This window comes from Tenrec ecaudatus, chromosome 9 (genome assembly GCF_050624435.1).
Source record: "Tenrec ecaudatus isolate mTenEca1 chromosome 9, mTenEca1.hap1, whole genome shotgun sequence".
Lineage (NCBI taxonomy): Eukaryota > Metazoa > Chordata > Mammalia > Afrosoricida > Tenrecidae > Tenrec > Tenrec ecaudatus.
In genome coordinates this window covers 17,147,938-17,436,295 of record NC_134538.1, presented here as the reverse complement: position 1 = coordinate 17,436,295, position 288,358 = coordinate 17,147,938, and the positions used below count along the sequence as shown (strand labels likewise).

The 288,358-nt window shown below is 40.4% G+C and overlaps 3 protein-coding genes and 1 pseudogene across 10 annotated transcripts; 2 read left to right on the top strand and 2 right to left on the bottom strand.

Annotated features, from left to right (window-relative positions):
• Window positions 1–18,125: 18,125 nt before the first annotated feature.
• LOC142457112 (serine/threonine-protein phosphatase PP1-beta catalytic subunit pseudogene) lies at window positions 18,126–20,042 on the top strand (annotated as a pseudogene).
• A 31,743-nt stretch (window positions 20,043–51,785) lies between these two features.
• On the top strand, window positions 51,786–60,026 carry LYSMD4 (LysM domain containing 4). Of its 2 annotated transcripts, none has more exons than XM_075557908.1 (3): window positions 51,786–51,897; window positions 53,177–53,455; window positions 58,703–60,025. In XM_075557908.1, the coding sequence occupies exons 2-3, from the start codon at window positions 53,186–53,188 to the stop codon at window positions 59,294–59,296; spliced, it is 864 nt and encodes a 287-aa protein (XP_075414023.1). In that variant the 5' UTR covers window positions 51,786–51,897; window positions 53,177–53,185; the 3' UTR covers window positions 59,297–60,025. The 2 variants fall into 2 exon arrangements, with proteins under 2 accessions (XP_075414023.1, XP_075414024.1); XM_075557909.1 differs by having other exon boundaries at window positions 51,874–51,946; window positions 58,703–60,026.
• Window positions 60,027–74,484: 14,458 nt separating this feature from the next.
• On the bottom strand, window positions 74,485–226,271 carry MEF2A (myocyte enhancer factor 2A). 7 transcript variants are annotated; one of them, XM_075557901.1, is made up of 12 exons: window positions 225,802–226,271; window positions 194,615–194,660; window positions 169,851–170,027; window positions 153,509–153,712; window positions 113,115–113,252; window positions 109,365–109,587; window positions 107,701–107,760; window positions 97,145–97,332; window positions 88,164–88,187; window positions 84,347–84,473; window positions 80,015–80,141; window positions 74,485–79,106 (listed from the first exon to the last, which is right to left on the bottom strand). In XM_075557901.1, exons 3-12 carry the CDS (start codon window positions 169,902–169,904, stop codon window positions 78,767–78,769), a joined length of 1,485 nt encoding a protein of 494 aa, XP_075414016.1. In that variant the 5' UTR covers window positions 169,905–170,027; window positions 194,615–194,660; window positions 225,802–226,271; the 3' UTR covers window positions 74,485–78,766. The 7 variants fall into 7 exon arrangements, with proteins under 7 accessions (XP_075414016.1, XP_075414015.1, XP_075414022.1 ...); XM_075557900.1 differs by lacking the exon at window positions 194,615–194,660 and having other exon boundaries at window positions 225,802–226,270; XM_075557907.1 differs by lacking the exons at window positions 88,164–88,187; window positions 194,615–194,660 and adding an exon at window positions 113,318–113,449 and having other exon boundaries at window positions 225,802–226,268.
• A 48,445-nt stretch (window positions 226,272–274,716) lies between these two features.
• Window positions 274,717–275,050, bottom strand: LOC142457111 (uncharacterized protein C10orf143-like). The gene has a single exon (XM_075558472.1). The coding sequence runs from the start codon at window positions 275,041–275,043 to the stop codon at window positions 274,717–274,719; it is 327 nt and encodes a 108-aa protein (XP_075414587.1). The 5' UTR covers window positions 275,044–275,050.
• Window positions 275,051–288,358: the final 13,308 nt, after the last annotated feature.

Genomic DNA, 288,358 nt, shown 5'->3' with positions numbered 1-288,358 from the left:
CCCTTGGACTTAGGGCTGAAATGCTCTGATGGGAGAGGAAGCGAAGGATGGCCACCCCATGGATGTGGAATTGGTGTCCTTGGACCTTGGGTGGGACCCTGGCTTAGTGGGTGTCCCATGATAGGGGATCAAGAACCACTATATATTTACTACCTCAATACTCCCTGTGCATTAGTGTGACAGGTACTGATCTGATAGGCAAGGATCTACACTGATGATGGTACAGGGACCGTTTCCCCTAGCACCAGCCCCCAGGCTCAGTGTAAACAGAGCTCAATCAATTATGAAATCAATCTGTACAAAGCAACAACTATGGATTTACAGCCCAAGGTTAGAGTGCATTCGCCTAAACTCTTCATATCAATAGTACCTTAAATTCTGTGCCACTGGATAAATTATTGATGTTATCCGTGCCGTCGCCTCACCCCAGGGGGATGATTGATGATGTTTTCCTTTTTTGGTTTTCTGCCTGTTGTGGTTAGTTCCAGCCTTTTAAAGCCTTGATTGTTACGTGTCGATCATTGTGATCACTTCCCTCTTCCTTCCTTCCTCTCCTCACCTTCCCCCTACCCTCCTGGCATGGACACTCCCAGTCCTGTTCCCAGATGCTGTGTGTCGTGAACTCCTCCCTCTTATCTGTACCTGTGCACATGCTCCGGTCTAGCCTGAAGTGAAAGGCAGGACTTGTGTCACGATAGTGGGGGGTGAGGAAGCCTCAAGGAACCAGAAGAATGTTGTGTGTTTCATCAGTCCTATCCTGAGACCTGGTTGACTCATCCCTTCCAATGGGCATGTCCCATTGTTCGCAGATGGCATGTCCCGCTGTCTATCGATGGGTTTGGGGTCTCCACTCTGACCCCGCTCGCTCTCAGCAATGTTTGTTGTTGTTTTCATTTGTTTGTTTGTCCATCCCAGAAAGAACTGTACTGGTTCCAACTCATTGCAATAGCCTCCTCGTCTAGCCTTGCTGCCTCTGGCCATCATGCCACGATTACACAACTTGTGTAGTTTTTCCAGTTGCCATTGAGTTGAACTTCATCCCTGCTACCAGTACCAGAAGGGCAGAGCACAGCTCCCAGCAAGCCTGCATGCCTGGGTTCCTTGATGTCTCTGAGTTTTCTGTGCGCTGTCCCCTCGACCTCACCTGCCTTTGTCCACCCATTTCTACTACTTGTTTCCCAGCACCTCAGGTGTCCCATCCCCATAGCATCATGCCCCTCAGGAGGGAGGGCTGTCTCCGGTTCGGCTGGGAGCGCCTTACAGGAAAGGACCTAGCAGCCCCAGCTCTGCTCGTTGTTTTTGAATCAGAGAAGATATTTTATTCTAATAGCAATCATTACAGTGCTTGTTCATCAAACTGGAAACACGTTGGCTATTAATTGTGTACTGGAAGCAGTAAGAGGTTCCGCAACACCAAATAAACCAGTTCTGAAGGACTCTCCCGCTACCCCACCCCCTACCCCAAGATAAAACTTAGCAGCTCCAACTTCTTTAGTGTTTATCCAAATATGAGAAAAACGAATAAAAGTCGTCTTTTGTCGCTGGCAATCTGACCCTTGAAGGATGAGGGAATGGAAGCCGCTCCACACAGCTGCAGGGCTGTGCCCTCGAGGTGGAAAGCTCCCAGCTTGCATGCATGCCTCCTAGCTTCCCCGCCCCCGTTCTTAGCACAGTGCCACCCCAAAGTGGGCATTGAACCTATGTTGACAGGAGTGAATGGAGGCGGGAGAATAAACCTTCCAGGGCCTTGACAGTCTGGCATCTTTCACCCACAGCAAGGTGAGCCCACCTGTTCTAGAAGAGAAAAGCCTTCATCTGGGTCACCCCAGGGGAGTGGGCTGCTGCCAGGACCTGTCACCAGAGTACTACAATAGACCCGCTTCCTCCCCCAGCCAGCTCAGGGCTCATCGGGCCAAAATGCTTCTCCAGGTCTCCAACACCTCGCTGAATGTGAGCCCTGAGGCATTCAGATGGCCTCTCTCCACCTGAATTTCACCTTGTCCTCGCAGACCCAATTGGTGCTGCTTCGTGCAGATCTTTAATGAGATGTGAAAAGATTCAAGACATTTAACGAAAGCAAGCAGGGGTTCCTTCGCATCAGTTGCTGTATTTCTTCCTCTTCAGGGCTGCTTCGACACAATTCTGCCTCACCTTTGGCTATGCCAGGCCATCGCCCTACTGCCATCAAAACCCCCAGGTTACCCCAAGGTCAATGCCTTCTGCCTCCTTTGCCCAACTTCGCTCTGTGGCTACTCTGACCCCAAAAATTCTTACCATCTGTGGTTGTTAAATAATTTCATTTCAACTTGATAAATAAGTGTAGGGGCAGAGTCTAGCCTGTCAATCAGGTCACAGCCTGATGATGCCTCCTTGTCGGTGTGGCCTTCTCATGAGGATTCTGGGAATTTCCTCCTCTTCTCCTTGGAGGCAGGAGACACACTCTACTTTACCTTCCTGTTGACAAGCCATGTGGAGCCACGTTGAGATGTTCCCACTGCTATTGGATCCACAAGACTCTTCACCCACCAGCCTGTGATCTTCCTGCATTATGCATCATTGTATGTGGCTGCCTGCGTCTGAAGAGAGATTTATGGACTAGTTTCAGACTTATGGGCTAATATCGGATTTATGGACTTAATCTGGACTGGGCAGGGATGTCTTCTTAATATACAATAATATACTCGCTGATATAAAGATTTTTCTTATACCTATATGAGTGTCTCTGGATTTGTTTCTCTAGTCAACCTGGTCTAACACACCATCTACATAGACTGAATTGTGTCCTTAAAATGTTATGCTGCAGAACCAACATCTGTACCTTTAAGATAAGTAAATAGGGACTTTTCTTTTGTTATGTGAAGTCACACTAGAGTAGAATGTGTCCTAAACATCTGGACACACAGATAAGAGGAGAACAGACACACACAGGGGTGCCACTCCTTAAAATACTACCTACAAGCCAAGGAACACTCCCGAGGGCCAGCGCCCGAATCTGAGTTTCCAGTCTCCAAAGCTGTGAGACAACACTTCTGTTCTTTAAAACACTGTTGTGGTGTTTTGTTACGATGACCCTAGGAAACAAAGACACCATATATGTTTACCTCCACATAAGCTATCTTTCCATAAGTCAGTAATTTCACAAAGATAAATTTCCCTCCTATGCCCTTGAACACTTCCCCTCCTACCCCAAGGTCTGTAGCTTATGGACCCGCACAACACCTCTACCCCACACACCCACCCTGTAGTTCTTCCAGTGCCTTTCCGGGCACCAACAGCCTCCCTTCGACTTGAACCCCCCACACATGCCACAAATTGGCAAGTGCTTGCCAGGGCTTGGGCCTCACCACCGGTTCCCCCTACTCAAGTCACCTGGCACTTGCTGGAAAGTGACATAATGTCTCTGTCCGTGCAGGATTCCCTGGTCCACCGGACATAAGATGCCTGAGCGGTGGTGTAGCACCCTGTGGAGGGTGGGTGCAGAAGGACATGGTCAGGATCTTCAGAGGGTATTTGAGATAGGACTCACAAAAGAACCCTCTGGAGCCAGCTTTGCCTGGTGGTAGGTGCTACAGAGATTACCAGATGGATCTGTAAGCTGTTTCTAACTGAGTAGTCACCAGCCAACCCTGTCCTGCCTATCTCAGCCCACCATCCCTACTTTCGCATAACTCACCATTTCACTGCAAGCTGGAGAATGAACTAACTCTATCTGGCTGCCCCCAAAGAGAAAATACAAACAAACCAAGTGCCAAAATGTTTCTGCTTCCTATTTCATCATCATGCAAGATTCTTGAGCACTCTTGCAATTTCTCCATCCTTGCCCTGGACCTAAGTAAGGTTTCAGAATACACTGCCTATCCCAACCAAAGCATCCTGGCTGCTGGGTGTGGCTGTAGGCCTGTTCTGAGCAGACTGACGGCGAAGCCCTCCCAAATGGGGTCCTGTTTGCCTGTGAGCACTGGAAGCCCCAGCAATCATCTAGGACCATCAATCATTCTACAGCAGCAAAGTTAGAGGCCCGAGGAGCACTTTCTGTCCTTACCTCTCACAGGGCGGAAGGAGCATAAATGGTGGAAGGGTGCATACATGAAAAGAATAATCATTTATAAAGGGTTCATGAGAGTGGGAGGGTGGAGGAGGGAGGGGAAAAAAAGAGGAGCTGATACCAAGGGTTCAAGTAGAAAGAAAATGTTTTGGAAATGATGATGGCAACTTATGTACAATTGTGCTTGATGCAATTGATGTATGGATTGTTATAAGAACCCTCAATAAAATGATTTATTAAACAAACAACAACAACAATATCCTTGTGGGGGTGGGGGATGACATTCAGGCAGAAGGGATAAACTGCGCAAGGGAACAGAAATGGGTGAGGAGTTTCTGGAACACAGGGTGTGTGCACAGCAGCAGGGTGGGCGTTGAAGATAGAGATGGCAAGACATGATGTTTTCAGTGCTGCACCTGAGGACCCAGCAGTGAGACGGGTGCAGGTGATGGGTCCAGGAACTGTTTCAGGGAGGAATGAGTGAGGACAATAGGTGGGTGGGAAAATATGAGAATCCTCGAACACCAGGCCAACTGTTTTTATTTCCTGCCTAGCGCAGCATAGTTGGACTCCAGGCACAGAGAACACCTAAGTAGAATGTTGCTTCTGCAGAATCCATGCTGGGAAAGACAGAGGTTTTTCCAGACTAAGCTGGAGGAGCTGGTTAAGCCATGCTCCCAAAATAAGTAGTTTGTAATGTTTGTCCCCTAAGGATTAAGTATAATTCACAAACCTGCCTCATTAATCCTTGCAGCACACATATGCAAAACATTAGGCAACTGATTCCCCCACCAAAGCTTATTTAGAGGGAACAAACCGGTCCCAGAGAGAGAGGAAGAAAATTACAGGGTCACATAGTGTGAGGGGGTACCCCCAAACTGGAATTGTGCTAGGCAGAGCAGAGGTTTTATACTGCACATTTTCCCACTAGGTGAGCATCCAGCAACTTGCTCTGAGTTAGCGCACCCAGTGGCATCATCCGGGAAGGTTCTCCCTGGTCTCAGTGAATTTCTTCATAAAAGTAGTTGTGCTCAAACCTCATTTTTTTTGTGTGATGGCCAATTTAAGAGCACAGTGTGGGGCTGTGAAATTTTGTTTCTGCTGGGGAAAAATGCAGCAAAAACTGTTGTGATGTTGAACATGGCTTCCAAGGTGGTTTTCCAGTGTGAGAGGCATTGGACTAGTCGACTGGTGTCCATGTGGCAATTATCACATGCTTGATAATGTGCACTCAGTACTGAGTACACAAGGGACCCATGGTAAATACAGCAGATGTGACCCTACCCTCATCAGCGTACAGTCTTAGACTCTTAGATTGCAGTATGGAAAGACCTGAAATCCTATCATGTAGCTTCTTTTCAGGTGTGTATTATTGTGGTTAGCTGCAATAGAGTTGGCCTCCAACTCATGGCAACCCCATGGAAGATGTAACAAAATACTCCCTGGGCCTGTACCATCCCCATCATCCACTGCATCCATCCATCTGTTATCACCCCCAGGGTTTTCCCTGGTTGGTTTGGGGAAGTAGATCAATAGACCTTCCTTCTTAGTCCAGCTTAGTCTGTAAGCTCCGCTAGAACTTGCTCAATATCAAAGCAACCTGCAAGTCTCCAGTGACAAATGTGTGATCCTGTGCGTGAAGTGCAGTGACTAGTTATCAAACTCAGGACTCAACAATGAAGGGGAAAGTCTACCAGGGAACCACCAATGCCCCATAAACCAACTTCTGTCAAATCCCTCCTGACTTGTGGTGACCCACGTATAGTACATGCTCCTGAAATGCAAGCTGGCCTGACAACATGGAGACACAGAGCACAGTCCTGAGACTGTGTCTGACCAAATTGTCAAACCAAGTGACAAAATCAGTTACATATATTTTAGATCTTTCTTTCACTTAATGAGTGTAAGAGAATTAGGCGTTAATAAGTAAAATGGGGTTTCTTTGGAAAAACCTACGGATGAGCTGGGATCCTCACATCAGCCTTGCTCGAGGGGAGCAATGGATAATTGCTGCCTCCCCTGTGGACCTAGAGAGAGGTCACACACAGTTATCTCTCTCCCAGCTTAGTACACGTGTCTGGGAATCTGAGCAACAGCGTGGACCAGCGTCTGGCTCACATCTGAGGAATCTAAATAAGAGGGATGGACTGTTAGCTAGTTGACGGCAGAGCAACAGAAAGGTGGCGGCACCAGGAGTCACCTGTACTTGGGAGAGTGCCAAGGTAAGGAGGGCATGCGTGTGTGAAAGAGAGCCATTGAGGGTTGGCTTGGCTCCTGCCCTGGAGTGCTATGCATAGGGGTGAGGGTCACAACGGGGGAGATCCACCATTTTCTCGGGACCTGAAGAAGAAGCAGGAGCCACGAGTGAAAGAAACATCAAACCCTCCAGGTAAGAGTGAATGAAGGCTCCCTTCCCTGCTCCCCTCAAGCCCATGAGAAGAATGCACAAGGGGGGAAAGCGCAGCAAGGCGTATCGTGGACCCGTTCCTCTAAACAGGAGAAGGAGAGTTAAGTTAAAGACTTGACATGAGCGTAAGCTCGGAGCTTGCATTCTTACATGGAACGAGATGGTTTTGTTACTGAATTGAGACCATATTTTGTGACTTAAATTGACTTGAGGGAGCGACTGGAGAATGGATTTTATTACCCAGAAGAGAAGAGAAAATTCATGGGACTGAAGTTTTCATCCATGAGGAGGGAAAAAACTATTCCCACAGAATAGATTCATACGGGGAGTGAAAGGCAACAGTAAGTTTATGAGCCCCCACCCACCCCTGACTTTGGTGTGCACCGATGTTCTCACTTAAAATAGAGATTGTGCAACCTACCATGAAAAGTTACTCTTGAAGGTAAACTCTCCAAACAAATCACGGCCATCAAATCGATTCTGATTCACAGTGACCTTGTAGGACAGGTGGAACGGCCCCTGTGGACTTCCAAGACTGTAACTCTTTCTGGGAGTAGAAAACCTCATCTTTCTCCTATGAAGCAGCTGGTGGTTTTGAACTACTGACTTTGTGGTTAACAGCACAACACATAACCACTATATCACCAGGGCACCTCCAAAAGTAAACTATCTATATTAATATCTGTAAGACACCTAGTCTAGAAGGTAGAACACGGTAGGTCCAAAAGTATGGTGCCCAGGTTCTTTGTCCAGGAGTTGTAACTATAGCATTAAAGACATCGTGGACATTTCTGCATTTCTGAGCATGGTTTATGGCTTGTCCTCCCCGAATTGATGTTCATGTATAGGTGAGTTTCTATTCCTATGGGGCTCCAAAGAAGTCCCCAACCACAAGGAAATCTGGCCTTTCTCCCAACCCAATACAACTTTGACTTTTACGTGGAAATCTCAAATCTCTCGTTTGGTCTCTATTTGGAGCTTTGGAAAACACAAGATGTGCTGCATATGGTTTCTCCAAGACACGTGCTGAAAATTAATCACTATTTTCCAGAAAGCTCAGCATCTGGCCAGCTATCTAGCCCCTGGGATCACCGTTGGAATTGGACTAATACCAAGGACTAGTAACCATAATACATCATCCACTTCTGAATATCATTAAATGAGTTTTGTCTGAAGAAACCTTAGACGTTCAATGTTTAGCTCATTTTGAGCTTTTCTTGGCACACCAGAGCATGATTAATGGTGACACTGAGCCACAAATAAGTTATATATGACTCAAAATGTTAATTCACAATGGATTGGTCCTTTAACAATGGCCCTGAATAACAGTGCCAATGGCCAGCCCTGGTGGTCTGTTCCTAGCAGAAAATCATTACTAAGTCTACTCTCTATTTATTGGTATCCTTATTGGAGCCCAATATCTCCTGGGGTGGGGGTGGGGTGGGGTAGAGACAATTGCTTTAAGTAAAGATTGCTAACTACTTGATCAGAGTAGAACAGACCATGCAGGGGCTTACAGCCCACTCTTCAAGAGGCAAAATGGCATGGGATCAGTTTTGAAAGGCAGTTTGTCTTCAAGTCAATGTGGGTGTACACATCCATATACACAGTTGGGAACAGAGTGCTTCACTTGGCATTCTGGAGGGTGGGGGAGAAGGTAGCTTTGCCTTGAGCAGTAATGGGGGGGAAGGTAGGGATCAGAGGTTGCAGAGATAGGAAATGGAGCTCTTCTAGGCCCTCAGGGTGAAATGAAAGACTATCTGAGACTTTCATGAAAAATAAATGAGATATCAACAAAAACTATGAGAAAGGCAAACGGGACAGGTGGTAGGGAAACGTCAATGTGGAACGCAGGAGCCAGATCCAGAAGATGGGACAGAATTATGCAATGTGCCAGATATTTTGTCTTGTGGGTGGGAGAGGACTTCAGTGTTGCCAATATTCCTCATCTCTTTCTAAAGTTTGTGAAAAACAGGGTCTGGACAATCAAACTTAAGCAGCATTCTGTTTCAAGAGACAATATCTGACATCACTGGGTGAATAGCAACAGAAACCGATGGACTGAGAATTTGTATCTCTGCTATTGACCATACAGATACTGATGTGTGTGAGAAGTCACATACAATGTTTCCTTTCCTTCCAGATGCTGTACCATTGAGGCAGGAGGGGGATAAGGAGCCTGGAGGTGTGGGTCCCATGGTAGGATTTCCCACATGAGAACAATGGAGGGCCCATCCTTGAAGGCTCGCCTAGATAGACCACAGGGATGTTTCCCATTCATGTGTAGCAGATTCGGTCACAAATGCTTCTCACCTCTTTACCTGCTTCTTGGAACTTTGTGAGTTAGAGGTCCTTCCACCCATGGGCTCATTTTGTTAAAGGAGAAAAGTATTGGCAAGTAAAACCTTTTGTATCAACTTTTCAAATCAGTGAGAAAAACAAACAGGGAAGGGTAGAAGACATCTCTATTACCTAATGTGCATTAGAAGTTGGGTCCCCAAAATGTAGGACAAAATTCAAAATATTTTTTTTAAGACCAGGCATACTGGTCTGGCAGATACTGGTGTAACCCTTGAGACTATGGCTATTGGTCACTCTTCAGGCCTGGAACTGAACTCAGCATCATGGCTCAGCTGTCTATCAAATGATAGGCATGCCTATCAAATGAAACCATCTATCATGAGAGAAGAATGCACTCCTTAAAACAATTAGGTAATATGAGATTTAAAAAGGCAGCATTTGCCCAGGAATAAAGCTCTGAATACAGGAAGCATAGGGAAAAAAGAATGAACAGAAATAATAAGCGCAGGAAGGAAGTGGGAAGAACAGTGTCACATTGTGGGATAGCAATCAGCATCACAAAACAAAGTGGGCTTGAATTATGGGATGGAAAGCCAATTTTCTCAGTAAGTTTTCACTAAAGTGACAATAAAATTAAAACCAATAAATCAAAGTTAAGTACCACCATCGAAAATTTGAACCAATCTCCTGCTCATCTGACGACCAGGACAAGAACCTGAAATGTTATGGCCACAGATACAGAGAATAAAATTTCCACCCACCTCTCAGCTGCCTGCCGAACGATTGGCCAGTCTGTGGAGACTCATGCTCGTCACCCGCCACCTTCACTAGGTGGTGGGGTGGGGTGCTGCTCTTGTAATCAACCAATGCACCAACCCTCAAAAAGTGTCAGGGCACCCTTTTTCCAAGGTAGGTGGGTGTGGGGTGGGAGAGCTAATGGGGGTGCCAGCCCTCCAATGCATATGGGTGGTAGGAATTCATATTGCTATGTTACAGTGAAGCAACTGAGGCTAACAGACATGGGACGCATGGCAAAGGATGCGCTTGAGTTGAAGCCTGAGCAGAAGAGCCCGGGATGGGGGGGCTTCTCAGAAGAATCATATTTTGGCTGGGGAGGTTTAGGGGACATTGGGATCTAATAATAACAAGTACAAGACAGAATAAAATGTTCTAAAATTAACTGTGGCGATAATTGCCCAGCTCTTCTAAACATGTTTAAACTATTGAATGGTGTGATATGCAAATTAGATGTCAATAAAACATAACAAACAAATTTAAGAGACCATGTTTGAGCTGGACTTTGTGAAGGTGGAGAGGAGGGTAGAAAATCAGCATGATTGAGGAGACTCAGGGACATTGGCCTAGGGAACTGGCAACCTCACCATCCTGAAACCCTATCTTGGTTTCTGAGTATGTAACTCCAGTCTTTTGGAGTGAATCTTTTTCATATACAAATATAGTGGGTATTCTCTATCACCACCATCCCCCTGCCTGAAAACTTCCCCCCACCCACTCCCCCACACAAGCTTTCAGTCAATCTGAGACCTACCTGCAAAATCAAAGCAAACCTGTTCTAGGGTTCTCACTGAATGAGAATGAGGCATCGCCGTGATAGATTCTTCTTGTGGGACCGCTTCCCAGGTGATTGTGATATGTTCCGGCAATTTGAGAGTAAGCCAGAAGTACATTCCCTAGAGTGCCCTCTTTTTGACTCTTCCTTAATCCTCACATCCCACTCCAAATAAGACACAAACATATCACCCCAGGCTGAAAAATCTCACAAAGGAACACAGCCACTGAGATCAAGCTTCAACTTGGGGCAGGAGAATGCTTCAGACCTGTAGAAGGGGTCGGATATTAGGGCCCTTTCTCGTGGAAAGAAAGAATGTGAGGATTTAGAAAGTAAAAAAAATGAAGACAAGAGAGAATTGATTATACAGACAGAGAAAATAAGGACCAAAGACTATCCCCCAGAGACACCCTCCAAAGCCACACGTCAAAAGTACTTCTCTCCCATTTCTTGATGGTTCAAGAATTTAGGTTAGTCAGGAGAGAGCCAGCCCCTGGCCCTCCTCTAGCGCACAGCTGTGAGGGGCTACCGTCATTGTCTGCTACAGGGCTGCTCGAGCCTCCATCTCAGCAAGTGCATGTGAGGTTCAGGAAAATAGCAGTGTCTAAGAAGGAGGGCATTTGGCCAGACTCCAGGATATCTCCCTCTCTCTCCTCGGCTCCCCCCTCCCCCTCCCTCATTTTCATCTCTATCGCTCATCGAGCTAGCTCTGCTCCGTTCTTCTCTTTTCACATCACGGGCAGACAGAGGGAGAAAAGAGATGACCGAGTCACATGCAGTTACACAGAAATAAAAACTCACCATGCAAAGGATCTCAGTTTCTCTCTCAAAGCCTAAGAATCTACTGTGAAGATTAAGATTTTTTTAATTCCCTTGAAAATGCTATGGAAATGTCTTTTAAAAACTATTGGAACTTCCAGTTAAATATACCTGTGGAAACATGCATTTATTGCCATTGCCTCAAAAAAATCCCACTGAAACAATGATAAAGGAATAACAGTGGTATCAATTAAAAAGAACAAAGACTATATAGACCAGGAAATAACAGTGATTGAGAGTATCTTATTTTAGTGCTACTGTAGAAGAAATAACAAGAGTGAGTGAATTTAAAACCCATTTATTTTTTCAGGAGGTTAGAAGTCCAAATTCAGGTGCTGGCTAGGAAGGCTTTCTACCTCTGTCATCTCTGGGGGACGGGTCTTGTCTCTTTGGAACTTCATCTCTTGGGGGTTCTTCACATGGCTTGGCATCAATCTTTCCCCATGTCTCTATTGTCACTTGCTCAATCTGCCCCTTTTATACCTCACAAGAGATTGATAGAAAAACACCATACACTAACACCTGGACCCATAGTCAACGCTCATGGAAGCAGTAGTCAAGAGCTAAAACAACGCATAAGGTATTAGGTAAATCTGCTGCACAAGAGTTTCTAGGACTAAGGTGCACCTGACTCAAACCATGGTACTTTCAATCGCATCATATGCACGTGAAAGTTGGACGCTGAATAAGGAAGATGGTAGAAATATTGATGCATTTGAATATGGTTAGTGGAGAACATTGAAAGTACCATGGACTGCAAAAAGACCAACAAATCTGTCTTGGAAGAGGGATAGCCAGAATGTTCCTTAGAGGCAAAGATGGAAAGAATTTAGCATAATTTGCACAGGTGATCAGGAGAGCCAGTCTCTGGACAAGGACATCGTGCTTGGTAAAGTGGAGGGGTAGTGAAAAAGTGGAAGGTCCTCAACAAGATGGATTGACCAATAGGCTCAAATACAGCAACAATTGTGAGGATGGCACGAAACTGGGTCATATTTCATTCTGTTGAACATAAGAGTTGCTTCACTATGAGTCAGACCTGACGTGATGGGACCTAACAATAACAACAACGATGACAGCACTATCTCTTGGACATAACAAACAACTCATTCCTTAATGAGATTAAAACCATACATATTTGGGGAGGACACACTTCAATTTATCACAGATGGCATTAACATTTTGGAAGGTAGTAAATGGAAGAGAGAAACAAACCTATCTACTTAAAGACATATCTAAAATAGATCTTTTTCTGTGGGTTACTTTAAAAATCATTTTATTAGGGGCTTATACAACTCTTATCACAATCCATACATAAATCAATTGTGTAAAGCACATTTGTACATTTGTTGCCCTCATCATTCTCAAAACATTTGCACTCCACCCAAGCCCCTGGCATCAGGTCCTCATTTTTTCCCTCCCTCCCCACTCCCGCCCCCTCATGAACCCTTGATAATTTATAAATTACTATTTTGTCATATCTTGCACTGTCCGATGTCTCCCTTCACCCATTTTTCTGTTGTCAGTCCCCCAGAGAAGAGGCCATATGGAGATCCTTGTAGTCAGTCCCCCCTTTCCAACCTACCCTCCCTCCACCCTCCCAGTATCGCCATTCACACCACTGGTCCTGAAGGGATCATCCATCCTGGATTCCCCGTGTTTCCAGTTCCTATCTGTACCAGTGTACATCCTCTGGTCTAGCCAGATTTGTAAGGGAGAATTGGGATCATGATAGTTGGGGGGAGGAAGCATTTAGGAACTAGAGGAAAGTTGTATGTTTCATCATTGATACATCACACCCTGACTATTCGTCTCCTCCCTGAGACTCTTCTGTAAGGGAATATCCAGTGGCCTACAAATGGCTTTGGGGCTCCACTCTGCACTCCCCCTCTCATTCATAATGATATGACTTTTTGTTCTGATGATGTCTGATACCTGATCCCTTCGACACCTTGTGATCGCACAGGCTGGTGTGCTTCTTCCATGTGGACTTTGTTGCTTCTGAGCTAGAAGGCCGCTTGTTTACCTTCAGGCCTTTAAGACACCAGATGCCATATCTCTTGGTAGCAGGGCACCATCAGCTTTCTTCGCCACATTTGCTTAGTCAGTCATTTCGTCTTCAGCAAGTTTGTCGGGAAGGTAAGCATCATAGAATTCCAGTTTAATAGAACAAACTACTCTTGCATTGAGTGAGGCCCCATGTCCTTCTGCTACCTTAATACTAAACCTATAAATATTTTCACATAGATCTATTTCCCCATCCTCCTATATACATATATTTACATATGTACATGCCTTTATTTAGACCTCTATAAATGCCCTTTGCCTCCTAGCTCTTTCCTCTATTTCCTTTGACTTTCCTGTTGTCCCACTCTCATGCTCAGTTCTGTCGGTTAATTTAAAAGATTTGCCCTGCTTCTCTCTGTCCCAGTTTCCCTAGCTCCCACAAACACATCCTACTTCCCAGCCCAGGGGATTTTCACTTTTTGATTTTTAGTCCTGGGTCTCCTCTCCCATCTATTCTTACCCTGATTAGTCTATTGAACTTCAACATCCTTCAGGCTCAGCTTCCTGGAGCAGGCTTTTGTAACACCTGTGCACCTGCACTTTTCCCTGGTACCTCCTGCACACACTAGTTGTGCAACAACTTTTCCGCCTCTTCAGTAGTGCTTTGCTTATCTAGGATCGCTTTCCTTTCCAACTAGTGTTAGTGGCTAGCTTTTCCATCTCTTTAGATAATGATGATGGAATATGAATTGGGATTGAATTATATCCATAGATCACTTTGAGTAGTATTGACATTTTCACAAAATTAAGTCTTCCAATCCATTTATATAGTTCTCTTACTGTTTCTTGTAATAGTGTTTTGAAGGTTTCTTTGTATATGTCTTTGTATCTAAGTAGCTCATCTTTTGGGTAATTATTATAAATGTTTTCCTGATTACTTCCTGGTTACTATAAATGTTCTCTTAGTGTAGAGAAATCCGATTTTTGTATGTTGATCTTGTTTCTGTCATTTTTCTGTTGTCTTGTATTAGTTCTAGTAGTTTTCTTGTTGAGTCTCTGGGATTCTACATGTAGGATCAGACAGAAGAATGCTTGTGATTATGGTGCAGGACTGAGCAGTGTTTAATTCTGTTGTGCACAGGGTTGGTCTTAGTTAGAAATGACTCCATACCACCTAACAACAACATCGACAAGCAAAGATAATGTTACTCCTTTTTTGTCAATTTTTTATTATTGTTATTAGGTACCATCGAGTCAGTCCTGTCTCATAGCAACTCTATATATAACAGAATGAAACTTCTTGTGCATTTGGAAGTTCTGTAATTACACTCTTCGTAATGATCTTCATCTAGAAATTTATCTCTCTGGTGGCCTATTTTTATTCCTGTAGTTTTATTTTATTTTGGAGGCTTCTATATCTCCATTAATTTCTGGGTAATGTTGCCATGTGTGTTCAACTCAAGTTGTTGTCTACCATTGTTGGTGTTTTTTCTGAAGAACTCCCATTAGTATTTATTGTAAAGTTAGTTTGGTTTTCACAAATTCCCTTAATTTCTGTTGTTCTGGAGATGTCTTAGTTTTACTAATGGTGTAATGGGTTAAGAGCTGAGCTGCTAACTGCAAGTTCAGCAGTTCTAAACCACAGCCTGGAGAAAGAAGAGACTTTCTGTTCCTATAAGGATTTGCACCCTCAGAAACCCAAAGGAGCAGTTGTAATCTGTTATATAGGATCAACTGAGATGGGATCTACTTAATAGAAGTGAACTTGGTTTTTGAATTTTAATTTGAGGAACAATTTTGCAGGGTATATAATTGTTGGGTGGTAATTTCTTATTTCAGGGTTTTATGTATCCCATCCTTTTCTTCCTCTTTTATCTAAAACTATTTTATTGGGAGCTAATATCGACTACAGTTTCTAAATATTCTCTTCCTTCTTGAATTCCTTGACATAAGGCCCCCTTTACTGTCCCCCCTCCACTGTAGCCCCCCAGGGACCCTTATTCTACTTACTGTTTCTATAGATTCATCAGTCCTGGGTTTCATACACTGAAAACCAGAAAAACATATTACAAAAATTCTAGATGGTTATCCTGAATGATAAAATACATCTCAAGTAAACCCCAATGTGAAAGGGGTTAAAAAGACCAAAAAAATACATAGAAAATGTTGAAAACCAGATCAGGCCCAATGTGCATGAGAGGGAGGATCAACTGACAAGGTTTGTCTGTTCAAGTCAGGTCTATCATTTCGATCTCCTATAGCCATCTCTCCAATGTACTGTGGCAACCAGTTTCTTCCCCTCCTTCTGTTATGGATAGAGGCGTATTTCCCATGTAGATCTCACCATTGTATCGTGGGCTTCCAGGGTCCTCCATAGCCTTCTGCAAACTAGAATCTCACAATTTAGCCTCTGATACTATTCCCTCCTTCAGCTTTGGAATATATAATTTACAATCATTTAATTATTGATGTAACTGAATACATCAAATATTCATTTGAATTTCTTGTAAAGTAGTTCCAATACCATCTTTTCCTCAAGAAGGTGTCCTCATTCTATGTTTGGTACAGTTTTTAGCCACTCTATCCTTTTGTTTTTAATTTAAAACAAAATCATTTTATTGGGGGCTCATACAACTCTTATCACAATCCATACATACATCCATTGTGTCAAGCACATTTGTACATCTGTTGCCCTCATCACTCTCAAAACATTTGTTTTCTACTTGAGTCCTTGGTATCAGCTCCTCACTTTCCCCTCCTTCTCCACCCCCCTCCCTCACGAATTCTTGATAATTTATAAATTATTATTATTTTGGTGTGTCTTACTTTGTCCAAGGTCTCCCTTCACCCACTTTTCTGTTGTCCATTCCCCAGGGAGATTATATGTAGATCTTTGTATTCGGTTCCCCCTTGCTACCCCACCTTCCCTCCACCCTCCCAGTATCGCACTCCCACCACTGGTTCTCACCAGGAGGGTGAGCTGCAGGAACCAGGAACCACGTGGAGACCCACGCCAGCTCTGAGATGCTTCCACCACCTTTGGATCAACAAGACCTTGCATGCGCCAGTTTGTGATCTTCCTGCATTTTGCATCATTGTGTGTTACTGCATGAGTCTGAAGAAGGGCTTTTGGACTAGAATTGGATTTAGGGGCTAATATCAGGCTGTGAACTTGATCTGGACTGGCCTAGGATGTTTTCTTAATATACAATTACTCTTTGATATAAAGTTCTTTCTTGTACATATATGAGTGTCTCTGGATTTGTTTCTTTAGTTAACCCAGACTAACACAAACTGCTAACCTAAAAGTCTAGTGTTCAAATCTTCTAGTTCTGTTGCAAGAGAAAGATGAGGCACTCCGCCTTTGTAAGTATTTATAGTCTTGAAAGTCTTATGGAACAGTCTTACTCTAACCTGTAGGGTTGTTATGAGTCAGAATTGACTCAACTATGGTGGGTATGTTTTCCCCAGGGTGTGTGTGTGTGTGTGTGTGTGTGTGTGTGTTCAGTTTGGAATATTTATGATATGTCTTGATGATTTTACAGTTTATCTGGAGATGTACTAATTTCACTAGTTGTGTAGTAGAGGGCTATGTGTTGAGCTGCTAACTGCAAGGTCAGCAATTCAAGCCCACCAGGTTTTTTACTTTATTTTGTTTTCATATATCTGAACAAGGGGTGAGTATTCTATTCTACTTGCTAGCTTAGTAGAATTTAGGTGCTTGCCATTTATTTTCTGGTGGGTTTGATAGTGAACGAGAGTATGTGTGGAGTATCTATGCATTGTTCATTAGCAGTTGTGGGCAAATTGGGCTGGTGCTAGCTACCATCTATTATTGATTAAGTGGTGTAGTATTGAGTGATTACCTTTGCACCTGTGGGGCTGTCAATGTGGGTGTGGCTTGGAAGTATAGGCATGACATGTCTGCTGTTGGTGGGACCCAAAATGGAAGAAAGAAAGAAAGAATCAAAAAGTGTGCTTGTCTGGGTATTTTATAGAAACAAATCCACAGCAACTCATGTATAACAGAAAGTTTTATATAAAGGTTAAGTGTGCATCAAGAAAACATTCCAACCCAGTTCTTCCCAAGCCCACAGCCCAACATTAGCCCATATGCCCAACACCAATCCACAAAGTCCTCCTCCATCTCACAAAACACACGCAATGATGCCAATTGCAGGAGGAAAGCTGAGTCAGTGAACGTGTAAGCATCTCAGCACTGGTAGGGCTCTCCACATGGCTGCTCCAGCACCCAGGGCTGCATCCAGGTAGGTCCATGTGGCTTTTCCTTGGGACGTCTTGCAGGAAGTCAACCTTGCAAGCTGAAGCAGGGAACTGCTAAGGCAGCTGCACCCTGGTACGACCATCACAAAGCAAGAGACCTGAGAACTAGAAAGGCGAGACTCACCAAGCCATTTATCCCTCCGCCCTTCAATTAACCCTACATGTGTTTATTGGCCAGGTTGGCACAATAAACTAACTAACTCAACAAGAAAAAGAAAATTATTATTAAAAAATAGAAAATAAGAGAATGAAAAAAGAAGAGAGAAAAAGAAATAAAACAAGAAAAGAGAAAAAGAAAATAGTAAACAATAGGAGTTGGTGGTCGAGCAAAGCTTACAATAATTTTCACTGATAGAATAATACATATCTTAATAAAGCATGTAGGAAATTGAAGTAGTGAGTAAATGTTAGTCCACCTACCGACAGTTCAATACTCTTGGTGTAGCTAGCTTCTGCTTCTTCACACATCATGTAATTTGACCTTAAATTCTTGAGCTACAGGTGTGTTTAAAAAGAGTGTCACTATAAACAGAAGTTGATGCTCTTGGGAGATGATCAATAAGGTTCTCACTTAAAATGATAAAGATGTCTCTAAGGTGAACCAAATACAGAAAGAAACCATAAACTATAGAACGGATTTTTGGCTCGCACTTGATCCTAGCTCCAATCTAAGAGCAACTGATTTTCGTGACATGGCCCTGGTCAATACTCACCATTATAAAGAAAATAAGGAGGATAAAGTGCTACAGTAAAATGTGTTGAAGGAATTAGATGGTCCCCCGCTACCAGAAAAAAACAAAAAGAAGCAGCCTCTGGAGTCTTAACGGTTGTTTTCAAACAGCCATCTAAGTGAGATGTCAACTAAGGCCACATAGAAAACACTCCAACATCTGTGATCGGAGAATTGTATATGATAGAATCCAAATCCAAAGGAGGAAATGGTACCAGAGGGTTGCCATCAGAGGGAAAGGTATCAGAGCTAAACTTGTGAAAATCTGGTTTGCATAAAGCTATGGAGGACAGTGGAAGCCCAAAATGTATTCACAGGTGTGGTGATTACATTATCTGGTGTCAACTGTGAAGGGGTGGAGTCTAGCCTGTCTATCAGGTCATAGTCAATAATGCCTCTGGGTGAGCATGACCTTCTCCTGAGGATTCTGGGAATGCCTGTATTCCTCCCTGGAGGTGGGAGACACACTCTCTGCTTCATTTTCTTGTTGACAAGACACATGGGGATGCGCTGATAGAGCCAGAGCGCTGGAGCTGGAGGAGCCACGTAGAGACCCACACCAGCGCGAAGATACTTCCACCACCACTGAAGTCAAAAGACTTTCCACCCACACTGGTTTGAGAGCTCCCTGCATTCGGTGTCATTGCATGTGCTGTCTGAGTCTTGAGAGGAAATAATAGACCGGTATCAGACATCTGGGCTAATGCCGGACATATGGACTTGATCTGGACTGGGCTGGGATGTTTTCTTAATATTCAGTTACTCTTTGATATAAAGTTCTCTATTGTGCACAAAAGAATCTGCACATGGAATAAGCCTCTAGTGATTCCCATATGACCATAAGTGAGGGAAAAGAATCATCTGGCTTTCAGACAGAGTGTGGGAGAGATGACAATAGTAGATTAAAATGATAAACATGACTTGAATGGTTAAAAACTTGTCATTTGATCTCCCTGTTGATACACTGTGAGCTTATTCTGGTTTTTAATATTTTCTGTTTGTTTCTCAGCAGATTTTTCTCAGCCAGCCTATTATTTTGGAATTGGAAGCACCGCTGAAATTTTGTGGATAGATTTATTTGTGGAGGTAGTCAGATTTACTGGGATTATTTGAAAATGGAAGCCAACAATCTTTTCTTAGGTGGTTATGTGGACAGTGGAAAGCAATCCTTGGAAATCTTTTGTTTGCTACCGGCTTATGAAATCAGATACCCAGAAAACTTCTTTCCTGTGCTAACATCCATCGCACTTACAGATTCTATGATGACTGCAAGCAAAGGTTAAATACTAAACTATATGAATATTAAACCCTCACCGATTGTATTAACTGTCTGCCAAAAGCTGCCCTTGTGGATGAGAAGATCTTCTGTTGCCATGGAGACTGTCACCGGATCTGCAATCTATGGAGCAGCTGAGACGAATCATGAGGCCTACTGAGGTTCCTGGTCGAGGCTTGCTCTGTGATTTGCTGTGGTCTCACCCACCTACGGACGTGCAAGCATGGGGGCGGGAGTGGGGAGATGCGGAATAATCGTGGTGTTGCCTTCACGTCAGTAAATTTCTGAATCATCCTTACTTGGACTTGATTTGCCAAGCTCATCTGGTGGCTGAAGATGGATCTGAATTTTTTGCTTACACAGCAACTGATAGCACTGTTTTCAGCCCCAAATGACTGTGGTTACTTTGATAATGCTGGTGGAATGATGAGTGTGGATTAAACTTTGATGTGTTGCCTACAGATACGGAAAGCATCTGAAAAGAAAGCTAGGTGCCAGCATGGTGGACAGAATTCTAGGTGTCCTGTCACTCCACCTCGACCAGCTCAGCCGCGGACAAAAGGGGGAGGAAGGGACTTTGCAAAGAAGCTATCAGAGTGGTGAAGGACATACTTCACAATAGGGAAGGGTACACTGTAAAACCATTCACCAATTTGACCTCCTTTATGATGTCACGCCCGTAACTTAAGGACACAGGGAAAGGAAGTTACTTTTTTTTCCTAACAGAAAGATGTGCTACATTGTATTGTAAGAAGTATACTCATAATATTCAACAAAGTTCCATCCAAATTCAAAATTATACATTAAAATTACAGGTTCACATATCAACTTTTTAAAGTTGAGAAGCAGCCCAGTTGACCTTGGTTTCACAGGAAAGCACGATGATCCATCTGTGTAATGGAGTTTGGGTGTTGCTTGGTTGTTTAATTATTTGGGGCTTGTTTTATTTTGTTGTTGTTTGCTAGAATAATGGAAACATGTTTCATGTTTCTCCCCGTGCAAACATTTTAAAAAGTGAACTATGGGAAGAGCTTTAAAGATATTCAATTGTTTTTACTTATTTACATACCCATTTGATTTTCCTAAGAAATGTTATGTCTCAATACAAGAAAAAATGAATTTTAAACATTGATAAATGAATAAATAAACAAACAACAAAAAAACCTGCAAACTGTCTAATCCAGTGACTTAATGCGTTTGGGCAAATTTAGCAGCTGATGTGAATACTTTGCTCTATACAGATTGACACTGATTTGGATTTGTGCACTAGAATTTTTAACTTACTGATGTGCTATGGTGAAGTAGCATTTCATTTAACTTTAAGATCGGCCCATAGAGTACCACCCAACTAGCTGGAAATACGATTATGTGGTACCTTGGCTTTAGGTTTTGATTCGCATGAAACGCCTTCTAGCATGCTTAACTTTCCGGTAACACCCTCACTTCTATTTGTTTTGCTTTGGGGGTTTTTGTTTTGTTTCGTTGTTGTTTTAAGATCCACGGGACATGAGAATCCTTTTTTGACCAGCTTGGAAGAGCTGATGGTGTCTTTTCCTCCCCTCTGTACAAAGGACATATTTAGGTGCATGCTGGTCAGCGGACAGTTTGGCAACTTTGGTTTCTGGGTCCTAACCTGTCTTAATAATTGTCATGTGAATGCTGTATATGATTATAAGACCTGTCACTAAAGATCTTGTTCTACTTTTCATTATCAAAGTGCATGTGATGTTGGGGAGAAATGCTTTGTAGTGAACTAATAGTAGCAATGATTTCGGAACATGATCAAGACTTTATCACGGCATTTCTTCTTCTGTTCTCTTTTTTAAAAGTGTTAATATTGCAAATGGCAAGTAGAAAGGACAACTTAAAGATTAAAATAAAATAAGAGCTAACAGGATACAGATTTTTATATAAATCATTTTATTGGGGGCTCTTATAACAATCTATACATCAATTGTATCAAGCACATTTGTACATATGTTGCCATCACAAGATACAGACAGATTTGATATGCTGTGGTTCTAAAAGCTTTCATTAATCACTGTCAAATTCGCAGTTGTCATAGGGATGGACATCAGACTGATAGTTCCCTTCTATATGTGCTGCCATGGATGAGAAATTCTTGACCTTAATATTCTCTTTGAAAATGTTAAATTTTATGAATTGGTGTATTGTACTGACTGCAAGAAATATTTGATTTTCAGCACATTACAGAGTTCTTTAAACTACCTGCATCTTTTTTTCTAGTCCTGTTTTGTTTTAAATCACATTAAATGTAGTTTCTCATTTAGGAAAAGCTGTCTAATTTTAAAAAATGATCACACTGTATCAGGTCAGTTGATAACTCATGATTCTGTTGGTCTCTTTTGTTTGATTTCACTCAGTGTCTTGTAGTAGATACTTGATCTGCTTCTTGATACTTTCTTTTGAAGTTCAGGTTCCACTATTTTCATTTTTATCTGTCTCACTTGGATTCTGTGTCTTTGTTGTTGATGAAGGTCTGGGTAGCTTGTCTGCTTAGTCTGTCATCTTGTCAGAAAACTTCCATTTGTTTTATGGTTTTGTTTTCCGCAGAGGAAAGTGCATCTTTATGAAAATCTATTAAAATCATTTTAGTAGGGGCTCATGTAACTCTTATCACAATCCATACATACATCAATTGTGTAGAGCACGTGTGTACATTCACTGCCCTCGTCATTCCCATTTTATGAAAATCTTGATGCACTTATCAATGACTCAAAAATCCCAAATGGGAAAAAAAAAAAAAAGTGGCCATGCCAAAGTACTCAACGAAGATGGGGGTGTGAGGACAGATAAGCATTTGGTCTCCCAATTCCTGATACAAATATAGTAGGCAGGAGAAGGATGCAGAAATGACAAGGATAGGGCTTGGGGGTTGTCAATAAGCGTCGATGTCTATTCCATGTAAGCCAAGATGTAATAGGAAAGGGCAACACAAAGAGGGGAGGCATTTAAAAATGACTGAGGACTTAGCAGTCATGAAAGAGAACAGTGGCTATTTAGAGGAAATTAATAGAGCTGATAGGACGTGGAGGAGCCCTGGTAGTGTAGTGGTTAAGCATTGGTCCGTGATCCAAACCCACCAGTGGCTCCACGGGCGAAAGAGTGGGCTTTCTACTCCCATAACCAGTTGCAGAAACGCACAGGCTTCTCTAGGAGTCACCGCTGACTCGATAGCAGTGCGTGTGGTTTAGTACACTCACTTGAGGAACTTGAGGGAAAGTGGGTATCGAATGTTATGGACATTTGCCCTCACCTTGACTGAACCAACTCTTACAGTAAATTCGTCATTATAATTACCTTCACTTGCGGCACATGCAGCTTTTAAATAATTGTAAAGCTTTCAGCTTTTTCTTATACTAACCAAAGCATTGCCAATCAGTTATCAGGCATCAAAGAACCAAAAAAATCCTATCATTGTGTGCTCACCATCCTGGTACGAGAGAGAGGGGCCAAAATGAGGAGCTGATGCCAGGGGCTTAAGTGAAGAGCAAATGTTTTTAGAATGATGAGGGTAACGCATGTACAAATGTGCTTGACACAGTGGAGGTATGTATGGAGTGTGATACGAGCTGTATGAGCCCCCAATAAAAGGATTAAAAACAAATATTGCCATCAAGTCGAGTCCAACTTATAGCAACCCTGTGGGACAGAGTGGAGTTTCCCAATTCTTTTCCAAGTAGATTGCCCCCACTCTTTTCCAAGGTGGTAAACCTTCACAGGAACAGAAATCCTCATCCTTTTTCTTTAGAGTCCTTTGTGTAGCCACGATTTCATCAGGAATCTTTTCCCACAGATGCAGTCAGTTTGATTCCTGTGTATTGCAAATGGTGAGGTCCATGTTCATAGTCACCATGATGTGTTGAAAAGGTATTTTCAACGAACTAATGCTTCATCTTGGAATATTCTATCATGTGATCTCCAGCTTATGTTTTACCACCAGGACCATACTTTCTGATCACCGATCCTTCCTTTTTGTTCCTAACATTCATATTCTAATAACCAGTGATGATGAATGCATTTTGATGGCATGTTTGATCAATATCAGAGTTCATACATTTTTTTTATTTCTTCATCACTGGCTTTAGTGGTTGGTGTATTAAATATTAATAATATTTGTATTAACCTGTCTTCCTTACAAGTGTGTAGATATTGTCCTATTATACTTCAAGATAAATCTTAAAACATTCTTTTTGATGGTGAATGCTGTCACTCCTCTTAAATGTGCTATTCCCAGAAGAGTAAACCGTAGGGTGGATTGAAAATAGCTCATCCAGTCCATTTCAGCTCACTGAGACCTAGGATATAGACTTTTATGCATCCCATTTCATCTTTGATGACTTCCAGATTTTTTTAGATTCAAACTTATTAATGGCTATTTGTAGATTTTCCTTCTCATTTTCAGTCATGCTCCATCAGCAGAAGAAGGTCCGGAAAACTACCCCAGCCATGTCACTGAGGTCGACTCATACTTTAAGGATGTGGCTCTTTCCCACTCATATTTTGACTTCCTTCCAACGCCAGGGGCTCATCTGCTGACACTACATGAGACACTGTTCCTCTGCTAGGCATAAGGATTTTGGTGGTGAACCCCTTAGAAGTTGCCAGTCTTGAAGCCCCACTAAGACCCCTTTACCAACACTGACCATGCTGACACTTGAAATCAAAGGCACAGCTTCCGGCTTCACAGGAACATGGAAGTCACCACCAGAAGGCTGACTGAGAGAAGCTTGGTGGTAAGCAGAGTAAATCTGTCCAAAGAGAAAATGTCTGGCGAAAGAAAAGTAGATGATAAGTTGTTGAATTAGGCTGGGATGTTTTTCATAAAATGCCCATTTATGGTAGGAATTTCAGCAGGACACAGTTGAAAGAAATGGAGAAAAATAAATAAATTTGTGTATTTTTATGATTAGTTCTCATTAATTCAGTTAGAAGAGTTAATTAATTAACCCAGTGTCATGGCACACAAGTGGAAGGAGCTGGTAACTGGAATCTGAGATACTGTGACCCAGAGTAGATCTCCCGCTGCTCCTGAGAGCAGTGTGCTGGGAGCCAGGACTCTTGAAGTCTGTGCAGCAATTTTCTCTGCCTAGGTGGTAGTGGCCCTGCCAGGCGTATTTCTCACTCCATCCCACCTGCCTTCGCCGACCTCCCACTGCCTGGGCCTCTCCACAGATCCCTAGATCAGGGAAGTCAAGATACCTCTGACTCCATTTCTTCTGGGCCTCTTTGCTCCTGTTGCCTGCCTGTGCTCTCCTCAGTTATGAAGCATTAGCAGCAGAGCTGTGAGAAGGCTCAGCCAGGAAGTCCACTTCCTTGTGCAAACCTTCACAGGGAAAAGGGCAGCTGCTACCCTTGATAACCCTCCCATCAGCTCCCCAGACACTGTGTCCCCCATGCCAGCAGCTCTCCACCGCCTTTTCACATCTCCCGGCCTCCATCATGTCAACATCTGAGGAGCTTGTCCACCACTGTTCACAGCAGCATCATTCACACAGGTGTCCATCAATAGGTGGATGGATAAGTGAAATGTGGTACATATTTGTTCATAAAGAGGAATAACATTCTTATACATGCTACAACATGGATGAACCTTAAATACATTGTGCTCTTAACTAAGTAAGATATAGAAGGATAAATTTTGTGTAATAGAAAGCTATAAATAGAAAAAAGAACTAGGAGGCAAAGGACATTTATAGAGGTCTAAATAAAGGCATGTACATATATAAATATATGTATATATGAGGATGGGGAAATAGATCTATGTGCATATATTTATAGGTTTAGTAGTAAGGTAGCAGATGGACATTGGGCCTCCATTCAAGTACTCTCGGAATGCAAGAATACTTTGTTCTATTAACCTGGCATTCCATGATGCTCACCTTCCCAACATGATCACTGAAGACAAATGGGTGCATAAGCAAAAGTGGTGAAGAAAGCTGATGGTGCCCAGCTATCAAAAGATATGGTGTCTGGGATCTTAAAGGTTTGAAGGTAAACAAGCGGCCATCTAGCTCAGAAGCAACTAAGCCCACATGGAAGAAGCATACCAGCCTGTGTAATCACAGGGTGTCAAAGAGATCAGGTATCAAGCATCAAAGAACAAAAATATCATATCATTGTGAATGAGGGGGAGTGTAGATTGGAGACCCAAGACCCATCTGTAGGCAGTTGGACATCCCCTTTCAGAAGGGTCTCAGGGAGATGATGAGCCAGTCAGGGTGCAGTGTAGCAAAGATGAAACATACAACTTTCCTCTAGATCCTAAATGCTTCCTCCCCCCACCCCCACCTGCCACCACTATCATGATCCCAATTCTACCTTACAAATCTGGCTAGACTAGAGGATATACACTGGTACAGATAGGAACTGGAAACACAGGGAATCCAGGACAGATGATCCCTTCAGGACCAGTGGTGAGAGTGGCAATGCCAGAAGGGTAAAAGGCAGGTGGAGTGGAAAGGGAGAACTGATTACAAGGATCTACATATAACCTCCTCCCTGGGGGATGGACAACAGAAAAGTGGGTGAAGGGAGACGTCGGACAGTGTAAGATATGACAAAATAATAATTTATAAATTATCAAGGGTTCATGTGGTGGGGAGCAGGGAGGGAAGAGAAAAAAAGAGTAGCTGATACCAAGGGTTCAAGCAGAAAGCAAATGTTTTGAGAATGATGATGGCAACAACTGTACAAGTGTGCTTGACACAATGGATGTATGTACGGATTATGATAAGAGTTGTACGGGCCCCCAATAAAATGCTTTTTATAAAAACTATATAATATTAAACATACTTTTAAATATAAAATATATCACAGAGATCAGTGCATAGAGGTGACATTTTATGATTAGTTAGCAGAGACTGAGCACAGGGTCCATCAAGGTGATTGCTGAAGGGGCACTGGTGTCTTACTTTGGGTGTTGCTGTCACCCCAATTCACAGAAACCCTGTGGATAGCAGAATGAAACACTGCCCAGTCCTTACCACTTTGGTCCCCTGTGAGCCCATTGTTGTGGCTGTCAACCCACACCATTGAAGACTGTACTCAGTCTCACAGGCATGCCACGCTATCAAGCTTGGTGTCCTTTTCTAGGGACTAGTCTCTCCTGACGACATGCGCATGCTGCAAAGAGCATGCTGGCTGTCTTCCTGGGGCAATTTTCCTGGACTTTACTAACCAATGCCGTTTTCCACTTCCTTAAGACTTTTTCATAATAAAGCCCAGTGTTTGTCCTGCATCCTTTGAGAAAATCTATCAAGATCACACTCTTACCCAAGGGCAACGCTCAGGAGGGTTAGGAAAGGAGGAATGGAAATAGGAAATATGTGGAGGAAGTAGGCTAAGTGATGTCACATTGAAGATATCTCAGTGAATGAAAGGAAACAAAATGTGAAGTGTTGAATGTCAAACTGATGATCTGGTTTACCTCACCCATTCACAATAAGAAGAGCGAAAACCCAGAGCCAAACTCACTGCCATTGGGGGTTTCCCAGACAGTAACTGTTTACAGGAGTAGAAAGCCCTGTCTTTCTCCTGAGGAGTAGTAGCAAGTGGTTTCGACTGCTGACCATGAAGATCACAGCCTAACACGTCAGCACTACACCACCAGGGCTCCTCACAATAAAAAATGTTACCACACTTGCTTGTACACCCATTTCATCTTCAGCGATCATACTGGATCATCACAGAATGCCATATTGTTAGAACAAAGTGTTATTTCATTGAGGGAGGACTTTAGCAGAGGCCCAAAGTCCATTCACTTTCTCAATGTATTTTCATATAAATATATGTCCCTATACAAATATTTATATTTTTATGAGTTAATATATTTACATAAGTGCACAAAGCTTATGGTGCCCAGCTATCAAAAAATATAGTGTCTGGGGTCTTAAAGGCTTGAAAGTAAACAAGCAGTCATCTAGCTTGGAAGCAACAAAGCCCACATGGAAGAAGCACACCAGCCTGTGGGATCACGAGGTGTCAAAGGGATCAGGTATAAGGCATCAGCAGAACAAAAAAAATCATACCAATTTGAATGAGGGGGAATGCGGGGTGGAAAACTAAAGCCCATCGGTAGGCAACTGGACATCCCCTTAAAGAAGGGTTGTGGGGAGGAGACCACACGAACTAGTCAGGGTGCAGTGTAGCAATGATAAAACATACAACTTTCCTCTGGTTCCGAAATGCTTCCTCCCTACCCCCACTATCATGATCCCAATTCTACCTTACAAATCTGGCTAGACCAGAGGCTGTACATTGGTATTGATAGGAACTGGAAACACAGGGAATCCAGAACAGATGATTACTTCAGGACCATTGGTGAGAGTGGCGATACCAGGAGGGTGGAGGAAGGGTGGGGTGGAAAGGGGGGACCGATTACAAGGATCTACATATGACCTCCTCCCTGGGGGACGGACAAGAGAAAAGTGGGTGAAGGGAGACGTCGGACAGTGTAAGATATGACAAAATAATAATTTCTAAATTATCAAGGGTTCACGAAGAAGGGGTGAGTAGAGCGGGAGGAGACAAAATGAGGAGCTGATGCCAGGGGCTTAAGTGGAGAGAAAATGTTTTGAGAATGATGAGGGCAATGAATGTACAAATATGCTTTACACAATGGATGGATGTATGGATTGTGATAAGAGTTGTATGAGCCCCTAATAAAATGATTTTAAAAAAAGAGAGAGAACTCTGGGCACACAGAATCGAGGTCAGATAAACCCCTCAAGAACAGAAATGGGAGTAGTAATACCAGGAGGGTAGGGGGGAGGTGGGGAGAGGAGAGCAGAAGAAATAGTAGGGGAAGGGAGACAGCGGTCGGTGTAAGATATGAAAATAATAATTTATAATTTATCAAGGGGTCATGAGGATGGGAGAGGGGAAGGGAGGGTAGAAAGAGAAGCTGATGCCAAGGGCTCAAGTACAATGTAAATGTTTAGAAAATAATGATGGCAACATGTGTACAAATATGCTTAATACAATTGATGTATGTATTGTTATAAGAGCTTCCAGTAAAATGATCTTTGAAAAAAATTTTTTAAAATAAAGTTTCTAAGTTAAAGGACTGAAGGGCAGTAGCCGAGAAAGTTAGGCAAAGTTGACCTCACATGGCGCCTCTCTGGGCAGCGTGTTGTCTGCCCCTCAGGGAAGGCCTGAACCAGGTGCCTCTGCGAATGTGAACAGGCAAAAAGAACCAGGAACCGCAGAGGACAAGGAGCTATGGACAACGGGAAATGACAGCCTTCCTGGGAAAGACATGCTGCTTTGAATGCAGGCTCTGCCAGGCATCAGTGTTGGACAATGCCAGGAGAGACATCGTTGGCCGGACAGATCTTTCACGGAGTCGCAGTGCTCCCTGGTGGCTGTCGCTCCCACTGCATGCACTGGCAGGCCGCCACGCAGTTCTCTGCTCTAGGTGTGCCTCAGTGCCCAGCACCAGTGCTTGGGCCCACCCTAGGTCTGAGGGAGCTGATTCAAGGAGCCTGAACCTGCATTCAGAAAAGGTTGTGGAAGAAGAGACATCCTTGCTGACATAAGGATCTTGGCTGAAAGTACAGTATACCAGAAAGATGTTTACTTATGTTTTACTGCAAAAGCATTCATCTATGTAGATCATAACAGCCAAACAATAGGCAAGTCTCTAAAGGGAACAATAACAATATGTATCTCTAGCACTTATAGCAATACTTTACACATGATAGTTTCTCAATTAATAGTTACAAATTAGTGATCTGAATTATGTCTTAAATTTCCTCATTCTGTGATGCTCACCATCCCGGCACAATTGATGAAAACAAAATGGGTACATAAGCAAACATGGTGAAGAAAGCAGATGGTGCCCAACTATTAAAACAAGAGTATCTGGGGTCTTAAAGGCTTGAAGTTAAACAAGCGGCCATCTAGCAGAGAAATAACAAGCCCACATGGAAAAAGCACACCAGCTGGTGCTATTGGTGTTGTTGGGACTGGGTAACAAGCATCCGAAGACCCATAACAAAAAACAAAACCATATTGTTGAGAACAAGTGGAGTCAGAGCAGAGACCCAAAACCCATCTGGAGACAATGGGACATGCTTCCACAGAGGGGTCATAGGGAATGGATTAGTCAGCCAGGTAAAGCAGTGATGAAACACACAATGTTCCTCTGGTTCCTTGAGATTTCCTCACCCCTCACTATCATGACCCCAGTGCTGTCTCTCACTTCGGACTAGATCGGAGCATGTACCCAGGTACAGATAAGAGCTAAGAGCTCAGGACACACAGAAACCAGGAACAAGAATGGGAATAGCAGTACCAGAAGGGCAGGAGGAAAGTGGAGAGAGGAGGGGAGGAAGGGGGGACTGAACAAAATGATCTACATATAACCACACTCCCCACCTCCAAGTGATGAAAAGCAGAAACCATGGGAGAAGGGAGACAGCAGTCGATGTAATATATGAAAATAATAATAATTTATTATTTATCAAGCAGCCACAGGGGGAAGGAGGGAGGGATAAAAGAGGAGCTTATAACAAGGGCTCAATAGAAAGTAAATGTCTAGAAAAGAATGATGGCAACAGATGTACAAATATGCCTGATATAACTGATGTATCGATTGTTATAAGAGTTGTAAGAGCTCCCAATAAAATGATCTTTTTTTTTCACAAGAGAAAAGCTTGTAGTTAGTTCAGGAATCGTTTGCTGTGAAATGATCTTTTAATAAATTTTAAACCCCCAAATTTCCTAAAGCTAAGTAACTATATTCTCCATTTTACTAATAAAAGTGATTAAACTGGTAGTAGTAGGTTTGGGAGACAAATCCACGTTAACCAAAATCAAATCCATTGCCTTCAGCTTGACAGCAGCACCCCACAGCAAATCCATGTGTTAGATATAGAATTTCACTCCAACGCATTTTTAGAGGTGGGAGGGGGTAGATCTTTACTGAAACAGATTGCTAGGCGCTCATCTCACTGCATCACTAAGTGAGTTTAAACGGTCAACCTCTAGGTTAGTAGTGGAGAGCAAACCATTTGTTCCACCCAGGGGTGGACACACACACACACACACACACACACACACACATCAAATCCACTGCCATTGAGTGGATTCCAACTCAAAGCAACCACACACAGTTTCCAAGGGTGTGAATCTTTACTGGAGCAGATGGCCCCATTGCATGGAGGTGGCCATAGCCGACCTCCACTGGCTTCCCCATTGCCACAAGCCAGGATCAGAAATGCCTCACTCTCCAACCTTATTTACCCTATTCCAGCGCCAACTGTTCCTCCCACAGCACTCAATATCTATTCTAAGTTTCATAATTCATTTCAATGGCCACGTAGAATTCACAGACAATACTCGCGATAAAGGGGATTTATTCGGTGAGTTAACAGGGTACCACTTGCCAGGATCAGAAAACATTAGGTATAGTCATTGGTCCACAGCAACCCCTCTGCTCAGCCAGCAGTCAAGTCTCGGGGCCTCAGCCTCTCAGCCACGTGGTCTCTTGGCTTCTGCCTCTGTAGGCCAGGAAGCCAGCTATTTAATGACAACCAGGCTTGGCAGTGAGAATTAATTCCACTAATTCTTAATGGATTTAAGACACTTGCCTACAATGGGAGTGATTAGGTGCTATGGGGGAGGGGCCAAGTGGCAGCACTTCATTGTTGAGACAAGGTGAGCATGGTTCCTGTAATCAAAGGAGAAATCAGAATAGCCTGACTCACATGTATTTATGGCACTGACTACTTAGGCAGGGTGTCCCAAGGAGTGATATAAATGAGAAACCCAATAAATATTTCCTATTCAAGCAGAAGAATTATAGATCAGGTGAACAGCAGTCTAATTCGAATCTCCAAGATAGTGACAAACCCTCAATCAATTCCCAGACTTGAGCCAGTTGATAGACCCACAACCCCTGGAATGAAGGAAAGGCCAGGTCCCTTTGAGGAGCTCACTCACTGGCTGCCATCAAGTCGATGCAGAATCATACTGACCCTCTAGGACAGGGTAGAAGTGCCCCTTGAGTTTCCAAGATTGTAACTCTTCATAGGAGTGGAAAGACCCATCTTTGCAGCTAGCAGCCTTCCTTTGAGGAAGGACCCTACTATCTCACCAAAGATTTATACCATTAGTCTTTCTCCTGGCCTTCCCCAAAGGGACTGTCAACCTTTCATAAGCAGGATTGTTCACTGGGGAAAGGGAATTCATCTGATTTTTGAGGAATTGCTGTACACTAATACCACATTCTTGGAGGTGTTTCCGACATTACAGCAGCAGTTCTCAACCGGTGGGCCGTGACCCTTTGGGGGTCGAATGACCCTTTCACAGGGGTCGCCCAATTCATAACAGTAGCAAAAGTACAGTTATGAAGTAGCAACAAAAATAATGTTATGGTTGGGGGTCACCACAACCTGAGGAATTGTATAAAAGGGTCGCGGCACGAGGAAGGCTGAGAACCACTGGCTGAGACTCATCACCAGCAAGGACTTGAAGGAGCAGGGGTGGGATTCCCACCACATACTCATGTAACTGATCATCTTTTCAAAAAAACAGATGGATCTTGGAGAATTACAGTAGATTTGTTGTTGTAATATGTTGTTGTGTACATATATTTTTAATAGTTTTATTGACATGTAATCCACATGTCAGACACGTCAATAATTCAGCCATATTAAAAAGAGTTATACAATCATCACCACAATCAGTTCTAGCAGATGTTATTCATCTTTGTACTCAATGTTATTGCTCCCCATTTCCCTCCAATCTCCCCTGCCATACACTCAATAAGCCATTAGTCTAGTTCCTGTTTCTATATATTTACCTATCCTGGATTTCACATACAGGAAAATGTACCCAAAAAGTCAACAAAAATAACTAAATAAACCAGAAACAAATCTGAATCAAAAGAAAGCAGGAAATATGAAAAGCTACAACAAATTTAAAATTATTCAAAAAGGAGACCAAATGATAAGGTGTTAGATTTTAACCTAACAGCTTCTAAACAAGCCATTTCCCATCACGCTGTGTGATAGCAAGACTATTCACATCCCTGGTCTATTGTCAGAGGAGATTCACCTGTGGCTTAATCCACATATATTTCCTCTTCACTTTTCTCTGAAATGGGTGAAAGGGAGATCAAAGATAAGACACTACATTTTAACCTAACTACATCTGCCCTAATAGAATTTACAATGCTCGCTGTCTGATAGCAAGGCAGCGACACATCTCTCGACTATGGTCAGGGGGCATTCACTGGACGTTGAATCCACGTGGAAACCATACAGATAGATTTGTGGCTCTCACTGTTACCCAGAGCCGTCTGCAAACCAGGTGTTCACAATTTAAATTCTGATATCATTCTCTCCTTCATAGTTGGATTTTTTAAATAATCCTTGGATCATACAGGTTAGTATGCTTCTTCGATGTGCATTTAGTTTAGAGCCACTTAGGCGATTCCTTTATTAAATGCAAACTTTTAAGATTTAGATGCTATTCTTTTTGATAGTGAGTCGCCTTTTGACTTCTTCACCATACTTTGCTATAAGCACCCATATCTCCAGGGATTTATTCATGAGGACAAGGATGGAGCAGGGCCATGTCATAAGAACTTACTTTCTTAGATTGGGACTGAAATTAAGTGTGGGTCCAAAATCTTTTCACATATCAATGATTTATATGCATCTCTGGCTCACTTTAGACGCCTCATTATCATTTTATGATACAGAAAAAAATACCAACCCCCCCCTTAGGGCATAATTTAGCCAATGATGTAAAATTTACCACTGTTGAGAAAAGGAACTTGCACAAGTACAGGCTGGCTACCAGCAACCTTACATGAATCATTGACTTGTACAAGTTAAGCCAAGGGGCACTCACACTTGCTCAGCATGTAAACTACTTAGAAAATGATCAAGTCAAAATGATCTACCAACTACAAACTGCAAAACATATAGTTATTACACTTATTCATAAATGCCTTGAGACTTTAAAAAATCATTTTATTGGGTGATTGTACAACTCTTATCACAATCCATACATCCATCCACTGTATCAAGCACACTTGTATATTTGTTGCCATCATCATTCTCAAAACATTTGCTTTCTACTTGAGCCCTTGGTATCAGCTCCTCATTTTTCCTTCCCTCCCTGCTCCCCCCTCCCCCATGAACCCTTGATAATTTATAAATTATTATTATTTTTCCATATATTATATCATCCGTCTCCCTTCACTCACATCCCCTAGGGAGGAGGTTATATGTAGATCCTTATAATCTGTTCCCCCTTTCTCCCTCACCTTCCTTCCAACCTCCTGGTATCGCCATTCTCACCACTGGTCCTGAGGGTTTCATCTGTCCTGGATTCTCTGTGTTTCCAGTTCCTATCTGTACCAGTGAGCATCCTCTGGTCCAGCTGGATTTGTAAAGTAGAATTGGGATCATGATAGTTGGGGGTGGGGAGGAAGCATTCAAGAACTCGAGGAAAATTGTATGTTTCATCATTGCTACACTGCACCCTCACTGCCTCATCTCCTCCCAAAGCCCTTCTTTAAGAGGATGTTCAATTTCCTACAGATGGGCCCTGGGTTCCCATTCCGCACTCCCTCTCATTCACAATGCTATGATTTTTTTGGTGAGGGTGTCTTTGATGCCTGATACCTGATCCCTTTGACGCCTTGTGATCTCACAGGCTGGTGTGCTTCTTCCATGTGGGCTTTGTTGTTTCTGAATTAGATGGCCCCTTGTTTATCTTCCAGCCTATAGAACCCCGGGTTCTACATCTTTTGACAGCTGGGCACCGTCAACTTTTTTCACTGCGTTTTCTTATGCACCCGCCTTGTCCTCAGCATCGAGTCGGGACAGGCTGGTGTGCTTCTTCCATGTGGGCTTTGTTGTTTCTCAGCTAGATGGCCGCTTGTTTATCTTCAGCCCTTTAAGATGTCAGATGCTATATCTTTTGATAGCTGGGCACCATCAGTTTCCTTCACCACGTTTGCTTGTGCACCCATTGTCTTCAGCAATCATGCCGGGAAGGTGAGCATCTCAGACTGCCAAATTGTTAGAACAAAGTGTTCTTATGTTGAGGGAGTTTTTGAGCAGGGACCCACTGTCCATCTGTTTCCTTAATTATAAACCTATAGATATATGTACATAGATCTATTTCCCCTTGTCATATATAAATATATTTACATCTGTATATGCCTGTATTTAGATCTCTATTAATGCCCTTTGCCTCCTAGCTCTTTCCTCTATTTCTTTGTACTTTCCTCTTATCCCACTATCATGTTCAGCTTTCATTTGGGTTCCAGGAATTCCTCTCCATAACATTGCCCTTGATCCAGACCTCTTACACCCTCCTTGTCACTGATTTTGGATCACTTGTCATTTCCTTGTCCCTAGGTTTGTTAACACCCACTTCCTTTACCCCGCCTCCCCGTTTCCCATGTCCCCCCGGAACTGTCATCCCATTGTTCTCTCTTCCGGCATGTTTATCCCACCTATCCCTTCCAGGTAGACATGCTATGTACCATCACAAGACTGAGTACAATGAAGCAAAAATAGAAAGTAAAACAATAGCTACAACAACAACACAACCACAAAAAAACCTATAGATAGTTCAGGGTCTATTTGTTGTCCTTCATGAATGCTTTCCAGTTGAGTCTGATGGGGTGCCATGCCCTGGCCCCACATCTGCCCCTGGGGACTTCATTGCTCTGCTCCCACCGCTGCTCTACTGCATGCTCCCAGAGACTGGCTTCGGCATAGTGAGCTCAGGGCCGTGTGTCTCTAGTGTTGTCCCCAATGGTGCTATGGGTCAATGAGGAATACTGTGTCCCTTGGTGGGGCAGGCCCTGTGGTCGTCTCTGTGCATTGCTGCTCTGAGCAGAAACTGTCCTCAGGGCTTGGTGAGCCAGGATGTGCTTCACTCTTCCCCCCACCCCACTTTCCCCAATGTATGTTTATGTACCTTGCATAATCACATGAGTCCATATTGCAGAACACAATACAATTAACTATGTACACTTTTTGTCATTACCTGAGTTTACTCTGATGACTTGCACTGAATGAAATGAGCCAGGGAGGCATAGTCCGGACAGTAGCTGCTGACAGCCAGCCTCAAGCACTCCTCTGAATGATCATCAGTCATGGTGGAATGGTACTTGGACTTAGTGATCTTTATGTGGGAAAAGGCTGACTCACATAAATAAATAGAGCCGAATAATGCAGTCAAGTAGGTAGCACATGTTCTCACGTTTAGACACTTTCCCTCTGCGAGTAAGTTCCAGGACTGTACATGCTTTCTGGACTTCAGCTTAATATTGGCTTGTAGTGTCAAAATCTCCCCTTCTGTATGAAAGTGATACATTTTGTCTTCTTACTTTCAGCAGCCCCACAAAACCCTTTCTTACGTGTAAAAGAATAAAAACCAAGGTCTAAAAATTGGCGATAACTTAGCTTGTCAGTTTTGCTGCACATTGTGCAGTTGTTTGCGCATGTGTTTGACACCTAAGATTGCATCTGATTGGCTGCACTGTATATCAACAAAGTTATGGGATTGATGATAGGCTTACTTCTATGTTTTTAATGGCATGCGATCTACCCACACTACATTTGCGATCAACTAGTAGATCTCGATGGACATATTGAGTATCCCTGGACATATTGAGTATCCCTGGACTAGACACTATGTACACTAACAATGGAGGTCAGTGATAGGACATTTCCAATAACATTCATCCACAAAGAGTCTAGACAGAACCAAGCCTCCAATATCGAAATAAGACAAAGAGGGCATTAAATTCGTAAATGTAGGGTGGGCCTGGACCTCTATTCATTGGATTCCCTCAAGGCAAGAGATTAGAACCAAAGTAAAACATCCACCACTCCTATGCCCTTGGGATAGCAGTCATTTTCCTATTCTCACACTAGGGAGTTTCAGCCTTAAGTCCAAGGATACAGGTGAATTTGAGGTAAAGCCCAGTAGTCTATAGAGCATGACCTGGGTCACCAACACCTTGATAGGATCTAGGTCAAAAGTGTCCACTTAGGAACATAGTGCCAAGCTTATCCTCCCATTAGGTTCTAAATCAGGATTATTAAGGGTTTTTTTCCCCCCTTAATGGGAGATTTCTCCTCCTTATTTACCCATCAACAGAAATGTAAACACCTTCTCTGAGACATACATGCCCCCTCCCCACATCTTGACTTGACTTTTCAGTAAGGTTCATTCTTATAGGAGTATATGCTAATTTGAGGTGACCTTATCACAATGTTGTATAGCAGCAACTGAAAAGTCTCCCTTATCCACTTTTCAAAGAGTGACCCCAGCTGTGTTATAGTGGGTAACTTCAAAACACCACTCTCTGAGAAAGATATATCACAGGGAAAGAAACTCAACAAAGAGGCTACAGATCTAAACTCTACAACCAGACAATGTGAGCTGATAGATATTTACAGAGCTTTTCATCCAAATACAAAAAATTCACATTTTTATTAAGCCTGCAGGGCACATATTTGAAGATAGACCACATGCTGGGGCATAAGGTGAATCTTCTTAAATTTAAACACATTGATATCACACAGCCCTCTCTCACTGACCACTGTGTCATACGGGTGGAAATCAACAAAAGGAAGACAAAGAAAAAAAGAGCAAACAATTAGAGGATGAATAACTCTTTATTTCAAAAGGAGTGCGTACTGGCAGAGATTAGAGATGAAATTAGGAAATTTCTAGCAACCAACAAGAGTGAGAACATGACGTACCAGCAGAGGCAGCTATCAGAGGAAGTTTCATAGCAATACATGCACATGAGTAAAAGGAAGAGAGACTCATGATAGATATGCTGACACAAAATTTTCAACAACTAAAGCAGAGTCAGCAGGACAATCCTACTAATAGCCAAAGAAACAAAATAATAAAAAGAATTGAGAACTACAGACCAATATCCCTAATGAACACTGATGCAAAAATCCTTAACAAAATACTGGCAAATAGAATACAAAAGTATATAAAACAAATAATTCACCATGACCAAGTGGGATTCATAACAGGGATGCAGGGATGGTTCATCACACAAAAGACCATTAATATCATTCACCACATAGACATGAAAAACTCTAAGAACCACATGATAATATTGACAGATGCAGAAAAACATTCGACAACATCCAACACCAATTCCTGTTTAAGACACTTGAAAAGATAAGAATGGAAGGAAAATTCCTCAAGACAATGAAAGCTATATATAAAAATGTTATACCAGCCAACTTGGTAGTCAATGAAGAAAAGACAAACACAATCTCATTGAAAAGGGGGACCAGAAAAGGATGCCCCTTGTCCCCACTCTTATTTAACATTTTACTGTAGGTTTTAGCTAACAGCATAAAGCAAAAAAAAAGGGCATAAAAGGTATTCATTCACCTGGGACTAGGAAGAGGTGAAACTAATGTTATTTGCATATATATGATTTTTTATTTTGAAAATCCCAAAAGCTCCACAAGAGGAGTACTGGAAGCAATAAAGGAGTTTGGCAGAGTCGCAGGACACAAGATCAACAAACAGAAGTCCATTGGACTGCTATACACATCGGATAAGACCACAGAAGAGGAGATCAAAAAGATGGTACCCTTCACAGTAGCCAAGCACAAAAAGATGGTACCCTTCACAATAGCCAAGCACAAATTATCTAGGGATATACCTGACTAAAAGATCAAAAGATCTATATGAGGAAAACTACAGAACACTATTATAAGAAACCAAGAGTGACTTGAACAAATGGAAGAATATCCCATGCTCACGGATTGGAAGACTCAAAGTAGTGAAGATGTTAGTTCTGCCCAAGGCAATATATAAGTTCAATGCAATCCTGATACAATTACCTTCATCCTTCAACAAAATGGAAAAACTGATTACCAAATTCATATGGAGAGGGAAGAAGCCCAGAATTATCAGAGAAAGACACAGTGGGAGGGCTTGCTTTACTGACTTTATCACATATTATAGTGCCACAGTTGTCAAAACCTCATGATATTGGTATAAGGACAGATACTCAGACCAATGGAAAAAAATTGAAAACCCATAAATAAAATCAACAGTATATAGACAATTAATCTTTGATAAGGGCCCACAAAATATCCAATGGGAAGTAGATGCCCTCTTCAATAAGTGGTGCTGTTAAAAAAATGGATATCTACCTGCAGAAAAATGAAGCAAGACCCTTATCTCACTCCATGCACAAAAATAAACTCAAGGTGGATCACAGACCTCGAGGTAAAATCCCAAACTATTAGGGATGAGGGAATTAGGACCAACCTGAGAATTTTGGCAGAGGGAATACATAAGCTATCAGAAATAGGGAAGAACACAAACACAGAGGAGGCACAAATTGACAAGTGGGATATACTGAAGATAAAACACCTGTGTACATTGAAAGAGTAAGCGCAGAGAGTAATAAGAGAGCCCACGGACTGGGAAAACAACTTTAGCAATGACACATCAGACAACAGCCTTATTACCAACATCTATAATACTCTGCTAGCTTCCAAAAAGAAAAAGAAAAAACAAAACTAATTGCTCACTGAGGAGGTGGGCAAAGGACCTGACCAGAAGTTTCACAGGGGCAGAAATCTGAATGGTCAATAAACATATGAGAAAATGTTCCTGATCTTTAACCATAAGAAATGCAAATTAAAACAATGGGATACTACCTAACACTCTCAAAAACAGCCCAATTCAAAAACTCAGAAAGCAACAAGTGTTGGAGGGACTGTGGGGAGACAGGAACTCTCATCCACTGCTGGTGGACTGGTAGGTATGTACAGCCACTATGGAAATCGATCTGGTGATACCTAAAACAGATGGAAATTGAGCTCAGCAATCCTTCTACTGGGCAGATACCCAGAAGAGGCAAGAAACAAACCACGGCCAGATATCTGTGCTCCAATGTTCATCATGGCACAGTTCACAATTGCAAGGAGTTGGAAACAACCCAAATTTCCATCAACAGATGAGTGGATTAAAAAGCTGTGGTACATACATACAATGGAGTACTACGCATCGCTGAAAAGCAGTGATGAACGTATGAAGCACATCACTGCATGGGAGGAAGCGAAGCAAGCCAAGCACAAAAGGACAGGTACAACATGAGTCCGCTGAGGCAAGCTTTAAAAAGATACATAGGGAAAAAAATTACTACATACAAATAGTCCTAGCTTGAGGACCAGGTAGTATGGCAGGGGCCAGACCAAATCCAGGCATGCATACGGTAGTCAAATAAAAAGGAAGGGGGAAATGGAAAAAAATAATGGGTAGCAGCTGAACAGGGCACTGACCCACCCAAGGGGAGGGCATTTTTATATCTCCACAGGGAAAGAGGGATGAGACTTTACCTGGTGTACCACGATGTGAATGCAACATGCCGGCATGGAGTAGGGAGCCAGTGGAGAGGTCTGAGGGGCCAGCCCCAATCCCAACTGTGGGGACACCTGCCCCTCCCCCCAGAAGACTTTATTTCAGAGGACAGCACTGAAACTGCAGCTCAGGGAGAGGGACGTGTCTGATCAGAGCACACGGGAGCAAATGCAGGGTGAGGAAGAGAGAGTGGAGCACATCCTGCCCCACCAAAACTTAAGGATGATATCACCACTCTGAGCAGCCATTCACAGAGACCATATGGCCGGCCCCACCATGAGACACGACATTCCTCACTGACAGGACATGTCCTACAGGGGACAACACTGGAGACATACTGTGGGAATTGCGCCCGGTCTGATCCCACCACACCAATGCAAAACACTAAGGGCGTGCAACAGAACAGGAAGGGAGCAGAGCTACCGAGTCCCCAAGGAATACCAAAGATAGACTTTGGACACGGGGCTTGGCGTCCCATCAGACTGGACTGGAAGACACTCCTAAAGTCCAACAAATAGTCCTTGGACAAACTACAAGCTTTTCTTTCTTGTTGTTGCGTTGTGAATTTTTGTTTTGTTTTTTTGACGTTTGCTTTTTGCTGTTGTTTTGTTTTCTTTTGTTGCTTGTTTTGCTCTGTCTTGTTTTTGTGCATGTTGTTATCTCTGTAGGTCTGTCTAGATAAGATAGGCTGGATGAACAATCTGGAGGAGAAAACAATGGGACCGATGGTTCCAGGGAGACATGGGAGAGGGGAAGATAGGGGGAAAGGAAGTGGTGTTAACAAACTCAGGGACAAGGGAACAACAATTGATTCAAGTCAGTGGCGATCAGGGTGTAGGAGGCCTGGTTGGGTGTGATAAAGGGTGATGTAATCAAGAGAAATTATTGGAACCCAAACGAAGGCTTACCATGATAGTGGAACAAGAGGAAGGTAAAAGGAAATAGAGGAAAGAGCTACGGGGCAAAGGGCATTTACAGAGGTCTAAATAAAGGCATTTTCATATGTAAATATATACATATATGAGGATGGGGAAATAGATCCATGTGCATATATTTATAGGTTTAATATTAAGGTAACAGATGGACATTGGGCCTCCACTCAAGTACTCCCTGAGTGCAAGAATACTTTGTTCTACTAAACTGGCATTCCATGATGCTCACAGAAGCAAAAGTGATAAAGAAAGCTGATGATGCCTGGCTATCAAAAGATATAGCATCTGGGACCTTAAAACCTTGATGATAAACAAGCAGCCATCTATTTCAAAGCCCACATGGAAGAAGTACACCAGCCTGTGTGATCACGAGGTGTCGAAGCAATCAGGTATCAGGAATCAAATAACAAAAAATCAAATCATTGTGAATGAGGGGGAGTGCAGATTGGGGACCCAAGACCCATCTGTATGCAACTGGGCATCCCCCTACAAAAGGGTCTCAGTGAGGAGATGAGCCAGTCAGGGTGCAGTGTAGCAACGATGAAAAGTACAACTTTCTTTTAGTTCCCAAATGTTTCCTTCCCCCCCCCTCCCCCATCACACTATCAGGATCCCAATTCTACCTTACAAATCTGGCTAGACCAGAGGATGTACACTAGTACAGATAGGAACTGGCAACATAGGGAATCCAGGACAGATGATCCCTTTAGGACCAGTGCCAAGAGTGGCCGTACCAGGAGGGTGGAGGGAGGGTGGGATGGGAAGGGAGAACCGATTACAAGGATCTACATATAACCTCCTTCCTGGGGGATGTGAGCCCTTGGTGTCAGCTTTTTCCCTCCCTTCCACTCTCCCACCTTTGTAAACCCTTAATGAATTATTATTAATTTCCTAACTTACACTGACCACTGTCTCCCTTCCCCCATTTTTTGTTGTTCATCCCCTGCTCCTCAGTGCGCATGTGCGCGCACGTGTGTGTGTGTGTGTGTGTGTGTGTATGTGTGGTTATGTGTCCTTCATTGCAATCATCTACGCTTCCTCCTCTCCTCTCGCCATCTTCCCCCAACCCTCCTGGTATCGCCACGCCCATTTCTGTCCCTGACGGGTTTATCTGGCCTGAATTCCGTGTGTCGTGAATGTGAGCTCTTATCTGTAGCTGAGTACATGCTCCGGTCTAGCCAGAACTGAAAGGCAGGACCAGGGTCATGATAGTGGGGGGTGAGGAAGCCTCAAAGAAACAGAGGACTATTGTGTTTCAGTGGTGCTATTCTGTGCCCTAGTTGACCCATCCCTTCCTTGTGACCCTCTGTGAGGGGATGTCCCACTGTGTACAGATGGGTTTGGGTATCTGCTCCGACCCTCTTCGTTCTCAGCAATATGTTTTCTGTTTGTTTTAGGTCTTCTGCTGATCCTGCTTAATCCTGACAACAGCAGAAGGACCGCAGGTCTCAAAGATAAAAGAACCAGGCTGGCGGAAATCAGGAAGCTTTCCTACAGGTTGGAAAGTTAGATGTTTGGCTTCAGAACCCATGGTTCTTATTACTGTGTTGTAGCTGCCATGGGGTCTGGCCTTTCTAATGGCGGCCCCTGGCAATGCTGTTGGGCCCGCGCCATCTCCGGACTGAGTTGAGGACTATGGTGAGTTACAGATGGGAATGTGGTAAGCCACAGGGTTTTTTTTCACTGGCTGATTCTAAGAAGTAGATCATCTTTCTTTCTCGTCTGAGTGTGGATACCTACAGTTAATGTGGTTTACTGCTTCCTACTAAAAACAAGGTTAAAGTGCAGATAGACAAGGCAATGTTCTGCTCTATCAGTGATACCGTTGAGTATTTTTGGCCCTTTGTTTTTTTTAAGTCATTTTAAAAGCAGTGTTCGTTATTCATGAACATCTGCCTATGCGGATAACTATCCTTTCACAAAACGACCTTACACGAGTTCACGTTTACTTCATTCTGTAAATGAGCTACATTAATTCTACATATCTATGGGCGGAGAAGTCCTGGTGGCACATTGGCTGTACGTTGGGCTGTGATCTGCAAGCTCAGCAGTTCAAAGCTACCATCTGCTCTGCGGGAGAAAGATGAGACTTTCTACTTCTGCGAAGAGTCATGGCCTCTGAAACCCACGGCGGCGGCATTCTACCTTGCCCTATGAATCAGAATCCGCTCGATGGCAGTGAGTTTGGTTTTGGCTTGAAATCTACAGGTGGACATCTAGGCATTGCTCCAAACCGCCTCCATTGTTCACCCTCAAGAACATTCTTGTAGCTAAATATTTTTATGTAATTACTTCTTGGGAAACTCCTAAATGTGGCATATAAAAGTCAAAGAACATGCACATTTAAAAACTCATTGCTACATAATGCTACAAATGTTCCAATTTATACTCCCACAAGCAGGAGTTAAGAGTACTCTTTTTCCGACAGGCACCACCACTTTGGAAACAATCCTATTAAGGTTTGGCATGCCCAGTGTCAAGGACTGTAAAGAGCATCTTGCAGTTATTTGAGATTTTACTTATCTGATTCTGTTAAGCCTTTCCCCTTATACATTTAATAGTCATTAGTACTTCTTTATGGAGCCCTGGTGGCGTAGTGGTTATGTATTGGGCTGCTAACCACAAGTTCAGCAGTTTGAAACCACTAGCCACTCCAGGTGAGACAGACGGAGCTATATACTCCTATAAAAAGTTACAGTCTTGGAAACTCACAGGGAGCCTGTTCTATAGGTTGCTATGGGTTGGCATTCACTCTATGGCAGTGAGTACTTCATTAGCGAGTTCTTACATCATTTAGTAATAATCCTATGACATTCTTGCTTTTCTTTAAGATCTAACGGCCTTGCATGCATGAGCTATATTAACTTATGTAATGTCAAGGATGATATATATATATTTGATGACAGATGTATGTAACTAACGTGTCATATTGAAAACAGTGTGGGCACCACTTCTGGGCTCCTCAGGCTTCAGTAGGGGAAGGAGAACCCCACGCCGGCTCAAGGCTGAATTGCCACAAGGCAGAAGTCAGACATGTCTCCTCATTACATCCTTCTTTATCCTATTAGACACCAACCCCTCCTCCCAACCCACTCTGCTGGGTTTGATAATCTGTTACAACAATGATGCAGAAAACACTCATGATTCTGGGGGGTTGCTGAGGAAGTTGAGGTTACCACAAGTCAAGATCAGAAAACATTAAGGACATGGTCTTTTGTCCACAGCAGTGCATTGCTCTCTGGTTGCCAGACTCTCAGTCACCTGGTTCCCTGGCCTCTGCCTTGTTCTTGGGGAGGAAAACTATCATTCTGCCTCATGATCCTAGGGCAGCTTCTCCGAGAATGCCGTGTGGTCTGAGTGCAACTCACCTCCGCATGGCGTGGCCACTTCACGAAGGGATCATGCTCTGATGGTGGCTCTTCTTTCTTGACGATCAGGGGATTTCCTGTTCCTTTTTCTGAGATGGCTCTCTTATAACCACAGGAATGGCAAAATGGACTAATCTCCAAATTAGAGTCCCCTACACTTATTGGCTTGCTGCCCTGCCCCCCTTCCCCCAGTCATTTGGTGGGAGCTACAAACACGTGGATGAAAGATCTAAAATGAGTAATTTCATCTAACCACACATATATCCTTTACATTTTCAACTACCGGTATGTACAAGTTATTGAGCACTTGGCTGCTAATCCAAAGGTTATCCATTTGAGTCCACCTAGAGGTACAAAAAAGACCTCAGAGTCACACTGAGTTGCTAGAGGACCCACAACCTAAGAATCCCAATCAAGCCTACCTGATGCACAAGTAGGTGGCGAGTCATTTTCACGGCTGTTGGTTTTGGCCATCTTGGGTGTTTTCTGGGTCCGAAATGCACTGTACAGTCTGAGAACGGGGCATGAGGGACAAGTGCAGCAGATGGGCTAGGTGGGAAAATGTTCCAGGCAAATGAGATGGATTTCCATCTCAGGTCTGGGGACCACAAAGTAGGGAGACCAAAGCCCAGGAAGTTATGGGACTCCATAAGAGTCACACGGCTCGAGTAGCTTTGGACTCCAGCACAGCATGTTTCTTCCTTTATGCTTTAGAGTTACTGCTAACCTGCTGTGCAAGTCTAGCAAGTACCCTCATGTCTCTGGGTCCAAATCGCTCTTCATAAAATGAAGTCACGGCTTAAGAATTTCTAACGATGCTGACAATGCAACTCTGGTTCTCCACCCACCGGGAGTGTGAAGCATCCCGGGAAGCATCTCTTTCTTTTCATTTCTTTCTACTCTGACAGGAATTCCCCGGGGGGAAGGTCAGACTTAGGGATGGAAGGGCCTACATTTGGCAGGAGTTTCACAGGTTATCTGAGTAGGCACAAGAGTTTCTGAAGGTTAGACCACAAGCTTTCTTAGGTCTAGGGAGGCACTGGGTAGTGCAAAAGGTCAATTGCTTGGCTACTAGCAGACAGGAGAGAGGCTTGAGTCTATTCAGAGGCACCTCAGAAGAAAAAAAAGACCTAGCTGTCCAGTGGAACCCCTATGGTGTACAGGTCTACCCTGACATAGGTGGGTTCACCAGGAATTGATGTGACCATACCAATTTTCTCAGCACTAGAGTGGAGGGATTTTCTTGGTGAAAGTTACTTTGAAAAACCCAATTGGTGGGCCCTGGTGCTCTAGCATCTTCCCCTCTAGCTCACCTAGGACTGAGAAATCTTGTCTCAGGTAACCCAATCTGGGGGAAAATGCTGGCATCTTTCTGAGAGAATTGTTTACTAGGTTAAGAACCTTCTGAGTTCAGCTGTGTTGTAGGAAAACAAAATTGAGCCTTGCTTTATAACACTCCAGATGTACATGGGTAATACTGTTGAGTTTGGATACCTTAATTTCTTTTCTAGTAATTTTAATGTTAGGATGGCTTTTATTGACAAACAAACTCAGTGACTTATATGCATAAATAAGAAATTTATATCAACAAAGAAATTTGTATCAATAAGTTGGCCAACACAGCTACAGATCGGGCCAGCCCAGTTCAACTCCACTTCATACTTTGGATGCTAGCTGGCCTCTTCTTGACTTAGACAGCTGCTGCCTGAACCAGAAAGTGGGAAGACCACAGGATAATGGAGTTGAGTGAATCCAATTTCTGCAGGCAACGTAGCAGACTTCTGGCAGCTCCTAGGATTGGCAGATAACATCATGGGTCATTGGGTCAAGTCCCAAGAAGTCAGATGCAGGACCTAGGCCAGCAGGAAGAAGAGAAATCTAGTTCTCTATAGTATCTATTTATAGATATGAAATAGACCACTCTCAAGGAGATACCATCAGGTTGTGATCTACTTCTTACAGAGGAGACCTATTGCCGTAGTACATAGGATCCTGGCCCATCCAAGTTGACACACAACCTAAGTATCACTGTACCTTTTAGTCATAAACATCTTATCATCTCAATAACTATACTTCTACAGTGCTACTTTTAATGAGTGCATTTTATTTCCTAAATAAGCTAAATTTATTCGATCCAGTTTCCTACTATTGACCTTTTTATGTTTGTTCCTGCCCCCAGTTTTTCACTGTTAAGAACATTTTTTGTATCTAAGATCTTCATAAACTTTGGAGCCAGTTACTATCTAGGGGTTGTACTCTGTCTCTTGTAGTTGTGATATCTTGGACAAATAACTTAATTGTATTGTACCTAAAAATGTAAGGTAGGCAATCATTCAGTTGTGATTAATGAAGATCTCAAGAGTGGCTTAAATAATGAGGTTATCTATCATTGCCATCTCTCACAGCTTCCATCTTTCAGCTCTGTCATCCTTAGCACATTGGATTCTATCTCCAATGTTACCTCATGATCCAAAAGGACTCCTTGTGCACTGGCCATCACATCTGAATTCAGAGCAGCTGGAGGGAGGATAAAAAAGACAAACACATTTTCCAGGACTTCCCCAGAAGTGCCTTGTAAGAGAATTTCCAAAAATCCCACGTCTTACATCTTATATTTCATGGTCTGACACTTACTGTAGACTCTGCTGTGAAGAAAATTGGAAAATGTATCCTTGCTCAGTACGTTGCTCTCCCAAATAATATTGAGGTTCTGTTTCTCAGGAAAAGGTGAGACTCGCTGTAAAGGCAATGTAAAATGATGCCATATTCAGAGCTTTCCTCAGCATGCTGGGATGCATATTCAGAGCTTTCCTCTGCATGCTGGGATGCATATTCAGAGCTTTCCTCTGCATGCTGGGATGCATATTCAGAGCTTTCCTCTGCATGCTGGGATGCATGTTCAGAGCTTTCCTCTGCATGCTGGGATGCATGTTCAGAGCTTTCCTCTGCATGCTGGGATGAATGTTCAGAGCTTTCCTCTGCATGCTGGGATGCATGTTCAGAGCTTTCCTCTGCATGCTGGCATGCATGTTCAGAGCTTTCCTCTGCATGCTGGGATGAATGGTACTGCCTATGCCATAGGTTTGGGCTCAGATCTGCTGCCAGCACCTAGTTGGCTAGATTATTGTATATTCAAGAGGAAATAAAGGGGCACTTAATATTGCATTGCTATGAAAAGTTTTTAACCCTCCAGACCCGCTGAAAAGATCTCAGGAACCCCCAGATCACACTATCTTTGAGAACACTTGTAGCAAAGAAGCAGTTAATTCTTGGGGGGTGGGGAGGGGCTTAACATGGAAAGAACACAGAACATAACCTTCCTTTCGCTTTTCCAAAGTTTGCTTGACTTTTATGATCAGCCATAATTGAGTTTGTATCTTTCACAGATTTGGCGTCATCTCCAATCATCTCTTGTGCATATGGTGGTCTTCCCTTTGAAGATGTCAGCACTGTGGAGGCTTGCCACTCAGATTTCAAACCGAGCCCTTCAGACTTGCACACGGAGTTCCACATACGTAACCTGAATGAAAGAAGCAATCCTCCTTGATGATAAAACTCAAACTCACTGCCTTTGAGCGGATGCGGAACTGTCCCTGTGGGCTTCTGACACGGTAACTCTTTATAGGAGTAGAGAGCTCCATTTTCCTCCCCCGGAGCAGCTGGTGACTTCAAACTGCAGACCTTGCAGTTAGGAGCCCAATGGGCAGCCACTTCGCTTCTATATCTAATGATAAGCTGTATTAATGCAGCTTTGCACGCTTTGTTCAGTTCTTCTCGCCATTAGTCACACTTTAAAATGCCTCAAACTCAAGCTCCAAACTCACTGCTTTAAAAAAATCATTTTATTGGAGGCTCATACAACTCTTATGACAATCCATACATGCATCAATTGTGTCAAGCACATCTGTACATTAGTTGCCCTCTTCATTGTCAAAATATTTGCTCTCCACCCAAGCCCCTGGCATCAGCTCCTCATTTTCCTCTCCCTCCCCACTCCCCTACCCCATGAACCCTGGATCATTTATAAATTATTATTTTGTCATATCGTACACTTTCCGACATTTCCCTTCACCCACTTTTCTGTTGTCCATCTCCCAGGGAGGAGGTTATATGCAGATCCTTATAATTGGTTCCCCCTTTCCAACACACCCTCCCTTTACCCTCCTGGTATTGTCACTCTTGGTACTGGTCCTGAAGGGATCATCTGTCCTGGATTCTCTGTGTTTCCAGTTCCTATCTGTACCAGTGTACATCCTCTGGTCTAACCAGATTTGTAAGGTAGAATTGGGATCATGATAGTGGGGGGAGGGGCGGGCAGGGAGGAAGCATTTAGGAACTAGAGGAAAGTTGTATGTTCCATCGTTGCTACACTGCACCCTGACTGGCCCGTCTCTTTACTGAGACCCTTCTGTAAGGGGATGCCCAGTTGCCTCAGATGGGTCTTGAGTCCCCAATTTGCACTCGCCCTCATTCACAAAGATTTGATTTTTGTTCTTTGATGCCTGATCCCTGATCCCTTTTGACACCTCTTGATCACACAGGCTGGTGTGCTGCTTCCATGTGGACTTTGTTGCTTCTGAGCTAAATGGCTGCTTGTTTACCTTGAAGCCTTTAACATCCCAGACACTATATCTTTGGATAGCTGGGTACCATCAGCTTTTCACCATTTGCTTATGCACCCATTGGTCTTCAGTGATCATGGGGAGGTGAACACGTAATGATGTTATTTTTTGTTCTTTGATGCCCGATAACTGATCCCTTAGGCACCTCATGATCACACAGGCTGGTGTGCCTCTTTTGTAAGGTCTCTCTCTCTCTGGGCTTGAGTTACACCTCGGTCCTTGGCTCCGCACGAGAAAGAATTCATGCCGAAGCCTGGCTCATGATCCAAGTGAATTTGATTAGATTTAAAAGAAGCTTCAGGTTTTACGCGGCACCCATAGGATTCCTTTCGACCATGCAGCCTGGCAGAGACTGCTCGGGGTCACGCAAAGATCTCTCTCCCAAATTCCCGCCCCCCGCCCCCGGAAACAAGACCCCCTCTCCCTCTCAGTTCCTGCCTTTTCAAGGATTCCCGGGGGAGGCGTGGTGAATGACCCCAGGTTGGTCCCATTGGCTGAATTGCAAGCACCTGGCCCAGGTGGGCATATCCAAGTTAATGCCCATCCGTGCCCACCGGTGGGAAAATCCAGGCCTTTGTCCTGGGCATGCGTCAATGGACACCTCACTCCCTAACCTACTACCTAACACTTTCATGTGGGTTTTGTTGCTTCTGAGCTAGAAGGCTGCTTGTATACCTTCAAGTCTTTAAGACCCTAGATGCTATATCTTTTGGTAGCTGGGCTCCATCAACTTTCTTCACCACATTTCTTTATGCACCCACTTTGTCTTCGGCGATCGTGTCGGGAAGGTGAGCATCATGGAATGCCAGTTTAATAGAACAAAGAATTCTTGCATTCAGGGAGTACTTTAGTGGAGGCCCAATGTCCATCTGCTACCTTAATACTAAACCTATAAATATATACACATAGATCTATTTCCCCATCCTAATATATAAATATATTTATATATGTACATGCTTTTATGTAAACCTCTGTAAATGCCCTTTGCTCTCTCTTTCCTGTATTTCCTTTTACTCTCCTCTTGTCCCACTTCATGCTCAGCCTTCATTTGGGTTTCACTAATTCCTCTCGGTTACATTACCCTTGATCACGCCCTACCAGGTATCCTACACCCTCCTCAGCACTGATTTGGATCACCTGTTTTTCCCTTATCCCTGACTTTGTTAACACCACTTCCTTTTCCCCATCTCTCCCTCTCCCATGTTCCCCCGGAACTATTGGTCCTGTTGTTTTCTCCTCCAGATTGTTCATCCAGCCTATCTTATTTAGACAAACTTGCAGAGCTAATATCATGCACAAAAACAAGATAGAGCAAAACAAAGCAACAAAAGAAAACAAAATAACATCAATAAAAAGCCAATGACAAAAACAAAACAAAAAAGACAGGCCTGTAGTTATTTCAAGGACTGTTTGTTGGCCTTTAGGAGTGTTTTCCAGTTGGGTCTGATGGGGTGCCAAGTCCTGGCCTCAAAGTCTACTTTTGGTATTCCGTGGGGACTTTGTTGCTCTGTTCTCCTTGCTTTTCTGTTGCATGCCCTCAGTGTTTTGCCTCGGTGTGTTGGGATCAGATCGGGCGCAATTCCCACATTTTGTCTCTAATATGGCAAGTCCTGTCAGTGAGGGATGTTGTGTCTCATAGTGGGGCCGGCCATATGATCTCTCTGGATTGGCTGCTCAGAGTGATGATGTCGTCCTCAAGGCTTGGTGGTTCAGGATGTGCTCCACTCTCTCTTCCTCCCCCTTCATTTGCTCCCATGTGCTCTGATCAGACATGTCCCTCTTCCTGAACTAGAGCTTCAGAGCTGTCCCCGGAAATAAATTCTTCTGGGGGAGAGGCAGGTGTTCACACAGTCGGGATTGGGGCCAGACTCTCAAACCTCTCCACTGGTTCCCTACTCAATGCCAGCATGTTGCATTCACATCTTGGAGCACCAGGTTGAAGTCTGGTCCCTTTTTCCCTGTGGAGATATAAACAATACCCTCCCCGTAGGTGGGTTAGAACTCACTGCTATTGAATTAATACTGGCTCATAGTGACCCTATAGGATCGGGTAAGTTTCTCAGATTGTAACTGTTTAGAGGCATAGAAAGTACCATCTTTCTCGCAAGGAGCAGCTGGTGGTTTCCAACTAGGGACCTTAAGGATTGCAGCCAACTGCATCTACTTCATTGCAGAGTTCGAACTCAAAATCAAAAGGCTGCAGTAATGCTCAAAACTCACCGAAAAGTTTTACACATTTGTTCCTTGTCTTGGCCCATAAGAATTCATTGGTTAATTGGAAGCTTAAAAAATTCCCCAATATCTGGTATATGATAAATATTACTTGTGGGGGTGGGGGTGCATCTATGGTCTACTGTTGTAACCATTTCAGTTTTTATTCTCATGGGCTGACCGGAGTCAGCAAACGCCAGGGCAACCTGTGGTCCCGGTTTGGCAGACTCCAAGCATCAGGCCCCTGGCCCACCCAAGAGCCAAACTCACTGCCTTCAAATCGATTGACACATAACGACCCTATAGGACAGCGTAGAGCTGTCCCTTTGGGTTTCTGGGAGCAAACCACCTCATCTTTCTCCAGGCTGGTAGATTGGCAGCCGAATATGAAACCCACCATGCCACAAGGGCTCTCCATCTAAGAGCAGAGGGCCACCTTCTCTGTGACACGCACACCCCTCCCTCTTTGAAGGGCCCGCGCCAGTCCTGGGGCCGCGGGGCAGTTACACACAGGGCGGGGCCACAGCGTCTGCTAGTGGTGGGGAAGATGAGGTTCAGGCGACAGCCGCCAACCAACACCCGAGGTGAGTTTCCCCGCATCAGCACTTTCGGGAACCTGCTGGAGGACGAAGGTCAGCCTCCAGAGCCAGCCCCACGCCCCGGAGCCCCGCCCCCAGCGCCAGTCTGGTGCCCCGCCCCGCCCCGCCCACGGCCCCGCCCCCAGCGCCAGCCTGGTGCCCCGCCCCGCCGGTGCCGACCTCTCAGCTCGCAGTGTGGTCCGTTCCACTGCCCACCCACCAACGATCTCATTGGCCGCCTCTTAGGCCCCGCCTCTTAGCAGCGCTGCTCTTTTGAGGCCAATCCGCAGGCTCGGCCGAGGCCGTGGCGGCGCCGGAACCTGGGGGCTGAGGTACGCGGGCCTTTGCTGAAGGGGCTGCGGCCTACTTCTGGCTTCGCAGGTGGGCCCAGGGGCGGGCTGCAGTGTCCCCAGGCCCAGGCTGCGCCCGGGTGGTCGGGACCTGCCGGCAGCCTGGGGTTAGAGGTCAGAGGTCTGACCTTTATGGAGCGTCGAGAGCCTGACTGTGTCGGCCTTTGGGCGGCCGGTACCCGGATTCTTTTGTCAGTTCCCACGGGACGCCCCCCCCCCCCCCCGACTTTCACGGAGAGGGGCGGACGGAAACCGAGGTTTGAGGGCAGAGAGGTCCCTCCTGGCCCGTAGCTCGGACTGGAAGTGGGAGCGGGGTCCGGAACGGACTCCGAGCTCCCAGCCTCCATGAAGGCTGGGGGTGGAAGCGGGTTCACAGATCTACCTCGGTGGAACGTTCTCCAGTGGCCCCTCAATTTGGGGGGCTTTCAGCCCCAGGGCTTGAGAGTTCAGACCGGAAGCTCAGCTGAACAGTGTGGAGAGGAGATGGCGGGGTCCTGGGGATTTTGCACTTGGGTTATGTGGAGCTGCTAACTGCAAGTTCAGGGGTTCAAAACCATTAGCTGCTCCCAGAGAGGGAGATGAGGCTGTCTAGTCCTATAAAGATTTACAGTCTCAGAAACCCACGGAGGCAGTGCAGTCCTGCCCTGTGGAGGCGCTATGAAATTACGGTGAGGTTTAGAACCCAGAAATGCGAGGCGCTGAGCCATGAAGTTGTCATGCATGCAAAGTGACCTGTTTAGGGAGGAGGCAGAATCTGTTTGGCAAGGATTATCCCCTGACCTGCCCTATGTATTACATAATTCATGCAATTTCGAAATAAAAGTCTTCTTGCCTCAGTGTGTTCTTTGCAATCAAGTGTCAGTGTTGACCTTCTAGGGAAGAGATTTTGAGTGTGGCAGGTATTGAATATGCATTTTTGGAGCAACGTTTGGCGTTTAAGATTCTCAGCGGGCTGGAAGTGAGGGATGCAGTACCAGCCTCCCCCTCTGGAGTGGCTTCTTTACAGAAGTGGGTGTGGCTCCCGTCCACAACTGTGGATGAGGAATAAGGGAGGAAGGGCAGAAACTATGCATGTAGTAAAAAGAGTAGTAGGAAAACTACCTACTCCTTGCGTATCAACCAGAATCACCCCTTTTTCTTTAGCTGAGTAGTACAGTGATTAGGGAGGGAAATCTCAACAGCAAAAGGCCCTGATGTTTAATACAGCCATAAGAGGAATGAATTTGCCTTGTGTGGAATTAACCTCAGGTTTGGTTTTCAGTTAAAGAAAATGAGGCAGAAGGAAGTGCACACGTCCTTCCAAGGCCCGGTTGTTGTGTGTAGGACTCCGAGCAGTCACCTTTACAAGTTTACTGATGGCAACGGGGACTCGGGGGACTCCTCTGAGGAAGAGTCACAGCACATGGCTCTGCGACCCCGGGGCCAGGAACATCACAAGGACTGCAGTCGCCAGCCTGGAGCCCCTGAAGTGGTGCTGCTACAGCGCGAGCTGGCCCAGGAGGACAGTCTCAACAAGCTGGCTCTGCAATATGGCTGTAAAGTAAGCACACTCATTATTCCTCCTTCCCCACCCCAGGAGACAGGGCAAGGGAGCAGAACTCACTGATGGGTTAGTGTCCGTCCATGCTGTCTTCAGATGCCTGTGTGTTACAGAACTGCTTCCACGGGGCTTGCTGGGCTGTAAGCTTTCCAGAAAGAAACTCTGTTGGTTAAGTGGTTGCAATCACTTGGCTGCTAATCAATAGATAGGCAGTTCGAACCCACCAGCCATTGTGTGGGAGAAAAATGTGGCACTCAACTTCCATAAAGATTACAGCCTGGTTTCACCAAAGACCAGTAAACATATGAAAAGATGTTCAACTTCATTAGTCATCAGAGAGTTGCAAATGAAAACCACAGTAAGATAGTGTTTCACTTTCCCTTTCACCAGCGCCCTGACGGCATCGTACTTACAAACCACTCACTGCTCCATGGTAGAAAGATGAGACTTTCAATGCTCATAAAGAGCCACAGTCTTCGAAATCCATGGGGCAATTCTAATCGGATTTGTAGGATCACCACGAGTCAGAATTGATGCAATGGCAGTGTGTGTGAGAGTGAGAGAGAGAGTTAGTTGAGGGGCGGGGTGGAGGGAGAGAGAGACAGAATGAGAATGGCAATGGCTAAGGAGTCCTGGTGGCATAGTGGGTTAAACTTTTGAGCTGCTAACCACAAGTTCAACAGTTCAAAACCATAAGCGGCTCCATGGGATAAGGAGGAGGTGTTCTCCTCTATAAAGCCACAGGGGCAGTCCTACCTATTCTGTCTTCTAGGACTGCTGTGAGTCAGAATTGACTTGATGGCACTGGGTTAAGGATGGCGAAGGTGAACAGCTGTTGGTGAGGATAAGGGAATTTGGAACTCCTACCTATCGCTTGGATTAAATCAGAGTGGAAAACAGTGTGGCAGTTCCTTAAAAACCGGAAAAACAGAAACACCCTGTGACAGCAGTTCCACTCCCAGGCAGACACTCAAAGCTGGAAAGTGCACTCTAAAGAGACTTGTATTTCAATGTTCGTTGCAGCACTAGTCACAATAGCTAAAGGTGAAAACAATGTAGATGCCCACCCACAAATGAATGAATTAGCAATGTGGGGTATATGCATACAGTGGACTATAATTCAGCAATAGAAGATAGAATGTTTTGATATAGTCTACATTTTGGATTGAGTTTGGAGACTCTATACCAAGCAAAAGAAACCAAGCACAAAAGGACAGTTATGGCCTCACTTATATGAAAAGGCAAATAGAGAGAGAACAAGGTTTATTTGTGATTACCTGGAATAGAAGGGAGGGGGGAAAGTGAGGTTACTGGTGATGGAAATAAAAGGTCACACAGTGGATTATTTTAATTGTTGTCAATAAGTTCTGTGTCTGAGAAAAGTTGAATTGTCAAAAGTTGTATGACATATATTTACATCGACATCAAAAAGTAGTTGCTGAGGTGGAGTACATAACAACCAAAAACCTCATGGGATTTGGCTCCTTGATTTGGAAGTTGAGGGTCATGATTTCATGGAACATCCTAGTCAGTTAACTTCATGTCTTCAGTCCTGATTCAAGAAGCCATCTAAAGTATAAGAACTTGTTCCTGGACAATGGATAAAGGAGAGTTAGGAGTAGATGGAGCATATGAAATAAGTGGCTGCTCATTGCTTCCACGAACAGCTGCTTCCTTTGCCCCAAGACCAGAAGAATTGGAACATTTTGAACATTTGAACATTTTGATCAAGGATTCCTTAGAAGATACCAAGAGTGGGGAAATGCAGAACAGAAATTCAAATTGTCATGGACTTCATATCTCCTGGAGCCATGAAGGTTGATGAATCTCTAAAACTATTGCCCTGAGATAATCTTTAAACTTTAAACAAAAATTATCCCTTGAAGTCTTCTTAAAGCTAAATAATAGTTTGCTTAACTATTCAAAACGTTACTTTAAAATGCTGTTTTAAAAACCGTATGGAATCCGTTTGACACCAGCCACAGGAGAGTTTATGGAGACAGGAATGCAGCTTCGTGGAGGAGAAATGCCTGAACGACAGTGAGATTGGTGAACCACTGGGGGGATGCAGTCAATGTCACTACTAAGTTGTCTCAGCTGTTGGATTGACATTTGTTTGGTGGGTATATTCTCAACCACAAAATAAAATTTAGGTGGCGGTGTTGGGCAAGATTACAGCCAGGAAATCCTGTGGGGTAGCTGTACTCTGTCCTATAGGATTGAGAGGAGTCAGAATCTACTTAGCAAATGAGGAATAAAGAATCTTCAAAGAAGTAGATTGCCGGACCTTGCTTTTACAGCACCGCTCTGCTTTCGAACTGCCAGGCTTTAGAAGGTGAGTGCAAACGGTCTGTGCTACCCAAGGACAGTCTAGCAGTAAAGATGAAAACGAACCAGGGAGGAGGCCATCGCTGACCTAGGACGCCACAAGGGAGAAGGAGAACCTAACTCCTCCCATGTCCAAGGCCTGTAACTTTGAGGCAGAGGTCAGACACTTACCTCCACCTTCCATTCTCCTTTACCCTAGTCTGACACCAACCACTCTGCCCATAACACTACTTCTCTGTTGGGTCCGATAGTCCATTGCAATGGCCACACAGAACTGACAGACAATTCTCACAATCATGTGGGTTCATTAGGGAAGTGAACAGGTTTCCAAGAGGCAGGATCAGAAAACATTAAGGATCCCTTTGTTGTCCACACTAGGGTCTCTCAGTCTGCAGCCAGATCGCTCTGGTGCTCAGCCCAGTCCTTTGGTTCTTGGCTCCATGGGACAGGAAGCCTGTCTGCTGATGGACCTTTGCACCGCTCCTCTGTTCTGTCTCTTGCTCTCCCTGCCGTGGCCTCTGGTCTCCATGTGGCACTGCCTTTACTGCCTCACCACTTCTGGCAGGGATTTCCAGTGTGCCCCACAGGGAATTCTCTCTGTTCCTGCTTGTGATGTGGTTCTCTTAGCGCTGGGAATGGCAATAAAAACTGATCAAACACTGAGTGTTTCACGCAATCATTTGGTAAGAGTTACAGACATATGGATAAAAGAACCAAGTTAGGAAACTTCACCACAAAATGCTTGCCCTCTTTAGCCAGAGGCAAGTGGACATGTTAGTTTTAAAACTTGGGGGGCAATTGAAGAAGGAGGGTTAGTCCGGGATCTCATGATACAGAGATCTTCTATTCTTGCCCCTCCAAGTAGAAATAATGAAAGTTGTCCCTTTTCCTTTTTTTTTGGAGCACATTTAAGACCTAGTGAGCTTGGAGATGCCAGGTAGATTTATCTAATATTTGGATTGTAGGCTTCCTTCCTTTAATTTTTAAAAAATGGTTCTTGCTGGTGATGGCTTATTTGACTGCTACAGGTCTCTTTTATAACTGTGTGATATAGTCTGTGTTTGCTCTGTATCTATGTGACCCGTTTTTCTTTTTAATTATGTTTTTAGCATTCAGAGTGATTAACAATGGCAAAGTAAGTAGGAAAGTACTTACAGAATTCCTGCATTTTCTTCAAGATGTGCATATGGGCAGTCCCCTGGTTGTTGGTAGGTGGCTAGTGCTTGCCCTTTAATGTCACATAAAGCTCCCCTACTGGGAAACTTTGGAACCAACCACCACTCACAACAAATTCTGGATCGCAGTCACCTTCGTTTGCCGCACATGCAGATTTTGAATCATGAGGGGGGGGGGCTCTGAGCCTTTCTTTGCACTAAAGTTACAACCACATGCACTCGCTTCAACATTCCTAAAGGCATATTTAGGAATGGATCGCCTCTCCTGGGGACTGCCTGTATTTTATTTTGCTAACATTTTGCCTCAGCATTTTAGAGCCTTCCCTAAGGCTATATACTTTATGTATTTAAATGTATTTTCTTCCTTAAAATGTTAGTCATGTATTTTATGTGATCCAAATACCTAAACACACATTGTGGGGTGTTGAGGCAATCAGCTTTGTCTCCAGTGATACACAGAGGTTTTTATATTTTATTGATGCTTATATCTGACTCTAAAAATCACCTTCTTTGGACATAATTAATGGTGTACAGCACATGGGTTTAGAAGTGCATCTTACGCTAGAAAAACCTGAATAGATGCAATAGGTTTCTTTGAATATTGATGTCTAATCAGTGAAGAACATGTAATTCCTCCTGTAAGTGATCAATTTTCCAATTTGAAGTAAATATTTTACTGTTGGCACCTCAGGTGATTATTATTGAGGACATACTAAATTAAAAATGTCACACAGCCCAATTCAATGAAATGATGAAAGCAATTTCTAAACAATTAAAATAGAGATGATTGATTTAAGTAAGGCTCTATTTAAAGGTGTGTTGACTGTTTTTCTACTCCAGCTTAAGTGGACTTAAGGATTAAACATTAAAATCCATCTCTGATGATTTTGATAAATCTTCAATTATTCCCTTAAGGGAAGGTTTGCCTTTTTGATATACATTTCCCCCCATTTCTTAAATTTTCAAGTCAGCATGCTTGATGATGAGAAGAGTTCATAATGAACTTTGTTATTTGATAAAAGTTCTCAAGTTGGAATACTAGAATAGTGATTCTCAATCTATTGTTTCCTATTTAATTTGTGATTACAAGTGTCTAATTGTTGTTAAGGCATATTATCAAGGGCTCTGCTCTGGTGGTTGGAATTCTCCAAATAAATTAAGTGTTTGCTACTTTGACTTAAAATGCCTTCATGCAGCACTTCTGGGAGAAAAAGGTGATAGGACCATAAGGGCATCCCTCTCATCACGTCCATATAAGGAAACAAGGATCCGAGGGCCTGTGGAGAGAGCTGAGCCCTGAGAAGTGTTTGTGGAATGATAATGACTAAGTAGCTACTGATCAAGACTGAGGCAGGAAGTCAGCCAGGCAGGGACACTGTTTCCTCAAAAAGGACAAGGGCCCCATACCTTGATGTGTTTCATCTATAACCATTTTATTGCACTAACACTTTAGGCAGATTAAAAACAAACAAACTAACAAACCTGTTTTATATTAAGTTGTTTAAGCCTGTAAATCTGTAGAAAAGTTGATCATTAATTTATACATTAAGACTGAATTAAAGCCAAACAGCAAAGTTACTCGTTAAAGGAATTGTGAGTATAGTGTACTTCCCTAGCATTCCTCATACTCTGAAGAGGGCTGTGGTTGGCTCATCACCCAAATAAGGGTAAGAGCCACATTTTGGGTTTTGAATTTTAGGGCGCGCTACATAATTAATGCTAGTGTTCTCCACGGCTTCTCTAGGTGGCAGATATCAAGAAAGTCAACAACTTCATCCGAGAACAAGACTTATATGCTTTAAAATCCATCAAGATTCCAGTGAAAAACCATGGTGTCCTAACAGAGATGCACGAAGAGCTAAAACCCCTTCCAAACTCGCCCTCAGAGACCAAAGTGACCTTCGTGGAGTTGCCCGATCCGGATGGAGCACCTATAGGCAGTAGGGATCACTCAAGCCAGCTGATGGAGTTCTTTAAGGGAATTGACCAGAATCTTGAGAGTGCAGTGCAGTCTGAAATCTTTCTACACGAAAATTACTGCGAGACCTCCAGTCAGCTGCTCCTGCCTGCTACTCAGAAGACACCAACAAATGGTGCAGACTGTGGAATTCAGTGGTGGAATGCTGTCTTCATCATGCTTCTGATTGGGATTGTTTTGCCAGTATTTTACTTGGTCTATTTTAAAATCCAAGCTATTGGCAAGTCTCCTAGTATCTTGAACACAACGGCTGTCCCTAATGGTTCCTTAGTATCAGGTGCAATTCCAGAGAGAGCTCCTAAATTAGCACTGTCCGTGCCAGCTAGACATTTCAGTCAGACCACCCATGCAGGGAGCTAAGCTATTTTTGTGCTTACGGAATTAGCCTTAGTGACTGGGCTTTGATGTGCATCAGCTGACGCTGGCCATATCCTAGGAGTGATGTGTTTTCTTTGCGATACATAGATAGCTTTCAGACGTCACTGCTCTCCATTGGACTTAACCCAAGGCTGCGGAGCCCAGACACTCCTCCCGCAGCCTCCTGTATCAGAAATGTGCAGTTCGTCGCTACACATGTAACCCACTGCACCACCAAGGCTCCTATGATGCCAAGCTTTGGGGATGAGAGATGGCATTTGTCCACCTTGGAATGAGTTCGCTTGTTTGACTCATCTGGCCGAGTAGGTAGATGTAAGTAATCTCATATGTAAGATGAGGACGTGTAGCCGAAGAGAACTTGAAAGGGTTTTCCATTCATGTGTAAAAGCAGCGATGTGCCTAGGTTTAATAACAAATTTCGTCTCTTCAAAATGTCACTACAAAAACAAAATAATCTCCAGGAGAAAATGAACTTGTGAAACTGTGGTAAATATTTAGATCTTGTGAATGTGTTTCTGGCAAACTGTTTTCCTTGCTGTGCCTCCAAGGAGCAGTTTCTCTCTCTCTCTCATACCTGTCACCATCATCCAGGCAGGGCATCATTTAGGACAAGTCACTTTTGCCAGGCAAAGAACAAATATCTTTATCTTCTACTTTTCTTTAATGGAATAAAAGTTTCTTCTGTGAAGGAAATTGAGGTTTCTGTTTTTTATTTGGAGGTTGATCATTCAGAAAGACATGGAAACAGTAATGGAGAAAATGCCTTAAGTCTTCAGGCCCTTGGTCTGTATCCCACACATTGACAGTCAGGTAAAGTAACCAGCAAACTGGCAGGCTGGCCAATGTGGCATACTTTACATGCATGAGGTGCCATGGAGCATATTTCTTGCACATTTTCCTATATTTTCAGTGTCTGGGAAGTTAATGCTTTAAAGAATTAATTAGAATTGGGTTGAACCAATAGTACTTAATGTTGATACCTAAGGAATCTCTGTTGTCAGGCAAAGATGCTCTGGTTCGACTGTGGGAGACAATGCTACAGGGACACCCAGAGTAGTCACTGCCCAGGGAAGGTCCCAGGGGAGCCTCTACCCACCTGCCAGCCCCGTGTCTACAGGTGTTCCTTGGACAGGTTTTGACTAGGAAGGCTATCTCGGGTTGAGGAGTAGTAATTTGGGCATTATGTGTGTAACATTTTTCACTAAGTCTAAATACTTAGTTCATTTTGGGTTATCTAATACAGTTTCTTTAGCACTTTTAACAGTTTTATTGACATATAATTTATATTCCTTCCAATTCAGTGGGTTAAACATATTAGAAGGGATTATGCAAATATAACCATAATCAATTTTAGAACATTTTTTCATTCTTCTATCAATTATTCATTATTGTTAGTTCCCCATTTCCCTCCGTCTTCCCCTGCCATAACTCTAAGAAATTATTAATCCAGTTACTGACCCTATAGATTTACCTATCCTGCATTTTGTTTGAATAAAAACATGTTCTCCCCAACAATAATAACAGAACAGAAAACCTCAATTGAAAGAAAATCATAAAATTAGAACAAACTAAAAATTGGTCAAAATGGATAGTTTGACTACAAGAAGTCATATTTTTCTATTGGAATCTTCCCTATTTAGGCCTGTCTTAGCTACTTTGCTATTTTCTCTTCCTCTACAATGTCAGGGAAATTTTCTTCCATTATTTTTCATACCTTTTAAGAAACTGAACACTTACTGGGGGCTCTTACATCTCTTATCACAATCCATACATTCATCCAGGATGTCAAGCACATTTGCACATATGCCTCCATCATCATTTTCAAAGCATTCTCTTCCCACTTGAGCCCAATAATCAACTCCCCATTTCTTCCCCCTCCCTCCCCCACCCGTCCTCCCTCACGACCCCTTGAGAAGTTATAGATTATTATTTTCATACTTACATCATCTTCCATGACCTCTCACCCACTTTTCCATTCGTCCCCCTGGGGGGGGGGTTATAGGCTGATCTTTGTGATCAGCAAGTGCTCCCTTTCCCCCCTCTCCTCCCTAATCTTCCTGGTATCTCTACTCTCATTGTTGGCTCTGAGGGGTTTGTCTATCCTGGATTCCCTGTGTTGTGGGCTCTTGTCTGTAGGCAGTGTGCATGCTCTGGTCTAATACAATTTGTAAGGTAGAACTGAAATAATGATAGTGGGGTGAAGGAAGCACCAAAGAACTACAGGAGAGTTGTGTGTTTCCTCAGTGCTATACTGCACCCTGACTGGCTCATGTCTTCCCTGTGACCCCTCTGTGATAGGATGTCCAATTGTCTACAGATGGGCATTGGGTTTCCACTCCATGCCCTGCCCCACATTCACACATACTATTTTCTATAGATTTTTTTAAATTTCTCTCTGTTCTGGGATCCCGTCAAGTTGCAGATTGTTTTATTGATTGTGTTTCATATTCTCAGGCTTTCTTCTGATTTTGCTTTTTCTGTTGTTTCTTGTCAGTTGTAGTCAAGAGTGATTATCTTCAAGCTCACTGATTCTGTTTTCCACTTTCATTCTATTCCTCAGATCTTTTCATATATTAATTATCTAATTCTGTTATCTCATTGTTTATTTTTGAGGGTTTCCTATAAGGATTTTAGATTCTCAGTTTCTTCCATTGTTTTTTTAAAATAATTAAATCATTTTATTGGGGCTTGTACAACTCTTATCACAATCCACACATACATCCATTGGACCGATCACTTTTGTACATTTGTTTCCCTCATCGTTCCCACAACATTTGCTTTCTACTTCAACCCTTAGTATCAGCTCATTTTCCCCCTCCCTCCCCAATCCCCTCTCCCCCATGAGCCCTTGATAATTTATAAATTGTTATTATTTTGTCAAATCTTACACCGCCCGACGTCTCCCTTCACCCACTTCTCCACTGTCTGTTCCCTAAAGAGAAGGTTATATGTAGATCCTTGTTTCAGTTCCCCCTTTCTCACTCACCTTCCCTCCACCCTCCCAATATTGCCACTCTCAGCACTGGTCCTAAGGGGTTCATCTGTCCTGGATACCCTGTATTTCCAGTTTCTATCTGTACATCTTCCGGTCCAGCTGGATTTGTAAGGTAGTATTGGGATCATGATAGTGGGGTGGAAGGAAGTATTCAAGAACTAGCGGAAAATTGTAATGTTTCATCATTGCTACACTGCACCCTGACTGGCTCATATCCTCCCCGCCACCCTTCCCCGTCCAATTGCCCACAGATGGGCCCTGGGTCCCCACTCTACTCCCCTTCATTCACAAGGCTATGATTTTATTGGTCTTTGATGTCTGATACACGATCCCTTCGACACCTTGTGATCTCACAACCTGGTGTCCTTTTTTCATGTGGGCTTTGTTGTTTCTCAGCTAGATGGTTGCCTGTTTATCTTTAAGCATTTAAGACCCCAGACACTATATATTTTGATAACCAGGCACCATCAGCTTTCTTCACCACCTTTGCTTGTGTACCCGTTGTCTTCAGTGATTGTGCCAGGAAGGTGAGCATCTCAGACTGCCGAATTGTTAGAACAAAGTGTTCTTGTGCTGAGGGAGTACTTGAGTAGAGGCCCACTGCCCATCTGTTTCCTTAATACTAAGCCTATAAATATATGTACGTAGAGCTATTTCCCCTCATCTTATATATTTACATATGTATATGCTTGTATTTAGATCTCTATAAATACCCTTTGCCTCCTAGCTCATTCCTCTATTTATTTGTACTTTCCTCTTGTCTCGCTATCATGTTCAGCCTTCATTTGGGTTTCAGGAATTCCTCTCAGCTACATTGTCCATGATCCAACCCTGACAGAGCTCCTACACCCTCCTTGCCACTGAATTTGGGGCACTTGTTCCCTTGTCCCTGGGTTTGTTAACACCCACTTCCTTTTCCCTGCCTCCCCTTCTCCCATGTCCCCCGGAACTGACATCCCATTGTTCTCTCTTCTGGCTTGTTTATCCCACCTATCCTTTCCAGGTAGTCATGCAGCGAAATCAATATGCACCAACACAAGGCCAAATACAATGAAGCAAAAATAGAAAATAAAACAATAGCTACAACAACAACAAAAACCCCTATAAATAATTCAGGGTCTATTTGTCCTTTATGAGTGCTTTCCATGCCCTGGCCCCACATCTATCCCTGGCATTCCCTGGGGATTTCATTGCTCTGCTTCCCCCACTGCTCTGCTACATGCCCCAAGAGGCTGTCTTCTTCGTAATGAGCTCGGGGGAGGGGGGGCACAATTCCTGTCGTGTGTCTCTAGGGTTGTCCCCATGGTGCTATGGGTCAGTGAAGAGCACTGTGGTTGTCTCTGTGCATTGGCTGCTCTGAGCAGAAACATTGTCCTCAGGGCTTGGTGAGTCAGAATGTGTTTCACTCTTTTTTTATTTCCTTCCCCTCACGTTGGCTTCTGTGTGCTCTGATCAGACAAGTGCCACTCCTTGAGCTGTAGCATCAGTGCTGTCCTCTGAAGTGAATTCTTTTTGTGGGGAGGGTGGGCTGTCCACTTAGTTGGTAATGGGGCCCGCCCCTCTTCCATTGTTTTTGAGTGTTCTCATATCCCTTAAAAGGACTGAAAACATCATTCTTCTGAATTATGTTTCTGGTAGTTACAGGGCCTTTTCTTTAGAGTACTTCATTGGGTTTTGGTGATTTTTTGTTTGTTTTTCTTGATTTTGGGGGGCTGTTGCTTTGACATTGTTGTACAGCTGTTAATTGTCTGTGAGCTGCTGGGTCATGTAGAGACAGTTGGCTTTGTCTAGAGAATTAGGAGAAGTCTTTAGGAGCTTGAAAGCACATGGTGGTGAATGGAGACAAGGGGAGAGAGAAGAGTAAGTGTTGAAAGTGGTGGTGGTTGGGGAGAGAAGAGTGAGAATAAAATAAAAGTACTGATAGTAATAATAAGCAGCTATCAGGATAAGCCAGCAGATTAGTAAAAATAATGGGCAATTATATTTTAAGAAGGGTAACTGGAATTAATGTTTCATGGGAATATATTTCATGAAGTAAAAAAGCAGAAAGAAATAATGAGTTGATGTGCAAGGAAAAGGGACAAAGAGACAAAAGATTTGGGTGTGGTTTGGGTGTGGGTGCTGAAATTCGTTTGCTACAGCAACATAAATGAAGGTGTATCTGTGCATTCAGGAAATAAAATAAGCCTTTCCGTAGGCGTGCCAGATCTACAGGCCTGCCAGCTTTTGCCTGTGAGGAAATGTGTATTTTCAGGAGGGTAGGGTTGCATGGAAGGTGGAAGAGAACTACAGTAAAAAAAAAGTATTACAATGAAACAAAAGTCTAAAACCGGAAGAAGAGTAAAGAAAACTGCCTTGTGGGTGGGAATTCCTGCTCCTTTGGTATTGCATGGGGGAAGTATGGCACATGGGCAGGGAGGGAACCAGAGAACAAAGCAGAAAAGAAGGAAGGGGTGGGGGGGGGGATTAAGCTTGGGTTTTGATTGTGTTTGCACCAAGCTGTCCATGCGATCTGCTGTTCACCAGAACCCCCAGAGGCTAATGAGATGAGGTTTGGTTGGCTCAGCAGTGGGGAAAACTTGGCTGTGCCAGGGAGGAGCCAACCCAACAGAAGCAGCTTATGCCATTGGTCAGTGGTGGAAATGAGTCTATCAGCAAGCATTGTTGCTCTCCCACTTTAAGAAACTTGGATCTCCTTATCTTTTGAGTGTGTCACTTCCAGAAAGTACAGGACAGCCCTTCTAGTGGAACTTCTCTGGCAGTGCTTGAGATCTTTCTGGTGGCCGTCATCCTCTAGCTCTTAGAGATTGCACATCAATATAGTTTTAAAGTAGGTTTGTATTGTTTCCTCGGCCCTTTCTTGGAGAGACAGAAACCTTACATTGGACTGTTTTTGATAGAGAAACTTTGCAATTGTCAATAGCTATCTTTTTTTCTTCTCTTTCTTTTTATAGAAAGCATTCATTTAGCAAACTATATGGTGAAGATTGCCCACCCCTGCTGGGGACATAACTGTGGATAGGGCAGTATCCCTGCCCTGGTGCAGTTAACAGACAGGAAACACATAATTTTAGAGATGGAAAGTGCTATTAGAATGCCATCCTGGGGCTGTGACTCTGTGTGTGTCTGTGGTGGGGAGTGGTAAACTTTAAAGTTCTGAATTCACACAAGATGGGGAAAAGCCATTCCTCTATACATTGTCCATTATTACATCCAGAAAAAAAGAGAAAAAAGGTAAGGGGTGGGGGGCGAGGGGAATGTGTTTTGTCTAAATCCATTGCCCAGTGCAGGTAGGCTTGGTCCAGAATTGTCAGGTGACAGCCAGGAGCTGGCTTGCACAAGCCTGTGGTGAAGCTGAATAGGGCTCACCTGGCTCAGGGGCCAGTTTGAACAAATGGCAATGAATACATGTAGTTTGTAGAAGAGCAGCTATGTCATATTTCTATATAATAAGTGAAGGAACTTCAGTTTCCTAGTGGATTCTTTTTTTTTTTTTTTTAAAGCATGTGAGTGCTCACCTCCAGGGCCATCGTGACCTCAGGAGCCAGATCTGCACAGAAAGAATGAATATATTTCCAACCAAGGCTAATATGCCTCCTAGTAGATTCTTGCTGAGGTCCTGTTGCAGATTAGGGAGCATTCTAGAGCTCTGGGCATGCAGCTGGCCTCAGAGGATTTGCAGTATCTGTGCCCACTGTTCAGGTAACAAAACTGGCCTGGTCAAGAGCAAAAAGAACTGCTACATCCCTGTCTGGCTCTTGTTAGTCTCCTCATGACAGAATGTGGGAGTGTTTGGCTTAAAAGTTAAGACTTTTAGTGTGTAATAGGTTTTACATTTTGCTCTCCCTAGCAGAAACTATTCACATGTTTGCACACCCTGTGGATTGGCAGCCCACCCTATCCCCATCCCCAACCCTGATCTCAAGCCTCAGTGCTTTGGTTCCCTGCATAGAATGTGTCGCAGAAGGTCTTAGAATAATCTTCCAACAGGCTAATCCATCTTATTCAAGCCACTTGGATAAAGAGTTGCCTCTGCTGAGTGCCAGTGCTGCCTGGGTGCTGCTAGGAACATGCTGGATCATGCCTGGGCCTTCTGGGCCACTGTGGGATGGGGGCAGCGGTTAGCATGTTTAATGACATGAAACTGAGAACGTAATCATTAGGAAGGAGACTAAGTTCTGATGTGGGAAGGGCACAGAGTCAAGATTTGTCTACGAGAAAAGGCTGGGCTACAGCCCTATGAGCAAGACCAGTCATACCTTCCACTGCTTGCCAGCTGTCACACAGGTCCCAAGAATATCATGTGCACTTTTAAAATAGTGCCCTCAAAAATAGCTGCTACTATTATTGCATCCTACTGGGCAAATGGTGTGGGGAGTCTCTGCTCATAACTATTTTGCTTTTCTGGAAGGAGGGCACTGAAGGGCCTGGGCCTGACTCACAGAACATGATGGTCTCGTGGGCCCTTCGTCCTGCACTGGGTTGGGATTTGGTCTTCCTAAGGCAGGACTTGGGAAAACAGCAGCGGAGAGAAGAATGATGACAATCTCTTCAGTCCACCTTGGGGTACTAACCCTGCAGTGACCACAAACCTCAGGTCCATGGCTTCAACCCCAAGTACTGTAGAATCGGGATTTGCCTGCCAGTTTCCTCGATCCCGAAGCGCCTTGGTGGCATAGTGGGTTACACGTTCAGCCTCTAAGTGCAAGATCAGCAGTTTGAGTCCACCAGCTTCCCCGAGGGAGGAAAATTAGGCCTTATATTACCATAAAGATTTATATTCAAGAAACCCAAAGGGGCAAGTCCACTCTGACCTGTGCAGTATGAGTCAGAATTGGCTTGATGGCAGTGAGTGTTCTTTGATGCAACACAGGCCTTTGAACAGGTTCACTCCAGTTTGACCAGAACCACTTCAACCTTGCAACCCTGGTGGCAGAGTGGGCAATGGGTTAGCTGCTCACCAGATCAGCAGTTCAAAACCACTAAGCTATTCTGTGGGAGAAAGACGAGGCTTTCTGATCCCACAAAGATTTAGTCCTAGATACCCACAGGGTCAGTTCTACTACAGGGATGCTGTGAGTCAGAATGGACTCAATGGCCCCTATGAGAGAAATAGAAGAAGTGGTTGATAAAGAACGGATTTCTAGAAGAGGTGGTATTTCCTTACTGAATGTCTGAAAGGAGAATGAGATTGACTTAGCAAGCAGTGGACAGCTCTCCGGAGAGCTCGCCAATGTGAACAGACCAAGAGGCTTCCATGTGGACCATATGGGTAAGGGACTATCGTAGTTGCTTGAAGTGTAAATGTAATCATGTACTATTAGTTTGGGGTCAAGTTATAAGCAACCCCAAATTCCCACATAAGTGATGTAGACGTTATTTGATAATCACCAAACCAAAAGAATTACCACCTTACATATTTGGTTTGGTTGGGGAAGGGATGACCTTGAGGTGATCTCCTAAGAATTAGCAATTTGACTATGGTAAGATTTGATCTACTTTTTTCCTATTTGGGGTTCATTTAGGAGCAGCAAGTACATCCTTTTCCCAGTCAGTAGCTGGTGGGTTTGAACCACTGGCATTGCAGTTAGCAGTCCACACTTACCTGACAGCATCATCAATGGATTTAGATAGTTTAATTTGAAAAAAAGTCAGCCACAATTTCTTCAAATGTGTTTTCTGATTCTCTCTTCCAATGTAATGGTATCCCATTCAATGTAGACTGGAGTACACTCACTTTAATCCATTCCATTCAGTATAGTGTTAGTTCGCTAGTATATTGTTCATCTTTGTATTCTTTTAAATTTTAATTTTGCTGTTTTCCCCCCCATAGTCTAATTTGTTATTGATTCCATTCAGTACATCTTTCATTACAAGTACTTTTCACATCCAGAGATATATTAGGTCTTGTTATATTATCTATGTGAATAGTCTTTTAATATACGGATTATATAATAACTCACTGTTTTTGTCTGTTAATTCTACCTCTTGTGTAATGGAATCTGTTAATTTTTTACTAGGTATGAGTTGTATTTTCTTATTTCTCTGCACGCCTGGTAACTTTTATTGGTTGCTATCTACCTACCAACTGCCATCTAGTCAATTTTGATTCATAGTGATTCCTGATAAGATTTCCAAGGCTGTTAACTCTTTATGGGTGCAGATAGCCTCATCTTCTCTCCCAGAGTTGCTGGTGGACAAGAACTGCTGGCCTTATGCTTAGCAGTACACCCTACTCAACACCCCCACCAGCGCCACTTTCTTGGATGCTAGATATGTGAGTTTGGGACTGAAGATTGGATTTTGTCGTATTGCATTAAATATTTTGGAGCTTACGCAGGGATACAGTTACTTGGAACCAAATTTCATCCTTTGAGGCTTGCTTTACAGCTGTTACAGCCCATAGTACTGCAGCAATACCCTTGGTGATAGCTAATGGGCATTATTCCCAGTACTGAGTGAGCTCTCTGGATGACTCTACATTTTTGTGTTGGCTCTTTCCCAGCCTCGGAGATTTTCTTCTATGCATGTGCCCATCAGTGTACAGCCAGACTCGATGGAGTATCTGTTTGACAATAGCCAACAAGTTAAACTTTACTAGAAATTAGCAATCACACTTCTAGGACTTTATCCTGAAGACGGTCTCCAACAATACAAAAATACACATGCACAGGGTTTCCTTGACACAAGAAAAATGCTGTAAGCAACCTAAGTGCCTACGTAGAGGAAAGTGGTTGAATAAACTATGGCGCATCCACATAATGGAGTACTATGCAGCTATGCAAAGAATGCGGTGATCACTCTGTACAGTGACTTCCAGACATGTCATTAAGCTCTGTCCCTTAGGAACATAACGATGCTTCAGATACTCTCCATAAAGCCCCTCCCACAAAAGTAATGACAATTATACAGGATACACACACACACACACACGGTTAGGTTCTGTGGAGTTGGACAGAATGAAATATTGCCTCGTCCTCTAGCATTCATGCAATTGTTTTGATGTTGGAGGCCATCCCATCAATGCAGCCACCGTGTCAACCCACTGTTGGAGTCTTCCTCTTTTTCACTGCTCCGCTCTTTACTTGACCAAGCGTGACGTCTTTCTCTAGGGGCTGCTCTCTCCTGACAACACGAGCAAAGTGAGACAGAGGATACATACATGAGAGTACCTAAGGAGGAACCAACACCCTAACAAGCAGATGATGCTAGCTGCATTATGAATTATCATACCTATACGCAGGGGAGTCGAGGTGTCAAAGTAACTGGGGAACGGTTTTTGACCGGATAGCTTAAGGTCAAAACTAAAATGCTTGTTCGTAAATGTATTTCTCATACACATATGGGTTAGCAATTCTGAGGTGTGTATACTATAATTAAGTTAAAATATAATGAAAGCTGATTTCTCAACAGAAATAGAAGGGAAAGGCTAAAAATAAACCCTCTGGTGTTGAATTGAAATCCCAAGTACTCATATAAATTCTTGGTTATATGTGTATTTTACTTTCCAAGAATATTTGAAATCATTTCATATGTGTATGTGTGGGTTAGCACACTTAGAGATATTTCCTAGCTCTGTCCACAGAGAGGGCCTGACCTGAGTGATACACAAGTGGCAGTGAACACACTTAGTACCCAGCTGGTGGTTTCTGAATAAAAAGAATCAGGAATTCCTGAAGGTGCGGTGCATTTCCAGAGTTGAGACAGGAAAATACAAGATGTGTAGAACTTTTCTCAGTGCCCGAAGGAAGTTATTAAAAATTAAAGGGGGTGCAAAATGGTAGTGAGGGGGGAGTGGCAGGCTTGGTAGGGAATGATCAAGGGTAAGGTTACGTAAAGAAGAGGTATAGCTGTAACCCAGGTGGGGACAGAGCATGGTAGTAGGGCAGGAGGAAAGTCAAGGGAGATGGAGGAAAGAGCTAGGAGTCAAAGGGCATTTACAGAGGTCTAGACAAAGACATGTACATGCAAATATATATAGGAGGATGGGGAACTAGATCTGTGTGTCTATATTTATAGGTTTAGTATTAAGGTGGCGGAAGGACCTTGGGCCTCTACTCAAGCACTCCCTCAATACATGAATACTTTCTTTTATTAAATTGGCACTCTACAATGCTCACCCTCCCGACACAACCGCTGAAGCCAAAGTGGGTGAACAAGTAAATGTGGTGAAGAAAGCTGATGGTGCCCGGCTATCAAAAGAGATAGTGTCTGGGGTCTTAAAGGCTTGAAGATAAACAAGCGGCCATCTAGCTCAGAAGCAACAAAGCCCACATGGAAGAACACACCAGCCTGTGTGACCACATGGTCCCTAAGGGATCAGTTATCAGGCATCAAAGAACAAAAAATCGTATCATTGGCTGCACACCTCCATGATACGATCACCGAAGACAAATGGGTGCATAAGCAAATGTGGCGAAGAAAGCTGATGTTGCCCGGCTATCGAAAGAGATAGTGTCTGGGGTCTTAAAGGCGAACAAGCGGCCATCTAGCTCAGAAGCAACAAAGCCCACATGGAAGAAGCACACCAGCCTGTGTGATCACGAGGTGCCAAAGGGACCAGGTATAAGGCATCATGAAAAATATATATATTTTGGTATATATATGTGAATGAAGGGGGGAAGTGCAGCGTGGAGACCCAAAGCCTATTTGGCGGCCACTGGAGATCCCCTCACAGAGGGATTTAGGAGAGATGGGTCAGTCAGGGTGCGATGTCGTACCGATGAAGAACACAGCTTTCCCCCAGATCCTGGATGCTTCCTCCCCTCATCTCCCATGATCCGAATTCTACCTTGCAGGACTGGATAGGGCAGAGGTTGTACACTGGTAATATGGGAGCTGGAGGCACAGGGAATCAAGGGTGGATGATACCTACAGGACCAGGGGTGTGAAGGGCGATACTGGGAAGGTAGAGGGTGAGTGGGTTGGAAAGCGGGAACTGATTACAAGGATCCACATGTGATCTCCTCCCTGGGAGACGGATGGCAGAGAAGGGGAGAAAGGGAGACTCCGGATAGGGCAAGATATGACAAAATAACAATCTGTAAATTATCAGGGGCTCATGAAGGAGGGGGAAGCGGGGAGGGAGTGGAAAAAAAAAAAGAGGACCTGATGCAAAGGGCGTAAGTGGAGAGCAAATGCTTTGAAAATGATTAGGGCAAAGAATGTACGGATGTGCTTTATACAATTGATGTATGTATAGGTATGGATTGTGATAAGAGTTGTATGAGCCCCTAATAAAATATTTAAAAAAAATTAAAGGGGGTGGGGGAGTACAAAAGAACTACAAAATAATAATTTATAAATTATCAAGGGCTCACAAGGGAGAGCAAATGCTTTGAAAAGGATGAGGGCAATGAATGTACAGATGTGCTTTACACAATTGATGTATGTATGGATTGTGATAAGAGTTGTATGAGCCCCTAATAAAATGTAAAAAAAATAAAGATAAACATTAAAAAAAAAAAAAAAAAAGAACCCAGGAGTGCTCTTATGGAAGGAGTTCCTAATGGACAATGCTGGAACCACTTGAACAAGAAAATGCATTCAAAAACAAAAATACATGAAGTAAAACACTGTGGAGAAGACCAGCTCTCCTTCACAATAGCACTCCAATTCATACATGTGAATGACAATAAGCAAACTTTTGGTCACAGTTGTGATTGTTGTAGATAATAACTTAAAATTAGTGGATACAAGTTTGAGAAGATAAGTATCTTCCCCAAGCTACGTTTTAATAACAAAGGGGAAAATGGCAACTTTAAAATGGAGTAAACTTGTAGAATGGATTTTACGTAAGTGATCCCGGTCAGCCAGCAAGGTCATACCGACACCAGGAAGCTCTTGATGCGATGCACTAAGCAGCAGACATCATCATCTCTGGCACTCCAGCTTAAAATGCACAACTGATTTCCAACGAGAAAACGGACAGATTCTCATGGGGAAAGGGAGAGAACAGATGTTTCCCGGGAACTTCTTGAAACCCCCTCAGATTAGACAAGATAATAACGCCCCCCCAAATGTCAAAGGTCACAGAAGGTAAAAGATTGAGGAAGAAGCATTAGAGAATTTAGTGGGAAAAATGAACTAAAATCTTACAGAGCTGCACTATATTTTTGGCACTAATACAATAATGTGAGGAAGTGTTGCTACTGGGGGCGCTAGTACATGCACGCACATTTTTATTCCAAAGTGTTCAAACGTCTCTGTGGCCAGTGGGTGGCTGCAGACAAGGTCTTTCAGAAGTACATTTGCCTTAGTCCTGTTAGGTGCCTTCAAATAAAACAAATTTTTTGAGTGTGTGACACGGGGAAAAAGCAAGCAATTTTGAGATCAGGGTTAATAGAAAAATTTTTAACAAAATTCACCTAGACATCTTCCCAATGAAGCAAGCATTGTAACACATTCAAAGGAACGCTATCCCACATGAAATACCAGTTTTTAGGTTGGTCAAGTGGTTAAGTTAGAAGTCCTCAGGATTAACCAAGAGAAGACTGTGAACCTTGGTGAATGAAGAGACTGTGGGTGAAGTCCAGTAATGGGTAGAATTATCATTGAGGTGAGAGTGGCTCCAGTTAGCATCTCACACGGTCCAACATTATCAATCTTAAGGGAACAACTTAGCTTCTGGGTCACTGGGTGCCAGAGTGATGCACAAGGACCAGCTAAGTCAAAGAGCTGATCTTTCCATCAGTTTTTAAACCTAATAGAGTTGCTTTTCTGGGATGAGTCAACACTGGGGACATTGTCAATACAGTTAAGAAAAGAAGGTCCAATCCAAATAGCGGCATCTGCCAAGCCAATTAAGTTTAAGGCAGAGAAGTCAGTTAAGAATGTTATGGCCACAGCTTTTGGGGGATCCCAAAAGAGTAATCTGGAGAGATTTTCTCAAAAGACACAGGATGATCACAGGGACTTAGGAAGAATTTCAAAGATGGAAAAACTGCATTGGTAAGAAAAATCCCAGCAGGTTGAGCTTAGAGATTTGCCTCTATCACAGTGCACCTGTTCGTTCTTCAGGGGTTGTCCGATGAGCGTTTCATTGGAAGACATTAGCCCACTCATCCTACAATCTTTATCCTGCCCCTTCAGAACGCTTTTTGTACTCCAAACTCGACATTTTAAAAAAATCCAAGAAGAGTTTCCATTGAAGACTGCAAAATCCTTTGGGGAAGGATTACAATGATGGACACACCACTTTCAGAGGTGTACGGGCTTGGATGGGCGCTACAGTGAAAACCAGTATCTTCACATTTTGAATATATATAATTTTTTAAAAAATAAAGATTTCCTGGATTCTGTAGCAATACTTTTGGACTTACCCACATACAGTAATGTAAGATGCTAATAATAATGAAAACTGAGAGGTGTGTGTGTATATAATTTTTTGTGTACAAGTCTAAAATTAGTTCTAAATAGTTTAAAAAATAGTACAACTCTGGTTTTCTTCCTCTCCCTGTGTAGCGTGCCCCCTTCCCCAGCTGCATTCATGTAGGGAAGCAGCAGGGGGTTAGAGGGAGACAAGGAGATATATAAACAGGGGGAGGGAGAGGAAAGGAGAGAGGGAGAGGAAGGAGAGCAGAGAGAGAGGTGGGGGAGGATCGGGGAGAAACCGCGTTGGAAAGCAAGGCAACCATCTTAATATTCTTTTAGGCTGAGCATAGGCAAGTGGGCAGCACCTCTCTGATGGATGAATGACACAAGTCCACTCAGCCCTTAGTCAGCCCCTTCCTCCCTCCCTCCCTCCCTCAATCCTTGTAACTGTTGAGGAAGACAGAAGAAACAGTACCTCTGTTTCCCAGGTTTTATAAGTCAGTGGCGCTGTAGGCCTCTCAATGGCAGCAGGCTGATCTGAAGCCATCCATATGGCATAGGGCTTTAACAGGAAAATTCTTCTTTTTGCCTGGTGCCAGGCAAATGGGAGTAAGCTTAAAAACAAGATCAAGCCTAGCAAGTCACTGTGAGCACTAAGAAATGACACTGAATTGATTTTAAGTAGCTGCAGCTGTGATTACAATAATGTTAGCTGTAAGACTCACTCAACTTTCAAACCTCCTAATAGCTCCACTGTAGCAAGTACCACCAGCACAACAAATTTAGCCTCTAATTTGACTTGACACCACGACTCTGTTGAGCTAAGTTCTGGGTTAAAAGGCAAAATTAGAGGAATAGAACATTTTCCACTTGTAATTTTTATTTGAATTCTAACCAAGGGGGACAACCATTGACAGTACTGGAAATCACATACCTCATTGCTGAAAATTAAAATGGACTTTAGTTCACTTGTCTTCTGCCTTACTTGCTATATATGCACTTGGGACAAACAAAAAAAGTCATTTCACTTCTTCCAAGAGAAATAGAATCTAATGAGTAAATTCTAACCCCCTCCCCTCCTCTGGTGATCATCTTGTGAGGGAAGCAGTTATTAAGAACCTGAACGGATTCAATCAGTCCCCCTACAAAAGCACTTGCAATTAGATAACAATCAAGGTAACTGAGCTTGGGGAGGGGGCACTGGCCACATCTTAAAGGGTCCCAGGGCTGGCAGGGCTCCTGTCTCAAAGGGGGAGTCTGGGAATGGACAGGGGTAGAGGTGGTGGGGTACCAGAACATAGTGTCCTTGACCAGGCCTCAAAATAAGTACATGGGACCTACGGGTGAAAAGAGGCTTTAGTGAAGGGAATGGGGAAATAAAGAGACGTTTGTGAAAGGGAGTGATTGGTGACAAACATGACAGAGTCTGGAGTACACAGTAAGAGCCAGGTCATCTTTACTGTAGTGAGTGCAGGAAACAGATAGTTTACAACAACCTCTAGCATTTTCTCAACCATTTGATAAAAAGTTCACTATAATATTTATTGTATAATGAAGAAAAAACACATTCAGGGAAAAATTGGGATTAACTTATTTTTCTTAAAAGGTTCATCTCAAGGATGGCAACAAAGTCCAGCTTGTGCCGCCAAACGGTTTTACATGATCAAACCGTGTACAGCTTCTTGTGTGAACTGTTGACTACAAACATTTACCAAATACATAAATCTCTTTTAAAAAAGCCATTTTAAATATAGCAAAGCAGTGTCTTCTTGCACAGCAGTGAAGAAAGGTTCTACAGAGAAATAAGTTTTACATTTGTAAAATCTTTTTCACATTCTAATCATCTAGCTTCTCATGACCCAATGCCAGGAGTTTTCAGGTTCCTTATTTACTATGTATTTCTTGTGCGCGTGATGGTTAATACAGAAACTATGTTAATGAATTATTAGCTGTCCTTATAAGTAAAGGAAATGGTAAAGCATATATTGTTCTTTTCGAACAAACCCCTGATTGAGTCTAACACAATGGACATAATTAGGGCTCATAAGATGGAGTTTTGGTGGGGACCATTTGGGCATGTACAATGGTGGCTTCCACTCTCAGTGTCATACCAGTTACAGTGTTGTTGGGCAATGTACTTTACCCAGTACGATTTATTCTAATCTCTTAAAAAATTTGTTTCTTCATAATAAAATACTTTGTGTGAAGGTAGAACTTTTTCTTGCAATGGTGTCTTATACAAAACACATGAATCTAAAAGGATAAGAAAAGTAGGTTCTAAAGTCACACCATCAGTGTGTTCCCACTAAGTTTGCTTCCACCAAGAGATGTGTGTGTGTGTATGTGTTTGTACATAGGTGTCTGTCTGGTGAAGGACGTCTCCGTCAAGTCCACATGCTCCAAATTATAAAGGGCATATGGGAGAAGTTAACACTCAGATATTCAGTTCCTGAAAACGGAATAAATTGTTACCTGGTAATTTAAATACAAACTCCGAGCCTTGTGTAACGTTATTTTAGAAAACAGTAGTTGTACTGATTATAAACCTGCATAGAAAGAAAGACTATTGAGATACAGTCAGAAAAGCCATCTCATAAGGCACACAAGAAAATAGACAGTAAATGTGAATGTGTTAACTCCTATCCCCATGTACAGCAGAAGTTCATGAACATGCATAAATAATAATGAAAGAATCACTTAACACTTTCAAGGCTATAAATGATTTACAAAGTGGTAAGGATTATCTTGGAAATTCAGTGTTGGGAGACTGTTGCAATTAGGTACGACTTTATGAAGAAATGTGGTCACACGCAGTTTAGTACAATACATACATTTTAAAAGAAAACCCACCCATTCGGAACAAAAACCAAGTATCTACACAAAAGAGGGTATATTATGCTCCCCTTCTTGGCTTCTAATGAGGTTACCACACCAAATTCCATGAAAACCAAAAAACCTCAATTTGCAGCCTCTGACTGATGTAGGTATACCCTGTACCCAAGATCTGTGTTTCAGTCAGGAAATGTGGTTGATGGTTGGTCACAAATAGTAAAAAGGAAACTGCCAAAAAGATAGTAATTCAGGGGAAGGAAACAACATGGAACACTTTATCTGAAAGGAGAAGTAAAAATCGTAGGTAGCTTCTCAATATTAAGTTTCAAATATAAAATAGCCATTTTAAAACCCTTGTTTTGGGTTTCTCAGGAAAGTGAGTCTTTAAAATCGGTCATCAAAGATATACAGGACTCTGAATTTTTGTTCATGGCGCAGGCCCAGTAAACGGAGGAACTAGCTATTACCAATTCATCTTTCTGTCAGACTAAGGCTCCACTAATTTCCATCGGGATGGCAAGAACCACGACAAGGATCTGCACCTGGAAGAGCACTTCTCCCTCCCCCACATACACTCCGAGTGACACCTTGCACACATCATCGTTAACAACGCAGCATATGCAACCAGCCGCAGCTCTCTATTTTTAGAGGGTTGAGGAGAAAAGAAATCCCTTCCCCCATGAATGCTTTTCCTAATAATTTACCACTTATAAAACCTTTGTGCTCATCTAATATTTTGTCATTTTTCTCTAATATTAATTAGGTCAGCTTTTTCTACTATATTTTTCCTCACAAAAGGCAAATTTTAAATAATGCCTTAGAAAATCTGCTACAACACATTTTATATTTATGCAGGATGAACTTAACACCATTTTTTGCCACTTTGCTATTTATGTACATACATATATATAAAATATATAAATGATGCTCAACCTAAACAGCACAAAGATTACAAGGTAACATCACACATTCACCACCAGTGAGGGGAGAAACCCCTTTATACAATCCTCTGGAAAAACTGGGCTAATAATTAAAATCCAAAGTACAGTATATTTAACAAAATAGTAAATATTAAACAGTGAATACTCTACTAATAAGGACCTCACCTTTCCCCCCCAACCTCATTGGTGGCAATCCACACAAAAATATACTTTTAAATCTGGTGACCATACAATACATGGGAACATACATCAAAGGTGATAATATATTTAAGATGCTATATACACAAAGTGTTTGGCTCAACTTTTAATTTACACATAGGATAATAAACATTCATGGCTTATTTTTTCCAAGGTTCTGCTTGCAAGATATTTTTGCTTGTTTTTCCTCCTAAAATAAAACTAAACAGTTAAAACAAGATAAAGCTATTCATTCTTAAAAAAAATTAAAGAAAAAAAGTAAAACATACAGCTTTGGCTTACATAAATAATTCATAGCAGAATGTATTCAAATGTAGTGAATATAATTTTATATATAACCATCAACTCATAAGGGTATTTTATTTCATATAAAATATACATGAGTTAAACGGTTTCTTTAATTTTTAAGATATGGATGTAAAAAGAAACTTCTGATATATTCCAATGATAACTTAATATATTAGTTTTATTTTGTTAATGCTCTATGTTTTTAGGCTAGTATTTTCTGAATATCTCATGCGTGGTTTTCTATTCTCTTTCTTTTCCTTACCTAAAAAGATCATTTCTTTGACCCAATACATTTTTTGCACGTGCAAAATAGTTATGTGCGGGACTTAAATTGTTTAAATTGTATTTTATTATCAACAGCCCTTTCCCATGCAACCCTTTGGAATACAGACCCATGCCAGGCTGGGCCACTAAGAGAAACGGCATTTTATGTACAGTATTGCTTTCTTGGTTCCTGTGTCTACTGCTCTGTTCTACAAAGCATTTTTAAGTACTACGGTCACTGCACATTTAAATAAAACAAGTAGGGGCCCTCTAGGTTTCTGCAAGCTAGTGTGGGAGAATTACATATGGGAACACATTTCTTTGCAAAAACTGGTTGTCTTATGAAACAAGTAATCCACAGAAGTGCCAGACTAGGCCTCTGCCTACAAAGTGTCTTGTTTGCCAGAGGACGCACATCTGCAGATCTTCAAGGAGTTTGCAGGTAAGTGCCTGATTCTGTGTCTCCACACACACACCAACACACACACAGCCACACCCACATACATATATATGTATGTATGTACATATAAATATACTTAACTCATATCCTTATTGACCAATTTAGATCTGTGGGGCAGTTTACTGCAATAACACAAAGTACAAAGGGCGGCCCTAGAACCCTTAGGTAACCCATGCGTCCATCCGCATCCTCTTCACAGAAGGGCTTTCTGTGTCTTCCGCAGCTGAGGGTCGGCCCAGCACCACTGGAGAATGGAAGTCGCCCCGAGGATCCTCCCGGTCACTGCCATCGTAGGAGCTACTAGAGCTGCTCAGACTGTCCACAGGGGACCGCCCCATTTCCTGTCGGGGCTGAGACTGGGGCTGCAGGGGCTGGGGCTGCTGCTGGAAGCCTGATGGGGTCATTCGATCCCGGGGAGGTGAAATTGGTTCTGACTTAATGTTGATGTTTTGGTTGGTATTGATGGATAAATTTGAACCCTGAGATAACTGCCCTCCAGCACTGAAAGGGAAGAGAGAGAGAGAGAGAGAGAGAGAGAGAGAGAGAGAGAGAGAGAGAGAGAGAGAGAGAGAGAGATTGAGATTAGATGGCTGTGTATGCATCTGCATAATTAGGGATATTACAGACACTGCCTGACTGAAAATAGTCCACTGTCTGAGATAATATTGAGATCCTGTCATTATTCCCAAATACTGGTTTTTAGTGTTTCCTTCAGTGCTTGGTATAAAAAATCCATCAAAACCATCAAGCTGAACCTTTTATTAGTGGTTCTCAAAACTCACTCTCCTTGGCATCCAGTTGATACTGACGCATGGTGACCCTATAGGTCAGGGCAGAACTGCTCCTGTGGGTTTCCTAGACTTATTCTCTATGGGAGTAGAAAGCCTTGTCTTCTCCCGAATTTCTGGTTGTAGGCCTCCACTGCTTTGACATTTGACATTTCTGTAGCTCTCAGACTGTGTTGCTGGCTGATGCATGAACAAAAAAAGCGGAGGGGAAACTCAGATTCTGTGGCAACTTGGATCCTGGTGCTTGCGCGCTACTCTTCCTGTACATCTTCTTAGGCCAGGTCTTGGGAGTAGAGGTTATCTATCAATCACTGAGCAGCAGGTAAAAGATGGCATGCATATGGTGGCATCTGGGCCTTGATGCTCCCTTAGACTACTACTAACAGGGTCTCTCTACTTTCTCTAAGTCCATAGGAGAAATGCCTTACTCCCTAAATGCCTTTAAGGAATATATAATTTAAGCGTCCAAGAAAATACTTTCTCCAAATGCATGTATCCAACTAAAAAAAAGCATCACTGCAGGACAACTGACATAAAAGCCAACAGAACAAAAACTAAGAAATGAGACGGTGGCATACTGAGAGCCAACCAAGACTTGGGGAAATTTCTCTAGGTACTCACACAAGAGAGCTGAGGGCTGCTTGTCCTAAATGGTGCTGCTGCCAGGCTGACACCTGTCCCAAAGACAGCATTCCTGGGGAGTTGAAACCCTGTAGGGCCGATAGGTCCGCAGTAGCTAGTGAATAATCTAAAAAAGGAACAAAACATTGTTTGTGTACAATGACAGGATGAAAAGAACTCACATTCTACAAAGTCCATGCAAAACTTGTTCTTCAAACAACAGCTTTAAAAATTTCTTGGGTGAGAGAAGCCAACTACTTTTATAACAAAAACAACATACTTATGGGTCTGAACCCCACAATTTTTCCTTTTTTGTAGGTTTACATTATGTAGCTATGTTTAGTTGTCTGAGATTATTAAAATACAACAAAAATCAAATTTGTAAAAACCCTTATAGTTCACAAAAGTTCAGTGCGTTCTTATGCCCCCATTATTTTAAAATAAATATGTGCTCCACTGTCCTGAACAAAAAGAAAGACTGCAGCGCACAGAAACGAAGTCTAGAACAGGAAGCCTTATCTCCCTAAGGTGTAGGTGTGGGGAAAACCAGAGGGTACAGTATTTCTTCTATTTTAAGCTCATCATTAACACTTATCTATTCAGTTCTACAGAGAGGTGATATGAACTTGTCTTCATTCTTCTCTCCAGAGAGGTGTCTGAAGCACTTGGTTTGCCCAGTGGATCCAGGGTTTTAAAAAAGGAATTGAGTTGAGACGGCAACGTTGGCGGTCAGGGCTCCGTTCTCAAGCCCCTCCTTTCTCATTCCAGTTGCTCTCATATGATCAGCACCAGTCCCAGGGAGGCCGCGGGCAGGGAGGTCAACTGCACCGATGCCTCTCATGGTGGCCCTTCCAGAGCACAGCTTCCTTCTACAAGCTCAGCAGTTGAAACCAGCAGCTGCTCTGCAGGAGAAAGATGGGCTTTCAGTCTCGGGGGCTCACACGGGGAGTTCTGTGCGGCCGTAGAGGGTCGCCATGAATCAACACGCACTAGGTGGCAGTGTGTTTGTTTCTATGTGATGTCCTTTTCCAGGGACTGGTCTCTCTGGATAGTATGTCCGAAAGATGTGAGATGAAGTCTCACCATCCTGCCTTTCCCAGGAGCGTTCTTACTGTACTTGTTTGTTCTTTTGGCAGCCCATGGTAGTTTCAGTGTTCTTCGTCAGCACCATAATTTAAATGTACTAATTCTTCTTTGCTCTTCCTTATTCAATATCCAACTTTCATATGCATATGAAGCTTCTGAAAACACCATGGCTTGAGACAGAAATACCACCTTAGTCCTCAAACGTGCCACTTTGGCTCTTCAACACTTTTAGGGTCTTGTGCAGAAAAACCTAATGCAATACATCATTGTTCTTTCTTGGCTGCTGCTTCCGTGAGCTCTACCTGCAGATCCAACCACATTGACATCCTAGACCAATCCAACCTTTGCTCCGTTTATCAGGATGCTATGGATTGGTCTAGTTGTGAGGATTTGTAATCCAAATTGAAGGCTGCGATCGTTGATCTTCATCAGCAAGTGTTTACAATCCTTGCTTTCAGCCGGGATTGCAAGTTGTATCAATGGCATATTGCAAGTTAATAAGCCTTCCTCCAATCCTGAGGCCCATCCCTCCTCTTATAAGCCAGTGTCTCTGATGATTTCAAAGCAGACAGACTGAGTAAGTATGGTGAAAGGACATACCACTAACGCACGCCTCTCCTGATTTTAAACCACAAACTACGCCTCCTTTTTCTTGTTCTCATAACTGCCTCTTGATGCATGCACAGGTTCTGAATAAGCATGATGAAGTATTCCGGAATTCCCATTTTTCTCAATGGGATACACAGAGTTGAATACCTTTGCACAGTCAATAAAAAACAAGTACACATGTTTCTAGTAGTCTATGCTTTGAGCCATGACCCACCTGATATCAGCAATGATACCCCTCATACTATTTCCTTTTCTTAATCTGTCTTAAATTTATGGCAAAAAAAAAATATGGCAGCTTCCTGTCACTGTACTGCTAGAACAAACAGGTGAATGACCTTCAGCAAAATTATACTTCTCAGTAATACTGATGATATAGTCAGAAAATGTATGAAGTGAACATAAAACCAATGATCTGCTTTGTGAAATTTCATTTAATTCACAAGAAAAGGTTAATAAAAGAATAGGCATACAATAAAAAAATCAAAATCCTCAACATGGGCTACAAATCCGTATTAGCCTAGTCTCCACTCTAACCATCTCCACCTGCTGTTGTGCCTGCAGCCTCACTGGTCTCCTTCAGTTTCTTCTGTCCCCTCGCCCTTGCACAGGCGATTTCCTCTGCCAGGAGCACTCTCCCTGCCTAAGTCATAAGGCTCCTTCTGGGTCTAAGCTTAAAAGTATCACTTGACACACTGCAATGAATTACTTACCCCATTCCTTTTACATCTTTCTTTTCTCAGGGATCCTAAGTTCCATTTTTAATTATGCATTTTTGTGTTTCCAGTGCCTGCCATGTTACTTGCCACACAGTAGATGATCTGTGTATGTTTGTTGAAGAACAGCATGAAGCTGGGAATGGTCTTACTGATGGGCAGGTCTGTCTGTGTTTCAGAAACACTGCTCACTGGCTCATTTCTTTTGTTAACTGTCTGGTAGGCGTTGATATGCACAAGAAGGTAGGTATCACATAAAGAAAGATAAAAGAGAGACTTTCTACAAATGCTGAGTCCAAAGAGATAAGCCAATTAAAGATCATGAGGTGCAAGCCCACAGAATAGGCTTTGTGGTAAGTGTTCAATGAGAAAGCCGGCTAAAGAAAACTGGACTGGCGCTGAGTAGCTGGTGAGTACGAGAGAAGCTGGCTCCAGCTTCCTCTTTGGTGACAGCCACTACACTTAGAATACATAGGTCCTTTCCTTGTCCCATGGCATTTCTAAAAATGAGCACCGTAGAATCTAGATATAATGAAAACACTTTTAATGAAATTCTCGAAGAGCTGTAATTTGGCTTCAATATTCAGTTCAAGTTATATGTCAGCCAATATTTATCTAAACATTGTAGCTTTCAGATTACTCTCTCTCCATTCCTTCTCAGGTCCCCAGAGGGTAGGTGGATAAGCTCAATCACTCCAGACTTGCTCTCCAAGGTTAGCAGTTTAGGTATGTCCCATCTCCTTGGGTAGAACTGCTCCGGGAGAAAGATGTAGCTGCAGAATTGTGCCTCCCACATGCATAACCACTGACCATCCTTAGTCTGTGTAAGACTATCAGGATATAATTCACAGAAATACAACTTGTCTGTTGTTAATGAATGTAGTGATTTTATTTTTGAATAGGTAATATAATTTTTATGAAACGCTCTCTTTTTCATTCAAAATAAAATCCTTCAAAATGGCTTACTTTCAAAAAATAAAAGCAAAGTTCAATGTGTTGATTGCTCTGGACCTTTCAGGTAGCTCCAGACAGGAGCTAAAGCATTTGTCCCCAGTCTAAATGTGATAGCCTTTACTGTAGACTACTTATCAAAACCAGAACGAACATGTTCCATTAGAAACAATCTCTGAATGGGGGATGACTACAGTTGAACTATTTCCATCTTCCTCTGAAGCATCAGGTGTTTGGCTTAGCTACAAAGAGAGTGTAAACAAGAATGTGTTTTCTGACACTCCTTGAAAGTAACAAAGTGAAAGGAAACTCATTGTACACTAGGATTCTCCACAGAGCCCACTTGGCTGGCTACCACCTGCACCCCGCCAGTGACTGTGGTATTTTTACACTTCCCTATCTTAAGATGGAACATCGAAACATGAAGAATAGAGACACTGGCTCTAGGAAGGAATTGCTAAGGTCCTTATGATTTTGCTTCCTAGGCACGAACAACTCAAAGCATGAGGAACAACACAATCTGCCTAGCACAGCTCTCATTCACCACATCTCCAAGTCCTGAGGTCCAAATGAATTCCTGTTCATCCCCAAACGAGCTAATCCACAAATAAATAATCCATCAACTATTTTATTGGACCGTTGTAGAGGAGTCAGATATTATGCAATAAGAAACTACATAGAAAATACGGAGCAGGGGGCTATTCGCCTCCATGGTTCGATGCAAGAGGTGCTTGTTTTATTTTCAGGGGTTGGTGAGAGGTACTGGCAGAGAAGTGGGGGTAACTTCCCTAAGTCATTGTTACCACCAACACTTTCAACTTTCCCTAGGGTGCCAGACGCTTTTAAAAATAAATGTAAATCTGAAAAACGTGCAATTTATTTCTTCACGCGTACACTTTTTCAAAACCACCAAGAATGTATTGAGCACAAAGGAGAAAAATAAAACACAAGATAGGCAAGAGAGCTGGGTTACCAGTGTTGTAGGCAGTAGGCATTGCTGAATATACAAGTCCCTGGGGAGGCAAGCTTGGGGTTGTCACAGACACCACTGGAGTAGCAAGAGGCTGAGTGGCTTGAGAATTGCTTATCCTCTGGGTATTCTGGGCGAGAGATCAGAAAAAGAAAAGTGTTATTATATGAATATTTTTATGTTTAGACCCATTTTAAAAATAACATTCAATTTAAAGGTGACACTTTGTAAAGTTTTATAATTTGAATGTCTTATTTCCTGAAGAAGCGATGAACTGAAAATCTTAAATAAAATAAACTATGTGAATAAAATTTAAATTACTTAGAATGTTTTTATATTAATTATTCATTTTCCTCTTTCCCTTATACAGAGTTTATGGATATCAATGACCTGTTCATGACAGGTGATAAAACCTTTATGCTACCTTAAGAATTTGATATTATTACACATGTTGCCAGGCCACCCTGAATAAAATGTGTGTAGACTCTAAATGCCTGATGCAGCAAGATGATTTGTATACTTGGGACTATAAAACCACCAGCAGAGGAATCAAGATTATGTTTATTTGAAACTTTTCCATATTAACATGGTTTTAAATCACAGCTTATTAAATCCATCTTGCTTTCTGATTTTTTTGATTCCCTCTCTCAAATTCTGTCCTTTAGGAAAAAAAGGAGCTTCAGATGTCTTTCTTTAAAGTCTCTCAACACTTCTGAAAGGAAAAGCTCTGAGTAGAGAACTTTTAAATAAATCATTCTTGGGTACAGGGTTGTTAAGTGCAGCAATAATAAATGCTTGATGACTGACTGGATCTACATAGTATCCTATCTACAATGGGAATTAATTATAAAAACCCAACTATTAAAAAATAAATTTAGTTTAAGATAGTCATTGTCCTCTATATTCTAAGGGTATGGTAGAACTAGTTTCTTATTGTGTTATTGGCTTAAGTAACATTTTCCAAAATTGAGGCTCAGACTAACAGAATAGACTCCTTGTCGTTATTAGTACACACGTGTCCAAGAAGGCCAAAGCACAACTCCAATATTATTTTTTCCTGAATGAAGAAGCTACATTCTGGTAACAGACATTTGGTGGGGGGAAGGGGGAAGAGGAGAGGGCAGAAGCTAAGGCACATCTTGAGTTCTGGTGGTATAGTGTATACGTGCTGAGTGTTAACCCCAAGGATGGCAGTTCAAAACCGCCAGCTGCTCCACAGAAGAGAAAGATCATTATATTCCTATAATGATGTACTGCCTTGGAAACCCACATGGGCACTTCTACTCTTGGAAATGACTGAAGGGTAGTGCATTCTGAATAAGTGATATCAATAAAAATATTAGCCAGCATCCTTGAAATTTAAAGAGTTACATGGTGACTTGGTTCTTATGTATCACTACTTTTAGAAGAGCTGAAAGCCTTTGGTTAGACCTAGATCAATAAAAGAGGAACACTTGAATGAAGATAGAGATCTCAGCTTATTTCTCTTCAGTTTGAATTTTCTCTCCAGTCTAACACTGCAGTATTGGATATTGAGGTAGTTAGTTTATTGTGTCACCCTTGCCAATAAACACATGTGGGGTTAATTGAAGGGTGGAGGGATAAATGGCTCTGTAACCCTTGCCTTTCTAGTTCTCGGGTCTCTTGCTTTGTGATGGTTGGACCAGGGTGCAGCTGCCTTAGCCAGTTTTCTGTTTCAGCTGGCAAGGCTCACTTCCTGTGAGACATCCCCAATGAAAAGCCGCATAGATCTACCCTGATGCAGCCCTGGGTGCTGGAGCAGCCGTGTGGAGACCCCTGCCAGCTCTGAGATGCTTACACGTTCACCGATTCGGCTTTGCTCCTGCAGCTAGTGTCATAGTGTGTGTTTTGTGAGATGGAGGACTTTGTGAATTGGTGTCACACATATGGGTTAATGTTGAACTGTGGGCTTGGGCAGCATTGGGTTGGGATGTTTTCTTGATGTGCACTTACCCTTTATATAAAACTCTCTGTTATATGAGTTTCTATGGATTTGTTTCTCTAAAGTACCCAGACTAACACAGATATGCTGCCTGGGTTTTTAGTCTGAGATTCACCTCTTTCTCTCATTTCTAATCATCTTTGTACAGCAGGGAAGACAGTAATTATTGGGTCAGTCATCCATGATTATGTTTTAGAGCTCAAATCAATCTGAAGAATGCTCTAACAGATTGTGTTTCTAGTTATATAAGGGAAGTCAAAAGTACTGCTACTAAGGTTCCAGTTCACAGATGCATGGGTTAATTCCAACCAAAACATGTTTAACATGTTAAAAACAACAAGGGTAACAGTAAGACTCCCTGATTTTACCCATCAAAGTTAACTCTTATTAGCCACTCAAAGAGTAAGTGCCGATTAGGACCACTAGAGGGCAACATATTGTCAGATGATTCACAAGGAAGCCCTCAAGATCATTTAAGCATAGTGTGAGGGGGATCTGAGATGAAGGAGCCATGGTGGTGCTGCGGACTGAGCATTATGCAAGGTTGATGGCTGACCCACTAGCCACTTCCTCAAGAGCCTGTCTGTCCCCATAAAGATTTACATTCTTGTCGACTCTATATAGAGTTGCTATGCATTCGAAGCAATTGTTGGCAATGGCTTTAATCTAGGACGAATTATTTTAACTTCTACTTGTTAATCACTATTCTACCATTAAGTATTTCACCAAAAGATATTCCATATCTACATATATTATGTAACACAAGACCACATTCACAGCTGGCTAGTATAATAAGGAGGCTTCAAAGAGTTGGTGGAAAAATTCAATTAGCTTTTTTAATTTTATTTTTCCAAGAACTTTTTGAAGGCCCTCTGTATTTTGGTTAACTAATACAAAACCACAGCCAAAACTGTGAGCATGATTACGAAGCCAAACAAAAAGCAATCCTCTAATTTTAAGGACAGAGTCTAACTGTATTCGAAAACAAAACAAACTCTCCACAGCACACCAGCATGCATACATGTTACAGTCAAATAAGTAAAATCAACAGATCTCTTTCCCTCAGGCTTTCATGCAATCTGAGACTTATCCTAGACAAAAGAGTATAATTTCAAGTTTTAATTCCCTTAAAAGTAAAGACATCATATTAACCACTGACTGTAAGTTCTTGATTGCTTCTACAGGTTTGGGTTTTAGTTGCCAAAGAAAAAAATAGATCAACTGCCAATTATTTAAAACAAATTTATTTTCTAAAAGCAATGCTAACATAAACCATTTATGGGAGGAGTGGTAAAAATGTTTCTAAGAATGAATATATTTTGATTTTAAAAGGTTTGTGTATTTTCAATTATAACTATTCCTCTTAGTAAACAAGGAATCCCCCTGTGATTCAGATCTTCTCATGTAGGATGAAATAATTCCAACTCTAAAAAGGTGACCTCATCAAAAATGATGTAATCCTTTTGAAAGCAAGCAAGCACAAGACTGCGTGCTACAATCTAAGAAACTTTTAAGGGTGAAGTCATTTTCTAAAAATATTTTTAAATTTTGGTCAATTAAATAAGGTGTGTTATATTTTTTCTTTAAAAAACCTTGAACAAGTAGCTTATGCTCACACAGAAGCTTTTGATTTTCAAGGATCTATTGCAATATTTCCTCCAACAAATGAAATAGGTCAACATATATATTCACAAACAGAAAAATTAGATTCTGTAACACCAATAGATTGCTTTAGCTATTCATCCACAAGTTTGAGTTGAAAAAATTGCGTAGCACAGGGAACACTGAAAAAATATTTTAGAGAATTAGTACTTTCTAAATCTTTCAACTTTTTTCCAAGCAGAAACCCACACTCACCAACTCCAATTCCTCTTCCTCCGACTGCACTCAGGCACAAAAGAGGGATAAAAGAGAGTTACTAGGACTACTGGTACTCATCAACACAAGTTTTATTTTATTTTTTAAGAAAAACATGTAATTTGGATACTAGAAATCATCTGGAATGCTAAAGAGAAGATTATGTATGCATCAAATATAAACAAATTTGTTTTGGGTCTTATACTTGTTAATTAATTTAAATGACTAGAAAGACTTTTAAAATATCCAAAGGCCAGGAATTTAAGACACCTCCTACTCCACCAAATACTTGATCTGTTCTTTAGAGGCCTCTTTGACAGATAGCCACAATAACATAATGTTTGAGAAAAATGGTTATACTGCATCTTAATCCTCTCATTTTTTTAAGTCATTTTACTGGGGGCTTGTACTATCCATCATAACCCATACATCCATCTATTGTGTCAAGCACATTTGTACATTTGTTAACATAATCTTTTTCAAAACATTTTCTTTCTACATTAGCCCTTGAGATCAGCTTCTCATTTTTAGCCACCCTCTCTCTCAGGATCCCTTGATAATTTATAAATTATTATTTTTTCATGTCTTACACTGACCGATGTCTCCCTTCACCCACTTTTCTGTTGTCCATCCACTTGGGAGGGGGTTATAGGTAGATCATTGTGATGTGTTCCTCTATCTCACTCCACCTTCCCCTTACACTTCTGGTATAGCTACTCTCAATATTGGTCCTGAGGGGCTTATCTGTCTTGGATTCCCTGTGTCTCCAGCTCTTATATGTATTCATGTACATGCTCTAGTCTAGTCAGATTTGTAAGGTAGAATTAGGATCATGATAGTGGGGGGTAGGGAGGAAGCATTAAAGAACTAGAAGAAAGCTGTATGTTTCGTTGGTGCTAAGCTGCACCCTAACTGGCTTGTCCCCTCTCCGAGAACTTTCCATAAGAGGATGTCCAGTTACCTACAGATGAACTTTGGGTCTCCACTCCACTCTCCCTCATTCACAAGGCTATGATTTTTTGTTCTGGGTCTTTGATGTCTGATACCTGATGCTATCAACACCTCATGATCACACAGTGCTTCTTCCATGTGGGCTTTGTTGCATCTCAGCTAGATGGCCGCTTGCTTATCTTCAAATCTTTAACACCCCAGACATTAAATCTTTTGATAGCCAGGCACTATCAGCTTTCTTCACCACATTTACTTATGTACCCACTTTGTCTTGAGTGATCGTGTCGGGAAGGTGAACATCATGGAATGCCAGGTTAATAGAAAAAGTGTTCTTTCCTTGAGGGAGTACTGGAGGTCCAATGTCCATCTGCTAACTTAACACTAAACTTATAAATATATGCACATAGGTCTATTTCCCCATCTCATTCTTATCACACTTGGTCACACATAACCACTTACACCCCACATCAGTTTTTAGTAGGCAGAAATTCTTATATGTCTTACTTCTCACAGTGGCTACCATAGTGTTAGAACAGGAATGCAAATACTTGTTAGTAAATAAGTTTTAAATAATAGTTTGTTTATAATTTGAAAATAGTTTTCATATGAATAAAATAACTTCAATGAAGAAAACACAAATTAAGGAAATGAGACAGGAAAAAATAAACTAAATTATATAAATAAAAAAGATGAATTAATCATACCCTTCTCTCTAAACATTTAGAAAATAAGTATATCCTGGAAATAATCTATTAATTCACTTGTTCTCATTTTACTTGCACATGTCAAACTTCTTTATCAATATGTAAAAAGAATCTTCATAGACATCACAGGTAAATAAGTCCTTATCTAGAAGCATGCTTACATGTGGGCTAATGGTATAAAATGTGTGTGGGGCTGATTATTTAACAACGACACTAGCCTACAATTCCTATTTCAAATTTTAGAAAAATGATTTCCTGTTTTCTTATAGATATATTCATACCTTCAACTAGAAGAGCATTCATTATGTATTACCCACTGTGGGAAGCACTGCTGTAGGTTAAACTGAAAATTCTCTCTCTATATATTATATATATAGAATTATATATATAAAATCTATATTTAAGTTTAAGCACTGCTTCCCAAAGTAGGTAATATGAACCACCACCACCCCTCCACCCCAGTGGGCACTGAAATGTTGCAGGGAGGCTGAAAACGCAGTTACCTACCCTTTATTCAGGATTATGGACTATAGCATTAAAAATTTAAATTGTTGGGGGTGTGGGGATGCACTGAGCTTTCTTGAAAAGGGGTGGTCAGTAAAATAAGCTTAGAAACCAAGGACATAAGGAAAAGTTCGAGCTTTCCATGGAGTTGTTTAATGCTTTCTTTAAAAAACTACCCTCATCAGTTGCAATTTTGCAGTTTATTAAAAATCTTTATAAATACATTCTATGCTTTTTTATTTTTTAAACGTTTTATTAGGGGTTCATACAACTCTTATCACAATCCATACATAACATCAGTTGTGTAGAGTACATCTGTACATTCATTGCCCTCATCATTTTCAAAGCATTTGCTCTCCACTTAAGCCCTTTGCATCAGGTCCTCTTTTTTCCCCCTCCCTCCCCGCTAACCCCTACCTCATGAGCCCTTGATAATTTATAAATTATTATTTTGTCTTATCTTTCCCTATCCGACGTCTCCCTTCTCCCCCTTTTCTGTTGTCTGTCCCCCAGGGAGGAGGTCACATGTAGATCCTTGTAATCCGTCCCCCCTTTCCAACCCATTCTCCCTCTATCCTCCCAGCATCGCCCCTCACACCCCTGGTCCTGAAGGTATCATCCACCCTGGATTCCCTGTGCCTCCAGCTCTTATCTGCACCAGTGTACAACCTCTGCTCTATCCAGACTTGCAAGGTAGAATTCAGATCATGATGGGGGGCAGGTGGGGGGGAGCATTTAGGAACTAGAGGAAAGCTGTAAACTTCATCGGTGCTACATCGCACCCTGACTCATCTCCCCTAGAACCCTCTGCAAGGGGATCTCCAGTGGCCAACAAATGGGCTTTGGGTCTCCACTCTGTACTTCCCCCTTCATTCACTACAGTAAGATATTTTTTGTTCTGATGATGCCTTATACCTGATCCCTTCGACACCACATGACTGCCCAGGCTGGTGTGCTTCTATGTGGGTTTTGTTGCTTCTGAGCTAGCTGGCCGCTTGTTTACCTTCAAGCCTTTTAGACCCCAGACGCTATATATTTTGATAGCCGGGCACCATCAGTTTTCTCTGCCACATTTGCTTATGCACCTGTTTGTCCTCAGCGATCGTATCATGGAGGTGTGTACCCAATGATATGATTTTTTGTTCTTTGATGCCTGATAACTGATCCCTTCAGAACCACGTGACCACACAGGCTGGTGTGTTCTTTCATGTGGGCTTTGTTGCTTCTGAGCTAGATGGCTGCTTGTTTGTCTTCAAGCCTTTAAGACCCCAGATGCTATCTCTTTTGATAGCTGGGCACCATCTGCTTTCTTCACCACACTTGCTTATTCATCCCCTTTGTCTTCAGTGGTTGTGTCGGGAGGGTGAGCATCATAGAATGCCAATTTAATAGAAGAAAGTATTCTTGCATTGAGGGAGTACTTGAGTAGAGACCCAATGTCCTTCCACCACCTTAATACTAAACCTATAAATATATGCACATAGACCTATTTCCGCATCCTCATATATATATTTGCATATGTACATGTCTTTGTCTAGCTCTCTATAAATACCCTTTGCCTCCCAGCTCTTTCCTCTATTTCCCTTGATTTTCCTCCTGTCCCACTATCATGCTCTGTCCCCACCTGGGTTTCAGCAATACCTCTTTGTTATATTGCCATTGATCATGCCCTACCAGGCTCCCACACCCACCTCACCACCAATTTGGATCACTTGTTGTTCCCTTGTCCCTGGGTCTGTTTACACCACTTCCTTACCCACCTCCCCCTATCCTATTTCCCTCCCAAACTGTCAGTCCCGTTGTTTTTCCTCCAGCTTGTTCATCCAGCCTATCTCATTTAGACAGATCTATGGAGATAATAACATGCACAAAAGCAAGACAGAGCAAAACCAAGCAACAATATACAAAACAACAAACCACTGACAAAGAACAAAACACAACAAGAAAGAAAAGCTTGTAGTTAGTTCAAGGATCATTTGTTGGCCTTTAGGAGTGTTTTTCAGTCCAGTCTGTTGGGCACCACGCCCTGGCCCCAAAGTCCACCTTCAGCATTCCCTGGGGACCTTGCAGCTCCATTCCCTTGCTGTCCGCTGCACTCCCCCAGTGCTTTGCCTCAGTGTGACAGGATCAGGTCAGGCACAATTCCCACACTTTGTCTCCGGTGCTGTCCCCCGCAGGGCCATGGGTCAGTGAGGGACGTCATGTCTCATAGTGGGGCTGGCCATGTGGTCCTCTCTGTGGACTGGCTGCTCTAATTGGGGTCATCGTCCTCAGGGCCAGGATGTGCTCCACTCTCTCCTCCTCCCCCTTCATCTGCTCCTGTGTGCTCCGATCAGATATGTCCCTCTCCCAGAACTGCAGATTCAATGCCGTCCATTGAAATAAATTCTTCTGAGGGGAATGGCAGGCGTCCACTTAGTGTTTGGTACTGGGGCCAGTCCTGCAGACCTCTCCACTGGTTCCCTACTCCACACCGGAATGTTGCATTCACACCTTGGGGCACTGGGTTGAAGTCTGGTCCCTCTTTCCCTGTGGAGATGCTGTGCTTTCTTAATATCAAACTTTTTGTACTTTGTATTTTTGAAAAACAGTAGGAGGAATCCTTTTGTTTCTTAGAAGGTGAGCTAAATGCCAACCTGAATACCATTTCCTTTAGGCTCTGTATTGTTATGCTTGTTAATCTTTTTACTATTAACTAACTTACACAAAGAGAGCAGTGGCAAAAGGAGAGCCAACTCACACAGCCCTCTCCCAGGTCTCAAACAAATATGGTACACATGTCAAAACAAAAACATAACATTAGTTCACCACCACTAATGAACACTAAACATTTTACATGCATTCCACCAGTTTTCCTATCATGTACTTTTTCTGTTTCAGGATTTGATCCAGAATCCAAAAATGCTTTTCATTGACATGTACCTTTAATCTCCCATGGTCTATCAAAGTTCCTCTCTGTCCTTGTTGCTATGACCGTGATCCTTTGGGATAATACTGATAAAGTAGCTTGTACAATGTACAATGTCCCCCTATTTGGGGTTGCACGATGTGTTCTCATAGTAAGAGGTTAAATGATTTTTGAAAGTGTATCGCCAAGGTCATGTGACCTTTTAAGTACATGATATCAGAAGGGACATTCTGTCTCTATGTCTCATTACCAGTGATTATTTCGGTCTTCCAAAATTATTCGTTGCAAAATTACACCCCCTCCAGCCATGTAATCAACAAATATTTTAGGGAAAGAAATTTTGAGACTATTTAAATATTCCATTTTTCCTTTACCTTTTATCACTAATTGTAGAATCCATCTGTTGATGTCAAGGACATACTGTTCGGTAAAGTTGGAGGTCAGCGAGAAAGGAAAGAGGCTTGACAAGATGTGCTGACACCTTGGCGGCGACAACAGGCTCAAACATAACAGCAATTGTGAGGATGGTGCAGGATCAGGCAGTGTTTTGTTCTGTTGGACCTAGGGTCATTGTGAGTCGGACTGATGGTGCCTAACAAAAATGTCTGTTGATTTTGCCTACAACCATTATTATGGGATACTGAGACCCTGGATGAAAGTGCCTGATCTCTATTCATGACCACAGGGATTGGGAGACCAGCGCTAGTGTTAAGAATGCTTTCTCCGTTCTGAGATAGGGATAATATCAAATCCATATTCTCCATATAGAAAGACATCTCCACAACTGCCCTTCATGAACATGTGAATATATTATATATTATAAAGCCATCTCCTGGCTGGCTGGCTCCTTGCCTGGCTCCTTGCTGCATCTATGGGATGCCTATCTTTAAGAGCAGTCAGATTACTTCTGTCCCCAAATACTTCCTTTGTTTCTTCAATGTCCCATACTTAATCACGAAGGTCTCCTAAAGAGCCCCGGCTATCCTAGATTGACACTTTCCCCATTCTATTGTATATGTGCCTGTTGGAAGTTGAGAGGTCTCATGACTATATAAACTCATTATTAAGTAAACTTGCTCTCTTCTTTGGACACTTTGGAAACGGAGAACCAGCTAGAGAGTGTTGTGGACAAATTCTCTATGTTCATATTTTAAGGGAGGGTCAAGACTCCTATGGAGGGAGGTCTTCACATTCTTGGGTTAGAGATGCATCCTAGTCACATTCTATGAAGTAAAAGCTGTTCCCCCAATGTCCTCCTTGTAATTATGCCAGTTTTAAGGTGCTGCTTACTATATGCTTCAAGATTAACTGCTTGAAGGCTATCTGCCTGAAGGTATCTGCCATCAAAAGCAATCAGACCATCTAACCCTAAGTATGGCCCACTTCCTTCTGATCAGAACCATACATTGTTTCCCTGGAGAAGAGTTCGGGGATACCTAATGCCAAGCCAGCTCAGAGAGGTCCAAGGTTAGGCCACCACCTGAACTCTAGAACCCGCCTATCTTGCTACATATTACCATTATGTCACATGCCCCTAGTACTTCCCCCTCCTATTTCATGTATACCCTCTAACTGGTCCCCCTCCTGGTATGTGTAAACCTCTAATACAACCCCTTCCTGCTACGTATGTGTGTGACATGGCTTGCATACCTGAGATTATAATAAATTGTGAAAGAATACATTCTCCCATCACTCTGGTTAGTCATCATGGGAGAGGTGAGCACTGGTATGTCTCGATAGATGATCCTTTAATTTACCCTTCAATTACACAATCGCCCGCTAAGACTCATTTGGATGTGGAGGCTGGTGCTCCACACTTGGAGATGAGACCTCTGTGGCCCCCAACTTTTCTATCTTCTTTATTTTCCTTAATTGTACACGTCGCTCCTAAGGACCCATTTTGACTGTGGGGCTGTATCCCACAAATTATTACTGCGTTCTAATCGTGAACTGTTATTTTATTTCTTTTCATTTATTATGATTCTTCTGTTCTATATGTTCAATCATTCATTTATGTCAGTTATGAACACGTTTATTTTTTATTTAATTAATCATATTGTTTTTGCTTGGGCAGTTGAGAGTTCTTGAGGAAAGGTTGACTCCTGTAACCATTTGTACTTCTTTATCCTTTCTCACCTCTTTATCCTCTGGGACCTGTGATTAATTGTGTAATTTCCTGCTCCCAACTCTAAAATCAACACTTCTCCCAGGAACAACGACATATAGAATGCTAGATAAGCTCATTGTTACTGGGCGTTAACTGCTTCAACACTCTCAGCAGATGGAACATGGAAATAATATTCATGCAAACTAATTCATGTAGTCCTGGTAAAACAAAGGTCAGGTGCTCGGCTATTAAGTGAAAGGTTGGCAATGTGAACCCACGAGCTACTCTGTAGGGGAAAAGACTTGGTAATGTGCTCCTGGAAAGATTATAGTCGAAGGAACCCTATGAGGAAGTTCTAGTCTTTCCTATAGGGTCACCAATCACTCAATGGCATGTAACACCGTGCTAATTCATGCGTGTTAGTGTTACATGCTATCTGTTTGGTTCCAACTCAGCTAGACCCTATGGATAACATAACAAACTGACTGTCCTACACCATCTTGACAATTGTCGTCCTGTTCGAGTACATGATTACAGCCACTCTGCTGATTACTTTCGTTAAGGATCTGGCTCTCTCCTTTACCAGTCCTTCTCTGGGATTGTGCCCTCCTGATAACAAGTCCAAAGCACACAGAACCAAGTCTGGCCAGCCTCACTTCTAAGGAGCATTCTGGGTGTATATCTTACAGTACAGATTTGGTTGTTCTTCCGACATCCCATGGTATAGTCAATAGTCTTCATCAACATTATAATCCAGGCACTGATTCTTCTTGGACCTTCCTTAATTATTGACCAACTTCCTGTGCATATGAGGAAACTAAAAATATCATGATCAGATGCAATTTAGTCTTCAAAGTGACATCTTTGTTTTTAAAATGAGTTTAAAGAAATCTTTTGCATAATTTCCTAATATAACATGTCATTTGGTTTCTTGACTGTTGCTTCCATAAGCATTGATTGGGGATTCAAGTAAAATAGTCCTTTACTTCAATCAATTCTTAATCTATCATGATGTTGCTTACTGGTTCAGGTATGAGGGGTTTTGTTTTATGTTGAAAATAGTCTTCTCATCCCCTTATGAAAGGGTCGCAGGGAAGAGATGAGCCAGTCAGGGTGCAGTGTAGCAATGATGAAACATACATCTTTCCTTTAGTTCCTAAATGCTTCCTCCCCCTACCCACCCGCCACCACTATCATGATCCCAATTCTACCTTACAAATCTAGCTAGACCAGAGGACGTACACTGTACAGATAGGAACTGGAAACACAAGGAATCCAGGGAGGATGATCTCTTCAGGAGGAGTGGTGAAAGTGGTGATACCGGGAGGGTGGAGTGGAAAGGGGGAACTGATTATAAGGATCTACATATAACTTCCTCCCTGGGGGATGGACAACAGAAAAGTCAATGAAGGGAGACATCCAACAGTGCAAGATATGACAAAATAATAATTTATAAGTTATCAAGGGTTCATAAGGGAGGAGGCAGCGGGGAGGGAGGTGCTAAAATGAGCTGATACCAGGGGCTTAAATGAAGAGAAAATGTTTTGAGAATGATGAGGGCAATGAATGTACAAATGTGCTTTACACAATTGATGTATGTATGGATTGTGAGGAGTTGTATGAGCCCCTAATAAAATGATTTTTTTTAAAGAAAAATAATCTTCTCTTCAAATGCTTCTTATGAATAGAACTAATAATAAAGAAAACACCTAGATTCTATGGAGGTATAGAACATCTCTACCTTGCCCTCTCCCCACAAGAAAGGAGTCTTCATAAAACACGCAGTTTACACAAAGGCTCAATTTACCAAGGGAGGCATCATGCCTTTGCTTGAAGGCGGGATAACCACTCGAAGATCTGGCTTTCGACTGCTCATTCCAAGATTGCTACCACCAGGTGGAGGGGGGGACTTTGTAGGCATGATTTTGCCTAAGCTATTTGCACCAGTAGTTCCAATCAAGTTTGGAGATGCTATAGAGTTTACAAAGCCATTACCTAGAAAAAATAAATAGAATTCATTAGCATTAGAAGAATCATTAAAACACTTTGGCACAAATATGAACCAAGATTTTTCCAGTATGAGCTACAGATTAAATTTATAACAAAACTTAGTAGCTAAGCATATATTTTTGATACTTTAAAAATAAGCCAAGAAAGGTAACCCACAACTGAAACATATATAATGCTTAAGACTAATGTCATTTATTTTCTAGTTCTACTTATTAAACCTACATAGAGATACTTAAACACAATACATGCTTCTAATAGACCTTTTTCATCCTGGGGGCCAAGACCAAGCAGTGATAAGAAAATTCCTGGCACGGGCTCATTCATTCATTCATTCATTCACCTGACAGCAAAGACCACTACCATTAAGTTCTGGGTTCAAGGCCAGGTATTGAGGCTACTCCTGGACTGCAGTTTACTTGGCACACAGTTCTAAGGTCTCTTTTCACCGGCCATATCTTCCTTTTGACTCCACTTCTGTCAGTTATTTCTTCAAATGCCACTCAGGCTTTCATTACATATTTATCACTTATCTGACTTGAATCATCTTATTCCTACTTTCAACTTTCTCCAACATAAATAACCCTCTCTCTCTCTTAGATGAAATAAGGAAACAGGTATATTGTGTTACATGTTTTACCAAGTGACCTATCAGGGTTTTATTCATTATTGTGATTTAATTTTGATGTGGAAACTGGTATTTCAGTTAACTTTATGGTACTATTTCTTGCATTGTTTCCATTTATTTTTGAATGAATATATATTAAATTTGAGAGAACCTCCTTTGTAGGTACTGGAGCTACCATTTGACTGCAGTTTACTTACCACACAGATCTAATTCTTCATTTTCACCAGCCATCAAGCAGCTTCCTGTATATTGCTAAGCCTCACAAAATATTGGGGCTAAAAAAACAACAACAAAGAAAATTTTCTTTTCCCTTTTTACTAGGCCATCCCCTATGAAGCAGAGTTCACCCATAAATTACATAGAGGCAATTTCCAACCCAGACATTCGGAGGCTACAAAGGGTATCTCAGATAATTCCACGAAGAAAACAGGACTTAATAGAAAGTTCATAGTATATACCACAATAAAAATTGTGAGACTAACATTAGTGTGCATGTGTTTCTTAATTACAGAATGCATGCATATGTGTTTTCAATATATACTGTGATAAGATCTATTTACTAGATTTAGGCTCAAGGGTAAAGCAAGATTTCTGAAGGGTAAAGCAGTATTTCCCCTCAAATACACTGTTAGATGATACAGAGGTATAATTTAGAGGAACAATTATCAAGAAACATTAATACTATTATGCTATCTTCCAATGTGAATTCTATGATGATCCACAGTAACTCATGAGAAGATCTAAGAACACAGTCATTTCTTGTGTAAAGTCAGAAGTTTGCAGCAGATAATTACTACTGGATGATGTAAGTCTGGCAACTTGCCAGGTTGAACCTAATATACCTCCTATTCACCATTTGTTATTTTGTAGAATAGAGTTACTAATATATGGCTTCTTACCTCCAGTTAATTTTTTACAACAAAAATGAGATCTCATTGAGATATACTTTTGAGGTAGTATATGTTTATAGTATATAACTCATCTTGCCATAGCTTATAAATGGCCAAGATAAATTTAAGAATTAAAGTATCTCTTCTTTATCAATAAACCCAATTTAATGTAACTGCTGTTTAAATGTGTTTACAGTTTGGTATTTTACTAACATTAACACAGAAATGACAAAAAAAATCTGTAAAAAAAAACATTCACCAATACCTACAGAAATTTCCCAAAGCTAATTTCATTTATAGTCCTACAGTTATGAAAGAGACTAATTATATCAGTCTGGTTCATATTTCAGAATGAACATAAATCGTATCAGCTATAATAATGCATTCAGGTGGTTTTAAAGTATTCTATGACCTTATGACTATGCTTCCTTGTGGCTGATGATGTCAATGTTTCACTATGGATCCATTCTATAAGTTGAATTAATGTGAAGATTTCAAAGGATTCTGTAAAATTCAAAGAAGGCTTAATAACCAATTTTATCATTTTTATAAATGTTTAATAAAAATCTCATAAGCTTTCAACTAATAAATAAACATGAATTTTTAAAGTTTATAAAATTAATTCATTTGTATAAAGAATGGTTTCAGGTTTCCAAAATTTAAAAAGACCATAGGCTTTTAAATAATTGATGGCATATTAATTGGATTTAATAAAAATTCCTGTATAATGGTGTGGTGGTTACATAATCTGGTGTCAATTTGAGGATTCAGAGTGAAGGGGTGCAGCCTAACCTATCAATCAGATCACAGCCAATGAGGCCTCTGTGTGGGCATGGCCGTCTGAGGATTTCTGGGAACTCATGTAATCCTCCTTGGTGGCAGGAGACACTGCTCACTCCCTGCGAGACATCCCTATTGAGAAGACACATGGAGATAGGCTGATAGCTGGAGAAGCCACGTAGAAACCCCTTCCAGCACTAAGATGCTTAGACAACCACTGGATCCACAAGACTTTCCACCCACTGGCCTGTGATTTCCCTGAATGTAGTGTCATTGCATGTATTTCATAAGTCTGAAGAGGAATTTATAGATTGGTATCAGACATATGGGCTAATACGGGGTTTATGAACTTGATCTGGTCTGAGCTGGGATGTTTTCTCAATATTCAATTGCTCTTGAATATAAAGCTCTTTTTTATCCACAGATGTCTACGAATTTCTAGATGGATAAAAAAGAGACCCTGTCCGTTAGATCTATGTAATGCTTGTATGATCCCGTGTCTTCTCTTTCTGAACACTCTATATGGCTTCTCAGTGTCTCTTTGGCAGGCAGCCCAGATGAAGCTTTATTTCTATGTGTCAGAGACTTCCTCATCCCCATGGCTTCACCCAGCAAACATCCTTGAATCTACCTTTCTCCTTGTTTCTCTTACTTCCGAGTGCATATTCAAGCACTTGGTCATTTCCTACCAATATCCTGTCATCCTTCTTCACCCACATCACCACCTTCACAGACGCACCAGGCTTTGTTAGCTCTACTTTATATTGTACCTTATCTCCCTCTCTGTATTGCGACTGCCTCTGCTACCTTAGGCCTTCACTCTACCTAAACACTTCTGGGAACTTCTTGGCTCTTTGTAAGTATAGTCCAATATATACCTTTTCTCTTTCTCAACATGATTTCTAGAAATGAGGCTGTTAGTTTTTAAACATTAACCCAAAGTTAAAATGAGTCTGCAAAATCATGTGAATACAAAGTCACTGAACTGAATATTAAGTGGGGAACTATAGCTAGTCAATCAGATTACCTAAGAAAGAGCTAAAGAATATACCAGATATAAAAAACTGGCAAATTTGATTTGGACAATTATTAACACAAAAGGAAAAATGTTACGCAAAAAAATGGACAAATGTTCAACTTCACTATAAAAATTTTATGATAAGAGTAGCATATCAATATAGCATCATAAGAAGTTCAAAAAATAGAAAGAATACCAATGTTCCTATATCCAAATATAACTATCCTAATCAATATGGATTTTCCTTTCTATGTGCATAGTTTTTACAGTTATAATTTATAACTGAAATATAATTCAGTTGAAGAATATTTTACTTAATTTTTATACTGTTGCATATGGTTTATTCCTATTACCTTCTACTATAAAGTTGTAATAAATCTTAGCATATTTTAATATATTTCTTTAAGAAGATTCCTAAAAAGATTACTGGGATGGAGCTTTTATAACAACTGAAACATCTTGCCAAAATCATTCCAAAAAGATTTTAACTAAATCATTTAAAAACTAATTTAAAAATATTTACGTAAGTATTTGTAGATTATAAAGTTGTTAGAGATGTGGATTCTATCTAAGCTGTTGATTGTAACAAATAATGCTCAGCACATACATTTACGCATCTCCTGGTGCTAATGATGGATAGATTTATTTCTTTACACCATATAAGAATGAATGAAATTGCTCCATCATAGAATATGCATATCTCAGCTTTGGAAGTCACTGCAACATTGGTTGTACCAATTTGTACTCCTCCCATCAGTGTATGAGAGTTTCTATCCATAGCCTTGTCCACTCTGGGTCTCTATTTCAATTTCAACATTCATTGTGTTAGAGGTATACATGCAGTGCTATTGTGGTATAGTGCTTTGTGATTTTAATTTTGTATTTCCTTTATTACAGAGATTGAGCATCTTTTCACATATTCATTAAAGAAGAGTGTGTAGCTGCTTTTATGAAATGCTTGAGCAAACATCAAGGGAACCATATCTGACCTGCCCTGGCTTCTAGACCATCACCACAAGGCAGAAGTCAGACATGGCTCCATTCTCTATCCCTTTCTGTCTTATTCTTATGTTTTGTCCCTCCCACAGCTTTCTCTACTATTGAGATGGGTGTGTTCACTCACTGCAATAGCCAAATAAAACTCACAGACAATATTGTGCTTATGAGGTTTATTAGGAAGTTAGTTGCTTACAAAAGCTCAGGAAACAGTTATTCAGACAGAATAACCTTTCCTGAGCTGTGCTCACAGGAGAGCCTCTCTCTGGCCTTTGACCTCTCAGCCACAAAAACCCATTAACCTTTGCCCTGTTTGTGCAATGTTACAAAGCTCTTTTGGGGCTGCTAATACATGCTCACAGTGAAAATCACTGGCATGAAGGTACTCAACTCTAGCTTTGTTGGTCAGCAACCTGCTGCTACTGTTGTTAGGTGCCACTGAGTTGGTACATAGCAGCCCGACGTACAGCAGAGTGAAACGCTGCCCTGCACCATCCCCATCACTGTTCTTATGAGTGTTGCAGCCAATACATCAATTCAACTTGTCGAGTGTCTTCCTCTTTTAAACTGCCCCACTTTTTAACCAAGCATGATCTTCTTCTCTAGGGACTGGTTTCTTTTTCTGGAATTCTCTGCTTTCTGCAAAGGTCCATCAGATGTCAGCAATGAGATCCTTTGTTCCAGGTCCTCTCCTGAAACGAGCCTAAACCCTTGACAGCTTCCCGTGAATGTACTGCTGCCACTATTGTTGGATGATCTTCAGCAAAATTTTACTTGCATGCTATTTCAATGATATTGTTCTATAGTTGGGGTCATCTTTCTTTGGAATGAGTACAAATATGGATCTCTTCCAACGAACTGGCCATGTACTTGTCTTGCAAATTTCTTGTCAATTTGCCTCCAGTGCTTCAACAACTTGTTGAGATATTTCCATTAGTAATCGGGAAATTCCTGATTACTTGCTTTTTGTCTAATGCCTTCAGGGTAACAGATTTTTTCTTTCAGTACCATTGGTTCTTGATCATATGCTACAGTTAGGTTTCTGAATTGGGATATCTCAGTTCTAATTCATGTGGCAGAAGGACGGTACACAGGGCCACGTGGAAGCTGTGCAGGAGTGAACGACTGAAGGTTAAAAACCACATGAAAGGAATACAGGAACAGAAGCACAAAACCCCGCTTGTGGGACCAGGAAGTCCCAGGGGTCAAGGATACTGCATACGCTTTGCAGAAAGTATGTACTTTTTGAGACGGCGATTCCTGAAACTTCCCCTTTCCTCATAAAAAATCACTTGGATTACAAACATGCTTCTGCTGTATGAATTCTTACAACTCAGCGAAGCAAGAACCGAGGTATGCCAATCCAGAAACCTAATTTGGGTGCTACATGACTCAGATAGAAAGCTCTGGACTCCACCTGTGAGGTAAGCAGGCTCGAGAGAAAGGCTCGTTTCTGGAGCTATTTCAGTGAACCCTTCATTTCAGATTTCACCTCAACACTTGGGTAGAAGCTGAGAAGCACTGTGGCACAGGTCAGATTTTTAAGTCTGATCATGCGAGACTTGCAGTTAGAAACCACCAGTCTCTGTAGGAGAGAGGTGGATTCCTTTTTCTCTCAGACTCGTCTGTGAACCCTATGGGATTCGATCCTGCCCTTTGGAGTTTATGTCCTGTGCAATTCCTGCCTCCATGGTTCGCTATCTGCACCTCCTAAAACGATGTTTTCCTGTAATGTTGCTGCCTGCTGGCCCCCTACTCTGTTCCCGAGCACACCCTTCTACCTTCCTTTGCTTTTCTGGCACATTGCGCTTATGTTGCTGCCTCCCTGGTAACCACCAAACTGCTGCTCACTCGTGCTGTTTAAACTGGTTGGTGTCTCTGTAGGATACCCACTCCCCACACCTTCTCCCCTCAGTCCCCCGATTATGCAGGACAGAACACATGATTCTCTGCTGACCTTGCCAAGATGGCGTCTCTTGCTCCACCTCCTGTCTTATTGGTTAGCCAGTCCCAGCTGGTCACTCCTATGTTGTCTCTCTCCCAGTCCCTTTCCGGTTTTCCAGGCTACTCCTGCCAAATTCCCACAGTTCCTCCCAGATTGTCATCCCCCTCCAATCCAATTTGCCTTCTGGCCACTCCTGGTTCACCTTCTTCCTCCGTCTGCTCCCCTGGCCATTCCGCTTCCTCCAAGGACCCTCCCTCCAGCGTATAGACAGCCGGATGCAAGGACATGCCTTGTTTTCTTGGGTTTAGCTGTTTGGGGGTTGGTCTTTGTTTTCCTGCCAGTTTTTAATTTCTGCCAAGTTTTGGCAAGAGGAGTTTTGGAAGTAAGGTCACTAAACCATCATTAATCTTGTTGTTTCCAAGATCATTCAAGTGGCATTTTAAGCATAACTATACCTCCTGCTTTTTGCCTCCAGCCTCGGCACAGTGGATAGCTTCATACACAGGGGCTAGTCACATCCCTGGTACAATCCCGCTTGGTTACTGTACACCCAGCCAAGGATTCGTTTCCCTAAAGTGACTGCATTCAGATTGAGCCATTAGGTTCCTGCCACCACTGGAGGTCCTGGTGGATCACCCAGGCCAGTGAACCCCTCCAAAGGTCCCAAAATGCCACCCTAGCAAGTGGCACCTGAATGCCTGGTCTGCTGTCTAGAGAACTGCCGAGCCCGAGTCAGCCAGCTAGAACTGGGTCCTGACCTACAATCATGGATGGAGGCATCTGTCTAAGCATGGGAACATTTTCTGGTGTGTATCGCAAGTGGACTGAAGTTATGTAGGCAAAAAGTCATTAATCATGCCAAAGTGACAGCTATCCATCAGGGGCCGGAGGAAAGCCCCACAGACTTCTTAGAGTGGCTAAAAGAGGCCCTGAGAAATCACAAGGCTGCAGGCGTAGATTCCTATGAAGGGCAAGTCTTACTCAGGGACAAATTTCTCACATAGGCCACGCCAGACATTTGGAAAAATCTCCAGAAGTTAATGCAGAAGCCAGGAGGAGTTACCCTACAAGAGATGGTCGCTGGGGCTAATGCCACTTTTTACAATAGGAAACAGGAGGGGGATGTGCAGGATCAGGAGAAGGAAGGACATCAGACATGCTCAGGTACTGGCCACACTTGTTAACCAATGCTCATCAGCTGCCTCCCAAGTTTCCCAGACCCATGACCAAAGTGCCAAGTGCTATATGTGTTGGGAGTCAGGCCACTGAGCATGGAAATGTCCTCTCTGGAATAGACCCCACCAAGGGCCAAGCCACCACGGGAAGCAAACTGGCCAATAGGTATAGTCCTTCATCCTATGGCCAACAACCAGGAGGGTAGGCACCCCTGGACCAGCCAGTGAAGCAGCAGGAGAGAGCTGTAGCGGGTCTGGAACCTCGGGTGAGCAATCATTGTGGCAAGGTCAGTAGATGTCCTCCAAGATACAGGGGCTGCCTATCCTGTCCTTAACCTCTTCCCTAGACCCTGGGCACCATTCATGGGTGGAACTGCAGACGGTTGCACCCAGACCAGTACCCGAGAGCTGTTGGAGGGTGTTTCACTGCCACCCAAGACAGATAAGTACTCCACAGAAAACCCTACCTCGGACCCACCAGTCTTTGAGCCAGTAAATGCTTTTGCACAATTCCTGTGCTTAAAGTAAACTAGCACTCATGTCTGTCAGTCCTAAGGTTTCTTTTCTAAACTTCCCGGGACTCTAGCCCACACCTCCAAGGGCAATGCCATCTCACAGCCTTACCCTTGCCTTACCCAAACTGTCCACCTGTTTTGTTTCTTCCAGAAGTCCTCAGGTTACCAATGTCTCTGAGCCAACTGTGCCAGCTCCAGGATCACCAGCTCCTGGACCACCCCAACGTCACCCATTAGGGTCCCTGAGTGGACAACCCCTGCCAACAGAGTAAGAAGGGTATGCACTCAAAGACCCACGTTGTGCCCATTTTGCCAGTAGGAAGCAGCTAGAGATGTTCTCGCCCAGTACCCCTTATGTTAGGTTTCTGGTGGAATTACCTCGATTCTTGGCTTTACCTGAGAAAGAATTCACACTGAACCCTGGTTTGTGATCCAAATGGATTTTTATGAAGGACAGGAAAAGTTTCAGGTTTTACAGTTACTGAACACTATCATGGGACTACATACTCACACGTGGCAGCCTGAGGCCAGGGAGATAGAGAGACTGAGGTAAAGCCAAGCAGAACGCGTTGAAGCAGCCAAAGGGAAAGAGGGCCAGTGGTCTTCAGGTTCTGGCCTTTAGGGTCTTCGGCTGGGAGGCATGGTCAGCGGTACTGGTTGACCCCAGTGGCTGAATTAAGCCCACCTGGCCTAGTTTGGGGCCACCCAGGTGTACCGCCTCCCTGGCCCCAGGACCTGAATTTGTAGCTTTCCCAGTAAACACACCTGGCCCTGGTCTAGCTACCTAACAAAACCACCCCAGAAACCTAACATAAACAAGGCAGAGAGTAATTTGTAAATACACATTTGAAAACTACAATATTAGTAAAAATATAGTATAACTGTGAAATAAAATAATTCTGGAGAGGCCTGTAAGTTTCTAAACCCAGAATGACATGTAAGAGAAGGTTTTAAATATACACACCTTCACATACATGAGGGGCTTCCAAAAGCTCTTGGAAAAATGGAATTATAATGGGATTTTCCCATCTATTTTCTCAAGCCCCATCACATATATTATTCGTGGTGATTTATTAAAGTTTTACTTCAGCCCCATTTTCTTTCTCCTTGCTTCCTGGGAATAATTTTACATGTTATAGCTTTTCTTTATATCTGCTGGGTCTTACCCTTGGGGAAAAAAAAAAGTTTTTTTCTAACTTTTTGTGACTCCAAGGTTCCTTCTGTATGTTTTCTTGGATCTTATAGACTTCACCAATTCTCTCTTTTGTTTTGTCTACACGGTTATATTCATCTGCTGAATTTTTCATACATTTAAAATTAATTTCCATTTTCTAAATATTTCCAGTTCTGTTAATACTTCTCTCTTCCCATTATTTTTCATTAAGCCATTCAACCATTTTCATAATTTATTAAGACATAAGGGTTACATTTTTCTGGATTGAATACTGCGTTTTCACACAAATAACCTTCTGTTTGTTTGCCAACTGCTCTTATCACTCAGGAGGTATTTTTGTAAATGCACTATGCTATCGTTCCCCCTTACACATGAAAAACAATGCAACAAAAAAACTCCACCTCCCAGGAGGAGGAAGTAGTTGGCTAATACAAGTAGAAAGCATAATGCATTTGTATAAAAATACAGTACATTCAGTCAGGAATTCTTCCTTTAAATGATCTTTTCATATGTATCTAATAACATGTCTTAAGCAGGGAAGGGTCTACTTGATCTGACTCTAGATAAAAATGATAATTGTGAAAAATATAGCTATTCTAGTAACATCTTTGACATAAACACCACATAAAATCATAATATTTGTTTTCACTAGCATTTTAGAGCCAGCAGGTACAGTTATGAGACATTTTAATTCCTGGTGAAATGTACCAAAGTCCCTACTTGCCTGCAATTAAGGTCAAGTATGACTGTTTATGTATGACCTTAACTCTCTTTGTATCTCCAGAAATTCTTCATAAACTAATAACATTTCTTCATAAACTAATAACACTTGATTCTATTATAAGACAGATTAGCTTATTAACAGTCTAACTTTAGTAAAGGCAGATAAAAAATACAGAAAGTTTCTCAAGAAGTTGTCTCAATGTAAATGTTATTATACTAATGGAATTCAGACTTTACAAAAGATACTTATTAAATGAATGAGTAACTGAGTAACTGAACTCAAGGCCAAGATGTAGAGGAATAAAAACAGAAATGTAGGGGAAGAAATATAAGCACAGTGAAAATACCACTCAGAAGGAATTTAAGTTTTCAAAGCAACTTGTCAACTTTAGTCATATATTCCCACTGTTTCTTTTTCATTTCAGCCTGGAAGAATACCTTTTCAAGAACAATATTCCTTTTGCCTGGACAGTATGGATGCTCACAAGGTGAAACAGCAGAAGTACACTCACCCACTGGGCTGCTTCCAGCTCCATTTGGCACTGTGAGGTCGGAAGTGTTCAACATCCCACCTGACACAACAGCATGACAGAGCGACGTTAGAGAAGAGAAAATGAGTATGAGTCAGCTATCTCACCTGAGAGATGCTAATGAATACAGGCAAGCCCTGACCTCCCACTTTGAAAAACAAAACAAAATTAAAACTGGTACAGTCTAAACATGACATTAATATGTGATTGAACATAGTCATGTATTAATTTGCCTATTAGGCTCATATTGATAAGAAGAGGGACAATTCTCATGGTCTTACATGTTGATGAAACTCAGGACTGATGCAGTAAATGCACTGCAAATTTATGCTGAATGAATGAATCAGTTTAGGCAAAAGAGATGGAAAAAACACCCTAAATACCAATCAGACAAATCTATTCCCCATACAGATATGTAATCACTTAACATTCATTTCATCAATATCTGACTACACACACATCTGTACTCCCACAACGCTGTTTTGTTTTTAAAGGGAAAGTAGCTCACTTTTTGTTTATTATTTCTCCTTGCATGGAATTAAAAGGAGCCATGCTGGTGCAGTGGCTAGAACACCTGGCTGTTAACCAAAAGGTAAGTGATTGAAACTCATCAGCTGCTACACAGGAAAAAGATGTGGCAGTTTGGTCCCATAAAAACCCTTTAGGGTGGTTTGGTTAAAACCCTCATAGGGTTGCTATAAATCACAATCAATTTGAAAACAATGAATTTTAATGGTTTAAACAATTTCCAATCCAGACTTTTGCAGCACTAAACCACAAATAAGGTATAGGTAGGTGAAGCAGAGAACACAGTTCCAGTGTGTGCTCTTGGGCTTTGTTCACTGGGCAGGTGTCAGCTGGGCACTAACCCCTTGTTTTGGCTCTATGCCCACTCTCCCTCCTTTTCAGGCCCTGCTCCTCCAGCCCCTGCCAGCAACTCCAGTAGCAGCAGTAGGGATGAGGACAACTGGAAATGCACTTATATAAGGTTGTTTGATTTTAAAAATATGATTTCCACCAAATTATTTTACCATATAAGTCCAAATCACATAATGTTCTATTTCACAGAACATAATACAGATGTTAAGCAATGCATACTTGTATTTCTAATACAAATGACATACAGTTGTTGGTGGTGTCGTGTCTATTTTCAACTCATAGTGACCCATGTGATAGAGTAGAATTTCTCTACAGGGTTTTCGAAGCTGTTATCTTCACAGGAGCAGATTGTTCATTCTCTTCTCCTGTGGAACTGTCGAGTGGGTTTAGATCACTAACATTTTGGTTAAACAGCAACACAGCACAAATTGTTGCACCAACAGGGATCCTTAAATGGCAAATGCCCAACTGAAAATTCTTGCTTATGATAACACAATTAAATTTTCTGTCTGTAAAAAGTACAGCTTTCTTATAAGAAGTTTATAGAGGGCAGGCTCTTTATTGTGCCCTACTTTGCCTGGCACAGTGTTACGGCCACAGGAGAGGTGATGGAAAATGATTTAGTATGGAATCAGTCACACTGCAGTGATTCTACTGAACATCAAAGCCAGAAATTAAGACAGCAGACTATATACATATTTTTATGTTAGCAAATAATTTTTCCTTCTCTTTGTTAAACAATCAGCAGAGTAAATATTACTATATACCTGCATTGCCAGTACTTGGTGGTCTCTGAGGGGCTCCTGGGGATACATTTCTATGTAATGTGGCTTGAGGTGGAGAAAGAATGCTTGAAGAATCTGTTAACGTCGAGCTAGATGTTAAAGATGGGGACACAAGTGAACTTCCTGGATTTGTGTATGACAAAGCATTAGGGGCAGTCACAGGGACTGTCACAGACATGGAGAAGTTCTGAGGTGGCAAACCAGGCTGCATATATGAAAGAAAAAAGGAAAGAAAGGGTTAAGTTCCATTTTCATCTATATCAAATAACTTAAAAATCTTAATTAAACATGGTACTTCTAGAAATTAAAAATAAAGGTTGAGGTAAGTCCTTAAATTTATCTGCAGAATTAAGGTATTTTCTTTACATTATACTTTTAACATGAATTATGACTAACAGGTACCTTTTCCATAAGACTTCTTATACATTGCTATCATATATACTAATATAAATCTACATTATGTATTTAAAATATTCATAGAGATAAAATTAACAAGTATAACCTGATTTACTACAGCACTACAGTTTAGACATTAAATTTTTATTATTGTTACCAAGTAAGCAAAAGTCAGCAATAGTACATTACTATGAGAGATTCTAAATATAACAAGTCGACAAAGTATGTACATTTAATATCAATTCAATACGTGAAACTTGGGACATTACTTTAAAAAGTCTAGGTCTGATTTAATTGACCGACATTCTTAATGGGCAAAATTAAAGAACGTTCAAGTCATTAATGTATATAATGTGGTACAATGAAAATGGAAAGAAACTTTAAACAACAAAATTAATTACGAATTAATGAAATACTACAGAATTTTGATATGCGCTATTTTAAATCTTATTAGGATTACAGGACCAATGTGATACAGACTGTCTTCCTATCCTCCAAAATATATCACATTTATTCCTAATTTTTTATTTGCCAAAACTATACTCTTGTTTTTCTCTTGCATTTCTCATATAAATCTTTTATAATATTTAATAAGAATAATTAGCAATCTACTGATTAATCAAAAGTAAAAGGAGAAAAAATATTCTTTCTCCTACAATTAATAACAGTGATTTGTATAGTAAGGTAACTGCCAATTTAAAATTGGAAATACATACATGTTTTGTAGTCTTTTCAACAGTTTTCAGAAGGAAAACTATACTAATTATCAAATACAGAAGATATGATTTCAAAAAGTTCAACGTTAAAGCAATTTTATCATGTAGTATTTTTGCAGCTTAATTAACTGACTTTCTCTCACAGTATCCACATAAATCTTACTTTGTTTGTAAAACAGTAATTTTGTTATCACATAAAAGCTCCCTTATATACTTTATAATTCCTTTCCTTGTAGTGTAGGTCTTTGAATATTTATGATGTCTTCTTTGGGGCACATGAAATTAAGAAAATTATTGCTAGCAAAGAAATAAGTATCAGCTTTTGAGCTAATTACGTGCTGTGAAACTTCTACTACATATAGAAAATTACATCCAGAATAAGTATATTAAGTAGTTCTTGCCAATGGTGAAAAGAACTTCAGGTTAGAAGAACTCTTGAAAGAACTATCAAGTTCAGGAACATGAACTCAAGTAAGGACTATTTCACGATGATTAGATGTAAGAGCAGAGGAACAAATGTAAATCAACTATTCATTTTGTATTCATTTTAAGAATATTGTTCTTTATTTATTTATTGAATATTGCTTCTTTAAATCAAGCCAGTACTTACAGTATGAGAGTTGGAGTTTGGTACTATCGAAATGGAATATTTACAAAACACAATGCCAAACGGACTTAATTGTGCAACTATTTTAACTATTATTCAAAGTGAACAAAAAGGAAAGACCCCTGACAAGATGGATTGACACAAAGGCTGCAAGAATGGGCTCAAACACAAGGATGGCACAGGACCAGTTGGGTTTTGTTGTTGTATATGCAAAATAATTAAATTTAAAGCTAAGAGGAGTGAGTGTATGTCAGGGTTGTATCCTGGCACCATACGAATTCAATCTGTATCTACTGAGTAAATAACCAAAGAAGCTAGATTATTAAGGAAGAATGATATCAGGATAAGAGAAAGGCCTAGTAACCACCTGTGAGGTGCAAATGACACAACTTTGCTTGCTGAAAGTGAAGGGGACTTGAAGCACTTGCGGATGTGAATCGAGAACTGCAGGCTTCAACATGGATTACAACTCCATGTAAAGGTCAAAACCCTCACACCTAGACCGATAGGTAACATCATGCTACATGAAGAATAGGTCAAATCCATCATCGATGCTCAGCTAAGAGAGCAAAGACCACACTGCATTGGATGAATGTGCCACACAAGGCCTCTCCAAAGTATTGGAAAGCAAAGATGTTACTTTGAGGATTAAGGTGTGCCTGCTCCAAGCCACGTTATTTTTTTTTTAATTTTAACAATTTATTAGGGGCTCATACAATTCTTATCATAGTTCATACATATAGATACATCAATTGTACAAAGCACATCTGTACAGTCTTTGCCCTAATCATTTTTTTCTCCTCTTTTCTTTTTTTACATTTTATTAGGGACTCATACAACTCTTATCACCATCCATACATATACATACATCAATTGTATAAAGCATATCCATACATTCCCTGCCCCAATCATTCTCAAGGCATTTGCTCTCCACTTAAGCCCATTGCATCAGGTCCTATTTTTTTTTTCCCCTCCCTCCCCTTTCCCCCCTCCCTCATGTGCCCTTGGTAATTTATACCTCGTTATTTTGTCATATCTTGCCCTATCCGGAGTCTCCCTTCCCCCCTTCTCTGCTGTCCCTCTCCCAGGGAAGAGGTCACATGTGGATCCTTGTCGGACACTGTATTTGGAAGACCGAAGAATCTATACATTTAAATTATGGTGCTGGTGAAGAATGCTGAAAGTACCATAGATTGAAAAAAGAACAAACATCGGTCTTAGAAGAAGTACAGCCAGAAAGCTCCTTACAGGCAAGGACGGTGAGACTCGGGCCACGTTATTTAGAGAGACTGTTGTTAATGGGTGCCATTGACTCAGTTCTGACCCACATAGACTGTATGCACAACCAAACAAAACACTGCCCATGCCGTCACAAGTGTTCCTGTGCTTACACCTGGAAAAGGTCATCATGCTACGAAAACAGTTGTTGTTGTTAGGTGCCGTCGAGTCGGCTCTGACTCATAGCAACCCTATGCGCAACAGAGTGAACTGGGCCTCAGTCCTGCAGCATCCCCACATTTGACCTTATGCTGGCACCCATTGTTGCAGTCACTAGGCCAATTTTTAAATACCAAATGTATTAAAAGATCACTTTACATTTTATATTTTCACGAACTAAAAATTTTAAAAAGTATTATTTGATCCACTCAATGAATGCTTTTTAATCAAAGGGAGGGAAAGTAATGTCTTACATAGGCCCTGTATTTAATGCATAGAGGAGGAGAGCTGCCTGGGCCTGTCACATCTACATGAGCCAAAGCATTCATTTGCAGATGAGGAACCTGGAATCTCCAAGGCGCCCGCATAGCAAGGAGCAAAGAACCGAGTATGTAAGGTTTCAGCAATTTAATTTAAAAATTCTATAAAACCCAAATAAAAATTAGTAAAACAGTAGCTTGATGTTTTTCCCTTTTACTTATTGCTGCCATCACCCTCTGTGAAAATAAACAAGAGGATGTGTGGTCACTCGCTACATGCACAAAATGAAAGCACAAACCATACGTCAGTACTCACTGCGATTTTATGATTCCTCATCATATTATCAAATTCCTCATTAATTTTTTTATATTTTTCTTCTGTATGTGGAGTTAGCACATATGAAGTATCAGGGTCTGGGCTGTCGCACCCTCTGTGTTCCTTCTTGTTCAGAGCCTAAATAATGAAGTTAACAAAAAGGATCAACAAATAAAAAGGAGAGGTAAAGTGAAAGTACTTACAGGGCCTCGTCTGAAAATAAAATCACTATCTTCATTTAGTTTGCTGAATCTGTCCTCCGAGAGTGGACTGTGCTCAGAATAATCGTCAGCGTCAGGGCTCTCACAGCCATTAAGGCCTTTCTTTCTTAAAGTCTGAAACACAATTGGAAAATTCACACACAAATAACACTAACTTGCCATGAACTTTTTTTCTGTCAAAAGTTTAAGAGAGCACAGACTAACTGATTTATACAGAGCCACTGAAATGGTTTAAAGTGATCACAAATGCATTCTAATTTTGGAAATAAGGTAAGCTTTACATAAAATAAAAATAAATAAATGCTCTTGTACTTTAAGAGAAAAGGAATACTTACTTGTTTGGGCTCACCATCACAAACTACTTATACAATACTAAATTATTCACTGCTCTCAGTTACACCTATAGCTAATTACATCCTGATAACTTATATACTAGGGCCAATGAATGTGAGACCTAAAATGGAAATAGGTCAAAATGATGCTTTGACATATTAACAAAGCAACTTCCTTTATTGAAATTCCTTTCCATCTATGAAACTTTACCTGAAAGAATTAACACAGTGGCCCAATACACATAATTTAAGTAATTTGTTCCCGAATACTAACATTTTCAGCGTCCCACTTAATTTTAAAGGATAACAAAGGCCACATGTTATGTGTGTGTATCTGTGTAATACCACCTGTGCTGATTGTATGCACATTATATAATTAATGATTTTATGTATTTAAATTTTAAAAATATAAAAAGTATCTGCCTTGGGTAACTCTATAAAGCTCCTTTATGAATTCATTTAACTTATTGGTTTTCTGGAGAATACTTATGTGTCATCAAAGTATGCCATAAATTTTTCTTTCCCCTCACTTGGGGAAAAATAACAGCAAACAACAAACAAAAGTTGTCTTGAAGACCTAACTAACATAAATGGGTTGTTTTTCTTCTTTTTGGTTTTTAAACTTACAGTGTCATCATGAAATGAACTGTTTCATTTTTAAAAGAAAAAATTTAAAATCAATGAAGTTGAATCCATGTGGAATATTATGGGTTAGATTTAAAGTGTTGCTATGTGTGGCCCACTCTGACTCATGGTGACTCTGTGACACAGCACAGCTGCTGGTTTCAACAACGTACGCTTTACGACGAGCTGCTTCTTAGAATCAGTCACAAGTACTGGAGAGCTAGCAAATCTTTCCAAGTAGCCTGCCCTATGTAGCAGAGCTTACTCAACTAGGGAATAAAGTTTTACTTTTAGTAATTTACAATAAACCTTACTATTCTTTAAAATATGACTGATAATTATAATAATCTCACTTTTTCCTTGAAAGAAGTAGAATGTGAGCACAATACTTTAAGAATGGAGAATTAATTTGAATTTCTGAAATCTTACTTATTTAGCTTGGTTTTCTTCACAGGCATGAAGAACCTTAGGTAGTCATTATTATAAATATGTACCTTATCAAATTACCTGGCATGTATTAGTAATTCTACACACAATGCCTAAAATTTCCAACACATTAAACTAGAACATTTGGCAAGCACTGCATCTGTTATACCAACACCTGTCCCATTGTATTAAGTGATGCAGATCTAACAAATCACATGACCATTTATGTACACTTAGCCATAACAGGTATAGAACACTAAAGGATAGAGATAATTCATCTTCCCCAACTAAAGTATTAAGTTCTGCCTGACAATCTACTGCAGGTTACTATCAGTAGTGAAAAGGTTAATATTTGGAATACGGGACCACATTTTATTCTCCTTATCTACGCAGCCCTCAAATACTGCTTATAAGATTTTGGTAAACTCATGATACTGATTGCCATATATACTCATGTATAAGCTGAGTTTTTTAATGCATTTTTTGGTGGTAAAATTAGGTGCCTTGGCTGATATTCAAGTCAGGTTATACTCAAGTATATAAGGTACAAAAATCAGATTTGAGAGTGTACTTCTAATATAAATTAGCATTTGGTACCTTGTTATAACTTTAAGACTATGAACAATTGGTTTATTTTCATTAAAAGCTCCAGATACTTCCTCGTTTTCAAATATTTTAATACTAAATGTTTCATCATCTTGCTGTTCTTGACCTGAAGTATCAATCAATAAACTTTTCAGACAGTAATCACCATTTCTAATCTATGGAAGACAAAGAATGTGGTGTTTATTCAATAACTACATGTACCAGTAACTTTTATTCTGTAATAGTAGGGTCAAGCCTACTTGTGTGGAGAGTTTTCAGTATTTCTAGTTCTGTAAGCCCTCACTTAAGCTGCCATGTTAACTAAGTAGATAACAAGCTAGAGCGCCTTTGTGTTTGAGATCCAACTTCTCTTTCAGTATCACAAAAACATGAAGGCCTAACTTCCATACAAAGACTTGCTCTGTCTTATCATTAAAAACAGTATAATAGTAAGTTTTTCTTGTGTCATTGGTACTAAAATGTGGAATCCTGTCAGAGTAACAGGCACAGAGAGGGCTATGAGAAATAGGCGAGTTTCAGTTTTACAACACTGAGCTGTGTCGGACAGAAAGAACACTTGTGCAATGAAGAAACGGTTTGAAGGTCACCAGTATGAAGAATCAGATTAAAGAGTACTAATATTTATCTGTGTGCAATCTATGGCTATTATTATTAATTGTAGGGTTCTACTCTAAAATAAACAAAATTTTAAATTCTTTATTTCTTAAAAGTATAGCAGGTTTTCAGTGTCATCTTAGAAAACTTAAGGGACAAATAAATTGTGTCCAAAATAATTTCAGATTTCAGTACCATTCAGCATTTACGTTATCTTAGCTATTTTTCTGAAATTAATTATATTCAATAACACATTATTATAAATTGCATAAGGATTATGTGTGATTACAAATTAGTCATCACTTTAAGCTGACTTGACAAATCTACACCCTTTAAAAATCATGTTTCAAAAGATGTTTAAAAGTTCTAATTGATAAGTGGAGAGCAAATGCTTTGAGAATGATTGGGGCAGGGAATGTGCGGATGTGCTTTATACAATTGATGTATGTATATATATGGATTGTGATAAGAGTTGTATGAGCCCCTAATAAAATGTAAAAAAAGAAAAGAAAAAAAAAGAAGAAAATGATTAGGGCAAAGACTGTACAGATGTGCTTTATCCAATTGATGTATGTATATGTATGGATTGTGGTAAGAGTTGTATGAGCCCCTAATAAAATATTTAAAAATAAAAAAAGTTCTAATTGGAAAAATTACTTAAGTGAAATTATAAAAATAATGCACCTATTATTCTTACTAGTCTTTATAAAAACAAAGTTTTAATTTTGGAGGACTAGTTAAGCTCCTATAAAAATATTTTTCTAATTGTCACAATAAATTTAAGTTTCCATTTTGATTTTAAGGTTTTTTTCTTTTTGTGATTTTTGTCAATTTAGGTCCTTTATTCATATTGGCATTTATGGTAAAAAATGTAGGTTTTAAATAGATATACTGATTTAACATACTTTTCAATAGGGTGGTTGAACAGCTCCAAATGCCAACTTTGCACTACTGAAACAGTAAGGTTTGAAAAAAAATCTGCTTGGTGTTTGTAACTTTATTCAATAGTCTAACTGAAAATCTGACTTGAAAAAAGCCTGTGTAGGCAGAGGAACTTACACATTATGTTGCTGCAAACACAAAGGGGCGAGGCTTCAGTCTAGATGCTGCTCGAGGTCAGACAACAGACAGTGCTCAAGTTAAGGCTTTAAAACACTTGTCCTTATGCTTTTGGGGAGCATGTGATTTGTGCAAAATATCATAACTATGGCTCCAAAGAAAGTTAGTGACACTAGCAGTAAAGAAAATTGTGAGAACTACAAAAAAAATTGTTAAATGAAATCACTGAGAAATTTGAATCGGGCCGGGTTTTGTCTGATTGGTGGCTGAATACAACATGGCTAAGTATTTGGGGGGTAGGGTGGGGTGATTAAAGCATCTAATGAAGCTAAAGGTGTGAAATCATAGCCACAAAACAAAGAACCTACCCCAAAGAAGGGACGGAAAATGCACTGTTAATTTGGACAAATCAAACAACTTGATGGTGATAGCCTATCTGAGACAGTAATATGCAAGAAGGCTAAACGCCTCCATAGTGATTTAAAGTCCTGGGGAAAATGAATTTATAAGTTTAATTTTTTTGGCTTCAAACCCAGTTATTTGGTTTTTCATTATTTCTTATGGGGAAAATGTTCAGTTCTCAAGCCTTTCGGGGTTCAAACACAAATTTGAAATAAAGAGTTAAACAACTGAAGTATCACTATATTACGTAAGAACAAATTGTGAAAAACTTTTAAATGAACCAAAAATATTATTAGGCATCTTTAACAGGGCATTGTTTAAGCCACCCTCTTTTAAGTTACAAGGTTTTCTATTCTGTAAAAAGTTAGTCTAGGAAATCCACAAGGGCAATGCTACTCTCACTGATAGGGACATTATGAGTCAGAATCAGCTAGATGGTAGTGAGTTTGGATGTTTTGGTTTGGATTCTAGGGAGTTTGTATCTATTGCTTTGAGCTATTTTACAGCTCTAAAGATTAGACTAATTTGTAAAAATCAATAGTAATGCAAAGAATATGTTTATAAAACAAAGAAAAAGGCCAATGGTTCCAACTTACCAGCTGCTCCAAAGAAGAAACATAGGCAGTATGCTCCCATAAAAAAATGAACAAAACACCAAACAAACCAAGCCTGTGGCCATAAATCAATTCTATAGGTTCACAGTGAACCTATAGGATAGAGAATTGCCAGACCCGATCGAAGAAGACTGCCACATTTCTATCCAGCAGATCTGCTAGTGAGTTCCTAGCACGAAAATCTTTCAGTTAGCAGGCTAGTACGTTAACCATTGTTCCTCTACTTGGTCCAATAGTGTAGATAAGACTTGGAGTCAACTAGAATTTCACTTCTTGTTTCTTTTATAGACATTCACATAAATTCCATCTGGTTAGAGGTTCAATTACTTCCTTTACAATGAAAGAAGCCAGTTTAATTTAAATTAAATTAGGTTAAATTTAATCCAGGCTTCTCAATATATTTATATAGATGGATGTTTCCAGAAAAAAAATCTATTACCTTTTAATTTCATTAAAAAATTTTAAAACATTTTATTATGGACTCATACAATTCTTATCACAATCCATACATACATACATCAATTGTGTAAAGCACTTCTGTACATTCATTGCCCTCATCATTTTCAAAGCATTTGCTCTCCACTTAAGCCCTTTGCATCAGGTCCTCTTTTTCCCTCTCCCTCCCTGCTCCCCCCTTCCTCATGAACCCTTGATAATTTATAAATTATTATTTTGTCACATCTTGCCCTATCAGACGTCTCCCTTCACCCCCTTTTCTGTTGTCTGTCCCCCAGGGAGGACATCACATGTAGATCCTTGTAATCGGTTCCCACTTTCCAACCCACTCACCCTCTACTCTCCCAGTTATCGCCCCTCACACCCCCAGTCCTGAAGGTATAATCCGCCCTGGATTCCCTGTGCCCCCAGCTCCTATCTGTACCAGTGTACATCCTCTGTCCTATCCAGACTTGCAAGGTAGAATTCAGATCATGACAGTTGGGGAGAAGGAAGCATTTAGGAACTGGAGGAAAGCTGTATTCTTCATCGGTGCTACATCGCACCCTAGGCTCCTCTGCAAGGGGATTTAATTTCATTTTTACATTAACTTTTAAAAGCTCCCACTTATTTATTGGTTCTTTGGATTTGTTTGTTCACTAGTAGCAGCATCTTTTCCCAGTTCTCTCTGTAATTAGACTTTAAAATCTTTGACTTACATTGATCTGTTTGAGGGGAAGCAAAAAAATGTTGCTTTGAGGGTTGCAGTTCACATATACCCCTGAAATAAACATGGGTTTATTTCAAACAAAATCTTTGAACGTCTATCTGTGATCAATGGATCACTGCAGACAAGTTATCTCAGCTATTCACTTGTCTTAGTCTCATTAGGGGGGTTTTAAAAAATGATATTTTGGGCAATAGAAAAAATAATAATTTTGAGGTCAGGGCTAATACCCTTCTTTGTTACACAGATATCTTTCCCAAATCATTGCAAAATTTCTGTCTCACATAAAACAATTATTTTAAGATGGATCAAGTTTCTAGGAAGGTCAGGGAAATCTCAAGACAGAGAAGACCATCAATATTGACATCAATCTTGATGAATGAAGAAACGGTGGATCAAGTCCAGAAACCGGTGGAGAAAGGCTGTACAATCACCAGTGATACAGTAACTACTTAGATGGATCTCACATCCAGGTCTCAGCCAGTTTTTGACTTGATGGGTGACAACAGCATTGCATAAAGATCAGTTAACTCAAAAAACTTCTCTACTCATTCAAATGATGAGAAATTTATGGAAACTAGAATGAGTCTTGGATTCACCACTATTATCTAGAAAGCACGTTTCAATGAAAATAGTGGCTTTCTGGGGTTCTGTTGGGCCCACTAAATTCAGGATGGAGAGGTCGGCTCAGGTTATGCCAACTGATTTGGGGGATTTCCAAGTGATTTTTTGATAATTTGGAAGGACCAAGGATCATAAAAGAGACTATACTTGACGAAAACTGAAAACTGCTTGGGTGAAAAAAAGATGAGGGTATTTGAGCCAAAGAATTGTATTCTATCACAGTAGATAGAATACAATTCTTTTTTTTTTTTCTTAAAGAATACAATTCTTTACATTTTATTAGGGGCTCATACAACTCTTATCACAATCCATACATATACATACATCAATTGTATAAAGCACATCCGTACATTCTTTGCCCTAATCATTTTCAAAGCATTTGCTCTCCACTTAGGCCCTTTGCATCAGATCCTCTTCTTTTTAATCCCCTCCCTCCCTGCTCCTCCCTCCCTCATGAGCCCTTGGTAATTTACAGATTGTTATTTTGTCATATCTTGCCCTATCCGGAGTCTCCCTCCTCTCCTTCTCTGCCGTCCGTCTCCCAGGGAGGAGGAGGGTAGTTTTAAGAGAATTTCATCGAGAAACCTCCATTCGTAGCATAGCAGCTAGTAAATAAAATCAATCCACTACTTCATCATGCAATTTAAGTTTAATTTCTGTGACACAGCTGAGTAGTAAATGTGTCTAAAGTTTCCAAAGAATTAGAGTATTAGGAATACTTTTAAAAGGAGACAAGTTCTCAGTTTCTTAATTTTAATAACTATTTCCTATTTTGAAATAGATATTTACTCTGTCTAGGCACCTGGGCAACAAAACAATTTTTTATATTATGAACTAAATTTTAAGTAGATAAAAAGTATGTGATTCAACAATTATAAATTACACACTACTGATTGCAGTCAAAGTAAAAAACAAACCATTATCAGAATTCTGTATTCCTCGTTCAATCATACAGTAACTTTCTCCACTGTTCATAGGTAATACTATTGACTCTAGTGACACTATAAATTCATATATCACACAAAGTGTGCCCATGTTGCCTAACTTTTAACATTATGTGAATGAAACTATATGTAATATATAGTCTTATTTCTGCTATATATTATTTTTATTTGATTAATTTACAGGGATGTTCATGTTCACTAAATATATTGTTGTATGGAAATAAAAACTCTGTTTTTCTAAGATAAGACATTTAAGTTGCTTCAAGTTTTTAGGTATTATGAAAAATCTACTGTTAACATGTTTGTAGACAGTCTGTGAATGTCTGTATACATTTCTCTATGACTAGAAATATGCACAATTTATGTGGACCTTATATGCAATAATGCCTAACTTTTTAAAAGACATTGAATTAATGTACCCTCGTACCTGCAATGAGCATTTTACTATTGAAATTAAGGTCATTTCATATCTACTGGTCATTTGGATTTTCTTTTGTAAAATGACTTTTCAAATATTTTCTATTTAGCTGTCAGTGTCTTAATGACTTGTAATTCTTTTACAGATAATTATTTGTTAATGGTGTGCATTGGAAAAGCCTTTTTCCATTCTGGAGATGTTTTTCCATTCTCATATTTTGATGAAGGGGAGCTTTTACTATTAATGGTCAAATTTATCATTTTTATCTTATATCATAGCAGTTTATGTTTTGTACAAAAAACTCTTGTTTACCTCAAAATTCCTATAGAAAATACTACCTCTATGTATTTTTTATATTTCACATTAGGTCACGGTTAGGGATTTCATAATTTTTCTGGAGGAGGTTTTGTGGAATGTATGTCGTAGAACTTGATTTTCTGCATTTATCGTACAGGCACCAATTCGCGCAGTCCCACTTCCCGCAATGGCCTCGGTCAATTACCCATATATACATGTCTTGTTTCTGGGTTACTATTCATTGTTGTGTTTCTTATTATAAAAATGTCACAGTATCTTAAAGTAGCATAGTTTTAAAGTTAGCCTCATTACCGTGCATAGCAAATCCTCTCATCCTGTTCTTCAGAGCATCCAATCTTTTCCTTTTGAATTCTTTTACATATTACAGCTGAATTCCTTTTTCAAACTTGAGATTTTCAGTTACTTCACTGAGTATTTACAAATTATTTTATGTAACACAGATATACACAATACTAAATTTCCAACCATGAATATTCACAAGTCAAGCCTGTATTCTTGGGTAAGTTCAGGTTAACTGTGATATATTATTCCTTTTATATATTGTTGGATTTAATACAAACTTAATTTGTATTAGTTAGCGTAAGTAGATACTTTAACAAAGAAACTCACAAATTTCAGTGGCTTAGTACAATAGAGGCTAAATTCTTATTCATATAAAACCCAATGAGGAGCCTTATATGAGACTATGCAGAAGCTATACCTCTGGTTCCACATCCAGATCTAAAAGATCCTATTTGGATTCTCTGGCACTGGCAAGCACACAGAGGACAGAATATGGAGAAACATGGGCGGTATTTTCAAGGTTAGACCTGGATATAGTATATATCACTTCCATTAACATTCTATGGACCAGAAGTTAGTCAGATCCCATTCTTAACTGTGGGGGGTTAGTACAAAGAGCCTACATGTGTCTCCAAGTAGTAGAGGAAACGGATCACTGGGAAAACAAAAGAGATGGGAATACAAAGAAGTAGACTAAAGCCAGAGCCCTGGAGCTGGCGGAGCCACATGGAGACCAGGCCAACTTTGAAATGGCTGGTCTGGGGAAGAATGAGAGCTCCAGAGCACTTCACTGTGCTCGTGCGGAACCTGTACCTGATCAATAGGTAGTTGTGTGAATGTTGTTGATAGGTGCCATCAAGTCACCTCTGAGCTATATGCACACCAGAACAAAACACTGCCATCCTCACGACTGTTAGGTGAACAGAACAAGGGAATACTTGGCTTAAACTCACAAAGCTGTGCATCAGGGTTGTGTCCTCTCATCACATTTATTCAATCTGTCTGCTGAGCGAAATAATCAGGAGATGGAATCTATGAAGCAACATGTGATATTAGCATTACAGCAAGGCTTACTAACCACCTGTGATGTGCAGGTGACACATGTGGCTTGTTGAAAGTGAGGAGGACTGGACACACTGATGAAGGATGGCAGCCTGCCTTCTGGATTAGAACTCAATGGAAAGAGAACCAAAATCATCTCAACTGGACCAATATGTAAAATGGAGAGAAAAAGGAAATTGTCGAGGATTTCCTCTTGCTTACATCCACAATAAATGCTCGTGGAAGCAGCAGTCAAGAGGTGACACAAGATCGGGAAATGTTTCTTTTTGTTGTACAGAGGGTTACTATGAGTCGGATCAGACTCAATAGCACTAAGAATAATCTGTACCACACTGCAAGATCAGTTCTTTCTGTTTAAATATGCTAGGCGTGTTCTCCCTTTCAGTTTTCTAACTAGAATTCTTTGCATATTTCAATGTATTTTACTTTGGTTTCTTGAATTGCCCTTTGAAATTTTCTATTCAACTCTTTGGTTTCATCATTTCGTCCATTTGTTTTAGCTACTTGTGGTAGTTACATAGTCTTGTGTGAATTTGAGACTATTAAGAGTGAAGGGGTGGAGTCTAGCCTGTCAATCAGGTCACAGCCTGATCTCACTTAGAACTATGATGAAGATAAATAGCTCAATGGATGCTAGACACAGTCTCTCTTGCTGCTTCATGGGTCAGATGCTAATGAGCCAGATGGAGCTACACTGATGGAGCCAGAGCCCTGGAGCTGGAGGAACAACATGGAGACCGATGCAGCACTGGGATGCTTCCACTGCCACTGGATCCACAAGACTTTCCACACACTGGCCTGTCATCTTCCTGAATGCAGTGTTATTGCATGTTGAGTTGGAAGAGTAATTTATAGACTGGTATCAGACATATGGGCTAATATCAGACTTCTGGACTTGGAATGGGTTGGGGTGTTATCTTAATATACAATTACTCTTTAATATAAAGCTCTTTCTTATACACATATATGAGTATCTATGAATTTGTTTCTCTAGTCAATCTGGATGAACACACTAGTATATGATGAACAGTAAGCTTCAGGGTTTCTTTTTATTTTTTTCAGTTTATTTTGAAATCCATTTTGATCTCTTCTTTCTTTCCAGCCTTTTAAATGACCTTTTGCTTCTTTTCATGTGTTGATGTTCTTGATGTCATCGCACAGCTCATCAGGTCTTCTGTCATTAGTGTCCCAAGAAGCAAATTTGTTCTTGAGACATTCTCAACATTCAGGTAGGTGGGATAAACTCAAGGTCGTATATTTTGGCTCTCATGGACTTGTTTTTATTTTCTTCGGCTTCAACCTGGACTTACATACAAGCAATTGATGGTGGATTCCAAATTCAGTCCCTGGCCTGGTTTTAGCTGCTTATATTGATTGACCTTCTCTATCATCTCTTACCACAGGTGAAGTCAATTTGATTTCTGTGTATTCCATCTGGGATAGTCCTTTTGTGTTGTTGAAGTGGTATTTGCAATTAAGAAGTCAGTCTTGCAAAATTCTATAATACAACCTCTGGCTTCATTTTTATCACCAAGGTCTTATTTTCCAACTATGGTTCCTTCCTCCTTTTTTCCAACTTTACATTCCAATTGCCAATAATTATCAATCATCTTGAATGCATGTTTGATCAACTTCAGACTGAAGACACAAGCTTTGGTGGCTGGTCATAAATGTGAATAATAGTTGTTTTGACTGAATTTAGTTGAAGGTGGATATACATAATCCTATCATATGCGGCATCATACTTTAAGATGATCTTGAAAAGCACTGTGATAATAGAACGCCATTCCTCTTGACAGTTTCATTTCCAGCATTGTAAACCAGATGATTTTCTGATTCAGAATAGCCAAGGCTAGTTTATTTCAGCTCACTAATACATAGAATTTCCATTTACTTTCCTGTTCATTTTTTACATCTTCTAATTTTCCTAAATTCATGTGTGAAGCTGTTTCTTCTTCTTTTGAATTGTTAACTCAGTAGGTTACTTAAGGCTTTACTCTATTCCATGTCATTATGGTCAACTCTACCTTTAGCAGGCAGCTCTTACTCATATTTTGAGTGCCTTTTGACTGGGGGGGCTGGGGAGGGGAAGGCTCATCAGTTGGCACTATCTAAAAAATGTTCTGCTTCTCCTGAGATTTTTAATATCTGACAATATCTCAATTCTGTCCATAAGATTCTCCTAGTTAATTCTTCAGAAGTGTTACAGCCTATTCCTTCTTTGTAGTCTATTCTCAGTCTGGAAGCTCCACTGAAACCTGTTCACTTTTGGTGACCTGCTGGCATTAGAAATACCGGTGATACAGCTTCCAGTATTCACAGCAACACACAGGACACCACAGTAAGACAAACTGACAAGACAAGTAGTGGATAGATGACAGTGGAAACCCCAAATCCTTTTACAGGCTCCCCACATGGATAAAGTCTCGGGTGAATTCCCTCTGCACACAGTTCAGGAATGTGAATAACCTTACTATCAGACAAAAAGAATGATAAAATCTATTAGGGCAGATGTAGTTAAATTAAAATGTAAGTTTATCACTGAACTCCCTTTTGACCCATTTTAAAGTTGCTTCAGTTTTTCATATTTCCACTTTCTTTTTTATTGAGGTTTCTTTCTGCTTGGTTTTGTCATTGGTGCTTTTTGGTTGCTTCATGTTTGTGTTTTATATGATTTTCTGTGTATGAAATCTGGGATAGGTAAATCTATAGAAACAGCAATAACTATCTATGGGGCTGGCAGAGGAGCTTGAGAAGAAATGGAGAACTAGAGAAAGATGAAAATTTTATGAAACTGATTGTGGTAATGAAAGAACACACAACTCTTCTTAATGATTGAACTATTAAATTGTAAGATATATTAATTTTATGCCAATAAAACTATTTATACACGCACAAAATACAACAACTGTGAGTAAGACACAGGCCTGGGCAGAGTTTCATTTTATTGTACATAGGATTACCATGAGTCAGATCAGACTCAATAGCACCCAAAAACAATAACAATCTCTAACACACTGCTTGATAAGTTTGTTATATGACATAACAATGAACATAGGAAATGATCCTTTTAACAAAAGAATTTCAGTCAGGTCGTCTGTTACTTGCAACCATTGGCAACCTGTTCCTCAAACCCTGCAAGATTTACTTTAAACATCAGCTTACTTAATACACCTGATATACACGAAGCACTTAATATATAACCGGTTGCTATAAGTATAATACCAATTGAAGGCATTTCCTTTGAATTACTAATAAGGAAAATATCACCTAATAGAATGAGAGTCTAATAGTACACATCTTTCATAACTATCTGAGTAGCCAACTAAGAGATCATGTTTTACTTTTACTTTTAAACTGTTTTATTTGCATATAATTCACATATACAATTCCATAGATCAACATATTAAAAAGAGTTGTGTAATCATCACAACTATCAATTCTAGAACAATTCTTCTTTTCTTATACACATTGATATTAGCTCTCCATTTCCCCAAATCATTAATCCAGTTACTGGCCATAGTTTTTTCTATAATATATTTCATAGACAGAAAAACAAAACAAAAAATCCAACAAAAACAAAGTAAAACAGAAAAACTTCAATAAAAAAAACAATTAAAAAACAAATAGTGACCTGATGCAAGGGGCTTAAGTGGAGAGCAAATGCCTTGAGAATGATTGGGGCAGGGAATGTATGGATGTGCTTTATACAACTGATGTATGTATATGTATGGATGGTGATAAGAGTTGTATGAGCCCCTAATAAAATGTAAAAAAAGAAAAGAGGAGAAAAAAATGATTAGGGCAAAGACTGTACAGATGTGCTTTATACAATTGATGTATGTATATGTATGAACTGTGATAAGAATTGTATGAGCCCCAATAAATTGTTAAAAAAAATAAAATAAAATAAATTAAAAAAAACAAATAGTAAAAAACACAACAAATTTAAAATGGCTGAAAGGGAGATCAAATGATATGGTGTTAAATCTAACTGCATCTGCAATAATCCAAGGCACCTGGCAGGACAGCAAGACTATTCTCATACCTTATTCTATGGGTGGAGTGGATTCACAGAGGCTTAATCCACATAAAAGACAATTTTCTTACTGGCCTATAGAATGAGCCCTAGAGGCGCAGTGGTTGTATGTGCTTGGATATCAAGACTACCAGTCGCTGCTCCATGGAGAAAGACAAAGCTTTCTATGGCCCTAAAAAATTGCTGTCTCTGAAAGCATGGGGGGCAAGCACTTCTACCTTCTCCAATTGGGTTAAGAACTGGAATTGACTTGGTTGGAGTGAGTTTGTTTTCTTGGAAAGAATATATGAAAATCTCGCAGCTCAAAATAATAATTGTGAAAAATCAATTAACTGTAAAAGTGTGAACTACATAAATAAAATTATAATAAATATATACTAAATAATATATAATAAAATTCAAAAATAAAAATGGGCATCATAAAGCTATTTCCTTGATTTTAAACTATGTTTCAATTGCTAAGTTAAAAAAAAAACCACAAGTCCATATTACGTAGCTTTTCATATAAGAATGGAGAGTGACTGTTTTTAAAAACAATAGGAATTCCAGTCAACTATAGAGTTCACTTCACAAGGACAAGGAACCCTGGTGACATGGTGGTTAAATATTTGGCTGCTAAGTGAAAGATCAGCGGTTCTAGCCCACCAGCCCACTCTGCAGAAGAAAGACATGGCAGTCTGCTCCTATTAAGGGGTGGGAATTCTATGAGACAGTTGTATTCCATTCTATGGAGACATTATGAGTCAGAATCAACTCAGTGGCAAAGGGTTTGGTTTAGTTTCACACATTTATTGAGGACATTGATAATTTTGGTTAAGTACCCAGAATTTTTGGCTCTAAATGAGCTTCTAATAGTATTATAAGAGTTAAATGCCAAATGATTAATAATTGGTGGGAGATATCAAAATTTTGGGATCCCAAGTTTCATGAATCTATAATAAAATGGATTATACTGCAGGAAAATAATAAAAATAGGTTTCACTCTAAAGAGTTTTCTTTTGGGTATATATTTAACAGATGTAAAGTGGGGAATGTAAATTCTACTTAGAAAGTTTATAGACATATTTAAAGTGAAACACAATGTAACACATCTCTGTGAAATCTTAGTACACCATATAGATAGATGAAATAAGACCATTTATAAAATTTTCAGCAAGCTTTGCTCATCACAGTAAATGGCATCAATATTTACTCAGTGGCTCAAAAATAAGTGGAATCATTCTTTCACCCTTTCTTCCCTTACATGATATTCAAACCATTAGAAAGTCTTATCAACCCTACTTAATGAGCCCTGGTGACCCTGTGAGATAGGTACTGGGTTGTACCTAACAGGTAATGTTGCAAGGTTAGTGATTCAAATTCACCAGCAGCTCTGCAAGAGAAAAATATGAAGCTGTCTGTTGCAATGAAAATTTAGTTTCAGAAGCCCTTTCTAGTATCATCATGAATGAGCATCTACTCAATGGCAGTGGGTTATCAAACCACTGGTTATCAATCCTATCTCTATATTTAATTTTGACCAAAGGGCTGTCCACTGTCTAAAGCATTTACATGTAAAAAATTGCTTATCTTCCTCTAAAATAAATGATCAAGAAAACATGATCTTTATCTGTCTTTGTCTCTGTTCAACCCTTAGATCCTAGAACCTCGTCAGTGTTCAACAATATTTGTTGAATAAATAAATAGAGGAGTAAAACTAGAGAAGAATGGCATTTTAAATTTGCTCCGAAAGGTTTTTCCTTTCTTCCTTGCTTTAAACATACTCTGTAACCTTTTTCTCTTTGTGTAGCTATTATTTTACATTGCACTTTGTTTTCAAGATTAATTGTTTAAAAGACAAACAACAAATAAAAACCCAGTCAACTTTTAACCCCGAATGTGAATAGCATCTCTATTTGAATTAAGAACACTGTTGTAATCTAATACTGTTTTTCTTAAGGAAACATCAACAGAGTAAAATGTCACAATTCCTATTGTAAGAGCTGGTTAATATATGAATCTAAATTTGAGAGTTGACAATTATGCATTATCTCGGAGAATTCAGGCAAAAGTCACCTTCAAAATAATAGATACATTTTTTGCTGAATAAATATTAGAATATTTAATATAGCAGAGTATTATTACCTGAACCATTTCATATATATATAGCTAGACTATTTATTTGAGTTCATTAATTTTCCCAGTGTCTACATTCCAAGTACCGATAATTCCTTTCAAATAATTTTAGATAACTTAATTAAATCAAATTGAGATACTAATTACAAGTTTGCAGCTCTTACCAGCCCCACAGGTCAACTTTTGTAAAGAGTTAGTCTCAGAAACCCTACTCTCTCCTATAGGGTTGCTATGAGTCAGAATCGACTCAATGGCAGTGAGTTTTGAGTAATTTAATTCACGTATCTATTAAAATGCACAAGTATAATTTTATTTCCCCACTTCACATGTAAATAATTTGGGCTTTGGATTAGCCTCAGACTGAATAAAATCCCTATGAAAAGCAACTATCATGTTCATTTTTATTATAGAATTTCAAATTTTATAAACGTACTTAACTATAAACCCTAAATCATCATTCATAAAAATTAGACTCATTCTAGTTATTTTCTATTTAAGACAGGCATTAGCTCTTGAAAATCCCCATTCTCTCTCTCTCTCACACATACACACACACACGCACGCAAGAAATGAGGGAGGGTGAGAAGGAGAAAAGTAATATTGATAAATTTACTGATAAATTTTATTAAGATGCAAAGGCAATTACAGAAAAATATAGATAGCTCTGTTTTTACCATTTGGATTTGCAAAAATTGGAAGGAATGGATATTTGAAATTTAATTGTCCAATGCATTTACAATAAAAAATAACTTATGTTTTTACTTCTTTCTGTAATGTATTTCTTTGCATTTCTAAATAAATTCCTATTATAATAAATATAATATTAAACATTTGAAAACCATATTTTCAAACTATCTTTAGAATTAACTTATATTTAAAAGCATATGAAAAATTCCTCCAAAGGGAATATTATTATGCATTAAAAATTCCAAGAGAATAATAAAAAATATAAATTATTTTAAAAAGAAAAACAAACAACAAAAAATCCAACTCTGAAAGGATAAAATTGGCCAACTCATCAATTTGTTAGAAATAAGGCCAATCATCATTATATTGCCAGTGTGCAGTATAATATTTGGTACATAGTTCAATAAATATCAGTGGTAATAAAAACACGAAATGTAGAAATAATTCATTACATCCAATATTTGCACCATTTTTCTCCTTTCTTATCTTCAGATCCAATTAGAAAGGAAAGGGGGAAGGAAATGGTCCCAATTGGGAAACACAAGATCCTCAGTAAAATCTAGGCGGCTATTTCTACCAAGTTCTTTCAAAGTCTACACAAACGTTTAAAACAGCGGTTCTCAACCTGTGGGTAGCGACCCTTTTGGAGGTTAAACGACCTTTTACAGGGGTCACCCGATTTATAACAGTTGCAAAATTACAGTTATGAAGTAGCAACAAAAATAATTTTATGGAGGGGGGAGGGGGAGACACCACAACATGAAGAACTGTATTAAAGGGTCTTGGCATTAGGAAGGTTGAGAACCACTGCTTTAGAACATAGTCCAGAGGTCTTACAAAAATTCTTCAGGATCTGGTTTATTTCTCAGAGCTTAGCTATTTCCACCCACTTATTATGCTACAGCTGCTGATTTCAACCCTGCAGAGGAAAAAAAAAAAGATGCCTAATTCCCCCTAAGCCTCCCTTGATCTGAAACAGTTTTTTTTCTAATCCATTTCCTACTTCAATTCTATCCAAAGCCTTCACCAATGAATAAAAGGCATTCCAGAACAAAAAGAACAATGACCCCAATAAAATGATTTTTTTAAAGTACAGCTTTAAATAGATCCCTGACTAATAATCACAAGAAATGTTATAAAACTGTAAATTATATCCCAAGATGGTATATGTAGATATGTATAACCTTCGCTTCCTATGAACTCTCACTTATATACCAACATCAATGTCTAATGGAGAAAACAAAAATCTAAACTCATGACAATTTTTTTAAAAAAATCACAATAGATACAGCATGTTTCTTTATAAAAAGCACATAAATGAAAGCCAATAACTAAATGATAAACAATAATATTAAACTATATAGCAAATAAAAATAGTAACACTGAAACTGTGAAAGCTACAGTGATCACTGTGTGAAGTAATGGGTGTGGCACATGCCATGTGGGAAGAAGAGGAGGGCCATAGGATTGTGTGCCTCACCCTGTGAAATCATCCTGCTGCTTCAGGCTGTTAGGAATAAAGGAGCAGGGCAGGGGCTGGAGGTGGAGGGAAGCTTTGTCTGGTCTTCAGAGGCCTCATTATTTTTCCCCTTTCCCTGCTGCTCCACTGAAGCCCTGTAAAACAGTAGGCAAGTCTCTTAAACATGCCCTGTCTGGTTCCATTTCTCCTCTGTAAAATGGGGAGAAAAATTTGATTGGCTTTAAAAGGGCTCTTTGAGAATATTATAACACTAACAGAAGACCTAAGCATAATCAATCACGCCTCCAATTTTATAAGATCATCATCAGGTGATGTTCATTGATAAACAGGTCTTCACCTGCTATCCACCACCAACCCATATTCTCTAATATACATTCAATGCCTCTCTTATAAGCATATCGAACAGATCTGAAAAGTAACCTTGCAGAAATAAATTCTCTAGTTTATGATTCATACAACACTAATTATTTTAACAAAATTATAGAAAATTTTATTAGACAAAAGTATCAAAGTGTGAAGGTATAGTTTCTCAACATATCCTCCATCTAGGTATACATACTTAAATATTTAAAGTTATTTTGAATTAGGTGAAGGTTTAGAAACCTGATCAGTTTTAAGTCAACAGTTCAAACACACTTTGTTTCAACTCATCATTGCAATACCATCATTCATCCCACTGCCTCCCTGGGTTTCCTGTTTCTATCCCACCTTTTTTCCTGTCAATATATTTTATCTTTGGATAAATGCCCCTTTGATCTTAAATTAATACAAATACTACTTAGAATACTATTTAAAAGTTGTGGTTGATCACTGCTTAAAAATTATTCCAGGGGATATTCTGAAAGATACATTGTATAAATTGGAGGACTACAACTGCACTTGTTAGCTAATTTAATATAAGATTGCTTAGGACCCATTCAAGAAGTTTCTGATTAGATAAGGTCTTAGACATTTCTGTAACTTGCATTTCAAACCAGTTTCCTGATAATACTGAAGCCCTTAATCTGAGGATGACCCTTTGGGAATTACTAAGAACTAACAACTAACACTGCCAGGATCACTTTTACTAGCAGCTAGTTCCATTCATGAGCTAACAAATGTTAACTTACACTGATCCCCTATCCTTCTGTCCTTAAGATAATGATTTCCAAATGCCTTTGTAATTGGAAAGAAGGCAGGAATATTAACACTTTAAAAGCAGATTTTTCTCTCCATCACTGATGCTGTAAGAAATAATTATAACTTTAAAATCCAGTAATTTAATATTGTGGCTTCTCTAATTTTTATTTCTCATATACTTTTTCTTCTTTCCTATAGCTCCAAATCTTCAGCTCCTTTCCATTTCCTGTTTCAATTTCCTCAATTACCAAATGAATATAAGGATTCATTAGAATATGAAAACCCTTTGCATGGTATAAGGCTGTATCAAGTATTTAATAAATGTCAACTATTATTCTTACTGAAATTATCCTCACTAATAAATCTGTGGCCTACACACATTTTGGTGCTTTAAATGTTGACATGCTCATGGGTATATATTGGCGTGGTGATTCAAAAAAGAAATGGCACCAGTTTTCTCCTAACTCTAGTTTTCAAAATATAGAGCATATACCATAAGCAACTCTTCACTCTGCTCACACATTCAAAAAAAAAATCAGGATAATTTATTGTGGCGTTAGCTAGACTGAGTTAGAGAAAATTCATGCTGACTTTACTTAAATCAGTTTGTGTTGCACTAAATATTTAAATCAAGTGGTGTCCATTGAATTGAACAGTGCAAATTACATGAACTTGGAATTGTCCCCAAGTCTCATTTCACCTTTATTAGGAACTGAATAGCAGGCAGTTCCAACTTGTTATCTTAAAAGGGGGTCAGAAGTAAGAGTTACTGTACAACAAATCAGGAGCCCTGGTGGCGTAGTGAGTTAAGTGTTCGAATGCTAACCACAAGGTCAGCTACTCTCGAGGAGAAAGATGATAACTTTCTGCTGCCATAGAGATGTCCGGCCTCAGAACCTCACAGGAAAAGTTTCACTCTGTCCTATGACTGAAATCAATTGACTGACTAGTAGTGAGTATGGCACAATAAATATGATATCCACATGTTCTAAAGCCCTAGTGGGTGTATCGACTCCTTTATTAAAGGTTCAGACACCTTTATTAAAATGGCAATGCTCCAGTCTTAGACTTTTATTAAAATGGAAATATTAGTCTTGTTATTAGATGGCACAACTTCTCTGTGCAGAAACACTTAAAATGAAAAGTGAGCATTTTCCTTATAAAGAAGCTTAGAGTCAACCTCATCTCTAAAACAATTAAAATATTTACCCATTTATTTCTACATATTAAAATGTTCTGAAATATTTATTACATAATTTGAAGAAAAATTAGATCGTCAAACTATTTATGCAAATTGTTATAGACATTTATTTTCAATACTCAGTTTTATTTTCAATGCCCTCCATTGTGTACTTTCCATTATGTGTGCGCTCTCAATTTTTAATTTTCCACTCTTCTCAAGCGGTGTCTGGCTTTGCAGTATTCAACCTGGAGTCTCTCTATGTTGGACAGTCTGCCACACCATAAAGAAAAACCCACAGCCATCTAAGAGGCTAACTCGCAGTGACCCTATAAAACAAGGAAGAACTGCCCCTTCAGGTTTCCAACCCCTTAAATATTTTAATGGCTTCAGAGTGAATGCTGGGTTCAAACCACTGACTGGATGATGTGTAACCCACTGGCTACAATGGGGCCATGTAAGCTTCCCTTGGAAATCCCTTAATACTTAATTCTTTTCCAAATATTTCTTCCCATTATCCTAAGTAGAACACGCCTATGAAATCTTTCAGAAGCCAACTTGCCATGAAGCGATTACCATTAACTTACATGGGAAGAAAATTTGAGTGTTCTCAGACCCAAAATATTACCAAGTCATTACAAATGAATAAATAAAATGTAAAAATAACACTAACATATTTTGTTCATAGATACAGTTCAAAGTTATGGCCGCCTGAGGTTGACATGCAAAGTGCAGTTCCCAGGGAAGGAACTTGGCAACATCATTCACGATGCGTGAAGTGTGCTCTCCTTCTATTGACAAGGCACTGCAAACAAATGGCCAAAGGCTACCTTCACTTGTCGTCATTGTAGTGAAAGTGAACATCCTTTTCGAATTTCTTTTGTGTAGTAAAAACAAGTAAAAATGTAGGCCTTTCATAAAAGTGAAGTGGTAAACAGCAAAAAGTGGAGTCTTTGTGTACAGCCCTAGTAAAATCTTTTCTAGGTATGTCTGGTGTAAAGTTTCTGAGCACCACTCGATTCAGTAAATTGAGGAGCAAAGCGATGGGATATCAAGTTCTATCACAATTCTTCCACTAAATTACTACATGATTGTGAGTAAATCAATTAACCTAGGCCTCAATTTCTACATCTAGAAGAGCTTAACCTGGAAGTAAATATCAAATGAGATCATAGAAGTAGAACTGTATTTAAGTACTGCAGTACTCCTAAGGACAAGGAAATCCCTCTATTTGGGCATGGCTACAAGACTGACTCAACTAGAGCTATCAATGACTGTGGTCCCCATACGCACATCCTTAAATGGATAATGGTCTGAATTATAAACAAGTTATTTACTGAATGTTCTGCAATGTCATCAAGTAATAGATAAATCAAGAAACACTGAGTGAAAAGTATTTAATATTCCCGCAAAAAGGAGAGTATGAAAAACACGAACATAAACCTAGTATCAGGTTTTTATTATATAGCAGCTACTAAAATTCTTACTTCACGTCTTGTGGCATAAATTTTATTTCAGTGCAGAGCACCAATGCTTCCACTCCTTGTAGGCACTTACTTAGTATAAATTCAATTTATACACATACACATGGCACAGAGAGTGGCAACTGCCTAGACTTGTTAGTTTCATCTGAACTCCAATACTTAGGACACACAGAATTTTCTTATAGAATTTCATAACACAGTCCACAAGATTTTAAATATTAATTCATTAAAAACTAGGGGTTGTAATATTTTATTCCATTTTAAATAAGTATAATTTTTGTAGGATCAAACAAATGCCCACCCCTTTGATAACATTCTTAGTGGAAATTTTCCTATATTACTAACATTAAATAAACTCCTTTAAGGTAAGAAATATTCCTGAAAAGTGTGTCTAAACATTTAAAAATAACAAGTCATGTAAATACCGAAGAGATATTTCCTATTTGAAAGAAATACAGTTGTGAAGTCTCTTATAAAGAATACTCTAACAACGATCCTTTAATTGCCTAATGCTGAAAGTTTCTATTTTCATTTTTTTTGAAGTAGAAAGTACACATCCTTAAAATTCTTCAATCTTAATTTAAAATATCTAAATGTATATTTTAAATATGTAAAGTTGATGGTTTAAAAATTATATAGAAGTAATTTTAAAAATAGACATGTAAAATGAATTTTTAAAAATTAATTAAAATTTTAAGAAATTTGTTTAAAAACAAGGGTAATATGTAACAGAGCAAGCAAAAAAAAATTCCCTAGATTGATTTCTAATTTCTGTTGAAAATTGAATACTATTTTTAATATAGTATTATAATCATAATATTCAAATACCAACTACTTATAATATGCTACACGACTTTTATATTGTTTCTAGAAAACATTCTAGAGCTAACTATATATATAGATATAAAACACATACATCCTTATGCTAGGGTCTATACATCCTCCTTCACTTCACCATATACATAATAGTTTATGTATATGCTATAAAATAACAGTTATTTTTATAGAGGATTCTATTTTAATGTACTCAAGACTATCAAAAATAGTTTAGTAATATGGGGGAAGGGAGTAAGGTCCCATTGATCTTAAAGACTAAAATATATGTAACAAGAAATGGGTAAAAAATGAAGTCACAGGTTTTATGAAAACTATTCATCAAGTTTTCAAAGTGAGCTTCACTGTGAGTCTTGTTACATAGGCAAAGATCTAAAGTATAGTTATTCATGTCTCAGTCTGCTTTCATGTGCTCAGCTATATGAGATGGCTAAAGAATTTAGGACCGCACCACTAACTTGTTAGAAGAACAACTGCAGTGTATCTTAATGGTTTACAAAATTATTGGGTTATGAAGAACACACTTATTGTTAACATAGGTTAATAAGAAGTTAATGGTTAATAACAAGTAACTCTGGTGGCATAGTGGGTTAAGCCTTAGGTTGACAGCCACAAGATCAGTATTTCAAACCCACCAGTCCCTCAGTTGGAGGATGATGAGGCTACCTACTCCTGTAGTGATGTACAGTCTCAGAAATCCAAACAGGAAGTTCTGTGTGCCCTGCACTATAGGTCACAAAGAGTCGGAATTTATGTGATGACAAGTGTGTTTGGAGTGAGTGTGACATCACTTTACAGAGTTCCGGCAAAAAGGAGATTCGCACATTTTTGTTAAATGAACAAATGGCTATCAAATAACTTGTTTCCGATGATCACAAATGTTAAAATTTTTAAAGAAGTTAAATAAAAAGAAAATGCTATTTATAACAGTACTTTAAAAATATCCATAAATGAGGTATATACAAAGCACTTTTAATGTCTGTAAAGCAATATTGTGTTCACTAAAAGCTCTATAAAAATTCTGATCATAGAGAGGATATCAGGAAGTTTCTAGAAACTAATGAGAACGAGCATACAACATATCAAAACTTATGGGACACTGCAAAGGCAGTTATCAGAGGTAGCTTCATCTCACTGAATGCATATATGAAAAAAGAAGAAAGGTGTATGACAGATATGTTAACACAAAACCTCCAACAACTAGAACAGAGTCAACAGAACTACCCCTCCAATAGCAAGAGAAAAGAAATAATTAAAATCAGGGCGGAGTTAAACCAGTGGGAAGACAAAAGAACAATGCAAAGGATTAACGCAACTAGAAGCTGGTTTTATGAACGAATTAATAAAATTGACACTCCTCTGGCAAAGCTTACCAAAGATAGAAAGGCGCAAACATCAATAGCCAGGATGAGGGATGAATTGGGGGCAATAACAACAGACCCCAATGAGATAAAAAGGATAATCACAAAGTACTATGAAGGCTTGAATTCTAATGAATTCAGAAACCTGGAAGACATGGATAAATATTTAGAAAAACAATCTATCCCTAGATTATCTGAGACAGAGATCAAGAACCTCAACAAACCCATAGCGAAGGAAGAAATAGAGAGTGTCATCAAAAATCTACCAAGGAAAAAGGCCCCAGGGCCAGATGGCTACACAGCAGAATTTTACCAAACATTCAGGGAAGAGCTGACACCGATCCTCCACAAAGTATTCCATAACATAGAAAAGAACGGCAAGCTCCCGAACTCATTTTACGAAGCCAGCATTACTTTGATGCCCAAACAGGGAAAAGACCCCACAGGTGTGGAGAATTATAGACCAATATCTCTAATGAACATAGATGCAAAAATCCTTAACAAAATATTGGCCAATAGAATACAAAGGAACATCAAACATATCATACACCATGACAAGGTAGGATTCATCCCAGCGATGCAGGGATGGTTTAACATCTGAAAATCCATCAATATCATTCACCACATCGAGAAGAAAAAGGATAAAAACCACATGAAAATATCCATAGATGCAGAAAAAGCATTTGACAACATCCAGCACCCATTCCTAATCAAAACACTCATGAAGATAGGATTGGAAGGTAAGTTCCTCAAGCTCATACAAGCTATCTATGAAAGACCAACAGCCAACATCATAGTCAATGGAGAAAAGACAAGAACAATACCACTGAAAAAGGGTACAAGACAAGGATGCCCCCTGGCCCCTCTTCTATTCAATATCGTTTTGGAGGTTCTGGCTAACAACATAAGACAGCGGAAGGACATCAAAGGGATCCAGTTGGGAGAGGAGGAGGTGAAACTATCGTTATTTGCAGATGACATGATCCTATACATTGAAGACCCCCAAAACTCCACAGTTGGAATACTTACAGCAATAGAGGAATACGGAAGAGTAGCAGGATACAAGATCAATAAACAGAAGTCGGTAGAGTTTCTATACACATCGGACAGGGCCATGGAAGAGGCGATTAAGAGGGAAGTACCCTTCACAGTAGCCAAGAACAAACTGAAATACCTAGGAATATATTTAACAAAAAATACTAAAGAGCTTTATAAGCATAATTATAAAACCCTATTACAGGAAACAGAAAGTGACCTTCACAAATGGATGACCCTCCCCTGCTCATGGTTAGGTAGGCTGAACATAGTAAAGATGACAGTTCTTCCTAAAGCACTCTACAAGTTCAAGGCTATACCAATCCAATTACCATCAACCTTCTTCAAAGAATTGGAAAAACTGACCACCAACTTCATATGGAGAGGGAAGAAACCCAGAATTAGCAGAGAACTCCTCAAGAAGAAGGACACAATTGGAGGACTCGCCCTACCTGATTTTAATGCCTACTACACAGCTACAGTGGTTAAAACAGCATGGTACTGGCACAATGATAGACACTCAGACAGTGGAAAAGAATAGAAGGCCCAGGAGTAAAATCATCAGCATATAGACAACTGATCTTCGACAGGGGTCCAAAAAATGTCAAGTGGGAAGCAGATGCCCTCTTTAATAAGTGGTGCTGGAAACAATGGATATCCACATGTAGAAAGTTGAAACAAGACATCTACCTCACCCCATGCACAAGAATACACTCAAGGTGGATCACAGATCTAGAAGTCAAACCCCAAACCATCAGGACCATTAAGGAGGGAATCGGGACTAATCTCAGAGCACTGGCCCAGGGAGCACAGAGGCTCACTGCAACAGGGAAGGGGACACACACAGGTGAACTGGAAATCGACAAATGGGATCTAATAAGAATAAAACACCTGTGCACCTCGAAAGACTTCGCCAAGAGGGTGACAAGGCAACACACATACTGGGAGAAGATTTTTAGTAATGACATATCAGACAAAGGGCTCATTACTAAAATCTACAACACTATCGTGATGGGCAATGGGGAGGCGGGTGAGGGGAGACGCCGGGGAGTGTAAGATAAGATATAATAATTATTTATAAACTATCAAGGGACCAGGGGTGGGATCGGGGAGGGAGGGGGATGGGGGGGAAAATGGGGAAACCGAGCTGATTCCAGGAACCCAAGTGGAAGGTGAATTATGAGAGTGACGAGTGCAACGAATGTATAAGGGTGCTTTGCTCAATTGATGTATGTACAGATTGTGATAAGAGCCTTATGAGCCCCAATAAAAAGATTAAAAAAAAATTCTGATCACTAGTGTCATCCTATGAACTTCGTTGTGCTTTACAACAACCCTTGCAGATCTATCAATCTAACCACTATCAGTACAGGCAAAAACAAGGATGTGTGTTCACTACTAGTGAGGATGAAGTTGTAACAATGATATAGGAAAGAAAGTATATCTTAGAAGTTTAACAACCATTGTCTTAAAATAAAGGTTGAGACTATGAATTTAACTTATCAGAAAAGCGAATTAAGCCTTATAATTTGTTCATGCACAAATTTCTTTCTTTCTTTTTTTTTAAACGTTTTATTAGGGGCTCATACAACTCCTATCACAGTCCATACATATACATACATCAATTGTATAAAGCACATCTGTACATTCTTTGCCCTAATCATTTTCTTTTCTTTCTTTCTTTTCCCTTTTCTTTTTTTACATTTTATTAGGGACTCATACAACTCTTATCACAATCCATACATATACATACATCAATTGTATAAAGCACATCCATACATTCCCCGCCCCAATCATTCTCAAAGCATTTGCTCTCCACTTAAGCCCTTTGCATCAGGTCCTCTTTCCCCCCCCTCCCTCCCCGGTCCCCCCTCCCCCATGTGCCCCCCATAATCCATACATCATTATTTTGTCATATTTTGCTCTATCCGGAGTCTCCCTTCCCCCCCCCCCCTCTGTCGTCCCTCTCCCAGGGAGGAGATCACAAGCAGATCCCTGTAATCAGTTCCCCCTTCCCAACCCACTCACCCTACGCTCTCCCAGCATCGCCCCTCACACCCTTGGTCCTGAAGGTATCATCCACCCTGGATTCCCTGTGCCTCCAGCCCTCATATGCACCAGTGTACAACCTCTGCCCTATCCAGCCCTGCAAGGTAGAATTCGGATCATGGTAGTTGGGGGGAGGAAGCACCCAGGATCTGGGGGAAAGCTGTGCTCTTCGTCGGAACTACCCTGCACCCTGACTGACCCATCTCCTCTCCTAAGCCCCTCTATGAGGGGATCTCCAGTGGCCGACTCTTGGGCCTTGGGTCTCCACTCTGCACTTCCCCCTTCATTCAATGTGGTATATATATAAACATATATATATATATACACATACACACATTGTTTTTTTTTTTTTGCATGATGCCTTATACCTGGTCCCTTTGACACCTTGTGATCGCACTGGCTGGTGTGCTTCTTCCATGTGGGCTTTTTTGCTTCTGAGCTAGATGGCCGCTTGTTTATCTTCAAGCCTTTAAGACCCCAGACACTATCTCTTTTGATAGCCGGGCACCATCCGCTTTCTTCGCCACATTTGCTTATGCACCCATTTGTCTTCAGCGATCCTATCATGGAGGTGCATGCACAAATTTCTTAAAAGTTCACAGTCCTTCAATCTATTTCACTTATATAAGGGAATATTAGTAAATTATCATGTAATTTATAAAAGAGAAGTTAAAGAGAAAAAATCTCAACTGATAACAGATGTTAAAATATCTTTCATTTTTACAGACTTATATAGGAGACTGCCAACATTATTCAGAATTTATTCCTTATACCTTGCTGACCACAAAAGATATGAAGACTGGGTAGTTTGAAAATACTAGGAAGTAATCTTAGATTGTGTGAGGTACTCTAAATCTCTGAGGGCAAGAACAACTTTTGTAATTAAAAGCCATAGTAGTTAGGATTAAGGAGGTGGTTCGTTTCTATCATGAAATTAGCTACAACACATTGTTATTAGTAAAGTCAACTCATTGGCTTAATGCAGTGAAACTTTCCATAAAAGCATAAATAACTTTTAAAAACAAGATGTTATTTTAAACACAGAACACAGAAAGGACATTCTCTACAAATAATTCATTTATAAAATCTGTTAGATAGTTTACCTTAACGGCAATGCCCTAATTTACAAAATTAAAAAGAAAATATATTTACGATATGTAACAGGGAAAGTCTACTTTATATAGTTTATACTACACAAAAGTCCTAAATAATATAAAGTTTTTAATGAAATAAAAATAATTGCTTTAAAAAGGTATGACTGAAGCCATTAACCATGCAGTTTAATAGAAAAACCACTGCTGTGGAATTGATTCTAACTCATAGTAACCCTAAAGGCAGAGTAAACTGCTCCACAGGGTGGAGGTGGTCAGTCTTTACGCAAGCAGACTTTCTCATCGTTTCCCTGCAGAGCAGCTGATTGGTTTGAACTGCAAACCTTTCAGTCAGCAGTATAAAGCTTAACCAATTACACTACCAGGTCTCCTATCATTAATGGAAGTGATCAACAAAAGTATCATATACATTTCAGGGTGCGTTCATAGCAGGGATTACGTTAAATAGAACTGTGGCCAATAAGGCAATAGGAATAAGTCTCAGCTCATTTGTAAACGTTCACAAATTATGAAAAAGCAATAAAATCACTTAGCAAAAACCCAACTAATGAAACTTTATAAGCTACAAGGAGCAGAATTTCTTTTAATAACAACCTAAGTCAATCATGGTTCAAAAGAAATCCCTAAGGTACAGAGATATCAGTGAAATTTAAAATGTATTCTTAGAAGTATAACCATAATCGGTAGAGGCAAATAAATCAGATTTCTACACAATAAAATAATAAAAGTTTTTCTTTTCTTATCTCAATCATTAGAATAGAACTTTTTCCAATATTTATTTTTATATTGTCATCACATAGTTTTTAGCATTTTCTACAAGGAAGTGTCTAGCTTATTCAAATGAATTTTTTAGCATTTCAACATTAAGACAAAGGATACATTTATATGAGTAATAGAAAACACCCCCTCTCTGAATAAAAACAAGAGCAAATTCTTAATATAAACAAAAAGATAAAAGTAAATATACACAGCACCTCTCGGACGCTGGGAGCTCTAGCACCCTGTGGGCCCCAGGAGCCAAAGCGCTGTTCAGACCCTAGGCGCCACAGAGCTCCGTGGACCTTGGGTGCCACAGCACCCCACAGTTCCCGGGCAGAGAAACAAGAACTCGATGCAATCAGCCACCCACGCTGCATAAGAGGGCCACCTGAGCTGCCCCTAAATAGATAATTCCAGCTTTCTAAGTGAGTAAACTCCAGTGAGATAGACACAGCTCGATCCCACAGTGCAGGAGACTCTGGGTAGTCCTTAGAATAATTTTTACTAGCTCCCAGGAGAGTAAACACAGGGCTCCTGGACTCCAGGGAGAATGGCACCAAGCCCCCATCAAAATGACATGCAGACAACAACCCACACCAACAACCACGAAGCGAGGGAATTCCTGGAAGAAAACTAACCCAATTTAATGAAGGAGAATCAGACAATCATCGAGGAAGCAGTGAGGACACCAGTGAGACTGAACCCCAAGAAGAACACATCAAGGCATGGAATAGTCAAACTATCCAGCTTTGAAGCAAAGGAGAAAATCATAAGGGCAGCTAGAGAAAAAAATGCAGTCACCTATAAGGGTACTCAGATAAGAATATCCTCAGACTTATCAGCACAAACTATGAAGAAGAGGAAAGTGTGGGGTAGCATCTTCGAAAGTTGAAGGGGAAAAATGGTCACCCAAGAACCCTCTATCCTGCCAAACTATCCTGCGGACAAGGAAAAAATTAGAGAATTCTTAAAAACAAAAACCTAGCATTACAAAATAATCTTTCCAATTCACTTTGGACAGAGACCAACATCCACAAAGCACAAACATGACACTATCCAGAAGTCAACACATTAAAAGAGATGCCCAAGATGTCACTGACCCAACAGTGAAAAGAAGGTAAGAATGAATTGCTCACGCACATTCACAACACACTACTAAGGAGGGAGGGAGGAAAATACCTAACACAAAAGGTACATGATAACAGCAAAGAATCCACAGATGGAGGAAATAACTCGGAACATCAATGGTCTGAATTATCCATTAAAAGACACAGGCTAGCAGACTTGATTAGGAAACAAAACCCATCAATCTGTTGTCTGTAAGAAATACATTGCAAGCTCACAAAAAAAAAAAAGAAAAGAAAACAGACTGAGAATAAAAGGTTCGCAAAAGTATACCAAGTGAATGGCAATTTTGAAAAAGCAAGCAATCCGAATCTCCGATGAAATGAATTTCAAGGTGCAGGACATGACAAGAGATAAGGATGGGCGCTATATAATGCTTAAGGGATCAGTAGACCCAGATGAATTGGAAAGCTCAACAAGGAAGTTCTAGAATTAAACTACAATCAGACAACTCGACATGATAGATATATTCAGAACTCTTCCCAACAGCAAAAAAAAAATTAATTCACATTCTTCTTAAGTACACATGGCACATATTCAAAATTAGACTACATACTGGGATATAAATCAAGCTTGAGTAAATGCAAACAGATAGAGGTCACTCGTACTTCCTTCTCTGACCACTACACCATCAAGCTGGAAATCAACAAAAAGATAAAAATGATAAGGGCAAATACTTGGAGGCTGAATAACTTCTGCAAAAGGAGTGGGTATTGGTCCAAATTAGACATGAAATTAGGAAATTTTTAGAAACTAATGAGAATGAGAATATAACATAACAAAACTTATGGGATACAGCAACAACAGTTAACAGAAGATGTTTGATAACAATAAATGCACAAATGACAAAGCAAGAGAAACTTACAGTCATATACCATCACAAAACCTTCAGCAGTTGGAACAGAGTCAACAGAATAATCTTTCTAACAACAAAAGAAATTACAAAAATCAGAGTGGAGATACATAGTGGGAAAACAATAGAATTATGGAAAACATCTACTCAGTAAAGAGTTGAATCTTCAAAAGAATTAAAATTAACAAACTGCTGGCAAACCTAGCAAAAGATAGAAAGGAACAGACGTCAATATCTGGGATGAAGGATGAAACATGGGAAATTACAGCAGATTTTACTGAAAAGAAAAATGAATTATACAATATTGTGAAGGACTGTACTTCAAGGAACACAACAACTTTGAAGACATGGACAAAAACCTAGAAATACACGCCCTCCCCCGCCCCCTTTCCCCCCCCGACCTGATTATCTCATAGAGATAGATGTCAAGAACCTGAATAGAGCCATAGCAAAAGAAGAAATAGAGGTTATCAAGGAACTACTAACTGAAAAAAATGAAACAAACCCAGACCAGATGGCCTCACAGGAGAATTCTACCAAGCATCCAGGGATGAGCTGACACCAATTCTACACAAGCTCTTCCAGAACACAGAAAAGGATGGCAAACTCCCGAACTCTTTCTATGTAGCTAGTGTAACACTGATACATAAAGTGGGCAATGATCCCACAAGAATTAAGAACGATAGTTCAATATTTCTAATGAACATAGATGTAAAAATCATTTAACAAAAAATTTGGCCAATAGGATACAAACAGTTATCAAAAAAAATTATTCATCCTGACCAAGTAGGATTCACACCAGGGATGCAGGAATGGTTCACCATCCGACAAGCCATCAGCATTACACATAGCAAAGACAAGAAAAAGAGTAACAACCACCTTATAATATGAAGAGATTCAGAAAAATCATTTAAAAACATCCAACACCCATTCCTAATTAAGACACTCAAGAAGAGAGGGCTGGAAGGAAATTCCATATAATACAAGCTATATATGAAAAACCAACAGCCAGCATTATAATCAATGGAGAAAAGACAAAAACATTCTCACTGAAAAAGGGGACCAGACAAGGAAGGCCCTTGTCCCCACTTTTATTCAACATGGTCCTGGAGGGCCTAGCTAATAATATAAGGCAATGGAAGGATATCAAAGGCATAAGTCTGGGGAAAGAAGAAGTGAAATCATCATTATTTGCCGATGATATGATTGTATATATGAGGATGGAGAACCTCCACAATCGGAGTGCTGGAAGGGATAGAGGAATATGGTAGAGTGGCAGGATACAAGATCAACATGCGGAAGTCAAATGGACTGTTATACACAACTGAAAAGCTCATAGAAAGAGAGATTTAAAAGGTAGTACTTTTCACAATAGCCAAGCATAAAGCGAAATATCTAGGGATCTACTTAGTAAAAAATATAAAAACACCCCAAAAGGTCTGTACAAGAAAACTATAAAACATTATCACAAGAAACCAAAAGGGACCTTCACAAATGGAAGAATATCCTGTGCTTATGGACCAGGAGGCCCAACATTGTAAAATGTCGATTGTACCTATGGCACAATGTAAGTTTAATGCAATCCCAAAACAAATACCAGCATCTTTCCTCAAAGAAAATGGAAAAACTGGCTACAAACTTCCTATGAAAGAAGCCCAGAATTAGCAAAGAAATCCTAAAGAAGAAGAATAAAGTAGGCAGGCTAGAACTACCTGACTGTAAAACTTATTACTCAGCCACAGTTGTCAAAACACCATGCTACTGGTATAGTGATAGATACTCGGACCGATAGATAAGAACAGAAATTCCAGAAATAAAAACAGCTGCATGGAGTCAATTTATATTTGATAAATGCCCCAAATATATCAAATGGTAAGTGAATGTCCTTTTTAACAAATGGCGTAAGGAAAACTGGATATCCACCTACAGAACGAAGCAGGACCTTTACGTCATTCCATATACAAGTACAAATTCAAGGTGGATCAGATCTCGAGAAAATTGGGACACAGTTAAGAATCTTTGAACAGGGACTACATGGACTATCAGAAATAAGGAAGGATACACATCCAGAGGAAGGTAAAATACACAAGAATGACATACTGAAGGAAAAACACAAAAGACATTATCAAGAGAGTAATGAGAACCTCCACACTGGAAAAAGATATTTCACATATCAGACAAAAGGCTTATTATTAAAACCTACAGAATCCTGTAAACTCACAAAAGGAAAAAAATGAACAGCCCACTGAGGAGGTGGGCAATAGACTTGAGAGGACATTTCACAAAGGAGGAAAATCGAATGGCCAATAAACATGAGAAAATGTTCTGTATCATTAGCCATCGGGGAGGAAATGCAAATAAAAACAACCTAACACTCACAAGAATAGCACAATTCAAAAAATTAGAAAAGCAACAAATGTTGAAGAAGGTATGGCGAGATAAGAACTCTCATTCACTGCTGATGGTCTTGTAGTTACATACAGCCACTGTGGAAAGCGATCTGGTGACACCAAAAACAGATGGAAACTGAGTTACTTTATGACCAAGCAAGTCCACTACTGGGCATGTACCCAGAAGAAATGAGAAACAGCACGACCACATATTTGTTCTCCAATGTTTATCACTGCACAGTGGCAATCACAATGAGTGCAAAACAGCCTAAAGTTCCATCAAATAATTTAAAACTCTGGTATATACATACAATTGAATACTACACAGCCTTTAAAAATAGTAATAAAACAACCCATCTAGTGGAAAGAGTGGAAGGATATCATGCCGAGTGAAATTAGCTACGCACAAAAGGTCAAGTACAGCATGAGTCCACTGAGGTAAGTTGAAACAGCAGAATGGACACGAGAAAATGCACTTTACACATAATTCATAAGCCGATGACCAGATACTCTGAGCCAACGAATGCTGATAGCACCTGTACTGGGGGAAAAAATGCAGCAAAGGGGGACCAGGGCACTAATCCACCCAAGAGAAGGGTATTGTTTATGTCTCCAAAGCAAAGGGAGAGGGAGCAAACCACTTCAGTACACCGATCCCTGAGGGCAATGTTTATGCTCCAAGCAGCTCCTTCACAGAGAAGACTGCTGGGATTGGCTTCAGCCTGAGACATGATGTCCCCTCTCTAGGTGACAGTGCCACAGAGGACAGAGCTGAAGATATGGTTTAGGGAGAGCATTTTTTATGACCCACCTACAGTGGGGCAAACCAAGAAGGAAATGCAACAGACCAACAATGAGAGCAAAGCCATGAAGTAACTGAGGCATCAAGATTGTAGACTTCTGATTCAGGGAGCAGCGCCTGGCACCGAATCTGAACTGGTTGGGGGTTACTCACAAGGAGGCCACACTGAAAGCCTAAAGGTGTAAGTTCTGTAAGTAGAGGAGGGAGGGAGAAGGAAAGGATATGAGGGAGCTGATACCAAGGAATTCATGAGGAACGAAAATGAACTGACTGTGGTAGCGACTGTACAATCTTCCTGGACCTAATGGAATTAGGGATTGTTATGACTGTCCATGTCAGTGCTGGCATATTGAAACAGTTTGTTAGAGCTGCTGAAAATGAGGAGCGCTATTTCACAGTCACAGAGCACACTCAGCTCATATGCTTTCTTCATTAGTCCAAACGTTCTCTTTTTAAAAGTGGCCTGGACAAGTGAAAACAAAAACAGCTGTTTTTATTACAAACATGAATAATTGAAAATACATGAAGTCCACTTTTAACAGTGCCAGGCTCAATAAACAGGAAAAGATTCCTAGTCTTATCTCTCCTAGTATGTGCTCCCTATAAAAGGATTAAGTAATAAAAAGTAAATATACAGTTATTTTAAAGAAAGATAATATGGGAAAGATATGCTTGACATATTGCAAAAGAAAAGAATGAAAGGGAAAGTGCAATTAGTTCTCCGTTTTAAAGGTTTTGTTTTAAAACACTATTTACTTTTTAAAAAATACTATTTTCAAATAGATTTTAAAATTCTTTTTAAAAACTCCTATTTCATAATATTGATAGATACAGAAAAAGCAGTCGACAACATCCAACACTCATTCCTGTTTAAGACTCTTGAGAAGAAAGGAATGGCAGGAAAATTCCTCAAGAAAATACAAGCTATATATGAAAAACCAACAGCCAACGTGGTAGTCAATGGATAAAAGACTAACACAATCCCACTGAAAAAGGGGACCAGACAAGGATGCCCCTTGTCCCCACTCTTATTTAATATCGTGCTGGAGGTTTTAGCTAACAGCCTAAGACAAAGAAAAGACATCAAAGATATTTGTCTGGGGAAGGAAGAGGTGAAACTATCGTTATTTGCAGATGATATGATTTTATATATGGAAAATCCAAAAAGCTCCACAAGGAGAGCACTGGAAGCAATAGAGGAGTTTGGCAGAGTGAAAGGATACAAGATCAACAAACAAAAGTCCATCAGGAAATCTAAAATGTGGGACCCTTCACAATAGCCAAACATAAACGGAAATATCTAGGAATATACCTGACTAAAAGAACAAAAGATCTATATGGGGAAAACTACGGAACACTACTACAAGAAACCAAGAACAACCACAACAAATGGAAGAATATGCCATGCTCGTGGATTGCAACACTCAATACAGTTCTGCCTACGGCACTGTAAGTTTAATGCAATCCAGATACAACTACCCTCATCTTTCTTCATGGAAATGGAAAAACTGTTTACCAACTGCATATGGAGAGGGACGAAGCCCAGAGTTCGCAGAGAACTCCTCAAGGAGAAGGACACAGTGGGAGGGCTTGCTTTCGCTGACTGTAGTACATTCTATACAGCCACAGTGGTCAAAGCCACATGGTATTGGTATAATCACAGATACTCAGACCAATGGAAAAGAACTGAAAACCCAGAAATAAAATCATCAGCCTACAGACAATTGATCTTTGATAAGGGCCCCAAAAGTATCCAATGGGAAGCAGATGCCATCTTTAAAAAGTGGATATCTACCTGCAGAAAAATGAAGCAAGACTCTATCTCACTCCATGCACAAGAATAAACTCAAGGTGGATCAAAGACCTTGAAGAATCCCAAATTATTAAGGCCATCAATGAGGGAATTAGGACCAACTTGAGAACTTTGGCACAGGGAATACATAGGATATCAGAAATAGGGAAGGAAACAAACACAGAGGAGGCACAAATTGGCAAGTGGAATATACTGAAGATAAAACACCTGTGTACATCTAAAGAATTCACCAAGAGAGTAATAAGAGAGTCCGCGGACTGGGAAAACATCTTTAGCAATGACACATCAGACAAAGGCCTTATTACTAAAGTCTACAATACTCTGCTAGCTTTCAAAAAGAAAAAAAAAAACTAATTGCCCACAGAGGAGGTGGGCATAGGACCTGAAGAGAAGTTTCACAGGGGCAAAAATCCGAATGGCCAATAAACATATGAGAAAATGTTCCAGATCTTTAGCCGTAAGAGAAACGCAAATTAAAACAACAATGAGATACCACTTAACACCCTCAAAGATAGCCCAATTCAAAAAATCAGAAAGCAACAAGTGTTGGAGGGGCTGTGGGGAGACAGGAACACTCATCCACTGATGGTGAACTTGTAAGTATGTACAGCCACTATGGAAATCGATCTGGCGATATCTAAAACAGATGGAAATCGAGTTACCATACGACCCAGCAATCCCCCAACTGGGCATGTACCCAGAAGAGGCAAGACACAAAACAAGGCCAGACATCTGTGCTCCAATGTTCACTGCGGCACAGTTCACAGTCGCAAGGAATCAGAAACAACCGAAATTTCCATCAACTGACAAGTGGATTAAAAAGCTGTGGTATATACATACAATAGAATACTACGCATTGCTAAAAAACAGTGACGAACGTATGAAGTCACATCGCTGCATGGGAAGAACTGGAAGAAATCATGCTAAGCAAAGTAAGCCAGGCACAAAATTACAAGTACAACATGAGTCTGCAGAGGTAAGCTTTAAAAAAAAAAATGCAAAAGGGGCATAGGGAAAACAAAAAATGCAAAAGGGGTATAGAAACATTCCTGGGGTGAGGACCAGGTAGTATGGCAGGAACCAGGCCAAATACAGGGATACGTATGGTAGCCAGCTAAAAAGGAGGTGGGAAAAGGAAAACAAATAATAATAAAAAAGAAATGGGTAGCGGGGGCACAGGGCACTAACCCACCCAAGGGGAAGGTATTGTTTATATCTCCATAGGAAAAGAGGGACCAGACTTCAACCCAGTGCTCCAAGATGTGAATGCAACATGCTGGCATGGAGTAGGGAACCAGTGAAGAGGTCTGAGGGGCCAGCCCCAATCCCAATTGCTAATTGGACACCTGCCCTTCCCCCAGAAGAATTTATTTCAAAGGACAACATTGAATCTGCAGCTATGGAAGTGGAACATATCTGATCGGAGCACATGGGAGCAGATGAAGGGGGAGGAGGAGAGAGTGGAGCACATTCTGGCACACCAGTTCTTGAGGATGATGTCCCAGATCAGTGCAGCCAGTCCACAGAGAGGACCGCATGGCCGGCCCCACTGAGACAAGACATCCCTCCCCTCACTGACCCATAGCCCTACAGGGGACATCAGAACGGGAATTGTGCCCGATCTGATCCAGCCACACTGAGGCAAAACACTAAGGGGGTGCAACAGAACAGTAAAGGAACGGAGCGGTGAGGTCCTCAAGGAATGCTAAAGGTGAACTTTGGGGCCAGGGCATGGTGTCCCAACAGACTGGACTGGAAAACACTCCTAAAGACCAACAAACGATCCTTGAACTAGCTACAAGCTTTTCTTTCTTGTTGTGTTTTGTTTTGTTTTTGTTTTGTTGTATATTGTTGCTTGGTTTTGCTCTGTCTTGTTTTTGTGCATGTTATTATCTCCGCACGTCTGTTTAAATAAGACCGGATGGAAGAACAATCTGGAGGAGAAAACAATGGGACTGACAGTTCCGGAGAGGGGGGTGCAGAGGAGAGGGGGAGATGGGGGGAAAGGTAGGGGTGTTAACAAACCCAGTGACAAGGGAACAACAAGTAATCCAAATCAGTGGTGAGGAGGGTGTAGGAGGTCTGGTAGGGCGGGATATCAAGGGTAATGTAACCAAGAAGAATTACTGAAACTCAAATGAAGACTGAGCATGATAATGGGACAAGAGGAAAGTAAAAGGAAATAGAGGAAAGAGCTAGGAGGCAAAGGGCATTTATAGAGTACTAAACAAAGCATGTACAGATGTAAATATATTTATATATGAGGATGAGGAAATAGATCTATGTGCATATATTTATAGGTTAAGTATTGAGGTAGCAAATGGACATTGGGCCTCCACTCAAGTTCTACCTCAATGCAAGAATACTTTTTTTCTATTAAATTGGCATTCTATGATGCTCGCCTTCCCGACACAACCATTGAAGACAAAGCGGGTGATTAAGTAAATGTGGTGAAGAAAGCTGACAGTGCCTGGCTATCAAAAGATATAGCACCTAGGGTCTTAAAAGGCTTGAAGGTAAACAAGCAGCTATCTAGCTCAGAAGCAACAAAGCCCACAGGGAAGAAGCACACCAGCCTGTGTGATCACAAGGTGCTGAAGGGATCAGTTATCAGGCATCAAAGAACAAAAAACCATATAATTGTGTCCTCACCTCCATGGTAAGATCACTGAACACAAATGGGCGCATAAGCATACATGGTGAAGAGAGCTGATGGTGCCTGGCTTTCAAAAGCTATAGCGTGTGGGCTCTTAACGAACAAGCGGCCATCTAGCTCAGAAGCAACAAAGCCCACATGGAAGAAGCACACCAGCCTGTGTGATCACGAGGTATCAAAGGGACCAGGTATCAGGCATCATCAGAACAAAAAATCATATCATAGTGAATGAGTAGGGGAGGGGGGAATGGAGACCCAAAGTCCATTTGTAGGCCACTGGACATCCCCTTACAGAAGGGTCTCGGGGAGGAGATGAGCCAGTCAGGGTGCAATGTAGCAACGATGAAACATACAACTTTCCTCTAGTTCCTAAATGCTTCCTCCTCCCCCACTGTCATGATCCCAATTCTACCTTACAGATCTGGCTAGACCAGAGGATGTACACTGGTACAGATAGGAAATGGAAACACAGGGAATCCAGGACAGATGATCCCTTCAGTAGTGCTGAGAGTGGTGATACCGGGAAGGTGAAAGGAGGGAGGGTTGGAAAGGGGGAAGTGATTACAAGGTTCTACATATAACCTCCTCCCTGTGGGGTAGACAACAAAAATGTGGATGAAGGGAGATGTCGGACAGTATAACATATGACAAAATAATAATAATTTATAAATTAATAAAGGTTCCTGAGGGAGGGAGGAGGGGGGAGGAATAGGAAAAAAGGAGGAGCTGATACCAAGGACTCAAGTAGAAAGTAAATGTTTTGAGAATGATTATTGCAACAAATGTACAAATGTGCTTGACACAATGGAATTGTATGAGCCCCAAATAAAATGATTAAATTTTTAAAAAGAAAAGAAAAACAGAAGAAAAATTGATTTGTTTGAACAATGAATATATTGTAGACTGAAAAAAGAAAAAGATAAAACGGTCTTAGAACTGGGTCATGGTCTTAGAACTGGGTGGGGCAGAAAGCATTCAGGAGCTAGAGGAATGATGTGTGATTAATTGATGCTGTATTACACCTTGGTTGAGTCACCCCATCCTTACACCACCCCTGTTGAGGGGATATACAATTATCTACAGATCAGTGAAGGGAGACGTCGGACAGGGCAAGATATGACAAAATAATAATTTATAAATTATCAAGGGTTCATGATGGAGGGGAAAAAATGAGGAGCTGATGCCAGCAGCTTGGTTGGGGAGCAAATGTTTTGAGAATGATGAGGGCAATGAATGTAGAAATGTGCTTTACACAATTGATGTATGTATGGATTGTGATAGGAGTTGTATGAGCCCCTAATGAAACAATTTTAAAAAATCCTTATTCTTATTTTCATGTACTCAGTTGGCAGAATGATGAGAAGTAAAAAATAAACAGCTGAATTAAAAAAAACACCTCTTCCTTCATAAAATGCAGTATTAACAAAATACATAATGATATTTATCTTTTCCTCCATTTAATTGCTTGTAAAGTTGCAGGTAGTCACTGCCATAATAAGTAAGACATATTAAAATGGTCTTAAAGCAATTTAAATCCTTCCAATACTAACTTTAAAACTCATGCAAAATACATAATTATAAACAAATGTTAAGCTAATTGTGGTGTATATGGGAAACCCAGCAAGTTTATTTTGTATGAATAAATATGAAATGTCTAGTATCAACAATTAGACTCTTCTTCTAAGAAATGATTCCCAAAGACAGATCTGTCTATAATGATTTATTAGTGAACACAAAAAGCACATCTAACAGGTAAAGTTATTAAGCGGATAACAATATGCGTAACTCAAGCATTACTAGATATAGGTGTTACCTCCACAATATCCGAGTTGGTTCTGCTTTCATGAGGCTCATTGTATTCTGTATACTTGAGAAGGACTTTGTCCATGTCAGTGCTGGCATACTGAAACAGTTTGTTAGAGCTGTTGAAAATGATGAGCGCTATTTCACAGTCACAGAGCACACTCAGCTCATACGCTTTCTTCATTAGTCCAAACTTTCTCTTTGTAAAAGTGACCTGGACAAGCGAAAACAAAAACAGTTGTTTTTTATTAAAAACAGGAATACTGGAAAATACATGAAGTCCACTGTTAACAGTGCCAGACTCATTAAACAGGGAGAGGTTCCTAGCCTTCTCTCTCCTCGTTGGCCCCCAGGCTACACAGTCCTTACTGGATCATGTACAACCAACGGCTCTGATAGGAGCTGCATTCGAGGGAGCATGCCACTGCACAAGGCAAAGACCACCGAAAGAAACAATTGTTTAGTGATCCCTCATCTTTCAGCATAAAACTGTTACCCATCAGAAACCTAAGTCACACCCCAAATCAGCAGTTCTCAACCTGTGAGTCATGACCCCTTTAGGGATCAAACAACCCTTTCACAGGGGTCACCGGATTCATAACAGTAGTTAAATGACAGTTAGGAAGTAGCAATGAAAATAATTTTAGGGTGGGGGTAACCACCACATGAGGAACAGTAATAAAGGGTTCACAGCATTAGGAAGGTTGAGACCACTGCTTCCCTAAAGAACTAAGTACATCTGTTAATGTAACTATCTCTTCCCTCCCAAATTTCTCTATTACACCCATTAAAATTCACTACATAGGATGGATCAGAAAATTCTAAGGTCCTCAAATTATTTGAATGCTCTTCTTTAACTGAAATTTGCTACCTAAGATGCTCTCAAGTGGAGACCAATTTTCCCTTTGTTTGCAAACATATTTATTAAATCCCTCATATTTCAAATCTCTAAATATCCTTTTTGCTTCAATTAGACAGCTCAAACCACCCCACCCCCGCTTCTTTTTTCTTGACACCTTAGTTGTTAGGCCCATTCCTGGTGTTATTGGGGGTGCTGATTCTGATTATTGCATGAGACAGACATCAGCTCTAGTTTATTTGATGTGGCATTCTACTATATTTTCAATATTAACTTTTACTAATTTTTAATCCTGGTTTTAAAAATGAGAACTCAGACCTACAATTTACACAGTAAGACAAAAAGGTAAGGAATATTTGGAAAAGAATGAAGTATTAAGGGATTTCCAAGGGAAGCTGTATATGGACCCATGGTGGCCAGTGGGTTACACATCAAGTCGAGGTTTGAACCCACCATTCACCCTGAAGCCATAAAAATATTTAAGGGGTTGGAAACCTACAGGGGCAGTTCTTGTTTTATAGGGTCACTGCGAGTTAGACTCTATTAGATGGCTGTGGGGTTTTCTTTACGGCGTGACAGGCTGTCCAATATAGAGAGACTACAGGTTGAATACTGCAAAGGCAGACACAGCTTGAGAAAAGTGGAAAATTAAAAAGAAAATTAGAGAGCGCACATAATGGAAAGTCCACAATGGAGGACAATTTAGAATGTTGAAAATAAAAGACTAACAAATTTCATAAATATTTTGAAGATCTACTATTTTCTTCAAATTATGTAGTAAATATTTCAGAACACATTTTAATATATAGAAGTAGATAGGTAATTCATGTTTTAAATGTTTTAAAGATGAGGTTGACTCCAAGCTTCTTTATAAGGAAAATGCTTACTTTTCTTTTTAAGTGTTTCTATGCACAGAGAAGTTGTGCCATCTAATAACAAGACTGGAACATTTTCATTTTAATAAGAGTCTATGACAGAGCATTGCCATTTTAATAGAGGTATCTGAACCTTTAATAAAGGAGTCGATACACCCATTGTGGGCTTCAGAGCATATGGGTATCATATTTATTGTGCCATGCTCACTACTAGTCAGTCAGTTGATTTCAACTCATAGCTACCCTATACGACAGAGTGAAACTTTTCCTGTGAGGTTCTGAGGCTGGACATCTCTATGGCAGCAGAAAGTTATCATCTTTCTCTTTCAGAGTAGCTGGTGCCCTCGGATAGCTGACCTTGTGGTTAGCCATCAGGACTCATTATTTGTTGTACAGTAACTCTTATTTCTGCCCCCCTCTTAAGATAACAAGTTGGAACTGTCTGCTATTCAGTTCCTAATAAAGATAAAGTGAGACTTGGGGAGAATTCCAAGTTTACGTAATTTGCACTGTTCAAATTTCATTAGATCAATGGACACCACTTGAACTTAAGCATTTAGTGCAAAACAAACTGCTTTAAATAAAGCCAGCATAAACTTTCTCTAACTCAGTCTAGTTAACACTACAATAAAATATCCTGAATTTTTATGCATGAACAGAGTGAAGAGCATACGGCATATGCTCTTTATTTAAAAAACCAGAGCTGATAGGGGGAAATGTGCCATTTTTTGAATCAGTAGGTCAAATATACCCAGAGCAATTCTAACAGTTGAGGCACCACAATGTGTGGGGTTAGTGTTAATTTTCTCTCCTTTTCCGTTAAAATCTATGAATCTTCTGAAGCTCATGACTTGAAAAAATGTGTTTATTTGAGTGAATGACCCACTTGTGGTTGGCGCCAAGCAAAGCCCTGGTCGCTCTTGCATTAATAAGTATCATTCCACTACTTTTCTTTCTAGCATTTTTCTATCTTACTGTACATTAAAAACAAAACAATGCAATTTTTGAGGCTTCTCAATTTGTTAATCTTCCAGCTTCCAGTGATCTTTAACTCTACCTTACTTCGATCATCTACTCCCTCCAATCATTCCTTTAACTTTGCCATCACCAATAATTATCCCCTAAATCTCAATTTCCCTATGGCTTCCTCCTGTTCAGCTCTATTTTGATTACCTCTCCAGCACTTTTACTGTAAAAATTCACCAATCTATTTACCTCACTACTTTGTTATTATATCGTAACTTTTCTTTCTTCAAGTTCTACTGCCCATCACCATTTTCACCATTAACTTCTTTGGCCTTCTTGCCCTATTAATCTAAATCCAATTATTCCAGTATATATGCCAAAAATACTCCCAACTTGCTGAATCAAGTCACTGCTGACTCACAGTGATCCCCTGTGGATTTTTACAGAAGTAGAAAGCCCAGTCTTTCTCTCTCAGAGTTGCTGATGGTTTTGAACTGCCAACCGTGTGATTACAACCCAACGCTTAACCACTGCACCACCAAGGCTCCCCAGCATGTATAAGCAACCTAAAATTAAATGCACTACCATCAAATCCAGCTCATGGTCAGAATTCACAGTGACCCTACAAAGGGTTATCTTGGTGGTAAACCAGGGAGCAAGTAGCCTCATCTTTCTCCTGGGAGTGGCTCATGGATTTGAAATGCCAACTTTGAGGTTAGCAGTTCATCACATGACACTCTGACCAGCACTGTACAGTGAAGCAGCAAATATACCTTAACCAAAGAAAACAAAGTTTGTTGTCACGCCCTCTAGTAGTCTTAAAGGTGCCATCAAAGAAACAAGGTGTGACTTAGTTCAGACTCTCTATTAAAGTTAGGTCTTAAATCCCACCTTAATCTTGTCCAATAGAATGCACCAATTAGAGTACAATGTTATTGGTATCATGAGTAAAATTTTTCTGAAGTTCATCCAACAATGGTTGCAGCAATCTATGACAACAACCTACCAGAGAATCTGGGCAGATTTAGAAGAGGATGTGGAACAAAGGACATCATTGCTATGCCAGATGAATCTTGGATAAAAGCTGAGAATACCAGAGAAATATTTACTTGTCTTTTGCTGAATATGCAAAAGAACTCGATTTTCTGGATCATACCAAACTACAGATAGCCTTGAGAAGAATGGGAATCCCAGAAATCTTCATTGTATACGGATTGTACAGAACTTGTACCTAGATCAGGAGGCAGTTGTGCAAACAAAAATCATGTAAGGATACCGCGTGGTTTAAAATCAGGAAAGGTATGCGACATGGTTGCATTCTCTTTCCATACTCACTCAAACATTATGCTACAATACATAAAGAAGAATGTGGCACCAAGAAAGCAGGAAGACTTATTCACAACCTGTAATATGAGGATGACACAAACTGGCTTGGTGAAACCGAGAAAGACTTGAAGCACTTGCTGATGAAGACCGAGGACTGTAGCACTTAGTATGGATTACAACTCAATGTAAAGACAATAATTAGCAACACAACTAGACCAATTGGCTAACGGAGAAAAGATCATGGAAGTTGTTAAGGATTTCCTCTAGCTTATATACACAATCAATGCCCATGGAAGCAGCAGTCAAGACATCCAATGTCACAGTGCATTGAGCAAATCTGCTGCACAAGGCCTCTTTAAAGTGTTTAAAGCAAGGAATTTACTTGAGGATTAAGGTGTGCCTGACCCAAGCCACTGTAGTTTCATTGCCTCATGTATATGTGAAAGTTGGACACTGAAGAAAGAAGACGGAAGAAAAATCGCTCTATTTGAATTACGGCGCTTGGGAAGAATATTGAAAGTACTGCCGACTGTGAAAAGAATAAAAAATCGGTTTTGGAAAAAAGAGGCAAGGATGGGAAGACTTCATCTCACCTACTTTGGACATGGTATCAGTCCCTATAGAAGGGACTTTATCATGCTTGGCAAAGTAGAGGGGCAGGAAAAAAGAGGACAGTTTTGACAAGACGGTTTGACATAGTGAACATTACATCAACGGTGAGGATGGACGTGGCACCAAACACCAGTGATTCTGTCTATCAGTATAGTAGAGAATGCCCTTTGAAATGACATTACAGTCACAGGCAGAGTCCAGATTTACAGTGAGTACATTATAGCAGAAACTCTACCTACACAGGCTGTATTATAGGCTACAACTCATCTTAAGTGTTCATAGGAGTCCTGGTGGCACAGTGGTTTCGTTTGTTGGGCTGCTAAGGACAAGGTCAGCAGTTAGCCACAACCAACCTCTCTATGGGAGAAAGATGAAGCTTTCTACTCCAGTAAGGATTTGGAAGCCTTGGGAACCTACAAGGGCAGTTCTATCCTGCCCTAGAGGGTCATTATGAGCGGGAATGAACTCAGTGATACTGAGGTTAAGTTTTTAGTTGTTCAAGACTGTGCCCAGGAATCCTTCAATCGTGGCTGGACTGTTTTCTTCAGGTTTGGTTTTGTTTTGGTTTTTACTGGAATTTTCCACTTTAGGTCTCTAGCTCCAAGTCTTTGCGTATTTCATTAAAATACTTTTCTACACCTAGTAGCCCATTGAAATCTGTTCAGCTCTTTGACTTTGCCATTTGTTTCACTTAGCTATTCTATACATTCAAGAGAACATTTTAGTCTCTCCTAACATCCATTTTGGTCTTTACTTTTCTCATGTCTTTTTAGTGACTTTGCTTTCTGCATGTATGATGTTCTTGATATCATCTTAGAACTCAACTGGTCATCGACCATTAGTGTTCAATGTATCAAATCTACCCATTAACTTTAGATAGGATACCTGCACCTAAATTTGATTCCCATGGACTTACCATATATACTCAAATATAAGCTGGCCCGAGTATAAGCCGAGGTACCTAATTATTACCTGGGAAACCAGAAAAACTGATTGACTTGAGCATAAGCCTAGGGTGGAAAATGCAGAAGCTATTGGTGAGTTTCAATAATCAAAACAAATGGAAATAAAATTACTAAAAATTGAGACATCAGTGGGGTAATGTATTTAAATATTTATTTTACATAAATAAAAGGATAAATCACTTAACATTAGTAAACCAGCATAGTAAGTGGAAAATAGGTTCAACTAAAACAATAAGGTATCAACAATGATACCTTAAGAGTACTATTCCCTGAGCTCAATCAGCAACCAAGCTAAAATATAAAGAGTTAAAATTCTTTAAAACTGGATTCCTCATTATCATCCGTATCCCAATGCAGAGCTTCAGCTGGTGTGAGGACATCATAGACGCTGTCCTCACTGAGATCGCCGTCATCACCATCACTGCTGTCATTTTCATACATAGCGCAGTCTTCACTGCCATCCATAGCATTACTAATACTACATTTCTGGAAGGCACGTCGCACCATGTCTTCTGGAATGTCTTCCCATGCATCTCGAACCCACTTTGCTATTAACTCTATGTCAGCCTTCATGAGATTTCCTCCTTTTGTTAGTCGGGCTTGACCAGATGACATCCATTCATACCACAGCCTTCGCACACAGTCTTTAAAATGCTTATTCAAAGATACACGTCATAGGACGGCTCGATTGGTTAGATGTGAGTAAACATTCAAAGCCCTGCAGTCAGTGGGGCTTTGAATGAACAGCAGAGAAATCACAATCAGCCGCGAGATAACGGGCACTCATCTCATTACGTCAGGGGGGGCCAGCGAGATGTTACACCTCGCTGGGGTACCACTGACCGGTGTATAAGCCGAACCCCACATGAGTATATACGGTATTTGTCTTCCGCTTCTATTGGAATTTGCATATGAGCAAGTAAGGCTTTGCTCTGCAGTAAGGTCGTAGCTTTGTTCTGACTGTTTAACATCTCGTTCTGCAATTTGATTCCTGTACATTTCATTTGGTGAGGTCCACAAATACAGTTTCCATTTATGTTGTTGAAAAGAAGGTAAAAGCAATAATCAGGTAATTTATCTTGTAAAATGCTGTCATACACTCTATGATGGAGTTTCTATCAAAAAGGCCATATTTTCCAGCTACTGAACCTACTTAATTGTCTCCAGCTTACTCATTACTCATTCTAATCAACAGTAACCAGCAATGGATATTGATTTTATGTTTAATTTCAGACTGCAGGAGAAAAAAAATTTTCAATTACCTCATCTTTGGCATTCACGGTTGGTGTGCAAATTTGAATGATGCATTAACTCGTCTTCTTTTTAGGAATATGAATATTATCATATCAATGACGGTGTAGAACTTCAAGGCAATATTGTAAGGTTTTTAATGACGTATCTGACACTATTCCTGGCTTACTAGACCATATGATTGCCTGATTAAAAATAGCCAATACCAGTCCATTTTGACTCCATAATACCTAGGATATCTATCAGTATCTATCACTATGTCATTATATTTGACACCTCCCAATTTTCCTAGATTCATTCTTTGTACATTCCACATTCCAATTATTAACACATGTGTGCAGCTGTTCCTTCTCATTTTGAGTCATGGAACATCAGCAAGTGAAGGTTCTGAAAGCGTTCCTCCTCTAGGTCATTAGGTCAACTTGTCTGTCAGTTTGTGGTACCATGCTGGCTCGTGTGTTGCTTCAATGCTGAAAACTATGCCATCAGTATTCCTAGCACAAGCCAGGGCACTACTGGTGGACAGATTTCAACTTCCAGATTGAGACATACTTAATTTAGTCCACAGATAATCCTATTTCTTATGTATTCTGAGTAAATTGTAGCTTTAAGAATTATGAGGGGAAAAGTTTCCTTCTTGGTGACAATTAGGCTTTTTGGCTTGAATTCTGAATTGTATCAGAACTGCAACTTGTTTTAGCATCTGTTTTGTTTCTTTTCTTCTGCCTGGTACACCATTTCTCATCCCTTTGTTTTTAATCTTTCTGAACCATTTAAATTTAAGGTGTTCCTTTTGCCTGAAGTTGGGTCTATTAATAAACAATAATTTTAAATTATTGAAATTAATGAATTCATTCCATGAATATTTGTTAAAAGTAACTGAAAATGTATGCATTTATCTTTGCTATATTAAGATCTAAGTAACTATTTAATGGCTATTACGTGTTTTGTAATTTAACATGTATCATAATGTTCATTTGCTATGGTGTTTTCTCTATATATGATGTTCCTTTGGTCTTTTATTTTTTTCAAATTTTCAGTATTTAAGAAGATTGGCATTTTCATTTTAGTACAAAGGTATAAGGTATGTAATGTTTGTGTTAGAGGTTTTTTATAAATGTAGCTGATCTCTTATTTTCATGTATAACATTTACTATCTGGCTTCTCAGTTCTTAATAACGTACTTTCAAAACTCTCAACAAACTCACTGCCACTGAGTTGATTCCAATTCATATGACAATCAACGAGCTAATTCTACTTTCTACCATAGCTCTCAGTCTTCCCATATTATACATGCATTTCTACTTCATCACTCCATATTCAGTAAATGACATGTAATAACTATGTCCTATCTCTGTTCTAAGTTTATACCTATAGTCAAATATTTCAGGTGTTCATTATCAGTCTTTATGGTGAAGATTTTCCCAGTCTTCACTTAGTTGTAAAATCATTTATCAATAAAGACCCACATAGACAGACTACCATGATCTCTTGCACAATGAAAGCCTTTTAAATGTTCTTAATACTTGAATATTGCTTAGCTGGATATAGAATCCTTGTTTCATGCTCTATGGGTTTTTGAAAGTGCTGCTCTACTGCTTTGTTATTTTGATTTTGGTTAAGTCTAATGCTCTTGCATTTGTAATTTTTTATCTTCAAAGTCATCGGGACTTCTATTTCAATCTTAAATTCTAAACATTTTAATTGAATACATCTCTAAAGGTAATCTTTGGAGGTCCAGTTACATGTGGAGCCTTTCAAAAGGCAGATTCTATGAAGCTTCCTACAATTATAGTTTTAAATATTATTTCTGATTATACCACTTCATTTGGGGGGGGGCTGCAAGTATCCATATATTAGATTTTCAACCACATTTACCGAACTTTTTAAACTTGGCTTATCTCATTCTCAGTCACTTAGTTGTTTTCCTGATGTTCTTCACTGACCTTGTTAAGGATGCATTTGAATCTATTTTTAATTTAGTTTTTATGTGATTTTAGTCTTAGATTTGATATTTTTTTTCTTGGCTTTCTGGTGGTTCAATCATTCTTTTTTGCTATTGCCTTAAAAAGATAAAAAAGCCTATCTGTTCTTAATATTTCAACATTATAAGTCTGCTTGTCCTTCATATTCCCAAAGGTTTCCTTAAGAAAGTTAAATTCAACTTAGTATATTGTATAAGTTTTTGCTATATTTTACTGTCTTTGAGAAAATTCATTACTTGAATAATCATTCTAAATAACTATTTTGAAATATGTTTGCTTTTGTTTTTCCTCTCTATAATAGCTTGTACAGACAACAGCTTGCATCTCTATTATTTATAATGACAGAAATGGCAAAATGGAAAATTTTAAATGTTCTTAGTTTAGAAGTACCTCCTCCTTTCATTGTAGGAAAGTATAATCTCATTAGAAGGATTTTTTGTACGTTTGCAGCATTTTTATTTTGTTTTTTAAATATATGTTTTGCCTTAGAAGACTCTAACATGTCGTTTCTTTTTTGTCCTGTCCATGTTCTGTATACTTCTGCTTTTTTAATCCTCTTCTCCTTCAATCAGCTGCATTTGTCAAGGCTAGTTCTTTAGGTACTGCACGTATTGTATTTTCTCACAACGAGCCTGGCCATGTAAATGTCATGCACACATATAATGGATAGGGGATGATGGAATTATGCAAAACAGGTTCTGCCATAGAGGGCCAAAGAGTACACTGAACATGTCTCAATGACATTCCCAGAAATGATTATCAACCTCATCCATGCTTATTCAATAGTCGAAAAATGTTACTTTTGATCGTGTTTGTATAATTAAAGGTATAAACCATGGTCAAGAAGTCATGAATTACTGTTGGTAGTATCCCAGTAATCAAAAAATAAGCAAAAGAAACTGTACATTTGTTCTGAGACAGTTTGTGGCTGGCCGGAAGCAGTGGAGTTCTTTGTAACTGATCTGAGCCCAGGTACTCTGTACTGGAGACAGGCAGAAGATTGGGCAGGATCTGCAATGCAGGGCTAGCTACTACAATGGCAGGTGGAAGTTGTTGCCCATATGCACCCACACTGTGTCTGTTCTGCCAACTGGGTATAAAAAATGTGCCCAGATCAGCTGCACACAATGAAATCAAGGTCCTGAGTAATTTCTTTGAAGAAGTGTAATAGATGAAATATGGTCTTCCCAGTATGATTCTAAAGAAAAACTGCACTCAAAGCAATAGCTACCAAGAGGTGTAGTGGTCTAGTCAAAGCCAAAGTGGATGAGTCAGGAACAGTGGTCACGGCAACAGGTTTTGGAATGGTCTGGACATTGTGTTTATTGACTTTCAGGGAGGCAGTGTGAGAGTATCTGATTATCATGAGAGTGTCTTGAGAAAGTTAGTTAAAGCTTTAAATAGCAGGGAAAGCTTCATCAGAGTCCTTCTCCATCATAACAATGTTCTTGCTCATTCCTCTCCTCACACAGGCAATTTTGTGAGGTTTTGATAAGAAACCACTATGTAAAGTCCTGATTTGCTAATGATTTCTTTTTATTTCCTAATTTAAAATATATCTTTAAAGGGTACCCATTATGCTTCAGTTAACAATGTAATAAAATTTTGCACGAGAGTATTTGGAAATTCCCAGAACACTGTTTTTAAGGGATGTACTAAATGGCTGGAATCATCACTTTTACAAGCATCTTGAACTTGATGGAGCTTATGTTGAGAAATAAAATTTACATTGTTTTTAAAACAAGGTCACTACCTCAACCTAAATGGCTTCATCACACAGGCACTCTCTAATGTGTCAATTCATCTGGTGGAAGATCTTCCTGCCCCTTACTTTAGCAAGCACAATGTCTTTTTCCAGGGGCTGGTTTCTTCTGATAGAGTCCTGGTGGTTATGAGTTGGGATGCTATCTACACCCATGAATAGTGAAACTCAAAGGGGCAGTTCTATAAGGTTGCTGTTTTATAGGGTTGCTGTAAGTTAGCATCAACTCAATGCTGTTTGGTTTTGGTCTCTTCTGATAACATATCCAAGGTATTTAAGATGAACTCTTACCATATTTGTTTCTAAGGAGCATTCTGGCTATACTTCTTCCGAGACAAATTTGTTCTTTTGACAGTCCATGAAATATTCAATATTCTTCAGCAGCACCCTAATTTAAATACATCAATTCTTTAGTCTTCCATATTAAAGATCCAACTTTCACAGTCATATGGGGTGATCAAAAGTATCAACTCTTTTATTTATCATTTCTTTCATTTGCTTTAGCTACTCTAAAACTTAGAGCAAGTTTTAGTCTCCTCTCACATGTATTTTCATGTTTTCTTTCTTTCCCCTTTTAACGACCATTTGCTTTTCTTCATATATGATGTTCTAGATGTCATATCATAGCTCTTCACGTCTTTTATCATTATTGTTCAATGCATCAAATTTCAAGAACAGTCTCCAGATGTTCTTGAAATTCAGGTGGACTACACTCAAGATTAGATTATGGCTCTTGTGAACTTGTTTTAACTTTCTTCAGCTTCAAAGTGAACTTACAAATGATGGTCTGCTCCATAGTCAGACCCGCTCCTCATTTTGGTTGCTGATACTGAGCTTCTCCATCATCTCTTCCCACAATTGTAGTCAATTTTATTTCTATGTATTCAATCTGGAGAAGTCCATGTGTACAGTTTTCTTCTGTGTTGCTAAAAATGGTATTGTGATGATGAGTTGTTAGTCTCACAAAATTCTATCACAAGATCTCCAGCTTCATTTCTTTCACCAAGGCTATTTTTTAAATCATTGTATTAGGGATTCACACAACTCTTATCACAATCCATACATGAATCAATTGCATAAAACACACTTGTACATTCATTGCCCTCGTCATTCTCAAAATATATGGTCTCCACTTAAACCCCTGGCATCAGCTCCTCATGTACCCCCTTCTTCCCTACTCCCCCTTACTCATGAACCCTTCATAATTTCTAAATTATTATTTTGCCATATTTTGCACAGTCCGACGTCTCCCTTCACCCACTTTTCTGTTGTCCGTCCCCCGGAAAGGTTATATGTAGATCCTTGTAATTGGTTCCTCCTCTCTACCCTACAGTTCCTATCTGTACCAGTGTATTTTGTTCTAACTACTGTTCCATCTTTTTCCCAAAATTTTGCATACCAATCACCAATAATTATCATATGTCTTGACTACATGTTTGATCAATCAGCCCGAAGTCGTTGGTTGAATTCTTCAATTTCTGAAACACTAGTTTTTGTGGCTGATGCATACATTTGAGTAATAAGTGTATAGACTGGATTTCCTTTATGTAAAAATAGGTATAATCCTATCACAGACAGCACTGTACTTCAAGTTAGATCTAAAATGTGTTTTTTGACAAAGGATGAACCACCATTTCTCTGGATCATGTCATTCCCAGTATATCAAACCAAAGACTGCCTGATTCAAAATGGCCAATATCAGTCCATTTCATCTCACTGACACCTAGGATGTTGTTCATTATGCATTGTTCCAACCTACTTTTAAAAAAAATCATTTTATTAGGGTCTCATTCAACTCTTATCACAATCCATACATACATCAATCGTGTAAAGCACATTTGTACATTCACTGCCCTCAAAACATTTGCTCTCCAGTTAAGCCCCGGGCATCAGCTCATTTTTGCCCCTGTTCCAGCCTACTAATGCCTAATTTAACCAGGACTCTTTAGGAGATGAGGATGGCTCAGGAATTTTTAAGTGCTCAGCCTCCTCTCTGTTTGCATATTATTCCCTAGCAAGCCCTATTTTACATTTATAATGTATGTGTTCATGGAACAGGTCAAGATGCATCCTCTACATGTCACAATTCTATAATGTATACAGGGAAGAATTGTTCTTTTCATTATTTTATCAATTTTCCTTATTACTTTCTTTATAATGGGTCATATGTAAATTTATGCTTTTGTTGAGGAATGTACATAAGTTCAAAACAAGTTATTTTAGGATATTTTTCTATGGAGAGAAATAATCATTCCCAGTAATGTCTCCACCAGCTACTCAATTGTTTTTAAACCCCAATGATATTTGTGTTAACACAGACTTTGTAAAATACAAGGTAGTTTTTAAAAGTTTGTGAAAAAATTACATTATCTTTTAATTTCATTTTCCATGAACTTTTTGATATACCCTTGTCCATGTGTTATTCTATTCCTGACACGTTTCCATAAGCTAAGTGCTCCTAAAACTTCACCTGATATAAACTTTTCAAAGAAAGCATTTCTCCTCTTTACATACCTTGAATATTATTTGATCTGCAATAGTTATTCCACTTAGTCAAAATCATAGGTTGGCAAACACTTTATTAAAAAAAATCAGAAAGTAAACATTCAAGTACTGTGGGCTCAAGAGACTCTGTTGCAAATACTCAGCTTTATTAGCGTAGTCTAAAAGTAGCCATAGAAAATAGTTAAATGAACGGACATGGCTGTGTTCTAATGTTTATTAGACAAACACAAAGAAATCTGTGGGCTATATTTTGTCAACCTCTGCTTTTAACTCTAACAGCTTCTAGCCTCTTAGTACATTAGCATAATTACAAGTATCCTTCATTTATAAGAGTTATTATTACAGGTCATGAAAATTACATTCAATGTGGGAAACAGAGAGATTTCTCCCAAATATATGGTTAGACTTAGGACACTGCTTGCAGCTTGTGGTAAGATTGTCAAGTTATCTCCCTAAAGGTAGTCAGCTGCCAGACTACTTCTGTCTGGTCCCACCACAGGTAGAGCCCACTCCCTGCTGTTAAGGACAATGGACTACTTCTCCCTAAAAGCTGTGGCCATTCGTAAGGTCCCTGCAGGGTGGGTTTATACCCTATTGATAATCGTTTCTATAGTGAGCCAGAGAACAGGTCAAACCAGCTCAGTGACATCCAAAGTTAGGCTGCCATCCTGAATCTAGGATCTGTCATCTTGTCACGTGTATACCCCCAATCCCTCCTCTTCCTATTAAGTGGATACCCCTAGATCACCCCCCTCCCATTACTGTATTACTTATAGCACAACCCTTTCCTGTGACGTATATCTTCACCTGTAATTACGGGCTTGCACGTCCACCGAGAACATAAAAGCCTTGGTTAGCAATAAATATATCTCTCTCTCTCCACATGGACCACCAAGTGAGGCTGAGGTGAGCATGCTACCACGAAATGTGCCTCACTCCATTATTTCAATCTCTCTTCTATCTTTTATGCTCTCTATGACTTTATTATAATCTTTACTTATTGCTGTACAATTGTGCCTACCGAACCTCTGATGATGTGTTAGGGGCTAGTTAACCCTGACAATTCACTATCATTTATTAATTAAAGCTGAGATACACATGTAAATATCTTTTAAATATTTGTGATAGTAAGAGTTCTAAAAACTATTTCTCATTATTTGCTGGCTAGCCAGTAATTTTAACTAGCTAGAAGAGGTGTTGGGTAACTTTGAGACAGAGGAGCCAATCCTGACCCTCACACAATTTAAAAATTATTCGAGAGCTATAAATATATTTTTACAAATGAAGCCACCATTATCTGAATAATATCCTTTAAGTGAAACGATATTTTTATTTTCTATTTTACTTCAGAGCCACATATTTGATGGGGTTCCCAATAAAAACAGGAATTTTTTTTAAAGCTACGTATTTACATTTTTTTATAAATCAACCTATCACTTTCAAAGTGCTCTCCATTACACTTAATAATACATTTGTCAAATCTTCAATTCCGTTCATGGAAACATTTTTCAAACTCATCTTTTTGGGTGTCTGACAGCACCTCCATCGTTTTTCCAGTCACCTCTTCTGCATTGTCAAACATTCTCTTTTTATGTCCCTCTTCATTTGCAGAAAGAAAAAGAAGTTGCACAGTGCGAGGTCAGATGAGTCAGGTGTACAGGGCAAGAGAGCCATGCTGGTTTTTGCCAAAAAACTGGCACACTGAGATGGTTGTGTGACCAAGTGCATTGTTGTGGTAAGCAAAACCAGTCCAATCTGCCTTGAATCAGGCAATTTTTGTAGCACACTGTTATGTAATCTTTTCAGAACCTCTAAATAGAAAGCTTGATTAACAGTCTGACCTGGTGGAATGAACTCCAAATGTACTATCCTCCTCACATTTGAAAAAGAAATTTGATCATCGTCTTGATCTTTGGTTTCACTTAAGGAACATTTTTTGGATCAAGGTGACAATGGTGTCTTCCATTGGCTTGAATGATTAATGTTTGCTCTCAGGGTCATAAGAATAGCACCATGTCTCATCACCAAAATCATCTTGGGGAAAAAGTCTGGGTCGCTTTAGAGCTGTTTTTTCAGAGCACAGCATGTTTCCCATCAATGCACTTTTTCCTGATCAGTCAGAACCCAAGGCACAAATTGTACAGCAACCCTTTGCACTCCCAAATCGTCCATTAAAATCACTGAACAGAGATTCAAGATACTCCATGTAACTTCCCCATATCTTCAATGGTCTGTCATCAATCTTTGAGTACAAATGCACAAATTTTGTCAACATTTTCGTGTGTTTGGCAAATTGACGGACATCCAGAATGAGGTTTGTCACCAATTGATGTTTCACCTTGTTTGAAATTAGAAAACCACTCGTACACTTGAGTTTATCCCATAGTGCTGTCCTTGTAAGCTGTGTTCAATATCACAACAGCTTCTGTGGCATTTTTCCCAAGCAGGAAACGAAATAGGTTCGAGCGAAACTGCTTTTATGAAAAAAATCCACTGTGACTAGAGTACTTTCCCAGGTGATGCCACTGGGTACACTAACTAAGGACATGTTGCTATATGTTCACCTAGCAGGAAAAATGCATGCATACTAAGACGGCTCTTCCCAGTGGAGCTTTTTTCTGTTTTGGGGGGATACCCCTTTGTTGCCAACCCTGGAACTAGAACATATATTTATAGCTAGCTCTAGTTTCCACTTATTTATGAAAATAGAGGTTAAATTTAAATAACGATCAATACACAGTAGGCCAACAACCAAACAAATAGCCAGGTATATTAAAGGTAACATACATTATGATAAATATACACAAAAGCTAGTATGTTGATATCGCAGTAAATTTATTTTTATTCTCATTGTTTATCTATGCTGTCTATAATTAATATATGATTTTTGTCATTTAAAAGTTTATTAAAGCACATAAAAAATCACAATTTATTTCATGATTATTAAAATTTTTAATTTAGACATAAATAAATTCAGAGTTGAAATTAAATTTAAGAAAATTTCAACCATTTGACTTTGTGGATATAAGGCAAAGTTTGTGTATGAATGCTGGTAGCACACACTGGGCTGCTAAACTGCAAGCTCAGCACTTGGAAATCAGAGCGGTAGAGTCTCAGAAACTCTCACGGGCAGTTGTATCCTGCCCTATCGCATAGGTATGAGTTGACATTGACTCGATGGCAGTGAGGTTAGTGGTTTGTTTGTGCATATGTAAATTTAAAACATCCCTCAAAATGTTCGTTTACCTGTCGGTTCCTTTCATCCATTATGCGTGTGATTTGTATTTTCTTCCGTCCCATTTTCAGTCACTTTTCCTTGTTTATATTCCAAGTATTTAATTTAAAAGGTCTTCAATACCTTAATGCATCATATACAGCTTTTATTATTACACCTTCTAGTCCAACAGCTATAGCTGAAATTCTCTGGAAGACATGGAAAAAAACCCACAAATTATAAAATTGAACTCCTGTTAAGTTTACAAGTTATAAAATTGTGCTAAATAAACATCAAAATTGGTTTTATATTCCTCATTGCATTTTTGTTGAAACTTCTGGTTATATCAAATTGGCAAATATTTTGAAGTCCTGTTCATTTTACCCTTAAAATATCCCTTGAGTTTACTCATGTCCCTATTTTAGTTAGTCAAATACATTTAAAACCTTTACATTTTTCTCCAGGTAAATAGTTATATCAACAACAAAATACTTACTAAGAGTTTTCTACATGTCAGGCACTTTCCTAAATTATTCAACTCTAATTGTAATTCTTTGAATTACATATAATTATCATTTCCATTTTACAAATAGGAATACTGAGCCATAGAAAAATTAAGTAATATGCCCAAGGTTACATATAGTAGAGAGAGCTTGGATATGAACCTAAGGATCTGGCTTCTCCTCTTATGTCACCTTAACTTTTATTTAAATCACTCTCTGTTCAACTACATAGACACTATATACTTTGATCATACTATGTTGTTATTAAGTACCATTAAGTTACTTCTGACTCGTAGTGACGCTACGTAGAACAAAACACCTCAGTTCCATGACATCCTCACAATTATTACATGTGAATCCACTGTTGAAGCTACTGTATCAATCCATCTTATGAAGGCTCTTCCTCTTCTTCACTGCCCTTTATCACTACTTTATTAAGCATGATGTCCATTTCCAAAGTCTGGTCTCTCCTGATAGCATGGTTCAAGTCAGTGAGACAGTGTCTTGCCATCCTCACATCTAAGGACCATTCTGGCCTTACAACTTCCAAAACAAGGTCTGTTTGTTCTTTAGTTGGTCCATGATACTTTCAATACTTTAACATCATAAAATACATAATATTTGAACCCAATACTCTTCCACTATTTAACAAGCTCCTTATCAATCAAGAATCCATTTGAATGTCACCTCCCGGATGAGGCTGAAACCAGTGTTCTTTGATAGGCTAAAAGGCGCTCTATGTGTTAGGCTACTAATCGCAAAGTTAGCAGTTCAAAAACCCCAGTCACTTTTCTACTCCTACAAAGATGTACAGTCTCGAAACCTACAGGGGCAGTTCTACCCTGATCTATACGATCTATACAGTTGCTAAGCATCAGAATGGAATCCATGGGAGTCAGTTTGGTTTTGGGTTGGTTGGTGGACTCTACCTCACATGAGTGTGTGTAAATGCTATGTTGCCTTTTTCTGAGACTACGAACTCTTCACAATAGGAATTATAAATTGTTTCCCTCTGTCGACTGGAAATGATGAAGTTGTTGAAAATTTGGAATGAAAAGATAATTCAATTTTTCTCTGAACTTTTTGAAGTCTCTCATATGTTTGTAAGTGGTGGTTGTGTCCCTAGAAGCCTTGTGCTTTAAAACCCTGGACTCTGTATCTGTAGTCTTCCTGCTTCCTGGCTCATCAGCCTCTGCAGCTTACAATATGAGCCCAACCTTGAACCAGAATGGACTGACCTGAGTCTATAAGTATGTGAACCATTTCTTGAAATAAATCTTTTTATATACATACCCATATACAGATTACTGGTTTTGCTTTTGTACCGAATTCACCATAACACAGGGAACTTATGAGGACAAATAAGGAGAACTGGTGGCACTGTGGTTTGAGTATGGGCTAGTAACTAAAAGGTTAGTTGCTTATACCCACAAGTAGGTCTGAGGGAGAGAGACACAAAGCACACTTAGAATCTATACAGAATTCCAAACCCAAACCAAACTCAACCCCATTGAGTCAATGTTGACTCACAGCGACTTCCTATGGGTTTGGTTTTCCGAGACTCTTATCTGTTCACAGGCGTAGAAAGCCCAGTCTTTCCGCCAGAGTTTCTGGTGGTTTTGAACCCCCCATCATGCAGATCACAGACCAATTCATAACCACTACACCCCAGTTTCTTCTGTAAAGGATTACAGTCTCTGAAATTCTACGCCCAGTTCTACTCTGTTCTATCAGATTTCTGTGAGTTGTAATCGACTTAATGGTCATTGGTTTTAGTCTTTTGAGTGGGGCAAATGATAAAACAATATGTAATAAATTACGAGTGAAATTTCAGTGAAGAATTGTGGGATATAGAAGGATTTCTCCCAAACTGTCTCCCCCAAATATATGCCAGACAGTTGCTTGGGAATGACTATACTTGGAGGTCATCAGAAGTAGGTCAGAGGTTATTCCCCCTGGCAGTTATCAGCCATCTAGCTCAAGTAGTCACCATTGTTTATCCCACAACAAATAGGGCCCACTCCCTTCTGAAAAGGATATTGGTTGTCTGTTTCCTTGTAGGAGACCCCAGAGAGGTCAAACCCGCCCAAGGATGATCAAGGTTAGGTCGCCATCTTAAATCTGGGGTCTTCCCATCTTGTCACATGTATACCCCCAATCCCTCTTCCTATTGCGTGTATGTCCCTAGACCACCCCCCTCTCATTACTGTATTACCTATAGGACAGCCCCTTCCAGTGACGTATGTCCTCACCTGTAATTAGGGGGCTTGCACGTCCCCAGAGAATATAAAAAGCCTGGGCTAGCATTAAATCTCTCTCTCTCCCTCCATGTGGACCATCATGCAGGGCAGAGGTGAACATGCTACGATGAACGTGTCTGACTCCATTTATTTCACTACTTCACTTCTATGTCTCATGCTCTCTCTAACTTTACTATGATCTTTACTTATTATCGCTGTACAATTGCGCCTACCGGACCCATAATGATGTGTTAGGGGCTGGCATCCCCTGACAAAGATTTGTCAATAAAATACATGTGATCATAATATAAAAATCTAAGGCTTGATTAAATATAGCTTAAGTTCATGTCTTACATTATTAGCACTATCATCAGCATATAACTTCTTATATATTTCACTGATACCTTAATTTTTTCATTCGTAATAGTTACATAATCATCTATTAAAAAATGTATGCCTAGTAATTCATTGCAGGAGGCAGGCTTTCTACTCCTATAAAAGTTACAGTTCCAGCAATCTAGCTGAGAGAAATTACTAAGAGGTAAAAGAAAGGCAAACATGATGGTGGGGAAGGAGGAAAGTAAAAGGAAACAGAGGACAGATCTAGGAAGCAAAGCTGTGGATAGAGGTTTAAATGTAAGTGTGTATATATGTAAATATATCAATTCATAAAAATTGAAGTATTGGCTTATGTACATATATTTATATGGCAATACACTGAGGAAGTGGGCCAATTTGGGGGCTCTGTTCAAGCCCCCCCTCAACACAAGAACACTTTATTCTGACAAACTGGCATTGTGTGATGCGCACCTTCCCAACACGATCACTGAAGACAAAATGGATGCATAAGCAAATGTGAAGAAAGCTGATAGTGCCCAGATAGAATCACCCACCAGGTGTTCCTCCTGTCAGACCAGAAAATTAAGAGGTAAGGAGGCCAATCCTGGGAGGTTGGGTGCTAAAAATAGGGTCAGTGTACTAAGATCCAGTTCAGACTTCCCCCTCTGATTTTACTGATAAAACTATTTGAGAACTAGCAGAAATGCTCTAAGTTTACTGTGTCTGCCTGCGGGCTCTGCTAATCTCTTGCCTTGTCCAGCAGAATGACATCTATCACTGCCTTCCTGCTCTCTAGACCTGCACCGAGCAGTAAATTCCCCAGACTGCTATCTAAAAAGTGATCAAAATCCCAGGCTTGGAGAGAGCCTCTGAGAGTTAGCCATAAAACCTCACACTGGAGCTTACTGTGCTGCTATCCGTGCTGTGCCTGCAGTCTAGGGCTTGGAAAATCCCCTCCCCAGCCAGTAAGAGTGACTACATCTCAGACCATCCCCTTCCCACCTCTCCCAAGCTCCATGCCTGCCAGTGTGGGTAACAATAGATAATTAGACAGTAATTTGCAGAAATTGAAGAGTCGCTGGGATATTTACCCATGGCAGAACACAGTTCCACAGAGCACAAATGGCAGTGCCAATAAGATAGAGCCAGGAGAGACACAGGCGGGCAGTCGGAGGCAAATTCAGATCCAATTATCCCCAAGCCCACCTCGCTAAGCAGTCCCCTCCTTCCCTGGGAGGCAGTGCAGCACAGTCCCAATACCAGGGTAACCCAAAAGCCCATTATAAAAAGGGTGGGGGGAATCAGGAAAAAATGCATGTCTGCAGAACACTGTCCATTAGAATCCATTAACATGACAAAGTATATAGAATGCTAAATCTCCAGAGCACAGCCTACGGTTTTTAACATAACAAAATTTGGGGCTCAAAGTAGTGTCTTTGAAAGGCTGTATATTGTGATCTGACAGTCCACACCAGACCCTCACCCACTGTGCAGAATTGCCCCAATTCAGCCAACTGGCGAAGCTAGAGGCACCAACTTCAGCCCAGACTCTTAGCATTCCCCTGCCACCGCCATCTGCAACTAAGTCATGGCAGCCTGACCCACCACAATAGTAGGCCAAAGGTAGTCCAAAAAACACCAGTCTTACTAGTATCACAGAGAACAAACTCAGAGATGTTCATCTCCCAGAAACATGGCGCAGTTCTTCCAAAATGATATGCTAACAGCAACATACCACAAGACCCTCAACAAGAAATCTTCAGACGGCTGCATGGAATAATACAGGATCTGAGGGAAGCAATACATAACAAGGACACAATAATAGAGGATATGGAATCCACAATGAAGGGATGAAATTCATGATAGAGAGGATGAAGTCCACGCACCCCAAGGAAATATAACAGCTAATGGATGAGGTTAACAGGAGCAAACCACAAGATCATGGATCTCACAACAGAATTAGAAGAGGTGGAGAATAGTACCAGCAATTTTAAGGACAATCTGGCAGATTTTAACAAATGAGAAAGACAGTCAAATGAGATAATCAAAGAGGCAGATGAAAATCTGAGATCAATGACCCATATTATGAAGAACAATATTTGAGTATTTGGCCTACCAGAACAAGACACGACAAAGAAGTCAACAGCTAAATTAGCGAAGGATTTTCTGGAAGCAAAATTCTCCACCTTAATGGATGAGAATCAAGCATTCATACAGGAAGCAGAAAGGACACCAATTAAACTAAACCACAGGAAGAATTCAAGAAGGCATATAGTTACATAATCCAACATTGAGGAAAAAGAGAAAATTTTAAGAACAGCAAGAGAAAAAGAAAGAGATCACAACCAATGATGCTCAGGTAAGAATATGCTCACGTCTATCAGCAGATACCATGAAGAGGAGGAGAGAGTGGAGTAATGTCTTGGGAAAGCTCAAGAAAAAAAAAAAGCCAACCCAGAATCCTCTACCCTGCCAAACTTATTTATTAAGATAGACGGTGCAGAGAGTCTTCCCGGACAGGAAAAACTCAAATAGTATGCCACAAGACACTCAAATCTACGGAATACCTTCACAACTCACTATGCTCCGAAGACCAACATACATGTAGTACAAGCAGGAGACCACCATAAAGTCCAACTACGCCCAAAAGCCAATGCTCTGATAACAATGAACAAGATAACATGGTCTCACAATGAAAAGAAGGCAAGAATGATAGGAAAACACCCAACACAAAGGTACAAGATAACAGCAATAAATCCACCTATCATTGTAATAACTCTGAATGACAATGGCCTCAACTCATCCATTAAAATACAAAGGCTAGCAGATTGGGACAGAAAACATAACCCATCAATCTACTGATTGCAAGAGACACATCTTAAACCTGAAGACAAAAATAGACTAAGAATAAAAGGCTGGCAGAAAATATACTAGGCAAACAGCAACTTAAAAAGTAATCTCTGATCAAATGGAACTCAAAGTACAATCCATAACAAGAGACAAGTGGGGTACCACGCAATGCACAAAGCATCAGTAGGCCAGGAACCAGTGAGCATAACAAATATATAAGGTCCAACCAATAAAGCCATGCAATCCATCGATATAATTATTCAAAAGATGAAAAAAGATTCAAATTCATAGTAGGTGACTTTAATGCACTGCTATCAAAGAAAGATAAATCACTGGGGGGAAAGCTCAGGAAGGAGGCAACAGAGCTAAACATTAGAGTTAGGCCATTGGGCCTGACAGACATTTATAGTTTTCCATCCAAATACAAAAAAAAAACAAAAATCACATTTTTTAAGTGCACATGACTCATTTTCGAAAACAGACCACACGCTGTGGCACAAGTCAAGCTTGAGTAAATTCAAACACATATAGATCACTCAGACGTCTTTCTTGGATCACCACGCCATAAAGCTGGAGATTAATAAAAGGACGACCAGAAATACAAGGGCAAATAACTGGAGGTTGAATAACAATCTTCTGCAACACAAATGGGTGCTGGCCCAGATTAGAGAGGAGTATAGGAAGATTCTAGAAAGTAATGAGAATGAGAATACAACGTAGCAAAGCCCATGGGATAAAACAAAAGCAGTTATCGGAGGTAACTTGACAGCACTAAGTGCATATATGAAAAAGGAAGAGAGACTTATGAATGATATGCTATTGCCAAACCTCTAGCAACTAGAACAGAGTCAACAGAACCACCCCTCCAATAGCAAAAGAAAAATACTTCCAATCAAGAGAGAGTTAAATGAGTAGGAAGACAAGAGAACGATAGAAAAAAAAAAACCAATGCAGCAAAAAATTTGGTTCTTTGAAAGGATCTACAGAATCGAGAGACCACTGGCTAGTCTAACCAAGGAAAGGAAGGCACAAACATCAAAAGCCACGAGAGGGATGAAACAAGAAATATCATAACGGACCCCAATGAGATTAAAAGGATAATCACAAAATTGTTAATCCAACGAATTCAACAATGTGGAAGACATGGACAAATACTTGGGGGGAAAATAACTCCCTAGATTATCCCAAATAGAGGTCAAGAACCTCAACAAACCCATAGCAAAAGAAGAAATAGATAATAGTAATCAAGAAACTACCAACAACAACAAAAAACTCCTGGAACAAACGGCTTCACAGGAGAATTCTACCAAGCATTCAGGGAACAGTTGACACCTATCCTTCACAAATTATTCCAGCGCATAGAAAAAATTGGCAAACTCCCAAACTCATTCTATGAAGAATGTATAATGTTAAAACCCAAACAAGGCAAGGATCCCACAGGAATAGAGAACAACAGTCAGATATCTCTAATAAATATAGATGTAAAAAATCCTTAGCAGAATATTTGCCAATAAAATACAAAATTATATAAAATACATCATCCATCATGATCCAGTGGGATTCATTCCAGGGATGTCGGGATGGTTCAACATCTGAAAGTGCATCATTACTCACCACATTGATAAGAAAAAGTTTATGAATCACATAATAATATCAATAGACACAGATAAAGCATTTGATAACATCCAACACCCATTCCTAATTAAAACACTCATGGAGATAAGAATGGAAGGAAAATCCCTCAAGTTAATACAAGCTATTTAGGAAAGCCAATAGCCAACATCATAGTCAATGGAGAAAAGACAAAAGCAATCCCACTGAAAAAAGGGACCAGATAAGGATGCTCCTTGCCCTCACTTCTATTCAACATTATACTGGAGGTCCCAGCTAACAACAGAGGACATTAAAGGTATCCAACTGGGCGAAGAGGAGTTGAAACTATTGCTATTTGCAGACGACATGATTCTATACATTGAAAACCCCAAAAGCTCCACAACAGCAGTACTGACAGCGACAGAGGAATATGGAAGAGCGGCAGGATACAAGATCAACAAATAGAAGCCTATTAGTTTGCTATACACATTGGGCAAGACCATGGGAGAAGAGATCAAGAAGGCAGTACCCTTCAAAATATCCAAGAACAAATTGAAATACCTAGTGATATATCTAACCAAAAAACAAAAGACTCATACAAGGAAAACTACAGGACCTTACTACAAGAAACCAAAAGCAACCTCCACAAATGGAAGAATACCCCATGTGCATGAATCGGAAGACTCAATATATAAACATGTCAATTTTACCCAAAGCACTGTATAAGTTTAATATGATCCCAATTAAAATACCAAATAATTGCAAAAGAATTTTAAAAGCTGATCACCAATTTTATACGGCAGGGGAAGAAGCCCAGAATTAGGAGATAACTCCTCAAGAAGGACGGATGACTCCCTTTACCTGATTTTAACACCTACTATAAAGCCACAGTGGTCAGAACAGTGTGTAGGGGGATAATGACAGAACCATTGGGAAAGAACAGAAAGCCTAGAAGTAAAACCATCAGCATATAGACAACTGATCTTGGAAAAGGGCCCAAAAAGCATCAAGTGGGAGGTGGAGGCCCTCTTTAAAAAGTGGTGCTAGAAATAATGGATATCTATATACCTGTGAAAAAAAATCAAACAAGACCCTTACCTCAACCCACGCAAAAGAACAAACTCAAGGTGGATCACAGACCTAGAAGTAAAACCCCAAACTATCAGGACCATGAATGAAAGAAGTCAGAGCAAGATATGACAAAATAATAACTTATAAATTATCAAGGGTTCATGAAGGAGGGGAGAGTAGGAAGGGAGGGGAAATAAAGAGGACCTGCTGCCAGGGGCTTGGGTGGAGAGCAAATGTTTTGAGAATGAGGAGGGCAACAAATGTGAAAATGTGCTGTACACAGTTGATGTATGTATGGATTGTGATAGGAGTTGTATGAGCCCCTAATAAAATGATTTTTAAAAAATAAGGAGCTGACACCAAGGGTTCAAGTACAAAGCAAATTTTTTGAGAATGACGATTCCAACAAATATACAAATGTACTTGATACATGGATGTATATATAGATTGTGAAGAGTTGTACAAGCCCCAATAAAATGATTAGCAAAAAAAAAATAAATATTTCACAATATATAATTCCAAAAAAAAAAACCCTAAGTACCTTGGTCCAGGGAATAAATAAACTAACTGTAATAGGGACGGGTACACACACAGGTGAACTTGAAATCAACAAGTGGGATTATGCTAAGGATAAAACCCGTGTGCATCGAAAAACTTCACCAAGAGGATAAGAGAACTCAATGATTTGGAAAGGATTTTTAGCATTGTCACAACAGACAAAGGGCTTATTACTAAATCTACAATACCTTCTTCGCCTGCAAAAAGAAGACAGTTAACCCCCTGAGGAAATTGGCAAAAAAATAATAGTTCTACTAGGGAGGAGAATCAAATGGCCATTAAACATGAGAAAATGGTCCTAATCATTAGCCATTTAGAGAAATGCAAATTAAAGCAAACATGAGATACCATCTAACACCCCCGAGGATAGTCCAAATCAGAGAGCAAAAAATGCTGAAGGAATGCGGCAACACAGGAACCCTCCTCCACTGACAGTGGTCATGTAGATATGTGCAGTCTCTGTGGAAAGCAATCTGGCGATATTTAAAGCAAATGGAAATTGAGCTATCTTATGACCCAGCTATCCCTCCACTGGGCATATACCCAGAAGAGGTAAGAAATAAACCATTACCAGTCATCTGCGCTCCAATGCATATTGCAGCACACTTCACAATCACAAAGAATTGGAAGCGACCTAAATTTCCATCAATAGACTAATGGATTAGATAACTCTGGCACATACACACATCACTAAAAATCACTGCTGATAAAATGAACCACATCATTTCACTGGAAGAGTTGGGGGAAATTACGCTAAGTGAAGGTAGACAATCAGGTCAAGTACAACATGAGTCTTCTTAGGTAAGTATAATCAGCATAGTAGGTATAGAAGAAAAGCCATTTATCTCACTCTGTATGGACTGAAGTACAGGCAGTTGGTTGCGGTGGGAGGGGGGATGTCAGACGAAACCCATGGAGGTACATGTAATTCCAACAAAAAAAAGGAGGGGAAAGGGGAAGAGGAGAGAAAGAGAAGGGGATGACACTATGGCGGGTAGGCACTAACTCAGCTAGGAGGAGAGTATTGGTTATGTCTCCATAGATTGGGAGTGACCCCATGACAGCACACCAAACCTTGAGGGCAATATAACCACATGAAGCAGTGCATGAAAAGAATGGGCTTCAAGGTCAGCCACCGTGAGAGCCAAATTGACAAACTGAACCCCTCCCTAGACGTATGTACTACAGAGGACAACACTAAACCTACAGGCTGGGGAGAGGGGTCGGCATGCCACACCCACACAGACGCAAACTGAGAGGAACAGTCTAGACTCGACAAAATATCAGCACACCAAGTCCAGAGGACAACGTCCCTACACGAAGCTGCTATGGCAAAGAGAGAACTATAGGGCCAACAACAGCTCAAGACGTGATGTCTCCTCATTGGAGCTTACCGCGACACAGCACAATACTGGGGATACACGGCAGGGAGTCAAGAAAGGAACATAACAGATCAGCAACAGGAGTCAAGCCAAGCCATGAAGACCCTGAGGACCCCCCAATATAGGCTTCAGGCTAAGAGGAGCAGCTCTTAGGAACTTTCTCAAGACCATTGGCGACCTGGGAATACTTTTTTTTTTCTGGTTATGTTTTTCCTATTTTTATTCAATATTTTGTTTTATTTTTGTTTGGTCATTGTTATTGCTGGTTTGCCTACTCATATAAGATAGGTATGGGAAGCAGGCTCAAGGAGAAAGGAACAGGACTGATGGCTCCAGAAGGACTTGGGGGAGATGGAGGTGGTGGAAGGGAGCAGTGAACAAACAACGCCATTGACAGGGGAACAACTAGGGAATTCAAATCAATGACAAGGAGGACCTAGAGATCCTGGGGGTGTTAGAGAAACAGCAATCTACCTGAGAGGAATTACAGATAGGAAGAAAAAAGGTAAGCGTGATGATGGGGCAAGAGGAAGGCAAAAGGAAACATAGGAAAGCTCTCGGAAGCAAAGCTATGGATAGAGTTATCAGCATAGGGTGTACATATGTAAATGCATTAATTCATAAAAACAGAGATATTGAGCTATGTACATATATTTATATGGCAATGCAATGAGGTAGTAGATGGACTCTGTTCATGCCATACCTCAATGCAAGTATACTTTGTTCTAACAAACTGGCATTCTGTGATGCTCACCCTCCGGGCACAATCACTGAAGACAAAAAGGGTGCATAAGCAAATGTGGTGAAGAAAGCAGATAGTGCCCTGCTATCAAAAGATACAGTGTCTAAAGTCTTAAAGGCTTGTAGTTAAACAACCAGCCATCTAGTAGAGAAGCAACAAGCTCACATGGAAGAAGGTCACCAGCCTGTAAAACCACGAGGTGTCGGCAGGATCGCGTAACAGGCATCAGAATAAACAAAACAAACAAAAACCATATTTTGGAGAATAGGGAGGTGGGGGGGCAGAGCAGAGACCCCAAACCCATCTGTAGACAATGGGACATCCTTCCACAGAAGGGTCAAAGGGAAGGGATGAGTCAACAAGGCACAGTATAGCACCAATGAAACACACAATATTCCTCTAGTTCTTGAGTTTTCCTCATGCCCCACTATCATGATCCCACTCCTGTCTTTCTTTGTGGCCTAGACCGGAGTATGTGCACAGGTACAGACAAGAGATAAGAGCACATAGCACACAGAATCAAGGAACAGCAATGAGAGTAGCAATACCAGGAGGGTAGAGGTGGGGAGGAAGGGAGAACCAATTACAATGACTGACACATAACCATACATAGACACCGTGGGGGACGAACAATAGACACCGTGAGAGAACAGAGACAGCGGTCATTGCAAGATATGAAAATAATAAAAATGTACAATTTATCAAGGGGTCACTAGGCTGGGGGTTGGTGAGGGAGAGAAAAACAGAAGAGCTGATACCTAGGGCTCAATAGAACATAAATGTTTAGAAAATAATGATGGCAACCTATGTACAAATGTGCTTGACACAATTGATATATGGATTGTTATAAGAGCTGTAAAAGCCCACAATTAACTGATCTTTTACAAAAAAGTTACAGTAGTTACATAATCTGGTGTCAGTTTGGGACTTGAGAGGATTAATAGTGAAGGGGTGGAGGCTAGTCTGTCAGCTGGATCATAGCCAATGAGGCCTCTGTGTGGGCATGGCCTTCGCCTGAGATTTCTGGAAACTCCTGTATTTCCTCTTTGGAGATGGGAGACACTTCTCTCTCTTGGCTTACTCCCTGAGACGATGCTTTACTGGCAATACACAGGGCGCTCCTCCCTGGGAGCTGGAGAAGCCACTTGGACCAATCCTGATGCAACAAGATCTCTGGAGCCGGCGAAGACACATACAGACCCCTGCCAGCACTGAGATGCTTACAGCGCCACTGGATCCAGAACACTTTCTACCAACTGTCCTGTGATCATCCTGTACTCAGCGTCATTGCATGTTTTGTGGGTCTGATGAGAACTTTATAAATTAGTATCGGACATATGGGTTAATATCAGACTTCTGGGCTGGGATGGGGCTGGGATGTGTTCTCAATATTCAACTGCTCTTGTATATAAACCTGTCTTATAGACATGTGTGTCCATGAATTTGTTTCCCTAGTCTACCCAAACTAACATGCCTATCCTGTGGGGTCACCATGAGTCGGCATCAACTTGATGGCAGTAAGTTGAGTAATTGATTATTTATTTACGATATGTGTATTTCTAAGCACTTAACTTGGCAGAAAATAAAAATATTTTTTTCAAAGACTGGAGTGTGATTCTTGGTCTTAAAAACACATGGTGGGAAACCATCTTTATCAAGCCATCACACAGATGAATTTAAAACTAACAAGCTCCTTTTAAAAAGATTCTGATCAAATTTTATGGATAAAGGGATCGATACTACCTTCCCTGAAGATAAGGCCTATGGCATTATATAGCAAACCTGAAAATGAGGGTCTAGGCAGTAGGAATAGGATGCACAAAAGACTCATCAAAGGAGGAGCAGGGAACATTAGAGGAGCTGAAAGATGACAAGTCACTGGCAGGAAACAAACAGGCAGCTGGGTTTGGGAATGTTTGTTGCCTAAACAGAAGGCATTATAAACAATAGAAGTTGGCTTATCATATTATGTCCAATTTCATTATGAAGACTACCAGTAAGATTCATTTTAATACATTTCACTTAAGTAGTATTATGGCAAGTGGTGAAAGATCTGCTGAAGTGCATAGTACACATTTGAAAAGTTTGAATTGTAGAGAATATTTGGGCATTTTGGGTTTCCAAAATGTGGACTTGATTGCTTCAAACTAACGGAAAAAGCAAAGCAAATAAAACGTTGTTTTAAACCTCTAAAAATCTTTTAAAACAAAGAGAATTTGTAGGACTAAGACGTGGGAAAAACAGGTCTGATGAAACTTTGGACTAATTTCCTCCCACTACAGTCATTTATATGTTTCCAAAGCACTGGCTGACTGAGCAAGATGCTAAGCAGAACTTCCAATATGCTTTGGAAAGGCAGGGAAGGGATTGAAGAGATGTGGGGCAAAAATAAAGTCACAAGCCTTTCAAAGAAGAGCTTCTACCAGGATTTTGACAGAACCCTGAAAGGTTAGCGAAGCTGGTTACAAGCTGGGCTGCTAACAAAAGGTCATTAGTTCAAACCCATTGGCCATTCTGTGGGAGTAAGAGGAAACTTTCTGCTTATAGTCTCAGAAACCCACAGGGGAAGTTATACTGTGTCCTCAAACCAAACCAAACTCACTGTCATGGAGTCGATGCTGACTCATAATGCCGCCAGCCGCACCCCCACCCCCATGCGTTTCTGAAACTGTAACCATGTACGGGAGTAGAAAGCCCCTGCTGGTGGTGTTACACAACCCACCATGCAGACAGCAGCCTAACTTGTAACCACTATGCCTCCAGGGCTCCTCTACTCCGTCCTACATGGTCACTATAAATCATAATCAACTTGATGGCAGGGCGTTTTTGAGTTTTAAAAGGCTATACTGCAGGCATAAAGGTACATAAAAAATAGATCAGCCCTCACGAGAACTACAACTAACCATCATCATATCAACGCTGACTCATAGCAACCTTAGGACTGGAGCTCTTGACAGGAGGAGAAGCCCTGTCTGTCTCCCATGGTAGAGTTGGGTGCTTTCAATTGCTGATCTTGCAGTTAGCAGCCCAATGTAAACAGGCACCGACCAGGTTTCCTACAAGACCTAACGTATGGCTTAAAACATTTTAATACCCAATTATATAAAGGTAATGTAAGTTAGTTAATGTCCTTAGCCCGGATATATATCAGTAGTAGAAAAACACCTCAACAAAGATAATCCAGAAACTAAATTTATCTTTCTCATTTTTCATATAAAAGACTCAAAGACAAAAAAGATACACAAGTAGATAAGTCAAGACCTGACTGAAAATCATTATTCAAAAATGACAACAGTAGCACAGAATACAATAAAGTATTATTAAAAAGGAGAAGGGGGACTTAAAATAAGGTAATTAATACAGATTAAGGCATTAAGAAACAAGATAAAGATTTTAGCATATAATCATAAAAATCACAATAGAAAAAATATTCCCCTAATAAAACAATTTTTAAAAATGTTTAAAAAATTTCAAAAATTTAGAATAGGTCAAATACAGCTTACCAATAGGTTAAACACAATTGACAGTTGTGTTAGTCAGGGTTGACTAGAGAAACAAATTCAAAGATATTCATATGTATGTAAGAGAGAACTTTATATCAGAGAGTAATTGTACATTAAGAAAACATCCCAGCCCAGCCAAGATCAAGTCCATAAGTCTAATATTAGCCATAGGTCAATAACAATCTATAAATTCCTCTTGAAACTCAAGCAACACATGCAATGACTCCAAATGCAGGAACATCACGAGCCAGTGGGTGGAAAGTCTTGTGGATCCCGTGGCAGTGGAAGTATCTCAGTGCTGGCAGGGGTCTCCACATAGCTCCATGTATCTTGTCAACAAGATGTCTCACAGGGAGTGTATCTGTGTCCCATCTCCAGTGAGCTATTTATCTCCATCATGCCTCAAAATGAGGTCTTCAAACTGCGACCTAATTGACAGGTTAAACTCCACTCCTTCACTCTTAGTAGACTCACATTGGTACCAGATTATGTAACTCACACAACAGTACAGGAAAAAAATACCTGATGCACAAATAAGGAATTTATGAGGAAAATGGGGGAAAATTCAAAAGCATGAAAAAAAACACAAACAATTAAATACATGTAAGTAATAATACAGAAGGGAAGGAGACACCATATGGGAGAGAATCAGTATCTAAAAACAAAATAGTTGAGAACTTTCCAAAACTGACCAGCGGTATAGCAAGCCACAGATCCAAGATGCTCTACAAACCACTAAGCAAAATAAAAACAAAGAAAACCACATGTAACACAGCATATGGAACATGAACAACCATAAATGGATTTTTAAAGGAGTAAAAAATATTGCCAAGCTAGAATTAAATACTGTTAAATACTAGCAAAATATGCCATTTAAAAATGAAGATATTTTTACACAATCAGAATTTGTCACCAAGAAACTCAGTTTCAAAGGCTACATTGAAGAGATATCTTCAATCATAGAAGAAAACAAAGGACCATAATTAAATATAGCTTAATTATGCACCAAAAGGTGAGGTGTAATGAATAGGGGAAATAGTAACTCTAAGTCAATAGTGACCACATAAAATAGTATTTATGTGATTTTAAACATTTCAAGATACAATGATAATACACAAAGCTGGAGAAGAGAACAATGGGTCCTGGGGTGGAGGAGAGGAAGATGGGAGAGGGGGAGGCAGGGGAAAGGAAGTGCGTGTTAACAAACTGTGACGGAACAACAAGTGATCTAAAAAGGATGGCAAGGAGGGTGTAGAAGGACTAGTAGAACTTGATCAAGGGCAATGTAATCGAGAGGAATTACTGAAACCCAAATGAAGACTGAACATGAGAGTGGGACAAGAGGAAAGTAAAAGGAAATAGAGGAACGAACTAGGAGGCAAAGGGCATTTATAGAGGTCTAAATACAGGTATGTACCTCTGCTTCCAATGTCCCTTAATGTAAAAAATTCTTTGTTCTATTAACCTGGCATTGCATGATTGAGATAGTCTGGGTAGACTAGAGAAACAAATCCACAGAAACTCATATGTACATGAGAGAGTTTTATTATAAAAGGTTAAGTGTACATTAAGAAAGCATCCCGACCCAGTCTAGTCCAAGCCCATAAGTCCAACAACAGCCTGTATGTCTGACACCAATCTACAAATTCCTCCTCAAACTCCCCAAACACACTATAACACGGAATGTAGGAGGAACGCCAAATCAGTGAGCATGTAAGCATCTAGTGCTGGCTGGGGTCTCCACACAGCTTCTCCAGCATCCGGGACTTCATCAGGGTAGATCCATGTGGCTTTCCCTCAGGAATGTCTTGCAGAAAGTGAGCTAAGGCAACTGCACACTGGTCTGACAAGAGACCAGAGCACAAAAAAGGTAAGGATCACCAAGCCATTTATCTCTCCACCCTTCAATTAATCACATGTGTTTATTGGCCAGGTTGGCACATAAACCTAAACTATCACAATAATGCTCACCTTCCCAACATGAACACTAAAGACAAAGCGGGTGCATACGCAAATATAGTTTAAAAAAATGCTGATGGTGCCTGGCTATCAAAAGATATAGTACCTGGGGTCTTAAAGGCTTGAAGATAAGCAAGCAGCCATCTACCTGAGAAGCAACAAGCCCACAAGGAAGAAGCACACACTGCCTGTGTGATCATGAGATGTCAATAGTATGAGGTATCAGGCATCAAAGATCCACAACAAAAAATCATATAATTGTGAATGAGGGGGAGTGTGGAGTGGACACCCAAAGCGCATCTGTAGGCAAATGGACATCCCCTTACAGAAGGGTCGCGGGGAGGAGAGGAGCCAGTCAGGGTGTAGTACAGCACCAATGAAACATATACAATTTTCCTCTAGTTCTTTAATGTTTCATCCCCCTGGTGTTTCAAATATTAGTAGGCTTACAGCTGGTGGACAGATTTCAGCAGAGCTTCCAGATTAAGAATACAGTAGGGAGAAAGAACAGGAGGCCCACTTCTAAGGAATTATCTACTGAAAACCTTATGAATAGCAGAACATTATCTGATATTGGAAAATAAGAATTATTGTTGGTTTACTATGTGGGAAATGGCAAAATTCATGACACATGCTTTTGCAGTCAGAGTAAAACTTGAACCTCTCGAAAGTTATCTTGAAGTATAATGCTGTCTGTGGTAGTTCCTCGGAGTGAAATTGACCAGGCATGCAATCAAGGTACACTGATAATTACTGGTGATTGGAATGTAAAAGCTGGAAACAAAGTGGAAGGATTGGTCTTTGGAAAATATGACCTTGGTGACAGAAATGAGGTGGCAATTGCATGAAAAAAAATTTCAAGATAAATGACTTCTTCACTGCAGATGCCTTTTATCAACATAAGCGGCATTTCAGATGAAACGCGGGAGTCAAAGCGACTATGTCTTTGGAAAGAACCAATAGAGAAGTACAATGTCATCAGGCAAAATAATGCCAGAGCTGACTGTGGAATAAATAAAAATTGTTATAGAGTTCTGGTTGAAGTTGAAGATATTAAAATAAGTCCGTAAGAGCCAAAACATGGCTTTGGGTATATCCCACCTGAATTTAGAAACCATCTCAAGAATCGATTTGATGTATTAATCACTAATGGCCAAACACAGCGAATTGTGAGATGACGCCAAGACCATCATACACAGAAAGCAAAAGCTTATTACTCAGAAAAGGAAGAGAAGACTACAATAGGTGGCAGAAGACACTCTGAAACTTGCCTTGGAACATAGAGTAGCTAAAGTTAATGAAGTAAATACAAAAAATAATGAAGTAAAATACATAAGAAAAAAACTGAAATACAGTTTGAGAAAACAAAGCACTATAATGAAATGTGCAAAAACCTAGAGTTTGAAAGTGAAAAAGAAAGAGCACACTGCTGAACAATAACACAATTGAAACCTCAACTTGTAATACTGAAGAATTTTCTGGGCAAATATTAAACAATATAGGAAGCATCAAAAAAGATAGAAGGGATACAAAGAATCATTCTACTAAGAGGCATTGGTGAACGTTCAACCATTTGAAAGCTAACGTACGATAGAGATCTGAAGTCTTGAAAGAAGAACTTGAAGCTGCTCTGGAGCCATTGGCAAAAAATAAGGCACCAGGAATCAATGGAATAATAATTCAAAAGGTTCAACACACCGATACAGTACTGGCAGTATTCATTAGTCTAAACCAAGAAATTGGAAGATACCTACCAGGCCAACAGACTGAAAAGAGCCATATTTGTGCCCATTCCAAAGAAAAGTCACTCAATACAAGCAGAAATTATCAAGCATCATCATTAATATCACATGCAACAAACTTTTGGTGAAGATAATTCAGCAATAGTTGCAGCAGTACATTGGCAAGAAGCTGCCAGAAATTCAAGCCAGATTCAGAAGAGAACATGGACAGGGAATATCACTGCTAACAACAGGATGGTGCTAACAAGAGGATCGATCTTGACTGAAAGCAGAAAATACTAGAAAGATATTTTTACTTGTGCTTTATTGCCAATGCAAAGGGATTTGCCTAGGTAGATCATATCTATGGATAACATTGCAAAGAATGGGAGTTCCAGAGCAGTTAATTGTGCTCATGTGGAAATTGTACATTGGCCAAGAAGCAGTTGATGGAACAGAATAGGAGGACACTTACTCACTCGAACTCGCTGCTATTGAGTTGTTACTAACTCAAAGTGACCCTATAGGGCAGGTAGAACTGCCCCTGTAGGTTTCCAAGACTGTAATTCTTTAAGGGAGTAGAGAGCCCAAGTTTCTCTTGATGAGCAGCTGGTGGTTTTGAACTGCTTACTTTGCTGATCGCAACCCAATGCTAAACACACTATGCCACCAAGGCTCCTAAAGAATACTTAGTGGTTTAAATCAGAAAAGGCCTGCTTCAGAGTTGTAGCCTTTCATCATACTTAATGAATTTGTATGCTGAACAAATAATCAAAAACAAAACACTGGATCATATGAAGAAGATTGGAGGAAGGCTCATTAACAACCTGCAATACACAGATACTCAACTTTGCTTCTGGAAGCTAAGAGGACTTGAAGCATTGATAAAGATAAAAGATTATAGCCTTCAATATGGATTATAACTCAATCTAAAAACAACAAAAGGTCTCATAACTATATCACTGAACAGTATCATGAAAAATGCAGAAAAGATTGAAATTGTAAAGGATCTCTTTTTACTTGATCCAAAATCATTACTCACAGAAGCAGCAGTCAAGATATCAAACAGCAGATTGCAATAGAAAACTCTGCTGCACGACATCTCTGCAAAATGTTACAGAGCAAAGATACTTGTTGAGGACTAAGGTGAGCCTGACCCCAATCTTCAGTTGCCTCATAGGCATGTGAGTGAGACAATGAGTAAGCTAGCCTAGAAAATAATTGAGCATGTGAAAGTGAGACAAAGAGTACGCAAAACTAGAAAAGAATTAATGCCTTTGAATTATGGTATTGGCAGAGAATTTAAATACACGATGGGCTTGCAGAAAAGTAAACCAGCCCTGGAGGAAGTACAGCCAGAATGCTCATTAGAAGAAAAGATGATGAGACTTCAACTGATGTACTCTGGACATGTTATTGGGAGAGACTAGTCCCTGAAAAAGACATCATGCTTGGTAGAAGGTAAACAATAAGGATGAATAAACTCAACGAGATGGATTGACACACTGGCTGCAATGTTGGGCTCAGTTACAGTAACAATTGTGAGGACCGTGTAGGATTGGGCAGTGTATACTGACTGGGTTGTTTCTATGAGCCAGAACTAACTTGATAGCACCTTAATGATAGGAGCAGTAATATTTCAAGGTGGCACAAATGGTTAACATTCAACTTCCAGCAAGAGGTTGACAGTTCAAACCCACCTAGAAGTAGCTTGAAAGACAGACAGTAGTCTGCTTCCAAAAGTTCATAGCTTTGAAAATACTATGATGAAGTTCTTTCTATTCTGTACATGTGGGGTCACTGTGAGTTGGAATCAATTCAACAGTAACTTAGAACAATTATGCTTAAGTAGATGTGTTAGTCTGGGTACATTAGAGAAACAAATCCACAGAAACTCATATGTATAAGAGAGAGTTTTATATAAGGGTAAGAACTCCTTGCAGACAATTCTGTGCCTTTTTCACAAATTGTAGTTCTATAAAAAAGGAGGGGACTGTGTTATTACTTACTTTAGGCTACCATTAAATATACATTCCATTGTGATGATGTTTGGCTTAAGTATCTGAGTTATACAGGGTTTATGAATTGAGTTTGGTAGTATATTGACTTTTGTTATATTCCAAAATAGTTCATGTAGGATCAGTGTTAACTTTACTCTAAATGCTTGGCAGAATTCCTGGGTAAAACCATCTAACTAATCCTGGACTTTTTAATACTGGGAGTTTTTGTTTTTGTTTCTAATACTGGGAGATTTTTAAAGACATGGTCTATTTTGGCTGTTGTTATATGCCTCTGGAAGTTTTTGACATAAATGTTATGTTAATATAGGTAGGTAGTGTGCTTCCAGTAATTTATCCATTTTTTCTAATGTGACAATCTGTTATCTGTTAGTTCTGTTGTGATGTTGCCTGTTTCATTTCTTATTCATTTGTAATATTTACTTTTTCTCCTTCTCTTTGCTAGGTCAACTAGGGTGCTATCAATTTCATTAATCTTTCCAAATAACCAACATCTTGCCTAGATTTTTTCTACAAATTTAAAAAATTTTTCTGATTCATTTATTTCTGCTCTAGTCATTAGTATTTCTTTTATTCTGGTATCCAAGGATTTGTTTTACTGATCTTGCTCTAATATTGTAGCTGATGTGCAAAAATGTTTATTATAATTGTCTTCCTTAATGACGTATACATTTATTACTATAAGTAGTCCTCTGTATATTGCTTTTACTGTGTACCAGAGATTTTGGTATGTTGTAGTTTCACTGTCACTTGTTTCAAAATTTTAAAATTTTGTTTATTATTTTAATTACCCAGTAAAGTACTGTTCAATTTCTATGTAATTGATTTTGGGGAGGGGTGGTGCTAATTTTCCTATAGTTGTTAGGAGTCCTGGTGGCACAGTAGTTAGTTGCTGGGTCCAAAAGGTCAGCAGCTGGAAACTACTGGCTGCTCTACAAGAGAGAGATAGGGCATTCTGCTCCCACAAATAGTTATAGTCTCAGAAACTAACCTGTCCTACAGGGTCACTATTAGTAGGAACCAACTTGATAGGATTGAGTTTGGTTCGGTTTGGTTTTTGTCCAATGGTTGATTCCTAATTGTGGAACACACTGATCTGAAAAAATGGTTTGTATTATTTCAATGTTTTAGAATTTATTGATGTCTGCTTTAGTAACTAAAATATGATTTATTTTTGGAGAACGTTCCATGTGCACTAGGGGAAAAAGTATATTGTACTTTTGTTGGGTGAAGTATTCTCTATATGTCTTAAGAGATTATGTTGTTTAATTCTTCTCTATATTTGTTGATTTTAATTCTAGTTAAGTGGTTTTTACCCAAAAGTACTGTATTAAAGTGTCCTAGTATTACTGAATTATAGTTTCTCTCTCCATTTTATGAGAATTTAATTACTATATTTTGAAGGTCTATCACGAAACAAAGATGCTAATTATAATTAAATAATTATTTTAATGTTATTGATAACATAATTGTTTTTCATTGTAATTTATAATATTATTAATATTAAATAACTATAGTTATGTGTTCTTGTCCAATGTGGGTTTTATCATTATAAAAATGGCCTTGTCTTTCAAAACCAGGCAAACATTCTACAAACATTCCACAAATATAGGAGATAAAGACGAATAGCCTTCATGAACATAGACATAAAATTCCTCAACACAATTCTGGCCAAAAGAATCCAATGATATCCAAGAAAATATCTCACCATGACCAAATGGGATTTATTCCAAGGATGTGGGCATGGTTCAACATTTGCAACATAGTCATTGTAATCCATCACATAAAGAATACAAAGAACAAAAAACATAATGATCTTATCCACAGATTCAGAAAAGGCATTTGACAATATCCAACACCCATTTTTAATAATAAAAAAAACCTCAGCAATACTGGAATAGAAGGAGAATTATGCAACATACTAAAAGACATATTTAAAAACAACCAGTGGGGGAAAACTAGAAATATTTTTTCTGAAAGCGGGGAGCAGACAAGGATGCCCTCTGTGACTACACTTATTAAACATCAGACTAGAAGAGCTAGCTAGAATAAGGTGACCAGATTTTAACATTGGTAAAGAGGGACACCAGCAGGACACCATTGATAAAACTCATATCCTGGTGAAATAGCCACATGGCAGCAGAAAACCATATACCCTAGCTTGTCGTGCATTCTTTCCAAAAATCGGGACTTTTTAAAAATGCCGCGGGATGCAGGTAAAATTGTTAAAAATTGGGACAGTCCCGCCAAAATCGGGGCGTCTGGTCACCTTAAGCTAGAACCATCACACAACAAAAATAAATCATGGGACTAAACTAGGCAAAGAAGAATTGCAACTCTCTTTTTGTAGATGAAAAGATCCTTTATTAACAAAGTCCAAAAGTCTCCACAAAAGCCTACTGGAAATAATCAAGAGATTTGGGAAAATAATAGGATACAAAATTAACAAAGAGAAATCAATTGGATTCTTGTGTACTATCAAAGAGAGCTACAAAAAAAAAAAAACACCATTCACAATTGCCACACAAAAGTGAAATACTGAGGGATAAACCAAGCCAGAGAAATAAAAGGCATATACAGAGAAAACTATAGAAACTATTTCAAAAAACCAAAAAGACTTATATAAATATTAAAATATCCCATGTTCGTGGATAGGCATTTTAATACTGTGAAAATGTCACTACTATCTAAAGGAATCTACAGATACCACACAATTCTGATCTAAATCCCAAATATATTAATTAAAGAAATGGAAAGACTAATTACCAACTAGAAAGGTAAAACTTTGGATCTCCGTGTGCAGAATGAAATAAGACCCTATCACTCCCCATGCACAAAAACAAACTCAAGATGGAGTAAAGACCTAAATGTAGCTTGACTTCTGGGAAGATGTCGACTGAGTAACACATACCAGAGGAACTCCGCAGAAATAAGCATAAGAGGGTTACTAAGAGGGAAATTCCACTGCCGGGTCACAGGAGGAGCCATCATAAAGATATTAGGCACAGATCCACTAGGTTTTGAGGGGCTGGGGCTTTTCGCTTACCACAGTGGAGGCAGGCTAGGGTTTGCCCTTAGCCCTGCCATGGTCTCAGGCAGAGCCGGGATCATTTAGGGCTGGAACAGGGGCTTTATGTCAACAGCCACAGCTTGCCACAGCCTCAGAGCTGGTATTAAACACCTCGAGCCTCATGGTCAGGGATCAGAGCTCACCTATATGGTTACTTTTGTTCCCTTCACTTCTCTCTATCCCCGAGTCTTAATGGGCATAGTTTTTTTCATCCCTTTTCTGTCACACACCACTGCCAGATTCCAGACCACTCCCCATAGCCTAGGTCATTTATGCCTGGTCTCCACCTAGCTGGGAGTGCTCCACCCTCTGCAGCAAAACCTAAGGATGGGGAAAGTCCGCTCACCCTCCACCAAGGGATATTCCAATCAATTTCTTACCAGGGAAATTCTGCCCACCCACCCTCTGCAGTGCTTAACACTTGGCTGGGGAAATCTCGCCCACCTTCTTTGGAGGAAGTAAGCTGGCGGAGCTGAGTGAGCTCCTATCCATCATCTGTGGTGCCACATGATTCAGGGAACTTCCTCCCAACTATTGTAGTGCCTCACATGGCCTAAGGCAGTGGCCAACACTCGCCAACATTCCACGATGCTGCAGGAACCTCTGCCCAACCTCCGCAGAAATCTACCTGACCAGGCCAATTCTGTCCACAATTCGCAGTGTTCTATAGCAAAGTGGGCAACCCGACAGCCTTCTGTGGCACTCTGAGCTACACCATCATGGTTTCTTGTGAGATCACCCAGTACAGCACTATCCACATGGGTCCACAACACAAGCAGCATTCCCCTGAAGGTAACATCCAACTTGCGCTCCAAATAAGAGAATACTGGCTGACTAAGAAGAGCGAAGTCACAGGAGGATAAAGTGGCAGGCCAATTCCATAGTGAAATTAGCTGCAGGCAGTTTGAAGAAGCATTCCTATGAGCCTACCAGAGAGAGCCTGGAAAATGGCACCTGGCCCCTCTACAAGAATGCAACATAAATAGCAATCAGACCCAACGACCTCAACAAGTAAACAGGAGGGGGGAAAAACCAATGGCAGATGGCCTGAACCTAACAACATGAAAAAAAAAAAGGAGACAGATCAGCCACAGAAAGAAATTTTCAGAATGCTGCTTGGAGTCATAAGAGGATTTAAGGACAACAATATAGAAAAATGATGAAATGATAGAGGTGATTAAGTCCATAAACCAAAGGGAAATACAAGAGCTTAGGGACAAGATAACAAAAATCAGTAGCAGACTCACAGACTTTGCTAGTCCACTGGAAGAGGCAGAGAAACACACCAGTAACCTAGAAGATAACCAAACACACATTAACAAATGCGAACAAAAATTAATAAAATTATCAGAAAGCTGAAGAAAATCTAAGAGTTATGTCTGATGCTATGAAGAGGAACAACATCAGAATATTAGGATTACTAGAGGAAGACGAAACAAAGACGTCATCTACAACAGTGAAAGATTTCTTAGATGAAAACTTCCCCAGCTTAATGAATGAAACCAGCCAACCATTCAGGAGACTGAAAGAACACCAGCTAGACTAAATCACAAAGAGAAGTTGCCAAGGCACAGAATAGTTAAACTGTCTAACTTTGAAGAAAAGGAAAAAATCATGAGTAGCTAGGGAAAAACAAGCAATCACATATTAAGGTTCCCAAATAAGAATATGCTCAGACCTATCAGCAGAAACTACGAAGAAGAGGAGAGTGGAATAACATATTCGAATAATAGAAGGAAAATAACTCTACCCAGCCAAATTATCTATTAAGATATATGGAAAAGAATCTTCCCAGAAAAGGAAACACTCAAAAGAATCCTACAAAAGATCCTTGCCAACCCAGTATAGGCAGAAGAACAGCACTCACCAAGCAAAAATAAGAGACCACTACATAAAACAACCCACTCAGAGTGCAACAAAGAGAAAACAGTCCCCAGGATAGAATTGGTTTGTGGGTGGAAGGTAGTCAAGAATGAAATACGCACATACCACCCTGATAAGAAAGGGATATAAAAAAACAACCAACACAAAATGTATGAGATGACATCACAGAGTCCACAGGCGGAAACAATAACCCTGATTATCAACGGACTGAACTCAGGCATTAAAAGGCTGAGGCTAGCTTAGAAAACACAACCCACCAATCTACTGCCTACATGAGACATATTTCAACACTACAGACTAAAATAGGCTGAGAATCAAAGGTTGGAGAAAGGTGCACCAAGCAAACAGCAACTAAAAAGCAGTAGCAGGGATTGCAATGCTAATCTCGGATACAATTGACCTCAAAGTCCAAGCCATAAAATGAGATAGGAGAAAACTATATAATGAAGGGAATGGTATACAAAGAACCACTAAGCATTCAAAACATATATTCACCGAACGAATGACCCACTGAATATGTCAACCAAACACTCCCAAAGATGACAAAAGAAATCAGAGACTCAACAATTATAATAGGTGACTTCAATATATTGTTCTCTGAGAAAGATAGATCACAGGGTAAGAAACTCAACAAAGAGGCCAGAAGTTTAAACACTAAAATTCAACAATTTGACCTGACAGATATTTACAGAGTTTTTCATCGAAATACAAAAAATTCACATTCTTTACAAGCTCATATGGCACATATTCAAAAGATAGACCACATGCTGGAGCATAAAGCGAAACTATATAAATTTAACCTCCCTGACTGTAATCCTGAGTGTGACTCAGGGTAAATGTTAACTGTCAGAAGTTTATCGAACCTGGAATGTCAACTAGAGAGATTAAAATTAGTAATTTCTTAAGAATTACATAACTACAATATAAAACAACAAATTTTATGCAAAACAATGTACGGCTTTGGGTACAAAATTACTGACATAATTAGACTGCCAGGGAGGTTAAGCACATTCATATCATACAGACCTCTGACTATTGTGCCAAAAGGTTGAAAATCAACAAAAGATAAATAAAAGTAGAGCAAACAATTGGAGGATTAATAACTCTCTATTGAAAAAGGAGTGCGTACTGGCACAGATCATAGATGAAATTGGGAAATTTTTAGAAACCAATGAGAATGAGAACATGACGTACCAAAACTTATGGGACACAGCAAAGGCAGTTATCAGAGAAAGTTTTATAGTAATACATGTACACATTAAAATGGAAGAGAGACTTATGATAGACATATTGGCACAAGATTTAAAACAACTAGAGCAGAGTCAACAGGACATTGCTACTAATAGCAAAAGCAAAATAATAAAAACAAGGGCTGAGATTCAGGAGAGGGAAAATAAGAAAACTATGAAATATTAATGCTGCTAAATGTTGGTCCTTTGAAAGGATAAACAGAATCGACAGACCGCTGGCAGCAAACTTGATCAAAGAAAGGAGGGAATAAATCTCAATAGGATGGATGAGGGATGAAAGAGGGTACATTAAATTAGTACTTAATGAAATCAAAAGGATACTTACACAGAACTACAATGGACTATATTCCGATGACTTCAAAAACTTGGAAGACATGGACAAATTCTTGAAAGACAATCCCTCCCTAGACTATACCCGATAGATGTCAAGAATCTCAATAGACCCATAGCAATAGAAGAATGGACAGTTATCAAGGGATTACCAACAAAAAAACCTCTGACCAGATGACTTCACAGGGAAATTCTACCAAGCATTCAGGGAAGAAATGACACGAATCTTACACAAACTCTTCCAGAACATAGAAAAAGATGGCAAACTCCCAAACTCCTACGAAGCTAGTATAAGTCTACCGAAACCAGGCAGGAATCACACAAGAATTGAGAAATAAAATCAACAGCACACAGAGAACTGACCTTTGATAAGGGCCCCAAAAATATCCAATGGGATGCAAATGCCCTCTCTTCAACAAGTATTGCTGGAAAAAAATGGATTTCTTCCTGCAAAAAAATGAAGCAGGACCCTTATCTCACTCCGTGCACTTTAATAAACTCAAGGTGGATCACAGACATTGAGGTAAAATCCCAAACTATTAAGGCCATCACTGAGGGAATTGGGACAAACCTGAGAACCTTGGCACAGGGAAGACATAGGCTATCATAAATAGGGAAGGACACAAACAAAGAGAAGACACAAATTGACAAGTGGGATATACTGAAGATAAGACACCTGTGTACATCGAAAGAATTCACCAAGAGAGTAATAAGAGAGTCCACGGACTGGGAAAACATCTTTAGCGATGACATATCAGACAAAGGCCTTATTACTAAAATTTACAATACTTTGTGGGTTCCCAAAAGAAAAAAACTAACTGGTCAATGAGGAGGTGGGCAAAGGACCTGAACAGAAGTTTCACAGGGGCAGAAATTCGAATCGCCAACAAATAAATGAGAATTTGCTCCCGATCTTCAGCCATGAGAGAAATGCAAATTAAAATAATGAGATACCACCTAACACCCTCAAATATAGCCCAATTCAAAAAATCAGAAAGCAACAAGTGTTGGAGGGGTTGTGGAGAGACAGGAACTCTCATCCACTGCTGGTGGGACTGTAGCTATGTACAGCCACTATGGAAATTGATCTTGCAATATTTAAAACAGATGAAAATCGAGCTCCCCTACATCCCAGCAATCCCCCTACTGGCCATATACCCAGAAGAGGCAATAAACAAACCACGGCCAGACATCTGTGCTCCAATGTTCATAACAGCACAGTTCACAATTGCAAGGATTTGGAAACAACCCAAATTTCCATCAACTGACGAGTGGATTAAAATACTGTGGTACATACATACAATGGAGTACTACGCATCACTAAAAAGCAGTGATGTACACATGAAGCACATCGCCTCACGGGAAGAACTGGAGGATATCATGCTAAGCGAAGTAAGCCAAGCACAAAGGGACAAGTACAACATGAGTCCACTGAGGTAAGCTTAAAAAAAATGCAAAAGACTCACAGGGAACAAGTTACTGTATACTAACATTCCTAGGGTGAGGACCAGGTAATACAGCAGGGGCCAGACCAAATCCAGGGATATATATGACAGCCAACTAAAAAAGGAGGGGGGGGGAGAAAAAAGAGAGAGAGAAAAATGGGTAGTAGGGGCACAGGGCCCTAACCCACCCAAGAGGAGGGTATTATTTATATCTTCACAGAGAAAGAGGGACCAGAATTCAACCTAGTGCTCCAAGATGTGACTGCAACACATACAGGCATGAAGCAGGGAACCATTAGAGATGTCTGAGGGGCCGGCCCCAATCCCAACTATGTGGACTGCCTCCCCTCCCCACAAAAGAATTTACTTCAGAGAACAGCACTGAAGCTACAGCACAGGGAGAGGAACATACATGTCTAATCAGAGAACAGGGGAGTAAATGAAGGGGGAGGAAGTGAGAGTGGAGACATCCTGCCCCACCAAGCTTTGATGACGATATCCCCGCTCTTAGCAGCCAATTCACAGAGAGGACCATATGGCTGGCCCCACTATGAGACATGACATCCCTTGCTGACCCATATCCCTATAGAGGACAATACTGGAGATACAGTGTAGGAATTGTACCCGATGTGACCCCACCACACCAAGGAAAAACACTAAGGGCATGCAACAGAATAGCAAGGGGAGCAGAACAAGGAAGTCCCCAGGAAGTACCAAAAACAGACTTTGGGGTCAGAGCGTGGCACTCCATCAGACTCAACTGGAAAACACACCTAAAAGTCAATGAACAGACTTTGAACTACTTACAAGCTTTTCTTTTTTTTTTTGTCATTGGTTATTTTTTGCTGTTGTCGATGTTTTCTTTTGTCGCTTTGTTTTGCTCTATCTTGGTTTTTTGTGCCAATTATTATCTCTGCAGGTCTATCTAGCTAAGATAGGTGGGATAAAAAATCTGGAGGAGAAAACAATGGAAACAATGGTTGGGGGTTGGGTGACATGGGAGTGGGGAAGGTGGGGGGAAAGGAAGTGGTGTTAACAAACCCAAGGACAAGGGTTCAACAAGTGATCTAAAGTCAGTGGCAAGGAAGGTGTAAGAGGCCTGGGACGGATTGATCAAGGCTAATGTAACCCAGGATAATTACTAACACCCAAATGAAGGCTGAGCACAATAGTGGGACAAGAGGAAAGTAAAAGGAAATAGAGGAAAGAACTAGGAGGCAAAGGGCATTTATAGAGGTATAAATAAAGGCATGTACATATGTAAATATATTTACATATGATGATGGGGAAATAGGTCTATGTGCATATATTTATAAGTTTAGTATAAAGGTAGCAGATGGACATTGGACCTCCACTCAAGTACTCCCTCAATGCAAGAACACTTTGTTCTATTAAGCTGGCATTCCTGGTGCTCACCCTCCCAACACAATCTCTGAAGACAAATATGTGCATAAGCAAATGTGGTGAAGAAAGCTGATGGTGCCCAGTTATCAAAAGGCATAGCATCAGGGGGTCTTAAAGGCTTGAAGGTAAACAAGCGGCCATCTAGCTCAGAAGCAACAAAGCCCACATGGAAAAGCCCAAATGGAAAATCATAAAGTGTTGAAGGGATCAGGTATCAGGCATCAAAGAACAAAAAATCCTATCATTGTGAATGAGGGGGAGTGCAGATTGAGGACCCAAAGCCCATCTGTAGGCAACTGGACATCCCCTTACAGAAGGGTCTCGGGGAGGAGATGAGCTAATCACGGTGCAGTGTAGAAGCGATGAAACATCAACTTTCCTCTAGTTCTTAAATGCTACCCTCCCCACCCCGCCCACTATCATGATCCCAATTCTATTTTACAAATATGGCTAGACCAGAGGAATTATACTGGTACAAATAGGAACTGGAAACAGGGGATCCAGGATAGATGATCCCTTCAAGACCAGTGGTGAGAGTGGCGATATGGGGAGGGTGAAGGGAAAGTGGGGTAGAAAGGGGGAATGGATTACAAGGATCTACATATAACCTCCTCCCTGGGGGACGGACAATAGAAAAGTGGGTGAAGGGAGACGTCAGACAGTGTAAGATATGACAAAATAATAATAATTTATAAATTATCAGGGGTTAATGAGGGAGTGGGGAGTGGGGAAGGAGGGAGAAAAATGAGCAGCTGATGCCACGGGCTCAAGTAGAAAGCAAATGTTTTGAACATGATGATGGCAACAAATGTACAAATGTACTTGACACACAATGGATGTATGTATGGATTGTGAAAAGAGTTGTATGACCCTCCAATAAAATGATTATAAAAAATAAAGAAAATATTGACAACACAATGGATAGAATGTTTTAAACCAATCTTTTATATAAAATACTCATATATACAGATGTCTTAGGTGTTGGTGTCAATAACGAGATAGGGATCTGAGGCAGGGGGTGGGGGTTGTAGGAGTAACAGCAAACTAGCTAAGGAAGAGGAGGTACCAAGAGGTAGAAATAAGGGGAAAGTAACAGTGGGGCAGGAAGAAGGTAAAAGGTAACAGAGAAGGACCAAGGAGGCAACTCTATGGATAGCGGTATAAACATAGTGGTGTACATATGTAAACACATTAATCCACAAAAATAGAGGTAATGGCCCATGTACATGTATCTATACGGCAATACACTGAGATAGGTGATGGACTTTTGGCCTCTGCTCATACCCTCCCTCAATACAAGAACACTTTGTTCTAACCAATCAGCAGTCTGAGATGTTCACCCTCCTAACACAATCACTGAAGACAAAACTGGTGCATAAGTAAATGTAGTGAAAAAGGTGGATGATGCCCAGCTATTAAAAGAAATAACATCTGAGGTCTTAAAGGCTTGAAGTTACACAAGCCGCCATTCAGCAGTGAAGCAACAAGTCCACATGGAAGAAGCACACCTCAGATGCGATCATGAGGATTCATAGAAACCAGGAAATAAGCATCAGCAGACACATAACAAACAAATACATGTTGTTGAGAACGAGGGGGGCTGGAGCAGAGATCCAAAGCCCACTCGTAGACAGTGGAACAATCTTCCCACAGAAGGGATGAGTCACCAGGGTGCAGTAAAACATTGATGAAACACACTATATTTCTCTGGTTCCTTGAGGCTCCCTCACCTCCCCCTACCATGACCCAAGTGCAGCCTCTGCATTCAGACTAGACCGAAACATGTACACAGGAATAAAAAGGGATGAGAGCTCACAACACAGAACCCAGGAACAGGAGTAGGAATCGTGTTATCAGAAGGGGAAAGGGAGAGGAACGGAGAAAGGGGGAACTGATTGCAATGATTGACACATAACCATACACCCCTCATAGGGGGAAGAACAACAGAAAATGTGGGGGAAGGGGGACAGCGGTCAGTGTGAGACATGAAAATAATAACAATTTATAATCTATCAAGGGGTTATGAGGATGGAGGGAGGGGGGAGGAGCTGATACCAAGGGCTCAATAAAAAGTAAATATCTAGAAAAGAATGAAGGCAACCTATGTACAAACATGCCTGATTCAATTGATATATGGATTGTGATAAGGTTGTATGAGCCCCCAATAAAATGATTTTTTTAAAGATGTCTTAAAGCTCAGTAATAAAAAGGTCAATAACTCATTTTAAAATGTGTGAAAGATTTGAACTAAAAAGATATATGAATAGTCAGATATGTAAAGGAAAAGGTAGTAATATCATTTGCTATTATTGAAGTTAAAACTGTAATGAAATGCCAGTTGGTGGTATTAGGTGGCATCAAATTCCTATGTACAACAAAGAAACATCGCCTGGTCCTATGGCATTTCACATCTTTGCCATGTCTGAATTCATCCATCTCATTCGACAGTATTCCTGTCATTCTGAGTTTTCTATTTTACGAAGCACAGTCAACTTCAAGGCCTGGTCCCTCCTGATAACATGCCCAAAATATGTCTCAAGTCGCACAATTCTTATTCCTAAGGAACATTCTGCCCATCCCCTTCCAAACTAGTTTTGTCCATTCTTCTGGCTGTCCATGGCTAATATTTTTTTGCCAGTCCCATAATCCAAAAGCAGTTCTTCTCTAATATTCCAGATTCACTGCCTAGCTCTCATACATACATTAAGTTAAAATTTAAATATTAGGAAAATTAAAATACCCAGGATTTGAATCAGACACAACTTAATTTTTAGAGTGACATCTTTGCTTTCAATACTTAAAGGTTTTCTGCAGCAGATCTGCCCAATGCAATAAATTATGATTTTTTTAATTTATGCTTCGATGGGCCTTGATGATGGATCCAAGTAAGATTAAATCCTTGATAATGTTAATTTTTTCTACATTCATCATATTGGTACTTCTTGGTTCAGTTGTGAGAATTTTTGTTTTCTTTATGTTGAGGTGAAATACATACTAAAGGCTATAATCTTTGACCTTCAACAATAAGCACCTTCAAGTCTTTCTCACTTTAAGCAAGTAAAGCTGTATTATTTGCATAATGCTGGCTGTTAGTCCTCCTTCCATCCTAATGCCATTTATTTATAATTTAGCTTCCAGAACATCCACTAAAATACTCAACCTTAAAATACTAGTAATGACATTATCAAAAAACTAGAACTTTTATTCATTACTGGTAGAAAATGTGAAATGAGCAGTTCTACAGTTCCTTGCAAAGTTAAACTTATCACATGGCACAGAAAACATGCTCCTGGGTATTTACCCAAGAGAAATAAAAGCATACATTCACAGAAAGGCTTGCACTCAAACACTTATAGTGGTTTAATTCAGAATAAGGAGTCCTGGTAGCACAGTGATCAATTGCTAACAAAAGATCCATAATTTGAACTACCATACACCAGACTCTCCATGGAAAAGGAGGCATGGCAGTCTGCTTCCCTAAAGATTCTTGCTGCTTTTAGGTGCAAGTCAGTTTTAACTCAGAGCAACCTTATGCAGAACAGAGTGAAACACTGTTGATTCTGGGCCATCTTGACAATTGTGATTACTGAAGTCACCTACCGTCAATCCAAGAGGGTCTTTTTTTTTTTTTTTTCACTTCCCTTGATAGCCATGGAACTCCCATGGGGCCACTTTGCTCTGTTCTACATGACTGCTGTGTGTTAGAATCCACTAACTGGCAACTGGGAGACAACTGAAATGTCCACCAAAGGTAAATGGAACAATTGTGGTATACATATTGTAAAACCAAATTCACTGCCATCTAATCCATTCCAATTAGAACCTAAGGGGCAGAGACCTTCTCCACGTGAGTTCTGAGGATGTAACTTTTAACAGGAATAGAAAATGGCACCTTTGCTCTGCACAGCAGCTATTGTTACTGCTGTTAGGTGCCCTTCAGACGACTCTGACCCACAACAACCCGATGCGCAGTAAACCAGAAACACGACAGGATCCTGTGCTATCTGCACACCTGTTCCTATGCCCAGACCCACTGATACAGCCACTGAGTCAATTCATCTCATCAAAGACCTTCTTTTTCTCTGCCTCCCACTTTACCAAATATGACGGCTAGTGGTTTCAAACTGGTGACCATGCCAGAAGCACTGTGCAACCAGGCTCTTCTCAGAAACATTCTAAAGGCACAAATATGAAGGAATCTTAAAAACATTCTACTGAAAGAAAAAGTCAGACAGTAAAGAATATACGAGGGGTGCCCCCAAAAAACAATGCTCATTTGTTTTTGATGTGAGGAGGATAGTGCATTTGGAGTTCATTCCACCAGGTCAGACTGTTAATCAAGTTCTCTATTTGGAGGTTCTGAAAAGATAACATAACAGTGTGTGACCAAAAAGGCCTGATTTGTGGCAGACGGGGGACTGGTTTTGCCACCATGACAATGCACCTGCTCATACAGCCATCTCGGTGCACCAATTTTTGGCAAAAAATAGCAATGCCTCTCTTGCACCTTACTCACCTGGACCTCACTCCTTGTGACTTCTCTTTGTTTCTGCAAATGAAGAGGGACATGAAAGTACAATGATCTGACTATGCAGAAGAGGGGAAGAAATAAATGAGGGAGGTCATCCAAAAGATGAGTTTGAAAAATGTTTCCAAGAACGGAATCGCAGATTTGACAAATGCCTTACGTGTAATGAAGAGGACTTTGAAGATTATAAGATTTTTTCTTTTTCTTATAAGATTTTTTTCATAAAAAAATTTTAATACAGAGCTTTGAAAAAAATTGGGGGAATGCCTTTGTATATTAGTATTCCATCTGAGATTAAATTTGTCTCTAAAATGTTGAGATTCCAATAAAGAACACATACAGAGAAACACAATTTGCACATTATGAAAGTCACTCTTCAACACTGATTAAAATATTTATCTGACCTCATCAAGTTATGATGCAAAATAAGCAGCATTATGCTTCTGAATCTTAGTTTCTTTATCTATCAAACAGTATCACAGTACTTGTACCTATTGCACCAATTGCAAGAATTAAACAAGTCACCAAAACAGTGCAGTGTCTGGCATAAAGTAAGAGCTCAATATGTGCCAAATAATCAAAGTAGTTCTTTTAAAACTGTTGTCATTATAACAAATCTATACTTCACATTGCTATTAAAAAGTCAATAATTGACTCAAAAACTCAGAAAAGCAATCACTACAGCAAAAGTTACATTAGAAGTTTTAGAATATATTTATAATTATGAATTACCTGATACCAGTATGAAAAAACACCAGGCCATAAAAAGATAAATTTATAAAGATATAAATACACACTGATTCATAAGAAGTGGTATCCTTAAATTGGTATAATTTTACAGAAGTATTTTAAAAAGTGATGAAAGGAATTGTTGCGATTCAAGAGGTAAAAAGAAAGATGACATAAACGAGTAGGTGTGAGCAAAAAGAGCAAAGCAGGGTGTGGGACGATGAAGTGATATGACAGATGGGCAGAGTACAATTGTACACAATCTTAAAAATAGAAAATCATTAGCATTTAATAGGAAAAATTCAAGGATTAAAAAAAGGCAAATCGTATCAACTGCCATAATGGTTAAAAGATGAGAGTTTTTATGAATCCTCACTAAAACACAATCCATTACTTTCTTAGCTAGTGGATGGAGAAGGTCCCATTTGTGTCATATGTGATGCCAAGTAATGTCTATTTTCCCTAATACCCTTCCACGTACGCCCACACCTCTAAATATAAGGCTTAAAACAAGTATGTTCTTAAACAAAAATTCTAAAAACGCTTTATTACAATATAATCCACATACCATACAATTCACGCATTTAAAGTATATACATGAATGTCTTTTAGTATATCCCTACAGTAAGAAGTCTGTTATCATCAGCAGTCATTCCGATTCCCTAGTAACAATCTTCCAAGCACTAAGAAACCACCAATCTACTTTCTGTCTCTATGTACTTACCTCTTCTAGATATTTCATTGTAAGTAGAATTATACAAGTTTCTGTATTTGATTCATAACCTTTACTATCATGTTTTAAAAGTTCATCCATGTGTAGCACGCATCAGTAATTCATTCACTTTTGTTGCTAAACAGCATTCCATTGTTTTATTATAGTACATTTAAGTTGTCCATTCTTGAGTTAATCAACAATTGTGTTAATGACAATTTCTAGTTATGCTGAATAAGGTTATCATAAATACTCATATACAAGTTTTTATGTAGATGTATATGTTCATTTCTAACCTCAGCATCCTATAATCAAAAGCTTAAAGTTTTAAATTTTTTTCTTTTTAATCAATTTTTAAAAAATTTTATTGGGGGATCTTATAGCTCTTATCACAATTCATACATATTTCATTGTGTCAAACACACACACACATATATATATGTTGTCATCATCTATTAAAAACATTTTCTTTCTGTGGGTTCTAAATTTTTCTTAAGCAAGGTGGACATTCTGTAGTAGAGCTTAAATCTGAACGCACTTACGTGTGTAAAAGGCTGTGGCTTACAGTTGCAGCCCAAATTCTATTTTTAATTCAGTCCCTACTTCAATTTCTTTCTGACCATAACCCTGTGTTCTCTAGAGAAGGTCAATGGCCAATGTATACATATAAAAGGTGCAAAGACATGGAGTTTGAAAACCAACCAGGAAAAACACACGTGGCATATCTGAAGCTGAAAGAACTGAAGACAAATTCAAACCTTGAGCTGAAACATTGAAATATTCCATGGGTAAAATAATGAATGATGCAGGAAGAATCAAAAGATGGAAGGAATACAGGGTCACTGTACAAGAATACTTGGTCGGTGTGCAATCATTTCGTGAGGTAGCATATGATCAAGGAAGAAGCGCAAGTGCATTGATGACATTAGCCAAAACAATATACACTGCTTGAATTTGGGGTCTTGCTTCCCTGGTTGTTTTTAGGTGCTGTTGAGTTGGTCTGACTCACAGCAACCTATGCACAACAGAATAAAACACTGCCCAGCCCCGTGCCACCCTCACAAATGCCGGAGTCCATTGTGACAGTCACTGTGTCAATCCATCTCCTAGAGTCTGCATCAATAGCTTCACATATTTTTGTTTAATAAAGGTTTCTATGATTTAGTAACAATACTCTTTAACTTACATTTGTATCTCAAAATTTTAGACATAATTGATAAGCATTGGCATTTTACTTATATGAACAATTATATCATCTCCTGCTGGGTTTTAATCTTAAGATTGTCTACAAGAGGTCCCAGCCTTATAGCAGAGATAGTTTAGACTCTTGTATAGACAAGTCCTTAAAATACCTATGCTCATTGTTTCTACCCCCTTTCCTCCCCCCCTCCCCTTCCTTTTTTCTTTTCCTTAGGGCATAGCAAGAGAACCTTGTTCAGAAGTTCTTGACAGAAAACTTTCCCAGCCTGCACAGACTGCCTCAGGATCACTTGCCTCCAACATGCGCATCCAGCTTTTTAAAAGGTTCCTATGCGTCAGGAGCAAGCAAAGAGGGAAAGAGAGAGAATGGAACACATCCTGGCCCAACAAGCTCCAAGATTGATATCCCTACTCAGTGCAGCCAATGCAGAGAGGACCATGTGGCTACCCCACCAGGAGACAGGACGTCCCTCACTGACCAACAGCACTATGGGGGACAATTCTGGAGACACGTGGTGGGAATTGTGCCTGATCTGACCCTACCACACGGGAAAAGCACTAAGGGCATGCAACAGAGCAGCAAGGGCAGCAAAGCAAGGAAACAGACTTTGGGGTCAGGGTGTGGCACCCCATCAGACTCAACTGGAAAACACTCCTAAAGGTCAACCAACAGACATGGAACTATTTATAGATTTTTTATTTGTCGTTGGTTTTGCTGTCTTGTTTGTTTGTTTTCTTTTGTTTCATTTTGCTCTGTCTTGTTTTTGTGCTTATTATTGTCTTTCCATGTCTATCTAGATAAGATAGGCAGGATAAGCAATCTGGAGAAAACAGCAGGGGGACACGGGAGAGGGGGAAACAGGGGAACAAAGGGGGGTGTCAACAAACCCAGGGACAAGGGCACAACACATGATCTAAAACTGATGGCAAGGAAGGCATAGGATGCCTGGTGGGTTTGATCAAGGGCAATGTAGCCGAGAGGAATTACTGGAACCCGAATGAAGGGAGAACATGATAGTGGGACAAGAGGAAAGTAAAAGGAAATAGAGGAAAGAACTAGGAGGCAAAGTACATTAATAGAGGTCTAAATACAGGTATGTTTATATATAACAATAGGGAATATGTTTATATATAACAATAGGGAAAAAGATTTATGTACATATATTTATATGTTAAGGCAGCACACAGACATTGGGCCTCTACTCAAGTACTTCCTCAGTGCAAGAACACTTTGTTCTAATAACCTGGCATTCTGTGATGCTCACCTTCCCTGATACAATGGCCGAAGACAAAGCAGGTGCATAAGCAAATGTGGTAAAAAATAGTTGATGGTGCCCAGTTATCAAAAGATATAGTGTCTGGGATCTTAAAAGCTTAAAGTAAGCGACCATCTAGCTAAAAAGAAACAAAGCCCACATGGAAGAAGCATACCAGCCTGTGTGATCATGAGATGTCCATAGGGTAAGGTATCAGGCATCAAAGACCCAGAACAAAATATCACATCATTGTGAATGAGGAGGAGTGCGGAGTGGACACCCAAAGCCCATCTGTAGGCACTAGACATTCCTTTACAGAATGGTCACAGAAAAGAGACGAGCTAATCAAGTGCACTATGGTACCAATGAAACATACAACTATCCTCTAATTCTGTGGTCTCAACCTTCCTAATGCTGCGACCCTTTAATACAGTTCCTCATGTTGTGGTGACCCCAACCATAAAATTATTTTCATTGCTACTTCTTAACTATAATGTTGCTACTATTGTGAATCACAATGTAAATATTTGATATGCACAATGTATTTTCATTGTTACAAATTGAACATAATCAAACATAATTATAGTGATTGATCACAAAACAATAGGTAATTATATATTGTGAAATATTTATGTGTTTTCCGATGGCCTTGGGGTATTCCTGTGAAAGGGTCATTCGATCCCCCACAAAAAAGGGGTCGCAGCCCACAGGTTGAGAACCATTGCTCTAGTACTTAAATGCTCTCCCCCTCCCACTATCATGACCCCAATTCTACCTTAGAAATCCGGCTAAACCAGAGCATGTACACTGGTACAGATAAGAGCTGGAAATACAGGGGATCCAGGACAGATAAACCCCTCAGAACCAATAATGACAGCAGCAATACCAGGAGGGTAAGGGAAAGGTGAAGGAGAAAGAGGAAATGGATCACAATGATCGACATATAATCCCCTCCCCAGGGGGACGGACAACAGAAAAGTGGGTGAAGGGAGACATCTGTCAGTGTAAGCCATGAAAACATAATAATAACATAAATTATCAAGGGTTCATGAGGGAGAGTGGGGAAGGGTGGAAAATAAGCTGATACCAAAGCCTCAAGTAGAAAGAAATTGTTTTGAAAATGATGATGTCAACAAAAGTACAAATGTGCTTGAAACAACGGATGTCTGTATGTATGGATGGATTGTGTTAAGAGCTGCACGAGCCTCCAATAAAATTATTTTTCAAATAAATAAATACATGCTGCATAAAAAAGTTCCTGTGCCCATAAGATTCTAGAAGCTTCCATCAGGGTCACAAGGGGTTCTGGAAAATATAGTCCTAAGATGTTGTCATGGACTCTAAGCATGTTCTGTCCATATCTCCAGCTTCACTCCTTTGACCTGTCTCATTTTCTTCCTGAGACTTCATACTCATTATTCTCTTCATGGGATTAGAGGTAAAGATCTCTCATTCTGTAACTGCTTCCTGCTTATATAAGGCATAGAGTGCCATTATCCTGCCTATAGGAGTATAAATTTCTCCTTATTTACTCTATATTAAGGGGAGCATGCTCTTTAAAGTAGAGGTGCTTGACGTGAGATTGCAAGTCATTTAAAGTATAGCCTGCTTGTGTTCTGCAGTCTAAGATACTTTAGGATCAACTGAGTTGTTTTAGAAAAGTCTGCAATAGCCACCCCAAAGGTTGTCCTAGGGCAGTGGCTCTCAACCTGTGGGTCACCCGATTCATAACAGTAGCAAAATTAGAGTTATGAAGTAGCAACAAAAATAATTTTATGGTTGGGGGGTCACAACATGAGGAACTATATTAAAGGGTCGCGGTATTAGGAAGGTTGAGAACCACTGTCCTAGGGGAAATGCTCAATCCTAATGAGACCAAAGAAAAGAAAGGTAAGCAGCAGATTTACACCCATCAACACTATGCCTGCCCCCAAACAATACAAGATTCATTGCACATATCACTAAAAGTCATCACTCTATTTCATTCTCAAAGAGTCTTCATGTAAGTTTTATTGCGATAACAGGAAGGGTGGTTGGTCTTACAGGCTGGGATACAAGGGGCAAAGGAAATTCATTCCTTTTTCCATATATGTCCCAGCTCTGAGGACACTTTGGGGCCACATTTTGTGCGTGAGTGTGTTTCAGTAAGCACACTCCCCTTGCTTTTTCAAGGACTTGTCCTGGTTATTTATGTAGCTTCGTGGCTAGCTATATGAGTGTAGACTGAGTACTGAAGATGGCTTTTGGAGTGATTCAAGGCATAGGATGGAGACTGCACTGTTTGCAGGCTGCAGCTTTCTGCAGAACAAGTCCCTCTGGTTCTGGACACTGACAGATTTCCCCCTCTTGATTAGAGGGTGAAAGCAGCACACTAATAATTACCCTGGTTGTAGCTGGGCTCAACAGGGCAGCGATAGAAGGCTCTTTAAGCTTACAGTACTGATTTTCCACTGGATACCATTTCATCTGTCTTCACCAGGAAACTTCGTAGAGTTGATCAAAATCTATGTTCATCACCTTTAGTACAAGCTGTTCTGTTTCCTCTACCACATGTGAGGCAACAGTGAAGGAGAATACTGAGTGGAATGCAGAGTAAAATCATCAGTATCCCTTGTAAAGTTGAACAAGCTCATGTGCCTATCCCTGATGGTAGTCATTCAAATAAGTCTAGTGCCTGTAGGGCTGTTGGTAGTGCATAGCTATGTGGCCGACTGTCTAATTCTCTGTCCTGTTCTATCGTCTCTGTATTATTTATCTGTGTGCCGCAAGAAGTGCAGAAGTGTTGACTAGAGCACAGACTATACGTTGTTGAGCTAGTAAAGATAAAGTCCAAAGCTGCTGCTGTTCAGGGGCACTTTGGCCAAAGAGTTTAAGCCATGTTCTCATCCCTCAGTAGTTTTGGCTACTACTTGTCCCATTGTGATTGATAAATGTCTCAAAGACTTCTCCAATTCAAATGTAACATGCAGTAACTAAGGGTTAAAGCTCAGGAAAATGACCAACCCCAACTTGAATGATAAACTTTTGCAACATGCAATGCTGCAGTTTCAACTACTGTCAATAGTTTTCTTGGTACCACCTGTTCAAATCTCAAGGAAGGGGTTCCTACCTTGATACAAAACTTCGATTTTCCCTGGAAGGCAAATGAAGATAGTATTCTAGTAACTGGTTATCACTAAGTGATCATTTAACTAGATTCCAAGTAGGATTAAAACAAGATACTAGAGGCAGTCAGGTTACTGAATGGGAATCCATAATTTTACAAGGTAAAAGCTTGTAAGAGTTTAAAGTGGGGGCAGAATTTAAAGCAGGAGTTGTTCTGGGAAATCCAACCCTGCTTTTGATTACCAGTACTTGCTCTGGACTTTGAAAGTCCAGCAAAAACATTCTTAATGTTAGCATCGATCCCTTGAAAAGGCAAAAAGTTATTTAGGCAGATAATTAACATAATTTTAGATGAAAAGATATTAACAAGTAGCTCATGTAAGGGATAATCAAATTGCACTTGCAGGTGAATCGCCCATAGGAAGGTGATTCAGAAGGGCACCTACATGATCATTTGAGAATTGGGGGGTGGGGGTAAAAAATGAGGCTCGGTACTGCCATAAAGATTTACAGACTCAGCAACCCTAAGTAGCAGTTCTACTCTGTCCTGTAAGGACTGCTATAAATCAGAAATGACTAGGTACAATGTGTTTAGATATTTCTCAAAGAAGCTCTGGAGATGCAAATAGTTCAAACCCAACAGTGACTCCCTGGGAGGAAAGTGTAGCCATCAGCATGCGCATCTGTAACCAGTAAAGCCTAGGAAAGCCTATGAGGCAGTTCTACTCTGTCAGAAGGTGCTATAGTTTCTTGTACCAGCCTGGCTGATAAACACAAGTAGGATTAATTGAAGGGCAGAGGGATAAATGGCTCGGTGAGCCTCACATTGGTTCTTCTGTGCCTCAATTTAAAGGGCTACACTACCTGTGGGATGCCTAGCCTGTGGACTGTGTCGCTGTAAGTTGAGGTCTCTATAAGCTCACACGATTGGAACGTTCATCTCTGGAGTTGGGGACTGACAGTTGATGACAGTTGGGGACCTGCCTTGCTGTTTGCTGCCTGGTTATATATAGCCCAGCTCTCTCTACAGAAGGGGACTGGCAACTGGCAGCTCTCAAGCCTTGAAGGACTGCTAGTGTCTCACTGCTTTATAATTTAACTGTTAATTTCTTGTATTATCTATCTGTATATAATTTAACGGTTTATTTCTAGAATTATATATCTATCTTTATAAATATATTTATATATAATTACTAGCAATCTGGTTTGTCTCTCCAGAGAACCCTGTCCAATACAGTAGGGTTGAGTCAGAAGAGACTCAACAATTACTTTCTTTCTCTCTAGAATCCACATATTTCTTCAGTCCTTCTCCCACTATTACAGCCCAAGACAACTAATCACTTTCAATTAATTTATTTTAACACCCTCCCTGACAAAATAATAATTTATAAATTATTAAGGGCTCAGAAGGGAGAGGGGAGATGGGAGCAGGGAGGGAGGGAAAAAAGAGGACCTGATGCAAAGGGCTTAAGTGGAGAGCAAATGCTTTGAAAATGATTAGGGCAAAGAATGTACAGATGTGCTTTATACAATTGATGTATGTATATGTATGGATTGTGTTAAGAGTTGTATGAGCCCCTAATAAAATGTTTTTTAAAAAGAATGGAATTGCAGATTTGATAAATGTAGTAAGTGTGTGTAATAGAGAGTACTTTGAAGTTGATAAGCTTGTTTTGTAAAAAAAAAAAAAATTAAATACATTGCTCTGAAAAACAAAAACCACCCTCCCAACAGTTCTGCCTACCAACTTTGGTGGTACTAGTGTGAGTTGCTGTCGACTTGATACTGACCCATCATGACTCCATGTGTGCAGTAGACCCTCCAACTTTTAGAAGCAGCCGTCAGGGTACGATGTAGCAATGATGAAACATACAACTCTCCTCTAGTTCCTAAATGCTTCCTGCCCCCCCCCCATCATGATCTCAATTCTACCTCATAAATCTGGCTAGACCAGAGGATAGACTCTGGTACTGATAGGAACTGGAAACACAGGGAATCCAGGGCAGATGATCCCTTCAGGACCAGTGGTGTGAATGGCAATACTGGGAGAGTGGAGGGAGGGTGGGTTGGAAAGGGGGAACTGATTACAAGGATCTACATATAACCTTCTCCCTGGGGGACGGACAACAGAAAAGTGGATGAAGGGAGATGTCAGAAAGTGCAAGATATGACAAAATAATAATTTGTAAATTATCAAGGGTTAAGGAGGGAGGGGGGAGTAGGGAGGGAAGGGGAAAATGAGCTGATGCCAGGGGCTTGGGTGGAGAGCGGATGTTTTGAGAATGAGGGCAATGAATGTACAAATGTGCTTTACACAATTGATGTATGTATGGATTGTGATAAGAGTTGTATGAGCCCCTAATAAAACTATTAAAATAAATAAAGAAAACTTTCAAATGAGAAGGTGGAATGGCAAAAAACAAAATATCTTGCCTTGCTTTTGAACATGAAGATCTTTACACAGAGTTTGGAAACTTCATGCATAGTTTAAATTAACCATGACACACATTCAAATAAGGTCCAGAGTGAAGCTTCAATAAAATTATCATAAAAATAGGACCTACTTTCCCAGGCCTTTTTAATATTAGAAATGTCCTTGACCATATATTTTGTAGTAGGGTAATCTTAGCTTGGTCAATAAGATGGCTTTCAAAGTTTTGTTTTAATACTATTCTTATGAAAATAAAGTCGTCATCAAGCTCAGAACTGTTTGTAAAACCCAAAGACTCTCCCTCCCCATGTAATTGTTCATAGTCCAACCACCAACACTATTTTTCTAATTAAACAAAATTAACATAGGCTTTTTCCTGCTTATTTATTAATCTGTAGTGAGCAACTTCATATTTTTTCACATCAAAGACTCTGCTTCTGAGTATGGGTGGGGTCTATCTGTCTCCTAACCCAAGAGTACTTTAGTAGAGAATCAGAGCTTTTCAATTTATAATACCTGACAGGGACAGGCACATGAGAGATAAATCTGTTTTACTCCCATAAAGAGTTACAGTTTGGGAAATCCACAGGGGCAGTTCTACTTTGTCCATAGGGTCACCAAGAGTCAGAATTGATTCAATGGCAGTGAATTTGGTTTGGACAGGGACAGAGTACCCAGTGTGCAAGCTACCCCAGGCTTACTAGTACTTACTTAACTGTAGTGAGTAAGCACAAGTAAACTTGCGCTTAACTAGTTTGTTGGGTAATCCAACCCCTCCTTAAGATGCTTCAATTTTTCCTTACGAATTTTTCCAAATTCTGTAACATGGTGTAAAGGCTCTACATAATCTAGCCCCTATTTCACTCTTCCTCCTTATTTTTCACTACTCCTATAATGCCTTCCCTCCCTCTCTTGTGCTTCCTGATCCAGCCACAGTATACTGTTTATGCTTCTCTAAATCCTCTAATCTATGGCTGGTCCTTAATACAGACAGGTCTAGTCAATGCTACCCTCCCCATCCCTCTTTACTAGGCTAAATTCACTCTTCAGGCATCAACCTAGATATCACTTTCTCTGGGATAGATTTTCTGGCCTCTTTGAAACTCAATTAAGCATCCTTTCTATGTGATACATTCTATGCTGTACAATGCAAGTACATGTCAAAATGGCACATGAACATGTATGTCTGTATTCTCATCTGACTGTATGTCAGGACTTTTATAACAATATTCCTCAATACCTAGCCAAATTGGAGAAATTAATTTGACAATTGAAACCAATGAATAAAATAAGCTACCAAAACAATACAATCATTAGAGACCTAAAATGCACTGATTTCTGGCACACAAGTACAGTTATTTCTTTCATTATGTTTTATGTCACTTAATTTTACTTTCATAAACAATTTAATGTTAATTAGAAAGAGAACACATAACATCCAGATAAAAGGGATTAGATATCATCTCATTTTATAATTAAGGTGATGCTCAGAAAGGTAATTATTTGCTAAGGGATAAAACGCTATAAAATAGCAATGCCAAGATTAGACATTTTGATGTTCTTTAATTATATACTTTAATTTTAGAAGTTCAGATTTGCTCATTTTTAAGTTAAAAACCTTTATAGTCAGTTGTTTCTAAGGTTTATTACTCTAAGGTAGCAAAGGTATTTAAAAAGCAAACAAATGAATCACCAATTTACTTAAAAGAGAGGTTTCAACAATATTCATGTGTTTTAACATGAGAGTATTTAATTATAAGAATAATATACTATTGAGTCATATTATAATTACACATTATAACCACCATATGGATATTAGTTACGTTCACGGCTCTGTGGAATATATTCATTGAGTATGCAAAGGGGTGTAAAATAGAATCATTACTCCAAAAAAAAGCTTAAAATGTTTTAGGGGGAAAAATGTTCTAGAAAACAAAACTCAGAATTAAAAAAGAAATGATAGGTGAAAGTAGTTACTTGAACTGTTGAATTGTGAAAGTAAAAAGAAAGAAATTATAATCTACTGACCAAGGAATCAATATAATTGTGAATAAAAATGTAAATTGACTTAGCTTGGTCAACTGAAAATACAGTGAACCCGCAATATCATACCTACGTGCCCACATCATGGTCTCTAAATACAACTACCCAATAAAAGCAACCAGGGTTTCCTGAAGAAATGCTGACTCCGGGGCTCCGATCAAAAGCCAAGCTGACCGCTTTAGGGTTGAATGTGACTCATAGCAACCCTAGACTGCAGGGTCAGAACTGCCCCAGTGCATTTCCAAGACTGTATGCAACCTTTTACCAGAGTAGAAAGCTTCATCTTTCTCCCTCAGAGAGGCAGCAACCTTGCAGTTAGCAGCCCAACTCGCAACCACTACGCCACCAGGGCCCCAACTCTAGTACAGCAGCAAGAAAATCTTAAAATGAACCTGGATTAACACATTATTGAAGAAAGTATGGTAGTACTCTAAAAATTAAGTCAACATGACCAAGGGGGCAAGGTGAAGGAGTTCCCACTGACCAAGTCTGGGTTAATGTAGACCATCAACTTTTATTAGTGACAGGTAATGGATTACAACATCTTTAATAAAAAAGAATTCTTAAATTCATGAAATAAGCACATGGAAAATAAAAACTCTTCTTTAGAAAAAAATGCCAACTAATACAGGTAGATGGAATAATAGAAAAATAACATTTTGCAATCATCAATGTATCCTAAACCTCCTATGAGCATTCGAGGGCGACGAGAATATGTAGAGGCTCCAGTGTCTTCGCACAGATTACTTAATAATAACAAAGGAAACAATTATACTTTTATAATGGAGAAAACTAACAGATGGACTGTAATTAAGTATTCCTAGTACACATTACCTATGGGTCCAATTGACACCACAGCACTTTCTGATAATTATCAGCAATGAAGTTGTATTCCTGTCAAAAATGCACGAATTGAATCTAATCACCAAGAGGCAGTATGACAAACCCAAACTAACAGAAATCCTAAAAACAAAGGGTCTATATTCACCAAAAGTATTAGTGTAAGGAAAGACAAAAAGGTTGAAGAATTATTTCAACCAAAGGAGATTAAAAATACAGGGCAACTAAAATGCAATGTATAATGCTGAAATAGAAAAAATAGTATCAGTATAACTATAGAAAAATGGAAAATGTTACCATTAAATATAGTAAATATTAAACAGTATATGAAACAATGGTATCGATGTTAAATTTCATGGAGCCATCAAATTCTGGCTATGGAAGACTGTCTTTGCTCTTAGGTGGCACCAACTCGAGAGCAGGTTCGATACTACTGATAGAAAAAGACAAGGGAAAGCGGAGTAGGGGGAAAAGGGTGAAAAATAAATCTACAGACGGGTTCCTAATATTACATTATGATACATGATATTGTTCAGTTACATTATATAATGTTGACTATGAGGGGGCTTCAAAAATTAATAGAAAAAGAATTAAAAGATAATGGAATTTTTCCAAGGAATTTCTGAAGGCCCCACATTTGTGATTTCCTCAATAGCAATGTATATAGCTCATTGTACATAAAAGTGGAATGTACATAATGCATCAGCAGGTATTTCTTTCTGTCATGTTTTCCATTGGATAGCATGTGTACGTTTTAGTGGAATACACTTACGTCTTTGAAATACTCAACAGGATGTAATCAGGAGTTTCAAGCTATGAGGTAAAACAATATCTGTTTTCAGATTTTGTGACCATAGAAAAAAATACTGTGACAAAATATTAAGTATTGATTAATCTAGGTTTATAGATGTTCATGTAATTTTTCCCTAATTTAAATTCTTTTCGAGATTAAAAACTTGAATTTTTGCTTTTAAATTTACTACTTCAAAAACTTTGCCTTTAAGAAAAACCCTTTCTGAAAAACAAGCCTTATCTCTCAGATTCTTCTTTTCCCTTCACATTCCATGTCACTAAATTGGGCTTAAACACTAAGGAAAAGGTTTTTTGTGTCAAAATAAACATTTTCTAAAAGTAGTCACCAACATTTAAATGGGATATGTTCCCAAATTGCAATAGAACAATTTTCACTATTACAAATAGTGGGTAAGTTCCTATGGTTGGACTGAAAAATCTTCATTAAAATCTTTGATAGCAATACATTTGAATTCATATGTATTTCATGTATTCAGTTCATTGCACAAAGTTCACCAACTTAGCACTTTTCTGAAAGAACTTTTTTGTGAGAGTAGCTGAATAAACTAGAGGAAAGGACTGGGGGTCAGGAACAACTAACTGGTAACTAAATACAATTTCTAGCACTCTTCTAGGAATATACATTTCAAATTGGGACTCCAGCTTTCAAATAAGATGGCTACTCATTGACCAGAAAGAAAGCCAATCAGAATCTCAGAGGATGCCACATGTACCATCGAGACAGGTCTGGAATTCCTGTCTTGACTGAGACATGACAAAATGTTCACATGTATAGAACATACACTTATGTATATGTATATATACTGAACTTTTATAATCTAGAATATGCCCTTATAAACTTTGATCCCAATTGTACCTTACAAATCCAGCTGGACCGGAGGATGTGCCCTGGTACAGATGGGAAATAGAAACACAGGGAATTCAGGACAGATGAACCCTCAGTACCAGTGGTGAGAGTAGTGATACAGGAAGGGTGGAGCAAAGGGGGGGGGGGGTAGAAAGTGGAAACCTATTACAAGGATCTACACATAACCTCCTTTCTGGAGGACGGACAACAGAAAAGTAGGTGAAGGGAGATGTCGGACAGTGTAAGATATGACAAAATAATAATGACTTGTAAATTATCAAGTGTTCATGAGGGAGGGGCGATCGGGAGAGAGGGGGAAAAATGAGTAACTGATGCCAAGGTCTCAAGTAGAAAGCAAATGTTTTGAGATGTGCTTGACACAATGGATGGATGTACGGATTGTGATAAACATTATACGAGCCCCCAATAAAATGATTTTTAAAAAACGAATATCTTAAGTTTTCCACTGAAGTATTACCATTTACTGAGCTGAGAGTGCCAGCAAAGATACCAGGATTAGAGATTGGAATCAAAGGCTCTCTTTTAATCATGTGGCTGATATGATGTTTGAGACCCCAGTTAGTTTTCCAAGTGGAGACCTCACACTCTGGAGAATTCTGGGCTACAGAAAAAAGAGGATGAGTCATCAACAGGAAAATACACGGCCTGTTCATGGAAGGGCAAGTAGCGGGCCTTGCCTGGGCGTAGAAAGGGAAGGGTGTGGCTCACAATGTGCCATGACTAGTAACAGCAGCAGTGGTAGTATCCCGCGCTATCAAGTCCACTTACACTCATTGACTGCAAATCTGTACTGGGGCAGATAGCCTCCTCTTTCTCCGCTGGTGGGTTTGAAGCACTGGCCTTGTGGTTAACAGGTCAATGTCTACCCAACAGTGCCGTCAGGGCTCCTTACAAGTCATAGTAGTGACAGTAATTCCCCCAAAAAACAAACCCAAAACCCGTTTCCAGTGAGTAGAGTCCTACTTACTGAACAGAGCAGAACTTCCACAGAGGACTTCCTGGGCTACAATCTTCACGGAAGCAGACGGCCATATCTTGCTCCCCAAAAGGAGTTGGGTCAGTTCAAACCACTGACCTTCCAGTTAGGAGCCCGCCACTTCAAACACTGCACATGAGGGCTCCTCGGGGATAGTACGAGTAAAGAAAAAAATTGTAGTATGCTAATTACGCTCCAGGCACTAAACTAATAGCTTCACAGTAAGTACACGTCTCATTTAATCCTTTCAACAACTCTACAAAGTAGATTGTTATAATCACTATTTTATACACTGAGCCTCAGGACTGAAAACTTGTCAAAGAACAAAGGGTATTCTAACACAGAGACAATTTCTAATCCCTAATATTACTGTATCCTTACTTGATGTTATTTGTCATTAAAGTTTTAATTTTTCTTTTTTTAAGAATGATATTTAGATCTGAATTTTAGAAATGCAATTACAGTTTCTACCTAGGTGGCAGATTGCTGGAGCCAGAGTGGAAAGGTAAGATTGGCATACACATTATTAGTCAAAGGCAAGAGCATTTAATTTAATAAGTCAAAAGATACCTTACCAAGTTAAACAAGTCCATCCTTTTGTTACAGAAGTCACATATCATACTTAAACTGTTGTAAGCCAATCTGCTTTGGGTAGGTCACACAAATAAAAGGTAAGAAGATTCATCCGTTTGTAAGCTGATGAAGGAATAATCAGCTGTTGCATATCAATGTTCAAATATTTGGTATCAATTCCACTTCACAAACACGCTACTTTTTCAGATGCATATGCTTATGATTGCATTTCACATGATGCGTTTGACTGACTGACTGTCTTGAGTGATTCATATAGTAAGGCAATAATTAAATAGTAAATAAGTTCAATTCAGCATCAAATTCAGTAAATGCAAATATATTTTAAATTTAATAGATGATAAAACGACTATATTTTAAAATATGCTATTTATTAAATAACAACCAACAATTTATTCCTTGGTATACATGAACCTAAACAAATTAGTTTATATTACAAATTATAAAAAATGACCACATGCTTCATTTTAAAAGGCACAGGTAAAGGATACAAAATAATTTGGTTTCACAAATCTGAGAAAATGAAGTATAAAAATAATTATATATTACCCATTAGAGAAAAGTTATTCTTAAAATGTACCAATTCCAAGTAGGTTATAAATATATTATTCTAATTTTTTTAAGAATTAAAAGGAAAAATAAGTTTGGCATATACATTATTGGTCAAAAGCAAAAGCAATTTGATTTAATAAACTGTTTTGATTTAATAAGCAGTTTGATTTAGTTATTTTAAGAATTAAAAAGACACACTTCACTGAAAAGTAGGTAATGTATTTTATGTAACTATAACTTTTTAAATATTTGGTGAGAGGATAGAGGCTAGAAGCAAAGAAGTTTGGATCAAAAAACTAATCTAAAATATTCATCTAAAAATGTTATGTGTAATAGGGCAATGAATTTTAGATGCTGGGATATTTTTTCCAAAACAAATAAATGACCATTCTCCTGTTTTTACACATTATAGATGTTTATACCTTTTTGGTCACTCACATTACTAGTACGCTAAAGGTACCTATATAATCTCCATAAGATAAAATGAAAAAAGGATAAAGGGAAATGAGGCCATTTGCATTTTGTACATGAAGTGTCACACGAGGAATTTACATACTCCCATCTTATTAACAGATTATTTTATTTAATACTAGCAACTCAATGGAACAGATAGTTGTAATTCCTTTCCATTCTGGAGAAGATGTCTCCTTCGTTAATCAGCATTGAAGGTGGGATCTGAATCAAGCTATAGGATAAAGCAAAGCTGCCTTTATGAGGGCATGCAAATCATCACAGGTTAAAAGCACTCTAGTGCAAGAGGGGTCTAGCTGGAAGATGGATGAAAATTTCCATATTCATACTTCTCTTAATAAACATTAAGAGAGCATTTCTCTAAATATTTCCACACATTTTCATTTTAATCTCGAAAAGGAAATCCTGAATTCTAGAAAAAGGCAATCCTGATTGTCTTCAATGCACAAAACAATTATTTTCCTAGTGCCAGACCACTGATCAAAGGAAAACATTTGTATGTACCACAAATGCGAATAGGTGGATGGCCTGCTTATAAGCAGAATACTTGAAATTAGAAATATGCCGTAAAACCCAGGACCATCATTGCTGTACGTTACACTAAGAAGGAGTCCTAGTGGCACGTTAGACTGCTACACACAGGTAGGTCAACGGTTCAAACCCACCAGCTGCTTGCTCCTGTAAAGAGTCTTTAAAGTCTCAGAAACCCTAAGAGGAGATTCTATTGGATGAGAATGGGTTTGGTTTGGAGTCAACTAAAAGCCAACAGAAAAAAGCAGAGAGTGAGGGGAAAATAGCTTTCCAGAACCAGACAGTCATTCATGCTACTCACTTCTCAGTCACAAATTTGCTTGTTTCATCCTTAATTCAGAACACAAATTATTGAAGTTCACTCAACTATTTCAAACTAAGAACATTTCCAGAAATTACTTCGCCACTTTCAGAATGCGTGCACTTCAACAGCTATCTCTTTGGTAGCCACAGAATTAAGATGACATAGTTATTACTAGAACATTAATAAAATTATTAATCTGGCATTGCATCCTACATGGAAAATATAAAGCTAGAATGAATTTGCTTTGAAAAATATACCACCACCACTCAAAATAACTTCTTTAAAATATCACTTCAAATGTCATTTATACAAAAAAAAAACTTTTGTCACACATCCTCACTGAAAATATAAAAACTCTTAAAAATAAAGAAGCCATAATTCAACACAGTGACATAAAATTTACTATTTATGATCCCCAATGGACTTTTCTCCTTCTACCGAACACATCCCACCACGTGTCTCAACAATTTAAAGAAACTTTTGCTGGGAAGTACCACCACTCATATCTGTCAGTTTCCTACACTGTGACGGCTTGTATGTTGTTCTGAATCTGGAAATCATGCCATCAGTATTTCAAATGCAAAAAGTCAAAAAGCACTCCTTAGAAACCTTCATTAAATAGAAATTTCACAACGTGAAGCTATTGTTTCTCAACACAGGTTCCATCTAGGTCTATATACTTCTGAAGGCAGTGTTTTCATCTCTTTAATCCTTCCCCAAAGAATTCTGCCCTCTTCAATTTACATTATGCTAGAAAGCAATTTTAGCATCCTTGAGACACTCAAATCCTGTTGCTTTGAAATTCTCTGAGTTTGAGGAAAAAAGTATGAAGGGCAAGAGGAGTGAGGCTGTAAGGTAGAAATAAGGTTTCTCAATGAAATTCTCACAGAACAGCCCTTGATAGAAAAAATAATAACAACAACACAACTTTCCTGGTCATTTTCTCACCAATACATATTCAATTTTCCTAAAATTTCTTAATAAGTTCCCATGATTATCATGTGAATTTTGAGAAAATTTATCAAGACTGCCCTCTTTGGAATAAAAAGTAAATAAAAATACAACCTTCTGAGCTGACCTCCTGTCTTGAATTTATCTTTGAGGATTTCCCAAAACTTCCTTAAAATCCTTGATCTATAAAAAATCTGTTGTTTCATGTGGGGCAGCATTCCCATAACTTGTTACAAAGCGTCAATGATATGGGAGGATATGCACTTGAGTTTTAAGTAGATATTCACCTTGAGTTCAAAATTGTTGTTAGTTTCTTTTTTTTTTTTTTTCATGGCACAAAAAGTATCCTTCGTTTGTTTGTTTGTTTTTGAAGGCACCTTAAACACGAGACTAAGACAAAAATATTTTACCATAAAATTTGTCTGCAGCCATTCACTGACTGCAGTTCAATGAAACTCTAGAAGTAGTCCTTTGTTACTTAACCTTCTTACCAACAAGGTAACTCATGGCAAACAGGGTTAAGTGGAGTTTCCAAAGTATGTCAGAGTAGGAATAAGGTTATTGACCTCTAAAAAATATATATATCATGGAAGAAGTATAACAGAATGTTCTTCAGAAGCATGGTGAGACTTCTTACTTACTTTGGATATCTTACCAGGAAGGTCCAGTTCCTGGAGCAGTACATCATACTTGGTAAAGATGAACAGTCTAGAACTAGCAAGCCCCTCAATGAAATAGATTGGCATACGGCTGCCAACAGAGGTCCCAAACAAATCAAAGATTGTGAGGAAAGCGTAGGATCAGATAGTGTTTTGTTCTATTGTTCAAAGGGTCATTTTAAGTCAGAACCTAGTACCTGACAACAACTTTAAAAAATCAAATTAATCAAATACGATTTTAACATCCTGAATAAAACTACTGTTTGTGTTTTTATATGACTGAAGTATAAATTACAATAGGTAAGCAAATAATTATGCTTTGAGTTCACTATTACTTTATAATCATTAACTGCTTTAACACATAACTTTGTATTGGAAGCACTGTCTGAAAGAATTGCTTATCAAAAGCAGTGTTTCCCAAAGGAGGCAAAACAGTCCTACTTTTTTCCCTTTTTTTTTCCAGGGGTGGGGGGGTGGGGTGGGATCTGGAATCATTCAGGGGGACTGCAAAAGCAGATACCTACACCTTATTCTGGATTATGGGCTACAGTACAAACACTTTTAATTGCCAGGGGAATGCTGAGTAATTCCACACACATACCCCCCAAGAAAAGGTACAGTCAGCCAAATAAGTTTGAGATGTATCATCTACAGTCTAAGTCTACAAATTTTCAAATGCCTAGGTTTAGCTATTCTGAGTATTTTCATTTTCCTAACACCATTATCACTAGTTTGCAACACATCACTGAGAAGTAAAATAAAGTGATTACAAAGTTAATTAAACTACTGACATACAGAACAATAATAATCATAGTTTTATGGGACATATAGCATGTATCATTACATAGGAAATAGTCTAATTTAAATTGGCATCCACTTTAGTGAAACACTTGATTCTTCCCCTAAAACAAAAATTTCCATTTACAAGACAAAAAAGAATAGTAAAGACTGAACACTCCAAAATACAACCATAGGAAGGTGGGAGTGGGGGTGGGAAATACCCACCAATAAAAAATTTGTAACATATTTTTATCCTTTCTTCTAAATCCGTATTATTAAGTATCATTTTTGTATGTTGTTTTTAAAAGCCTACTTTGTTTACCTTTTCTTCACAAGGTACCATGGATTTTAAAACTGACAATTGGAATACTTAGCAATTGCCAAAACAACACAGCTGGATTCTTAAAGAGAAAGTACCCTATTGTGTAATGTACACCTAATTATAGCCTTAGTGAACCTGCCCTTCATGAGTACTGGTTGATACAAGGCACAGGCAATAAACGCTTCATATTTGGACATTTTTCAACAATCTTTTGTTTAAAAATATGTATATATCATTACCATTGCAGTAGGCCTTTCTAATAACACATTTATTGGGATGCCAATCTCATTGTAAACTAAAGTGTACACACTGAGATGATGTCGCTATTCCTAAATGCTATTAGCTCTCTAGTGGACTGTGCTAAGAGTCTGATTCCTACTTCAAGCATCACACTACGTCAGAGGCACAATTTTATAGTTAACATTTCCACGAGGGGGGAAATGTATTTGCTTTACTTAAGAGATCGTTGTTTTTTTTTTCATAAATGCGCAACCTTTTCTAAACTTAGTTGCCCCCCTACCTCCCATACTTTATTTAACCTTCCTGTCCAGAGGTAGAGAAAATCGAACGAAAAGCCCAAGTTTCTCATACAAAACGTTCCCCCCAGCACGCTGGGCACTACTTGGACGTCAGGGAGCCGCTAGCGGTGCCCTCGGCAGCCCAACATGCCCACGACGACGTCTCCCAGGGCTTTGGGGGCGTCCAATGCACCGATGCTCCGAGCCTTCCCCGCCCCCCCAATCGACCGAAGACCCCCAGCACTGACGCCCCCCATCGCGGTGACAGACGTGCACACGGTGAGCTAAGAGTCTACAGGGTAACTCCCGAGAAGCCAACCTTCTCCCCAACCCCAAGCGCGGATAACTTCTTCAAGTGCAACCGCAGGGCAGGACGCGCCGCCCTGGGGGTCGCGGCGTCCGACGCAACTGACCCGGCCAGCCTCGGAGGCTACGAGGAGAAAGGGTCGGCGGGCACTGCGCCCGGGAGTGGGCTTTCGGGGCTCCGGAGCTCGCAGGGAACTCCGTCAACTTTCAAGAAGGTGACGTCCGCCACCGCGCCGCCCCCAAACCGAGCCGCAGTGTGGGCACTGGAGGCTCGCCCTAGCAGCCCGCTCAGGCGACCGGAGCTCGGACAGACCCCACTTCGCCCGGCCAGACCGCTGCCGGCCATCGGGCACCCCACCCCCCACCTCCCGGGGCGCCGCGCCTCAGGGCACGCACCCCAATTCCACCACCCCCTGCCGTCTCCCGCCACCCTCACAGCGGCGCGGCCGCGAGCCAGGCTCAGCCTCGGCTGGGCTAGGCACGGCTCCGTCCTGGGGGCCTCAGAGCCCCGCGGCGCCCCTCCCCACCCGCGGCACCCCTCGTCCTGACACCCCCACACACACACCCTGTGTCCCTTACACCGCCCCCTCGCTGAGACGCTGCCCCGTCCACACCGCCGGCCCCGCGGCCCTCACCGTGCGTCCGCGGCGCGGTCGGCGGGCGCACCCTCGCTGCACCCCGGGCCGCCACTAGCGCCGCGCGCCGCCCGAAGCCGCCTCCTTCAGACCGGGACTAGCCGGGACGTCAGCGCACGGATCCCCACACTGGGGTTATTTTTAGGAGACAGGCCCGGGCCCGACCGGAACTCGTTCCACCGGCGCGCGTGCGCACTAGCGCGTGCGCGCGGTGTTCCTCCGCCAGTCGGGCCTAGCTTCAACCCCTTGTCGCCCCTCTCTCGCTCTTCCGGGAAGGTTTCTGTTCGAGATTCATTTGACCTCTTGATGGGCCCTGGGGTGCGTGGCGTTGGAAATACACGGGTGCGAGCAAAGCGAGTGCCGCTCTCTGTGGAACTGAGTGCTGATCCAGCAGGACGCGCGTGGCGGACTATGTTTTTCCTTGGGGTGAGGTGACGGATCACCCGGCACAGGAAGGAGATGACGGCGGTTTGGCGCCGGAGCCGCGGCCTGGAGCTCGCTTCCTTCTGAAGGACCATGTACCCTGGAAGAGTGATTGGTCACTTGATGAGGTCCCAGGCGCCTCCCTGGGTGGGGCAGCGCGGCGGCGGCGCGCCCTCTGGCCCCGTCTTCCTCGCCGTCGCCGTCGCCGCCGCCGCGTCCCCGACCAGCCAGCCGGAGCCCGGGCCAGGAACGGCTGGCGAGACGGGACTCGTGGCAAATCCTCGCGCGTGGCCGTGGGAAGCGGGGCGGGGCGCCAGTGCCCGGGAATGCGCTCCGGAACGGCGGCTTGCGTTGTGGCCCGGGCAGCCCCTCCCACGGCCGTCGCGGCTCCCCGGGTGCACTTGGCCTCCGCAGACCGCTGCTTACCAGGGCCAGCGCCTCACCCGCCTTGTGGTCCACGGCCGCCCCTGTGCCCGCGCCTGGGAGACCGGGAGTCACCCTTCCCGAGCAAGCACAATGGGACACCCGGGCCTGAAGGAAAAAGACTTGAAGCACAGAATGGGGACGGCCCATGCAGGCTGAAGAGCCCAGCCCCACTCTCCCAGGAAAGAAGCAGTGGCCTTATACTTGCTTTTAGTAGTAATAGCGTCCTGACAAGGATCACTAAACTAGGTGCGGCACCGTTTGCATTTTATGGCCCAAATATGCCTTACAACTAACTCCCCATGACATAGATTCCGTTTCCATTTCCACTTAATCCATGCGGAAAAGGAAGCTGAGAGCTACAGTGGTCTGTGGAATTCAGAACTTGGAAGAGGACACTATACTCTGCAGACTTCCTTTACTGAGAGAGGAGAAAAGGAACTAATACGTGGGATAGCAGTAGTGCTTTGTAGAGTTAATGGTTCTGTCCTAGAGGCCACTGGCAGGTGACCCTTTGTCCTTATGTTCTGAAGACAGCATACCTCCCAGAGAATTTCTCAGGGCCTTGTGTCTGAACCCAGAGGTGCTTAGGCAATGAACACGAAGCCAAATGGTTGTCATTTGTAAGTGTGAAACTCATCCCACAACACTTTAAAATGAAGTGAATGGGATGGATGCGCCAAGGCCAGAGGAGGGGTCCTAGAAAGTTACAAAGAAAGGAAGCTGGGGTCTCACCAGTCTCTGCCCTCAAGGATCAGGCAATATACTGGGGAAAGTTCAACTTGGCCCCAGACTGAAAAACCCAGAGTTCTGTTCAGAGTTTCCCACAAGGTTCAGGGCAGCCAGTATCAGGGTCTGCTGGGAGGTTTTTTAAAACATTAAAAGTTGGGGTAAGTCAAATTCTGTAGAAATTCATGCTTTCTAAACTGCCAGAAACTGCAAAGCCAGCTGGATTTGACTCCTGCTCCAGGAAAAGAGGAAGGTGTTCACACTTTTTCTTTAAAGCCTGGACCTTGGGGTAGGGGGCAATGAATAATGGCCCCCTGCCTCTCATCTGCCCTTCACCCTGGAAGAAACGGAGGGACAATGAGAACAGACTGTTCAAATGTGGTCATCCCCCTCCCAACCACCCCATCTCCCTCCCACTCTTTGGGAAAAGCTGACTCTCAGACACATAAGACTGCCCGGACTGCACACCTACCCTCTGAAATGTCGGCCCTTTTAAATCCAGCCCAAGAAAAGATAAAGATATGTACCACGTCCTTTGTCTAAGAATTTCAGAAAGGGAGAAGAAAAGGGGCAAGGGACGGTTCATTGGTTTAAGAATTCAGTAGCATTTCTTTTACAAGAAATACATTAGCAGATTATGGTCACTGTTACCTGTAGTTAAAGCAGTTGATTTTAGGAAATCATCGCAGTCTCTGTGCAGAGCTCAAAACCAAATACCTGAAATCCAGGGTCACTGGCTTCCTGTGCCCAGATTGGCATAGTCTATGTGTACCATTGACTTGGAGGTAACTTCTGAGGAGCAGCATCTTTCGGTCATCTCATTCTGGCCTCTTTAAACACACTCAAGGTATCCAGGTGTGTGATCTGAAGGGCTCAGCGTCATACTAGGACCTGGAAGAGCATACCCTGCCTTCAAAGTATTGTCTGGTCATAGGGGATGATGTCCTTTTCTCTATAGGCGCTAGGTTCGTTCCTCCTCCCATGTTCCATAAGGACTCTTCCCTAATGGAGTTCTTTACATCTATCTGACTCCTGTGTCTTTAAAGAGTGAACTTGAAGACAGACCATGATGTATTCTGTATGATGTATTCCGTATTGTGGCTAGTGTGCAGCAAGTGCCTACCACATAGTCGATGAAATAAGGTGTTAACTATGAGACAGAGGGCTTGCTGTGGGCAGGGACCACTGAGTGTGACTTAGGAAAGAAACCACAGCTAGTGCAGTACACCTGGAGCCCAGGAAGAAGGCTGGCGGGAGATGAAGCTGGGAGAGAGCAAAATGATGGGAGCCTTAACATGCCAAGTCAAGTCTTTTCGAGTTTATTCGGAAAGCACTAGGGAGTCACTGACAGAAACAGGAGTAGATCTTGAACTGTTTGGCATTTTAGAAGGATCACTTAGGAAGCAATACAGGTATGTGTTCCTTAAAACCCATGATGCATTCTGTGAAACTGCATTATGTGATGAGGGGGTTGTGCAAACACCTGTGTCCCCAGGGCTCCAAGTATAGTGGTTGAAGGACTGAAGTGTGGCTGGCGGCCCAGGAAGTTCCCACTAGAGATGCCTCCAGCGAGCACTCAGTAAGGTCCCAACTTGGCTGTCGAGTCAGTTACAGGGACGGCCAGCTTGCCTGAAAGAACCTGCCCAGAGAGCAGATGGTGCAGTACAAGTGGGCTTGGGGCCCCGGAGCCTGGGATATGATGCTCACATCTTTCCATTATTGTCCTAGGGGTCCATATTGAGAAATTAGGAAAATTAGGCCCGCCAAGACACAGGAGTGGAGGAGCACGGGTTGACCGGGGCTGGGAGTTTGGGCCTATGCCTCTATCAGCACAGATTAAGTCGTTTCTAAGCAGAAATGAGGCTGGAACCTCAAGGGTGTGGTGTCCTGACAACTAGGTACCCTGGCCCACTCAATATGCAGTCAGATGTTACCTGTACGATATGAAATGACATAACTTTAATTGGATGTTGGGGAGGGACAAAATTTGAGGCAAGACAGCTAATTCAGAGGAACTGATAGTGTAGCTCACCTACATCTCCATAAATCTAATGCAGACTGTTCACAAAAGATGTTGGCTGCATCTCTATGAGACCTCTTTGAGGTCATGCTTTGATTGGGTTGTGTGTGTTGGTAAATACTTCAGCTTTCTTCCACCTGGAAAACACAATTCAGAGGCATGTTCCGCATAATCTCTCATGAAGTTCCCAGTGATTGGGCTACAGTTACTGAAAGCGGTGTCGAGTCCTTGTATTGTGAGGTGTCATCAAGTCAGATGGGACTTTTAGTGACCTCATGCACAAGAGAATGAAACACTGCTCAGTCCAGCACCAGTCTCCCAACTACTCCTACGTTGGAGCCCGTTGTTGCAGCCACTGTGCCAATCTATCTACTTGAGGGCCTTTTTTTGCTGCCCCTCCACTTTGCCAAGCATGATGTTCCTCTCAAGTGACTTGTCTCTCCTGACAACATGTCCAAAGTATTAAGACAAAGTCCTGTTGCCTTTGCCTCTAAGGATCTTTCTTGTACTTCTTCTAAGACATCAGTTTGTCCTTTTAGTAGTCCATGGTACCTTAAATACTCTTCACCAGCACCTCAATTCCAATGCATCAATTCTCCTTCAGTCTTCTTTATTCAGTGTCCAAGTTTCACATGCATATGAGGCCATTGGAAATGTCATGACTCCCCTCCAGCCCCCAGAAGAATACACTTTAGAGGACTACACTGAAGCTACAACTCAGGGAGAGGGGTGCTTCTGATCAGAAGACACAGGAGCAAACGAAGAGGGAAGGAGAGAGAGTGAACACATCCTGGTCATCAAGCCTCAAAGATGATATTCTTGCTTAGAGTAGCCGTAGCACATAGGGCCAACCCCACCACAATGAGACACGACGCCCCTCGTTGACTCCTAGTGCTACAGGGGACAACACTGGAGATGCAGTACAGGAATTGTGCCCGATCTGACCCTCACACTGGGGTGAAACACTAAGAGCATACAGCAGAGCAGCAAAGGTAGCAATGCAATGAAGTCACCAAGGAACACCAAAAATAGACTTTGAGGTCAGAGTGTGGGACCTCATCAGACTCAACCAGAAAACACTCCTACAGGTCAACAAACAGACCTAAAACTATTTGTAGGCTTTTCTCTCTTTTTTTGTCATTGGTTTTGTTATTTCTTTTTTGTTTTCTTTTGTTATTTGTTTTGCTTTGTCTTATTTTGGTACTTGTTGTCTCTGTATATCAGGTGGGATAAACAATTCAGAGGCGAAAACAACAGGACCGAAGGTTCTGGGGGGACACAGGGGTGGAGACGATGGGGGAAAGGAACAGCAACAGGGGTGCCAACAAACCCAGGGACAAGAGAGCAACGAGTAGTTTTAAATCGATGGTAAGGAGGGCATAGGATGCCTGGTGGGTTTGATGAAGGGCAAGTTAGCCAAGAGGAATTACGGGACCCTGAATGAAGGCCAAACATGATAATGGGACAAGAGGAAAGTAAATAGAGGAAAGAACTAGGAGGCAAAGGACATTTATAGAAGTCTAAATACAGGCATGTACATATGTAAATATATTTATGTAAAACTATAGGGAAATCTATCTATGTACATAAATTTATATGTTAAGTATTAAGGCAGCAGATGGACATGGGGCCTCCACCCTAATACTCCCTCAACGCAAGAACACTTTGTTTTAAAAACCTGGCATTCTGTGATGTTCACCTTCCCTGACACTGTCACTGAAGACAAAAATGGGTACATAAGCAAATATGATGAAGAAAGCTGATGGTGCCTGGCTAGCAAAAGATATAACATCTGGAGTTTTAAAGGCTTGAAGGTAAACAAGTGACCATCTAGCTGAGAAGCAACAAAGCCCACAAGGATGAAGACCACCAGCCTGTGTGCGTATGCGGTGTCCATGGGATTAGGTATCAGGCATCAAAGACCCAGACAAAAATTCCTATCAATGTGAATGAGGAGGAGTGCAGAGTGGAGACCCAAAGCCCATCTGTAGACAATTGGACATCCCCTTACAGAAGGCTCATAAGGAAGAGACAGTCAGTCAGGGTGCAGTGTAGCACTGACAAAACATACATTTTCCTCTGGTTCTTTAATGCTTCCTCCCCCTGACTATCATGACCCTAATTCTACCTTAGAAATCCAGTTAGACCAGAAAATGTACACTGGTACAGATTAGAGATGGAAACACAGGGAATCCAGGACACATAAACCCCTCAGGACTAACAATGAGAGTAGCAATACCAGGAGGGGAAGGGGAAGGTGGGGCTAGAAAGAGGGAATTGATCACAATGATCAACATATAACCCCCTCCCAGGGGGACAGACAACAGAAAAGTGGGTGAAGGGAAACAGTGGTTGGTGTAAGAAATTTAAAAAAAACATAATAATTTATAAATTATCAAGAGTTTATGAGGGAGAGAGGGTGGGGGAGGGGGGAAGTGAGCTGATACCAAGGGTTCAAGTAGAAAATAATGTTTTAAAAATGATGATGGCAACATGTGTACTAATGTGCTTGACACAATGGATGGATGGATGGATGGATGGATGGATGGATGGATGGATGGATGGATTGTGCTAAGAGCTGAAGAGCCCCCAATAAAATGATTTTTTTAAAGGAAAGAAAATGCCAGAACTTGGGTCAAGCCTGCCTTATTCCTCAAAGTAACATCCTTGTTTTTCAAGACTCTAAACAGGTCTTGTGCAGCAAATTTACCTAATGTAATGCATCTTTTGGTCTTTTGATCTCTTTTTTAAAAAATCATTTTATTGGGGGCTCATACAATTCTTATCACAATCCGTACATCCATCCATTATGTCAAGCACATTTGTACATCTGTTGCCATCATCATTCTCAAAACATTCGCTTTCTACTTGAGCCCTTCTTATCAGCTCCTCATCTTTCCCCCACCATCCCCACTCCCCCCTCCCTCATGAACCCTTGATAATTTATAAATGATTATTATTTTGTCATATCGTACACTGTCTGATGTCTCCCTTCACCCACTTTTCTGTTGTCCATCCCCCAAGGAGGAGGTTATATGTAGATCCTTGTAATCGTTCCCCCTTTCTAACCCACCTTGCCTCCACCCTCCAGGTACCGCCACTCTCACCACTGGTCCTGAAGGGGTCATCTGTCCTGGATTCCCTATCTGTACCAGTGTACATTCTCTGGTCTAGCCAGATTTGTAAGGTAGAATTGAGATCATGATAGTCGGGGGGGGGGGGGGAGAAGCATTTAAGAACTAGAGGAAAGTTGTTGTTTCATCATTGTTACCCTGCAACCTGACTGGCTCATCTCCTCCCCACAACCCTTCAGTAAGGGGATGTCCAGTTGCCTACAGATGGGCTTTGGGTCTCCACAGGGCACTCACCCTCATTTACAATGATATGATTTTTTGTTCTTTGATGCCTGATTCCTGATCCGTTCAACAGCTCGTAGTCACACAGGCTAGTGGTCTTCTTCCTTGTGGGCTTTGTTGCTTCTGAGCTAGATGGCCACTTGTTTGTCTTCAAGCCTTTAAGACCCCAGATGCTATACCTTTTGATAGCCTGGCACCATCAGCTTTCTTCACCACATTTGCTTATGCACACATTTGTCTTCAGTGATCATATCGGGAAGGTGGGCACCCACTGATATGGTTTTTTGTTCTTTGATGTCTGATACCTGGTCCCTTCTACACCTCGTGGTCAGACAGGCTGGCGTGTTTCTTCCATGTGGGCTTTGATGCTTCTGAGATAGATGGCTGCTTGTTTATCTGCAAGTCTTTAAGACCCCAGACACTATATCTTTTGATATCCAGGTACCATCAGCTTTCTTCACCACATTTGCTTATGTATACATTTGTCTTCAGTGCTGGTGTTGAGAAGGTGTGCATCATAGAATGTCAATTTAATAGAACAAAGTGTTCTTGTATTGAGTAAGTACTTGAGTGGAGGTCCAATGTCCATCTGCTGCATTAATACTAAACCAACAAATATATGCACGTAGATGTATTTCCCCACCATCCTATATAAATATATTTACATATGTACATGTCTGTATTTAGACCTCTATAAATACCCTTTGTCTCCTAGTCCTTTCCTCTATTTATTTTTACCTTCCTCTTGTCCCACTATCATGCTCAGCCTTCAATTGGGTTTCAGTGATTTCTCTTGGTTACATTCCCCTTACCAGGCCTCTCACACCCTCCTTGCCACTAATTTGGGGTCACTTGTTGCTCCCTTGTCTCTGGGTTGGTCAACACCACCTCCTTACCCCTGCCTCCCCCTCTCCCATGTCCCCCTAGAACCATCGGTCCCGTTGTTTTCTCCTCCAGATTGTTCATCCAGCCTATTTTATCTAGATAGATCTGCTGAGATAATAATATGCACCCCAAAAACAAGGCATAGCAAGACAAAGTGACAAAAGAGAACACAATGATGACAACAAAAAGTCAGTCAGTGACCCATGAAAGAATAAATTAATTTTTAAAAAAGAAAAAATTTTAAAAGAAAAAAAAACCTGTAAATAGATCAAGGTCTGATTTTTGACCTCTAGGCATGTCCTCCAATCAAATCCGATGGAGTGCCACACTATGGCTCCTGAGTCTATCCTTTGTACTCCCTCAGGAGTCCCCATTCTGCTCCTCCTGTTGCTCTACTGCACGCCTTTAGTGTTTTACCTCGGTGTCACAAGGTCAGTCTGGGCCAATCTGACACTGATGCTCCGGTGTTGTCCCCGGTAGGGCCATGGGTCAGCAAGAGATGTTGTGTCTCATAGTGGGATCAGCCATATGGTCCACTCTGTGCATTGGCTGTTCGGAGCGGGGATATCGTCCTCCAGGCCTGGTGGGCCAGAATGTGCTCCAATCTCTCTTCCTCCCCCTTCATTTGCTCCCATGTGCTCTGAACAGACATGCCCCTCTCACTTTAGCTGCAGCTTCAGTGCCGTCCTCTGCAGTAAAGTCTTCTGTGGGGAGGGGCAGTTGTCGCCATAGCTGATATGGGGGGTCTTTTGATCTCTTGACTGCTTCTTTCATGAATATTTTGCATTAAGTCAAATAAAAATGCTTGACTACTTCAACCTTTTCTCCATTTATCAGTGTTACCCATTGGTCCAGTTGTGAGGATTTTACAGACTCGTTGTTCATCTTCTTCCTTCCCCCTCTCATTTCTTTACTCCCTCACAGTATTTTCACAATTAGGATCACATCCCAAACCTACATGCATCAAAATCTTCATCTAAGGGTTTGCTTCTGATTGACGACAGATGGTAACTGAGATATAAAGGAGAAGGGACTTCAGGGAAGACAGTTGCATCATAGTGAAGGTTGTGTGTGTGTGTGTGTGCAGAACACAGAATTATTTAGAAGGTAGTTTTCTGATCATTAATTCTGGGGTTACAGAAGGTAGTGGTGTTTCAGTTATCGACTAGGTTTCTGATGGGGATCCTGGGGGAATAAAAACAACATCATTTAAGCAGGGAACACTGGAAAAAGATAATAGTAAGAGAGTTAGGCAAAGGGAGTATGATGTGTGAGGAAGCACCAAGAAGTTTGTGGAAATTTTTCATTTTTCAAAGAACTTATTAAGCTCCCTTCTATTTCATTCTGTTTATGTAACATTTGAGATGACCATGAGACAATTATCCTTAGCTTTGTGGGATTTCAGAAAGATACAACTAGGTGACACACGATAATTTAGGGAGGAAATTTTAGAAGTAAAGACATTAAAGTAGAATTTTTAAGTTGTAGGATATAAGCTGGACACAGTAGAAATGACTTAATGGAACAGAAAAATGATGATGAGAGGGGGGAGAGTTTGTACAAATTTATTCATAGAGGGTAAATTTTTTACCTGTGCTGAGAAAAACTCAAACTTATATGATTGGGGTGAAAAGAGTCTTGGTGGAGTTTTAATTTGTAAATTGCTTGAGGGGAAATGCCTTATTCAGTTACTGTCTCCAAAATGTACACAATGTTGATACTTATTAAATATAGTGTAAACCAAGAAAATTGTTTCAGTAAAATATTTTTCAGTGTCACAACCTTATAAAGGAATATATCATTTAAAATTGAAGCTTTTAAAGCTATCACCCATGAATAACACATTCTCAAATTAACTCTGTTTAAGAACTAGTGTCTTTTGAAATATCACACTGACAGTTTTTTTAAAATCAAATCTTGCTCGCAAATTAATAAATATGACATGGGATCGAATGACTTGTAAATATTTCAAAATTCCAAATTATGCAATTGAAATTAATCTTAAATTAAAAAACATATAATTCAGCTTTTACTGTGCATGGTAAGTTCTTTGGAGGTAAAAATCAAATATGTGTGTATGCCCTCCTAGTGCAATGGGTTACTCTGTGGACTGCTAACCACAAGATCAGCAGTTCAAAACCTTTGGGAGAAGATGAAACTTTCAACTCCCAAAAAGATTCACAATTTTGGAAACCCACAGAGGCAGTTCTACTCTGTCCTGTAGTAGTAGCAAGTCAGTGGCATTGAGTTTGGGTTTTTGGTCTTAATATGTGCCAGATGGAAAATATTGATGCAGGCCTTTTCTACTGAAAGCACTATGAACTATATACCAATCAAACTGCCATTTCACTAGAAAAAGAATCAGGGGTGAGGCTGTGGTGCCATAAATCAAGGAAATACTTTAAGAAAATGAAGTATAAGCATAAAAAGGACTTGAGAAAACAAACTGAAAGAGCTGCCAATGGCCAAAGCTAGAACAATGTGAGCAAAAAATAAATAATGAAAATATTGGACTATAACCCAGAATAAAAAACAAGTCTCTCTGAATCGAGGCTGATATACATTACTGAATAGATGGAATATAAGAAATAACACTTCCTTACAAAAGAACTTCAATGAATACATCACTGAAGGTCTATTCAGGCAACATTTGACTGCATGTATCCTGAGGCTGGGGTCATCAGGTGTTTGAGTGCCAGGATGCCAGACCCTTATCTTGAGGTTGGAGCCCCAAACTGTGGGGCAAACTACTCTGCACTGTTTTCCCAGTGTGGTCCAGAAAATATGCCTCTCAGGTACCCCAGCCCTGGCTTAAGTCCCCAAGGGTCCTTAGGTCCACACTCCTCAGATAAGTTCTCAAATATAAACTGGCCTTCCTAGAGTTAGTTTAGCAAATAATGTCAGTGATACCTGGCAGGACTCAGCCAAGCGCTCACCTCAGACTTCTTCAGTAGGAGCTCCCTGGGCTACACACCACAAAGCAGTGCTTGGCTGTGTGTGCAGGAGAGGATGCACCCTGGATACAGGTTTTGGCACAACATTTGAATAGCATAATATCCTATTTCACAGAACTTATTGTGCATCTTAAGTGAGGCATATCAGAACAGAAACAAAGAAAGCTGATGATGTCCAGCTATCAAAAGATATAGCGTCTGGGATCTTAAAGGCTTGAAGATAAACAAGCTGCAATCTAGCTGAGAAGCATCAAAGCCAACATGGAAGAAGCACACCAGCCTGTGTGACGACAAGGTGCAGAAGGGACCAGTTATCAGACATCAAAGAACAAAAAATATCAGTGGGTGCCCACCTTCCCAATATGATCACTGAAAACAGACATGTGCTTAAGCAAATGTGGTGAAGAAAGCTGATGGTGCCCTGCTGTCAAAAGATATAGCATCTGGGGTCCTAAAGGCTTGAAGATAAACAAGTGACCATCTAGCTCAGAAGCAACAAAGTCCACATGGAAGAAGCACACCAACCTGTGTGACCACGAGCTGTCGAAACCGTATCATTGTAAATGAGGGTGAGTGGAGAGTAGAAACTCAAAGTCCATCGGCAAGCAACAGGACACCCCCTTACTGAAGGGTTGTGGGGAGGAGATGAGCCAGTCAGGGTGCCGTGTAGCAACGATGAAGCATATAACTTTCCTCTAGTTCTTAAATGCTTCCTCCCCCCGCACCTGCCCCACTATCATGATCCGAATTGTACCTTACAAATTTGGCTAGACCAAAGGATGTACATTGGTACAGATAGCAACTGGAAACAGGGAATCCAGGACAGATGACCCCATCAGGACCAGTGGTAACAGTGGCCATGCATGGAGGGTGGAGGGAATGTGGGGTGGAAACAGGGAACCGATTACAAGAATCTACGTATAGCTTCCTCCCTAGGGGATAGAGAGCAGAGAAGAGGGCAGGTGGAGACGTCAGACAGTGTAACATATGACAAAATAATAATAATTTATGAATTATGAAGAGTTCATGAGGGAGGGGGAGTGGAGAGTGGAGAGGGAGGAGGAAATGAGGAGCTAATATTAAGGGCTCAAGTAGAAAGCAAATGTTTTGAGAAGGATGATGGCAACAAATGTAAAAATGTGCTTGACTCAATGGATGGATGGATAGAGTGTGATAAGAATTGTATGAGTCCCCAATAAAATGATTTTTTTAAAATACAGACAAGAACCTGTCCCGAGGGATTAGGAAATTGAGGCAATTCCCTTGGGCCAGTGGGAATGCCAGAAAGGACAATCAAGAGTATGATTGAATAAGGACTTGTCACACACACACACACACACACACAAAATTAAGCAAACCCAAATTAATCATTGTTGCTTGCAAGAACAATCATAACAAATGTATGAATGCTACAAGTAGGAGGTGAAAGAATGATGCAAAACTGGATATTTGTGTAGTACCAATATTGTTCTTTATAAAATGCTTATTAATTATAAAGAGAAAACTTCTTACTTTGTAGTAGAGAAACTTAGCAGACACCACCTTAACAAAGCCAACCTGTTAACATTGTCAACAATTCACTACCCATGACATGATTCACCGCATATATATGCCTTCTGTGGGATTCTACAAGAATATATAACCTAAATTTTTTTGAAACAATTTATTAGGGGCTCATACAGCTCTTATCACAGTCCATACATATACATACATCAATTGTATAAAGCACATCTGTACATTCTTTGCCCTAATCATTTTCTTTTTTTTCCTCCTCTTTTCTTTTTTTATATTTTATTAGGGACTCATACAACTCTTATCACAATCCATACATATACATACATCAATTGTATAAATAACATCCATACATTCCCTGCCCCGATCATTCTCAAAGCATTTGATCTCCACATAAGCCCTTTGCATCAGGTCCTCTTTTTTTTCCCCTCCCTCCCCGCTCCCCCCTCCTTAATGTGCCCTTGGTAATTTATACATCGTTATTTTGTCATATCTTGCCCTATCTGGAGTCTCCCTTACCCCCCTTCTCTGCCATCCCTTTCCCAGGGAGGAGGTCACATGTGGGTCCTTGTAATCAGTTCCCCCTTTCCAACCCACTCGCCCTCCACTCTCCCAGCATCGCCCCTCACACCCTTGGTCCTGAAGGTATTCATCCACCCTGGATTCCCTGTGCCTCCAGCCCTCATATGTACCAGTGTACAACCTCTGCCCTATCCATCCCTGCAAGGTAGAATTCGGATCATGGTAGTTAGGGGGAGGAAGCATCCAGGATCTGGGGGAAAGCTGTGTTCTTCATCGGTACTACCTCGCACCCTCATTGACCCATATCCTCTCCTGAACCCCTCTGTGAGGGGATCTCCATTGGCCGACACTTGTGCCTTGGGTCTCCACTCTGCACTTCCCCCTTCATTCAATGTGGCATTATATATATATATATATATATATATATATATATACATATATATATACATATATATATACATATATGCACACACCAACATATATATACATATACACACATATATCTTTTCTTTTTTTTTTGCTTGATGCCTTTATACCTGGTCCCTTTGGCACCTCGTGATCGCACCGGCCGGTGTGCTTCTTCCATGTAGGCTTTTTTGCTTCTGAGCTACATGGCCGCTTGTTCACCTTCAAGCCTTTAAGACCCCAGACACTATCTCTTTTGATAGTCGGGCACCATCAGCTTTCTTCACCACATTTGCTTATGCACCCATTTGTCTTCAGTGATCCTATCATGGAGGTGTGCAGCCAATGATATGATTTTTTTGTTCTTTGATGCCTGATAATTGATCCCTTCGGGACCACTCGATCACACAGACTGGTGTGTTCTTCCATGTGGACTTTGTTGCTTCTGAGCTAGATGGTCGCTTGTTTATCTTCAAGCCTTTAAGACCCCAGACACTATCTCTTTTGATAGCCGGGCACCATCAGCTTTCTTCACCACATTTACTTGTTCACCCGCTTTGGCTCCAGCAGTTGTGTCGGGAGAGTGAGCATCATAGAGTTCCAATTTAATAAAAGAAAGTATTCATGCATTGAGGGAGTGTTTGAGTAGAGGCCCAAGGTCCTTCCGCCACCTTAATACTTAACCTATAAATATAGACACATCGATCTATTTCCCCATCCTCCTATATATATTTGCATGTACATGTCTTTGTCTAGACCTCCATAAATGCCCTTTGACGCCTAGCTCTTTCCTCCATCTCCCTTGACTTTCCTCCTGCCCTACTACCATGCTTCGTCGCCACCTGGGCTAGAGTTTGCCTCTTCTCTAAGCAACCTTACCCTTGATCATTCCCCACCAGACTTGCCACTCCCCCCTCTCTACCATTTGGGGTCCCATGTTTTTCCCTTGTCCCTGTGTTTGTTAACACCACTTCCTTACCCCCCCGACCCCCCCACCCCAATTCCCCCCAGAAACTGTCAGTCCCGTTGTTTTTCCTCCAGATAGTTCATCCAGCCTGTCCTATTCAGACAGACCTGTGGAGACACTAACATGCACAAAAACAAGACAGAGAGAAACAAAGCAACAGTATACAACCAGACAACAAAACAACAAAAACAAACCACTGACAAAGACCAAAACAGAACACTTCCCAAGAGAAAAGCTTGTAGTTAGTTCAGGGATCGTTTGCTGGCCCTTAGGAGCGTTTTCCAGTCCAGTCTATTGGGGCACCACACCCTGGCCCCAAAGTCCACTTTCAGCATTCCCTGGGGACCTTGCCACTCCATTCCCTTGCTGTTCCGCTGCACTCCCCCAGTGCTTTGCCTCGGTGTGGTGGGATCAGGTCAGGTGCAATTCCCACACTGTGTCTCCGGTGCTGTCCCCTGTATCGCCCTTAGCCACTGAGGGGCATCATTTCTCATAGTGGGGCCAGCCATGTTGTTCTCTCTGTGGACTGGCTGCTCTACTCAGGAACATCATCATCATGGCCTGCTGGGCCAGGCTGTGTTCCACTCTCTCCTCCTGCCCCCTCATCTGCTCCCGTGTCCTCTGATCAGATATGTCCATCTCCCGGAGCTGCAGAGTCAATGTCGTCCTTTGGAACAAATTCTTTTTGGGGGAGGGGCAGAAATCCACTTAATATATAACCTAAATTTAACCAATCAAAGTACCATGGAATGCCAAAACTGTCACAACTTGCAGGAGACTAGAAAGACCTGGTAACTAAATGCAATGGGATTCTAGATGGATCCTGGACCAGGAAAAATATAATAGTAGTAAAAGGCTTGAAATTTTAATAAAGGCCACAGTTATAATGTTGATTTGATATTAATTTCTTTGAGCAAAACCAACAAAGTCACCACCATCCAGTCAATACTGACTTAGCAATCTTAAAAGACAGAGCAGAACTGCCCCAGGGAGTTTCAGAGACTGGAACTCTTTATGGGAGTAGAAAGTCTCTTCTTTCTCCAACAGAGTAGAAGATGGTTTTGAACTGTTCACCTTGTGCTTAGCAACCCAATGCATACTATCTGTATGTAAGATAACACTAGAGGGTGCTAGGTAAATTATTTGCATTATTTTGACAATTTTTAAAGATAAAAAAATTATAGGTGATATGATAAAATATTTACTAGTCTATAATTTATTAAACTACCCTAACATAAACATGCTCATATAATATATAATAACCACCAGTTATTCATATAACTGGCATAAGGTATTATCATAATATTACAAACAATAAATTTAAATTAAATAAATTTAAATTAAATAAATTTAAATTTGGGCACTATTAAAATATTTATTAACCTCACAACTATAGCCCAATTAAAAACAACAACAACAAAAATTCTGGAGAAGGTGTGGAAATGTCAGAACTCTTAGACACTGTTGGCAAACTTGTAAATAAGTACAAAAATTGTGTAAAGCAACACAGTCCTACCTAGAACAACTAGAAATAGAAGTGTCATACAGCCTAGCAATGCCTCTGCTTATTATATAGCCCCCCAAAGTAAGAGACATGACACAACTAGACATATGCTCTCCCATGTTCACTGAAGCATGTATATAATATCAAGAAGCTGGAAACCGTTCAAAGGCCCATTCACAGAAGGACAAAAACCCTCAGGCACATATACACAAGTGAATACTATGCATCCCTAAAAAACGTGATAGAACCATGAACCACCTCATGACATGAATGCCTGGAAAATATTATGTTCAGCAAAATTAGTCATTCACAAAAGGACAAATATTGTATAAGACCACTACCATAAGAAGACCAAGACAAAGGCAGGCATTTACTTTTGGGTCATGTCAATAGTAGCACTATTGTAATGCTCATGAAACATTTATCTCTCCCTTATTGTCCATCTTAAAAGCCACTTCAACAGCAGAGGGCTCACCTCAGCCTGGAAAAGTTTTTCACGTTGAGGAGAGAGGGAGAAGATCAATCAACTCTTGTCATATAACATTGTTCTATGGTCACCCCAAATCAACAGACAAACCTAGAGGGGTGCTTAGAAAAATCTTAATGGTAACTCAAGGCCAGAGGAGGCGATGGGACATAAATGTCTCAAAGAATGTGATTTCACTTCTGTTCATTCATAAAACAATTGGGGTGACCTGCACTGTGGGAAAAGAATTGCTTAACATTACTTATATACACCCTCCAAATGGGAGAATTCTCTTGGTATTGTCTTCCTAATCGGGCACTTTTGACCTAGTTTCCATCCAGGCCATGTGCTAAAGACAACTGGACTTTTAGACTCCGTCCTTTCAATATTCATAACATCGTTCATAGGATACACCAGAAGGATCCAGCTTGGAAACCCCACTAAGCAAGTGGGCTTTACTATAAACACACCTGTAACAGAATAAAGGAGTTGAAATACTTCCTTGAACTTAAGACTGAAACTCTGAGTGTTATGAATTTGGAAGTCATTTCATTTTGGTTCAAATTTCTTGCATTTAGTGTGCCTAATAAATGGCACCTCAAGACTATCACATATTTGCTATTTTCATATTCCTTTGCTTTTATAAAAAAAACAGATTTTAGTACACTAAGCATAGTTCTCTTTGTGAATTAGCATTTTTGAAAGTTTTTCCCTATCTCCAACCCTCTCTGTCTCATAGTGTCATTACTTAAGTTTTTAATCTGTACAAGCCAACAATCCATGTATTTTAATCTAAAGAGCTGTCCTATATATGTATACTTTCTTTTCCTCAACAATAATTTAAATTCTATATCACTGACTAAGTTAATGATACTATCAACAGAATTACCATATGCCACATGGGGATGATTTATAATGTTCACTAAATAAAATAAGGATGTCTCTAAAGTGAACCAAGGATATATATAAATCATAAATACATGAATGGATGTTGAACTTGAACTTAATCATAGCCCTAATCTAAGAATAATGAGTTATTATGATGTAGCCCTCCTCAATATTTGCCCTCATGAAAAGATCATTGAAGATATTGGTGCTATAACAAAGTATGGTAAAGAAACTAGATGGTGTATAGCTATCAAAAAGAATAGCATCTGGTGTCTTTAAATAAGCAGTCATTTCAGTGAGCAATCAGTTAAGTCCATGCAGAAGAAGAAGAAGCACATCAGATTGTGTGATCCAAGGATTGTAAATAATTGAATCCCAACTCAGAGGAGGGGACGGTATTGGAGCTTAAATTCTGAATACCCACTTTGCAGAAGGCTATGGGTGATGGTGAAAGCCCAAAACCCACTTGAAGGAACCCACTTGAAGGGTGCTCACATGTATTGAACCTCTGGGGAATCTCTTTGACGAGAGATGTGGACAGCCTTGGAAAGTCGATTTATGCAGATGCATTTAGGTTACGTGTCAGGCCGGGTTGAATAGAGTAACAAATCCAGAGACACTCATAAATGTATGCAAAATAGCTTTATATCAAGAAGCAATTATTTATCAAGAAAGCATCCCAGCCCAGTCCAAGTCAAGTCCCTAAGTCAGATAGCAGTCCATAAGCCCCTCTTCAGACTCATGCAGTCACAAGCAACGATGCAGAATGCAGGAATATCACAGGTTGGTGGGTACAGTATATGTGGATCCAGTGGCAGTGCTGAACACATCACAGGGCTGTGGCAACAATCAGGCTCAGCCAGCAGGAAGGTGAAGGCAGAGAGAGAGGGGAGGTTCCCAGGACCCTCCTAATGAGAAGGCCACACCCACAGGAAGCACCATCAGGCTGTGACCTGATTGACAGGTTGAACACCAGCCCTACAGTTTTATATCTCTTCAAGTTGGCATGAGATTATGTAAATACACAGGTTAAACTTCAACACCTTATCATTTGCTCTTCCTGTTGACCCTTTTTCAATTTATTCTAGATTTAATACTTTCTACTTTCTTTCTGATTGAGGTTTCTCCTTGTTTTATTTTGTTATTGTTGCTAGGCTATTTATTTCTGTATCTATCAGTATGATTTTTCTAAATGAAATCCAAATTGATAAATCTGTAGAGACCGCGACTGGATTAATAGTTCCTTAGGATTATGGCAAAGAAAGTTGTGTGTGTGTGTGTGTGTGTGTCTGGGGGTGGGGGGACACGACAGGGAACTTGTAATAATGAATATAAGAAAGAAGAAGATGTTCTGAAATCGGCTGTGGTGATAATTACACAACTCTTTTGAATATTATTAAAGCATTGGATTGTTAAAGAAAATTTACGAATAGGTCTGGTTTGAGGTGTTCTAAATTGAGAAAGAAAAAAATTCACAGAAAATAATTGAACATTTTCTGTTACTCCTCAAAGAAGTATGGCTCCATGCCTATCACATGGTTATACATGCCTATCACATGGTTTTACATGCCTATCACATGGTTATACCTAAACACCAAAAAAGTGGACCATATATATATATAGTTTTCAAAGTTGTCTCTTACATTCCTTTCAGTTATTAAAAAGAAGGTTTTCATTTTCTTATTTGAATATAACAAAGACCTTTATTCTTGAATGCCTGAATACAAAAAGGCTGAATTCAGATTCTTAACGAAAGGAATAAAAGATATTTTCTTTGTATGGTTTATAGTCTTATGTGTGAAAGTCTACAGAAAGATTAAATAAACTTAAAAAATATAAAAGAAATTGAATCTTTGACAGCTGGATGTTTTATAAATGGACACTTCAAATATGTCTTTAAATTTCTGTGATATATTGTCATTTTGTTATATTTTTTCTGTACAGTTTATTCATACTCTGACTCTCCCCACATTCAATAATATATTCACATGCCATAAATTTTTTAAAAAATTTCTATCCAAAAAAGTGCTACATCTCACAAAGCCCCTCCTAATATCCCACCCATATCGCCCCCCACATACCAGACCATCCGGAGCTCTCTTCTAAGACCTCCTGGCCTGTATTTTGGTCAACATATATCTTCTAAAGACTGAAATTCTCCAAGAAGACAATTTTTAATTGCCTTTAAATAGTTTCTTTTTAAATGGATTCCCTGATTAAGATGTTCATTTTGGGACCCATTCTAGGCCTCTCATACAGACATAAAGATCCACCTGTATGGTGGCTACATTATTCAAATCATTCCCAAATTAAAACCCACAATCTAGCTAGAATGTTTATGCTAGAAGTTTATAATGCTGGAGTTTGAGACAAATATGGGAGTCAGTGAAAAGACAAGGTCAAGAATATTGGAATCAATTATCCCTTATTTCCATCACACCTCCACCATTTCCCAGTTGCACAACTTGGACAACTTACTCAAGCCCTCCAGATCTCAATTTCCACACATATAAGACGATAATAACACTTGCTCAGGGTCTTTTGAGGATCAAGTAAAATAATCCACATTAAGTACCCCCTTAGCATACAAGTGGAACCCCTGGTGGAAGCTTTGTCTTAATTTTCTAGTACTGCTATCACAAAGCCGCAAGTGGGTAGCTTGAAAAAACACAAGGTTCTTTCCTCACCATCTGTGGGCTAGCAGGCAAAACCTCGGTGCCAGCTCCAGGAACAGGCTTTCTTTCTCTGCTGCCTCTGGAGGAAGTTCTTGTCTTGTCTGTGCTTCTGCTCCCTGGCTATCTTCATGTGGCTTGACATCTCTTTCCCCAAATTTTCCTCACTTCCTTCTTTAATCTCTTTTATATCTCATAAGAGATTGAGTCAAGACACACCCTACACTACACGAATGCTACTCATTAACATAACAAACAAAAACTTTTCCCAGATGGGATTACAATCAGGGGCATAGAGGTTAGGATTTACAACACATTTGGGGGGACATAATTCACTCCATAAATAGCACTTGATTTCCAACTAAAAGACTGGCAATTCGAGTCCATCATCAGGTACCTCCAAAGAAAGGCCTGGCAATCTGCTTCTGAAAGGTCACAGCCATGAAAACGCTATGGAGCCTTTCTGGATACGTGGAATTGCTATGACTCAGAACTGACTCTGCAGCAACTGGTTAGCTTGTTGGTTAAGTGAATAACATACAAATATTAGCTAAATGTCTGGTCATTCATTGATACATCCCATAGACTTCGACTGAGTCCCTGTGGCTTGACAACTACTATTGTAAGCACTGGGGATATAATACTCTCATGGAACTTGGAATCAATGGAGATACATAAAGCATACCTAAACAAGATTATCTGGGATTATAGTGACATAAACAAATCATTGTTTCAACCATCCCCCACAAATACAACAAGGGCACAGTGCTCAGCTTGGAAGGTCTCTGAATCAGAGCTCAGAAAAAGGGAATGGGGAACTGCATTCAGGCAAGAGCCAACAAAACAACAAAATGTCTCATATGGCAGATAAATATTTCTCCCATAATTTCTCCATCCCTTTCCCCCAGTCCTTAGACAGCCATACAGACAAACAGAGGCTATGAACTAGCGTAGTACTCCCCCAACCCACCCCCCAAAAGGTTCCTGTCTCCTGAGACATCACAGTCCTTGTCTGTACAAAGAAATAGACTTCAACCCTTTGCCCTACAAGCAACAAGGCAGACCTTCCGGGGTCTATTTTGAGTATGTCAGTACCAACACGACTCAGACCCGGTCCACTGCAAGCCTACTGCAAATTGCTGCAGAAGGCCCTCCCAGGGGGATCCGCTCCCATAGGAAACACTCTTCGGACATTCCTGTGCACCTCCTAGCTCAGGCCTTTCAAATCAGCAGGACAACTTTTCTGGAGAGGCACTTCAGATCTGTCTGCTTCTCGGTTTGTTTGCTGCCGAGGATTGCTTGTTGAGGCAGCCATGCGCTCTGCAGCAGGCCCCTTCCACGGAGGCCCTACTCCCAGCAGGGCCAGGCAGTGCTGCCGTATGTTGTACACGGGGGTCCCTATGAGTTGGAGCCGACTTGACACTTGATGACACCTAAGAACAGCAACATCATCTTCACAGCGATGATACTGTAGGGGAGTGTGAGGAGAGCTCCCGAGTGGTCTGTTTCAAATATGACTGTCCATTCTGCACCCACACACTGTCACCTGCAAGCCTGCTGTTAGCTGCTATAAGACAGCCTCGCAAAATAAACAAACAAACAACCAAATAAATAAAAGACAGCCTAGCCGTGGAGTCTGCTTCCATAGACAGTACTCCTACACAACCCCTGGAAGCCAAGAGGGCTACCTTCCCTAGGGGTCAATCAGGGTCAGCATGCCGCACTGCTGTTTGGTGCTGAGGATGCTATTTATAGGAAGCAGAGTCCTTGGTAAAGGCTGTACTCACAGCTGGTCATGTAAGGAGGAGATGGAGGGGAGACTCTGGTAGCAATAAGGCAGACTTCCCCAGGATTTGACCGAAACACCACACTTCTCCGCTTTCTGCTAATTGTGGATTGTCAGGCTCTTGCAAACTGCTGTATTGAATGTTAGTCACACAGTCAGCACTGTAGCTATCTCTCTGTGTGCCCCATAGTTCAGGCTTCTCAGAACAATAGGACAGACCTACTGAGTGATCACTTCGAATCTGTTTGCTCTTCCGTACACTTGGTGCTGAGGACCGCTGGCTGAAGCTGCTGTGTACCAGGAAGCAGGCATCTTGAGTGGAGACTATGTCCATAGCCAACATACGATGCTGTTTTCATATGTAGGTGTCATCACGTCAATTCCAAGTCCCAGAGACCCTATGTACAATAGAATGGAACTCTGCTCTGTCTTGTGCCATCCTTACAATTATTCCGATGTTGGAGCTCATTAGTGCAGCTACACATCAAGCAAGCCTGTCTAGGACCTTCCTCTTTTTCGCTGCCCTGTTACCTTATAAAGCATGCTGTCCTTCTCTAGGACGGGTCTCTCCTGATAACATGTCCAAAGCACCTGTGACAGAGTCTTGCCATCCTGCCCTCTAAGGAAATCTGTGGCTGTACTTCTTCCAAGGAGAATTGTTTGCTCTTTTGGCAGCCCGTTGTACTTTCAAAATTCTTCACCAACACTATAATGTAAATGCATCTATTCTTCTTCAGTCATCTTTATTTAATGTCAAATTTTTGCATGCATACGAGGCAGTCCAAAATATCATGTCTTGGGTCAGGTGCACCTGAGTTCTCCAAGTAACCTCCTTGATTTTCAACACTTTAAAGAGGTCTCGTGTTGCAGCTTTACCCAATGTAATGTACAATCAATCTCTCGACGGCTGCTTCCATGGACATTGATCCAAGGAAGACGAAATACTTGAAAATTTAAATTTTTTCTCTGTTTATCATGATGGTACCTACTGGTTAATTATGAGGATTTTTGTTTGTTTGCTTTACATTGATTTCTAATCCATACTGAAGCCTGTAATTCTTGACTTTCATCAGCAAGTGTTTCAAGTCTTCCTCACTTTCAGCAAGAGAGTTTGTCACAGGTTGTTAATGACCCCCTACAATCCTGATGCCACATTCTTCTTCAGGTAATCCAACTTCGATGATTATTTGAATAAGTACATTGAGAGTACACAGCCTTGATGCACACCTTTTCTGATTTTAAGTCACACGGCATCCTCTTGTTCTGTTCAAACAATTGCCTCTTGATTCGTGTACAAATTCAGCATGAGCACAATAAAGTGTTCTGAAATTTCCATTTTTCTCAATTCTATCCATTGTTTGTTATGATCCACACAGTCAAATGCCTTTGCACATACAATAAAACACAAGCGAGCATCTTTTTGGTATTCTCTTCTTTCAGCCAAGGTCCATCTGACGACAGCAGTAATATCCCTTGTTTCACGTCTTCTTCCTTATCCGGCCTGAATTTCTGGCAGCTCCTTGTCAATGTACTACCGCAGCTGTTGTTGAATGGTCTTCAGCACAACTTTGCTTGCATGTGATATCAATGCAATTGTTCTACAATTGAACATGCTCTTGGGTCACTTTTATTTGGAATGCGTAAAAATATAGATCTCTTCCTATCAGTTGGTCAAGTAGTTGTCTTCCAAATTTTCTGCCACGGATCAGGTATTGCTTCCAGCACTTCATCATCCCCTTGGTGAGACATTACAGCTGGTATTCCATCAATTCCTGGATCCTTGTTTTTGGATCATGCTTTCAATGAAGCTTCAACTTCTTCCTTCAGTACCATTGGTTCTTGTTCATATGTTATCTCTTGAAATGGTTGAATTTTGACTAGCCCTTTTTGGTACAGTGACTCTTTGTATTCTTTCCATCTTCATTTGATGTTCCTGCATCACTCAATATTTTGGCCCTAGAATCTTTCACTGCAGTAGCTCAAGGTTTGCATGTTTTTCTTGAGTTCTTTTATTTTAAGATATGTTGAGCATGACCTTACTTTTTGGTTTTCTAAATTTAGGCCTTTGCATCTTTAATTATAGTATGTCTTCCCAAGTTGTCCTTTGAAATGATCCTTTCAGTTCTTTTAATTTATCATTTCTTCCCTTTGCCCTAGCTTCTCTATGATTAAGAGCATGTTGCAAAGTCTCTTCTGACATTCACTTTTATATTTTCTTTCTTTATTTCCTGTCTTTTTTTTTGAACCCTTCAAGTCAGATTTAACATTTCAATTTACTGTGGTTGTCTATCCAAAATCTTTGCCTGATCAACAGGTTATTTCCATCCCTTTATGGTTAGAGGGAAATCACAGGAGACTTTTTCCCTGTGGAGATCCTGCAAAAGTATTTTGGGATTCTATTGTCATCCATAGCCTTCTGCGCACGAGAATCTCACAATTTAACCTCCTTCGATGTGGATGATGTAATTTATATAATTTGGGGCTCACACTTAATCCTAGCTCCAATCTAAGAACAATGAGTACTTGTGACATGGCCCTGCTTGATACTCACCCTCATGAATAAAACATAGAAGATAAGGGTGCTATTGCAGAGTATGGTGAAGAAATCGAATTGTGGCTAGCTGTGAGATAGAATAGCATTTGGGGATTTGAAGGCTTGCTTAAACAAGCAGCCATCTAAATGAGATATCCACATGGAAGAAGCACACCAACATCCATACATTCGACTCCGTTGCATATTGATCATTGTACAGGATTGATCACGCTTTAAGTCACAGAGAAAATCTCAGTAAACTTTAAAAGACTGCAATAAATCAAAGTAGTTGTCCTGGCTATAACAAAGAGAAGCTAGAACTTAGTGATATAAAAAACATGGAAAATGCAGAAATATGTGGAAATTTTAAGAAACACGCTATTAAGCTACTGATGGGTCAAGAGAGAAACCACAAATTTCTAAGCATCAACTAAGAAGGAAAGCACATCACACTAAAGATTATGGGCTCAGGGAAAGCAATACTCAGAGGAAATTTATATAGCAGTAAAAGCCTACATTAAAAAAGAAGACGGACTTCAAAGTAACTAGAAAGTGAAGTGCTAACTACAGGGAATAGCAGAGATCAAGTCAATTAAATTGAAATCAGAAAAAGAACAGAGAGAATCAATAACACTCTAAACTAATTATTTAAGATCAATAAAATTGACAAACCTTTAGCCAGACAGAAAAGAAGAGAAAAGATGCAAATAAGGTAAAAAGCGAAAGAGGAGGCATTATAGCTGACCTGATAAAAATAAAGAGAATTATGACATACTATAATAAACAATGTTATGACAACAAATTGAATAATTTTTTAGAATTGGGCAAATTCTTAGAAGCATATAACCTACCCAAACTGACTCAAGAGGAAATAAAAAATCTAAACAGACTCAGAACAAGTGAAGAGATTGAACTTGTAATCAAAAATCTCCCAACAACAACCAAAGTGCTAGACCAAATGGCTTCATTGATGAACTCTACCAGAAATTAGGAATTGATAGCAGCACAATCTAATTTATTCCATGAAGGAAACTTAAAACTGATACCAAAACCAGACAAAGAAATCACAAGAAAAGAAAATTATAAGCCAATATATTTTATAAATGTATATGTAAAAATCCTCCACAAAATTCTATGAAAAAGGAAATCAATAGCATATTAAAAGAGCCATACACCATAACAAATGTAATTTATTTCAGGAACTCAAGAATGGTTCAACATCAGAAAATCAAATCATCATTAGAAAGCCAACAATACACCATATTAATAGAAAAAAGGAAAAGAACCACATGATCATCTGCATGGGTGCAGAAAAATAACTTGATAAGATTCAATACCCCTTCTTGATGAAAACTGTAAATTATGTTGGAATAGAAGGGAAATTCCTCAGTATTAAATAGCAACAAACAATTGTATACTTAATGGAGAAAGGCTGAAAACTTCAACTTGAAATTAAGAATAAGACAAGGGTGCTCACTGATGGCTTCTATTCTATACTAGAAGTCCAAGTCCCAGCCAGAGCAATCAGAAGAAGGAAAAAACAAAACAACACAGGAAAGAACACAGAAAGGAAATAAAGAAGGAAGAGGGGGGAGGGGACGAAGAGGCTAATAGATATCAGATTAGAAAAAGAAGTAAAATCCCTATTAATGGATGATAAGACACTATATAGAGAAGATCCTAAAGAATCCACAAGAAAATTTCTAGAGTCAATAGAGAAATTTAGCAAAGGTGCAGAGTACAAGGTAATCAAAGCAAAATCAGTTGGGATTTATTTGCACTAGCAGTAAGACATTTGGAAAGGAAATCAGGGAAATTATTTTATGCACAATAGCATCTAAGAGACTAAAGTATTTTAGAATAAAGTTAACCAGGGATGAGAACTATATAATATTACTACAATATTAAATAAGACTTAAGTAAATTAAAAGACTGTCTCATGTTTCATGGATTGGAAAGTTTAATGTTGATAAGATTTCAACACTGTCCAAAGTGATTTGGAGACTCAATGCAATCTCCATAAAAATTCCATCAGCCTTCTTTTCAGAAACAAAACAAAACAAAAACCCTCAAGTTTTATGTGAATGGCAAAAGGTCCTGAATAACTAAAACAATGTGGAGCGAAGAACAAAGTAGGAGAACTTACACTTCCTGATTTTAAAATGTATTTTGCCAGAATCTATGCCACTGGTTTGTCAAATACCAGCAGAATCAATGGAGATTCAATGGTAAGCAGGTTTCAATGGAGCTTCCAGATTAGAACAGACTGTGAAGAAGAAATAGGAAATTAGCAACTGAAAACCTTATGCATGTGGATTGGGTGGTCTCAGATAGTCTCTTTTGAGTGTAGAGTAACTAAAGCAAATGTGTGTGTGTGTGTGTGTGTGTGTGTGTGTGTGTGTGTGGTGTTCACCCTTGTCTTCTAATGCTATCTTGGGGGCTGTTTTCAGCATGTTGACCTCAGGGTGGAGTTGCCCTATCTGGTGATCTCTTATCTGTGCTTGGTGAGTGTTGTTCTTCTGCCCACACTGGGTCGGTAAGAATTTTTTGTAGAGTTGGGTTTCTTTTTATGTGTTGAGTTTTGATTTTTCCAGGAAGACTCTTACTTCTCCATCTATCTTGATAGAAAATTTGGCTGGGTAGAGTATTCTTGGGTTTTCATTTTCGTTCAACTTTTGGAATATGTTACTCCACTCTCTCCTCTTCTTCATGGTGTCCATTAATAAATCTGAGCATATTCTTATTTGGTTACCTTTATAGGTGACTGCCTCTTTTTCCCTTGCTGCTCTTATGATTTTCTCCTTTCCCACAAAGTTGGATAGTTTAACTATTATATGCCTTGGTAAATTTTTCTTGGGATTCAGTCTAGTTTGTGCCCTTTCAGCCTCCTGAATGGTTGCCCGATTTTCATTCATTTACTGGAGAAATTTCCTTTAAGAATTCCCTCACTATTTTTGCCATTGATTCTTCATGGTGTCTTGTTCTGGTAGTCTAATTATTCTAAAGTTGTTCCTCTTCATAGCATCAGACAGTGTTTTCAGGTTTTCTTCAGTTTCTCTGATTATCTTGTTTGAATGCCTTTTCCATTTGTTGCAATCTGCCTGCTATTCTTGAGGTCACTGGTACAATTCCCTGCTACTTATAGTCTGTTGGTGAAGTATGTGAATTTGTTATTTGCTTTTGTTACCTTATCCTTTAACTCTTGTATTTCCCTTTGGTGTGTAGCCTTCATCTCCTCTAAAATTTCATCCTTTCTCTGTATTGCCTCCCTCATAACCTATATGATTTCAAGCAGCATTCTGAATATTTGTTTCTGTGGCAGATCATCTGCTTCTTCTATGAATGTCATTTGGTTCAGGAGTTCTTCCAACATTGCCTTTTAATTCTCCCGGATTTTCATTGAGGTGGTTGAGGCAGTTTGCTGTCTGCATGTTGTTTTGTAGGAGCTAGCAACATTTTCCTGGGAGTCACAGAGTCCTCGGCTCTCTCTTTGGGAGGTTGATAGGAATGTTTCTGCAGGCTGCCTGTAGCCAACTTCCCTGGGGGGGTGGGCTATGGCTTTGTGCCTCTGGGGTTTCCCTCTCACCCTAGCCTATTCTGTTGTTTGGAGGGTGGGTTGGATGGTCCTCTCAAGGACATTGGCTGGACGATTACAGACTGCAGGAGGAGCGCTGTGTAGGTCTATTGGGCAAGTTGCTGCCACCATTGGTGGAGAGCATTGGAGGCAGGCTCAAGGGGTGGATTGAGCCTGGCAGTGGGGACAGGGTTGGCCTGGTGGGGATTCTGTGAGGCCAGGAGCTTCATGATGGAGACAAACTGTTTCTGGCCACTATTATCAGTCTTTGAACACTATTTGTCATTCCCCAAACTGGTAGAATTAGTTTTTGGTCTGGGCTGCAGCTTTCAGCTCCTGTTGACCTTTACTGTTTTGTTACATTAAAACTCTGTAAGCTGTGCTCAGGGAATCTTCTATCTGCCTGCTTAGTTATATTAAAGCTATGCTAATAGACAAGGTTTCTGGTGGCTTACATTCAAAGTTATACAAAGAAACAGCCTCAGATCAAGAGCATTTATTATTATTAATTATTATTATTTTAATAATGGGCTTGTAGGATGCCTTGGTATTGGGGCTGTGCCACTGTTTGGTCCCACAGGGAAGGAGGATCAGATTAGCTCAGTGAGTTTGGGGCCCACTGGGTCTGAATCCTTCCTCTGCACCTCCTGCACTCTGGGGATCTATACTCTAAAACAGGTAAATATCCTAGGGGCTCTCCAATTGCAGCAAATTAGTGTTTAATTATCTGTTGTTTCCCATGCTGGCAGGTGGGAATCTGAGCAGAGGAAGAAAGGGGTTGGCCAGTGCGGAAGCTCTGATCCTGGCTTGGGAGAGGAGAGGCAAAGACCAGGAATGCAGGAGTGGGATTTGCATAGAGGTGACCTCCAGTGTGAGACTTTGTGGCTAGTTCTGGAGGTTCTCTGTGAACCAGAGATTATGATCACCTTGAGACAGCAGTCTGGCAAAACTACTACATGCCGTAGGTCTTGGATCTTGGGCAGAGGAAGCGGTCGCAGACACAGTCCTGCTAAACCTGGTGAGGGATTAGTGGAGCCCACAGGTAGACGCAGTCAACTTAGAGCATTTCAGTGACCCCTCAAATAGCTCCATGAGTGAAATTTATGGGGGCAGGTCTGAATTACAGCTGCTAGAACACTTGAACTCCATTTCTGGCACCCTCCTTCCCACTATTGGCCTCCTTACCATTTAATTTTCTAAGCTAACAGCAGGAGCACAGGGCGGGTGATCATACCTTGATGCCATCTTGAACCTCTCCTTATTTTAATGTTCAAATCCATCTCTATTAGTTGCTGGTGACACTGTAGCAAATGTCAATAGGCTGGGTGGCTTAACATGACAGGGATTTATTTTCTTACAATCCTAGAGATCATAAATCCAAAATCAATTTCACTCAGCTGAAATAAAGGAGTAGGCAGAGCCAAAATCCTCTGCAGGAGAATTGGTTCCTTGTCTCTTCCAAGTTCTGGTGGGTCCAAGTATTTGTTTGGCCTATTGCATGCATGACTACAATCACTTTCATTTCATTTGCTTGTCTGTCTCATTTTTTTCTCTGTGTAGATTACTATATCATCTCTTTATATGTTTCAATTCCTATGGCTGTTTTGTTATTTTTTTCTTAAGAATGCTTTCTGAACTCTTCCAGTACACAAATTATTGTTTTATCAGAACCTCTGGGTAGTGCAAATAGTTAATGCATTCAGCCTCTAACCAAAAGATTAGCTCTTCAAGTTTCCCCAGGGGCTCCTGAGAAAAAAGACGTAGAGATTACGTTTTGAAAAACAGCCATTGAAAGCTCTAGACCACTGTTCTACTTTGACATACGTGTAATTTCCGTGAGTCAGAGTGGCACTGTTTTTTTTTCAAGTTTATAGAATATTTAAAAGGAACGCTCATACAAAACTTTTAATGCTTTCTTTTGTCTTTAATTTCTACATTATAAAAATATTTTTTCATGGAAAATATATTTTCCTTTTTCAAATTTTAAACCTCATTATAAAAACACACACAAAAAATAACATGCTATCCAGTGAATTCTGATTCATAGCTGCTCTAACACCCACACTCAATGCCATTAAGTCAATGCTGACTCATAGTGATCCCCTATGGGTTTCTGAGATTGCAAATATTATTGGAGTAGAAAGCCCAGTCTTTCTCCCACAGAGCTTCTGGTGATTTCAAACTGCCAACCTTGCTGATCCCAGGACAACTTATAACAACTTCACCACCAGGGTTTCTGTGGCTTCTCTAGAGGACAGAATAGAACTGCTTTGAGGAGAAAAATCTTTAAGAAGCAGTCTTTCTCTTGATATGCAGCTGGTAGGCTTGAACCACTGAACTTTCAGTTAGCTGTCCAACACTTACCCTATTGAAATCTCAGATTAGTTATTTAATGCAAGATATAGATCAGGGGCAAATTTCATTCAGTGTTGTCTGGGATGGGCACAGGTCTAATAGAACATGGGAAAATTGTTTACCTTCTAGGAATTTCATATTCCTCATTTTTAAAAAGAATTATTTGGACTAGATAGTTTTATATTAGACCCCCTTTAGAACAAAAATTCATAGAATTTTCATTGGGGTGTAGATCATCAGGCTTTTCTCCCTTGTCCATCTTTAATTTGGAAGCTCTGGTGAAATCTCAGTGTCATAGCAATAACCACACCTTCACTGACACATGGCTGCTCATGAGGTTCTTTGGCTGAGAATTGAGTCTCGGCCTACTGCATGGAAGCTGAAAATTTGACCACTGATCATAGTAATTCAGCTTGTCAAGTATGAGGATGCCATGAACTAAGGACAAACTCTGTGACAGCTAACAACAACGGCAAAAATGAAAGAATTTCATAAAATTAAAAATAGGAACTGTTTGGATTATACTGTTACTAAAACACAAGTTATGAAATTGTTATATCCAGCATAATTTTAAAAATACATAAAAGTGCAACATTTCAAAAATTTATATCTCTGGGTGGTAAGATTTTTTTAAGTGTGTGTGTCTGTCTTTTAAAATTTTTGTACAATGAATATGCATCGTTTTTGTAACCTGAAAAAACATTTTTAAACAAATTGGAAATGGAAAAAGACCCCAAAATAGAATAAAACAATCCAAATTTTAATGTCACCAGGGTACCAGATGGAAAGCCCAACATCCCACATGTTTTAAGATATTAAGGGGTCAGGTTCTCATCTGACAGATGGACTCACCAGCTCCCTAGTCCCTCTCAGCAGCGTCCGGGGCCAGTGTTTCCATAATGACTCACAGAGACCTTACCAGCCAGCTCCAAATCATAGCCTTTTCTGTTTCCATTTCCAGAGTTGTGATGGCCTGACACTGTGGTTCTCATGGAATTCTGAAAGAAGCCCGGCTTCATCAGAACAACTGCCTATTCAAGGCAGACATAAAAAGGAGGATATGACTAATGGCTTTTGGAGGGAGGGTGGGAACAAACTCAAAAATGACAGTGATTTTCTGGTTGGGACAAACAGAACAGGGACAGAATTGTGTATCCACGCACCCAGAGTCTGTGGACTGGCACAAGATGAGAGACAAAACCAAGTGGAAGACCTGCTGAATTTGTCAATTTTGAATGATGAGACTTGAGATATCACAGTGGAGTTGGCAAGAAGCTACTTTACAGGTTGATTCCTCAGCTTTGGGTGGGAAGTCCTTGGTCTAGGAACCACAGAGAGACGACTTACTTTGACTTATAGGACCAACTTTTTCTGTGTACACTGTTCCTCCCCTACTTCTAAACTAGCCTGATAATACAATGCACCCTCATGGTAGAATCAAATAAAATAATTGTATTTCACAAGTTTGACCAATTGTGAAAAAATATCCTAATTTCTAGGTGCTCAAAGTCCTATTTATTAAGAGCATTCTTACCCTGGTTTGTTAGTCTGGGTAGACTAAAGAAACAAATTCATAGACACTTATATGTGTATAAGAAAGAGCTTTATATACAAGAGCAATTGAATATTGAGAAAATATCCCAGCACAGTCCAGATCAAGTCCATAAGTTTGATATTAGCTGATATGTCCAACACCAATCTTTAAAGTCCTCTTTAGACTCACAAAACACAAGCAATGATGCCGAATGCAGGCAAGTGGGTGGGAAATCTTGTGGATCCAGTAGCAGTGTAAGCATCTCAGCTCTGGGAGGGCTTTCTATGTGGTTCCTCCAGCTCAGGGCACTAGGTAGTTCCACTTGTTTTGTCAGCTGCAATGTCTCCCACAGAGTGAGCCGAGAGAGACTGTGTCTCCTGCCTCCAAGGAGGAAGATAGGAGTTCTCAGAATATTCAGGAGAAGGCCATACCCACATGAGGCCTCCTTGGCTAGACCCGATTGAAATCTAGACTCCACCCCTTCACTCTTAATTCTCTCAAATTGACAAATGATTATATAATGACCACACCTGGGTTCACATATCCTCCAAGTGGTCCAGGGATAGAATTCAGGGGTTTAGAAACTTGAATGAGAGAGTATAACATGTTTAGTTATACTAATCTCTAACTTAGTTTTCCTTCCACAATGCGTGTTGGATTCAAACCACAGTCTTATTAGTAGTATCTCAACATTGTTATCAATAGAATGTATAGAAATATTTAGAAAGTAATATACATATCTTAGAATATAATTTACATTTATTACTACTTAACACTTAAAGTAGTTATTAGACCCAATGCTAGATCTTATTATTTAATGCATTCATTAATATGTAATTGTTATATATGTAATATATATAATATATGTTATATATGTAATATATAATAATTATATATATAATACATAATATTTAGTTGTTATATATGTAAATTCATTTAAAATGTTTTGAAAACGATATCCAATTTAAGGAGCATGATGGACAGTGCATTAAGTATTGAACTACTAATTTCAAAGTCAGTAGTTCAAACCCACCAGCCTCACTGAGAGAGAAAGATGAGGCTGCCTCATCCTATAAAGATTTAAAGTCTTGCAAATCCTACACTGTCTTATATGAGTTCACATTGATTGGACGGCAGTGAGTTTTAAAACCATGCATGATAATGTTTTCCTTTGTACTCTTATATACTTTATATATTAAAAAAACCCACTATTCTACTAAGTTGTCTACAGTTTTCACAAGATAGCCAGAGAAGTCTCTAGTGAAAAAAATCAGTTAAAAACCACTGCATTAAAATAAGCAATATGTTTTCCCACTCATATTCAACTTGAGGCTAAATCTCTGGTATTTCAATATTTCTAAAGGCTTCTCCTTCTAGCCAAGAAGTAACATTGACTAAATTTATCTTCTGCCAATATGATTTTAAAGTTGGGGAAAATATATAGAACAACCACTTTTAATGTATAGGGGTACCAGACAACAAATATTTACCTCTGAAAGATGGGAAAATGAATCAGATAAGCCCTAAATTGCCCAAGCATGCTACCAAAAGAGAATACCTCAGAATTTCTGTGAAAGATAATCCAGGCAAGGCTGTGTGGTCTCCCTGAGTTGCAATAAGGAGAAAAGCCTGAAAGGACCCAAGGGAACAGTACTGGGGTCTCTCACTGAGCAGGGAAGCATTTTATGGATCACAGAGAACCAGAGTGCTTTGCCTTAGCAGTAGAGGTGAAGGGTGAGGAGGGGGGGAGATGGGGGAGTTTGGGGAATCCCCAGGCTAAGCTGCTCTGGTCACTCCTGTCAAAGCTTAAAAGCAAACCCTAAAAGGGTAAAACTGGTTAAAGAAACTTAACAGCTTCAGAACAGGAATCAAGTATATTATAGGAATAGAGATACCAAAAAAAAATCCAGCTCCCACCCAAGGTAAAATGTATAACACTGGCCTCCAATCAAAGATTACCAGGCATGTAAGAGACAGAAAAAATGACTCATAATGAGAAGAAAATAATCAATCCAAGCTGATAGAAAAATAGCCCAGGTCATATAACTAGTAGACAATGACATTAGAACAGTAACTGTAACAGTATTGCAGGCATTAAGGAATCTAAAGAAAGATTGAATATGTTAATTGGAAACATGGATTAAACAATAAAAAACATGTCAAATTTTGTAGACATATAAGCTAACATATTTGACAAAAAAATAAACCTTATGAAAATAGATGGGAAAGAAACAAATCTACTCAAAAATTGGCCTGACAAAATTGGATACCTGTGTGCAGAAAAATGAAACAAGACCCATACCTCACCCCATGTACAAAACCAAATTCAAGATGGATCAAAAAACTTAATGTTAATCCTAGATTTATAAAGATCACAAATGAGAAAAAACAGGGACAAACTTAAGATCCTATTACAGGCATAAACATACTATCAATCATAGCTAAGGAAGAGTATACAATAAGACAAAATAAATGAATAGGATCTACTAAAAATAAAGCATCTATGTGCATTAAAAGGCTTCATCAAATGAACCCATAGAAAACCATATTGTTGAGAATGATGGGGGTCGGAGCAGAAAGCCAAAGCCCATGTGTAGACAATGGGACATCCCCTAACCGAGGGGTCACAGGGAAGGGATTAGTCAATCAGGGTGCAGTGAAGCAATGATGAAACACACTCTACCCTTCTGGTTCCTTGAGGCTTCCTCACCTCCCACTATCATGACCATAGTATTCACTGCCTTCCACTGCGGGCTAGATGAAAGCATGTGCACAAGTACAGATAAGGCATAAGAGCTCATTACAAGTGGAATCCCGGAACAGGAATGGGAGTAGCAATACCAGGAGGGCAAGGGGAAAGTGGGTATAGGAGGGGAGTAAGGGGGAACCGATTACAATGATCAGCACATAACCACACCCCATCCCAGGGGGTCCAGCAACAGAAACCGTGGGGGAAGGGGACAGCAGTAAATGTAAGATATCAAAATAATAATAATTTATAATTTATCAAGGGGCCAGGATAGGGTGGAAAGGGGGGCAGGGAGGACACCATGTGCTCAATAGAAAATAAATGTCTAGAAAATAATGATGGCAACATATTACAAATATGTTTGATACAGTTGATATATGGATTATTACAAGAGCTGTAAGAGCCCTCAATAAAATGTTAAAGAGGGAAAAAGGACACAGACTTGGAAAAAATCTGCAACAATGCTAAAACATACGAAGGACTAATATCTAAAATCTATTAAATAGAAAGACCTTAACAAGAATAAAACAAATGATCTAATTCAAACGTAGGCAAAGGACATGAACACAGATAATCAAATGGCTAACAAATTCATGAAAAAATGCTGACAATCACTAGCCTCACCTTACATTAACAATGATAACCCAATTTTAAAAATACAGAAAGCAACTACTGCTGGAGAAAATGTGGAGAGAGTGAAATACAATGCTGGTGGGTCTGAAAACACATACAATCATTGTGAAAAGTGATATGGTGTTGCCTAAAACAACTGGGAATGGAAATCCATCTAATTTAGCAATATGTCTCCTGTGCATATACTCTAAAGCAATAAAAGACCGAGCATGAACAAACACATGTGCTCCCACGCTCACCACAGCACTGTCAACAATAGCAGGAAGATGGAAACAGCTCAAAAGCTCATCAGTCGAAGAATGGCAAAAGAAATGTTGGTACATAGACACAATGGAACACTACACACCACTAAAAAATAACGGTGTGCTCATGAAGCACCTCACGGCATGGCTGGGCCTGGAGAACAGTATGCTGAGTAACGTGAGGCAACCACGAAAAGACGAATATCTTCTGAGAGCACAGTTATAAAGACAAAGGCACGTAGTGACTCGGGTTAGCACACCGAACGAGGGACTTGGAGCCCTTGTCTTGGGGTTCCAGCAGTCTCCATCAGACCAGTAAGACTGACTCTTTACATGATCTGAGTTTTATTCCACACGTTCTCCCATTCGATTTAGGTCCTTCTAAATACTAACTTTCAGAGCAGTTGTTGATGGTAGCTAGGCACTATTGAGTTCTTCTAGTCTCAGAGTCCTGCAACCTGATGTAAGTCCGTTAGTCCACTGGATTCCAATGGAATAATTGTTTCCCTGTGTCTTTCATGTTTTTTTTTTCACCTTTTCTTTGTTTCCTGGTCAAAGATAGAACAATAGTTTCCCTGTTGATGACCACTCATGAGCTTTTAAGATCACAACCGCTACTAGTCAACGTGGCATGTGGCCACTGACTTTATGGTCTATAGTGTATCAATTGGTTTGGGTGTCCCTTAAACCCCCAACCCCCAAGGCCAGGGACTTCCCTCAGGGTATTTGGTTATGTCTAAAACGTTTTCACAACTTGGGCCTAATACCCTCTGCTACATTCAGGGATATAGTTGCAGCATAGGTAAATACAGTGTAGATATGTCCCTTGCCATCCTATGTTCATGTACTCTGAGCGTGCCATCAGGAGGGACCAATTCTGGGGGAAAGATATAATCCTTGGTAAAATCAAGGATCAGCAAAAGTCAGAGAGACTGTCAATTAAATGGACTGATAGGATGGCAGCAAAAGTGGTCTCAGACATAGCAGTAATTGTAAGTGTGATGTAGGGCCTAGCAGAGCTTGTACATAGAGTCACTAGGAGTTGTTTTGATTTCCCAGGGATCCTGAGGACTTGTTAGGCAATTGAATATCATTTTTGGTGAACTGTCTGTTCCTGTCTTTTGCCTATTTTTTAATTGGATTTTTTAAATTCTTATTGAATTAGTGCAATTTTTATAGAGATGAGTCCTTTGTCTATTATGTTATTGTTAAAGTATTTTTCACAATCCTTGGGTTTTCTTTTTATACCTTCAGATGAAATAGATATATTTTAATATCCTCTTTATTTTATTATAATCCACCAACATAATTTTATATTTCTCTTTTTATATTTTAATATCTCTATATAACTATAATACATCTATACTCAACTCAAATCTCTACCATCAAGTTAATTCTGATCCATAGCAACCCTATAGGACAGGGAAGAATAGCTCCTTTGAGTTTCCAAGGCTGTGAAACTTTATGGGAATAAAAAGCCCCGTATTTCTCCTTTGGAGCAGATAATGGTTTCAAACTTCTGAGCTTATGGATTGCAGCCCAGTGAGAAACCGAATGTACCCCCCACACATACACACACTTGCACACACACATATAGCTATCTACTGCATATATAGGTATGTGTATATATATATATATATATATATATATATATATATATATATATATATATATATATATATATATATATATATATATATATACACACACACACACACACACACAAAAGCTTGTGGAAAAATTCCATTATCTTTTAGCTCTATTTTTCCCACAGATTTTAGTTTAATTAGTTAATTAGTTTAATCACTTTTTCTCCCCAGCAGTTTTATTGACATATAATTCACATATCATACAATTCAATAATTCAATCACATCAAGAAGAGTTTTACAATAATCACCACAATCAATTTAGAGCTTTTTCTTCATTCCCGTACCCATCATTATGATCTCCCTATTTCTCCCCCACCCCCCCCAGCCTCACCCTAAACCAGTCACTGTTATTGAACCTATGCTAACTCATAATGACTCTATAATATAGGGAAGAACTGCCCCCATGGGCTTCTGAAACTGCTTATAGGAGTCAAGAACCATGTCATTTTCCTCAGAGCAATTAGCAGTTTAGCATTGCTGACTTGCTGATACAGATAGCTGCCTTATTTTCAGTAGGTCCCAGTCATCTATTTTGTCTTCTTTTGTATGTGCTGCCTTCATTACTGTTGGCGGTGTGTCCATGCTCTGCACCAGGGCCCTTAAGTTGGCTTCTCCTATAAAGAGTTACAGTGTTGGAAGCTCACAGGGGAAGTTCTGCTCTGCCCTATAGAATTTCTATAGGTGAGAATTGAGTCAATGGCAATGAAGTGGGGCTGGGGGGGGGGCTAAAAGGCGTTTATATTTAAGTTTTAGATGCATTTTGAATTTGTGTTTGTACATGGGGTGAGGTATGGGTTCTATTTCATTCTTCTGCAGGTGGAGACCTAAATTTACCAACACCATTTGTTGAAAATCAGTCACCTGTAAGTGGATGAGTTTATTTCTGGGTTTTCAGTTCTCTTCATTTGGTCTATGTATCTATTGTAACAGCAGACTGCTTTGACTGCCTTGCCAAATATTTCATGATTTCCAACAATCTTTTCGGTGGGTCTTTGGAATTTCTTACATATAAAATCTTATCATCTGCAAAAACTGAGAGTTCACATACACTTTGCCCATCTGCATCCCTTCGCTTTCTTTTTGTTGACTAATGGTTCTGGCGAAGCTTCCAGCACAGAGCTGATTAAGAACAGTGATGGTGAACATACTTATCTGCTCCCTGCCAATTGCAGAGGAGATGCTGTTAGTTTTTTCCCATTGACAAAATGCTGCCTGTTGATTTTTCATTAAAAACTCCTGAAACTCCCTGCCATTGGGCTGATGCTGATTCCTAGCGACTCTACGGGACAGAGACAGTAACCCTCTATGGGGGAAGAAAGCCCCATCTTTTCCTGGAGGAACAGATGGTAGTTTTGAACTCCTGTTCTTGCGTTTAGCTGCTCAACATGCAGCCATCATACCACCAGGGCTCCATATATGGTCTATCTTGTCGTGAGAAATATCCTACTATGCGTATTTTTTTTAAATCGGGAACGGGTGCTCTTGTTGTTAGGTACCATCACGTCAGCTCTGATCGATAGTGACTCTGTTTACCACAGAACACAACCCTGCACAGTCCTGTGCCATCCTCACAATTGTTCCTATTACTGAGCCCATAGATGTAGCCACTGTGTCAGCCCATCTTGTAGAGGAATGGATGTTTCTGCATATTGATTCAGATCACTAGCTTTGAGGATGCCCATTGAATGGTGGCCCATATATTCACTACTTTCATGCTCTCTTTGCTTTTTTATGACCATATATTTGTGAATGAGCATCACTGAAAGTTTTGCCCTATTTCTTTCTTTTTTAAATCATTTTATTGGGGGCTCTTACAACTCTGTTACAAATCATACATCAATCGTATCTGACATATTCATAAATATAGTCCATCATTATTTACTTTCTATTGAGCCTTTGGGATCAGCTCCTCCTTTTTTCCCTCCCTTCCCCGCGCCCCATTCCTCATGGCCCCCAGAGAGATTGTAGATTGTTTATTACTTTCAAATCTCACTATGACCACTGTCTCCCTTCCCCTCTGGTTTCTGTTGTTCTTCGCCCTGGATGGGGGTGTGTGCCATTCATTGCGATCGGTGGCCCCTTCCCTCCCCACTTCTCCCCCATTTCCCTCTACCCTTTTGGTATCTCTATTCCCATTCCTGTTCCTGGGTTCCATGTGTTGTGAGTTTGATCTCTTGCCTACACCTATGTACATGCTCCCGTCTAGTCTAGATTGGGAAGCTGCACTGAGGTCGTGATAGCTGGGGGTGGGTTGGTGAGGGAGCCTTCAGGAAACAGAAGTCTATTGTGTGAACCATTAGTGCTCTACTGCACCCTGATTGACTCACCCCATCCCTGCAACCCCTCTGTGGGGGGATGCTCCATTATCCATAGATAGGCCTTGGGTCTCTGCTCCAATCCCCCTCCATTCTCACCAATGCATTTTTGTATGTTTGTTTACTGTTTGTTGTAAATCTTCTGATGATTGTTGCCCAGTCTTGACATGTCATGATCATGCCGGCTATTGTATTTCTTCCACGTGGGCCTGTTGCTTCACTGTTGGATGGCCGCTTGTCTAACTTCAAGCCTTTAAGACCCCAGACACTATATCTTTTAATAGCCGGGCACCATACTCTGTCTTCGCCACATCTGTTTATGCACCCATTTTGTCTCCAGAGCATCACAGAATGCCAATTTGTTAAAACAAAGTGTTCTAGTATTGAGGGAAGGTATGAGCCGAGGCCCAAGGCCTGTCTGCAACCTCAGTGTATTGCCTTATAAATATATGTACATAGGCCAATACCACTATTGTTATGGTTAATATATTGGCATACGTGCATGCCTCTGTTATTCTCCCTATCTATGCCTTTGCTTCCTAAAGCTTGCCTGTTTCCTTTTGCCTACTCCTGCCCCACCATCACTTTCCCCCTTCGTCCACCTCTTAGTGCTTCCTCTCCACTAGCTTGGCGTTGCTCCAATACTCACAGGATCTCTACCCTCTCCTGGATGCTGGTTCCACTTCCCTAGTTGTTCCCCTGTCCATGATGGCTTCTCCTCACTACACCCTTCTCCCCACCGCCTTCTTCCCCCTCTACCTTCCAGCATCATTGGCCCCATTGCCTTCTCCCTGGGCTTCCTTCCCATGGTCCAACACATATAATTTGGCAACCCATCCATTGTCCTAGTCCAAACAATAAGAAAACCTGCGGTTGATGAAAGAAAAGGGAAGAGAAAAAGATGAAAGAACCACGTGATCACACAGGCTGGTGTGCTTCCTCCATGTGGGCCCCATTGCTTCTGAGCTAGATAGCCGCTTGCTCACCTTCAAGTATAGATTTAGTATTATGGTAACAGATGGACATTGGGCCTCCAATCAAGTACTACCTTAATTCAAGAATACTTTATTCTATTAAACTGGCATGACATCATCATTTAAAAAACATTTTCTTTCTACTTGAGCCCTTGGTATCAGCTCCTACTTTTACTCTCCCTCCCTTACTTTCCCCTCCCTCATGAATCCTTGATAAATTAAACTCTCCACTGTCTGTCTTTACCCACGTTTCTGTTGTTCACCTCCCTGAGTGGGGGGAGGGGCTATACGATCATTGTGATTGTTTTCCCCTTTCTCCCCCCAACCTTTCCCCTACCTTCATGGTATGGCTACTCCCATTATTGTTCCCGAGGGGTTGATCTGTCCTGCATTCTCTGTATTGAGAGCTCTTATATGTACCAGTGTAAATGTTCTGCTCTAGCTGGATTTGTAAGGTAGAATTAGCTTCATGATTGAGAGGGGTGGAGGAGGGTGGGTAGGGGAGGAAGCATTAAAAAACTAAAGGAGAGTTATATGTTTCATCACTGCTATGCTGCACCCTGACTGGCTCATCTCCCTGCGACCCTTCTGTAAGGGGATGTCCAGTTGCCTACAAATGGGCTTTGGGTCTCCACTCCACATTCCCCTCATTCACAGTGGTATGATATTTTGGTTCTTTGATGCCTGATACCTGATCCCATCAACACCTCGTGATCACACAGACTGGTGTGCATCTTCCATGTGGGCTTTGTTGCTTCTCGGCTCATTTAAATTTCTTGTAGTTTTAATATTTTCTGATTTCTTTTCAATTCAAGTTTTTTAGCGGTTTTACTTTGTTATTCTTGTTAGTTTTTCTTCAAGCTTCAGGTGCCTGAACATCTTTCTTCTGAATTTGATATCTGGTAATTCTAAGCCTTGTCTTCAAAATAATACTTTGCTTCTGTGTGTCCTTAAGTTCCTTGTGCATGGTTTTCTTGACTTTTTGTGCATATTGTGATGGACTGACTGCAGTTTCTATGGTTTAGCTATTAGTATGGAGTGGGCTCTTGGCTCATATGTAGGCAGTTGACTCTGTTGGATGGCACAGGAGAGGATGAATGGGAACCAGAAAACTAAAAGGAGAAATAGAAATAAGGGAAAATGCGGAGGGAAAGAAGCCATAAAAAGCTTACCATTTTATTAAGAAAATTAAAAATGTGTTTTTAAAATGGCAATAAAATTATTAGGTATAATATAAATAGGTTTTAGGAGGAAAAGATAATGAATGACAAGATAAAATGGGTGTGGAAAGAGAATAAGATAAACAATCAAAAAACAACAAGGGAAAGTATATATATTTAAAGAAAATTGCTGTTTGTCTGTGGATAGCCCAAGAGTCTTGCTGCAGTTGCGATTTTCTGAGCGGTGACAGTCCTGGGTGAATGTGCTGTGCAAACTGGCGAGGTGCTGAATCGGAGGTTGGGAAATGCTCTTGGAGGCTGGTGGAGCCGTATCTATACGATACGTATGGCATTGGGTCTGTACTCAGTCTGGGCAGTGGCAGCCGGGAATTAGTTCTACAACTGGACCTCACATTTCACTGGCCTTGGCAGTAGTGCTCTGCTGGAAAAGGGAGGATTCTTGGTGGCTGCATTTTACTACAGACGCGCTTCTCCCTGAGAGCGGTGCCAAGGGTGACCATGGGGCTCGGGGTAGCAGCAGCAGCTACAACACACATTGAGGACTTGGGACCCCTCAGTTGCTGCAGCTGAAACTGCCAAAGTAGGCTGCGGTCACAATTGCCGTGCCCTGCGACCTCTCACGTGCTCCCAGAAGCCGAGAGGTCGGCTGAAGAGTTGGGAGGGAGTAGAAGCTGCGGTGGTGGAGACAGGTGCGTCTCTGAGACAACCGTGGAGGGAGTGATTGCCAGAAGCAGGGGAGCCCATGTGCTGGGCAGTAGGGTGGAGCTCCACACTGGGTGGCATGGCACCTTTGTGCTTGGTGGCAGGGTGTGGCCTCTAGGTGGGTGGTAGTGGTGGTGGTAGGAGCGCCAACATTGAGTGTTGGGGTGTCTCCGTGCTGAGAAGTTGACATGGGCCACTGTCTGTGAAGGGCCATCATTGACTACAGTGGCTGAGAGGGAGAAGGAGGGGCAGAGAAGGAGGCGCTTCACGATGGGCATCGGTGGGGGTCCATGGCGCATGTGTGCAGAGGTGGGGGTGCCCAGTCGTGGTCTGGGGTCAGCTGTAATTAGGGAAGGGGAGATACAGAAAACTCCTCACGGGGAAGCACAGAGTGGCTGCCAATGGCAGGCAGCAGAGGCTGCTAAACCCCATGTGTAGTGCTGTGTCCGGCTCTCCTTGCTTGGCTCGCTCACACAGGCTCTGCATTGTAGGGCCCTCTGTTCACTTAGCTTTGATGTTGTTCCCCTGGCGTCTATGGAGCCGAGATTTTCCTCTTTGCTGTTTTCCCTTGTCATTGCTGAGGAGATCCTCTTGTGCTTATTAGCTGGTGGCTCTATCCCCCAAAGTCCCCTCATGTAGTATGTTCCTGATGTCATCTCACAGTTCTTTGGATCTGCTCTCACTATGTTCAATGTGTCAAATCTATTCTTACAATGATTTCTAAATTAGAATGCGATCTACTTAAGATTTTCCTCTGGCTTTCATGGACTTGCTGGTATTTTCTTCAACTTCAATGTGAATGTGGCTAACTAGTGATGTGTTCTGCAGTCAGCCTATGACCTGGTTCTGACTGATGGTATTGAGTTTTCTCATAATCTCCCCATGAATGTTGAGAACACAGTCAGCAAAACATATACCAATTAAACAATTTCTGCACGTGCAATGTAGACACACTGATCACATATTTGGTTGTGACATTATTCTCACTCCCCCTGAGTTGTTAACATAAACTTCTTCACTAACAAAAGCTCACTTCCCCTATGCTTCCTACCTAATCTTCAGTTGCTGTTGTCAATGTGAGTCCTTTTAGTTAGGCCTTAAACACCTCAATGCTCAAGGGCAACTCGTATGACTAGATAAGTTAAACTATTTTTTTATTTTATGGTGGCTTCAGGGGAGATTTTTGGTTTAAGACATAAAAATGACCTCAGAACAATGTTTACATGGGTTCACCCACTCTCTGTGGCTCCGATAAGTATGGAGTTCATGAGAATTTGCAATTCTTCTATGCATTTCCCTTCTCATTAAGTTTCTCTATGAAATCTTTCAGCAGATTGTTCTTCTGGTTTCATGAAGTTAGTTGTTCTTGGAAGCAATTAGCCACATATTCTACACCCTCCTCCTATTCTTTTTTCCTCCCTACTCCTATTCTTAACTCTCCTTTTTTCTCTGTGTAATCCAGGTGAATACAGACCAATTATTGTGCCTTGGATGGCTGCTTGAGAGGGTTTAAGACTACAGACTACACAATGAACTAGTAAGTTAAAAAAAAAGTCTTCAGAAAAAAACTAAAAGGGATAATTTTTCCCTAATTATAAAATATGACTTAAAATTATATTAAAATAAGGTATAACTGAAAGAGTCCAAGTTTTGGAATATGACATTAATATACAAAAATGTTTATCTAAAGTTGGAAATAAGAGGGGAGACAGAAATTTCCATAATGTTTTCATTAAAGAACATTGAATTACTTTAGGACTAAATTTCTAAGGATGAATCTAGAGAGGAAAAAGAAAGAACAAAATATTTCTTCAAATAAAAACTGACATTCCCAGATCATGTATTTTTCTAACCAGTTACCCCAAGCAATGAAGCAAGGTGCCTACTGAATTCTATAATCTATGTATTGCCCTTTGTCAGAACACCGTAAAAGCCTCCTCAGAAGAGATGGATTCACTACAGACATGGTTAGTTTCCCATGTATGGGGGAGAAGGAGAATATTAATTAATTCCCACCATACAGCAGTGTTCTGCACTCACCCCAAATAAACAGACAATCCTGCAAGAGGAATTAGCGTACTTGACTGGGAGACTGGATCGAGATGATAGGGTGGTCATTCTGTATTGGAAAGAATAGTCATCCTTCTGATGGTGGGTGGGCCGAATGGGGCCCCATCCATTGGGGAAAATGCTTCACTTGGCTTGTAGAGACCCCAAGGGGAAAATGAGCCGGGTATTACGTTCCTAATTGGGCACTTTTGACTCAGCTCCTAACCAACCCCCAATAACCCAGGAAACACACTACAGAAAATTGGGACATTCGACTCTGTCCTTCTGAAGGACACAACACCCTTCATAGACCACACAGAAGGACCCGAATTGGCAACCCCGCTAAATCAGCTATACCTTATACTCACTCTAACAGAACCAAGGAATGGAACTACTCTCGTGAACCTTCAACTGCAATGACCCAGCGGAAGATGACATATAGACTCACTGTCCTTGGGGGTTGCTGGGCTGTGGGTGGATCAAACCAGTGCTGGGACTCAGTCAGCTCACACAATTTGGCAGAGTCAAGGCACATTTTGGTTGGATTCGGGGAACCGGTTTTAAAATGGCCCTCGCAACCAGGGTTCCTTCTAAGGTGAGTTGGTGGGCGGCTGGGCAGCTGCCTATTCTGGAAATCAAAAATTCATATTCTTTACTCGTTTCAAACCTTTATCTGTGCAGCAACATATTCTACATGCCCACAGTTATTCCTTGCGGAATAATTCTTGGCATTTCTTTGGGTTTTTTGTTCTCTCTCTGTCTCTGCTTGTGTGTGTGTTTCTGGAAGACTGATTGGGAAAGCTTTGTGTCTAAGCTTACAAATTGCATTGATTCAATTTTACGTTTTTGCTCTTTCAGTGCATTATCTTTCTCTGAAATCTTATTATTAATCTTCTGGATTTCCATTTGCAGTTTTTTGTGTAGTCTCTAAGTTTTCATTAATTTTTCCAGTTTTCCTGAAATAACTTAATTTTTTTTCTGTTTGCTGTAGCTTTCTTGAGCTTCCTCCTTGAAAGCACCTAAATATCACCTTTTTGAATGCTTTATCCGGAAGCTCCAATGCCGTTTCTTCCTGTGGAAGGTCTTCTGGTTCTGTAGTCTGGCCATTTGCTTGAGCCACCCTGTCTTGTTCCTTCCTGTGAAATCGACTTGTCCATGTCTGTGAGACAGTGTGGTTTTTCATCTATATTTACTTTATAATTTCATGTGATTGCATCCCTAGGCGCTCACCCTGTGTTTCCTGGTCAGTATGGCAGTGATTGTAAACGTAAGCTTTCAGTTCATTGTTTTTGTAGCGCTCTCGAGAGTGGGGTTGGCTGCTCTCTTCTGATGAGCAAGGATCATGGCCCTTTGACAGCAGGTGAGACTGCAGAAGGTATAGGTGTGGGTGGGTGCTGTGGTCATGGTTGCTATCTCCAGTTGGGTGGTTAAGAAAAGAAAATATCAGTTAAAAAGGGAAAAATAGAAACCAAATAATAGCAAAAAGTAAAATAAAACAAGCAACAGAAATCATGCCCAAAACAACATGAAAAAGAATAAATTTTTAATACCTAAAAAGATAAAAAGGGGAAGAGGAAAATAAAAGAGAAAATGAAATACAATAAGCAAAACTGGGTAGGAGAGAAAAAAAGGAAGAAGAGAATAGAGAAGGGAAAAACCCCACCAAATGTGAATTTTAAAAGAGACAGAAGAAAAAAGGGGGAGAGAGTTGAAGACAAAAGAAAAATAGAGAAAGCATAAAAACAAGGAAAGAAAAGAAAATAAACAAATCGGGAAATAGCAGGTGCAGGACCCAGAGAAGAGGAAACGGTGAGGAGGGCACCTGTATGGATCAGCACCCCTTGCCAGCCAAAAGCACACGGTGGGTTGTGCTAAGGAGGGCGAAGGGATGCTGCTTCCTACATGGAGTTCCTGACAGCTTAGTTGTTGTCTGTAGTCAGGGCACTGGATATAGGGATAGCTTTTGCTGACTCCGATTGTGGCTGAGGTCTTGTTCTCAGGATTAAGCCTTTGGAGCCCATAGGGAAACTGAGGCCAGGGTGACTAGTAATGGAGAGTTGTTTCCCACAGAAGTGGACAGGGACCTGACACTGGTTGTTCTGTTGGTCTGATGAGGCAGAGTTCACATGCCTCCGGGTGCGGGGCTGGTGAACCAGGGACCCAATCTATGGGGGAATGGCTTGAGTCTGTTCCAGGAGGCGCGGTAGTGCCATTAGCTAGGTGAGTGAGGTAGGGGTTGGCTCTGGTTACCAGGGGGCTGTAGCATTTGCTGTCAGGTTGCTGTCTTGATCGAATGCTACCTGCAAAAGCTGAAGATGGCTGAACAGCCTGATCTCACTCAACAATCCATCTGGTTGTCTCCTCTCTTGCTGTATTTCTTCAGTATCTTCTCCTAGTTGATATTCAATCCATTTCTCTATCCTTTCCTCCGAGGCTCAGGATTCCAAAATCACCTTTCACATGTTTCATTTTTTTCACTCATGTCTTTGTTGTAAGGGCCTGTGTAGCACATCTGCCTGGCTACCATCTTGTTGAAATTACTCTGGATAATTTCACATTTCATATAAACCATACAACCCAAGAGTAATGAAAACATATTTCTTACATAAATATTGTACTCAAAGACTAATAGATGATTTCCCCCTAACTTTCCAAACTAGAAACAGCCCCAAATATTCATCAACTGATTAATGGATGAATAAATTGGTGTGTATTCATTTAATGGAATATTAAAGGGCAATAAGAGTAACAAACTACTGATACATGCAACACCATAGCTAAATTAAAAAAAAATTATACTTAAGTGAAAAAAAATCCACACAACTGCATGCTCTGTGAGTTCACTTGCGATCATATGTCAGCCTGGGTAGACTAGAGAAACAATTTGTAGAGACACTCTTATGTGCATAAGAAGGAGTTTTATATACAAGAGCAATTGAATATTGAGGAAACGTCCCATCCCAGTCCAACTGAAGTCCCTAAGTTCGATATTAGCCCATATGTCCAATACCAATCTATAAAGTCCTCTTCAGACTCATGAAGCACAAGAAATGACGCCGCATGTAGGAAGATCACAGAGCAGTGGGTGCAAAGTCTTGTGGATCCAGTGGCGGTATACGCATCCCAGTGCTGGCAGGGGTCCCGATGTGGCTCCTTCAGCTCAGGCCACTAATGTAGCTCCATGTATCTTGCCAGCTTGGATGTTTCCCAGGGAGTAAGTCTATGTTCCACCTCCAGCAAGCTATTTATCTCCATGGCACTTCTAAATGAGGTCATCAAGCTGTAACCTGATTGACAGGATAAACTCCACCCCTTCACTATTAAGTCTCACATTAACAACAGATGATGTAACTACCACAGATCAGTTCTTTGGAAAATTCCGTGATGATGGAACGCAGATCAGTAGTTGCTTGAGATGATGGATGAAGAGAAGGCATTGGTTGCAAAGGGTACAGTGAATTTCTTGGGGGCAATAGAAAAGTTCTATAAGACGATTGTAAAGTGACAACGCTCCTAAAGCGGTATAGCTAAAATTAACTCATTGTGTTGTACATAAATACTCAATAATGAAAAATGGGGTGTATTTAATTTTTTCTTCAACTTACCATGTCTTCCTCATGTTCATTTCTGTCTCATTCCCTCTGATAATATTACAGTTTTGTCCTCAGTTTCCTCTTCTCCCTTCTTTCTCTAACTGGCTCCGGTGTACCTTTGGGGAAACACATTTTTCATTTCAGACATTCCATTAAAGCAGACAGATAAATGAAGTCCTGACACATGCTTCAATTTAGGGTCACTGTGAGTCAGAATTGACACAATGACAGTGATATGAATTGGAATCAATTTGACGGCCACTGAGATCAACAACAGGAGCCCTGGTGGTGAGGTGTGATCTGCATGGTCGGTAGTTCAAAACCACCAGCTGCTCTGCCGGAGAAAGTTGGGGCTTTCTACTCTTGTACAGAGTTCCAGTGTGGGAAAACCACAGAGGGACACCATAGGTTGGCACCCAATTGATGGCAATGAGTTTTGTTTTGTTAAGAAGAACAACAAGCCTACCACGTAACCACATTGCTGTGCCGTTATTGTTGCCAGGCACCGTTGATTCATCTCTGACCCTAGCAATCCTATGTGTATCAAAAACACTATCCAATCCTCTGCCCTCTTTACAGTTATGTGTGAGCCCATTTTTGCTGCCACTGTGTCAGTTTCCTCTTCCTCTTTCTACTTTATCGCGCATGTTGACTTTCTCCAGGGATGGGTCTTTCCTGGTAACACGTCCAAAGCGAGCAGGAGGAAGCCCCGCCATCGGCCCTTCTTGACAGCATTCTGGTTGTGTTTCTTTCAAGAGCGATTTGCTTGTCCTTTTGGCAGTCCCTGCTAATTTCGATATTCTTCATCAGCACCATCGTTCAAGCATGTCCATTAGCTTCAGTCTTTTTTACTCAATGTTCAGCCTTCCTACGCGCTGAGACAATTAACAATCGCCTAGGTCAGGCCCTCCTCAGTTCTCAAAGTAGACATGGAGGTCTGGTGCAGCAGGTATGCCCAGTTGAATGTGGCATTTGATTTCTTTTTTTTGAAGTCAGGAATCCCAGATTTAATATGGAGGGGTCCGCACACGGTCCTTCAGGGCAGTGACTCGGGGCTGAGGGGGCGTGGCATCTGGCACGGTTGGGTGAGCGTGGTTGAGGAGCATTTCCCACAGAGACAGAAACAGGGTCTCTCACAGCACCCGGGGGCTGCCCTCGCCCTGCCCCCCGTGTGGGGAGAACAAGGGCACTTTCCAAGCTTCTCAGGGCGTGGAGGGGGCATGGTTCCCTGCCAGGGGCCACCGCGCCCTGGCAGGTGGCTTGCATCCAGTCACCCAGGTTCCACACGGGGCGGCGTCTCCACTCTGCTCGCAGACCATCTAGGGACCCTGCGTGTGGCTGAAGTGGCCAGACTCCCCGGCAATGCAGCGTGGGCAGGGATGGGCCGGGCTCGGTCCTCGGCTCCGGGAGCTCCGGGGGGCCGCTCTCCCCGGGCCATTCTCAGGCTCTCGGGCAGACAGGGGGCCGCTTGGTGGAGGCGCCACCTGGGCTGAATTCTGGGGCTCCCTGGTTCTTCCCCCTGGCGCGCTGCAGTCCCACCTGGGCACAGGCGCCTCTGCTTGCCGGCACGCCCGTTTCGCGTCCCCCGGATCCTGCAGCTCCTCCAGCTTCCGATGTCGCAAGCGGCACGGCGCCAGGAACTCCATGCGGCCTCAAGTCCGGCGGGCTGCTCATTCCCGCATTTGATTTCTTGACTGCTGCTTCCATGAGCATTGGTTGTGGATCCAAGCTAGATGAAATCCTTTACAAATTCAATCTTTTCTCTGTTTATTATAACGTTACTGATTGGTCCAGTGGTGAGGATTTTGGTTGCCTTAACATTTCCTGATTTTTAAGCCACTCAGTATTGCCTTGTTCTGTTTAAACAACTACTTCTTGTCATATGTATATGTTCCACATGAGCACAATAAAGTATTCTGGGATTTCAATTTTCTTTCAATGCTATCCATAGTTTATGATCCACAAAGTTGAATGCGTTTGCATACTCAATAAAACACAAATAAACAACTTTTTAGAATTTTCTGCATTGAGCCAAGATCCCTCCTGCAGCAGCAATGATTTCTCTTATTTCACTTTCTTCGGAGTTTCTGGCATTGCATGGTCGATATACTTTTGCAACGATTGCTGAATATTATGTACATCTTTCTAGGGGCAAAAAGCTTTATCTTTCTTCCTCAGGGTTGTTGCTGGGTTTGAACCACTGACCTTGAGGTTTGCAGTCCAAAGCCAATCCACCAGTACAATCTGGTCTCTTTATGTAAAACAGAAGAAAACATTGCCCTGTCCCATGTCACCTTCACGATCACTGGTCTGTCGGATTCATTGTGGTGACGATTGTGTCACTCCATCTCTTGGAAGGATTCCCTTGTTTCCTCCATTTTACCAAGTGACTTTTGGGTCATTTTTTGTGACTTTTTTCATGACTCATCTTTTCTGATAGTGCATACAAAGTAATTCGGCACCCTTTAAACTCCTAAATCACTCTAATTGCCGCTGGAGACACTAACCCCACGTAGCATCTTATAAATACGAACTCTTAAAATAAGAACACATGGCAGGCACCCAGACTTGCATTAAACAATGTATTTTTGCATTCGGTTCACTCGGTTCAACCTAATCCTTAATCCAAGATTCATAACCTTCAGTCAGTGGCTGTGCTTCTTTCCAGAAGTCCACAGGTTCCATCATTTTGGAAAGACCTTATGATCATTGACGTTAAACATACAATAATAACCTCCTTCTTCGATAATATTAGTTCCTTGGTCTTCATTAAATTATCATCAGGTTATTTATTGATTTATTAACAGGTGTTTAATCAACCATCCACATACATCCACTGTCTACTGTATTGCCTTGTGCCCCATTTCCCCCCACCCTTCCCTTCCATGCCCCTAAGCAGTTATTAATCCAGCTACTGTCTATAGATTTACCTATCCTGGATTTTAGATACAGAAAATGAAATAAAACAGAAACAAGAAGCAAGCAAGCAAACAAACAAAAAAAAACCCCAACAAGACAAAACATAGAAAAACGTCAATCAAAGAGGAAGCAGAAAATGTTGAAAATGGAAACGTTGTTAAAATGGGTCCAAGGGAAATCAAATGATAAGATATTACATTTAGATTAACTACATTTGCCATAATTGCTTTACAGTGCTCTCTGCCTGATAGCCAGACTGTTCACATCCTTGCACTATGTTCAGAAGGAAATCACTGGAAGCTTAATCCATGTAGGACCCTGCAAATGGATTTCAGGATTCCGCTCTCGTCTAGAGTCTTCTACAAAATGGGTGTTCTGAATGTGAGCCGTGATACCTTTCTCTCCTTCAGAGTTGGATTTTAATATTTGTAATCTTCGGATCACATAGGCTGGTGTACTTCTTCCATGTGGACTTAGTTGATGTCTTACTTAGATGACTGCCTGCTTGAAGACAAGCCTGTAAGACTCCAGATGTTATTCTTTACAATAGCCAGGCACCACCGGGTGTCTTCCACACACTTTACTATACCACTCACATCTTCACAAGCAGGGAATAGTCAGAAGAACTAATTATTCTTAGATTGAGGCTAGAAGTAAATGTGAGCCCCTAATCCATTCATATATCTGTGGTTTATATATGGCTCTGGTTCACTTTAGAGATAGTATTATCATTTTTATGATAGAGAACATTATGAACATCCCTCTGGGGCAATTCTTTTGATAGTGTTACTAATTTAGCCACTGTTATAGAATTTAAAACAATGCAGAGAAAGGAAAATTATACAATTATAGGCTGGCTTCAGACTATGATACATAAATTGTTGTCTAGTACAGATTAAACTCTTATGCTACTAGACACTATTTACACAATTAATGACGGTTGATGATACGGTAAATTTTTCAATAACATTCCTTTGCAAAGGTAGAACCATGCCTACCAAATGAATACAAGTCATAAGAGAGTAAGGAGGACATTAAAATAGTAAAAATATTGTAGTCCAGGGCTTCCTTTCATTGGACTCTAAGGCAAGAGACTCAAACCAAAGTCCAACGACCACCAATTCCATGACCTTGGAAGTCAACTGCTTTTTCTCATACTAAGGCATTTCAGCCTTAAGACCAAGACAGTATATTGGTTTCTTAAATCTGTTACAGGTGAGTTGGAGGTAAAGCCCAGTTCGCATAGTTGGATTTCCACATATAATCCTTCTGTTGTGGCCTATGGAGGGTGTTGTGTGCCTCGAAAGGACTGAGTCTAAAGTCCCAGTAGTGCATGTCCTAGGTCACCATGGTCTGGAGAGAACCTCGGTGAAAAGGGCCCAATTAGGAACATGTTGCTGTTGGGTGCCATTGAGTTGGATCCAACCCATAGCGACCGTATGTACTACAGAACGAAAACTGCCAGACCTGACATCATCCTCACCATTGTTCCTGCGCATGAGCCCACTGTTGCTGCTCCCATGGCAATCCATCTTGTTGAGGGCCTTCCTCTTTTTCTCTGCCCCTCTGCTTTATCAAGCATAATGTCTTTCTCCAGGGACTGGTCTGTCCTAAAAGCATGCCCTAAGAATGTAAGAAAAAGTCTGGCCATCCTTGCTTCTAAGGAAGAATCTGGCTGTATTTTTCTGACAGATTTGTTTCTTCTTTTGACAGTCCATGGTACTTTCAGTATTCTTCTCCTGCACTGAATTCAAATGCATCAGTTCTTCTTCAGTCTTTCTTATTCAGTGTCCAATATTCACATGCGTATGAGGCCACTGAAAATCCCATGCTTGAGTCAAGCCCAACTTAATTCTCAAAGTAACATCTTTGTCTTTCAATACTCTAAAAATATCTTATGCATCAGATTTACCCAAAGCAACACTTCTTTTGATTTCTTAACTGCTGCTTCCATGAGCACTGATTGTGGACCCAAACAAGATGAAATCCTTGGTAACTCCTATCTCTCCCCCATTTATCGTGATGTTATCTATTGGCCCAGTTATGAGGATTTTTGTTTTCTTTATATTGAGTTGTAATCCATACTGAAGGTTTCAATACTTCATCTTCATTAGCAAGTGCTCCAAGGGTTTCTCACTTTCACCCAGGAAAGTTGTCATCTACATATTCCACCCCACCCCCAGACATTTCCCACGGTTACTGGGCTCTGCCTTCCCTATCATGATGATAATCTAAAACGTGCTGCCACCACATTTCCAAACTTCCCTATTGATAACTATTGATCTAATATGTGCCAGGTATTATGCTAAGTCTCCTAGAAATATTGTCACCTTTGAAAACTTGTTACATTTTCTTTCCATTCAACAAACTTTGTCCTCCATCCTCCATATGCCTGAGACCCTGGATATACAGTGATTAAACAAGACTCATCAATAGTATCTGCCCACCAAGAGTTAATGATCCATGCAGAAGGGATGTGACTCAACCTTATGAATGAAGGAATGAACGGACGTATAATAACAAACTGTGTCAAGTGCTATGAAGAAGAGAGTAGGATTCTGAAAATCAAGATAAGGCCATCTATTTTTGAGAAGAGTATCAGGAAAGTCCCTCTCAGCTGACCAATTCATGCCAAGTTCTGACAGACACCGGGGAGGTAACCATTTGAACTTACTCTGTTTAGACATTCATGGAAGAAGAAAATAAGGCCTGGAGGAGTAATGAGCTTAGCTCACAATTCCTCTAAAGAGTCGCACCCACTTGAATGGAAGTCCCTCCAGTGCCAGCTCTATCTGGATAGAAATATCTCCAAAGAAAATATGCAGATGGCCAAGAAGCCCATGAAAAGGTGCTCGACATCCCTGCTATCTAGTGTGAAAAGTGGGAGAGCTTGAACTTGATAGGATTGCTTTATTTTTCTGGGTCTTTCTGCCTTTAACTGGATATAATCTTCCTTTCGCTGTTGCTCATTTTAGGGGAAAATATTTTCATTTTCTTTCTCTGAGAGTATTATGCCTCACATAGGTTCCAGTTTTCACAGATTTTATCGTAGTAATCATTCAAACAACATCAACAAAGTCTCATTGAGTTGACTCATATCCAACCTATAGGTAAAGGTAAAACTGCCTCTGTGGGCTTCCCCAGGCCTAACTTTTTTTATGGGAGTAGCAAGTCTTGTCTACCTGGGAGTGGCTGATGGTTTTAAACTGCAGACCTTGAGGTTAGTAGCCCAAACACATAACTGTGATGCCAGCAGGGCTCCTGTATTAGTCATTAGGGAAGTGCAAATCAAAATTCTAACGAGAGACCACTTCATGCCCATGAAGATGAATGTAATCATTTTTAAAAAGAAGAATACCTGTTGGGAAAGATGCATACATTGGAACCTTGGCATTGCAGGTAGGAATATAAAATCATGCAGTCACCATGGACAAGTTAGGCGCTTCCTCTAAAAGGTGCACGTAGAACTCCTATATGATACACGGTCAGACTTCTGTGTGTGCCCCAGAGACTTGAAAGCAGCAACACAGACGCATGTACAGAAGTACTCATTGCAGGAGCATTCACCATAGTTAAAAAGTTCCCCAAACCCCTAAGTCTCCACCCTAAGATGAATAAATAAACAAAATGTGATATAGCTATACAATGGAATATCCTATAAGAAGGAATGAAGATCTGAGACATACTACAACATAGGTGAACCTGAAGTCATTTTGGCAAGTAAAAGACACAGACACAAAATATGACATAGTGTGCAATTTCATTTATTTAAAATATCCAGAATAAATTCATTGCTAGAGACTGAAAGTAGAGTGGTGGATACTGAGTCTGGAAGAGAGGAACATGAGGAGTAACTGTCTAATGAGCATGGATTTTATTTTGATGAAAATGTTTTAGAATTCAGTAGACACGGTGGTTCTACATTATGAATATACTTACTGCCATTATATTGTTCACTTCAAATTGGTTAATTTTGCATTATGTGAATTCCACATAAATAATTTTCCCCTAAAAATTGAATGGATACATGTGTTACTTTCTTAGATTTCTATCCACATGCTTTTGGAAAAGAGCTGGTATTGTAGCTATTTTCACCCAATATCACAGTAGATGGCTAGATGGAGAATGTCACTCATTACAAGTTTTCTCATAAGAAAAGCACTTGGAGTGCTGAAGGAGGGGGAGGGGCCTGTTTTAGCTTCTCTGATAAGGAGGCAAGGGTGTATGGGGTATGGTACTGCAGAATCTCTAGCCTTTTAAGGATGAAGCAGGCATCTTTGTCTTTATCTCCGTTGAGAGGAACCTTCATTCTGTGCATGGGCAGAGGAATTGAGGGGGCTTTGTGTGGTGGGATGAAGCTATAAAGAAAATGAGGAGGACCAAGGTGTTCTTCTACCTAGAAGGTGACCAGGGGGCAGTGGTGGTTCAGCGGTAAAAATTACACCATCTATGCATGAGCCTTGGTGACATAATGGACACTAGGGGCTACTTATGACAAGGTCAGCAATGTGAAAACTCCAGTTGATCTGTGGGAGGAAGATGAGCCTTTCTACCCCCCTAAAGAGTTAGGGTCTCAGAAACCCGCAGGAGCATTTCTGCCCTGTCCTATAGGGTCACTGTTCGTCAGAATCAACTCTATGGCGGTGAGCTGGTATGCAGGAGACTGGGTTTGGTTTCCAGCCAATTCACATGTCCATGGGGTAGCCCATTTGATGGTAGCTATGACAACATTTGTGGTTTGCACTGGGTAAGATCCTTGAGACAGACTCTAAGGGAATACCAAAAGTTAACCTATGTACATTTTATTTTTAAAGATTTCTGACAATGGGTTTGTCGATGTGCTTGTGAAGGACCATGTTAGGTCATGGAACTCATTTACATATAGGTAGAAATAAAAAGTTGAAGAAGTTAATGTCCCAGTTTTTTCTGTGAAGGTGGAGGCTGTGACATTAATTGGAAAAGAGAGAGGTAGTGCCCATGGAGGACTCTCAGAGAGAGCAAACAGTCCCTCTTAGTTCAGATTCAGCTCAAACTAAGCCCAAGTTTCCAGTGCCCTATGCTGCTTACCTTCTAAGTCATGGCTCAGTTGTGAACATCAGAAACCACATTAATTATTGTGAACAGAAAGTGAACTAAACAATCATAAAATCACTGGAAGGCTCCAGGTGCAGGTCTCACAATGGGTCACTAGGAACTATTTCTGGAAAAGCAAGGCATGATTGGTGTGGCATAGAGCTATCATCAAAAAAATGGGGACTCCCTAGACACCTCATCTGCAAGAAGGCCTCCCTTTACATGCAACCCACGTATTAGAAAGCCAGTGAGGAAGCATTGGCTCTCAACCAGCAGAAGATGAATGCTCTGTCCCTGTCTCTTGGGGCCAACTGATGTTGTAGCACAATTTAATACTTCCTCATAGCCTTCATCATCTGAAAAAACAAAAGTGTAGTCTGAACCCTATGTCTGCCTTCCAAACTCAGTGCAAGGTCAAAATGAGACGGTATTAAAAGCTGAACTGCAATAGGGCCTGGAAAAGTGCTTGTTAGTTTCCTAGCTTTGCGGTACAGAAAGGCCCACCACCAGGGTAAAATGGACTATGGTGTTAACCCACAGCATATATCAAACCCTAATCCCATATTAGACATTTTTGATAGTCTTAAAGTAAAAAAACTAACAGAATGGCTTGAAGTGTGTAGAGAAATTAATCCTCAATAATTTATCCTCAATAACCTGCAAATTGTAAGTCCTTAGGGAAGGGTTTTGTAAGGTCTTGATTTCCTCGCTGAATTTCATTTGGTTTTAAGAGAATCTGAAAATTTTGGAACGGGAGGGGAAATCATTTATCCTCATATTAAAGGCAGTGAAAGGCTCAAATGTTCCCATGTTAAATTGCAGCATGTGGGCAAACAATATCCCACGTAGAAAGTGTTGTTGTTCTGGAAGGAAACTCCCATAAACACATTTTTTAGAAGAGTTCATAGACTACACAGTTGGGTGTGTATCTGGACAGTTTTCTTACTCCTGAAGCAAGTTCCAAGTGTTCCTCCAATCTGCCCCCTAATTTGCTAAACCAGGGGAAGTAATCCTGCAATTAGAGTTATATTTTTAAATTGGCTGTTTTATGTGGCACCTTTCCCCTCCCTACACACATCTCCCAAAATGCTAATTTTTTTCCCACAGCGGAAGTACAAAGAGAGGGTTTTAAATTACAAGTCATATTCTAAGTCAGGAAAAGGAAGTGGGTTCTCTGGAGCAGCCTCCAGACTCGACTCAAAACAGTTGTCCAACCACATGACACCATGAAGGTCAGCCCCCGGGGCAGTCACACACTGCCCCTACGATGGGAATACTCCTGTTTCCAAGACTGCTACACGTATTCATCCTACCTTCTTGGCCTCTAGATATGACTTTTGTGTGCATGCTTTTGGTGGCAGTTGAAGAGATTCCCTAGCTTCGTATCATTTGTATGACCTTTAAATGTAAAGGTCAGCGATGTTATCATTGCTTGTTGGTGAAAAGTCCCTGACCCACATCTGCCTGACATTTTATCTGCTCTAGAAATGATAGAAGATCAGTCCCATGGAATTCAAGCACCTCTGCTGGAATGTTCACACCATTGGCCACGTTAACACGAAGCAACAGCTGGGTTGAAGAGAGTTGATAAAAATAGCAGCATCGCACTGCAGGCAAGCCTCACAGGAAAAGGAACAAAGTGTTTACTGCATGGTGGCATGATTTCTTTCTTCTGAGTCCAGAACTGCATTGCACCGTGCACCCACTTTTGTAGAACTTGTTATTCTCTAAGTGTTGTTTAAAAGAATGTGCAAAAGAGTAAATTGTTCCTGCTTTTCACTGGTCCTCCTTGTTGATATCTAGTAGCCTGATTACTCGCTGGTGGAGAGCTAGTAGCCTGACTATGCATCCCCTGATTGACTGAGCTCAGGCAGCTATGGTAACTTGGTTTTCAGTGTTACTGTGTGTTGCCGTAGAAATGTCTTGCAGTTGTTATAGATTTTCATTCATTAGAATGTAGCTTGCAGTTGAACATTCTAACATAAGTAGCTGAGATTTGGCGTAGCAATGGTCACCCTACTGAAGAGTTTCCTTCCTAGAACTTAGAGGTTCATATCCTCAGGAACGAGGGCCACTTTCTTGTAACAGCTTGAGAGAAAAACATCTCTCAGGAACTCCATCGCTCCAATATTTTCCCAACACACACTAACGTCTTGCAGAAATGTGTTAGGTGTGTGTATATTTATAACGTTCAGTACGTAAGTGGTTTAGAATTTGACATCAACTTATAAGAAGTCAGCAATCCAAATGGATCATAGAGAAAAGTTAATACAAGTCCAGTGTCTTCTTCATAAAATTATGTTTTTCTCTTAAACTCTTTAGCCATTTCACCCCAAAATTCTATTTTGTAGAAAACAGGGAAGGGGAGTATAGATTCACAAAGTCCAAGTCTTAGGATTTAAAAATAGGGTTTTTTTTCACATTTGGATGCAAAAAATGTGGGAAAGAGGCGAGTTCCCTTCCCTCAGAGTGAAAAACAGACTCTTAATGTTTTCAATTATCAGACAAAAATTTTCTAAATGAAAAATTAACTGGGTTAAGTTGTAAATGACACGGGCATTTGGAGGGAGATTGTGGAGGTGCAGAGCCTGGCTGCTAGCTCAGAGTCAGAGATTTGAAAGCACCGACTGCTGTCTCACAGGACAAGCACGTGGCAGACTGCTTCTTAAAGAGGCGCAGCCGTGGAAACCCACGGGCAGTTCTTCTTTGTGGTTAAGAGGCAATATGTGTCAGAATCAACTCAAAGGATCTCATTTTCATTTGGTAGGAATTTGGAAATCTTAAAAACATCATTCTCACTAAAATGCAAAATAATAAAAGCGTAAAATCCAGTGAAAAGCCGTAGAGAGTTCTAATTTTTAAGTGCCCACACAAACGATAAATCCGTACTCTTCTTGGACGGTAGGTGGTTTGGTGAATTCTCTAATCTAAATGTGGTGGTTTGCAAGCTGGATTACCACAGCAGAGCTTCTGTTCCCCCAAACTGTAAACAGCATTATTCAATGTGGTTAGCAGAGATGTTAACCCGAGTCGAATCCAACAACTCTACTTAAACGTGAAAACTTATATGTGCATCTGATCCTGCAGTGCTGATCTGCACCCCAGACAAATACATGAGTGCACAATAGTGATCTTCAAATAGTAATGGCATACTTCCAGCATAACAACAACACACAAATCACTGAAATTCTGATTATTGACAGACAAGTGGGAAGCTCAATAGCAGTCAAAACAAGGCCAGCAGCCAACTGTGGGACATGAGGCAGACCTCTTGCTCAGATGCAAGTTTAGGTTGAAGTTGAAGAAAATTAAAACAAGTTCATGAGAACCAAAATACAACCAACTCAACACAGAGTTAATGTATGAAATATTAAAAACTAAAAATTTGATTCGTTATGTGGTGGCATAAAGAGCATCATATATGAAAGGAGAAAAATATCATTAAAAAGACAGGAAAGAATGAAAAAACCTAATCGAATGTCAGGGTGGCCTGTGATGCTTGTTCTTGGATGTAAACACATGGAAGAAATGATGAAGTGAAAGAAATGAACAGAAAATTTTGAAAGGTCGCCTGAGAAAACAAAGCAAAGCATTATAATGAAATGTGGAAACACTAGGAGTTAGAAAGTTAAAAAAAAGAAGAACACACTCAGTATATCTCAAGCTGAAAGAATTGAAGAAAAACTCAAGCCTTGGGGTGCAATATTGAAGGATTCTATGGACATAATATTTAATTATACAAGATGCATCAAAAGAAGATGGAAGGGATATACAGAGTCATTGTACAAAAAAGAACTAGTCAATGCCCAACCATTTTCAGAACTAGCATATGATCAAGAGTTGATGGTATAGAAGGCAGAAGTCTAAGCTACACTGAAGACATTAGCAAAAGGCAAGGCTCCGGGAATTGTTGCACTGCTTCATTTTCCAATACTCCAATAAACGATGGAGTACTCAAAGCACTCGCTAATTTTGTTGAGAGAGCTACTTGACCAACTGGCTGGAAGAGATTCATATTTATTTTGTTTTAAAAATAAGTAACCCAACAGAATGAGAACATTATTGAGCAATACCATTAATAGCGCCTGCAACTAAAATTTTGCTGAAGATAATTCAACAACGGCTGCAGCAGTACATTGATAAGGATTTGCCAGAAATTCAAGCTGGGTTCAGAAGAGATATGGCTGAAGACAGCAGAGACTATCAGAAAGATGTTTCTTGTGTTTTATTGACTATACAAAAGTATTTGACGGTGTGGATCATAACAAACTATAGATAACATTGAGAATAATGGGAATTCCTGAACACTTCATTGTGCTCAGGTAGAACCTGGACAGATCAAGAGGCAATCATTGAAATAGAGCAAAGGAATCCCGTATGGTTTAAAATCAAGAAACGTGTGCATCAGAGTGATCTATTCTCACGGTACTTATTCAATCTGTACACTGAACAAGTAACTGGAGGAGCAGGGCCATGGAGAAGAATGTGGCATCAGAATTGTAGGACGGCTTAACAACCTGAAATATGCAAGTGGTAAAACCTTGTTTGCTCCGAAGGGTGGGCATATGGGAAAATGCACACAACACACAATTCCCAGGCTGAGGACCAGATACTGTGGCATGAGCTAGACCAAACCCAATGATTCATATGTCATAAAATCAATCAATCAGTCAATAAAAAATCTTAAAAGATGCAGATAGCACCATGCTGAAAGATATTTCCCCCCTCCCCCACCCCCTCATATGCCTTCAAGGCCCACGAGGAAGGGGAGAAGAAGGAAATGGGGGACCAGAGCACTAATGCACCTAAGGGGAGGATCTTGTTTACATCCCCACAGGAAAGTGGGAGAGAGAGTAGACATCATTCCTGTGCACCAATCCTGGTGGGCAATGTTCCTGTTCAGAGCAGCTCGTTCACAGAGAGGACTGCAGCGCCGGCCTCAGCTGGTGACATGATGCCCACTCCCTAGATGACGGAGCTGCAGAGGATGGCCCTGAAGATACACTGTGGGGAGATTGACTGATCTGACCCGTCCACATGGGGCAGACCAAGAAGGGAATGCAACAGACCAGCAATGGGAGCACAGTTCGAAGTCTCCGAGGATCCCGATTGTAGACTTCTGACTCTGGGCACAGCACTTGGCAGCTCTGAGCTGGTTGGGGTTACCCCTCAGGGGGCCACACTGAAAGCCTAAAGGTGTAAAGGGGTGGGGGGAGAAGGAGCACTAGACCACTTCATCCCTGAACGGAGGAAGAGCAATGGGGACTTGTAGGATGCATACCTGTGACACAAATGCTGAGAACTAAAAGCTTTAAGTGCTGTTTGGTAAGCAGACCCCAGGATTTGGAACCCTGAAAGAAAAGGGGACTGGACTGATGGGTTAGTCCAGGTCTGTTCGTTCTCTCTCTCTCTCTCTCTCTCTCTCTCTCTCTCTCTCTCTCTCTCTCTCTCTCTCTCTCTCTCTCCTATCTATATGTCTATGTGAAATAGGTAGGATAAGCAATCCCAAGGAGACAGCAAAGGGATCAATGGTTGGGGGTGGGATAGTGGTGGGAGGCAGGGGAAGGTGAGTGATGAGCCAACAATGACAGAGACAGGGGAATAGCAAGGGTTTTAAAATTAATGGTGAGAAGGGTTGAGTGTTCCTGGTAGTGTGTGATCAATTGATATGTATCTATGAGGAATTACTGAAAGGCAAATGATGGGTAAGCATGATAGAGGGGCAGGAGGAGAGGAAAAAAAGAATAAGAGGAGAGAAAGTAAAAATTATATATAGGTATAAATATTGATATGATATATATAAATAGAAGTGTATCTGTCTATATATGTGTATATATGTATGTGTGTGTGTGTGTATACAGAGAGGAAGCACACCAATTTGTGTGCTCATGAGGTGTCAACTGGAAGAAGTATAAGAAGTTCAAAAACAAGCAATCAAATGGATGAGGAGTGTGGACAAAGTGGAGACCCCAAATCCACCTGTAAGATACTTGGGCAGTCCCTCACAGAAGGGCCACACAGAAGGGATGATAAATCTAGGGTGCGGTATCGCCCTGATGAAACACATAACTATCCTCTAGTTCTTTAATATTTCCTTCCCTTACTATTATCGCCTTTATTTTACCTCATTAATCTTGTTAGACCTGCATATGTTCATTTGTATAATTAAGGTTATTTGATGCATGAAAGCCAAGATAGATAAGCCTTCAGAAACAATCATGAGATTAATGATTCCCTGAGGACATGAGAAGGGCTGGGGGAGGGATAAGGGGGAGCTGATAGCAAGGATGACTGTATAAACCCACTTGAGGGGAACACACAACAGAATTGGAGGTGAATGGATATATCGGACGGGGGTAAGATACGGCAAAACAAAACAAAAAACCAACAATAAAAATGAGAATAAGAATCTATAACAAGAATAATAATGGTTCCTGGGGTGTAGAGTGGGGAAAGAGGCGATAAAGGAGAGCTGATATCAAAGAGTTCAAGAAGAAAAAAAAAATGTTTGGAAACTGATTGTGGTAGCAATTGTGCAATTATGCTTGATCTAATTGAATTATGGAATGTTATATTATGTGTAAGAGTTCCCAATAAAATGATTAATAAAGTTTTTTAATTTGCTGAAGGTGAGGAGAATTTGAAGCACATGACAATGAAGATTAAGGTATGGATTGCAACTCAGCATGAAGAAACAACTGGACCAGCAGACATCATTGTGAGTTGAGAAAATATTGACGTTGTCAAACACAAAATCCACAATCAATGCCAAGGGAAGCAGCAGTCAAGAAAACAAAGGAGGTGTTGCTCAGGGAAAATCTGCCTTATACAACCTCTTAAAAGTGTTGAAGAACAAAAATCTCAGTTTGAGAACTAAGATGTGCCTGACCCAAGCTGTGGTCTCCTTATGTGCACTTGATTGTGTAGGTATCACCATTCCAAAGAAAGGTGACCAAGCAAATGCTCACA

Coding starts and splice junctions, on each gene's coding strand:
- LYSMD4 (XM_075557909.1), top strand. CDS start 53,186: ATGAGGCAGAAGGAAGTGCACACGTCCTTCCAAGGCCCGGTTGTTGTG. Junction 53,456..58,702: donor CTCTGCAATATGGCTGTAAA/GTAAGCACACTC, acceptor CGGCTTCTCTAG/GTGGCAGATATCAAGAAAGT.
- MEF2A (XM_075557907.1), bottom strand. CDS start 169,904: ATGGGACGGAAGAAAATACAAATCACACGCATAATGGATGAAAGGAAC. Junction 113,450..153,508: donor CCAACTCGGATATTGTGGAG/GTAACACCTATA, acceptor ATTGTGTTTCAG/ACTTTAAGAAAGAAAGGCCT. Junction 109,588..113,114: donor TGAGGAATCATAAAATCGCA/GTGAGTACTGAC, acceptor TCATATATGCAG/CCTGGTTTGCCACCTCAGAA.
- LOC142457111 (XM_075558472.1), bottom strand. CDS start 275,043: ATGGAGTTCCTGGCGCCGTGCCGCTTGCGACATCGGAAGCTGGAGGAG.